This window comes from Mercenaria mercenaria, chromosome 9 (assembly GCF_021730395.1).
Source record: "Mercenaria mercenaria strain notata chromosome 9, MADL_Memer_1, whole genome shotgun sequence".
Classification (NCBI taxonomy): domain Eukaryota; kingdom Metazoa; phylum Mollusca; class Bivalvia; order Venerida; family Veneridae; genus Mercenaria; species Mercenaria mercenaria.
This window is the reverse complement of record NC_069369.1, coordinates 31086709-31338897: the sequence shown is the minus strand read 5'-3', so window position 1 is coordinate 31338897 and position 252189 is coordinate 31086709. Positions and strand designations below refer to the sequence as shown.

At 36.0% G+C, this 252189-nt stretch overlaps 6 protein-coding genes, 4 long non-coding RNA genes and 1 pseudogene across 12 annotated transcripts; 5 read left to right on the top strand and 6 right to left on the bottom strand.

Moving 5' to 3' along the window:
- Positions 1 to 13029: 13029 nt before the first annotated feature.
- On the bottom strand, positions 13030 to 38392 carry LOC123546844 (transmembrane anterior posterior transformation protein 1 homolog). Its single transcript, XM_053551155.1, has 11 exons — positions 38225 to 38392; positions 30690 to 30820; positions 29537 to 29655; positions 28692 to 28854; positions 24826 to 24961; positions 23814 to 23911; positions 22962 to 23112; positions 21014 to 21123; positions 19783 to 19842; positions 19157 to 19302; positions 13030 to 16557 (listed from the first exon to the last, which is right to left on the bottom strand). Exons 1-11 carry the CDS (start codon positions 38268 to 38270, stop codon positions 15774 to 15776), a joined length of 1944 nt encoding a protein of 647 aa, XP_053407130.1. The 5' UTR covers positions 38271 to 38392; the 3' UTR covers positions 13030 to 15773.
- A 6785-nt stretch (positions 38393 to 45177) lies between these two features.
- On the top strand, positions 45178 to 118635 carry LOC123546843 (transient receptor potential cation channel subfamily M member-like 2). Of its 3 annotated transcripts, none has more exons than XM_045333455.2 (29): positions 45178 to 45313; positions 48222 to 48426; positions 48875 to 48976; positions 59007 to 59119; positions 59582 to 59658; positions 68608 to 68771; positions 69999 to 70172; positions 70442 to 70642; positions 71188 to 71362; positions 71616 to 71787; positions 73087 to 73237; positions 76773 to 76956; positions 85864 to 85994; positions 86819 to 86922; positions 91140 to 91271; positions 92374 to 92517; positions 93199 to 93340; positions 94331 to 94408; positions 95275 to 95412; positions 95994 to 96125; positions 96286 to 96528; positions 100002 to 100176; positions 100764 to 100896; positions 101906 to 102084; positions 102596 to 102809; positions 105786 to 105936; positions 108413 to 108448; positions 112547 to 113290; positions 114550 to 118635. In XM_045333455.2, the coding sequence occupies exons 2-29, from the start codon at positions 48235 to 48237 to the stop codon at positions 114679 to 114681; spliced, it is 4713 nt and encodes a 1570-aa protein (XP_045189390.2). In that variant the 5' UTR covers positions 45178 to 45313; positions 48222 to 48234; the 3' UTR covers positions 114682 to 118635. The 3 variants fall into 3 exon arrangements, with proteins under 3 accessions (XP_045189390.2, XP_053407128.1, XP_053407129.1); XM_053551153.1 differs by having other exon boundaries at positions 108413 to 108454; XM_053551154.1 differs by lacking the exon at positions 108413 to 108448.
- A 142-nt stretch (positions 118636 to 118777) lies between these two features.
- On the top strand, positions 118778 to 129651 carry LOC128559450 (uncharacterized). Its single transcript, XR_008372372.1, has 2 exons — positions 118778 to 122957; positions 125102 to 129651. It is a non-coding gene; the product is annotated as an uncharacterized LOC128559450 (long non-coding RNA).
- A 2213-nt stretch (positions 129652 to 131864) lies between these two features.
- LOC123546088 (somatostatin receptor type 4-like) lies at positions 131865 to 136169 on the top strand. Its single transcript, XM_045332276.2, has 4 exons — positions 131865 to 131943; positions 133700 to 133767; positions 134018 to 134071; positions 135017 to 136169. Exons 1-4 carry the CDS (start codon positions 131865 to 131867, stop codon positions 135908 to 135910), a joined length of 1095 nt encoding a protein of 364 aa, XP_045188211.2. The 3' UTR covers positions 135911 to 136169.
- Positions 136170 to 136795: 626 nt separating this feature from the next.
- On the top strand, positions 136796 to 156867 carry LOC123546087 (prominin-1-A-like). The gene is made up of 27 exons (XM_053550487.1): positions 136796 to 137057; positions 139317 to 139372; positions 139845 to 139979; positions 140458 to 140531; positions 141518 to 141638; positions 142080 to 142146; positions 142704 to 142787; positions 143270 to 143484; positions 143782 to 143856; positions 144394 to 144457; positions 144847 to 144923; positions 145417 to 145490; positions 146082 to 146234; positions 146525 to 146648; positions 147592 to 147683; positions 148591 to 148675; positions 148993 to 149142; positions 149793 to 149879; positions 150430 to 150504; positions 151135 to 151188; positions 151990 to 152070; positions 152638 to 152706; positions 153535 to 153624; positions 154584 to 154699; positions 155250 to 155273; positions 156007 to 156045; positions 156763 to 156867. The coding sequence occupies exons 1-27, from the start codon at positions 136796 to 136798 to the stop codon at positions 156800 to 156802; spliced, it is 2583 nt and encodes an 860-aa protein (XP_053406462.1). The 3' UTR covers positions 156803 to 156867.
- Positions 156868 to 158371: 1504 nt separating this feature from the next.
- On the top strand, positions 158372 to 160242 carry LOC123547861 (uncharacterized). Its single transcript, XM_053552005.1, has 3 exons — positions 158372 to 158564; positions 158829 to 158976; positions 159212 to 160242. Exons 1-3 carry the CDS (start codon positions 158394 to 158396, stop codon positions 160096 to 160098), a joined length of 1206 nt encoding a protein of 401 aa, XP_053407980.1. The 5' UTR covers positions 158372 to 158393; the 3' UTR covers positions 160099 to 160242.
- Positions 160243 to 200020: 39778 nt separating this feature from the next.
- Positions 200021 to 206233, bottom strand: LOC128559675 (uncharacterized). The gene is made up of 3 exons (XR_008372535.1): positions 205857 to 206233; positions 202526 to 202604; positions 200021 to 200097 (listed from the first exon to the last, which is right to left on the bottom strand). It is a non-coding gene; the product is annotated as an uncharacterized LOC128559675 (long non-coding RNA).
- Positions 206234 to 227260: 21027 nt separating this feature from the next.
- LOC128559674 (uncharacterized) lies at positions 227261 to 229248 on the bottom strand. The gene is made up of 2 exons (XR_008372534.1): positions 229138 to 229248; positions 227261 to 228622 (listed from the first exon to the last, which is right to left on the bottom strand). It is a non-coding gene; the product is annotated as an uncharacterized LOC128559674 (long non-coding RNA).
- A 545-nt stretch (positions 229249 to 229793) lies between these two features.
- LOC128559449 (uncharacterized) lies at positions 229794 to 230928 on the bottom strand. The gene is made up of 3 exons (XR_008372371.1): positions 230869 to 230928; positions 230117 to 230171; positions 229794 to 229818 (listed from the first exon to the last, which is right to left on the bottom strand). It is a non-coding gene; the product is annotated as an uncharacterized LOC128559449 (long non-coding RNA).
- LOC128559448 (uncharacterized) lies at positions 230924 to 233024 on the bottom strand. Its single transcript, XM_053551152.1, has 2 exons — positions 232862 to 233024; positions 230924 to 231675 (listed from the first exon to the last, which is right to left on the bottom strand). The coding sequence occupies exons 1-2, from the start codon at positions 232914 to 232916 to the stop codon at positions 231410 to 231412; spliced, it is 321 nt and encodes a 106-aa protein (XP_053407127.1). The 5' UTR covers positions 232917 to 233024; the 3' UTR covers positions 230924 to 231409.
- Positions 233025 to 234068: 1044 nt separating this feature from the next.
- On the bottom strand, positions 234069 to 236025 carry LOC128559245 (uncharacterized; annotated as a pseudogene).
- Positions 236026 to 252189: the final 16164 nt, after the last annotated feature.

Below are 252189 nucleotides of genomic sequence, written 5' to 3'. Positions count from 1 at the left end.
GGGCTACCGCAGACGACTAATACGTACCAGAAAAATGGGGGTGCTCATTTCCATAGCGCATAATGCAGTATTTGGGCAAAAATTGTATTTTTTCGCAATTGAAAATAGAAGGAATTACCAAAAATATACTACATTTTTATGCTGCGGTAATTTTTAGGTAAAACGGTTGCTACACTATGGTAGTTATGTCCATTGTGTGGTTATTTGTATAACTACACTGTGGCACAACTTATAGCTTCTTGTTTCCTGCAATAGTCTACTATGGTATTTATATGCAGATGAAACATACAGTTAATGTTATTTATTAAAAGTCACATATTTAAACGGCCACTGCATCACTGTGGCAGTACATGCTATTATGTGTGAATATGTATTAATACGCTGCTGCACTCTCTTTGGTTTCGCATGCCCTGCATTAAACTACTGTGGTAATCGGGGGAATAAATAATGCCTACAGGATAAGTTTTGATTACTAGTATAATCCTTTTGCAGGGTAACTTTCTCAGCACTATGGAAGTGCACTTAATTTCATTTAATATGTATAACTACACTATGGCACTGCCTTAAAATTCAAGTTTCTCACAAAAGTCTACTATAATTCTTAGTAACAGGACGAGTAAAACTACACTGCGGTACTACATTGAAATTCGTTCTTCCTGCAAACGTCTACTGTGGTAATTATTTGCAGAGTGGTTTGGTTGCTGTACCACTTCCTCCCTATGTCAGCCCCTCCCCCTCCCCAATCCCGTCTAACAAGACATATGCATCCCCACCCCTATACCTAGATCCTCACTCCCTGTAATTACTATAAGTACTTTTTTTCCAGGCACCATAGTGCTTTGGAATTCCCTTCCAGTACAACTTGTGCAAGCCCCAACCATAAACCAGTTTAAGCAGGATGTAACCAAACTTGCACACAATGCTTAACATGATAGACCTGTTTCTTTAAACTGCTTTTATCTGTAAATCCTTCTTGTTTTTAACACCATCAAATGTATTCATGCTTGCAATACACCTCGTGTATTACTTTTATTCTCCTGTCCATTCTACTTTTTAAATTCTTGTACAGGCGCGCAGCTGCACGTAATACTCGTAAAGAGGAGTGATGATAAAAAGATAGATAGATAAACATTTAGTTAATAGTATGTATTAAAGAGAGGCTTCAAAATATTCGTTTTAGCAGATGCAGTTTCTGCATATCTTTGGAAGTTTAAAGTTTATATTAGAGGGGGAAAAAAAGAAGTAGAACTAACGAGGAAGGTTGTTGAACATCTGGTTGAACCGTATAGTGCTTCTAGACACATCCCTTTGGCACAGGCGTTCCTTGCCAGCTCAACCCATCTTTGTGGGTCTTTTAATAAGGGCGAAAATTCTTGCCATATGATTTGAAACCACAGAAATTAGTCCGACAGAAGGATGTTTCGGCAGGAATAATGTAATATATTATTCCTGGATTCGGTTAGTACAATGAACAAAGGACAGCATATGACACGTCAAATCAAAATGGAAACATGGTAGCTACAGTATGGAAGGTTACCGTTCAGGAATTAGGAAACCCAAACAAACGCAGGTAGTTGATACCATTGACCGAGAGTTTGCAGACTTACATGAAATTATCTCAATGTCAGGGCGAACAAATGCTTGTCAGTTTTGCAGTATGAAGAAACTGAAGACCGCCGGTGGTCTCCGAACACCAACGTCATAATTTGGTTGTAAGCAGTGCAAAGACAATTTACACAGGTATAACAATACTCTTCTTATTAAAAAGTTATATTGATCTAATGAGTAGTTTTAAAGATTTCATGGTATTATTGAGTCATTGCTATGTTACGTGAACGTACTTTCTTTTACTCCATGTATATAAATTGGGTCTGAGTCAACAAGTCGCTCAAATCCAAAAATGTACTCAAATTATCCCTCTGGGTCAAATTTCTCAAAATATTTAACCATGTCAGAAGAGGAAAAGTCTGTTATTGCATTATATATTCGACTGCTCTTAACAGGTTAATCTTCTTAGTACAGGATAAAATGTTTCGAGAAATCCAACCCTTAAATACAAAAGCCAGTTCCAGAGTTGTGCAATAATTGTAGTTGTAAATCAAAATGTCTTGCTTACATAAAAATACTTGTCATCTATTTTCAGGGTTAATCCCCGTGATCTTTTAAATAATACTTTCAGGGAATGCTTTCTTTCGTATCATGCGTCCAGAACTTGGATTGGCTAACTAAAGGACAAGTCCATACAGACCTCTAATCCGAAAACGCCCGTAAAACTTATGGCAACGAGAGCAAAATTGGAAACTCCAGAAAATCGATTATTTTAGTATATATAACAATTGCAAATCACGAAATGTTATAATTTATTACGTTTTATTTTTGCTCATTATTACTACATTTTAATGAGAAATCCCTTCCTTCAATTTGGCTACATAACGGTTGCAAAAATTCACCCAGGAAGGTACATATTAAAATAGAAACACCCCGTAAAATGCCAACAAAAGTATCTTGGAAATCGACGAAGAAGAAATGACTGTCTGACTAGCGGACACTAAGCACAAACTGGAGAAAGAAACATCACATGGTGTACACATTTTTTCTATATGTCGTGTGTATATGTACGTTATGTTTTAGTACGAATGAGAAAGTTTGATTGATTCATCTTTTGATGATTAATTTTCACATGCAATATACTTTTCTAATATGACCTGTCTCAAGCGAAAAGGTGTTTAGAGTTAAAGTTTTGAAATTCAAGAAAAACATGTTTCATAAAGTTTGGCTTTTTGTGAATTTTGATACATTGTAATAAGGTATAGAAATAATAATCATACAACCGGGCATATTAAATATATAGACACATTACTAACTTATTAAACAGTTCTACCGATGACATGTTTATCAGAGTGAATTTTGGACATTTTATCTTTCTATGCGTCATTAACAATGCTAATTACCCTACCCCCCCCCCCCCCCCCTCCCACCCTTGCCTTTAGACAACTATTCAAAAATACATGTATACTGATATAGATTAACGGTTATTGTCGTAAGTTGTTGACAAAATTGTTTCATTCTTACTCAGTTTAAACGGACTACAGTACAAATTCAACAAAAAACAGGAATTATTTCATGACTTTTAGTGCACTTTTTGTGTAACATTACATATGCTCTATGTTACCTTTCGCGATGATTTGTAAGTAATGAATAATCCTCAGCTTTTACAACTTGCTTTCGTTTAAATATAATTTTTTTAAATTTTCTGTCAAATGTTTTTGTTTGCTTTTAATGTTTTACTTTTAGTCTCCTACCCGTTTCTCCGGATCGGACTATAGGTAGACTGTCTATCATGAAATTTAGTCCATAATACGTTGTTCAGGTTGCGTAGCATTTGATATATGATTCTTCTTACTCATACACGTTCATAGGATATTGCCTGTACTGTAGTGTTTTCATTCAGTTGTTAATTTTATTATTTTATCTTATTATTTGCTGTTATAAAAATGTTTTTGTTGCATTTTACTTTTAGTCACCTACCAGTTATGTCAGCAGATCGGACCATGTAAACGCGTTAACTATACGTTATTAAGGTTCTTTTAAATTTATACATATTCATAATCTGCTTTTATGGTGTATATGATGCAAGTGCCAAAACAAAACTCAAACATGTCGAATGACACTTCGAGGTAAAGCTTATAATAGTAGCTAAAAGTGTCTTTTTCTTAGTTTGTTATGCCTTATTGACTTTCAAACAGATTTTAAAATAACTGAATTTATTAATAGCATTATATCTAAATTAGAGCGTATCCCAATTGCGAGCTGTATTCCGTTGATACTTTTCTTTAAAGTCACAATTAAGATATCAATTGTTTAATCATATAATGAAGAATTGTAAGATCTCAGTTCACCGAAAGCACATTTATGTACGGTTTTGGAAACAGATCATTTTAGAGTCCGTTTTTGTTTGAATTTACGGCCATTTTCAACATTATTCCAGTTATATCAGGCAGCGAGTTCAACTGACCATTGTTTCTGGGAAAGACCAGTACTAGACGCCAAAGTCCGTAAGCAATTGCCTACTTTCTCACATAACAAACCCTAGTCGGTAGCACAGCTCGAACCTGCGACCCTCCGTCAGTGAGAGGATTCAGAGATTACAAGTGCACGAATGTATCTCCTATATTACGGACCCGGACTATAAATTAATATAATGAGTATACAAAGGCACATGTGAAATACTGAATACTGTACCATTTATAAAGCATTCGAGAGTATCCATGCATTATAATGCATAATGCATGGAGCTCAAAGTCAAAATTACCATTGTGTACTTTGGGATGATTTAAATGCATTCTTACCTAAAGTTTGAGTTTTAAATTTGAAAAGTACAATACTTCCGTAGTGGATAAATTTACACACGTCTAGTATGCAATTGGAAGAAGCGATGTGTGTATATATATTACCGTTGCGGCGTAAAAACGATGAAGCGTTCTGTAGAGAATTACCACAGTGTATATATGTATGTTCCATGTGCAATAACAATTGAAAATATTACTGCCGTAGTGTATAAAAGTACAATATTTCTGATTACCACAGTGAAATTTTGTATTTCATGGAAAAAAAGTTCAGAATTGCCGTAGTGCCACAGTGAAAGTAACTGGTGAAATGTCTACAAAACGCATCAGTGGCAGTCCCGTGGTTTTCAGACTCCTAGAATGCCGGAGCCGCATAATGCAGACGTAGTAAAATAGCTTTAAATACCGTAGCGTAGAAATGAGTAATTAATTAAGTTTTAAAACCTGAGTTCGGTAATTACCGCGACGAGCAACTATCAAAACTAATGGGTATTTTTGGAGAGTAATGATCCCTTAATTGTCTGAAAAGGATTTTCTTATCAACAGATTGCGATAACAATGATTTTAGAACATTATTGCGCACGAGACGTTTGGTTTTGTTTTTAAATTTTATGGAGACCTGTAATTTGTTGCGTAATATTATTTAGTATGTCATATGAATGATTTAACTTATTAGTTTAACTGATTTTATACCGTTTTGTTAATAACATAAATGAAAGTTAACACTTCAGATGAAATTCTGCAATACATAAAAAGCAATCAAATTCCCCCCTAGATACAAAGAAAAATTAAAAAATTCCGGTAGTCCTACGCTGTACGGTGTCGGTAATGTGGACCCTCGTTTTGATGGTACGTTTTAGGTGTCTGCGGTAGTCAGTCGGTGTATGATAGCGGTAATAGCGACCCCCGTTTTTATGGTACGTATTAGTCTGCTATGGTAGCCGAAAGGATATTAGATTTTGACTGGAGGTATTTTCTTATCCTGGTTGCCCAAACAAGGAATATGTATTTTAGTATCAAAATAGTTTTGATAAACAGCAAATTCGATGAATTGGTATCCCCCGCCGAATGGGTTTGTGGTGAGGAATGGCAAAGAAATATATCCGGCAAAAAGTTAAGGATGTTATTAAGAAGCAAATTATTTCATTAGTCAGGATCAATTTAACAGAAAATGAATGTTTAAGTGTACATATTAAATGTATGTTTCGGAGGCACAAATTGTCGCTGTTTAACATGTACATTTGAATTTAAAAGAACAGATCCTTAAGACAGCACAATCAAGTGAGAAATCTGGAACGTGGGTGGTGACGGTGTGGGTGGGGTTACAACTTCAAATGTTGATAAATATTCATGACAGGTTTGAAAAATAAAAATAAAGAAAGAAAATAAAAGCGGTGACTGGGGGCGGGCGTACAAAACTTCACATGTTGATAATAAATATTAATGGAAAATAAGAAATGAAAAAAAAATGTTGCGGGGGTGTGCATGATCGGGTGGTAGGGGAGACTGGGCGGAGGAGCGAGGTGGGGGGAGGGTACAACTTTACATGTTGATAAATATTCATGGAAGTTTAAGTTTTAAGAAAGAAAAAAAGAAGGAAAAGTGGGGTGGGGGATGGGGAGGGGTGTGACCAGGGCGCCGGGGGTGACGGATATGGGTACACAACTTCACATGTTGATAATAAAAGTTCATGGTTAAGTTAAAAGATGATTAAAAAAAATAAAGAAGTTTAATGAAATTCTACCAATTAATTGGTTAGTTTGTTATGTACAAATATGTGGATCTTTAAACAATTAAAGGGCAATAACTCTGAAGTTACTAAAGAGATCCAGACGAAATTGTATGTGCACTACCACATTATGGTGATCTAAATTCAAATTAAGTTTCATAGTTCTGGATCAAATATGTCACAAGTTACCATATTTATAGTACCCTATATAGTTAACACTAGAAACTTCTAAGGGCCATAACTCTGGGGTTTCTTGGGCAATCTGACTGAAACTTGACATGCCGCATTTCCATATAATGATGAATATGTAAATGAAGTTTTATTTAAATATTCCAAACCACTACCGAGATATGGCTCCGGAAGGACGGACGGACGATGCCAAAACTATATCCCTCAACCTTCGGCGGGGAAAAACAAACCTTGCTTAAGGAATGTTATAAGAATGGATGTATAGGATGACCAAAATGTTCTAGTTATCCCGGCCTCGAGCGATCCTACCAAACAAACTTTATTATAAACAAAACGGCCATGGACGACATGAACAGCTCGAGCGAGACTGGGTGCTCGGGCGAGTCCAATAGCACTACCTATTCTTCAAATAGTCGACCTAAAAATTTGAGCAGAAGAGGTGTACTGAGTGGTAAGGTATATATAATTCTCTAACAGAAGTAGAAAATGTTGCTTATTTTTTATTAGCCTCCTTTAATATTACCATTTATTTAGAACAAGAGTGCCAGACAGTCACAAAATACGCCTGTCTAAATATTCAGTTAAGTAAATTCAAGGGCCATAATCCAAGAGTGTCTGGGGCGATTTGGGTGGTTATCGAAATTGGTCGAGATATTATGCCCAAACATTGTCAGGAAGTTTGGTGAAGATCAGATGAAAACTGTTCGACTTAGAGAGCAGACATGCTTTTGGACGCCGACTGCCCGCCCGCCACGGGTTTTCACATAATACGCCCCACTCTTTCAAAGATGGACGTATAAAAAATTATAAGCCCATTTTTGGAAGGGCACTCCTCAAGTTTTAACTTTTTTAGTGCTTCATAATAAGCAACACAAAATCTTACTGCATCATATTCTTTGATTATTTTTTACATCCTACAAACTTTTTGCTCTGTTTTGGATATTTAAAATTATAACAGTCATGTTATTTATATCAAAATCAGTACCTTTGACTGAAGGTAATGATAAAGAAGCTAAATAAATTACTAAACAAGAGGGCCAAGATGGCCCTAGGCCGCTCACCTGAGAAACAAACCATAACAGTGTAAACATGTTTGACCTAGGGATTTCTTGGTAACAAATATTCTGGCCAATTTTCATTAGAATTAGACCAAAAATGTGGTCTCTCAAGTTAAAACATGTATTTTATTTGATATGACCTAGTGGCCTAGTTTTTGATGCAAGATGACCCATATTCATTTTTGACAGATTACATCAAGGCAATCATTCTGACCACATTTTATGAAGATCAATTGAAAAATACAGCTTCTATCCCATACACAGGGTTTTTTCCTTGATTTGACCTAGTGGCATAGTTTTTGACCCCAGATGACCCATTTTCGAACTCGGCCTAGATTTCATCAAGGTAATCATTCTGACCAAAATTCATGAATATCAACTGAAAAATACAGCCTCTATCGCATACACAAGGTTTTTTCCTTGATTTGATCTAGTGACCTAGTTTTTGATCCCAGATGACCCATTTTTGAACTCGGCTTAGATTTCATCAAGGTAATCATTCTGACCAAATTTCATGAAGATCAGTTGAAAAATACAGCCTCTATTGCATACACAAGCTAAATGTTGAGGGACGACAGACAGACGCTGGATGCTGGACATCGAGCGATCAGAAAAACTCACCTGAGCATTGCTCAGGTGAACTAAAAAGATAGAACACACTATCTCAATCATGTAAAGCTTTATTGGTCCTTTTGTGCCAGGAAGATCATGTACAAATAAAAGTGCCAGGAAGACCATGTACAAATAAATAAATGATTGATATGGCAACATAATCTTCACATGTATACATACATATACATCTTATCTATAGATACAGTTCAAGACTAAGAAACTCAAATATCAACAAAGACTGCATGCAAGATGGTCCCAACATATGTGATTACTTTTATATGGCATACCAAATAGTCTGGAGCCACTAGGAGCAAAAACATAGGTCAACTGAGATATTTTTTGCCCCTTAAGTGGCTTTGAACTATAACAATTATGCCATATAAAAGAGACACACGTGTTGGACCCCTTTGGTTCAAGTCTACAACTTCAATCGCTTTTGGCAAGTAAATATAGCCACACCTACACAAAGTCCAAGCTATCTTTTAAGACCAAAGCTGCGTATCCAGGGTAATTCTTCAGTTAAAGGGGAGGTCATTGAAGGTGACCCGGCTGTATTCAAATGTAGAAAGTTTCACTACATTTTGCCTACATCTGGAGAGTTTTCGACATTGTTCGAGCCCCTATGACTACATATGCTTCAACCATTTCAAGGTCATGGTCTTTTAAGAAAAGCCAACAAGGTTTCATGTTAAAAATGTGTTGTATGGGACAAAATAAAACATCTTTGAGTTTCCAAGTTTTGACTGTATGTTACTATCACAGCAACTGAAAAAGCTGAAAAGAAGCAACTCATTCACACTCTGATGAAATTCTCTCAAAATCTGATTTAAATAAGCTTTGTTAGAATGGGCTTTGGTATTGGCCATTACAAAACATTCCTGTAAACACAAATCCTAAATCATGTCTCAAATGCTGGAGTACCTCACTCACTCAGACATGCTTCTGAAAAACTTTGGAATCATTAATTTTCAAGGGGGACTACTTTTCATGGATTCTGTGTTTGTGTCTATAAAACCCAAAGGAGAAGTTAAATTTCTATTCAGTTTACCAAGTTGAAATACATGAATTCAAATCCATATAAAATAACTGTTTTGGACAAAATCATGAAATTTCATGCCAACAAAATTAAATTTTGAAGTATTATGAACAAAATCAGAATTCTACACTGAGTTTTTAAGTTTTTAACAAATCTCCAAGAACACTTTTTCTCAAAGACAGATAACTACTTATATTTACTTCAATAAAAATTATACTGGGAAAAAAATCCCAATGTCTAAAACATGTAGCACATACCTTTACACAAAAAATAACAATGCATATCAAAATAAATCGGAACACATCTGCCTGCTAAATATGATTCGTGAACATTCAAGTACTCTTCAAACCCTGACTCATATGAAATTTTAGTAGACTTTGTATTCAACAACTGGAATGTTAACCTTAAGATAGTATGCCTGTAATGTAAATCGGCAGTTTCTGTTCATTTACATATGAGCCGTGCCATGGGAAAACCAACATAATGGCTTTGCGACCAGCATGGATCCAGACCAGCCTGCGCATACGCGCAATCTGGTCAGGATCCATGCTGTTCACTAACAGTTTCTCCAATTCCAATAGGCTTTAAAAGCGAACAGCATGGATCCTGACCAGACTGCGCGGATGCGCAGGCTGGTCTGGATCCATGCTGGTCGCAAAGCCATTATGTTGGTTTTCTCATGGCGCGGCTCATATTCTCTGTATGACATTTCTGCTTTTTATGAAAATTAAGTTTCTTTTATGGCCGAATGTTCGATGTCAAAATCAAATTCTGATATCGTATGAAAACTGCCAATTTTCATTACAGGTCAATTACCTTAAAACATATACAGTCTTAAGACATTAAACTTACAATGTAGCATCTTACATAATCCTGGTCTTAACACACATTGTTTCTTCTCACTTTATTTCAAACACATTTTGTCTACACATTTTCCTAACAGTACCAAGGTTCAGGTGATTCAAATGTTTCTCAAACATCACATCAAAATGAATAATGCATACTGTAAAATCATTTATTATCATGGGCATAAAATTTCATGGTTTTGGTCAAAACAGCAATTTCGTGGGGATGTGAATTCGTGGATTACAACTTCTGAACATAAAATGAATGGGAATTTTACTTGTTCGTTGGGATTAAATTTCGCAGATTGCCTCAACCATGAAATCAACAAAAATTAGTCCCCCACGAACATCAATGATTTCACAGTAGTTGTTCATATTGGCCAGACAGAACAAACCATTATACAGGGAAACCTGCTTCAAAATATGCTTAGGATGTCTAAATGAGAGCACTATCAGCAGATTCCTACACTCTCTTCAAGTGCTTGACATTAGGCATAAGAAAAAAGTTATGGTTCCTGGCCTTCTTACTGACAATAAAAATGTATAAAATTTCAAAGCTATAACGCAGATTGTTTCAAAATATATTGAACTTTAAGAAAATACCAAGAATATCAACTATTCCAAGAACAAAAAGGGCCATAATTCTGACAAAATGAGTGACATTTATTATTTGAGGGCTAATTACTTACCTAGTAATGAAAAGTAAGTGTACAAAGCTTAAAAGCTACAGCTTTAATAGTGTTGAAGAAAATGGGGACTTTATAGAAATGAGCCGTGCCATGAGAAAACCAACATAGTGGCTTTGCGACCAGCATGGATCCAGATCAGCCTGCGCATCCGTGCAGCCTGGTCAGGATCCATGCTGTTCGCTTTCAAAGCCTATTGGAATTAGAGAAAATGTTAGCGAACAGCATGGATCCTGACCAGACTGCGCGGATGCGCAGGCTGGTCTGGATCCATGCTGGTCGCAAACCCATTATGTTGGTTTTCTCATGGCGCGGCTCAAATCTTAACTAACGCTGATCTGGATGATCAATTGATGACAATACAACTTAGCTTTTTAAAAAAAAAAAAACACAGATGAACTTAAAATGGCCTTTTTGATACACAAGTTAAAATATTCTGCAAATGTTTGAATCCAAAATGAACCAAGTGGCTTATCAGGCCAGGTGTTTTCTATTCACAGACTGAAAGCCTTATGTGCAGGTTTGTCTTTAAATGCTGTATATCGTATAACAGAGAGATAAGTTAGCATGGTTAAATGACACACACACAACACTGGTGGTCTGTAACGCTACATGAACTCAGTTCTAAGGTGGATTTAAGTGCCAGTTTGTCTGTATACTGAATACCAGAAATAGCCTCTGAAAATTGATAAATGTCCTGAGACACTGAAACACCATAACAACAATATTGCATGTGATGCCAAGGGGTTAAAAATCATACATTATATTATCACCACTTCATGATATCCCCTAGCTGATGTTAATGTGTGCATAGCTGGTGCAGCACCCAACTTGGAATGAGGTTTATGTAATCTAGTACCAAATTTGATCCAGCAAGAGTACTGTATTGAATAAAAGAAATAATTAAAATGGAAAATTGCCAGATGACATGCAGTTTTATGATGAATTTTGTGCAGATGACTGGAAACAGAAAACATGCAAACTCTATAAACATCATTAAGCTAAACAATTTCTTAAGATCATGAAATTTTACAATGATACAACTTTAATAAATCTGGAATACAAGGCTAATTAAAATGCAAAGTACACAACTTATTATTCAAAATATAAAATGCAACAAGGTTATTAATCAAATTTATGCAACATGTAGCCTGTAATTTTGTTCTAGTTGTATTTAATTGTAAACTAAATACAGGTAGTCCACATGAAATCTATGTCTGTAAGACAGCAAATGCTCGACTATTCGAATTGTTGTCCCAGAAGCAGGAATATTACCCTAAATGTTAGAAAATCTATAGAGTTTCAATCCAGTATCTGCATAAGTTTTGGAGATAGTAACTTTCATGCAAAACTTTAACCAGCAGTTTTAAGTTCACAGGGGACATAATTTGGAAAAAAATGCATGTCAGGGTTATGAGATTTGGTGCTATAACCTAATTTCATAACCCTGAAGACACATTTAAAGTTTCAATTCAATATATTGGAGATAGTAACTTGCATTCAAACCTTTAACCAGGATTTCCAAAAGAGGGCATAATTGGCCAAAATACATGTCAGAGTTCTTGACCCAGTGAGCAGCAGTGAGGTTGGTAATTGACTTAGAAAAGAAAAAATAAGAGCTATTATGCCTTTAAGTAATAGCTGTATGTACTTGCATGCAAACCCTTAACCAGAATTTTCTAGGTCAAAAAGGGGGCATAATTTGGCAAAAATACAAGTCAGAGTTATGACTCTTGTTGCTATGATCTATTTTTATGACCCCGGAGACACATGTGAAGTTTCAATTCAATAACTGCATTAGTTTTGGAGATAGTAACTTTCATGTAAAACTTAAACCAGGATTTTCTAAGTCCAAAAGGGGGCATAATTTCACCAAAATTCATGTCAGAGTTATGGGACTTGACCCAGTGAGGTTTGTAATTAACATAGAAAAAGAAAAAATAAGTTTCAAAGTTATATGCCTTTAAATGATATATGTACTTGCACCCAAAACCCCGGAGACACATGTGAAGTTTCAATTCAATATCTGCATTAGTTTTGGAGAAAGTAACTTTCATGTAAAACTTAAACCAGGATTTTCTAAGTCCAAAAGAGGGCATAATTTGGCCAAAATACATGTCAGAGTTATGGGACTTGACCCAGTCAGGTTGGTAATTAACCTAGAAAAAGAAAAAGTAAGTTTCAATGCTATGCCTTTAAATGATAGCCATATGTTCTTGCATGCAAAACTTTAACCAAGGTCTGACGCCGACGCCGATGCCAATATCGACGCCAACGCAGATGCCAGGGTGAGTAGAATAGCTAGACCATTCTTCGAATAGAGAGCTAAAAATGCATTTCAAACAGCTTAAGTACTATCACGTTATCAGTCAAATGTATAAGTCATGTTTACATGTGTGTGAGGCTAAGGCCACGTATTTAGTGAAGAACACCTGCACCAGGTATGATTTTTATGTCCAAGTCTGGTTATCTTACCTAGAAGACTCCGTCTTTTGGAATTAAAAAACCAAGTTTCAATAATTAAAACCAACCCTTACCCTGCTAAATTTCTACAATGAACTTGTCCATCTTTCAATTTGGCCAGTACCATTAACTGTTAAAAGGGGTGCTTACCAAAAAGATACTGACTGAATGGCAAACAGTGCAGACAATGATCAGACTGCACGGAAGTGCAGTCTGATCAAGGTTTGCACTGGTCGCAAAGGAAGAATCACTTGCCACCAACAGGCTAAACCTTAATTGTAAGTAAAGTTATCACTTATAAATAAATACAAAAATCTAATCAAAGAAATACAATAAAATAACTGTTTAGACTTCCATATCCATTAATGTAAAGTAATAACAAATGTCATGCTTCAACTCTGGAATGTTGATTTTTGAATACTTACTATGTAAAAATTAGCATATAAAGATGATGTGATATTTTCATGAAAGAAAAAAAAATGAATCCAACAAAACATAAATTCCATTTAACATCTGTCAGATTTTTACACTGAGAGAATACAATTTTAGACATAAAACTGACATTATTAAAGATATTTCAAATTTAAAAAGAGCCTACCGGTAGTACCACCCTTTGAGATCTATTGTACAGTTTATATATTCATCTTGGAAATTAAATCTGCATTTCATGAAATACCTTGATATGGATTAGGTAGATCAAGCAGTACAGTTCTTGTAGTAATATTGCCAGATTCTGTAGTCAAGGCCACTTTATAAAAAGTAATTTCCTTGCTTAAAATAATGGTAGTACAATGTCATTCTCTCATTTAATTAAAACGAAACATTGTTAACATGATCTTAATATAAAACATAACATTTTCCAGTGAGTCTTTAAAAATTACCAGCCACTGACAATTTTATGCAGTTAATTCATATAGAAACTTTTTTGTTTGATAAAAATTAATGCTTTATATGACTGTACTTTATTTTTTAATTTTGATAGATTTGCTCATAATCATATGTCAAGGCTGACAACCACTGTCACTCTCTCCTCGTACCACCAACCCCAAAAAGAACAAAGGAATTAATAGTGCATTTTTTCAAAAATATAACTTAAAGATGATTTCCCCTAACATATGAAAACTGACAATTTTTTTGTTAATTTAATATAAAAGACACTTTCTGTCACAAACAAAAAACTATGCTCACTTTAGTCAGTAACTAATTTATCGCTATGTATTCTGTTGAGCCTACATAGCGAGCATGGAATTTCTCCCTCAAGAAAATTTGGTATTTAAACTGCAGAAAAAAGTACATGTTTTTATAAAGGTATAACCCTCAAGCACTATACTTGGCATTCTATTCAGAACAAGAGCTGTCAAACGACAGCAATGCTTGACTATTCAACAGCCTTATCAATTGAATGAATATATAAGTTGAAAAAGGGGCATAATTTTGTAAAATTGCAAAACAGGGTTATGGAACCTGTACAATGCATATCAGTTCATAACAATGGACAATTGTGTTAAGTTTCAATCCATTCCCGTAAATGGGTACTGAGATACTAGCTTACATACAAAAACTTAACCAACAACTGCTATTAAAGTCAAACAAGAGTGCCAGACTGTCACGAAATACACCCGTCTAAATATTCAGTTACGTAAATTCAAGGGCTATAATCTAAGAGTGTCTGGGGTGATTTTGGGGATTATCAAACCTGGCCGAGATATTATGCCCACAAACATTGTCACCAAGTTTGGTGAAGATCGGATGAAAACTGTTTGACTTAGAGGGCAGACAAGGTTAAATTTGCAGTTTTTCAAGCAATTCAAGGGCCATAATCCAAGAGTGCCTGAGGCGATTTGGCTGGTTATCGAACTTGGCTGACATATTATGCCCACAAACATCGTCAGCAAGTTTGGTGAAGATTGGATGAAAACTGTTTGACTTAGAGAGCAGACATGCTTTTGGAAGCTGACCGCCTGCCCGCCAAGGGTGTTCACATATTACGCCCCGTTCTTTCAGAGACTGGCGTAGAAAAAGGGGCATAATTTTGTACAAATGCATAGCAGTTATGGAACCTGTGCACTGCAAGTCAGATGATGACAATGAACAAGTGTGTGAAGTTTCAATCCATTCCCATTAGTGGGTACTGAGATACCAGCTTACATACAAAAACTTAACCAAAAACTACTAAGTCGAAAAAGGGGCATAATATTGTAAAAATGCAAAGTAGAGTTATGGAAACTGTGCATTGCATGTCATATCATCTCAGTGAACAAGTGTGTGAAGTTTCAATCCATTCCAATTCGTGGGTACTTAGATACCAGCTTACATATAAAACCTTGACCAAAAACTGCTAAGTTGAAAAAGGGGCATAATTTTGTTAAAAAGCGAAGTAGAGTTATGGAACCTACACAATGTATGTCAGTTTATCACAATGAATAAGTGTATGAAGTTTCAATCTATTCCCACAAGTGGTTACTGAGATACCAGATTACATACAAAAACTTAACCAAATCGGGATGCCGGCGGACACATGAGTGAGTCCAATAGCTCTACCTATTCTTTGAAAAGTCAAGCTAATAAAGAAATATATCCTTATATTCCTGTGTCATGGACAATAAAAAGAAAACATTTAAAGCTTAAACAACTATCACACTGTGTATATGTTTAACAGCTATATACATATTCTTAAACTTACATAACACTATTCTTCATTGAAAAAAAACAAAACAACAATAACATCCAAACATGCATCCATGTTTTCAAGACTAGAGTCATCCGAAATAACATGTATATAATAAAATAGCATAGCTTTTAATGGAGATCATTCTACTTTTTCCGTCTTATCTGGAAATACATGTACAGTCTCTTCGACTGGACTACACTCTTCCTGTTCTGAGCATTCTTGGATACCTACTGTTTCAGGGAGGGAAATAGATGAGCCAGATCTTTTTCCCACTCCAAAATTCATAAAAATGCCTCTGTGTGACCTTTGAAAAACAGAGTGACCGTGAAATTGTTTAGGGGTATCCCCTCCTGGTCCTGATTCTTCTAAGGAATTCTGGGAACTTTTTATCTGATCATATGGTGAATTTGCAAGACTCTCATTAGACGACTGAGTATCTCCTGATGCATTTTGGGTAAAATTAGGCTGACTTCCTGTTAAAATATATTGGGCATGTGACACATCAGGTGATGTAAGAATATTGTCATGTGATCCAGATTCACTGTCATTTGGAATACTTTGGATTTCATCTTCACTTTCAGAATCAGCAAGTTTAGCACTTTTTACTTTAAATCCTCTAGTTTGTTCTATTGCAGTATCAGTACGGACTTGTGTAAGTTCTGTGTAGGAATCTGCTGCTAATATCTGGCTGAAATTTCCAGACAATTTTTCATCAAAGGATGCAGTCCTTTCATGAGTTTTATGGTTTACAACTGATGGTGCACTATCTGCAGCAGGTGATGATTTCTGATTGGCTGGTTCAGGCTGTTCTTGCTCCTCATTGGGTGAAGAGGCGGACTGGTTCTCTTTATCATAATTCTCTATAACTGTGTAGGAATGTCCAAGTAAAATAATGCTGTTTAAAACTTTGAAAGACATCAAACTGAAAAATATGAATATTCTGTGTTAGAAGACAACAAAGCTCCCACATTTTTAAAGTGAAGTAATTTCTGAGTGCGGAATGTTTGGTTGATTTGTGTTGGTTGAGTAAGGAACAGTACGAAAAGCACAATAAAATGAAAATAAAAATATATCAAACTTAAAATAAGAGGCTCAAATGGGCTAAAGTGGCTCACCTGGAAAAGATCTTGACCATCTGGCATTGTTTCTGACCAAGATAGGTGAGCATCCTTTACGCAGTTCATTAAAAGTTATTTATATTTTGCTGGGACTGCCCAAAAATTTGTAGCAATTAGAACAAACTTCATGATCAAAATTGATAATGGTAAAATGTTAGAAGCAGTTCATGAGAAAAAAATCATTTGAAGGTATTTCTATTTTTAGCTCTACATTTTGTAGTTATTTTGTGTCATAAGCGTCTTGGGTAGTAGTTTCAAATACTCTAATTTGCATCATATTAAGCCAAGAGTTATCTCACTTGGTTATTTCAGCATGGTCTGATGACTGGAAAGCCTTGTACGAAATTTCAATCCAATCATATAGTTCTTACAGAGATACAACTTGATAATTAGTTGTTTGCAAAACTTTCATTTTAAATTTAAAACAAATTCGAACAAAAGTTATCTTATTTGGTTATTCCAGTATGTTTAATGGCTAGAAAGCATTGTTTGAGGTTTCAATCAATTTTTTAAAGTTATTTCTAAGATACAGATTGACAGTTAGTTGCACTATAAAAACAAGAGGACCATGATGGTCCTGAATCGCTCACCTCTTCCCACATGACCCAGTTTTGAGTATGACATCGTTTTTTCTATTATTTGACATAGTGACCTAGTTTCTGAGCTCATGTGACCCAGTTTTGAACTTGACCTAGATATTATCAAGATAAAAATTCTGACCAATTTTCATGAAGATCCATTGAAAAATATGGTCTCTAGAGAGGTCACAAGGTTTTTCTATTATTTGACCTATTGACCTAGTTTTCAAAAGTATGTGACCCTGTTTTAAACTTTACCTAGATATCATCAAGGTGAACATTCAGACCAACTTTCATACAGATCCCATGAAAAATATGGCCTCTAGAGAAGTCACAAGGTTTTTCTATTTTTAGACCTACTGGCCTAGTTTTTGACCGCACGTGACCCAGTTTCGAAACTGACCTAGATATCATCAAGGTGAACATTCAGATTCAATTTTCATGAAGATCTTGTGAAAAATATGGCCTCTAGAGAGGTCAAAAGATTTTTCTAAATTTAGACCTACTGACCTAGTTTATGACCGCATGTGACCCAGTTTCGAACTTGACCTAGATATCATCAAGATGAACATTCAGACCAACTTTCATACAGATATCATGAAAAATATGGCCTTTAGAGAGGTCACAAGGTTTTTCTATTATTTGACCTACTGACCTAGTTTTTGAAGGCACGTGACCCAGTTTCGAACTTGACCTAGATATCATCAAGGTGAACGTTCTGACCAATTTTCATGAAGATCTTGTGAAATATATGGCCTCTAGAGAGGTCACAAGGTTTTTCTATTTTTAGACCTACTGACCTAGTTGTTGACAGCATGTGACCCAGTTTCAAACTTGACCTAGATATTATCAAGGTGAACATTCTGACCAACTTTCATATAGATCCCATGAAAAATGTGACCTCTAGAGTGGTCACAAGCAAAAGTTTACGGACTGACGCACGCACACACGATGGACGACGGACACCGCGCGATCACAAAAGCTCACCTTGTCACTTTGTGACAGGTGAGCTAAAAATTGCCAAATTTTCTGAGTAAAAGAACCAAAATTATACCAAATTCAACCAAGATTTATCTAACTTGATTACTGTTTTAGGTTTTATGACCAGAAGCCTTGTGTGAAGTTTCAATCCAGTACATATTAAACCTAATACTGAGAAACTACTTCATTGTTAGCTGCACTCATGTAAGTGTAACCGAATATTCTAAGTCGAAAAGGAGCCATAATTTACAATAAATTCAGAAAGAGTTCCCTAACTTTCTTATTTTAGTAAGAATGATGACTATGAAGCACTGTGTTAAGTTTCAATCCAATCCATTAAATGTTTCTAAAATATTATCTAGCAATCAAAACTTAAACCAACGTATGAGACCAGTGCTCTGCTGAGTAGAACATGTTTTGTTTGTTTTGATGGGTTTAATACCAGCACAATTAAGGTCATATGGCAACTTTCCAGCTTCTCATGAAAGAGGTAGACCGCAGATGCCCCTCTGTGCATTATTTCATTATGGGCAGGCAGCTGGGTAGAACCACTGACCTTCTGTAAGCCAGCTGGATGGTTTCCTCATATGAAGAATTCTACGCATCAAGTTAGGCTCGAACCCACATCGGTGAGAGGCAAGTGATTTGAAGTAAATGACCTTAACCACTTCGCCATTGAACCCCCTATGTGTGCATAACAGCTCTCACTATTTTTCCAACAGTCAAGCTAACAAAGCAATTATTATTAAGAGCCTTTCCTCCAAAAAGAGTTTAAATGCTTGTTAAAATTTTGATAAAACTTTGTTACATTTTTGTGCACTTCAATGCAACTATAAAAACTTACCAAAGATAAAGTACAAATAATATACTGTAGTGCATGTATGTGGATACTGGTATAGATTTAGTCAGTATTCTGTACAGTAGACAAGCTAAAGGCAGAGGTGTCAGTCCCATACGTCTTGATACCAGGTCAGAATGATCTGTAAATGCCTTAAATAAGAAAAAATATACCTACAATTTAAATAGTACAAGTTTAAATATAAAAAAGCCTGTCCTGTTAATGTTTTTTTAGTCAGCACTGCTTGCAAAAAAATTCAGTTACATGTATTAAACAGATGTCAATCTTCAGAGATTCCATAGGATTTAGCAAAATATTAACCTTCTGACAACTTTTATGACAACATCTTGGAATGAATGGTAAAGATAAATGATTTCAGACACAATCTGTTCTGTCAAATAGTCATGGAGAACATCTGCTTCTCCTGAGGATAAATGCTGCTCTCATTCTGATCTCCCTATTCAGCTACATATATATAAAGACAGATACACACACTTGACTTCAAAATACTCTACTTCTATAAAAGATTACCAGTATGCAATATATAAATTCAAAGACTTTACATTAACATAGCATTGTAAAGCAATATGAAATACAAGATCTGAATAATGATATCAAGTAACAATTCTTACCTGACTTTGTCGGCTTGTTGCCATATCAAGGGCTAATTTAACTTTAAATTCTCTATATACCTGAATTACAAAGTTTTTTTTTGTATGTTACCAGTCAAAACAAGCCATCATAAAAATATTGAAAACTAAATAAACTGTGAAATCAATTAATTTTGCGGGCATGAAATTTTGTTGTTTTGGTCAAAATAACTCTTTTGTAGGATGTGAATTTGTGGATTCCGACTTTTGAACAAAATTAATGGAATTCCTGCTTATTTGTTGGGTTTAATTTCACTAATTGATGCAACCTTGAAATCTGCAAAAAACTGGTCTCCCATGAAACTTAATAATTTCACAGTATATAACATATCTAATTTTTGGAAAAGGAAAGAAAATACAAAGGTATATTTTCTGCCCCTACACAAAAATCATAAGACAAATATATTTAGAAGTTGTAACTGTTTAAAACTTAATATCTGTATTTGCAATAAGCATATTTTATTGTTTAATTCTAGCTTGTCATTTCTGTGTTTTCATACAGGAAATACCAGTTATCAGAAATTTAAAAAAGCAAAATTTTAAGGAAAATCTAGAAGATAGTCTAGCAATTAATTTATAAAAGCCTAATACGAAAAGGTTAAAGTGAGTTGTTTTAAGTAAGTGACCATAACTGCTCTGCCTTTTAGTTAGACTAGCTCCTAGACTATGATATATCTTTTTACATTTTTATAACTGAATGTAGTGAGCTGAGCCAGTCTATATCCTATGTCCAATTTCAACATCATTTCTCTGTGAAAATCTCTAAAATAGACTGGCTTCTGTCTCTATGAAATTGAATTCGTTAAAAGAAGGGAAAAATGTAGAAATATATTTATTATTAGTCTAGTGGCTAGTCTACCTTTTAGTCAACTTTCAACCCAAATCCGGTAACAACATCTATGAAAGAGAAAACATTGCTGTAGATTTCATTATTTGAGCAGCACCATAAGAAAACCAACATAGTGCATTTGTGACCAGCATGGATCCAGACTGTTCGCTTTCAAACCCTATTGCAATTAGAGAAACCGTTAGCGAACAACATGGATCCTGATCAGACTGCGCGGATGTGGCGGCTGGTCTGGATCCATGCTGATCGCAAATGCACTATGTTGGTTTTCTCATGATGTGGCTCATTTATCTTAAGATCTCTGAACATTTTGATATCATATCATTTACCATGCACGATTGTGAAATGAAAGCTAAGAATTCTTACATCAGCAGGTATCTCATTAAACTTGAGAATAAAGGCATGTTTTCCCCAGTCAACAAGTATTTCTGATACAAGTACCATGAGGGCATCTGGTAACAACACCCACAAATGCTCTGAAATATAAAATTAACATCATTTTATCTTTCTTCTAGCATTTCATATTATATCATCTTAGACTCATTAAAAAGAGAACATCTGAGTTTCAATTTTAATATACTTTTTGTAAAGTACTCTTCTAACACAAACAGATATATTTTCCTATTAAACAAAGAAGGCTGAAATGAATGTCATAGTATGATAAAATCGTTGGTATACCATAGTAAATATGTCATGGCATAGAGGTAATATAGAGATGGAGTGCGGATGAGATAATTGGTGCTAATTATTTAATATACCACATCTAGTTCCCTACTGAGTTCCTTTCAGAATCCTATGAGAGATACCGCAGACATCTAATTATCACTATTTCACATGTAATTAATGCAATCCTTTGAACACACTGCGGCACAGCAGTATTATCACCACCGCAGTGTTATCGCAAATCAGCAGATGCATCTAAATTTCAACAAAGCGGAAGTAGTAGGTGACATTTGTACATGTGTCATAGTTGAAAAATTTAATGGGGATTCACCAGGAGAATAAATGTACTATAATTTATTTAAACCTGAGTTTCTGTGATCTTGTAACTCTTCAGACAGCTGTGACTCAGGAAAATATGTGCTTACAATTTTTCAATAGTTCATTTTAACCTAAATTCTTCCGAATTTCCTAAAATTCCCTACCAAATTTAGACACATAAAGTAAAGTCAAGGTATCAAATTTTCATTTACTGGGTGTCAAAAACGTGAGCAATTGTGAGGATTTTAATTATAGACCATTTTGTCGACTGTGTATTTACGTTATTAGCTCTGATAAAAGAGTTGTCCAATCTGCACAATGATTTCTAAAACAATGAATGATTCTGAACAAAATTTTCTGTACCGACTGTGCAAATTAAGGAACTCTGACATTCTGGATATAGCCCATTCTCATTCATCAATGTTCGACATGGTACCCCGAGATGAACCATGTTAAACATCTGGTATGTGAGAATGGATATAGTCAGGGACCCTCCAGTGTAGTTTCAGTGGTCAAATCGGCACACGAGTGGTGCATTTTGAATAATCGCAGTTAATTCTTTCCCTATCGTTTGACTGTTCACATTGAAAATATTGCCACTCATTGTCAGAATAACTCCATGTCCCTATTTCTTCAATTGATTCATTGAAAGAGAAAATTACTTCAAAATCTTCATTTTTCGTAATTTTCATTCGCCATATGTAATGCTTTCAAGATGAACAGTTTCGATGCAGATTAATTATAATTGTATGTCTGTGAATGACAAATAAAATGCGTGTATTTCATCAACTTTAATTACACGTCATAGTCTCAGCATTTACAGAACGTCGTCAAAAAAAAATGTCATCAGGTTGTTTTAGTGTAAACGGAAAATGCCAAAATATCCCAATCCCAGTATCAAATCACTCCCGCTGTTGTTAAGATCTCACTCGGTAAACTCCGTAATAAGCAACATGATATGTGATTAACAACTAATTGTTACTAACTGACATTACTTATTAGACGATAACAAAACCGCGGTACCACACAGTGCTTTCATCTGCCCTCCATCTCTTTACTACCTCCATGGTCATGGTGCAAAACAATATAGTGACATGCTAAAAATGGTTGGCACTATGAATATGTTGCAGATCATGCATTATTATGTTGGATATTATGTCACAATTAAAATAATATATCCCAGACTTTGCAATTTTTTAAAATCACTGACAATTAATTAAACTATAGCAAAACCTTGGACTTGAAAACAATAATATCCCTCTTTATTGTATAAATGATTCAGCCTTGCAATATAAGTTAGCTCATAGGAAGACACAAACAAATGACTACCTACCTATGTCCCAGGATACTTCATTCATGTTGCGTACACACACGACTGACAACAATATAACATAATGGAATCTCTCCTTCACGTCACTACATGCTATCTGATAGAGATGACTTGCATCTACTTTCTTAAATAGGTTACTCTTTATCTCTACAAACTGAAATAACCAGTATTATTACACCAACAATCAACGCAACAACTTTTTTTTAAAAGCAGAGTAATAATGAAGTCCTTGCAAAATTTGTTATACGACTGAATAAATTTAATCCTTATGATTCTGAGTAAACATGTTTTCAGTTATCAATTTACCCCTGTTAAAGTTTGTTTTATTTATTTATTTATTTTTTGTGGGGGAGGTAGTCTTTTGCGTCACATTGACACAATTTAGGTCATGTAATGACTTTTCGAGGAAGACCGAAGGTGCCCTTCTCTGTATTGTTTCAGGCAAATGAGGGCACTTGCCACTGGTAGAACCAAAATCTTCCGTAAACCAGCTGGAGACTTAGTTTCCGCACATGAAGAATTCTACATCCCAAGCAACTTTTTGAGCTCACATCAGTGAAGCCCAAGTTGTTCGTCAGCAACCTTAACCGATAGTCCATGGCGGCCCCTTCACAATGTAGTACAGTGATGATTAAGTAAGCAATTATTATTTACGCAATGCTTTTTCACAACTGAAGTGCAGTAAGTAAAGTGGCTTAATTTGCTATTGCAAGACCATATAACTGTCTGGGCAGGCTGGATACCCAGCTTGACGCTACATATCACTTTTTTATGTATATTCTTTAGGAAAAATAATAGCATTTTAAAAACTTTTAAATAAACAACAATATAATAACTAGAAGACAGTATACTTACATTATTTGACATCATTATGACTAGTAAAGATTTGTTATGGGAGTTGAAGGCCACATTGAGAACTGTAGCTTGAAACAGTATCAGCATGCAATGTATGACTAAACACATTGTTAAAGAAAAATACACATCTTCAGTTCTGCAAAATAATACACTTTAATGTTCCAGGTTTTTTTTGGGTTTTTTTCAAGATGATGAAGCTTATCACTATGCAGAAAATAAATCACAGCTGCAGGCAGAATGAATTTCGATCAGGTGTTAATGAGTTAGTTTGTCTAGCCATGGGTTGAATTGTAACCTCTGTATTGGTTGCCAGACATAATAATAGACATTTCAATGAGACCAAAATTATGCAAAATTGAGGAACAGTCAAAGTACATCATATTTTCTCTTTCTTTTAAGCCTTATGCTGTCCCCTTTAAAGTGAATAATATCTTGAGTTTTTCCAAGCATTGCAAGCAATACTATTTTGTATGAAATAATCAAATATGCTATATCAGCTAAAATGAATCAGAATGCTTTGTGAATATTTCTGACTTAATAGTAATTTACTGATGTTTTTTTTTTTTTTTTTTTGCTTTTGCTGGGTGTGAAGTCGCACTCAACATAGATCATAGGATGACTTTTTCAGCTTTTCACAAAGAAGCAAAATCCCAATGCCTCTCAGTTATGGGCTTGCACTTGGGTAGAACCACTAACCTTCTACAAGCCAGCTGGATGGTTTCCTCACATTCTACACCACAATTACAGTTTCAAAACCCACATCATTCAGGGGCAAGTAATTCTATAAAGTCTGCTTCCTTAACCATTTGGCCATGGAGACCACATGGAAGCAAGTTTAACACTGGACAAAATCCTTTTATGCAGACTTTCAAAAGTATAAGCAGTTGAGGAAACTTTTGCTAATAGTTACTAGATCATAACTTTCATTATCACTGCAGACTATCTGGTTGCTATTAATCACAATGCATTGACAATCCAGTGTATAGTTACACCTCTACATCATAAAGGATACTGACATAGATAATAGCTATGAGAAGATGTGGCAATGTTCCTATATGCTCCCTCTTTTTACCCCTTGGTTCTGTGGCCGTCCAGAACAGAGCATCTAGAATGTCATGGCCAAAGTTGGACAGTAACCTATCTGCCATCTGAGGTAAAAGACAAAATGGAAGTTAGAGTTTACAAACAACACAAGGTATGTGGTTAACATTGCCAAAGTACACACAACTGTGACACTGGAAAATACATTTAATGTTAAATTTAATAATGTTATTTCCACATTTGCAGTGGAGGTATATATAACACTTCCATATAAAATCAGTAGGCCAATAAAATCCATTCATAAAAAAACTGGTTCCTGTTCTGCTTTTTACACAGGTAATGACTGGGAACAAGCTAATACAGTCTAACCTGTACTAACGGTCACCTCCGATCAGCGGTCACCTCCGTTCAGCGGCCATTTTATGACGCCCCCGACGGATTTTCCTCTATTTTATCACTTTATTCAGCGGCCACCTGCCGTCCGCGGCCAGCGGCCACCGAAATTGCCTCCCGACCGCCGTATTTGACCCCTTTCAGCGGCCATTTTTCTTCCAAAACCAATTATTTTTAGGCAATAATCGCCGAAGATACCCGATTTTGAGGAGCACGTGGTTGCTAAGTTTCGCGTGACTTCACCACAAGAACAACAAAATGACATGAGCTTCTCAATTAAAACTGATAACCAAAGGTGTAATCCCCTTTTGTTATGATCAAATGGCCAGTATAATTATCGGCAATTAACGTGTCACCTCGTGTCAAATTTGTTGTTCACAGTTTGACCTCGGTTAAAGATAATACTCGATAACTAATAAGTAGCATAATATTTGTGATTTTTTATACTTTTGTCATCAAAATACTATTAAATTTATATGAAAATGTGTTTGAAAAAAAATATAAACCACTCTATCTTTTACGGAACGTAACGGCAATCTTAGATTTAGCGTAGACAATAAGCGCCGAGAGTAGCTTCCCTTACCAAAATGGCGAAAATTGTGGGTAAGGCTATTTTCCATAGGGCAAACGAACCACTGTGGCCATAGTCGACCTAACCCTAACCTCTAGTCAGTATATTAGAGTCATAATTTTAGTGGTGCAAAGCCTGGACTATGGCCGACTAAACTATAGAAAGTAGTGTTTCCCGAAAATTGTAAACAAACTTGTTTTGAAGTTGGAAAATTGTCTGTAACAATTTTTTTAGTAAAAAAACCACGCCGGAGTTTTAGATTGCTAAGAATACCATTCGTATTGCGAAGGCAAATGCACGTCATTGTATCCTGGTAAAATAATAATAGAAAACCCAAAAAGAAATGGGTCTAAAGGCTATAGACTGGTCAGAAGTCTGAAAAATACATATACTGGCTGCACCTCCGATCAGCGGTCACCTGGCTTAAGCGGCCAAATTGTCTGCTTCCCTTGGCTGGCTGCTTAAGACAGGTTAGACTGTACTGGTCTGACCATGCCTACAGATAGTGTCAAATAACTGTAACACAACTTGGACAACACACACCACAAACACTTTGACTGCTGTAACATAACATGGTCATTCCACACACTTTGACTGCTGTAACACAACTTTGTCCACACACAGACTTTGACTGCTGTAAAACAACTTGGTCCACACACAGACTGACTGCTGTAAAACAACTTCGTCCACACACATACACACTGATTGCTGTAACACAACATGGTCATTCCACACACTTTGACTGCAGTAACACAACTTGGTTCACACACACACTTTGATAACAGTAACACAACTTGGTCAACACGCACACTTGAATTATAGCAACATAATTTGGCCAAAAATACAGTAAAACAACATGGTCATTCCACACACTCTGATTGCTGTTACACAACATGGTCATTCCACACACTTTGACTGCTGTAAAACAACTTGGCCCACACACACTCTTTGATAACAGTAACACAACTTGGTCAAAAAACACACTTGAATAACAGCAACATAACTTGGTCAACAATACAGTAACACAACTACATGTATGTCAATGCACACACTTTGACTGCTGTAACACAACATGGTCATTCCACACACTTTGCTGTAACACAACATGGCCATTCCACACACTTTGCTGTAACACAACACGGCCATTCCACACACTTTGCTGTAACACAACATGGTCATTCCACAAACTTTGACTGCTGTAAAACAACTTGGTCCACACACACACTTTGACTGCTGTAACACAACATGGTCATTCCATATACTTTGGTTTCTGTAACACAACTTGGTCAATAAACACACCCTATAACCACCTGAATGGAGATCTTGACCTCTGTCCATTGAACTAACTAAAAGGGCTTTAAATAGTACCTTATTAGAAACCAGGACCAACATTTTCCAGCATGTACACATGAAAACCATTCAACTAAAACTTCAATCTTTCATCACCATCATATGATAATATGTTAGTACAAACAAAAAGACAAGTTGCTGTTTTCTCTGTCAGTATATACATGTACTTACAGGGGTCTAGCTAGGTCCAAATTTTTGGGAGAAGTCACTTCTCCCTCAAGCTGTTTTAGGGAGAAGTGGGGAGACTTAAGGGAGAAGTGGGAAGACTTTCTACCGCAATGATGTTGAGTGATTCGAAAGGTGGCTGTAATTTTCTTGTTTCTTGATAAAAAACATTGATGTGACCGTTCATTTTCTTAGTTAGATCATTTCCCATACAGTGGTTATCGTTTTCTTACAAAATTCTGAAAAAAGTCATTTTCAAAATTCAAGCCGATGCTATAAATGTAACACGCCGAATTTTGGTTATATCTTGTACATGTATGAAGTGTTTATTATTAACACCGAGCAAAGAAGTAGAAGTGTATTTATTTTTTATAGCTCTTTGCACCGAGTCATTCACCGAAGAATGTCAGTATCTCACTCGAAATATAAAACTGAAAGTAAAATGTGTATAGTAATCTAGAAATACATATTCAAATAAATTCATCAATGGGAGTCAATTTAACGTAGTTAATACATTACATGTCGTTCTTTTATCATAGATAACAAATAATTGTGAACCATATTCCAATTAATCGCATAGTTAATCAGCAGTTTCTTTAATAAAACATTGTTTTTTTTTGCACTCGAACATGTTGACAATTAACGCGAAGTGTCAAAGACGTAAACGCGGCGCTGATTGGCTTAACACAATAGACTCTGGTGTATCGGATAATTTGATTCGCTTTCACACTTCTCGGCATAATCTCGCAAGTACCTGAGGTAGGCGGAGCTTAAATTATGCTGCCGGCGTGTGTTTGTGTATTCGACACTCATTATGACACCGTGCAAATTGTCAACAGTCTGGGTAGCAGTAATTAGCGAGTGCGGAAATCAGTACTTAGCGAGTGCGGAAATCAAAGAAAATCGGGCGACTTGCATTTCGCTTTGAGGTTAGATTTGAGCGAAGTTTGAAGTTCTAGAGCGCCTATTTCGCTCAAGTCGCCCAGTCGCGAGAGCCCTGTAATAACTGAGTGTATATCAAAATCCCCTCCACTGAAAAATGACTGAGTGTTACAAAATCCCCTTCATACTTTTGCAGGGGGTATCATAATCCCCTCTGTGATTTTCATTATAGATATATAGATATCAGTGCTCCAAATTATATTATGTTTGCTAAAGGCATTGTATTTACGTGTTTTATGCAATAGACTTTTAAATCGTATATAGTTGTATTTGAACTTAATGAAATAAGTAAAAATCACAGAGGGGATTATGATACCCCCTGCAAAAGTATGAAGGGGATTTTGTAACACCCTGTCATTTTTCAGCTAAGGGGATTTTGATCAAGGGGATTTTGATTGTCTCCCCCCTGTACTTACATCAAGCATATTAAAGAAGACATAGAGTTTAATCGTGGCCTGTCCTCTCACAAGATGGTACATCATGGACGTATCTATATGTGTCATGATGAATGAACAAACCACTAGTATTATACCCTTCAGTATATCACAGATCTGGGCTGGCTCTAAAAATTTTCGTGACCTGCAAGAAGAAAAATCAAATACATGTATGTATATATTAGATAGATAAACAGGACATTTCTGAATCCTTTACATTCTCCTTGCATTTTTACCAGTATCTAAATTTTATTTTCACACACTTTATCATTTTTCAGTGTTATATATACGTTCCATGCCAAACTTGGTGGAAATGAACACGTGGAAAAATTTCATCCAAACAGAGGGCGAGTAGCTTTTAGGTAGCTGACCAGCAATGACAATTGACAAGTGACATGTTCTCCATATGCAATTTCTGCACCATGAGAAAACCAACATAGTGCATTTGCGACTAGCATGGATCCAGACAAGCCTGCGCATCCGTGCAATCTGGTCAGGATCCATGCTGATCGCTTTCAAAGCCTATTGCAATTAGGGAAACCATCAGCAAATAGCAGATGTGCAGGCTGGTGTGGATCCATTCTGTTCACAAATGCACTATGTTGGTTTTCTCATGGTGCGGCTCATATGCAATTTCTGCACTTTCCAGTTTTTATGCTGACCTATATTTACATCCGAAGAATGCCAAATTGCCTAACAAGTAGTTATACTGAAATTGCTGAGTGGCATTACCGGCCCACTGTCTAAAGATTTTTTAACCTTTAGCCTGCTGGCGGCAAGTGCTTCTGCCTTTGCAACCAGTTAAATATTTTTGTGGATACACATACCTCATAAATCCACAAGGCACAGTGAATATCTTTAACACTGCCAGAAGAATACGAAGTGGTAAGAACGTGAATATGAACAGGAATGCATCTAGACACTGGAAAAATCCGTAGGTACTAAACTGAAATTAGATAAAAGCAGAATCACTTTAAATGTATTTATTTATTTTGTTGGGTTTAACGTCACACAGACACAATTATTGGTCATAATGGCGACTATCCGAATCATTTTAAATCATAGTGCATTTATACATTGAAATATGCCCCTATTTTTCCATATGAGCCAAGCCATGGGAAAACCAACATAGTGGCTTTGCGACCAGCATGGATCCAGACCAGCCTGCGCATCCGCGCAGTCTGGTCAGGCTCCATGCTGTTCGCTTTTAAAGCCTATTGGAATTGGAGAAACTGTTAGCGAACAGCATGGATCCTGACCAGACTGCGCGGATGCGCAGGCTGGTCTGGATCCATGCTGGTCGCACACCCACTATGTTGGTTTTCTCATGGCACGGCTCATATGTATGATGAGAACAAATACTCAGAACTTTGTCATAATTACTATGCAGAGTACAAAGCAGATATTTACTTTGCAAGTCAGGCTTTATTAATATGTTTGACAAAACAGTCTGTCCATAATTTGTCAGAAATTGAAAATGTAATTTAACTAGGTCACAAAAACCTAGGTACACTTCCTTTTTCTTTCATTTTGATGGACATATCAAGTACAGTATACTGTGAAATTATTTCATTTCAAGGGCACAGACTTTCATGGTTTGGGCCCGGCTATTTAGTATGGATATGAATTTTTGAATTTCAAATTTTGAACGTAAAATGAAAGTGAATTTTACTCTTTTGCTGGGATTTAATTTTGCTGTTTGATTCAACCTTACAGTCTTAGAAAATTAGTCCCCCTTAAAATCAAAATGACTTCATAGTAAATACATAGATCTGGACAGAGAGGGAGTAACAGTTACTGTCTTCAACATAAAACCACATAAATAGTTGGTTATAAAGCTTGCCAACTCGAAATAAATCTTATCCCAATTATTATTTTATTCTCTATAAAACCTAGATAGGTATTTTACAACTAAAATAATCGTTATTGTCCTGTACTAGTGGCAACAGTATGACTTTGCACGTGTACATGTATGTATACCTTTTCAAGTTCTCTTGGGGTTTTCATGAAAGTGTAGACCCTCTGTCTTTTCTGTGCATACTTTTCCTCCTCCCTCTCTAACAAATATCCCCTTGTTAATTCTGAGGTGAAGTAACTAAACACAGACATTGCTGAAATATAAATGAACTCTAGTAATAAATTCAATATTATCTTTATATGACCTGTGCCACGGGAATTCCAACATAGTGGCACTGCGACCAGCATGGATCCAGACCAGACTGCGCGGATGGATCCATGCTGTTCGCTAATGGTTTCTCTAATTGCAGTAGGCTTTAAAAGCGAACAGCATGGATCCTGACCAGACTGCGTGGATGCGCAGGCTGGTCTGGATCCATGCTGATCGCAAACCCACTATGTTGTTTTTCTCATAGCATGGCTCAATTATCTTTTACATTTCTTATGATAAAATAAATTCTTGGGTGATTATAGCAGCCTATGGGCCCACAGGCCGAGGCTATCTGCAAGACCATCATGCCAATTATTTTCATTATTTGCATGACAGTCATGCCGATTATTAGCGTTATTCCCACGAAGATCAAGCCTGTAAAGTCATGCAGATTATCTTTGTTTGTGACTAAACATACTGTATACATATGTAAAATAAACTTAAGCTTTTCTGAAGTTTTTCTCTGCTTATCAGATCTCCATAATACTGATCATTTGACAATTTTGGCATACACCTTTTAAGTTAACAACCCACAACAGCATGTGATTAAGATGCCTATAATTATTATGTTGATTAAGGGCCATAACTCTGGTCTGACTGAGCGATACCTCTATCAAAACCCAAAGTGCACAACTTCATGTGCTGAATACTTTTCTTGTAATGTTCCATAATTGTCAGTCAAATACTTTTTGAGATACATACAACACAAACTTTGGCCCTGCTTATGCATATTTTTAACTAAGTCAAGGGCCATAACTCTGGTCTGGCTGTGTGAGATCCAATTTAAAACCCCTGGTGCACAACTTCCATTGCTTGAAGAATTTGGGTTAAATACTTTTTGTGATATGCCAGGGGTGTAAAATTCCACTCGCCCGCTCGCATTGGCGAGTTAAAATCTGAGTAGGATGAGTGGACCTCGCTGTATACTCGACCGATCGGGCGAGTGGTTTTTTATGTCCTTACTGAACCAAAATTCAGAAATTACAACTCCAAAACGTCAGCAAACTTTGAGATGGTTCAGTCGCTACCTGGATTTGACTGGAATTTACCCGCGAATCGTAAAGATATCAAAATGTCATGTCGATAATTTTCCATTCCACAAGCACGTGCGACCTATCGTATTAAATATCTAATTTACATCGACACTTACACAAAAACCGTACGTAGTGCATTCATTTTTTGACATTTTCCCTTCAAGTTTTCAACACCTCTTGAGAAATAATACTATTTGAATTCTATAATGATTTTAATAAGATATCGACAGAAATGTAGGCTAAATTCTATAAAAACGGTTGAATTTTCATATAATCATTTGTAAAAATTCAAACAGCGCAATCTTAGTTACTTATTTCTTTCTAAAAGTAAATAAAGGATGAATACTCTGGGCATAAAATTCAGACTTTTGACCAGAAAGAACAAAAAACAGAATAAAAAAATCTTAAATAATGAAAAAGCGGCAGCAATTACAATACATGGAGTAAAAATGATTTTTGGCAAACAGATTTCTGTTAGTGCGGCAGAATAGGTTACGTGACCTCGTGAACGTAAATAGAAATGTGATTTTAAAATAAAGCAATGTGATGTCACTGCGGTTTTTAATAAGTTTTAAATGAATCTTTGTACATGTATTTTTGACCAACAATTTAAAAGTTTTTTTTGTCAAACAATAATGTAATTTCCTTGAGGGCAAATAGGTCACAGAGGTAGGATATCCACTATAGTAACTGTCGTTTGAGACATTTACATTTTATACGGGATAAAGCACATTCGCTTTTGATAACAAATTAAAGAAGAAATTTTTTATTGATTTCTATTTTTCAGCAATTTTAAGAACCGATGCGGTACGATCAGACAGTGATGTGTCACATGGCGCGAAAACATGACGTAATGCCATGACAATCTCGAGCAAAAATACGGCTTTGATCTCCACTTCAGATGTCAAGATACTGACACACTTCTTTTAGCTCTTTGAGGGGGTGTAAATTGATCATGAAAACAAGGTCAATTACTTAGTTTATCAACCGAAAATCTTTAACGTTTTTTTTTCATCTCTTTCAACACGGGTGGATGGACGATGATTATTGTGTCCAAATTATTTAGATACTTTTCAAAATAAATATTTTTTGGGAAATAATACTATTGTACATAATATTCTTTTCATAAAAGTGACAGTATTAAAAGTGTCAATTATTAGGGCGAGTGGCTGTTCACTAAGGGCGAGTAGATATTACTGGCAACTAGTCCTGCAGGGCGAGTGGTGTGAAAAAATTTTTTACACCCCTGTATGCACAACACAGCTTTGGATTGATCAGGTCGGCATGACGTCACATCCGGAGCAATCAATTATGCAAATTACCTTGGAGGTGAAAGCAGGACCTCGCAATTCGTAGCGAATTAACTAGCAGTGTGCGTTGTAATGTCTTTATTTTTAAATAAAACAGATCAAGAGTCATCTTTTTTTATTATCTGCAGTCCTTATGCTATAGTACAATCTATATATTTTTCCAAAAATGTAGGGTTTTTGTGATAATTGATTTTGTGGCATTTTAAAATGGTCTGGAAAAAGTGACACATTATGTATTGTCAGCTCATCGGCGCTACGGATCAGTTATAATTAACACAAGTTCCCAAGCTTATTCAACAATTTTCCCAGTTTGCATATATACATATTAAAATAAACTAAATATCTGAGAACATAACATTTTTTATTCAACTTCTTTGCTTAAAATCGTAGCAGTTTTTTCTTTCATCTTTCAAAGAATCTTTCAAGTGTCTTGAAAAAGATTTTTTGTTTGTTTGTTTTCTCAAGAAAGAACAGATCAAATAAATAAGTAAATTAACTTTCTGATTTTTTTTATGTCTTTTTTAAAATAAGCTGATTTTCTAAATGTTTTAATGCTCTGAAATAATTATATAGCTGCCGTTTTCTGAAATGTACTTTGTGTCATATATTTTATTGAGTTTATTTAAAATGCTATAATTAAGTATGAGTCATTTAAATAAAGTTGAAAACTTATATTTTATTCTATATCATAAAATCTTATTGCAGTCATTTTTTGTTGTTGTTGTTTTTTCTTTATTTTTATTTTTTTATTTATTTTTTTTTTTTTTTGAAGAAATGTCCCCCAGCCAAAAACTGGTTTGGTGAATTGATTTTAAAATTTCCATTGAACTATATATATGCTCGGGCATGTGGGGTGGAATCCGGACAAAATCCCCTGCGGACAAAACCCCCTTTGCTCATTTTTGCATTGGCGGACAAAACCCCCTTTATGTTTTTTACAAGGAGGACAAAATCCCCTTTGCTGAATTTTACAAGGAGGACAAAACCCCCTTCACATATTTTACAAGGAGGACAAAACCCCCTTTGCTTTTTTTATTATAAGGAAATAAAGGGAAAACAATAATATAGATTATTAAGATTTTTCATTTTATTTATAGAAAGAGATGTCTTGAAGATAATTATAATTAATGTTTATAATATGGATAATTGATGTATTTATCCTATTATATACAATTATTACAGTTTGTTCCATAATGACTTTGAAATTAATCAGATTATACATATACAATTATACTATTTTGTTGAAATAAATAAGTGTAAAATATCTCATAATTAATTGACCTGTTAATTGTATGTTTTTCTCACTGAACTGTTCATTAAAGTAAATTCTTAAATAACTCTCAGATACTTTGATTTGTTATGTATTATTATATAATATATAATTTGCTCTTTTCATTCTAGGATGAAGGGGGTTTTGTCCTCCGTATAAATAATGCGAAGGGGGTTTTGTCCTCCTTGGAAAAAAGTGCGAAGGGGGTTTTGTCCTCCTTGTAAAAAACATGAAGGGGATTTTGTCCGCCTATGCAAAAATGAGCAAAGGGGGTTTTGTCCGCAGGGGATTTTGTCCTACACTCGGGCATGTGTATTGATTAAGTTATTTTTATGTAGTAGCTCTATTAATCCCTTTGTCAACTGACACCCAAATAACAGTAATGTGCATCTTCCAAATATCATAAGACCCTGAAGGCATACATTAAATGGATGAGACAGGAAATTATCTTAAGGCTCCGAAGGGGTATATCAGAGGGATAAAACAAACAGGAAATCAATCTATTAATTACTGGTCAAAACTGATTTTCATTAATATACCACATACTGATTGGTTTCCATAGTGATTTATGACTGGAATGAATTTAATGCTTTAATTTTGTGGTATGTGGAAGCAGTCAATTGTGACAGTCTAACAATTAACAAAAAATATGGATATTTAAAACGTACTGCAAGATATGACTAAAATTATTCTAGACAAAGCGTGCAAATTATCGTTCACAGTTTTAAATAATTGACAATTTAATACAAAACAGAGATCAGTATTTCTCAGTATTTTCGTAAACGGAACTCATCATTTTATTGATACGTCCTGGCTTTTCGTTGAAAAGAAACTAGCATGCAGTTATTATATATATATCATTTTATCTCTTCGTGTAACACAGTAGCTCTAAAAGTCATATTACATTTAAAACAATTGTATCATATAAAATAGAAAAAAGTGGAAACTTGACAGGTCGCTCAACATGACAAAAACGAAAAGACCCCTTTGTGCAGTTAAAGGTCTTCTATTGTGATCCTGATACGCTTCGAGGGAGAAAAATCCCTTCTCCAGTATTTACGTATAATGTACTATTAAGCTTTAAATTATGACACCTCTCATTAAATCTCATACAAATCAGAATTTAGGTAAGAGGTGTTGATTTTTAAATTAAATTTCGCGTGACTGAATCGCTTTTGACACCACAGTATAAGCTATTTGGCTTTCAGAACTATTCTAATGGCAGGCTACAAAATAGAATGAGAAAAGTGAAACGAATGAAAAAACTTAACTAGATGAGCTAGATTTTCTGTTTTATTTATTTTTTAAAAGACCTCCGATTTTTTAAATTATAATTTTCATCGAGTCCGTCACAAATGTGAGACCTTGCAGCTTACACAGATCAATGATGAATATCACGCCTGAAACCCAAAAAAGAAAGATTTCTTTCTCGGGAGTGATTTCTGAAACATCATACTACATTATAAATTCACTGACTTATTAATTTTGCCCAAAATTTTACTTTAAGCAAAGAAAACAACCAGCACTAGTGAAACATTAAACGCTTTTCAATTACAATTTAGCGTTTGCTGTTACCTCCGCTTGTTGCTACGCAACGCGATACGCTGAAGTGCCCGGATATCCGACCTGATCAATGGGCAGATGGACAGATAGATGGACAAGGGCAACTCTAAGTGCTTCCCCAAAATACATGGGTGAAAGTTAGAAAAACTGAAAATACTGAAAGAAATATGTGGGGGCCAGGGGGCCGATAGGGCCCCCGGTGGGTCCAGGGCAAAGCCCTGGCTAGGGGTTCAGGGGGCCAGCGGCCCCCGGAAGCTCCTGAAATACGCAACACATCAAATATCTATCTAGCCTTCTAGGTCTCACTATCAGACCATTTCAATCTCTCAGAATCGAACTCGGACAACTGCCATCGCCGTTAAATTTTGTTCTTGGCTTGTTTCTCAATCTCCTTGGTGTTTTAATCCGTTGGTAGAAACTTCATGATGGTCAGATCGGTCATTTTCTTCAATATTGTGAACAATCGAAATTTCTGCCTCCGATTAGCAGTAATCAACAGGTTTTTGGTTGTCGTAAAAGGAGGTCATAAAGTATCACGCTTGCTGAAATGATTCGTTAACCATCGGTTACAAACGGTTACACACGGAAATTTCAAATAGAATCTTCACTCTTATCCGCGGAAATAACCGATCTACAGTCTATATTTGGATGAATAATCGCCAGCGTTCGGTTATTTTCGGCTATAGAATAATGTTACATATGGTATTCCTAACGGAAAAGGATAATGCAAACTTGTGTTGCAATCAGCGCTATTTTTAGCATCCTGGAAAATATGAAGGTCATTATTTTCCCATTGATAGACGACCGCACTGGAACAATGACTACGGGACGAATTGACTTGATATCCCTCACCCCTGATTCCCCCCCCCCCCCCCGAAAATCTCATCGGATTTACACGATTTGGAAAAATGACCTTTGGGAAGGTCCAAAATACGGAATTCCGTCATAATACGGAAAACTTTCACCCATGAAAATATTTTGGGGTGCACAAAAACTGTAGTTGTCGACTCAAACATAATTTTCAGATTCAGATACTGAAGACAAAAAGAAGGTAACAACAAGAGCACCGCCTTGCGGGTGCTGACGCTCATCTGATTTTTTTTGTATAATAGAAATATTGTCCTACCCATGATTTTCTAAGTCTAAAAAGGGCCATCATTCTTGCAAAAAGCAGGATAGAGTTATGTTTCTTGATGTACAGTGTCCACTTATGATGGTGAAAAACTGTTGCAAGTTTTAAAGCAATAGCTTTGATAGTTTATGAGAAAAGTTGACTTAAACATAATACTCAACCAAGAAAACGATTTTCTAAGTCCAAAAGGGGCAATAATTATTGCAAAAAGCAGGATGGAGTTATTTTGCTTGCTGAACTGGGTCAGCTTATGATGGTGAACAAGTGTTGCAAGTTTCAAAGCAATAGCTTTGATAGTTTAAGAGAAAAAGTTGACCTAAACATAAAACTTAACCAAGAAATCTGATATTTTCTAAGTACAAAAGGGGCCATAAATCTTGCAAAAAGCAGGATGGAATTATGTTTCTTGCTGTACAGGGTCAGCTTATGTGGTGAACAAGTGTTGCAAGTTTTAAAGCAATAGCTTTGATAGTTTAGGAAAAAAGCTGACCAAAAACATAAAACTTAACCAAGAAAACTGATTTTCTAAGTCCAAAGGGGCAATAATTCTTGCAAAAAGCAAGATGGATTTTATGTTTCTTGATGTACAGGGTCTGCTTATGATGGTGAAAAACTGTTGCAAGTTTTAAAGCAATAGCTTTGATAGTTTATGAGAAAAAGTTGACCTAAACATAAAAATTAACCAAGAAATCTGATATTTTTCTAAGTACAAAAGGGGCCATAAATCTTGCAAAAAGCAAGATGGAGTTATGTTTCTTGCTATACAGGGTCAGCTTATGATGGTGAACAAGTATTCCAAGTTTCAAGCAATAGCTTTGATAGTTTAGGAGAAAAGCTGACCTAAACTAAAACTTAACCAGGAAACGCCGACGCGACGCCGACAACCGCTCAAGTGATGAACAATAACCTCATCATTTTTTTAAAAAAAAATCAGATGAGCTAAAAACAGCTGTCACTTAAGTCAAAATAACTAAACTTATCCGAAATTTTTATACTTGTCCGACCTCCAGTAAAGTTGCTTTTGATATGCAATACTTACACCGAAATTGATTTTCAGCCATCTTGAATGATTTTGTAGATTCCATCTATATTTTCAAATTAAATTTTATCCTGAATTATTCAATTATACACGTAATACTGGACAAAATATTGTCAATGTGTAACAAAAGTCATCTTTCGGAGAGTCATGGATAAAACCAGTGATCCGTTGCCGTACCAGTATACCGTTTTAGGACCGGATATCAAAAAGGAAATAAGATGCAGCAGTGACTGCTGCATTCTTTGAATGCGTATTCCTAAAATGGTACGTTCACATACATTTACACTCTGAGAAAGAAGAACTATCCTGAAGCTCTCTGTTGGTGATGCACACATGTACGTATTCTTGAACATTACCCCCACACCACTCCCTCCCCCAATCTCCAAGACAATTCCCAAGTAAAACATCATCCAAAAATGTTTCCTCCCTAGAAGTCCACCTCTTTCTAATACCCAAAACTCCATCCCCCCCCCCCCCCCCCCCACAAGCGCCCCCACCCAATTTGTTAATTTGTCACCCTGAGATTAAATCTTGGACTGTAATGACATAAATTTTAATAAACTTCAGCAGCTATTTAGTGTTATAATTTGGATATCGCAAGAAAAATACGACTATTGTCAACCTTATTTTGTCCGTTATTTTCAACATTTATTTTAAGATATGACCCCAATAAATGTGAGTTTACGTATTTCTTTAAAACAATGTGGAATTATAATTAAAGAAGACTAAATTTATGATTTTAATACTGGTGTTAATTGCATTTAATTTTTAAATTTCATGATTTACAAATTTATTGTTGCTATTTGAATTTTGTAAGTGACCAGATAACTTTGAAAATATGAATTTGAATTCCTTTCATGTATATTAACAAAAATCTCTCTTTGGACAGAATTAGTTGTTTGTTTTTTTTATATAAAATTGAGATTTACATTACATTATTTGGAAGTATTTAGTAGAAGTATGTATGCCTTTAAACAGTCATTTTTAACTACGGTCAGTTGCAATGGAGATTTCAAAGTTCAAATCGCGCGTGTATGGGTATTGCATGTTTTATTGCAACTAATCCTGCAATTAATTCGTCTGGTTGCGGTCTAGGCTTCAGAATGGTATTCTTACAGATTTTAGTAGCATGCATGGTCTGGACATATTTAGTTTAATTATTTTATTTATGAGATCATTTTTAATGAGATGATGCCCCGAATTACACAATTGTTATATATAGATTATGTTGATAAAATGATCAGATGAATCTATCATTGATATTGTTCACTTTTAAAAGTCGACCATAATTATGTACAAAAGGTAAATTTAATGTTATCTATTTTGTCAGTAAAAACAAACAGAATTGTTTTAGCTTACGAATAAAGTATTAGTCATTAGAAACCTTCAGTCGAATCAAGTTATCCCCTAATTAATCAATGACACATGTTAACCCTCGTCTATCATGTCTAATGTGTGATCGTTAAAGTGGCATATAACCAGATGGCGTTCAACGCAGATAAGTGTGAGCACATCCGCATCATCATCAAGAAGCGCCCAATTATCAGTACCTACTACATTCACAGTAAGACACTGACAGAAATCATTGTGCTTGGTAGCTTGATGTAACCGTTGACTCCAACTTAACCTTCAAAGGTCACATCAACAGCATGACCTGGAAGTTAAATAACTCAACGGCAGTTTAACTTGTCTCTTCCTTCCCAAGAAACATCAAAATGTCAAAATGCTTTAAATCACTGGTTCGCCCCAACTGGAGTACAAAGCCAACGCCTGGGACCCAATAACTAAGACCAATGTAAACAAGGTAGAAGCTGTCCAGACACGAGCTGCTAGATTCGAATACTATTACAATGATTACAATCGACCCAACAGTGTCAATACTATACCAATCTACACATAGAAACAACTCTGTAAAGTCATCATACTATACTGGATCACCTACCAGCTTGTTGATATGTCCACTTCAATGTACATCCCAGTCGGAGGTTTGACCAGAGGCCGTGACTATCATTTTTTTTGTTGGTTTCATTCTGTGCTTCCAAAAAATCTTCTTATAGATTTTATTAACTATCACAACAGCAATCTTTAAGTGCTGTGTGGCGGCTGTAAAAAGTCTCCCCGTATTGGATTATGCGTTTTTATATTTTCTGGTCGTTTGGGATCATGGAGTCCATTCAATATCTTTGTAACAGCAGTCCGCTTAAGCCGGTGCTAGGGGGCGTGAGGGGTGTTGCACTTTCCATTACCTCTCATGAACAGACTCAATCAAACCGAGTGTGCTATTATTTCGCTTACTTGCATTCTGTGCTTCCAAAGGATCTTCTTATAGATTTTTTAACGTCGCACCGACACAATTTTAGATCTTATGGCGACTTTCCAACTTTGATGGTGGAGGGAGACCCAAGGTGTCCCTCCGTGCATTATTTCATCACGAGCAGGCACCTGGGTAGAACCACCGACCTTCTGTAAGCAAGCTGGATGGGTTCCTCACATGAATAATTCAACGCCCCGAGTGAGGCTCGAACCCACATCGATGAGGGCCGTGACAATCGCTTCCTTGTCCCATACACTGCTATCAACACTTACATAGCAGCATTCTTCTTGTGTGCCATACACTCATAATAAGTTTTATTTACTGGTATAGTCTTTAAGAAATTAAAAAAGTAAAATAAAAAGATTCTTGAATAGAAATATGGCTTATTTTCGTAAACATTTATTAACTTTAAGCCTACCTGTTTTCAATCACGATACGTCATTGCCTATCTGTGCTTTAATTTTTGTCGAACCCCATTGCGAGTCGTAGACAGTTGGCATGTCAAACCACTAAGAATATTAAAAGAGAATATGTTGACTATATATAAATAGTAAAAAGAAGAAAATAAGTAGGTTGTTAAAAATAAAAACATGGCAGAAAGATTATAGAGAAAGATGGTAAATATGGCTGACAGCCATACTTATTCTTTCAAGTGTTAGTTAGGACAGGATATCAAGTAGGAGGCTGTTCATTGTAATTTTCATGAATCAGTTCTCCTGCCATGCCAACAAAGTAAACAGGGGTCACGTCATTACAGTGGAAAATACTCAAATAGGCAGTTGCAAAATATCACTATTCATATGATTTTCGTTTTTGGTGAAACTAAGATATCAGTTTTAGGGATATTGGGCTATTTCCCCTAGAACCCAGAAAAATGTTGGGAACCTTAAAGATGGGACAAAGCCGTACCTTTGCCGCTTGTAACACTAATTCGAATCAGGACACCAAGAATTAACGATTGACAAAATTGACGTCAATGTCAACAACTCTTAACACAAGACTTGTATCTTTTCTTGTATCTTGCAAGCTCCCACCCTGAACCAGTTTAAGCAGGGTGTGACCAAACTTGCACACAATACTTAACATGATAGACCTGTTTTTACACTGCTTTTATCTGTAAATCCGTCTTGCTTTTTAACACTATCAATGGTATTTCATGCTTGCAATACACATCGTGTATTACTTTTATTTTCCTGTCCATTCTATACTTTTAAATTTCTTGTATAGGCGTGCAGCTGCACATAATACTCGAAAAGAGGCGTGATGCAGTATATAGATATAGATTATAGATAGTGTGATATTTATTTTTAAAGTCACTATATGTTCATTGTAAATATACGTCGTTATACCAAGTGGAAACTGGCAGGTACTCGAAAATGCAGCTCTCTGATTGGTCAGTTAGAAAAAAAACAAAGACAAATATCAAACAGGGAATGCCACATACCAAAGTCGCAGCCTCCCCAAAACTAAACTTACAGCACGCAGACGTGCACACCACAAACACACACAAACACACACACATACACGCGCACACACACAAAGCCAACACATGAGGACAAAACGAATAAACATAGGAACACAGTGGGGCACCGCCTTGGAACGGTCAGTGGCAAAAACACCACTGGGGAGCTTAAACCGGTTTATGGTGCGTAGAACCCCTAATGTGCAAATCTACTGCGACAGGCAGACTGGTAATCAAGGGGGTGGCGTCTTTATTCTAGTTTCCAACACCTACGAGAGCGAAGAACCATCAGAAATTTCTCTGCAAGATGACTGTGAAGTTGTCTGGTGCAAGGTGAAGATTAGGGGGTCACAGCATCTTTATATTGGTTCCTTCTATAAGCCGCCTTCTCAAACAAATCCAGACTATCTAGATCATCTTGACCGTGCTCTTGGTAGAATACCGAGAGGTGCCCACACATGGCTAGGAGGGGATTTTAATCTCCCAGACATCGATTGGCTGAATGAATGTCCAAAAACCAGCTCAACGAACACCAAACAATGCCAACAACTCATTGATGTAACTAGAGATCACTTCCTTGAACAAATCGTCACATCACCAACTAGAATATCTAACTATAGTAGCAACATTCTTGACTTGTTTTTTACGAACAATAGCACACTGGTCAATAAGTGTGATGTTCTCCCAGGCATAGGCGATCACGAGGCGGTATTCATTGAGTCCAGCTTACGCCCTATGAAACTCAAGAAACCTCCAAGAAAAGTACATATATATAAGAAGGCTGATTTCACTCAAATTAGACAGGAGCTAGCAGACTTCTTCGAGTCCTACACTTCAACCACACCGAGCCTTGATGTAAATGCGACTTGGCAACTTTTCGAAGAGAAGCTCAAAGACCTTATGGATAAGCATATCCCTTCAAAGCTGGTGTCCGGCAACAAAGTTAGCAAGCCATGGATTAATAAACTAGTAAAGTCCAACCTTCGAAGAGTAAAAAAGCTTTATAACAGACAGAAATCCACTAAGAAACAAGGTGATAGAGAGAAATATTTAAAAGCCAGAGGTTATACACAGAAAACTGAGAGACAACAGTATTGGAAATATATAGAAGGGCTTATTGAAGATCCGGCCGAAGACAACAACCAGAGACCAGGCAAGCAGAAACGTTTTTGGAAATACATTAAATCCCTTAAGAAAGACAACTGTGGCATATCTCCATTGAAAGATAAAGGCAAACTCTACAACGACCCAATAGACAAAGCAACCATTCTAAATCAACAATACAAATCCGTTTTTACAAGGACACATCATCTATACCCAAACCAGATGGCAACCCATTTCCTACCATGCCGGACATTGAAGTTGAGACCCAAGGGATTGTGAAGCTCCTCAGACAGCTGAACCCACACAAGGCAACTGGGCCAGACATGCTCCCAGCAAGGATATTGAAAGAACTAGCAAATGAGTGTGCCCCATTCCTGTGCATCATCTACAGGAAATGCCTCATGTCTGGTGGAATCCCGGAAGTCTGGACTACAGCCAATGTCACTGCTATCTTTAAAAAGGGTGAACGCTACAAAGCAAGCAACTACAGGCCAGTCTCGCTTACATGCATCTGTTGCAAAATCTTAGAACATGTAATAGTTAGCAATATGATGGCACATTTTGACAACCATGACATCCTAGCAGACAGTCAACATGGGTTCAGAAGGAAGCGAAGTTGTGAGACACAACTATTGACTCTGGTAGAAGAACTAACAGCAGGCCTAGACAAAGGGAAACAACACGACCTGGCTGTGCTCGATTTTTCGAAGGCCTTCGACCGTGTCCCTCATGCTCGACTTCTGACCAAACTGGACCACTACGGGGTTCGAGGGAGTACCCTAGCCTGGATCAAGGCCTTCTTAACCAATAGGACTCAACGGGTCACAGTAGATGGGGCTACCTCAGAGCCAGAACCAGTCATCAGTGGCGTACCCCAAGGCAGTGTACTCGGCCCTATCCTGTTTCTGGCCTTCATTAATGACCTCCCCCAACAAGTCGCTTCCAAGACACGACTGTTTGCAGATGACTGCATAGTGTACCGGCAAATTGACTCTCCAGCAGACTCACTCATCCTTGAAGAAGACTTGAAGAACTTGGCTGCATGGGAAAAGAAGTGGGGAATGTCATTCCATCCAGAAAAGTGCAGCATTCTAAGAGTACATAGAAAAAGGAAACCATATATTCACAACTACACTCTCAAAGGTCACATCTTAACTGATTCTGTAACAAAATATCTTGGAGTACACCTTACATCAAACCTCTCTTGGAACACCCATATTGACAAGATCAGTAAAAAAGCAAACAACACCCTTGGCTTCCTCCGCAGAAATCTTCGAATCTCCAATGAATCAGTAAAAAGTAACGCCTACAACTCATTAGTTCGACCTCACTTAGAATACTGCAGTTCTGTTTGGAATCCATACACTACCAACCTGACAAGCAAACTGGAAATGGTACAGAGAAGGGCGGCGCGGTACGTCACCAACCGCTACCATAATACTAGCAGCGTGACATCCATGATTGACCATTTGGGATGGGAAACACTGGAAACAAGACGATCAAAGGCACAGCTCACCATGTTCTTCCGAATTGTTAGTAACCTAGTAGACATCAGAGAAGAAGACTACATGACACCTGCGAAGTCATCCACTCGCTCAGCACACTCTCTGAAGTACAGGCCTATCTCAACATCTACCGCCTACTACAAAAATGCATTCTTCCCCAGAACCATCACTTCCTGGAACAGCCTACCTGCATCCATTGCAGAGGCCCCCGACTTAGTATCCTTTAAGCGGGGGCTGGCCAACCTCTCTATTTAATTTTGTTTAGGGTCCCAGCTGTAAGTAAACCATCGATGATCCTCGATGCTGTGTCAGCAGTGGCCACCACAACTGAAGAGGCTTGGGGAGAGGCAGGCGAAAACGCAGCTGGGAAAAACTGTTATATTCTTCTATCTTTGAACTTACTTACTTCTAACTTTTCTACTTTTCAACCCATTTCTTACCTTTTCTGCCTAGTAACCACCCATCACATAATAGTCAAGAGTGACTGCGCTGATGTAACACGTATATGTAGATGTAGATGATGTACTGAGAAAACAATTGGTGGTCTCTAACCTGTCAGCGGAAGTCACATTTAATCCGGAAGTTGATTTAATTTTCCATGGTATTTATGAAAACAACGACAAAATGATTAAATTTTAGGGAAAATCGTTATTAAGAAAGATGACACGAATGGCTGAAGACTTCTGATCTATCTGTATTATACAGTAAGCATATTTAGCAGAAAACTAAGCACAATGCCTTGTCTGAATGTTAAAACTTTGAATCTGTACTGTATTCGGTTAATAATAAGTTCGGATGTGTAAGCAATTTGTTAACTACTCAGGAATTTTTGTTTCGGCCAAAGTGCATCCGACCAGTATTGGAGTTACTTTGCTGACTCAGAGCTGATAGTTTATGATGCTAGTATATCCTGTGCTCAGTTTTTACAGTAATGATATATGGTTTTAAAGCCTTTTCCACGGTCACGTAATAAACTCCGGTGACAAGGAATAGTAAACAACACTTTGAAAGTCAAACAGTTTTTGTTTAAAGTTCAACCCAAGTTCTTAAGGAAAAGTGAGACGCACTGACAATGATAGCTAACCCAAGGTGTTTTAGCCCAAATAACTAAAAGAGTCTAATCTATTCGGTTCCCCGTGCCGTTCTGCGTTTTCTCCCGTTAATCAGAGTTATATAGGAAATATATCCAAGAGCATTGTTAGTAATTAGCTTATATGTCCGAGCTTTATTACAAATATGGTGATACGACATTCTGCGGACTGCTGAATCTGCATGAATCTGCAATGTATAATGGAAATATGCCAGCGTCCAGTTTGCTACCTGTATGCCTGGTACAGAGAAGAAACTGTACTTTGTTAACCTTAGGATAGCAATATACAATTATACATGTGTATAAAACAGAGAGAACAATATTTCGGAGAAGCAATATTTTAGAATACTGAACTGTTTCTATATTATTTTATAACTATGTCCTGAACTGCCATTACATTACAATTTCCTTTCTTTCTTCTCTTTAAAATAAAATAATAATTTAAGTATGAACATGTCATAATAATAAAGTAACAGGCCCACAATAATACAATAATAGGCCATTACATTACAATTTCCTTTCTTTCAATTTCCTTATTTCAAGTGGCCCATGAAAACCACAAACACATGCACACTTTCTTCACAGGCATATTCTCACCACTGCCAATTACTACAAGTTCTCATTTATTTTTTCCGTGAGCAGTGGTTATGCAGAACAACCCAACATTTACAGTTTGTCAGTGGCTAGTGAACCGTTACCGATGCAGCAGACCCCAGGTCTAGTGCACCGTCACCGATGCAGCAGACCCCAGGTCTAGTGCACCGTCACTGGTACAGCAGACCCGAGGTCTAGTGCACCGTTATTTTTGTTATATATAAAATATAGCCTTTATGTAAAGTTTAATCAAAAGATATTTTCACCAGTAATACACAAAAAGATAATTGAAAGAATGAAGTAAGATAAACTTCGACTTACCTGTAAATTTACCGTTTTACCTCAAAGCGCTGATCTTAGATCTTCGGCAACAGTAGTATCCGTCATTTACTAAGATATTTCCGAATGGCAGAATGAATTTCTTTTTTTTCTCTTTTTTTTTACTTTTCTGTTTTCATGAGTACCATATATTTTTGTCAATTAAAGTTGAATATATAAGATTGATAATTGTCTGTATTTGGATATATCTGACATATCAAAACTGAAATTGGATCTTAATTTCAGATTTATCATGTCAGTGACAATTGAGGATTTATTTTTTATGGAATCTGAAATTCGGAAATATTGACATCTTGCAAGCAAATATTTTATAATGTACATGTACGGTGAAAAATGTTTATAATTTCAATATTTGTTATATTATTAATTACAATAGCTACATTTCATGAAATCTATGATAAAAACTGTGGAAGACAATAAAGATTAAATTAAGACAATGGATGTAGGTCTACACATGTAGGCGTTGTTGGGTTGCTTGTTATTTTGTAATTGGATTGGGCGTGTTTGCCCTTTGTGTTGGCAGCTCTGATCATGAGACGATAACTAATCTTAAATTGATGTGAATATACTAGTATGCTATTTATCATGTTTATGAAAATTCAAAATTATTAATTTCTTTCAGTTATACTCATTCTGTCATAACTGAACAGTCTTTTTAAAAATCATTCCCCCATAATAAACTTTCTATAACAGACCGTTGCCGGTAGCGACACAGTGTTTTTATTCAGAAATATCTTAGTAAATGTTGAATAATACTGTTGCTGAAGAACAAAGATAGCGCATTGAGGTAAATCGGTAAATTAAAAGGTAAGTAAAGGTTTATATTACTTAATTCTTTTAATAATGGTCATGCTTACAGTATATTACCCATGACAAGATGTTATAATTATACTTCAAAGAAAGGCTATATTTTGTATATAACAAAAATGACGGTGCACTAGACCTCACGTCTGCTGCACCGGTGACGGTGCACTAGACCTCGGGTCTGTTGCACCGGTGACGGTTCACTAGCCACTGCCTTACAGTTTGGCAGCCAGAACTTGGTGGGGGGTAGTCCAACTAATTTGATGTGATCCAGGACCCGCTCTGCCATTAGCCATTGTAGCCAGTAGCTAATAAAATGCCACTTTGGCTACAAATTTTTCAAATTGAATATGGCTACAAATTTGATGGTCCATTTTGCAATTTTAAACATATTTTTTTATGATTTTAATAGCTCTTTTTTATTTGGCTACAGTCAATTATTGGCCAGGGCAGGCCCTGGCAATCCTAGGAAATATTGAGCTATTTTTATGGGCAATATCTCCACTTCCGTCAAACACTTGAAAGACCAAAATTATAAAGGAGGAAATTTCCGATGAAATTGTCATTGCTACTGATTTGGATTTAAATGCTGATTTTGTTTCCACTGGATGCTAAGAGCATATGAATTAAACAGTGTTTCCACTCTAACTTATTTGAAAGGAATCTGTACATTTAAATCTGAGATAACGTAAGATATGTGAATAGGATAATACAGCTGTTTATCGTATATAGATTATTAAAACTGAACTATTTTATCTACATGTATATAACTGTTTTGATGACAGTCATCCAGCAAAGATGAGTTTTGGGTACACACCAAGAATTCACCCTGTTGATATCCAATCAAGACCATCAAATCTTAGTGTTGGCACTGTGGAGACAATACCTATTGATGAGCTAGATCTTGCAGTGGCTTCCAGCAACTACAGAAATGTGGACCCCAAGAGACAGAAGAGACAAGACAGTATAAGGAATTTTCAGACTTTAGAGGTATATAGTATATTTAAATGACCATAGTGCTTTAAATTCTATATTAAAAATAGATACTTATTTAAAACAGCTGTCAAGTTAAAGAACACTTACCTGGTTAGAAGCTGCAGCACTACTTTCAGTGTAGCACATGAACTTATACTTTCAGAGCCATAAAGGGAGGTAATAAAAGAAATAGATTTCACAATAGTTTTAACTATATTAATGAAATATCAACCTAGCTATTTCAAATATATGAAATAACAATTACCAAAAATAGAAAATAACAAGAAATCACCGATAATACAATTTATGATCACAACAAAAAAAACAATGCAGCCACTTTATAACCAAAGTCATATTATATGCCCCTTCCACCTTTAGCCTGCTGGCAGCAAGTTATTCTGCAAGATTGAATCATTACACAGTATTGATACCATACTGACACTATGATGTATTTATTATTCAGGAAGTGAGGTGGTCAAGTATGAGGAAGAAGATACCTGGGATGTCTTCAGTCCCAAAGCATTTATCTACACATCCAGAAAACTATACAGAGTTACACACAAAGGTATATGTTCTTTCCTAGACATTTTCTCAAATATTCAAACCCTTTTAACCTATAGACATAATCTTGATAATGCTTTAAGAAGCTTGCTTGCTCTTTTCAAAGTTCATGCACCACATAACATTTGAAATATTTGTAGAAGAGATCACATTTTAGCTTTCCTTAAATTATCAGTATATTGCAATCTATTATTCAGAAATGGTGTTTACAATACTGTCAGGTTCTTTCTTAGTAATGTACTACATTTGCATTAAATCAAGTCTGTACAAATGGTCCCACTTAAGTGCACTTAGGGGTCCTCAAAGCTACTTTAAATAAATTGTCATGAACCACTTGTTGGATGTTACAAACTTTTTGTGAGAAATAAATGTTCTTTCAATAACCTTTCTCTAGTTTGTTTAAATTGTTCCGCTTGAATGCACTTAGAGACAGCCAGAATTAAAAATAGAAAATCTTTAAATCAACTTCTGAATGGACTTTTACCAAAGTTTTTGAGATACAGTTTCAAAAGGTCAAGGTCATGTGAGTGACACTTAAGTCTATGTTTTGAATATCAGCTATAAACTTAGCCACTGGATAATTTGATCTCAGATCCAATATAATCAGCTAAACTGACCAGCTGTAACAAGGCCACTTTGATATGGAATACAACTTCTTTGAACTGCAGAATTATCTAAATACTGTATTTTCTCGTCATTTTTTTCCAACCCCGAAACCTGGATTTATCATTGACGTATTTGTTTATGGTAAGTTGTTATTGTATAAGTTAGTGTGACACCTTTTTATTTTCAATCCCATTATTTTAATTAGTCTCTCTATGACAGTAGGACAAAATCCCACGACAAACAAAATCCCGCCACAGACATTTAATCCCACCACTGACAAAATCCCGCCATGGGCAAAATCCTCTGCTGTGTTTTTTTGTTTGTTTTGTTTTGCCAGTTCTGCTTATATTTTAAAATTTTTATGCATTTTTCTGTTTAAGGTATTGGGCCCCTAATAATAATGTTTTAAAAATAGCATTTGCTTGGTATATTCTTAAAGTTGACCATGTTTCACACTGTGTTGCAAATTTTAAACAACTTTCGCCGTGCCGTTTTTTGTAAATTTTGTATAATTTATGGTATTTCCTCACGCTCAAAAAGAGACAAAATTCAATGTGATGGCCACTATCTAAAACGTTTGTCGAGAATTCATTACAACATTAATTTTGATAAAAGAAACATCAAACTACTGTTAAACAATTATAAAACACAGAATAAAACTTTAAAAATCATTTTTGTCCGGGGTGCCTCAAGTAAACAGATTTAATGAGACAGAATTCTAACTCCAACACTGAAAAATTTAGGTCGAATCCAGTGGGTCTGTTTTGAATTTTGCTCACTTCATTCAAAAATAACCTTGGGGCAATAGTAAAACCTACCTGCATTTCTTCCACAATATGTAATCTAAAGAATGAAGGCAAATTAGAGAACTTTTACCGCACGTAAATCAGTATTTTTAAAGATGTCTAACTCTGCCCCTCCTGATTCAGAGGTAAATGCACATTGAACAGCAAAAAATCGCTTATAAAATGAAAATTTTCCACTTCTGTACAATTCATCCATAATTAGTCTTGAAAGAAAAAAAACTTACTAGAAAAAAAGGAAAACATGGGGAAAAAAATTTGGTCCCAGTGGGGTTTGAACCTACGCCTCCCTGAAAATTGCAGTCAAAGTAGGTTTATTGTAGGAATTGAATACTCTTCAAAAAGGAGATACTCTATTACGGGTCCAATACCGTGTAGCGGGTTATTTCTGCGGTCAAAATATTCTGCGTTTTGGCCCAAAAAAATGTGAAACAAATTTCTGCGTGTTTAATTTCTGCGTTTTCACCTAAAAGGAAGAGAAATTTCTGCGTTTTCGGTGCCAAGGAGGAGGTAATTTCTCGCATGATCGGACGTTGTGAGAATAATAGAGTTTGAAAACAATTAACTAAATTACTGGTAACTGCTGTAAAGTAACTTTGCATTTAATGAATACATTGTAGGATATAATAACTTGCGAAATGAAAAAATATAAGTCCAACAATAATAAATTATTGCGCAAACACCAACTGCAAACTACGTTATATATATACAGGGTTCAAGCTAGCCCAGAAAAATTGGGAGAAGTGACTTCTCCCTTCAGTGAAAATAGGGAGAAGTTTTCTCAGAACAGGGAGAAGTGAGGCTGCGGGTCAAAACAGTCATTAATTAAACCGTATATTACAGTTTTGATGGTACAACACAAAGGAATAACATTTCAAAACAACACATATTTTACTTATAAGTACAAAATGCCAAGTATCAAATACAAACACACACAGTGAGCATGGATTTATGCAGTAGTTTGAAACATTCATAAATAATACTAAATCAGCATCAGTATTGTAACAGGCATGTGTAGTGTGATTTGTTGTTCGGCTCATGTGTCATGACCCCTTGCATATGCTTTATCAAATTTTGCCAGTCTACATATAACACAGTGCGATTTGCCAGGCTCATCTTCCTTCCACCAGTCAAAACTAACAATAGAAAATTAAATTTTCAATTCTTATCCATACACAAATTAAATTGAAATTCAGACAACAGATATTTAATTTCAATCAATAAAAATCAATCACAATCAATTTTAGATAAGAACACATTAGCTTTTATCTTTCTGTAAAAGTTTTTTGAAAACGAAAGTAGGCTGTCAGAATGTCTGCTCGCGGTGACAACTTGCCGGTATTTCATGAACATTTTTCTTAATTTTCTCCAATAAAAGGTATTGTCATTGTAGACTTTAATATCAGATACTGTCCTGTGCTGTTAAATTGTCTTTGCATCATCACAATTTGTGAAATATATTCTTTAGACTGGAGAATTGGGCAATGCTTATGAGTGTATCAGTATCCGGACATAAAATTTTGGATATCCGGATTTTGACCAGCTGGGGTTTGAAACAGGGGTGTGCATGGATAAGAATTGAAAATTTAATTTTCTATTGTTAGTTTTGACTGGTGGAAGGAAGATGAGCCTGGCAAATCGCACTGTGTTATATGTAGACTGGCAAAATTTGATAAAGCATATGCAAGGGGTCATGACACATGAGCCGAACAACAAATCACACTACACATGCCTGTTACAATACTGATGCTGATTTAGTATTATTTATGAATGTTTCAAACTACTGCATAAATCCATGCTCACTGTGTGTGTTTGTATTTGATACTTGGCATTTTGTACTTATAAGTAAAATATGTGTTGTTTTGAAATGTTATTCCTTTGTGTTGTACCATCAAAACTGTAATATACGGTTTAATTAATGACTGTTTTGACCCGCAGCCTCACTTCTCCCTGTTCTGAGAAAACTTCTCCCTATTTTCACTGAAGGGAGAAGTCACTTCTCCCAATTTTTCTGGGCTAGCTTGAACCCTGCAGACGCAGTGTGAGAAATCTGCACGGGCTTTTTGCTTTTATATCGAACAACTGGCTGTGTTCTCGGCTCGCTGAACATGCACATCAGTACTGTATTGATAAAACGAGAACCAGTTCAACTGAATAATAAAGGCCGATTAATCCCAAATCCTTAGCAACTAACAAACATTTTAAGTCTCGAGGAATAAATGAAATTATTTTAAAGAAATAATTTATATTATTCCATATTACTCGACATAAAATAAGAACATGTACCATTCTAAGTCTTTTATTTATCTCATTGTTATACTGTTAAATGTTTTAAGATCATATAACACATTATGACGAACAAATGACTTAAATACTTGATTTCTAAATTAGTATATTCTACATCTGCTAAGGTAAATGCATCAATAGATCTGAGAAAACACTGAAAAGTTAAGTTGGCATGTTTTTGGCCGCTCTATCTTCAAGTGAGAGGAGACCAGGCGCAAGCATGAGACAACACGCGATGCGATGACCCCTAAAAACCGCAGACGGCACCCAGCACACGGACCACACCCGAATGTATGACAGCAGACCTCAGCTCACCACGGCTCCGCACCAAAACGATGCCACGAAGCAAGTCAAGAGCTGCTACCAAACACTCAGTGCTAGAAAGCTGTTTAACAAACACCATGCGTCCCGTCTCCTCTCGATTTATTGATTTTTTTCCGCCACAATAACTTTTGCAAAAATTTATCCCCCAAAAAATCAACACAAAGAAAAATTAGACATTTACAATTTTCTATTAAAGCATCTATTAATCGCTGGAGTTGAAAATATCATGCGGTATTACCGAAAGATACTGTAATATTTCTAATACGAATGATCAGTATGATCAGTACGTACAGGACATTTAACTAATTAAGCGTATTGATGCACTTATCCCTAACAGTATAAATCTGAACCACATTTTACCGGGAAAAAAGTTGCTGTGGCATAACAAATTATGGTGTGATTTGGTTTAACCGTAAAAATCTTGGGCAAACTTGATCTTAACAAAATAATTCGATGTTAGGTTATTTGTGACGTCAGAACTTCTGAATCACAGTAAGTATCATGAAAAGTTATTTGTTTTATTTGCGTGTATACATGGTAAAAGTACATACATAGTTTCAAATCACCAAAAATTCGTAATTTTGGATATTGCTTAATATTTTACCTAAATCAATGAAGAATTGTATCAACTTTTGGCACACACAAGTTTTTTTTGAATTTGTGTCCATATTGTGAAATAATTGTCATAAATTTAAACCTCTAGCATGTAAAGCGTCGGTAGCGATGAACATTTTCTCAGAAATTGCTTGAACTATTTGGTCTTCTGAACGTTTGACTCGGGGGATATTGCCCATAAGAAAATAGTATCTTAATATTTCATAGAATCGCGTTAAATTAATTGAACTATGGGCAAGCTACACTGGTTTCGTTTTGTATTTTCAACAAAATAAAATCCCCTTTCTGATTTGTCTTAGAATTTATTAAACGTATAACCAAATACTGTCAGTAAAAGACAGGTCAGCCTCTTCTCTAAATACCGGATCCCACCGACGCTTGAATCTACCAATACACTTAATTAACCTGAATAGGTGGCCTGCCAAAATAGGCTAATGTGAAAACAACTGTAAACATCCTTTATTCGTAGATATAATAAATCTGCAATAAAACAGGTTTATATTTACCGCCGCAAAAATGAATTTGATTCCGTATGACAACCCTGTAATAGATTACTTAAAAACACTCTCATATAAAAACTAATGAAAAATAATGCTCGTAAGGTATGATAAACTATGATGAGAACCCTTACACTAAACATACGTCATGAATAAACATGATGACTTATTCACTAAGTATAGGCTATACTTTTACCGGTTATAATTGTCGAAATATTTCAAATGCTTTTAAAAGCAGTGCTACACATTATCAGAGAATCAGTAGAGATTTCCGACCAATAAAATAAAATGTGTATTTTATACTTCTTTGTTCTAAATAAAGAATGTCTTGAACTTTTCAATTCGAAGGCGAAGCAGGCCGTTTCGAATGCCATTAAAACGACCAGGCACGTGATTGGTTTTATATAAAATATTTATATGAAGGCACCAAACATAATCGCCACTGAATTTGATTTCTTTATTCGACAAGTCGGTACCCCAGATAAATGGGGAATAATATAATAGTTCTAGAACAATTCTATCGGAAGTTATGCCACATTTGCCACGTGTCAGGCAACAGTTTGCGTGACACCAATGACCTTTAATCCAAACCTTCACCCCAAGCATTTGCAGAAAAAAACAAAAAAACAACTGTTTACCCTGATTGTTAATCCCAAAAATAGTCCTGAAAAAACGGGTATACCGACTGTATTATCGCAAGAATCCTAGTATTGTTAAATCTAAACAAATCTCAACCCTTATGTGGTGATAGGCTTGCTAAATCAACAGAATGAGTCGGATGAAGCAGAGACGAAACAATCCACATACATCTGCAGTCCTGAATAAAAATTATTCTGTGAAACAATCGGTTTTTTTTTTGGTTTTTTTTAATTTACTTTCTGAAGTGTAGTGGTCAGAATTCGGATCACCATCAGTCTGTAGGTCTACAAATCAAGCTCTGAACCCCAAAGTTTCAATCATTGTTGCTTTTGTTCTTTCATTTGCCAACTGCTATCAAATCCTTAAATACATTTAAAGCCGCAAAACCACCTCCAGTAAAATCTTCTAGATAGTTCTGCTGTTTGCCTGATTTCATGTTTGATTTCAACACAAAATTCTTAAATGCCCACCACGACCTAGTAACCTTTTTTTTTTTTTTTTTAACCACGGAAACTTCATGAAAAACATTCTTAAATTACAAGTAATATACAGCCATGATGGATAATTAAGGCCCTTCCTAAAATAAACGAGTTTTACAGCTTCATATGCAAAACTTATTCAATCATAGTTTTAAAAGCATAGCATAGAATGACTACTTTACACCGAAGAAACAAAATGTGTTCGAAATTTAACTTAATAAACTAATTTCTGTACATATTGTTACATTGATTAAATATAGTATTAAGTCATTAAACACCTTGTTTTGGCCTAATCTATGTCACCGTCAACTTGTTACTAAATACTTGTATATTTCAATCTTTTCATGCAAATCATGTAAAACTACCGTCATGGAAATACAAAAGAATACAGGTATTTTGTGGCGTATCTTTAAATCCTAGCAAATTTTGCAATGTTATCGATTCCTCAAAAGGAAGTGTTGTATCAAAATAAAAACTTTCTGTGTCAGTCCAGTGTTTGTGTTAGTAGAGAAGACTATTAAACGTACTAAACGGTATGCGTTTTACGTTTTTTGATGACAAGTCCCTTGACCTAGATCTTGACCTATTTTAGAAATTTAACAGCTGTTATTTTGGGTCGATATAGTCTACTTTGACCGGTGAATTTGCTAAGTTAACTATATCGATATTTTTCTTTTTTTTTGAGCTCTGAGACGAAATTACATTTGAACTTCATCTCCAGGCGCGACCCCAATCTTGACCCCTAAAATGTCTCTGAAATGTTCTACTTGCAAACTATCCCGGGATGTGGGTTTTGATACGTCACTGAAAAGTTATACTGACTGCAGGACACTCCCAAATGTGGAGCGAAGTATGTGCTATATATGGAAAATTTGAATATTAATGAAGTAATTGCACATGCAGTGACGTGTACTCGCCCGAACCGTTTCAGCTGCGTCATTAACCTGCACACATCGCCACCACAAGTCTGTTATGCTTTAAGACCAGGATGCGGGCGATATCACCCGACGCAACTGAAACTGCCCACAGTGCACACGCCATGCTAAAACTTGTACATGTAACAAAGCATTTTCTGAACTTTATCACTGATTGGTTAGATATGTCGCCGCATAAATAATGAACGCTTTCGACCACTGCATATAGAATTAATCTTGCCCGGGAGTTTTCAGCCTGACCGTCGGTAGACAGTCTAAAATGTCTTTCTTACAAAAAATGTTTTGATAACTAAATGCCCCTTTGATCGGCAATAATACCAAATTGATATATTCATCTCTGAAAATCTGTTCAAGGGAGGAAAGCAGATGTGCCGCCAATAAGACACTGGTAAGACTAACAGAAGGTATGATTTAATTTGCGCATCTTCCCACAGACTGTAACTTTTTGTTCAATATTAGACATGCTGACCATACAGACGAGCCTAGTATAAATGACCTATACACTTACATCGCCACACCCTCCTTGAAATTTTACCTCTAACCATGACATAGTCTTGTGAAATATCCGAACCATGTAAAAATACTTAAAAATCAATAATATTATTAATACACCCACCAGCATTATCTTGTTACTGTCTGTTTCTTCCTTCTCGATATCGTTTGTACAATTACCGGTCCCTCGTGCTCCAAGGTCATGTGGAGGTATCTGATTCCGCACCTCATTCCTGGCCGGCCTTTTGTTTCTCTCCTCTCGTCCTATGGTGATATTCCTGTTGTTGACGATTTTGCTCTTACATTTTGCCAGTGACCTTCGTCCTTCCTTTCCCAGCCTTGTCGTTTAGGTCTAACACGTTCATGCGGCATCTCAATTTAAGATTACTTTAAGTTTATCTTTACTGAACGACATGTAGAAGAACAGTAGATTCTGTCAGTCAGTGTATAATAACGGTCTATTCGCCCTTTCAGACGCAGTGTGAGAAATCTGCACGGGCTTTTTGCTTTTATATCGAACAACTGGCTGTGTTCTCGGCTCGCTGAACATGCACATCAGTACTGTATTGATAAAACGAGAACCAGTTCAACTGAATAATAAAGGCCGATTAATCCCGAATCCTTAGCAACTAACAAACATTTGAAGTCTCGAGGAATAAATGAAATTATTTTAAAGAAATAATTTATATTATGTCTCATAGTCGTGTGTTAGTCTGTTGAATTTGTTTGCAGGGATCACATCCATCCATTCATTGACAATTCCCTCTTATTCTTTTAAGGAATCATTTTTATCCCATAAGTTCACAGCTAGTTCTTTTCCCAAACCTAGTATTATAGACTATCTGTTACGTCTTAATTACAAATCTTTTTTCCGTTTCAGTAACCATATCCATCTTTTAACAGTCTGAGTGCCACTGTTAGAAAACCAACATAAGGGCTTTGTTACCAGCAGGGATCCACATCAGTGCATGTCCATACTGTTTGTTTATCCCCACATCTGTAGTGATATGCATATGGTATGGATCCAGGTCTGACTGCAGACTGGAGGGATATGCAGGCTGTTCTAGATTCATACTGGTTGCAAAGCCTGAACATGGCAGCACTCATTTGATAACTTTCCTTATTAAAACAGTTTAACTTGCCTTAACGGTCACCTGTATTAAGCGGGCAGTTGCCTTAAGCAGCCACCTAGCAACCATCCTTAATTGAAGTAAAGTTCTTATCATAAGCTGACTTAAGCAGCCACTTTAGGCGTAAAAAAAAATTGTTTGTTTCAGGTATCCCGACCTACCCTAAATTTTTGGCCCGACCCTAAATGTTTTTATGGCCTTTGAGAATATTTTTTTCAACTTTTTAACAAAAAGATGCAAAACTGCACTTTTTATGCTTTAAACGTGGCCAGTGATGTTAGAAATCAACTTACAGATGCTCTAAAGGCATAACCCCCTTATTTGTAATCATTTTTTGACAAAAAAATAATTTCCGAAAAGTCTCCCTTGATAAAAAAATTTCCCAAAAAAAAAAGTTTTCCGACCTACCTACCCTAAATTTTTTGAGCATGTTACCAGAAACAAAGATTTTTTTTTTAGGCCTTATGATACTCACTTTGAGAATTTCATATCAGATGTGTGACATCATCCTGATGTTGTTTTAATGTGTATTTTGTTCTACAGGAAAACAGTGACATTAATATTTTAAATATTAGTAAATTACTCTGTCTGAAGAACAAATATGTATTATGTATGTGTATGAACAAAATGTGATGAAAAGACTTCTTTTTATGTATTAAGATTTCAGTTATAATTTGCTAGTTGAAACTAGATTTCTTGTTTGTCTTTGACAATATTATTCAGTGCTTTGAGAAACTTAGACTTTGATACTAAATTTTCATATTGATTTGGCATTATCAAATATACATAGATTACAAGGAACCTTTGCAGGCTTCTTTATTCTGCAGCCAATGATGGCTCAGCAAATTTTCAGCAGCATGAATAAGCTATAGACAAAGTTATGGTAAATTGAATATTTGCCATTCTTAATTAAAATTTGATGAATACAGACCCCAGTGACCTCATGTTTTCTTGTCATAGTTTATGTGTTTTCACATTTTGGCCTCCATGGCCTAGTGTGAATCAATTGCCTCTCCCTACTGTGGGATCAATTAGAATTCGTTTACATGAGACAACCATCCATCTAGCTGTCTGTAGGCTGGTGGTTCTGTCAAAGTGCCATCCCATTCCAGAAATAATGTCCACAGGGGCACTTAGGGTCTTCCTGCTGGAAAGATGCCATATTACCTAAACTTGTCATTGTGACATATATTAAACCCACAGTAACAAAAAAATGTTTATATTTTAGTATATGCAGGACCTCCGGCAGTATATTCGCCAGCATTTCCATAAGATGGAGTGCTCGATTTTTGTACCTGCTCCCAACCAGCTTGCAAAAATCAAATACATTAGAGAGATTAGGTAAGTACTTGTTAAAAACAGCTGGTCAAATCTGTCTGTAAAACCACTCTTAAGAAAATGAAAAATATGGTTTGTTTTCAGAATAGTCTCTTAACACAGGTAAATTTACACAATTTTGGCTGATAGAGAGGGACAAATTTGCCTTTATAAGCAGGTTTTGCTGTAGTGGTCGTTATTTACAATTTTCAGTCAAAATTGATATTTCTTGGATAACTTGAGTCATAAAGTCAGTGAGAATTTTTTTTTCGAGTTTGTGGCTTGCTGGAACCACAAAATCCAGAGAAATTAGTTCCCAATTAAATTAATAATTTTACAGTAAGTTCAGGAAAGTGGATACTGAATTTATTTTGTATTTCTGATACTAAAAGTTCAACACAAGAATTGTAGCTAAGATTGATATATCTATAAAAAACAAGAACCCTCTTTCAAATATGACTGAACACTTTAAGCTGTGACTTTCAGATGTCATTGTGGGGGCGTGTTCACTGAGCACAGTGGAGCGACAAACAAAGTCCTAGAACAATATTTTGTACACAAAGGTAAAAGATTGTTTGTTATTAATGGATCGCAATAATTTTATTTTAACGGTACTTGGTAAAATCCAAAAAAAGGTAAAGCAGGTCCCTTGCAGAAATATTTTCCTGTTCTCAGGAAATCCCAGGATTATCCTGGGATTCTTTAAGCAAGGCTGCAAGAAAGTCCTGAAGACAGGACTTAACACTAAAACACAGGACTTTTGATAGAAAAATTGTCCTGTTCACAGGAAAAGACAGGACTTTTCTAAAAGATACAGAATGAAAAATGGTAATTAATTTGAAACTATGATCTTGTAATGGTCTTGATAGTTAATTACATCTGGTGTTGAAGACCCATGTTTGGTTGTGAAACTGTTCATTATAAGCACATTGTGATTATGGTATATTGTCAGTGTAACAGGAATTTATTCTTAATTAGGTAAGTTAGCAAATTATTTCTGCATAAACTTTTAGAAATATTACATTGAACTCCTTCATTTAATGATTTTACAAAACCATTTATTAGAATATTAAAATTGTGTTTACTACACTTTAGGTTGTCGTACATGTTTGATCAAAGACAGTTTCACTGTGAACAAACCATAGATTTTTACTCAATATGTAAGACTCATCAATTCTTACTGATTTTAGCCATCCATTCAGTAGTATTGGCCTTAGGTTTTTTTGCCATGAGTGCAGATGATTTGAGCTGATTGATGATGTCCAAGAAATTTTATATTTCTACTATGACAGTATTTTGGATCATGATGTATGCTTTTTTACCCAACCACTAAAAATTTATTAACATTAGGAAATGATAATCCTTGCTTAATAACTCTTCACTGTTCTCATAAACACTTTGAAAATTAACAATCAATTTGTGTTACTGTTTTCCGCCAAAGTAATTTCAAATCAGGTTTTACAAGTTTTAGGTTCTGAAGACAGGGACAATTGTCCTAGAGTTTCCTGACTTCAGGAATTCTGGATTTCCTGAAGACAGGATTAATTTCCTTAAATGTCCTGACTAACAGGAATTCCTGGGATTTTCCTGAAGAAGTGGACAATTGTCTGGATATCCTGACTCAAAGAAGTTCCTGGGAATTATCTGAGAAAGGACAATAAATAAATTATGTCTGATGTCCTGTTTTAATCTGGGATTGTCCATTCCATTTAACGGCGTGAAAAGTCCAGGACTATACCAGGAATCCTGAGATATTTTCAGGACATTAATCCAGGATAGTCTGGGACTTCCTGGATAATCCCATGATTTCCTGTTCTTTTTTCGCACGGGGTCGACTGTATTTTCAGATAAGTGGTGTTAATTTGTATGTTGTAGTATTCTTAACTTTAAATACGATGCATTATTCCATAACAGATTTGTAGTCTAGTGGATAGTGTGCTGGATCTCTATTCTTTTTATGTTTGCATGGTGTTGGTTCGAGCCCTTCTTTTTTAAAATGATTTTACTTATTATATTTTAGCAGTCATTTTACATCGTCTTTTGTAAGAGTTTTTTTTATTAAATTTGCACTGTTAATAAATTTAATATCTATTCTAATATGAGATCCTCTGAAAAATTTCAGTAAGTAATCAGTATAAGTGCACGAGAAGATCCTGATAAAAATAATTTTACCTGTATTCTTCTGCAGGTAAAAACATGTTAGAAATTTTTAAAAAATGTGACTCGTCCCATATTCTAACCAGCACCTTAAGCTTACAAAGCATACGTGTTAACTACACCACGCCGCTACTCACATCAGTTTCGACATATAAGATATTTGCCATGTAATGTGTCCACCTGATTCCCTATTTCATTGTTATGGGTTGATCCAGTATTAGTAAATAAAGGCCACAGTTATCGCGTTTGGTTAACCAGGTTTTCAACGAAAACCTGAGTTATTAGATTGGGGTAGATGTCGGTCGGTCGGGCGGGCGGGCGGCGGCGGCGTCAAACTGGTGTTTCCAGTCAATAACTTTTGTTTCGGAAAAGATATTTGAATAAAACTTGGTGTGTATGTAGCTTATGTCAAGACAAAGGCAGGGATTGATTTTGGGGTTTCTGGGGTCAAGGTCAAAGTCACTGTTACTTAAAATAGAAAAAGGGTTTCCGGTCAATAACTTAACTTAGGAATGAGTTATCATGATGAAACTTGGTGTATAGAAAACTTATATAAAGTTGTAGCTTGGGATTGATTTTGGGGTTTCTGGGATCAAGGTCAAGGTCATTGTTACTAAGGGTTAGGGTTAGGTTAGGGTTAGGGTTAGCATATCTTCTACATGCATGGAGGGTGAATTGATGAATGTTGGCACAATTGTTCACCATCATGAGACGGAGTGTCAGTCGCAAGAACCAGGTCCCTAGGTCTAAGGTCAAGGTCACACTTAGAGGTCAAAGGATACAAGAATGAAAACTTTGTCCGGAGCATATCTTCTTCATGCATAGAGGGATTTTGATGTAACTTGGCACAATTATACACCATCATGAGACGAAGTGTCTTGCGCAGTTCCCTTCTTTAGAATTACTTCCCTTTGTTGTTACTATAAATAGCTTATATTGTAACTTTTTCATTACTAGATGTAGGGAAAAATCGAGACCACTTTTCTGTAGTACAACATGCATGCTACATCCAATTTTGAGGTGTATTTTGACCAATCTCTACCTGGTAAGGATTTCTGTGTGGACTTACAATTTTTTTTTTTTTTTAAGATTAACTTCCCTTAGTTGTTACTATAAATAACTTATATTGTAACTTTTTTATAATTGACCGTAGGGAAAAACCAAGACCACTTTTCTGTGGTACAACATAGTTGTTACTTTCTAATTTTAGGTGTATTTTAAGGTATCTCTACCTGGTAAGGAGTTTTTTTGTGGACTTAGAAAAACAAAAGAATTACAATGATTACTAAACAACCACAAAATTAAAATTACATCTGCAAATACAGGTGCTAGAGTAAAGAAATTTGCTTTGACGGGCGTATATTGTGACATTCTGGCACTCTTGTTTATATTCTTATGAAAAGTGTTGAAAACCTGGTTTCGTGGCATTGCCGCGTTTCTTGTTAATACATGTCCCAGAAACTGTTTGGCCATTAAGGTTGTGTTCTACAAAAGAAAAACAACTCCTTTGACAAATGTCTATGTATTTAGTTTATTATACTAGATTTTCACCTTTATTTCATGATGAGTTTTGATGGCCATCAGGCACATTCAGGTTTCTAAAATTTCAGTCTTGTGGTTTATTGTACCCCTACAAAACGAGTTTTAGGGGGCTATATTGGAATCATTTTGTTGTCGAGCCCGCTTGTGGATGCGAAGACATAGTTGTCCAAATGGCTGTTCGGTGTATGTGCGTGCGTGTGTGTGTAGGTCCGTCCGGATTTGTCTGTCCGGACCATAACTTTGACATGCATGGAGCAATCTTGTTTATATTTGGCATGAATGTTAACCTCAGTGAGACGGAGTGTCATGCGCAAACCCCAGGTTCCTATCAGGGCCACAATTACAGGTCAAAGGTCAAATTCAAAAATGACTTTGTCTGGAGCATTTCTTCTTCATGCATGGAGGGAGTTTGATGTAACTTGGCACAATTGTTCACCATCATGAGACGGAGTGTCATGCGCAAGAACCAGGTCCCTAGATCTAAGGTCAAGGTCACACTTAGAGGTCAAAGGATACAAGAATGACAACTTTGTTCGGAGCATTTCTTCTTCATGCATGGAGGGATTTTGATGTCGCTTGGCACAAATACTCACCACCATGAGGCGGAGTGTAATGGGCAAGAACCAGGTCCCTAGGTCAAAGGTCAAGGTCACACTTAGAGGTCAAAAATCAGATATAAGAATGACTTTGTCTGGAGCATTTCTTTTTGATGCATAGAGGGATTTTGATGTAACTTGGCACAGTTGATCATCATCATGAGATGGAGTGTCATGCGCAAGATATTAGAATTACTTCCCTTTGTTGTTACTATAAATAGCTTATATTTGTAACTTTTTTATTACTGTTTGTAGGGAAAAATCAAGACCATTTTCCTCAAGTACAACATGTATGTTACATCCAATTTTCAGGTGAAATTTGACCTATCTCTGCTGGTGAGGATTTTTGTGTGGAATTAGATTTTTTTTTTTTCTTAAGATTTACGTCCCTTTGTTGTTACTTTAAACTAATATTGTAACTTTTTGCAATCTCTTTTTTTATTATGCCCCCCTTCGAAGAAGGAGGGGTATATTGTTTTGCAGATGTTGGTCGGTAGGTCGGTCGGTCGGAATGTAGACCAATCCGTTTCCGGATGATAACTCTAGAACGCTTGGGCCTAGGATCATGAAAGTTGATAGGGAGGTTGGTCATCACCAGCAGATAACCCCTATTGATTTTGAGGTCTGTATGTCAAAGGTCAAGGTCACAGTGACCATGAATAGTAAAACGGTTTCCGGATGATAAATCAAGAACACTTGGGCCTAGGATCATGAAAGTTGATAGGGAGGTTGTTAATGACCAGCAGATGACCCCTATTGATTTTGAAGTCAGTATGTTTAAGGTCAAGGTCACAGTGACCCTGAACAGTAAAACGGTTTCCGGATGATAACTCAAGAATGTTTAGGCCTAGGGTCATGAAAGTTGATAGGAAGGTTGGTCATGACCATCAGATGACCCCTATTGATTTTGAGGTCAGTATGTCAAAGGTCAAGGTCACAGTGACCAGGAACAGTAAAATGGTTTCCAGGCAATAACTCTAGAACGCTTGGGTCTAGTGTCAGGAAAATTGATAGTTAGGTTGGCCATGACCAGCAGATGACCCCTATTGATTTTGAGGTCATTAGGTCAAAGGTCAAGGTCACATTGGCCAGGAACAGTTAAAACGGTTTCTGATCTTCTTGTCCAAAACCATAGGGCCTAGGGCTTTGATATTTGGTATGTAGCAAAATTTAGTGGTCCTCTACTAAGATTTTTCAGATTATTTCCCTGGGGTCAAATATGGCCCCACCCTGGGGGTCACATGGTTTATATAGACTTATATAGGAAAAAACTTTGAAAAACCTCTTGTACAAAACCACAGGGCCTAGGGCTTTGATATTTTGTATATGACATCATCTAGTGGTCCTCTACTAAGATTGTTCAAATTATTCCACTAAGGTCAAATATGGCTCCGCCCGGGGGGGGTCACATGGTTTACATAGACTTATATAGGGAAAAACTTTGAAAATCTTCTTGTCCAAACCACAAAAACTATGGCTTTGATATTTGTAATGTAGCATCATTTAGTGGTTCTCTACCAAGTTTGTTCAAATTATCCCTCTAGGGTCAAATATGGCACCGCCCCAGGGGTCATATGGTTCATATAGACTTATATAGGGAAAAACTTAGAACCTTCATGTCCATAACTTACATCATTCAAATTTGGATCACATGTATAGTTATGAGTGGCAAGATGAACCTTGACATGAGTTGACCTTGATCTTGACCTAGTGACCTACTTTCACATTTCTGTAGCTACAGCCTTCAAATTTGGACCACATGCATAGGTTTGTGTACAGAAAAAAACTTTGACCTTGTTATTGACCTAGTGACCTACTTTCACATTTTTGAAGTTACAGGCTTCAAATTTGGACCACATGCATAGTTTTTTGTTCCAAATTAAAATTTGACATTGATTTTGACCTAGTGACCTACTTTCACATTTCTCAAGCTACAGCCTTCAAATTTGAACCACAAGCATAGTTTTGTGTACTGAAATGAACTTTGATCTTGAGATTGACCTAGTGACCTACTTCCACATTTCTGAAGGTACAGGCTTCAAATTTGGACCACTTGCATAGTTTTGTGTTCCGAAATAAAATTTGACCTTTATTTTGACCTAGTGACCTACTTTCACATTTCTCAAGCTACAGCCTTCAAATTTGAAGCACATGCATAGTTTTGTGTACCAAAATGAACTTTGATCTTGAGATTGACATAGTGACCTACATTCGCATTTCTGAAGCTACAGGCTTCAAATTTGGACCGCATGCATATTTTTGTGTTCTGAATTGAAATTTGACATTGATTTTTACCTATTACCTACTTTCACATTTCTCAAGCTACAGCCTTCAAATTTGAAGCACATGCATAGTTCTGTCTACCAAAATGAACTTTGACCTAGAAATTGATCTAGTGACCTGCTTTCACATTTCTCAAGCCACAGCTTTCAAATTTGGACCACATACACATTGTTTTGTACCAAAATGAAATTTGACATTGATTTTGACCTTGAGCTAGTCTTGAAATTTGGAACATTCAAAAATGGCTCAGTGGATGGCGCCAAGATCACTCTGTACTCTCTTGTTAGGTTAATAGGTTAAGGTCACGGTCAGATTAAACCAGAATGGTAGAACTTTTGTTTACAGTGAGCATATAATTTCTGTTCCTTGTGCATTTACTGAATGCATCAAGGGGGGCATTTCGTGTTCGACGAGCTCTTGTTTGGCATAAATGTTTGCCTCAATGAGACAGGGAATGTCTTGTGCAACTCCCAGTCCTTTTGACAGCTGGCAGGCTTGACATGTTGCCCGTGGGCATCTAGTCTTGTCAATGTGCCCCTCAGTGACAGTCCTGAAACACAGACAAGAACTTAGATGCCACTGAAAGCAATTTACTTAACCTTTACCCTGCTAAATTTCTAAAATGTACTGGTCTATCATTCAATTTGGCCAGGACCATTTATTATTTGAAGGGGTGTTCACTGAAAATTAACTGATCAAATAGCGAACAGAGCAGACTGATCTCAGACTGCACCGGTCACAAAGGCAAAATTACTTGCCACCAGCAGGCTAAAGATTAAGGATTGATATAAAGCACAGGACTTCTGGCAAATTCATGAGTGGCAATAGCGCTTTATCGGATGATTTGCTAGAAGTTCCAGTGCTGTTGATATCCATGTAAATGCACAAAAATTAATATTCTATTCTTATACAGTTGAAACTCGATGTCTCAAACTCACTTTCCTCAAAATTTCGGCTATCTCGAAGACATTTTCAAGTCCCATCCCTAAAACACATGCACAAAATACCATTTGAGCCGTGCCACGAGAAAACCAACATAGTGGGTTTGCGACCAGCATGGATCCAGACCAGCCTGCGCATCCGCAAATATTAGAGATTTTTTATATTTACCTCATCCAGGGCACATAATTATACTAGTATTACTTACATGTGGAAGCCCAGGATGAAGTACTCCAAAGACGAGTAAACTTCTTTTTAAGTATTAAGCTTTTTTGACATTTTTATTTTACTTTAAGTATTTTTAAGATTACTTATGGTTGCCATTCTTCTGTGACAAGACCGTAACTATGGTGGGGGTATGAGTCAATCCTGTGACAGTTCTTGTTAAATTTGACCTATGAGAAAATGTGATTCTCTCAATGACATGCACTAACATGCAATGCTGCTATCCTGAAAACTTTGGCTTGTCTTCTAGAATCTTGTAAAATCAGTGGAGACTTCTTTTTAGCTCACCTGTCACAAAGTGACAAGGTGAGCTTTTGTGATCGCGTGGTGTCCGTCGTCCGTCTGTCCGTAAACTTTTGCTTGTGACCACTCTAGAGGTCACATTTTTCATGGGATCTTTATGAAAGTTGGTCAGAATGTTTATCTTGATGATATCTAGGTCAAGTTCGAAACTGGGTCACGTGCGGTCGAAAACTAGGTCAGTAGGTCTAAAAATAGAAAAATCTTGTGACCTCTCTAGAGGCCACACTTTTCAATGGATCTTCATGAAAATTGGTCAGAATATTTACCTTGATGATATCTAGGTCAAGTTGGAAACTGGGTCACGTGCCTTCAAAAACTAGGTCAGTAGGTCAAATAATAGAAAAACCTTGTGACCTCTCTAGAGGCCATATTTTTCATGGGATCTGTATGAAAGTTGGATTGAATGTTCATCTTAACGATATCTAGGTCAAGTTCAAAACTGGGTCAGCTGCGGTCAAAAACTAGGTCAGTAGGTCTAAAAATAGAAAAACCTTGTGACCTCTCTAGAGGCCATACTTTTCAATGGATCTTCATGAAAATTGGTCAGAATGTTCATCTTGATAATATCTAGGTCAAGTTTGAAAATGGGTCACGTGCCTTCAAAAACTAGGTCAGTAGGTCAAATAATAGAAAAACCTTGTGACCTCTCTAGAGGCCATATTTTTCATGGGATCTGTATGAAAGTTGGTCTGAATGTTCATCTTGATGATATCTAGGTCAAGTTCGAAACTGGGTCAACTGCGGTCAAAAACTAGGTCAGTAGTTCTTAAAATAGAAAAACCTTGTGACCTCTCTAGAGACCATATTTTTCAATGGATCTTCATGAAAATTGGCCAGAATGTTCACCTTGATAGTATCTAGGTCAAGTTTGAAACTGGGTCACGTGCCTTCAAAAACTAGGTCAGTAGGTCAAATAATAAAAAAAACCTTGTGACCTCTCTAGAGGCCATATTTTTCATGGGATCTGTATGAAAATTGGTCTGAATATTCATCTTGATGATATTTAGGTCAAGTTCGAAACTGGGTCAACTGCGGTTAAAAACTAGTTCAGTAGGTCTAAAAATAGAAAAACCTTGTGACCTCTCTAGAGGCCATATTTTTCAATGGATCTTCATGAAAATTTGTCTGAATGTTCACCTTGATGATATCTAGATAAAGTTTGAAACTGGGTCACATGTGGTCCAAACTAGGCCAGAGGTATAAAAATAGAAAAACCTTGTGACCTCTCTAGAGGCCATACTCTTCATGAGATCTTCATGAAAATTGGTGAGAATGTTCACCTTGATAATATCTAGGTCAAGTTCAAAACTGGGTCATGTGCCTTCAAAAACTAGGTCATTAGGTCAAATAATAGAAAGACCTTGTGACCTCTCTAGAAGCCATATTTTTCAATGGATCTTCATGAAAATTGGGTCATGTGGAGACAGGTGAGCGATTCAGGACCATCATGGTCCTCTTGTTTTCTAGATCTACAGAGAATAATAAACAGAAGACGATTGGACGAGCCTATCCCTGCAAAACTTCCTCAGCCGAAATGGACTCCTGACAACCTGCATAGAACTGTCACTAACTCTTTTGGCAAAATCAAGTTTGTAAATGTTGAACATGTTGGTGGAACTAAACCGGCTAAGGTAGACATATAACATTTTTTTAGGCTTGAATGTACAAAGAATAGGTAGAGCTATTGAAATGGCCCTTTAACTGACGTCTGCATCAGTGTCCTGATCAGGTAAGATGAAATCTCTGTCACCACAAGTGGGAATGGATTGAAACTTTATTTATTTACTGTGATGAGCTGACATGCTTTGCACAGGTTCCATGAGTCTGTGTTCAATGCTATTGCACTCAACTGTTTGTTGGTTTCCACATGATGATTTAAACTGATATCTAAGTACCCACTAATTTAAAAGTGAATGAATTGAAACTTCACACACTTGATCTCTGTGGTTTTAGCCGCAAGACTTTTGAATAGCTTGCCTCAATAAAGTCTCAGATGAGTTTGATTCATCAGGCAACTTTTAAAAGACAAATCATATGTCACATTATAAAAAAAGCTTGGTAACACAGTAGAGGGCATATTTTCTACCCAGTCTGTACAAAACCTTGACATAGTGTTTTTTAAGAATTCTGAATTCAAGGGTTGTCAAAACATTGTATCTTGGGTATTTAAAGCAACCAGGTTACTAGGTCAACACACAGAAAAACCTTGTGAACACAACAGAGGCCAAATTTTTGCTTGATTAACATGGAACAGTGTCAGCGTATACTTTGCAAAATATAGGCTATGTTTGAAACTGGGACATCTAGGGTAAAAAAAAAAACTAGGTCACTAGATTTAATTGTAGAAAACACACCAGAGGCCACAGCTGCTACCTGATCTTCATGAAACCTAGCCAGAATGTTTAACTTATGAAGACTTTGTCAGATTTGAAACTAGGTCCTTTGGGTTCAGATACTAGGTTGATGGGTCAAAGTCTAGAAAAACCCTGTTACATTATAATATATGAGCCGTGCCATGGGAAAACCAACATAGTGGGTGTGCGACCAGCATGGATCCAGACCAGCCTGCGCATCCGCGCAGTCTGGTCCGGCTCCATGCTGTTCGCTTTTAAAGCCTATTGGAATTGGAGAAACTGTTAGCGAACAGCATGGATCCTGACCAGACTGCGCGGATGCGCAGCGCAGGCTGGTCTGGATCCATGCTGGTCGCACACCCACTAAGTTGGTTTTCTCATGGCACGGCTCAATTATATTTTCTTGCTTTGCATATAAATATAGTGACAAAAGATCTAAAATTCCAACAACGATATTTTTAACTTTTATTCACTAACATTAATTTTGCCATTGTTTTTATTTAGTACATTAGGATGGCAGCAGATGACTCTGTTGAAGACTTGTTTGAACTGATGGTAAAGTATTGGCGCATCAAGGATCCTCAACCACCTAACCTTGTTATATCAGTTGTGGGCGGGGCAAAGAACTTCAAACTAGATGGACGTATGAGAACCACTTTTTCTGCTGGGCTTATCAAGGTAATCACATTCAATTTGACAGATTTAATATGAGCTGCATTTTACAGTACATATCAAAATTTTTAACCCTTACCCTTCTAAATTTCTATAATAAATTTGTCCAGCTTACAAAGATACTGACTGGATGGCGAACAGTGTAGATCATGATCAGACTGCACAGATGTGCAGGCTGATCATGGTCTGCACCAATCGCAAAGGCAGAATCAGTTGTGTCCAGCATGATAAGGGTTAATATGTATGTCTCTCAATCACGTATTCCATATTTGCAGGCAGCTAAGACTACCTCTGCCTGGCTGATATCCTCTGGTTTCAACATGGGTGTGATGAAATCTGTTGGTCAGGCTGTCAATGAAGGTCAGTCATTTTGCTGGGACAACAATCGTATGGCGCATGTGCTGAGGTGTATAGGTATCGCTCCCTGGGGTTATGTCAGGAACAGACAGGGGCTCATAGAGACTATAGATGGTGAGGTATGTATAATGATGATGACAAGATCATTTACTTTAAACCTTTTTGATTTGCATACTTTCAAACAGATTGATTTTGTATCAGTTTCGAGGAAAGTCACTGACTTTGAATCACTTACCCCTTTCCACTGCTGGTTTGAATCCTTGCTTGGTCTGTAGAATTCTTTCCTGTGGGAAAGTTATCCAGCTTGATTTTGGAAGGTTGGAAGTTCTACGCAGGTGCCCGCCTCAGCCTGAAATAGCAGGGGCACCTCAGTGTCATGTTTCACCATAATAATTGTAGATTGTTGCCATTTGACTTATAATTGTAAAGTTGTCACATTTAACCTCTCCTTCACCCCCTTCCCACCTCCACTACAAAAAAATATTTTTCTTTCAGTGTGTACTTTTGCACTCAAATTAGGCACTCTTCTGAGTCACTGTGGTATTTGAACCCTGAGCCTCAGGGAATAAATAGTCAATTATTCTATATGCTATTTGTTTCACGTTCAATGAAGAAAAGGTTTCTGTATATGCTGAAAATCATAAAATATTTTTTTTTACCACAGGGTAAATTCTGTGCGGAGTACAGGACAAGTAATGTAATCTTGCACAATGAGCCTGTGCCACTCAATGCTGATCATACCCACTTTATCTTTGTTGATGATGGTTACAGGAATAAATATGGAGGAGTGGCGGCTATGAGGTCTAAAATAGAGCAAAAAATATCCCAGCCCGAGTCAGGTTAGACAGTTTCCATAATTAACAATTTTGACTGTACTGTAAAATCATTGATATTTGTGGAGGATTAATTTTCATGGTAACACCGTTGTGATAATATGCAAAAAATATTTAATTACTGTTAATGTTGTTTTTAAAAGTTTATAAAAAATGTAGGTCATTGTTTCTCTTCAAGTTTTACACATATTGGAGTCACAACAGTTGCTATTTCAACAGTTCAATCATTAAAGCAAAACTATATCTGTTTGTTTTACAGCTGGTGGACTAGGTATTCCAGTTGTTCTAATAGTTGTAGAGGGTGGGACAGATGCGTTAGCAGATGCCAGAAGTTCTCTCGAACATCGTATACCTGTTGTTGTCTGTGCTGGAACAGGAAGAGCTGCAGATATTCTAACATATGCTTACTCACATACCAAAACTACCTCCGTGTAAGTCTACCTCAATGTCAGTAGGCAGTTTCTGTGTAATTATATATTCCCCTTTGATATTCCGGGGCCTCTGTGGCCGAGGGGTTGAGGTCGCTGACTTCAAATCACTTGCCCTTCATCGATGTGGGTTCGAGCATCACTGGGGGCATTGAATTCTTCATGTGAGGAAGCCATCCAGCTGGCTTACGTAAGGTCAGTGGTTCTACCCAGGTGCCTGTCCGTGATGAAATAATGCACGGAGGGGCACCTGGGGTCTTCCTCCACTATTAAAGCTGGAAAGTTGCCATATGAACTATAATTGTGTCGGTGTGACGTTAAACCCAACAAAATAAATTGATATTTCAGCAATCTTGATCATGATTTTAACCCATTTAGCTCAGTAGGGAAAAGACCAGATTTATGTATCCAGGGGGCTGTGAGTTTGATCCATCAGTGAGGCCTATGTTCTCTGTGTGGACTGAATAAGACACATTGTGTCTGAAGTCATTTCATCCTCCACTGCTGATTCTTGTGGAGAAGTTGGCAGTTACATGTGGGGAATAGTATATAAGTTTTACAGAATTCAGGAACATCGGTTTGGTTAATTGCCATTATGTAACTAAAATGCTGTTGAAAAATGGTGCTAAGCCCGAAACAAACAAACAAAACAAAAGGTCATTATAGCCTGTGACCTGTTGTTATGTCCTAGTAACATTGAACTCGACAAAAATAAAAAAAAAAGGAAAAAATGTACACTTACATTTTATGAATTTTAGCCTAACAAAACTATTTTGGGATAGGCTTACACTTTGACTTAATTAAAATATTACATGATTTAGGTATTCCAACACATGCTTACGTGTTAAAACTAGGACAGAGGGTGATCTTGAACCTTAAACTCTTCTGGGTTGACATGTCAGGAAGCCATCCACCGGACTTTAAGAAGGTGGCATACTGTATTCCTGCACCAGTAAAGCTTGGAAATCGCATTCTGTCTTGCACTGTATCAGTGTGACAAATTTTAACAAACCTTGTGCCTTAATGAAACAAAATTTAAAAGAAAATTCATATTGACTGAAAATTTGACTTCAAGTTCAAAAGAGTTTGACTTTGATAAAGTAAAGTGTATTAAGTGAGGAAATTTTATAATACAAATAGACTAACCAAACTTGTTTCATTTACCGCACTGTATGCACATAGGTTTCACAGAGTTAATCAAGATATATAAATGATAAGTCCTGATTTGATAAAGTAAATTATCTACAGAAAATGATATTATTCCAAAGATAGACAAAGAAACTTATTGCCTTTATGTTGCAGTGGTGTGCGTGAAATGTCTGAAAAGCACCAGTCCAAATTGAAAGATAAGATTATTGAAGCCTATGGGAAAGCATGGAAAGAAGAGGAGATAGAAGACAAAGTAAATCCTATCAAAGAATCTGTAAAGATCTGCTGTCAGAATGCCGACTTAGTAAGTGTTTGGAAGATAACATTTGGCTTGTTTCTGCTTTCTGTTCCATATACATGTACTTTGAAATGTTAGATGCTTATGGGCAGGGCTCCGGAAATTTTGATAACTCAATCGGTCCGAAACGAAATCCTGACATCGGCGCTACCCCACCCACCGCATTCCCAATATTACGTATTTTGTAAAACGTGATAGGGTAAAGAAATAAGCATGTCATGCATTAAAACTGAGTTACCAGTCACCGCGCGTTACCATACAATGAAGACAGTTATTCAGTGTTATGTGTGATCGTTACTTTGTTTAAATTTCGATGTTTTTCCGAGATAATACGAGGCATGACACCGTGTGCGTAACTAGTCTAAAAGCCAACGCACGTGACTTCGATACCGTATACACGGCAGATACTTTGTGATGTTTCCTCATTCTTTGACGGAATTCTATAAAATACAATGCGTCAAAGTGAGTTACACGACACATATTCTCTGCTAAACAGCCTCAGTATTTAAAGAATACTCTGCCGCGGACCGAATGTGTACGTTATTTGAACGCTGAGATCGAATTTCCCGCATGTATAGTACCAAAACGTCACGCGTGTTGGCCACGGATATTTCATTTCACTTACGTTGTACTTCAATAAGCAACTACATTTTATAAAGTTATATGTTCTCTTCTGATGTAAACAAAATTTCATTTTGAAACGTTTTTTAAAAGACCGATTTGATAAACAGTGCCACGCCGGTTTTCTTTATCATTCGTGGTTGCCCGTCCATTTTTTCCTTTTTTGTACAGTCGGGTTGCAACGACGATTTTCTGCATTTGTTTCAACTGGAGCCCCAACAAATGAATCATGTAATTTTTTCAAATCAAATAATTATAAAAATTATTTTTATCGGTTTTCCGTGTGATGTCTCATTAAATCAAAGACCTATAATATAGCTCTTTGATTAAATGCAGCGACCATTTGTTTGTTACCGTGATCAAACATAGCCTTTTGAAATAAACCATCCGTCGGATTCTAAATAAAAGAAGTGGATCCCCGTCGAAATGATTTGGATCCAGTCAGAAACGTTAGGAAACCAGTCAAAAATGTTTAATACACCGCAGTCGGCTGTCTGCAAACATTAAAGGAGGTGCCGCGCGAGCACTGATTGCGTCACGCGCTAATTACGGACTGATTATCAAAGTGACAATCAGACCGATTGACACGTTTATTGATTATCTGAAGGTGCGACCAACAATTTCCTACTTGGCAGGTGATCGTGTATTGAGATATCAGACCGAAATTTATACTTTTCTCCATTTTTACGGGACCGATTTTTTTCGTTTTTTCACTTCTCGAATCGGTCTGAAAAGTCAAAAATCGGTCCAAAACCGACAAACCGGCAAATTTCCGAAGCCCTGCTTATGGGGGACTTACTTTTGTAGTTGTGTCAATACATGAACTGAATTAATGCATAATATGCAAAAAATGTTTCTGTTTATCTTATCTTGAAGTTTAAAGTATTAAATCTACATATTTAAGCTCCAATGAATTAGCTTTTTGGCAAAAACACCCACAAAATTGGATGCCCACAAAAGTGAATTGTTTCAGAATACCTGAATTCTAATTGATGCCATTAGCATTTCTTTCAGAAAAAAAAGTTTTTGCATGGTTCTTACAAATGTAATTTTTCATTTTTAGCTCGACTATTCAAAGAATAGTCTAGCTATTCTACTCACCCTGGCGTCGGCGTCGGCGTCACACCTTGGTTAAGTTTTTGCATGCAAGTACATACAGCTATCATTTAAAGGCATATAGCTTTGAAACTTATTTATTCTTTTTCTAGGTCAATTACCAACCTCTCTGGGTCAAGTCCCATAACTCTGACATGTATTTTGAGCAAATTATGCCCCCTTTTGGACTTAGAAAATTTTGGTTAAAGTTTTACATGCAAGTTACTATCTCTAAAACTAATGCAGATATTGAATTGAAACTTCACAGTCATGTGTCTTCGGGGTTATAAAACTAGTTGATAGCACCAGGTCCCATAACTCTGACCTTCATTTTGGCCAAATTATGCCCCCTTTTGGACTTAGAAAATTCTGGTTAAAGTTTTGCGTGCAAGTACATACAGCTATTACTAAAAGGCATATAGATTTGAAACTTATTTTTTCTTTTTCTAGATCAATTACCTACCTCACTGGGTCAAGCCCAATAACTCTGACATGTATTTTGGCCAAATTATGCCCCCTTTTGGACTTAGAAAATTCTGGTTAAAGTTTTGCGTGCAAGTACATACAGCTATTACTAAAAAGCATATAGATTTGAAACTTATTTTTTCTTTTTCTAGGTCAATTACCTACCTCACTGGGTCAAGTCCCATAACTCTGACACATATTTTGGGCAAATTATACCCCCTTTTGGACTTAGAAAATTCTGGTTAAAGTTTTACATGCAAGTAACTATCTCCAAAACTACTACAGATATTAAATTGAAACTTCACGTGTGTCTTCGGGGTTATAAAACTAGTTGATAGCACCAAGTCCCATAACTCTGATATGTATTTTGGGCAAATTATGCCCCCTTTTGGACTTAGAAAATCCTGGTTAAAGTTTTGCGTGCAAGTACATACATCTATTACCAAAAGGCATATAGCTTTGAAACTTATTTATCCTTTTTCTAGGTCAATAACCAACCTCACTGGGTCAAGTTCCATAACTCTTAACATGTATTTTGAGCAAATTATGCCCCCTTTTGGACTTAGAAAATTCTGGTTAAAGTTTAACATGCAAGTTACTATCCCCAAAACTAATGCAGATATTGAATTGAAACTTAACATGTTTCTTCGGGGTTATAAAACTAGTTGATAACATCAAGTCCCATAACTCTGATATGTATTTTGGTCAAATTATGTCCCCTTTCGAACTTAAAACACTTTTGATATTTAACATTTTGGGTAATAATTTCCTGCTTCTGTGACAATATTTCGAATAGTCGAGCTTGGCTGTCTTACGGACAGCTCTTGTTATTTTTGTTTAGTCAGAAAACTTTTCAAATTCCTTGGAGACCAAGTGGTTTTACTTCAAGAAACTTATACTTGGATCTAGTGTTTTTGCTAAAATGTTTTTCTGTAGCTTCATATATATATTTATATGTTAACATGACATCTACATTTTATAAATCTATGTACAATTTGAATGTTAACATGACATCTACATTTTATAAATCTATGTACAGTTTTTGGGAATATTTAGCAGCTTCAAATTCACTTTGCCACAACTGGCCACTCTGACTTTATGCCCAAAAAAACATACATTTAGATAGAATTTTGAAGGGACTAAATTTCCAGATAAATGAGTTTCAGATTCAAAGTTTCAGTTGTATATGCTTTCATTTAGGTTTGCTCATGCAGGAAAAAATGTATATTTCAGATTTTTAATTTATATATTATTAATTAAACTCTTACAGAAACTTTGATTTCTTTTGAATAACCCTTTATGCAGAATGACTGTTCAGTCTCCTTCAGTCATACTGGAAAAAGTCTCTTTTTTGTTTTAGATGATAATATTCAACATGAATAAAGCTGAGGACCTGGACATGGCTATCTTGTCCGTGCTACTGAAGGCTCAAGCTGGTGGGGACGAGAACCAGCGGCTCACGCAGTTGAAGCTGGCTCTCACCTGGAATAGAGTGGACCTTGCTCAAGAGGAAATATTTAGGGAAGATGTCCTTTGGAAGCAAGGTGGGTATAAATAGAGGTTTTAAAAGAGATTTAGAGCATCAAAACTTTTGTGGGTATAAGAAACGTGATGATAAATTCATGTATTGTGGCTATATATTTTTCACACCAAGTTAAAATTTGATATGCATGACTGTTTGTGATAAAGATCCATATTAAGTTCTTGAAAAATCACTTTCATTTTAATATGTTTGGTTTTTACCATGAAACACTTCATTGAAAACACTTCCTAAACAAAAAATAGCTCTGCTGTTAAACTTCATAGATTGCATAATATTATGAGATGCATTTTTACAGAAAAAAGCTGCTTGTTTAGGTAGGTGAAACATTTAATGAATATGTTTCTGATTAGTTCTGTTCAAAATTGCATTCCTTGTGTTATGTAAAAGAAATTCTCTTTACTACTGATACATATGTCCTGTTGGTAAAACACAAGAATCAAGAGGTCACAAGTTCATGAAGGAAGACAACATATCTTTTAAGTATTCATGCTCTGCCACAGATTTATGCCAGGAGGCTGTCACTGTCTTTATGAGGACATGACACATATACATCTGCAGAAGTTGTTAGTCGTTTGTGGAGAACATGTCACTGGTTTATGTGAGTAAGTGCTCAGTAACTGGCCGAGAATATGTCCATGATTCTTGTGGGAAGGTTGTCAGTTACTTGTGGAGAACATGTAACTGATCCATGTAGAGAAGTTGTCTGTTATTTGTGGGAAACATGTCACTGGTTCATGTGAGGAAGTGCCCAGTAACTGGTGGAGAACATGTCCATGATTCATGTGGGAAGGTTGTCAGTTACTTGTGGAGAACATGTAACTGATCCATGTAGAGAAGTTGTCCGTTATTTGTGGGAAACGTGTCACTGGTTCATATGAGGAAGTGCTCAGTTACTGGTGGAGAACATGTCCATGATTCATGTAGGAAGGTTGTCAGTTGTTTGTGAAGAACATGTAACTGATCCATGTGGAGAAGTTGTCCGATACTTGTGGGGAACATGTTACTGATTCATGTGAGAAGGTTGTCAGTACATTGTGGAGAACATGTCAGTTTCTTGTGGAGAACATGTAACTGATCCATGTAGAGTTGTCCATTACTTGTGGGGAACATGTCACTGATTCATGGGAGAAGTTGTCATTTGGAGAACATGTCACTGATTCATGTGAGAAGGTTGTCAGTTCGTTGTGGAGAACATGTCAGTTTCTTTCGGAGAAGTATAAACTGATCCATATGGAGAAGTTGTCATATTGAGAACATGTCACTGATTCATGTTTAACTTAGAAAGTTGTCAGTTGTGAAGACTATGTAACTGATCCATGTAGAGAAGATGTCCGTTATTTGTAGAGAACATATCACTGATTCATGTTAAAAGGTTGTCAGTTATGGAGAATGTGTCAGTTTCTTTTGGAGAACATGTCACTGATTCAAGTTTAACTTAGAATGTTGTCAGTTGTGAAGACCATGTAACTGATCCATGTAGAGAAGTTGTCCGTTATTTGTGGGGAACATGTCACTAATTCATGTGAGAAGGTTGTAATTTAGTTGTGGAGAACATGTCAGTTACTTGTGGAGAACATGTCACTGATTCATATTAAAAGGTTGTCAGTTTGTTGTGGAGAACATGTCAGTTTCTTATGGAGAACAAACCGATCCATGTGGAGAAGCTGTCATGTGGAGAACATGTCACTGATTCATGTTTAACTTAGAAGCTTAAGGTTGTCAGTTGTGGAGAACATGTCCATGAATACCTTAGGGTAAAGCTAGGGTAACATGATCACGAGTTTACAAGCCACAAGATGGAGCTAGGGCAGGCTTTTCTGTAATTTAATGTATGCTTAACATCAGTAAGCCCTTTTTGAAAATTATAATACAGTAGATAGATTTTTTTTAATTAATGGCATAAATTATCAAAGAACGCCAGCAGATTTTTTTTTTTGAAAATTGGCACATTTTGTTCATTAATATAGTGTTATTTCTAGAGCGACGCAGCGGGGTGCCCCACCCTGCCCTTTTTAATTGCTGCCACGCTGCCCTTATAGTGTGCCCTCCTGCCTTTGATCTTCTGCTAAATCCCGCCCTTTATCCTGTAGACATGCCTCGCTGATTTTTTGATCAGCAAATTACGTCACGGTGAGTGCACACAGGTAACGAGAATCAATGAGGTGTTATGATTAATTGATAAAGTATTGATTATGTGTACTGTCAAAAAAGCGCCAATTAATAAATTATCCGTAAGCGGCTAGCTGATTACCGAGCACGTGAAAAGCGCCCTGTAAAATTTCTTCATGCAAGCTTTAAATTAAACCATTGTTTAGTATAATAAGAATATATCTTTGCAGTCTAATCCTACCTTCATTTTAACTAGAAAATCCACAAATTTTAATGAATTTCGAAAGCAAAAATAAGTTAAAGATATCCGTTCACGATTCTAAATACACCCGATGTCGTATGCAAACAACAACAACAACATGCAAATTTTCAATTATTCCTTCAAAAAAGCTGAATATCACTATTTTTTATGATAAGTATCATCATAATTTGAGGAATTATCTCTGGTTTACCTTAGTGAGTCAAGTAAAGTGAAGGCCTTACTAAACTAAAGGAACCAGCGTGGGAGCCATCTGGTCTAGTCGCGTAATGGCTGCCAGGTATTTGAACACTAATTTTTCACTTGGCATGGCAACAGAGGTCTAAATTGAGGCTAATTTTTGTTTAAATTTCATTGTGGATGTATTGTTGACAGTTTGGTAGGAAAAATGGGAGAGCAGGTTGTATTTGGTGAAGTCAAGCTCAATTTTAGTATGAGTAGTACTTCCAGGTCACAGCAGTGTGATTTTGATGTCAGTTTACAGTAAGTAAATGTGACCAGAGAAATCTCTCTTAGAAGATACATGACCCCTACTTTTCTCTTCATTTTATATCAGTTTTATCATAACTCTTTAAAATGAGGTAAGGATTTGTTCTCTGAAATGGGTCTAGCTATGTTTGGTAGCTCTTTGAAAAAGGTCAGTTTTATATAGAATATATAAGGAAAACTATTTAGGCTATTGTGACCTATAAGAAAATGTGGGCAAAAATTAAGATTTGTCCAGATATTGATATAAATGAACTAGTTTGGTCAGATTTTGGTTAAAAATGAGCATTTCATTGAAATTTTGCTGCGAAAATTGATAAAAACCCAAAAAATCACATTTTCACTGTTTTGGGGGTATTTTTTTAAAAAAAATGCAAATTTGCACTCTAAATTATGCCCATATATACCTTTCATAGGGGACATTTGATACATTTCAAAGTGTTAATGTGTAATTTGCTTGCAAATTATGGTGAAAATTTATGAAATAGGGCAAAAACCAGCTCTGGCTAGAAGAACTGGTTAAAAATTATGTCGCGACATCAGTTTTGAAGGAAAATTGGCGCAGGGACCCGCGTTACTGAAAATGCCATAAAACCTGGAAAACTGATTTAATGAAGCTGAAACTTGGTATTTTTCATGCAGATGTGTTACTGGTACTATACAAATGAAATTGAGACTATTACAGAAAAACAGTTTTTCTTATAGGCCTTACTAAACTAAAGGAACCAGCGTGGGAGCCATCTGGTCTAGTCGCGTAATGGCTGCCAGGTATTTGAACACTAATTTTTCACTTGGCATGGCAACAGAGGTCTAAATTGAGGCTAATTTTTGTTTAAATTTCATTGTGGATGTATTGTTGACATTTTGGTAGGAAAAATGGGAGAGCAGGTTGTATTTGGTGAAGTCAAGCTCAATTTTAGTATGAGTAGTACTTCCAGGTCACAGCAGTGTGATTTTGATGTCAGTTTACAGTAAGTAAATGTGACCAGAGAAATCTCTCTTAGAAGATACATGACCCCTACTTTTCTCTTCATTTTATATCAGTTTTATCATAACTCTTTAAAATGAGGTAAGGATTTGTTCTCTGAAATGGGTCTAGCTATGCTTGGTAGCTCTTTGAAAAAGGTCAGTTTTATATAGAATATATAAGGAAAACTATTTAGGCTATTGTGACCTGAACAAAAACCACTTTCACATGTCATTCCGAAAGTGTACCTGTATCCGGATAGTACATTTTGGATACATTTTTTTACAAACTTTTATAGCACTTTTCTGTTAATGTTAAATATTGATGAAAGACCTAATTAATATGACATAAATTTTGATACATATTAGTTACAATGTGACCTGAAACTGACCTTTTTATTATGTTGTAACATGATCTTGGCTTCAAGCTTATTAGACACATGTAACATATAAAAACCCTCCACTATATCATGATTATCCATATGAATAAGTTGACATCCTTGGTAACATTTTTTTGAGAAAAAAGCTTCAGTGAATGGTTTGACAAAAATATAAAGTAATGTTAAACCCTTTGTAAACTCTGTTACTGGTTTTGGGAACATCTTTTACCACTTTAATTATTCTGTGATTTAAAAGTATGTGCACAAAAATCATAAGTGTAAAAATACATAACTATAAACATCTAGAAATGTAACTACTGCTGCGGTAACTTTCCAGTTTAAGGTTCAGGAGTATATCTCTAAAACACAGAAATATTTTATAAACAAACAACATCGTTACTAATATTTTACATGACCATTATATGTTCTGCCGTACTGTCCCGTACTGAAAATATTCTGAAAAAGTTGTCCCCCTTTGAAAATGAATGCCATTTGTAAAGAAATAAAAATAAACAATCGCTGAAAACTGTGTTCCGCCTAGTTATGTGAAATTTCAACACTCGCACGCTATTACAAATGCATCAAAACAAACATGTGTAACAGTTCCTTGAAAATGGTGAGAATTTAAAAGAGCATGACTGTCTGGAAGTGGGGCCTGTTTAAACAGTTCTTTTTTCGGAATTCAATGCTTATATCAGTATGCTGGCACTTGTTTTATAGAGTAATATAAGTAATATACACGCTATCATTACAAAAACAACAAAACAAGTGTAAGTATACTTATATAAACATTGAATTCCATAAAAAAGACTGCCTTAGGCCGGGATCGTTTTTCCAAATCGTTAAATCCGGGTCGAAATTCCGGGGGGTGGGGGGGGGGGGGGAAGGTGGTGGTATTGTGTCATCAATAAACAAAGCTTGAAAAATCAGTCGATCGGCGACAAACACAATCGACTCTGTTTATCTGCCGTTTGCAGCGCATCTCGCATATCGTCAATATGTAACGACAATTTTGATTGGCCCGCGTAGGCACTGTACTTCAATGAAAACAACTGTTACGTTTTTCATAAATTTTACATGCGCCGAAAAGTTTCCGCGCGTCAGAATTTGCACGGACTTCTGTCTGCAGCATGCATTTCTCGATTTCTTGCATGCACATGTAGTCGCCTCGTATATTGCGAGTTATGTCTTATACGAGCATTGGTGGGTTAAAGTCGGGATAGGGACGAGTGGACCTCTCTGTATGCTCATCCGATCGGACGCGTGGATTTTACCTCGTAACTTTACCAAATTCAGAAATTACATCCCTAAAAATAACCTAGATTGTGGAATTTACCCGCGAATCGTAAAGATATCAAAACGTCATACCAGTAATTTTCCATTCCACGAACACGTGCGACCTATGGTAATAATAATATCTAATTTAGGCTAGATCGCCGTTACTTTTGTTTATCGACACGTACACAAAAAACGCGCGTAGTGCATTCATTTTTTAATATAATCGCTTCAAATTTTCAACACCGCTTGAGAAGTAATACAGTTTGAATTCTATAACGATTTTAATAAGATATCGACAGAAATGTAGGCAAAAGTCTATAAAAACGATCGAATTTTCATACATTTATTTGTAAAATTTCAAACAGCGCGATCTTAAATATTTATTTATTTCTAAAAGTAAATAAATACTACATTCTATGGTCATAAAATTCAGACTTTTGACAAGAAAGTACAAAAAAGAAGAATTAAAAAATCTTAAGTAATAAAAAAGCGGCAGCTATTTCAATACATGAGTAAAACAATTTTTGGCAAACAGATTTCTGTGTAATGCGGCAGAATAGGTTACGTGACCTCGTGAACGTAAATAGAAATATGGTTTTAAAATAAAGCAGTATGATGTCGCTGTGGTTTTAAATAAGTTTGATAAGTAAATGAATATCTGTAGATGTATTTTTGACACGACACTATGTGAGATATTCTTCTCAAACAATAATGTAAAAAATTTTAGGGCAAATAGGTCACTTATCGTTTGACACATTTACCTGTCATTTTTTACGGGATATTGCACATTCGCTTTTAAAAAAATTAAAGAAGATACTTTTTTTTACTGTTTTAAAGAACCGAGGCGGTACGATCAGGCAGTGATGTGTCACATGGCGCGAAAACATGACGTAATGCCATGACAGTCTCGGGCAACTTTGATCTCCACTTCAGATGCCATGATACCGACACACTTCTTTTAGCTCTTTAAGGGGGTTTTAACTGATGACGAAAACAAGGCCAGTACTTATTTTATCAACAGAATATTTACCGATAATTGTTATTTTTTCCGCTTTGAACAGGGGTGGGTTGATAATTATTTTTCGGGATTTTCGAATCCAAAGCAATCTAGATCAGATAGCCATTTTTGGCAACTTTCGTGATGTCTGGATTTTATTATACACACCTTGTAAAGAGTTCCAATTTTAAAACAAGCGTCAACCACGGAAAAGTCACTTTTATAAAAAAATATTGCAGTGATGATTACTCGATCCCGTTACGTACCGAAATTTACTTCAACTGTTTGTTTTAAAACATCATTTTAGACGACCGTTTATATAACTATTCACTCACGTTTTTCATGACTTTCACGTGCGCCTAAAAGTTGCCGCGTCAGTTTGTACGGACTTTCACACGCATGTCTTGATTTCTACGGTTTGCACGCTTTTTATCTCCAAAGTATCAATCTTTCCACGAGGAACTGGAGGAAGATCAAGATTTCTTTCGGGGATTAACACGCCGTAATTAGGGCTGCACGGGTTAGTGCGTGAAAAATAATGTTTTTACCGCCAGCGTACAATACTTAGGACTTAGAAAGCAAACATGGTAACAAATGGAGATGGGCTTGGCTATCTGAATGTGACACTGATGGTGATCGATGGGGTCTTTGGCTACGAAAACCGGATATTGCAGGGTCTGCATTTTGTGAATGTTGCGCCAAAACATTAAAATATGGTGGCATGAAAAAACAAAAATGTTGCTAGAATTTTCAGGTAGTTTCAGTCTGAATCTTACAAAAATATGTTGAGGGTATATTGTTGAAGCAAGTCCTTGACTTAGAAAAGTTACTGTTAACTGAAAATCATGCATTTTGTGCAATATAATAAGTAAATTTTTGGCACACATATAAGGGTAGAATAGGGCTGTTCTAAGCGTTCAAAATCACTAATTCTCAGAAGCTTCCGGGGGGTTTCGCCACCCTGGCCCCCCTACCAAGGCTTTGCCCTGGACCCACCGGGGGCCCTAGCGGCCCCCAAGCCCCCAGCAAATTTTTCAGGATTTTCAATATTCCATACTTTCACCCATGTGCCTAAATGGGACCCACTTTCAGACAGTCAAACGCCTTCAAAAAGTCACCATTTTCAAAGAACTGTTACACATGTTAGTTTTGATTCATTTGCAATCGCATGCGAGTGTTGAAATTTCACATAATTAAGTGGAACACAGTTTTCAGCAATTGTTTATTTCTATTTCTTTACAAATGGCATTCATTTTCAAAGGGGGACAACTTTTTCAGAATATTTTCAGTACGGGACAGTACGGCAGAACATGTAATGGTTAAGTAAAATATTGGTAACAATGTTATTCGTTTATAAAATATTTCTGTGTTTTGGTGATATACTCCTAATTAAACCTTAAAACGGCACTATGCCCCTTTTTGGCAGCACCCTGCCCCTTTTATTCAGCACCCTGCCCTTTTTGAGCTCTAGAAATAACACTATTAATATGACTTTTTACTACAGTTTATCTAAAAATCTGATTCTTCAGTTTTTAGTGAAGGTGACTTTGAGAAAAAAGTTTAAACCTGTCAGGAGAATTGAATTTTAATTTTTCCATGAGGTGTAGCTAACAGATGATACATTCACTGTTTGTAAATAAGTCAAGTCAGTTTTTATTTACAAAGTCGTTGGTACATTAACAATATAGCAGAAACTCTTAAGAGCTTTTAAAACAGAATCAAGTAGATGTACTTATAAATGTACAAGCTGTGTACTTGTACAGCCTATATAGTGGACAAATCAGTAAAAAAAAATGAACAGTCTGTAGAACAGAGTATTACATTCTTATTCAATGAAAATGTTAGTAGTAGATTTAACTCACAATAGTCTAACAGTTATATATGTATTTGAACAACAATAACATAGATCTACAAGAAAGTATTTATAAATAGAACAAGACAGAGTAATAATTTCGCTGAGCATGCATAATTTCTGCTGTCTGCTTTTGCTGAGCTTGCATAAATATAACACACTCTGGTTTATTTTTAGATCAGTAGTGTTAATTGACTGACTGGTGTACCAGTGATGTTGCATTGTTGAAACATTTGTAGCCTGGCTTCCTGGCTGTATGTTTTTTTTTTTTTTTTAAATACTACAGACCTTCTAGCCTCTAAAATAGCACAGTCTATCTGAATGGCTAAACCTATGTTTGGAGCCAGGGGCAATAAAAGATGTGAATACAGAACAAACTGCCAGAGTTACTCCCACTTTTAATGAAGAACATGTATATATGAGAAATATGACAGAACAAACATAGGGATGGGAGCCAGTCTAGGTTTACCAGTGATGTTGTGCCTCCTTACTTAGCTGTTGAAACATGTATATTACCAAAGTTCAAACTATAAAAAAAACAGTGTTAAGCCAGTGTTTAAAATGGAGTAAATGTGTTGCAGGTAGTCTAGACGATGTGCTTACAGAAGCCATAGTAACAGACAAGGTGAAGTTTATGGAGTTAATATTGCAGCAAGGTGTTATCATGAAGGAATATCTCACACTGGATAGGCTGGACCAACTTTACACACAGGTTGTTATAAACAGTTTAATCTTTCTAGATCAACGTCTGTGATGAATTAGTACTTCTCTGCAGGGACAGATAATGTATGTCTTTCAGACTGTAATTTAAAAAAGTTTTTTTTTGAGGCAATGCAATATTTTATATATGATGTCTAGGGTCAGTTTGTTCAAATGTAAAAGAATATTCGAAGACATAAGAGAATTTATTACTTGCAACATTTATTCTATGTTCCCAAACACCATGTGGCTTTCATTACTTGCTTGTTCCCGAACACCACGTGGCATTCATTTCTTGCATGTTCCGGAACACCACGTGGCATTCATTAGTTGCATGTTCCCGAACACCACGTGGCATTCATTACTTGCATGTTCCCAAACATCATGTGGCATTCATTTCTTGCATGTTCCCGAATACCATGTGGCATTCATTTCTTGCATGTTCCGGAACACCACGTGGCATTCATTACTTGCATGTTCCTGAACACCATGTGGCATTCATTTCTTGCATGTTCCCGAATACCACGTGGCATTCATTACTTGCATGTTCCCGAACACCATGTGGCATTCATTTCTTGCATGTTCCGGAACACCACGTGGCATTCATTTCTTGCATGTTCCCAAACTCCACGTGGCATTCATTACTTCATGTTCCTGAACACCATGAGGCATTCATTTCTTGCATGTTCCCGAACTCCACGTGGCATTCATTTCTTGCATGTTCCGGAACACCACGTGGCATTCATTTCTTGCATGTTCCCAAACTCCACGTGGCTTTCATTACTTGCATGTTCCCGAACACCATGAGGCATTCATTACTTGCAACATTTATTCCAGGTTCCCAAACACCATCATATCAATAAACTGATGTTAAAGCTGACTGGCACAACTGAAATGAATAGAAAAAATGTCTTACGTCTGCTTTCCGTTTTGTTAGACAGGTAAGTGTCTGTTTAAGTGGATTAAGAATGGTAAAATTTATAGTGCCTGCTATTAGATGGATGACAGTTGACTATATCCTCCATCTTTATTTCCTTACCTTCACCCTGCTAAATTTCTTAAATGGACTGGTCCATCTTTCAATTTGGGTAGTACCATTTAATTATTCGAAGAGGTGTTCAGTGAAAATTTACTGACTGAATAGCGAACAGTGCAGACCAAGATCAGCCTTCATGGATGTGCAGGTTTATCCTGATATGCACTGGTTGCCCTTGTCCATTTGTTTGTCCTTCAATCCATCCGTCTTAATGTGTGTCATTCATATCTCTAAAAGTATTTGACCCAGAGTCATCAAATGGCCCTTGTCTTAGTCAAAAATAGGCTTAAAAAGGGCATAGGTTTGTGTTGCATGTATCTCAAAAAGTATTTGACCCAGTATTATGAAACATTGCAGGAATATTATTCAGCATGTGAAGTTGTGCATCTTGGGTTTCATTAGAGATATCACTCTGTCACACCAGAGTTATGGCCCTTGACTTAGTAAAAAAATATGCATGAAAGGGCATTAAAAGTTGTGTTGCACATGTCAGAAAGTATACAACCTACGGTCATGAAACATTATAGGAATATTATTCAGCATGTGAAGTCATGCACATGGGATTTTGTTCTGGATTTTTGTCAGTCAGACCAGAGTTATGGCCCTTGATTGTCAAAAATATGCATAAATGGGATACAAGTTTGTGTCACATGTATCTCAAAAATATTTGACTTAGAGTCATAAAACATTAGGGGATTGTTATACATGTCCCTTTTTAATTTTTTTACTGGCAAAGCTCTAATACAGAGTCAAGCACTGAGAAAAGTCGAGCGCGCTGTCTTACGGACAGCTCTTGTTTTCACTTTGCAAGTCAGACCAGTTATGGCCCTTGACTTTGTCAAAAAATAAAAGTTTGTGCTGCATGTTTGTCAAAGTGTACTTGACCTAGAGTCATAAAACATTAGAGAATTGTTAGCCTATGAAATTTTGTATCAAGTGTTCTCTTTGGGATTGTACTCAGCTAGGCCAGAGTTATGGTCCTTCACTAAGTGAAGAATACACATAAAGTTTTTAAAAGTTTGTGTTGCAAACATCTTAAAAAATGTTTAACATTGAGTCATAAAACCATGTACAGTGACAAGAGTGGGGGGTACCTGTGACCTGTGTCCTATGGACACACATCCAGTTCAATTTGTGCTTGCACCATTATCAGCCTATTTAAGTCAGGTGAAAACATATTAGTGTAGACTTTTATATACTGAATCATAAACACACTGAATCATATACATACAGAATAATGCATACTGCATCTTATGCATTCTGAAGCATTGTCACACTGAATTATTTGGATACAGAACCATATAAATATTTAGTAATACACATATTGAATCATATACATACTGAATCACATGCATGCATACCGAAACACATGTGTCATACAGAAGCATACACTGAATCCTATACATACAAAATCATATACATACTGAAACACATGCATACAAAATAACACGTACATACAGAAGCATGCACACTGAATCACATGCATACAGAAGCATGCACACTGAATCACATGCATACAGAAGCATGCACACTGAATCTCATGCATACATTACAGAAGCATACATACTGAATCACATGCATACAGAATCATATACATATTTACAATTTACTGAATATTAGACATACTGATTCATTAAAACACACTGAAGCTTAATTTATAGAGGATATTTGTTTGTTTCACAAGTGAACACCAGATGCAATATTTTCACAAGTGGCATAGTCACAAGTGAATATTTAAGATATGTTGTTCTTATAAGTGAAAGATATTTTGATCTTACATGTAAAACAAACATATTTTCTGTTAATTTTCATGTTTTGATTAAATTTACCCATTTTTAGCTCACCTGTCACATAGTGACAGGGTGAGCTTTTTTGATCACCCTTCGTCCATCCATCTGTTCACAGTTTCCTTGTGAACACGATAGAGACCACTTTTTGTATTTGATTTTAATTAAACTTGCACACAGCTTGTATGGGCATGATATCTCGGTTCCTTTCGAAAACTGGCCAGATCCCATCATGGGTTCCACAGTTATGGCCCCTTAAAGGGCCAGAATTTGCCATTTTTGGCTTGTGAACACGGTAGAGACCACATTTTGTGATCAGCTTTAATAAAACTGGACACAAGTTGTATTTGCATAATACCTTGGTTGCTTTCGAAAACTGGCCAGATCCCGTCATGGGTTGCAGAGTTATGGCCCCTTAAAGGGCCAAAATTTGCTATTTTTGACCTGTGAACACGATAGAGACCACATTTTGCAATCAACTTTAATCAAACTTGCACACAACTTGTATTGGCATGATATCTCGGTTCCTTTTGAAAACTGGCCAGATCCCATCAGGGGTCCCAGAGTTATGGCCCCTTAAAGGGCAAAAACTTGCTATTTTTGGCTTGTGAACAGGATAGAGACCACATTTTGCAATCAACTATAATCAAACTTGCACACAACTTGTATTGGCATTATATTTTGCTTCCTTTCAAAAACTGGCCAGATCCTATCATGGGTTGCAGAGTTATGGCCCCTTGAAGGACCAAAATTTGCTATTTTGGCTTTTGCTGCCATATAGAGACTTCATTTACGGTTTGATTTGATACAGTCTGTAAAATATCTTCAACAACAATAAATCTTGGATTCCATGATGATACTGTCAGATCCAGTCATAAGGTCCAGAGTTACGGCCACTGATTTACCCCTGAAAGAGCCAAAATTTGTTCATTTTTACCTTGTGAACACAATAGAAGTGACATTTTATATTTGATTTTAACCACACTTACCCACAACTTAAGTCACAATAAGATCTCGGTTCCTTTCGAAAACCAGCTAGATTCCATCATGTGTTCTAGAGTTGCTGCCCCTGAAAGGGGCAAAATTTTCTATTTTGGCCCTTTCAGCCATATAGAGGTTTCATTTATGCTTTGATTTGATACAAACTTGCACAGAATGATTATCTTGATGATCTCTAGGCCTGGATCGAAACTTGGTCATGTCGGGTCAAAAGCAAGGTCATCGGGTCAAATCAAAGGAAAAGCTTGTTAACAACCTAGAAGCCACATTTATGACCCTATCTTCTTGAAAGCTGGTCAGAATGTTTATCTTGATGATTTCTAGGCCAAGTTTGAAACTTGGTCATATGGGGTCAAAAACTAGGTCATCAGGTCAAATCAACTCTTGTTCATTTGATGTGCATGAAACTTGGTCAGAATGTTTGTCTGCATGAAATATCGCATGTGGGGTCAAGAACTAGGTCACCAGGTCAAATAAAAGAATAAGCTTGTTTACACCCTAGGGGGCACATTTTTTATTCTATCTTCATAAAATTTGGTCAAAATGTTTGTTATCATGACGTCTTGGACGATTTCAAATCTGGGTCATGTGGGTTCAGAAACTAGGTCACCAGGTCAAGTCATAAGAAAAGCTTGTATACACTCTAGAGGCCACATTTTTGCTCCAATCTTCCCGAAACTTTGTCAGAATGTTTGTTTTCATGAAATTTTGGACAAGTTCGCATCTGGGTCATGTGGGGTAAAAAACTAGGTAACTTGGTCAAATCAAAGAAAATGCTTCTTTATACTCAAGAGGCCACGTTTTTTGGTCCAATCTTAATGAATATTGGTCAGAATATTTGTCTCCTTGAAATCACTAGGTAAAACATGTTTACACAGTTATGGTGTTTTACAAAGGTGAGCGAACTAGGGCCATCTTGGCCCTCTTGTATAGTTTCTGACCAGTGAAAAATATATTTGATATTTTTCACTGTGAAAATACCAGATATATATAATTATATAATTTCACTTTAATATTTCGATAATTTGCGGGAAAACATGTGATAAATTTCATAATTTAGGTTGTTATTTAAACTTCTATCTCACACACAAAGTATATTGAAAGCTATACCTGGAAGTTTTTGTCTGTGTTCTGCAGACTTCATCACCCAACTAATCTTCTTTTGTTGACTAACACCGCCCAAATTAATTGGCTGATAAAGTCTGCAGTACACAGATGAAAGCTTCCAGGTATAGCTTTCAATATACTTTGTGTATGAAATAGAAAAGTTTAAATAACATTCTAAATTATGAACATAACCATACAGTTGAATAAATTTATTTCTCCTCTGTTACAGGTTTGACACCGATGAGCAACTTGACCTAGACAATGACATGTTTGTTGAGGAGAATGAAGATACACATACAAGCAAGTTTATGTTTGCCAGACCATACAAACATCTTCTCATTTATGCAGTGCTACTACACAGGTATTTATAAAAACAAGTTTATGTTTGCCAGACCATGCAGACAATGTCATCTTCTCATTTATGCAGCGCTTTTACACAGGTATTTATAAAAGCAAGTTTATGTTTGCCAGACCGTGCAAACATCTTCTCATTTATGCAGTGCTACTACACAGGTATTTATGAAAACAAGTTTATGTTTGCCAGACCATGCAGACAATGTCATCTTCTCATTTATGCAGCGCTTTTACACAGGTATTTATAAAAGCAAGTTTATGTTTGCCAGACCATGCAAACATCTTCTCATTTATGCAGTGCTACTACACAGGTATTTATAAAAACAAGTTTATGTTTGCCAGACCATGCAGACAATGTCATCTTCTCATTTATGCAGCGCTTTTACACAGGTATTTATAAAAGCAAGTTTATGTTTGCCAGACCATGCAAACATCTTCTCATTTATGCAGTGCTTCTACACACTGTCAGGTATTTGTAAAAGCAGGTTTATGTTTGCCAGACCGTGCAAACATCTTCTCATTTATGCAGTGCTTCTACACACTGTCAGGTATTTGTAAAAGCAGGTTTGTGTTTGCCAGACCGTGCAAACATCTTCTCATTTATGCAGTGCTTCTACACAGGTATTTAGTCCTTTGGTTGCTTACTGATACTAAGACACCACCATGACAGAATGATACATGTGGACCTTTTAAGACTGAAAAGTGGGAGATTGACATTTTAAAAGTGGGAGTTTAAGGTTGTAAAGTAGGAGATTTTGTATGCAGCAAAAGTATGTGTAAAAACACTCCAGTTTTAATTAGTTAAATTTTTACATTCATTTAATGATATATTACTTTATCAAATACTAATTGTTATAAATATAAAATCAGAAAGAACAAAAATATCCAGCAAGCACTCTTCTATTTATTCGCTGTTATCTTGGGAAGTCAGGTGTCTAAATGTACATGTATTCCCTCATGAAAAGACACATGAAAAGCAAACATCTCCACAAAATCAAATACATTTTCTTGCTTGATATAAAACTCTTAAACAAATCAACACTTTAGGAATGTAATTTATTTGAATGAAAAGTGTTTCAGAATACTAGGACGATTGTATGTTTTTTTAGACAATCATTGGCAAAGTTTTGTTGGGAGATGGGAGATGAACCAGTTACAACAGCTGTGGCTGTGACACGACTGTACTCGGCTATGATACGTCATATCACTCGAGATGAATCTATCCTGCGTGACACAGTGACAGAATACAAAAAGTGAGTATTAATCTGTACCTATTTTAGTCAGTGTTTTGTTTGATCTTGTTTGGTTTGGCCATTTTCAACAGTATTCCACTTATATAATATACAGCAGTCAGTAAATCTAACCAGGGTCCTTGGACTTCTTTTCCAGCATTAACCTTTTTCTGCATGTAAATCCAAGATGAAGAATGAATGACTCTGGATTTGATCCTACACAACCTACTGATTTGAAGTCTTATGCTCCACCTATTGAGCTTACAGTGTGGACCCAACTTGGGTTACAGTATCTACTGTAACAGTTTTACTTCACTGGAGCTTCATTGGAACCAATGATTAAGGATTAGCTATTAGTTAAGATGAGAAATCCAGTGTCAGTTATCCATTCATTGTCAACATATTTCTTGAAACAACATCTTCTCATGAATTTCAAAATGTAACTTCACCAAACTTGGTTCACAGCATTTTTGTCTATGTAGGCCTCTCCTAGTTTTGTGCAGGCTGTATAAATGGGTTATGACAACCTCTCATGAATAGCTTGATGGATCTTGAAAAAAATGATTTGTAACATCCTTGCAGTGACTTGTTTCAGGATTGTTCAAATTGTTCCACTGTACTGCACATGGGCTGCCAGATCTAAATAGGAAAGCTTTTTTGTTCATGGCCTATGTTAATACTGCCTCAGTTTTCTTCAAATAGGGAATTTGAGAACCTTGCAGTGAAGGTGTTAGATGAATGTCAACAGAAAGATCCAAGTAAAGCTATGATGGTTGTTGAAAGAAACTCACCTGTCTGGAACGAGATGACCTGTCTACAGATAGCTGCAGCTTCAAATGATCGGGTAAACGTCACTCATTATCACGTAATTAACCTGGTGTATTAGAGAATGCTGGGAAGCATGTCAGTTATCCTTTAGCCTGCTAAATTTCTTAAAATGGACTGGTCCATCATTCAATTTGGACAATACCATTTATTATTGGAAGGGGTGTTCACTGAAAATATACTGACTAAATAGAGAACAGTGCAGACCATGATCAGCATGCACAGATGTGCAGGCTGGTCTTGGTCTGCACTGGTCGCAAAGGTAGACAAGTGGGTAGCACCCACTTCAAGTTTGGGAGGTCATGGGTTCTCTCCTTGGCCATTTCTTACCAAAGACTTGAAAAATAGTACAAGTAGCTTTCCCACATGTTGCTCAATAGGAGAGTTGTCTCTTAGCTTTATGGGGAGTGTACTGGGACTGGTCAGCCAGGTGTCTGTATAATTTAACTGGGTGGGGTAACATGTCATGGTGTGATATTTCATTGAAGCAGTACAGTAACTGTAAAACTGGGCATTTTGCTCACTGTTACAAGTAGACACTGTCGTTCATATGATTGAAAAATTGTTAAAAAGGAAGATAAACTCGAGCATACACACACTCAAACATTTGTCTTGGAGAAATGATCTTCAGCATGATTTTTGCCACCATGTTTTAATGTGCATGTTAAATGAAAATAAACAATTCCTTCTTGTGTTTGTTTTTACTGATTTACCAAGGCTTATTTGTCAGATGCTTGGATATTTAACCACTTAGACTTAAATGCCCTCTTTGTTCAATTCCTGTGCATCTAAACTCTGTACCATGGTAAATCAGACAACAATTAATGCATAGTCCTTGATTATTTGATAAACCACACATATTATGGTCTTACAAGATAAAAAAGAATTCTAGAGTTTGAAAAAAATATTGAAATCAAACTTTTTATTCCTGAACTGTTAGATGTATATATAGGCAACTCAAGATGTTTAAAGATTAGATTTCAGTATTTTTCCACTTATGTCAATACAGGTGTTTTTGTCATCAGAAACATGCATGGATTCTGTGTCCACGACTTGGAAGCAGGGTATTAGCTCTGGCTGGAAATGCGTAAGTTGATAATGTAAATTCATAGCTGAATATTGCCATAATTACAGTGAGAAAGTATGGGGCCTCTATGACCTTGCGGTTAAGGTTGCTGACCTCGAATCACTTGCCCCTCATCGATGTGGGTTCAAGCCTTACTCGGGGCGTTGAATTCTTCATGTGAGGAAGCTATCCAGCTGGCTTACGGAAGGTCGGTGGTTCTACACAGGTGCCCTCACGTGATGAAATAATGCACCGAGGGGCACCTGGGGTCTTCCTCCACCATCAAAGCTGGAAAGTCGCCATATGACCTAAAATGGTGTTGGTGCGACGTTAAACCCCCCCCCCCCCAAAAAAAATTGTTTTGGATGTAGAACGCATTGTGTTAGGTGGTTTGCTTATGGCAGGTTGATGGTTCTACCCAGGTGCCCAGCCATGCCTGAAATAATGCCCGGAGGGACACCCGGGATCAAAGGCTGGAAAAGTCACCTTATGACTTGTGTCAGTGTGACTGTAAACTTAATAAAAACAATAAAAAAAACATTCCACAATGAAAATGGAAATAATAATGTTGTGTAGTAGAAGTGAAAGACAGACTTAGAAATTATGCATTTTTGTTGGAAGATGGAAAACATTTATTTGACATCACATACAGAAATGATTTAATCTTTGCTAAAAAAGAAAACTATTTAGTCCATAGTCTAAGCAGAGTTAAAGTTACAAAAAAAAAAATTATGAGTATTAAAATATTACTGATACAGTGGTGACTTTAGAATAGTTCATGATGTGAAAAGAGAAGCTGACAATTTCAAAACTGTTTTTGTTTTCTTTAATTGGACTTAACTAGGTTTTATTAGATTTATTCTGTAGTTGTCTCCCTTGTATTTCAGATACTTCTTGCCACACTTTGTCCTCCCTTGGTCTTGTTTATAATTGAGACTGTACAAATAGGGGCAGAAACATGGTCCTGGAGTCAGAAAATAGGAAATTTTTACACCGCACCACTTGTGAAATTTGTACACAGCACGGTAAGTATTTTAGGATACCTAAATTGGGGATATCTCGTTCAAATGCAGGAGTCTTGCGTTTGATCCCTGGCCGCTTCATACCAAATATGTGGAAAAGGGTACCAGTAGCTCCCTTGCTTGGTACTCAGCTAATGATTCAATAGAAATATAGGGAAACTGGCTTCTCTTCTCGAATACCCTTGCAGCGATGAATTCCATCAGGAATGAGGTGTGGAGAGTGATGTTGTGGAATTTGCTTCACAATTGACCTAAAATCAATTAGTATAAACTGTTGAAGATATCTCACCAGGGTTCTGCTTTATGAATAATATTAATTTAGCAGTTTTAGATACTTACCACATAACTCCTTTTTCAAGTTTAGTCATAAAATAGAAATAGTATGATTTTGATATTTATCAAAGTGTATGGAGTTTGATATATAAATTTGTGGATTTTAAATTTTGAATATAAAATTAATGGAATTTTACATGTTCATTGAGATTTGATTTCGAGGATTTACTCAACCAAAAAATCCACGAATATTGGTCCCCCATGTTTATAAATGATTTCACAATAAAATGAATAATTTCTTTATTTTACAGTTGATGTACATAGCATTTTTAATCCTGTATACATACATGTTGTTGGTGGATATACAACCAGACAATGTAACAACTATAGAAGTAATTTGTGTCATCTGGATTTTCACCTTTATGGTGGACAATGTTCACACAGTAAGTTAAATAAAGCTTTAAAAGGTAGTTCTGCATGTTTATATCATTTATTTCTATCAAGTGGACTTTGATAAAACCACAGTTTCAAAGATATACTACAAAAATTAACAGTATACTGTCCTTACCACATGCAATTTAATAAAATTTGTATCAATTTCAGTTGTTAAAGTTTCCGGCGCCTACATTTATGTCAAAGATACGTGACTTCTATGGTATAATGGAATACCTGGAATTATATACTGTGGCGACAACCTTCATTGGGTTCATACTTCATTGGTTCGACTTCTACAGCTCGACAAAAGTCTTGTACAGTATTAATTCAGTTATATTCTTTGTGGGGATAATGCAGTCATATAGAGCATTTGAAAACCTTGGGCCGAAACTAGTCATGATCAAAGGAATGGTGAGTATATTTATTATAAAGGAATTCTTCCAGGGTTACCAAGGTTTATATAGAGGGTTTAGGGGCAATTTCACGCTTTTATACATTTTATTTAGGCATTACCCAAAATATAATTATACTATATGCATATGAATGTCAAAAATCTTGTCAAAAAAAAAATCTGGTCAGAAATAGAGGATAGTACATGATTGTCTTTTCATATTGATTTATTAAACAAGCTCAGTGAAATAAGGCCAGAAAAAAACCTTTGTTTAAGGTTACTTGACCAAAAAAAAATTATGGTTAGTAGGCATTTATTTTCTTTTCCAATTTTTTATCTAACTTTTTCACAAAGAAACTTCAATAATAATGGATCATTAAATAAATATTCATGTTCAGTTAAAAAGTAAGACAGGATGCAATATTTAACACTTGTATTCATTTTAAATTAGGTTAGAGTTACTTGTCTCATTGATTTAGTCAAAAATATGCATAAACAGGGCCTATAGGATTGTTTCATATGTATTTGAGTCACCTGCCTCTCGAAAAGTATTTGCTTTGGATTCGTGAAACTTGACAGGTTTGTTATATAGCACGTGAAGTTGTGCACCTGGTGTTCTGTTTTGAATTTCACTAAGCCTGAGACTAGAGTTATGTCTTAAAAATTATTTGACCTAGAGTCATGAAACCAAGATTGATTGATATTCAGAATGTTAATTTATGCACCAGAGTTTTGTTTTGGATTTTACTCTGAAAGACAAGAGTTATGACCCTTGACTTAGTAAAAAAATATGTGTTAAGGGCATACAAGTTTGTGTCCCATTATGACAAAAACTATTTGATGTAGAGTCATAAAACATCACAGGGTTGTTATACAGCATGTGTTGTGCACCTGGTGTTCTGTTTGGGACTTAACACAGTCAGCCCAGAGTTATGGTCCTTTGTTTTGCAGTTATTTACAAGTATTTTACATAGAGTCAAGCAACCATGTACAGTGACTGGAAGAGGAAGGAGTATGGGGGCATCAATGTCCTATGGACACACATCTAGTGATATCAATTTTACTCCTTCAGTTTCAGGGAGCTGCATCTATTCATCATTGTTTTAGGGTTTTTATGTCACTTTTACCCCTCCAGTTTGTAGGGCTGCATCTATTCATCATTCACATTGTATTAATGATATTAATGTTTTATGTCATTTTCCCACCTCCAGTTAGAAGAGCTGCATCTATTCATGATTGTGTAACTGTTTTTATGTCACTTTACTCCTCCAGTTTGGAGAGCTGTGTCTATTCATCATTGTATTACTTTTTTTTTATGTCACTTTTACTCCTTCAGTTTGGAGAGCTGCGTCTATTCATCATTGTATTACTTTTTTTATGTCACTTTTACTCCTTCAGTTTGGAGAGCTGTGTCTATTCATCATTGTATTACTTTTTTAGCCCACCATCATCAGATGGTGGGCTATTAAAATCACTCTGCGTCCGTGGTCCGTCCGTCCCTCATTCCGTCCGTCCGTCCGTCCGTCCGTTAACAATTTCTCGTTATCGCATCTCCTCATAAACTACTGGGGGGATTTTGACTAAACTTTGTCAGAATGATGTATTGATACCCTAGTTGTGTCCCCCTGAAAATCAGACTGGTTCAACAATTTGTGAGTGAGTTATGGCCCTTTGTTTATTTCTATAATTTATATAGATTTATATAGGGAAAAACTTTGAAAACCTTCTTGTCCAAAACCACAGAGCCTAGGGCTTTGATATTTGGTATGAAGCATCATCTAGTGGTCCTCTACCAAGATGATTCAAATTATTTCTCTGGGGTCAAATATGGCCCCGCCCTGGGGGTCACATGGTTTATATAGACTTATATAGGGAAAAACTTTGAATAACCTCTTGTCCAAAACCACAGGGCCTAGGGCTTTGATATTTTGTATGTGACATCATCTAGTGGTCTTCAACTAAGATTGTTCAAATTATACCCCTAGGGTCAAATATGGCCCCGCCCTGGGGGTCATATGGTTTACATAGACTTATATAGGGAAAAACTTCGAAAATCTTCTTGTTCAAACCACAAAGCCTAGGGCTTTGATACTTGTAATGTAGCATCATCTAGTGGTTCTCTACCAGGTTTATTCAAATTATCCTCCTAGGGTTAAATATGGCCCCGCCCCGGGGGTCACATGGTTCATATAGACTTATATAGGGAAAAGCTTTTAAAATGTTCTTGTCAGTAACTACAACATTCAAACTTGGACCACATGTATGTTTTTGAGTGGCAAGATGAACCTTGACATGAGTTGACCTTGATTTTGACCTAGTGACCTACTTTCACATTTCTGTAGCTACAGCCTTCAAATTTGGACCACTTGCATAATTTTGTGCACTGGAAAAACTTTGACCTTGACATTGACCTAGTGACCTACTTTCACATTTTTGAAGGTACAGGCTTCAAATTTGGACCACATGCATAGTTTTGTATTCTGAAATAAAATTTGACCTTGATTTTGACCTAGTGACCTACTTTAACATTTCTCAAGCTACAGCCTTCAAATTTGGACTACATGCATAGTTTTGTGTACCGAAAAAAACTTTGACCTTGACATTGACCTAGTGACCTACTTTCACATTTTTGAAGGTACAGGCTTCAAATTTGGACCACATGCATAGTTTTGTATTCTGAAATAAAATTTGACCTTGATTTTGACCTAGTGACCTACTTTTACATTTCTTAAGCTACAGCCTTCAAATTTGGACCACTTGCATAGTTTTGTGTACTGAAATGACCTTTGACCTTTACATTGACCTAGTGACCTACTTTCACATTTTTAAGGTACAGGCTTCAAATTTGGACCACATGCATAGTTTTGTATTCCGAAATAAAATTTGACCTTGATTTTGACCTAGTGACCTACTTTTACATTTCTCAAGCTACAGCCTTCAAATTTGGACCACATGCATAGTTTTGTGTACCGAAACAAACTTTGACCTTTACATTGACCTAGTGACCTACTTTCACATTTTTGAAGATACAGGCTTCAAATTTGGACCACATGCATAGTTTTGTATTCCGAAGTAAAATTTGACCTTGATTTTGACCTAGTGACCTACTTTTACATTTCTCAAGCTACAGCCTTCAAATTTGGACCACTTGCATAGTTTTGTGTACCGAAATGAATTTTGACCTTAAGATTGACCTGGTGACCTACTTTCACATTTCTATAGCTACAGGCTTCAAATTTAGGACCACATGCATAGTTTTGTGTACCGAAACAAACTTTGACCTTGACATTGACCTAGTGACCTACTTTCACATTTTTGAAGGTACAGGCTTCAAATTTGGACCACATGCATAGATTTGTGTTGTGTACGGAAATGAAATTTGACCTTGAGCTAGTCAATAAGTCTTGAAATTTGGAACACTCAAAAATGGCACATTGGTGGGCGCCAAGATCACTCTGTGATCTCTTGTTTAATGTAATTTTTACTCCTCCAGTTTGGAGAGCTGCGTCTATTCATTGTGGTATTGCTGGTATTCCTGCTTGCCTATGGTATTGCGCATCAAGGTTTGCTGTACCACGAGAGGTCACCATCATGGAATATATTACGGGATGTTTTCTACTACCCGTACTGGCAGCTTTATGGTGAAATATACTTAGAAGAAATTGATTGTAAGCATTTTTTGACTGACTGATTTTCTTTAGTTGAACCCATTTATTAATGTTTCATTCAAATTTTTTTTTCAAAAGGGAATATGTTGTAGTCTTTTCAAATGTACTGAAATAGTCTGGTAAAGTATATTGTAGATGACTAATATTCGCAAAGGTTTTACTTTTGCTAATATTTGCAATTGGAGCAACACACATATTCAGAACTCTTGTAAATGTTTAAAAGCATTATCTCCCAAAGTAGAAACAATTAGGAAGCGCATATTTTTAACATATTTCTAACAGTGTGAAAATGGCTGTTGTCTGTCAAAAAGCAAAATAAACTTAAAGAAAAAATTACCATATCTATAGTAACCTCTGATAGAAACACCTCTAAAGAGCCAACATCTCTCTGCAATGTTGGATTTTTTTTTTTTCCTTTGAAATTTTTTAGCAAATTAACATGTGCCAAGTAACACCATCTGTACAACAAATACGTTTTAATCTTAAAGTGTTTGCAATATAGTATCGGTACCATATATAATTTAGGATATATGAATTAAAGTGACAATTAAAACATGAAAAGTTCCATTGTTTACTTTTTAACACAGCGGATTCCAGTGGAAGTTGTGATGCAGAGCAAATAGATTGTAGGACAAGTCACTGGTTGGTACCATTTATCCTGGCAGCGTACCTTATGGTGGGAAACATACTTCTTCTCAACTTACTCATTGCTATATTCAGGTATAAAGTTTTTACATAAACTACTGTAAAGTCATTAATATTCATGGGTGTCTAATTTCATGGATTTTCTGGTTGTGTTAATCCATGAAATTAAATCCCAGCAAAAAAAGAAAATTCTCTTTCATTTTATCTTCAGAGGTTGAAATCCACAAACTCCTATCTCCATAAAAAAGTTGTTTTAGCCAAAACCATGAAATTTCATGCCTATGAAATTTAGTTGTTTCTGTCCTATATTTATGTCAAAGGTCATGGTCATATTGTCATATAAGACATGGGTACCAGCTTGTACTTCATGCATTTAAAGACTGCTGCTGTAAATTAAATCAGTAAGAAAATCTTCTGCATTGAATTTGTTCAGACTCCACATAAATGCTTTAGCATCATTGAAGAACCTCTCAAAGCCATGTCTATACATTTTAGCAAAATCTTACTTTTTTATATTCTTGGTATAATTTTGGTATAATTTTGGTATGTATGTAAGTGTTACATAGTACCATTAGGTAGTGGTGATATTTTTAGAAAGTGGATCACACCCTCATTTAGTATAGACACTAGACAGCTCTTATTATTAGAAACAATTACCTTTACAGCTTCTTACTCATTTTGGGGCCTCCGTGGCCGAGTGGTTAAGGTCGCTGACTTCAAATCACTTGCCCCTCATCGATATGGGTTTGAGCCTCACTCGGGGCCTTGAATACTTCATGTGAGGAAGCCATCCGGCTGGCTTACGGAAGGTCGGTGGTTCTACCCAGGTACCCGCTCGTGATGAAATAATGCACGGAGGGGCACCTGGGGTCTTCCTCCACCATTAAAGCTGGAAAGTCGCCATATGACCTATCATGTGTCGGTGCGACGTTAAATCCAACAAAATAAATAAATAAATCTTACTCATTTTATGAAAAAAAGGTAGACTTTGCTAAAGAGGCTGATGTAAGGATTTTCTCCGAATGTTTTAATCTGTCTAATTTTGTTGTTTAACTCTTAACATTTTTTCACGTCTCTCTTGCAGCAATGTATTTCAGCAAATAGAGAAGAACTCGAAGGAGATTTGGAAGTTTCAGATGTACTTTCTAGTCATGGAATATGATAAGAAGACATTTCTTGTCCCACCATTTAGTATCATTCCTCACACTATAGATTTGATAATGTGGTTGTTTAGAAAGGCGTGTTGCAAGAAAAATTCCATACGTAAGTATGCTATGTCTGTTTTATTTATGTTTTTCCTTCTTTAAAACATCAGGTTTCACCATTTAAAGTGTTTTTAGTTAAATAATTTATCTTTGCTTCCTTTATTGAAATGTGTAATTCTTGTTGCTAGAATAATTAAGATAAGAAGTAACTAACTATAAATTTTGTCATCAGTTCAATGAAGCTTCTTTGAAAAAACTGGAAGGAGATATGTTGTTGAAATTTTCTTGGATATTCTGTTTAACTTTGGACTGTGATAGAGGTTTGAACTCATGACCTTGAAGCCGACATACTGGTTCAGATGTAGTCTTGGGATGCAATTTGAGCTTGGTCTCTACCCCCGTTCCCAAGGATTGAGTACAGGCACGGGAGGCGCTCATGTAGTGCACTTAGCATCAGTTTATCACCACACACTTAAAAAAATATGCCAAAGTATCTCAGAACTTAGATAAAAAATATCAAAGCAGTGATTCAGTTTTAATGAAATCTGTTGCATTTACCACATTTACAGGACAGAGGCTAGGAAGGAGACATTTAGAATATTTACAGCTGTTTGAAAAAGAGATGATGACAAATTATTTGCGTAGAGAGAAGGCTAGTGAACACGAGAACCTGGAGATGACTGTGCAGAAACTGGAGAAACGGGTTGACGAGCTAACTAAACTGATCGAGGACGAGATTATCGGAGATCAGCTGCCTGATCCCATGAGCTTTATGATAGCAGAGTAAAAATTTCTTATTTTCTATAAATAGTAACAAAATTGTGCAATACAGAATCCTAATAACTTGAAATGTGATTAATAACTAGGTATTGGCTCACATAACAATGCTAAATTCTGTCCACAATATATTTATCATATAAAAAAGGATGTCATGTTGTTAATCATCTGATTTACCATCATTTTAATATGTGAAAATGATTAAATATAAAGGATTTGATTAATGAACTGTGGTAAACCAAATGATAAACCACAAGAAGGTCTTGTTTGTTTTCATTTTAATATGCTCATTAAAACATGATGATGATCGAAAAAATATGCCGATCTTCATCCATCTGAGTAATAATCAATCAAATCTTTTGTTTCCATTCAATAATTGAGCCGTGCCATGGGAAAATCAACATAGTGGGTATGCGACCAGCATGGATCCAGACCAGCCTGCGCATCCGCGCAGTCTGGTCAGGATCCATGCTGTTTGCTAATAGTTTCTACAATTCCAATAGGCTTTAAAAGCGAACAGCATGGAGCCTGACCAGACTGCGCGGATGCGCAGGCTGGTCTGGCTCCATGCTGGTCGCATACCCACTATGTTGGTTTTCTCATGGCACGGCTCAATTTTAGTTTTGGTTGAGATATTGAAATGAAACTTGGCCTATAGGCAGCTTATAGTATGACTAAATTTAGGATTGAATTTGGGGTCAGTGATGTTAGTGTCAAGGTCACTGTTACTAGAAATAGAAAGAAGTAGTTTCCGTTAGTAACTTAAGTTTTGATAGATGGATTGAAATTTAACTTGGCATGTAAGTAGCTTATATCAAAAACAAGGCTTGTAGGGGCCACAAGGGCTTGACATAAAAGTACCTTTAAACAACTTCTTCTCTTGAACTGCTTGATGGGTCTTAATCAAACTTAGTCTGTAGCATTATTATAAGGTCCTGTCCAAAATTTGTTCAAATGGTGGCACTTGGCCTCTTTTAGGGGCTACTAGAGTAAAAAAAGAAATACTGATTGATTGGACCATCAAATTTTGTTGGTAGCATCATTATAAAGTCTTAAGTGAAATGTATTCAACTGGGGGTGGTTGGTCCCTTTTAGCAGATACCAGAACCAGAAATTGAAAATTATTTTTAAAAACTTCTTATCATCAATTTTGTTTAAATGTTTATACATTTTTGGGCAGTCACACCTTTAGATAAGTTTTTCTTTTATATTAATGAACTGTTTACCAAACTTGGTCAGAAGCAAGGTCATATGGTTGACCCATTTGGGCCTCTTGTTTTCTTTTTTAGCTCACCTGTCACAAAGTGACAAGGTGAGCTTTTGTGATCGCGCGGCGTCCGTCGTCCGTCCGTGCGTCCGTGCGTGCGTGCGTGCGTAAACTTTTGCTTGTGACCACTCTAGAGGTCACATTTTTCATGGGATCTTTATGAAAGTTGGACAGAATGTTCATCTTGATGATATCTAGGTCAGATTCGAAACTGGGTCACGTGCGGTCAAAAACTAGGTCAGTAGGTCTAAAAATAGAAAGACCTTGTGACCTCTCTAGAGGCCAAATTTTTCATGAGATCTTCATGAAAATTGGTCAGAATGTTCACCTTGATGATATCTAGGTCAAGTTCGAAACTGGGTCAGGTGGGGTCAAAAACTAGGTCAGTAGATCTAAAAATAGAAAAACCTTGTGACCTCTCTAGAGGCCATATTTCTCAATGGATTTTCATGAAAATTGGTCAGAATGTTCACCTTGATGATATCTAGGTCAAGTTCGAAACTGGGTCACGTGGGGTCAAAAACTAGGTCAGTAGGTCTAAAAATAGAAAAACCTTGTGACCTCTCTAGAGGCCATATTTCTCAAGAGATCTTCATGAAAATTGGTCAGATTGTTCACCTTGATGATATCTAGATCAGGTTTGAAACTGGGTCACGTGCGGTCAAAAACTAGGTCAGTAGGTCTGAAAATAGAAAAACCTTGTGACCTCTCTAGAGGCCATATTTTTCATGGGATCTTTATGAAAATTGGTCAGAATGTTCATCTTGATGATATCTAGGTCAAGTTCGAAACTGGTTTACGTGCGGTCAATAACTAGGTCAGTAGATCTAAAAATAGAAAAACCTTGTGACCTCTCTAGAGGCCATATTTTTCAAGAGATCTTCATGAAAATTGGTCAGAATGTTCACCTTGATGATATCTAGGTCATTTTCGAAACTGGGTCACGTGCGGTCAAAAACTAGGTCAGTAGATCTAAAAATAGAAAAACCTTGTGACATCTCTAGAGACCATATTTCTCAATGGATCTTCATGAAAATTGGTGAGAATGTTCAGCTTGATGATACCTAGGTCAGTTTCGTAACTGGGTCATGTGCGGTCAAAAACTAGGTCAGCTGGTTGAAAAATAGAAAAACCTTGTGACTTCTCTAGAGGCCATATTTTTCATGAGATCTTCAGGAAAATTGGTGAGAATGTTCACCTTGATGATATCTAGGTCAAGTTCAAAAGTGGGTCACGTGCCTTCAAAAACTAGGTCATTAGGTCAAATAATAGAAAAACCTTGTGACCTCTCTAGAGGTCATATTTTTCAATGGATCTTCATGAAAATTGGTCAGAATTTTTTATCTTGATGATATCTAGGTCACATGTGCTCAAAAACTAGGTCACTGTGTCAAATAATAGAAATAACGACGTCATACTCAGTTCAACACTGGGTCATGTGGGGATAGGTGAGCGATTCAGGACCATCATGGTCCTCTTGTTTGTGATAAAAATGTCATTTTAATGCCATTGGGTCAAGGTCACAGTGATAAAAATGTCATTTTAATGCCATTGGGTCAAGGTCACAGTTACTGAAAATATTTTTAAAGAAATTCACTGTGATCATCAAAACCATGGTTTTCAGTTTATAACTTTAGTTAGGATTGACATACTGTCACTAAACTTGATGTATATATGATCATGAGAAGTATTAGGTAATCTGCTGTATATTTCAGTGATGGCCAGTCATTTGTATGGAAGAAGACAGACTCGGTGACTGAAAACTTTGCCCCCTACACACCATGGCCATATGTTTCTGATGTCTTGGCAGTGAAAGATTTAGTTACCAACACAGATATACCACAGGAATACATGAAGCGACCTATGGTAAGGATTATTTTAAACTACATTATACTGTAAATTGGGTTGTTTTAGTGGCAGTTTGATTTGCATTGTGTAGATTTGATGTTTTGTACTTTGATAGGTTTTGGTTATTTGAGATTATTTGCGATCTCACACTTGCATTACACAGGGGATATTACAATTGGTTTTATTATAAAAGATATATTTTTAATTTAAAAAATCCTACTACCACTTTGAGGGATCTTCAGAATGAGGTTCAGTATAACTGGAACTTGCAATATATATGTAAAATTCACGATAGCAATGCCATGATTTCATGGGCATAAAATGTTGTGGTTTTGGAAAAAATGACAATTTGTGAAGATACGAATTTGTGGATTTTTTTTTTTCAAAGATGAAATCAATGGAACATTTTTTATTCTTCAAGATTTAATGAAATTGAATTTTTAGCTCGACTATTCGAAGAATAGTCTAGCTATTCTACTCACCCTGGCGTCGGCGTCGGTGCCACACCTTGGTTAAGTTTTTGCATGCAAGTACATACAGCCATCAATTAAAGGCATATAGCTTTGAAACTTATTTTTTCTTTTTCTAGGTCAATTACCAACCTCTCTGGGTCAAGTCCCATAACTCTGACATGTATTTTGAGCAAATTATGCCCCCTTTTGGACTTAGAAAATTTTGGTTAAAGTTTTACATGCAAGTTACTATCTCCAAAACTAATGCAGATATTGATTTGAAACTTCACATGTGTCTTCGGGGTTATAAAACTAGTTGATAGCAGCAAGTCCCATAACTCTGACTTTCATTTTGGCCAAATTATGCCCCCTTTTGGACTTAGAAAATTCTGGTTAAAGTTTTGCGTGCAAGTACATACAGCTATTTCTAAAAGGCATATAGATTTGAAACTTATTTTTTCTTTTTCTAGATCAATTACCAACCTCACTGGGTCAAGACCCATAACTCTGACATGTATTTTGAGTAAATTATGCCCCCTTTTAGACTTAGAAAATTTTGGTTAAAGTTTTACATGCAAGTTATTATCTCCAAAACTAATGCAGATTTTGATTTGAAACTTCACATGTGTCTTCGGGGTTATAAAACTAGTTGATAGCAGCAAGTCCCATAACTCTGACCTTCATTTTGGCCAAATTATGCCCCCTTTTGGACTTAGAAAATTCTGGTTAAAGTTTTGCATGCAAGTACATACAGCTATTTCTAAAAGGCATATAGATTTGAAACTTATATTTTCTTTTTCTAGATCAATTACCAACCTCACTGGGTCAAGTTCCATAACGCTGAAATGTTTTTTGAGCAAATTATGCCCCCTTTTAGACTTAGAAAATTCTGGTTAAAGTTTTGCATGCAAGTACATACAGCTATTTCTAAAAGGCATTTAGATTTGAAACTTATATTTTCTTTTTCTAGATCAATTACCAACCTCACTGGGTCAAGTTCCATAACTCTGACATGTTTTTTGAGCAAATTATGCTCCCTTTTAGACTTAGAAAATTTTGGTTAAAGTTTTACATGCAAGTTATTATCTCCAAAACTAATGCAGATATTGAATTGAAACTTCACGTGTCTTCTGGGTTATAAAACTAGTTGGTAGCAGCAAGTCCCATAACTCTGACCTTCATTTTGACCAAATTATGCCCCCTTTTGAACTTAGCAAATTCTGGTTAAGTTTTGCATGCAAGTACATACAGTTATTACTAAAAGGCATATAGATTTGAAACTTATTTTTTTCTTTTTCTAGATCAATTACTAACCCCACAGGATCAAGTTCCATAACTCTGGCATGTATTTTGGGCAAATTATGCCCCCTTTTGGACTTTGAAAATTCTGGTTAAAGTTTTACATGCGAGTTTCTATCTCCAAAACTAATGCAGATATTGAATTGAAACTTCACATGTGCCTTAGGGGTTATAAAACTAGTTGATAGCAGCAAGTCCCATAACTGATATTCATTTTGGTCAAATTATTCCCCCTTTTGAACTTAAAACTCTTTTGATATTTAACCTTTTTAGGTAATATTTTCCTGCCTCTGGGACAATATTTCGTATAGTCGAGCTTGGCTGTCTTACGGACAGCTCTTGTTATTGATGCAACCACAAAATCCACGAATATTTGTTCCACGCACAAATTTATGACTTTACAGTAACTGATTGGGTGGATGAAACAGTAGTACTGAAATTTTATTCAGTTTCTATGTAAATAAAATGAGCCGCCCCATGAGAAAACCAACATAGTGCATTTGTGACCTAGTGCATTTGTGACCAGCATGGATCCAGACCAGCCTGCGCATCCGCACAGTCTGGTCAGGATCCATGCTGTTTGCTTTCAAAGCCTATTGCGATTAGTGAAACTGTTAGCGAATAGCATGGATCCTGACCAGACTGCACGGATGCTGCAGGCTGGTCTGGATCCATGCTGGTCACAAATGCACTATGTTGGTTTTCTCATGGTGTGGCTCAAATTATATTGTTTTTGATATTAGATGACCAGAGGGAGATCATCATCTGTGAAGAAGGAAGTATGTGTAGGTGTTGTCGTAGTTATGTTTTGTGAACAGATATTGTACATGTATGTTTAAAATATGGTGTTCAGGTCAATCCAATTTTAAGGCAGACAGTGTCTAGGAATCCTAGCTGTTTGTAACTGGAAGTTAGAACAATGTATGGGTATTTACATTTTTTGTTTGTCAGCAATAAAAATTAAACTATCTCTCAGAATTGAATTTCATAAATTAGATAGTGTAAATACTTTGTAAGTTATTGACATAGACATTTTAAAATTATTCCTGTAAAATTAAAAAAAAAAATATATGGTTGACCTCATTTTAATGATAAGTATGTTGGTTGAATTGACTTTTTCTGTGCATGTAAAGAAAGAAGAAATTTCAATTTTCTGCAGGAAAAGCAAACTGGTTGTAAAAAGAATATTACATTTGTGTCTTCTTGCATTCAATTTATTAAACTCTTTGAATTAAAATGAGGAAATTCTTAGTGAAGCTTTGCATAAGATTATTTTATTCAACTTGTATAATATTAGATTCAGTATGAAAAGACACACATGTAATATTCCCTATATCTGGCACTGAACAATGAAAAAGAATTGGACAACTGGTATTAATATTATTAAGGTGTTCTTAAGAAGTGTCTCGGATTCTTTACTACTTTTTGGTACAAAGTTACTGAAATTTAAAAGCATAAAAGCAAACAATTATATGTAACATGTATATTGATATTCTGAGAGATCATGTTAAAGTCTAACTTTCATAAAAAAGCAACTTAAAGCAAATATGGGGATGACCTTATTAAAAAAACAACATTTGATAACAAGTCACTCTAAGGCCATACCAAGTTAGTTCTGTGTTTAGTGTTTTTGAGCCTGAATAATCTGAGAAAACAACATTTCTTGAAATATCAAAAACAACCAGTGACAGACACATATTAGTGTATGAAACAGTTTTAAGTAATTTCTACATAAAAATACAGGTACATTCTTGTTACAGATTTTTTAATTCATTTAAAGCTTAAACTCAGGTGGTGATGTCAGGGGTAAAAAGCTATCCAGTTGATAGATTTGTTATTTTATCAACACTTTGTTTTTCCTGCCTAGTAGATAGATTATAAAAAAGATTTGGGAGGATAAACAGAGATTCAGTTTATTATGGTATAAAGTAAAGATTACTGTACAAATTCTGTTCACGACACCCTCTTAGAGTTTAGATTACCTCTCAATAGAGCATTGCTCAACTCTTAAATTGATCTATGTCCTCTTTTTACTTGTACATAGATTCCAAAACATTAACTTCACTTATTTTATGTTAGTTTCAAGAATTGAAAAAAAAGGTGTTGTGACGCTCCAGTCCTTCAGAATTATAGAAGTTTATGTCATAATATAGGGACATAGATCAATAGAAAAGTCAAAGAAAACAGATGCCCATTTAGTGTTTATCCTACTTTTTCAATCAGTCATATGCAACTCGTTGTCACTTTTTTCCAATACTTACTCATGAAGAGTGAACAAATCGAACATATTTGTGAAAGACAGTTATTAAAAGGCTGATCCATTTCTAATTGCATTGAAAAAGTAGTAAAAATACTAGAAGTTGAAATCTTTATGAATAAGAAACCACTGTTGGTCACTGTGCTCCTTCCCTATTGGTTTCTCAATACATAAAGATTTGGTTTCTTATTTATGAGGTTTTACTTCATTGTCTCAATGCTAAATACATAGTGCATAACTCTTAGCTTTCAATGACTAAGTTGACGTAGTAAGCTATTTCCATGATATTGCACAACCTTATAGTCAAAAGTATCTGTCAGTCATAGAGATAGAGCTAGGTGATAGGTGCTAACATAGTAATTGGCTGCTTTACCAAGGGTCCAGAAATAGCACTCTTTTAGACAAATCCAAGGGTATAATATCTCAGTATGTTTGAAAATAAACAAATATCACAATGAGAGGCAAGAGATGAAAGGCAGACTTTTTCTAATTCATCAGATAAATATATATATAGCAAATAAACATATCCATGGCAACTAGCTTAATGCAACAAACAGAATTTTAGTTCTCTAAGCACTGATCCCACTGAATAGATTGTATGGTATTTTGTTAATTTTTAAAGTGTTGTCTTTGATCTCATAGAAAACTGCTGTATGATTTGGTCCTAGCAAGCAGTTTTCACAAAAAGTCAGTATTCAAGTGTGTGTTGTACCGGCATGTGTGTTGTACCATAGCCATTCAAAAAGACTCTAAAAACCTATGAGTTCACTTTTATCTTCAGTATATACATTTGCCAAACAATTATGTCATTAAAAATGTATCGGTTGAACAAAATGTCAACTTAAAAAAAAACTCAGTAAATTGGGTGAAATTGAAAAGATGTTGTCTTGGAAACTGAACTCACTTTTTATATGCTAGTTGTGAAAAATGTGACATTTTTAGCTCATCTGATTTTTTGAAAAAAAATGATGAGTTATTGTCATCACTTGAGCGGTTGTCGGCGTCGGCGTCGGCGTCGGCGTCTGCGTCGGCGTTGCCTGGTTAAGTTTTATGTTTAGGTCAGCTTTTCTCCTAAACTATCAAAGCTATTGCTTTGAAACTTGGAATACTTGTTCACCATCATAAGCTGACCCTGTATAGCAAGAAACATAACTCCATCTTGCTTTTTGCAAGATTTATGGCCCCTTTTGTACTTAGAAAATATCAGATTTCTTGGTTAAGTTTTATGTTTAGGTCAACTTTTCTCCTAAACTATCAAAGCTTTTGCTTTGAAACTTGGAATACTTGTTCACCATCATAAGCAGACCCTGTACATCAAGAAACATAACTCCATCTTGCTTTTTGCAAGAATTATTGCCCCTTTTGGACTTAGAAAATCAGTTTTCTTGGTTAAGTTTTATGTTTAGGTCAGCTTTTATCCTAAACTATCAAAGCTATTCCTTTAAAACTTGCAACACTTGTTCACCATCATAAGCTGACCCTGTACAGCAAGAAACATAACTCCATCCTGCTTTTTGCAAGATTTATGGCCCCTTTTGGACTTAGAAAATATCAGATTTCTTGGTTAAGTTTTATGTTTAGGTCAACTTTTTCTCTTAAACTATCAAAGCTATTGCTTTAAAACTTGCAACTCTTGTTCACCATCATAAGCTGACCCTGTACAGCAAGCAACATAACTCCATCCTGCTTTTTGCAATAATTATTGCCCCTTTTGGACTTAGAAAAATGGTTGAATATTATGTTTAAGTCAACTTTTCTCATAAACTATCAAAGCTATTGCTTTAAAACTTGCAACAGTTTTTCACCATCATAAGTGGACACTGTACATCAAGAAACATAACTCTATCCTGCTTTTTGCAAGAGTGATGGCCCTTTTTAGACTTAGAAAATCATGGGTAGGACAATATTTCTATTACACAAAAAAAATCAGATGAGCGTCAGCACCCGCAAGGCGGTGCTCTTGTTATCTAATGGCATATTGTCTGTTTGTCCCCAGAGTAAATACATGAACTAGCTACAGCTTTCAAACTTTACATGATGCCTTATTACCGCTTTTATTAGGAGTATCCTTATAGTTGTTGCCTTTTGAGCCTTCCATTTCGTGTCCGTTCTGTATCTTCCAAACCCCTTGAAGGAAAGTCATGAAACTTGGGTCATATAATCACCTCATCAAGACGATATGCAGAACTCATTCGGCTCAAGGTCAAGGTCACAACTCAAGGTCAAATGTTTGAGCCTTCCATTTCGTTTCCGCTTTGTATCTCCTAAACCCCTTGAAGGATAATCGTGAAACTTGGGTAGAATGATCACCTCATCAAGGCGATGTGCAGAACCCATGTCAGCCATGTTGACCAAAGGTCAAAGTCACAACTCAAGGTCAAATGTCTGAGCCACTATCCATAACAGCGACGGGGGTCTTTCAAACTGCCTTGTGCTTTTTAGTTTTAACTCTGATTCCCATCCCTCACCCCAACCTTCCAATTAACAATAATCAGCACAAGTTTAGACACTACTTAGTGTTAGTGCATACATACTTGTTTTTTATGTGCAAAGCAAAAAAAATTGATGACTGTCCAGTGTAAAGTATTGTGCTATGTATAAAACCTGTATTTCTTTTCAGCTGAGATCTGGCTCTGGATTATTTGTTCTACCAGCAAAGATGCCAACAAACCTTGTTTCAAGTAGTGACAACACAAATAAAGAGGCAGAAACTGTCAAAACTGAGACAGGTGAAAATAAACTCACCAGTGATACAAATGAAGTGCCAAAATATGACACTGCTGAAATTGCGGAAAGAAAGACAGATTGTAAGACTGAAAAAGAAGCTCCTGAACAAAATGCTGATACCATAGCTGCCGAGGGGAATCAGCTGATCGAGAGTGTTGCAGACACACTGACTGAAAAAGAGAAGAGGAAAATGGAAAAGGCTAAAAGAAAGGAAGAAAGGCGTAAGAGGAAGGAAGAAAAGAAAGCTAGAAGAGAAAAAAGTCAGGAAAGGGATGAGTGGTTGAAAAAGGACAATGAAAACGAAGAAAGACCTTTAGCTGATTTAAATGGTGGCATAATAAATAATGTTAATCAACCACAAGGTAAAGATAATGGCTTGAAAATGAAGGTTTCATTTCACTTAGATGATTCAATTGTTAAACCAGGAGGTGATCAGCGTCCTCAAACTGCGCCAGGCCTTGAACAATCACCAGAAATTACAAATCATTTAGAAATGCACGAAGGAAGTAGGCAACAAAATGATCAGTGGAATATAGAGGAGGAAAAGCTTGAACCACGTGGCAGTAGATCAGCATGGTCACCTTACAAACACAGGGTCAGTGACAGTGAGGAGGAAAGAGAGGCCAGAAAAATGGAGGTAAACTTCTTTCTGTTCATGCATTTCCTTTTTTCTTGTCATTGCGTAATATTACTGTTACAAAGGCATTTAAAAGTAGAACAAGCAACAGTCTATAACTTTCTTTGATGTTTGGCAAACATGTCAGTGATAATAAAATTAATAAAAGTGTGTACAGTATCTTTTGCTCTGCAGTGTTACCCGGTGAAAATTTCACAATCTTAAAAATTGTGCATTTCTTTTTATGTTCAGTGCTTTGTACATTTGTAATCCAATTTTAACCAGTGGTGTCCTAATCTTATCTATTGACTGTTTTATGATCATGCAAACTCGTTAAGAAAAACAAATTATCAATACTATTCCAGGACATTCAAGGTAAGTAAGCTTTGGATTTACAGAATTACACTCACCTGTTAACTGTTGATTAAAATGTGTCACTTTCACCGAATTCAGGTGTCACATGCAACCTAATAGGCTAAGTTGTTTATTAGAACAAAATCCCAAGCCACAGTTTGTTTGTTTTATGAACAGACACTTCGTCCACAATACTTTTTCCAAAAACAGAATTTCGTGTTGACTGCAGTGCACATATCTAAACATACACTTTTTGTTGGCAATAATTTATTGATGTTATGTTTTAGGCCACTTAGGGTACTTTTTTAATATTTTCAAAGTAACATTGTGACTAGATAGAAAGGTGAATAACCGCTCTTTATCAACTTACTGGTATCCATTTTAAGACAAATGCGTATTGTTTTCTTAGGTAATTTAAATTCTGCAGATATACCATCTTGCATGGACATTACTGTAAAGTTGCTTGGTACAATGTCATGATTCATTGTTGATTTGTTGAAGGTATAAAGTCATGAAGCATTGTTGGCATGATTCACATGTGTTGCATTTTATCTACAACACTTTTGCTGATGTTTAAACAAAACTTTATTGACCAGCAATTAGATTTATTTCCATACACTACAATTAGGTATTTGTAAAGACCATCCTTTTAACTTTGTATGTAGAAAATGAAGCTTATATTCACGATCTGGGCGCTTTTGTTGTTGGAGACGATTTCAAAGAAAGACTGTATCTGAAGACATTCGTTCTCCATTTCTGACTTATGCCGAGGCATTGGCAAATAATTGCAGAGAACAAATCAGTCCTGGTACAGACAACAGGAACACGGGATTAGGTTAACTGAATGCCTTTGCATAACTGAAATATTGTTGAAAATCAGCAAACAAAAGCAACCAATTTAATGGATATTTATATATGTGTTACAGAGGAGACGGTTCTCACAACAGTTTGATGACACATCAAGTGATGATGCAGTCTCCCTTAGAGAAAAACTTCGCAAGAAAATGAAAAAGAAAAAATCCAAAAGGAAGAAGAAGCTTATTGAAGACAGTGATTGATACAATGCAATAGATATATAGTAGTATATATTGTTTTTAGACAAATTAACGTTAAAATGTGTAAGTTATAATGTTACGATTGTTATTGATTATATTTATACTGTTTATTATTTGCTCAGAATCATACCGTCCACTTTGTTCTTTTGAACGTTACAAGTTTATGTTGAATATTAACATATTGTTTGAATATCATTAGTATTTAAGGAACTCTCTTTTATGTAAAAGACAATCTTTTAGATTTTAGGTCAAGTATACAAACTATGTTGAGAACTATCCTACGATGCCTTGCGTGCCTGTCAGTTCCGCATCCACAACTTGGTTAGTTTTGATGCACGTTCACATGATCTCTGTTATTGCTTGACAGGTTTGCTTCAGACTTAAAATAGTTATTTCTCGTAATTAAAGACATCATATGACACAAGGGTCATAACTCTCGCAGAATTATTGTATGGATTATCTCCCCTTCATCTTTTCATTAATTATGACCCCTTTATACGTAGCTTTATAGGTTAATTTTGATGCAATTCACAATATCTCTGTTATTACAGAAGGGATTTAATTTTAGCTTGAACTAGTTGTTTCACATAATCACTCACATCATATGAAAGAAGGGCTATAACTTTTGCACCAATATTTCATGAATTATGCCCCTTTTTTAGTTTTTATTTAGAAGTTCAGGTTAAATTTCGTGACTTTATATATATATTTGTTACTTTTGAACGGTTTTGAATCAAACTTAAAATAATTGTTCCACATCACTGTTCTCATCATATGACTCAATGTTCATAACTGCGGCACAAATATTTTATGAATTATTTCCCACACACTTCTTACTTAGAGTTTTAGTTTTCTTCTGATTATATTTCACCATATCTATGTTGTAATGAAATGGATTTGTTTCAAACTTAAAATGTTTGTTCCACATCACAACTTACATTATTTGACAGAAGGTCCATAACTCTAGGCAGCAATATTTTATAATTTATGTCCCTTTTTACATAGAATTCATGTTAAAGTTATGATGGACTTTTGCTAGGTCTCATTTGCTAATGATTTTATTATACCCCCACCAAACATGTTTGAGGGGGGTATATAGGAGTCAGTTTTGTCGCGTCCCGTCACGTCGCGTCCCGAAATCTATTATCTCAGTTATTACCAAATGGATTTGATTCAAACTTAAAATACATGTTTCACCTTATCACCCACATCATGTGACACAAGGTGCATAACTCTTGACACCAAGTTTTCATGAATTATGTCCCCTTTTACTTAGAATTTAAGGTTAATTTTGTTGTATTTTCACTATATCTCAGTTATTACTAAATGGATTTGATTCAAACTTAAAATAGATGTTCCACCTCATCACCCACATCATGTGACATAAGGTGCATAACTCTGACACCATTTTTTTTATGAATTATGCCCCTTTTTACTTAGAATTTAAGGTTGATTTTTGATGTATTTTCACTTTATCTCAGTTACTACTGAATGGATTTGATTCAAACTTAAAATAGATGTTCCACCTCATCACCCACATCATGTGCCCACATCATGTGACACAAGGTGCATAACTCTGACACCAAGTTTTCATGAATTATGTCCCCTTTTACTTAGAATTTAAGGTAAATTTTGTTGTATTTTCACTATATCTCAGTTATTACTAAATGGATTTGATTCAAACTTAAAATAGTTGTTCCACCTCATCACCCAGATGATGTGACATAAGGTGCTTAACTCTGACATAAATTTTTTATGAATTATGTCCCCTTTTACTTTAAATTTAAGGTTGATTTTGATGTATTTACACTATATCTCAATTATTACAAAATGGATTTGATTCAAACTTAAAATAAATGTTCCACCTCATCACCCACATCATGTGACACAAGGTGCATAACTCTGACACCAATTTTTCATGAATTATGCCCCTTTTTACTTAGAATTTAAGGTTAATTTTGATGTATTTTCACTATATCTCAATTACTACTGAATGGATTTGATTCAGACTTAAAACAGATGTTCCACCTCATCACCCACATCATGTGACACAAGGTGCATAACTCTGACACTATTTTTCTTGAATTGTGTCCCCTTTTACCTAGAATTTAAGGTTAATTTTGATGTATTTTCACTACATCTCATTCTGATTGGCTTAGAGCCAAAGGGAAGTAACCTTTTCTTAACCTTTGTACTGAGTTTCTTCCCCTTAAATTCCAGGAATAAGTCTATTTTTAGAAATCCTATTTTTAGATTTTCAATATTTTAGGTATTTTTCTAACTTTTTTTATTATAAGTCCTATGTAAAAAGTAAAAACATTTTTCCGTGGTAACATGGGTCGGTAAGACACTTTTTTGTATTCACTTTTAGTGTATCTCTAATATTAGAGATTTAATATATTTACTAGTATTACTATAATAGTATTATACTAGTATTACTTATATGTGGAAGCCCAGGATGAAGTAGTCCAAAGTATTTTTAAGATTCCTTATGGTTGCCATTCTTCTGTGACAAGACCGTATGGTGGGGGTATGAGTCACTCCTGTGACAGTTCTAGTTCAAACTTAAAATAGTTGTTACACATGATTAGCCACATGATCTGACAGATGATGCATTACTCTTGCAAAAATCTTCCATGAAATTATGTCCCTTTTATATACTTAGTTAATGTTTTCATACATTTTCACTACTAAGTACTTTGGACTCAAAGTTGAGTCTCCTGTTACAGCTGTTTTTAACAATACTACTTTTTAAACTGACAGTGAAAACTACAACTAAGTGTATAAAAGCCTATTAATAATTTGTTTGATCAAAGCTTTGTCTTGTTTTGGTCTTATGTTGCATCTGTGTTTAATGATAGTGCTGTTTTATTTCTATAACGTTATGTTTTTATTATACAATTTACTGTGATATATGTTTGTGATTTACTCAGGTAATACGTATTGTAACTATCACTTTTTTCTTTGAGATTATATCATATCTGATATACATGTATGTTCAGAAAATGTGATATATACAGAGTGGTCCGTAATATATGATACCAATAAAAATTTTTACTTGTTAGTCCCCTACCGGTGGAACACTATAGGAATGACATTCGTCCGTCTGTCTGAGCCCACATTTGCATACTTAGGGGCTGCAGGAACAATAGGTAACTGTACTTTTTCTTTGATGTCATTCATTCCGTAAGGCTTTTATGTGGCTCTATTACGTGGCTAAAAGAACAATAGACATAACAAAAGAGTAGTCACATATATACACATGTAGGAACGTCCGTCTGTCCGTCAGCAAATCTGGGTCCTGCAATTACCTGAAAAGTATTCAAGCTAGGTTCTTAAAAGATGGTGTGTTTAAAGAGGGCAATATGTAGATAATGCACGTACGTAACTAATGCTTGTAAGTCAAAGGTTAAGGTAGCTACCGAAGGTGAAATAAAAATTGTTTCTGTTCCGTAACTTTTATATGCATTGATAGATTATCTTAGTGGTATACACAAAATTTCCCCATGATGAGACAATGTGCCAACACATGATCTATGCTTGTCGGTTAAAGGTCAAGGTCACTGTTTAAGGTAAAGTTAAAACACATTTCTGCCCCATAACTTTGAATTGCATTGAAGGATTTTTTATTACTATACAGAAATGTTTCCAATGATCAGACTGTCTCCCAGATGACGAATGGTTGTTGGTCAAAGGTCAGTATTGAAGGTCAAGTAAAAATTGTTTCCGCTCCATAACATTTATGTGCATTGATGGATTATCTTAATACTGCACACAAATGTTCCCCGTGGTGAGACAATGTGTCGTGTACATGATCAATGCTTGTAGGTCGGAGTCACTATTGAAATTTAAGTAAAAATAGTTTTTGTGTCTTATCTCCTTGATTTTTTATAATACGCCCGAAGGGACATATTATGTTATGGTCCCGGTGTCCGTCTGTCTGTCCGTCCGTCCGTCCGCCCGAGATTGCAATTCTGACCCTTGTAGGATTTAAACGCTTGAAGGTATTTCAAAGGACTTGCAAATGTCAGAGAGTCAGTGCATGCTTGGTGTGTCGCTTCAAGTCAAGTCACACTTAGGGTCAAGTTCATACGTTTGTTTCGTGTCCGCTCTGTAGCATTTGAACTGCTTGAAGGATTTCAAAGAAACTCGGCACAAATGTTCACCACACTGAGACGATGTGCAGAGCGCATTTTTCGGATGACTTGCTTCAAGGTCAAGGTCACACTTAGGGATCAAACGTCAATATATGACTTTGCTTTGTGTATATTGCTCTGCATTGCAGTGCTCTTGGTTTTATTTGGCAGATCCTTAATTTGGTCACTTACAATTATTCTTTTTAATTACTTCCCTTTCTTGTTACTATGAATAGCTTATTTTGAAATATTTTTATTTTTGGATGTAGGTAAAACCAAGACCACTTTTTTGTGGTACAACATAGATGGTAACTCCCATTTTTAGGTATATTTTGACATACCTTTACCAGGAGATTTTTGTGGACTTAGATTTTTTTTCTTTTGGATTTTCTTCCCTTTGTTGTTCAATTTTGCTCCCATTCTGTGATGTCACCCTTCGGGCGTATATTGCCCCGCTTTGCGGAGCTCTTGTTTTTAGTTGTAACACGGTTGCCAACAACTACAAGGAACGGACACTAACAAAGTTTTATACCAGTAGGGGACCTCTGTATTGCCATTGCAATACTCGGTCACTTAAAAGGGCTTTGCTACTTTGTGACTGTTTCAACTTTTGATGGGAGAAACATTTTCTGTAAAACCATACTTTTCAAAAATACTAATACGGCGCACCAACACAGTATAGGTTTGGCGCCATATAACCTATACTGTGTTGGTGTGCTGTAAACCCCAAATAAATAAATAAATAAATTTATTTGATATATAATGTCTATTTTAAAGGTATTTAGTATTTTTGAAAAGTATGGTTTTACAGAAAATGTTTCTGCCATCAGTATATATTTACAAATTGTGAGCCATGAATTATTTAACACCTTATGCTTTAACATAATTGTTCCCATATTTCTCAGTCATTTTTTTCTACCACAGAATGCTGAAAAATAAATTATAGATATAGTTAATAAATAAAAGGGAAGATCTTTAGAAAGGTTCTAAGGTTAACTACATGTTTTATGTCAAGACACCTGCCTGGATTATCAGGTTTTTCCATATAATGTCTGCCCTTACATATTATATAACTGCAGCCTCAGGTGTCGTTGCTGTATCTGCAGTTTGTCTTCTTTGTACAGAGCTATTCTTCATATGTCCTTTATTTGCCAGATGAATCGATGAAATAATATCTTACTTCGTCATTGATACGTTCCTCCGACAGATGCAGTGAAGATCCCAGTTGATGTGTTGTATTCGAAACCCTCGTGAGTTACGTTTCTATCAGATACATTGGTCTGGTCATGAAAAGCTGTAATTCGAGTGATCTATGCATTTGAGTGCCTACATGGTCTGAAGAATTGTTTTACTTTAAATCATTGCCTTTAACCTCATTCAAAGTTGTCTTATTCGTGTTCATGAAAATTTGCTATGATCATGTTGCTGTATTGTATGATGTTTAGAGGTTAAATCTGAGCACTTAAAATGAAGTCCTTAGAAGATCAGTCTTGGCACGTAAGTTTGTAGAATCTTGTACTAGATGGTCTTTATATTTGTAGATTTCTAGCGTCGGTAAATTCATTTGTCAGTTATAATTTACTGTTGTTTAACTTTGTGTTGCAAATGAAGAATAAAGCTAATGTTATCATTATCACTACTGGTTATGATCAAAGCAAATTTAAAGATATAGACATTAAAGTTCTTATCATTTTGTCTAGCTAGGGACACTTCAGTGTTCGCTCTAGTCCTGTTGATCATTTTGTTAACATATACTGATCCCTTCGTTATTTCCATTCCCGTAATTTCGACTTTTAATTTACACCTTATCAATTTCTCTAAAAGTTGGTCAGTGTTAGAGATCATTTAGTGTTTATTGTAATGAGAATGGTCATCTTGTGAACATATTCTAATATCATCGTTATTTCCGTTTCCATCATTTTCACTAACAGTTGTTCTTTACTAGTGATTCTACAGTGTTTACTGTGATCAGATTAGTCGTCTGGTGGATATATACTGATGTCTTCGTTATTTCCGTTTCCATATTTTCTACCTTGATTTCTGTTCGTATCATTTTCTCTAACAGCTGTTCGTTGCTAGCGATTCTCCAGTGTTAGTTGTGGTCAGATTAGTCATCTTGTGACTGGTGATTTTTAGCCCACCATCATCAGATGGTGGGCTATTCAAATCACTCTGCGTCCGTGGTCCGTCGTCCTTCCGTCCGTTAACAATTTCTCGTTATCGCATCTCCTCAGAAAATACCAGGGGGATTTTGACCAAACTTTGCCAGAATGATGTTTTGGTACCCTAGTTGTGTCCCTCTGAAATTGAGACTGGTTCAACAATTTTTGAGTGAGTTATGGCCCTTTGTTTATTTCTATAATTTACGTAGATTTATATAGGGAAAAACTTCAAAACAACAGGGCTAGGGCTTTGATATTTAGTATGAAGCATCATCTAGTGGTCCTCTACCAAGATGATTCAAATTATTTGACTGGGGTCTAATATGGCCCCGCCTCGGGGGTCACATGGTTTATATAGACCTATATAGGGAAAAACTTTGAAAAACCTCTTGTCCAAAACCACAGGGCTTAGGGCTTTGATATTTTGTATGTGACATCATCTAGTGGTCTTCTACTATGATTATTCAAATTATCCCCCTAGGGTCACATGGTTTATATAGACTTATATAGGGAAAAACTTTGAAAATCTTCTTGTCCAAACCACAAAGCCTAGGGCTTTGGTATTTGTAATGTAGCATCATTTAGTGGTTCTCTACCCAGTTTTTTCAAATAATCCCCCTAGTGTCAAGTACGGCCCCGCCCCGGGGGAGGTGGGGGGTCACATGGTTCATATAGACTTATATAGGGAAAAGCTTTTAAAATCTTCTTGTCAATAACCAACAACATTCAGATTTGGACCACATGTATGGTTTTGAATGGCAAGATGAACTTTGACCTCGATTTTGACCTAGTGACCTACTTGCACATTCCTGTAGCTACAGGCTTCAAATTTGGACCACATGTATAGTTTTGTGCACCGAAAAAAACTTTGACCTTGACATTGACCTAGTGACCTACTTTCACATTTTTGAAGGTGCAGGCTTCAGATTTGGACCACATGCATAGATCTGACCTTGATTTTGACCTAGTGACCTACTTGCACATTTCTAAAGCTACAGCCTTCAAATTTGGACCACTTGCATAGTTTTGTGTACCGAAATAAACTTTGACTTTAAGATTGACTTAGTGACCTACTTTCAAATTTCTCAAACTACAGCCTTCAAACTTGATCCACATGCATAGTTTTGTGTACAAAGAACTTTGTCCTTGAAATTGATCTAGTGACCTACTTTCACATTTCTCAAGCTACAGCTTTCAAATTTGGACCACATGCATGGACCACGTGCACCGTGTTGTGTACGGAAATGAAATTTGACCTTGAGCTAGTCAGTAAGTCTTGAAATTTGGAACACTCAAAAATGGCACATTGGTGGGCGCCAAGATCACTCTGTGATCTCTTCTTGTTATTTCCTTTTCTACGGTCTCGACTTTAAGTCTACTTAATACCATTTCTCTAGCGTTTGCCCGACCGTCCATCTATCCGTCCGTCAGCAACTCTGGATGCTGCAATTGCTTTAAAAGTATTCAAGCTAGGTTCATAAAATCAGGTATGTTTATAGAATGCAGTATGAAGATAATGCACGTACATGATTTATAGTTGTAGGTCAAAGGTCAAGATCATTATTGAATGTCAAGTAAAAATTGTTTCTGCTACATAACTTTTATATACATTGATGGGTTACCTTAGTGATACACATAAATGTCCCCCATAATGTAACAATGTGTAAACACATCATCTATGCTTGTCGTTTAAAAGTCAAGGTCACTGTTGAAGGTCAAGTGAAAAAATATTTCTGCCCCATAACTTTTAATTGCACTAAAGGATTTTTTATTACAACAAGGAAATGTTTCCCACGGTTAGACTATTTGTCTCCCACATGACCCATGGTTGTTGGTCAAAGGTCACTTTTGAAGGACAAGTAAAAATTTGTTTCTGCTTCATAACATTTATGTGTATTGATGGATTATCTTAATTCTGCTCACAAATGTTCACCATGATGAGACAATGTGTCGTGTACATGATGTATGCTTGTAGGTCAAGGTCACTATCTAAATGTAAGGAACAATAGTTCCTTAAAGCATTTGTTGCCAACAACCACAAGGGACGAACACTAACAAAGTTTTATACCGGTAGGGGACTTCTGTATTGCCACTGCAATACTCGAACACTTGTTATATATAACCATAAAGGGTTTGACACTTTTTGAATGTTTCAACTTTCATTTGATATATAATATCTATATTGAAGAATATTTTGAAAAGTATGTTTTTAATAGAAAATGTTTATCCCATCAGTACATATTTACAAATTGTGAGCCCATGAATTATTTTACATCTTGTGTTTTAATATATGTTCCCGTATTTCTCTGTCATGTTTTTATCTATCAACAGAGAGCTGAAAAGAATAAATTATAGATAAAAAAGCAAGATCCTTAGAAAGGTAATAAAAATATATTTTTAAACTATCTTCTATATGTCATGACATTTTCCTGTATTATCAGGTTTTTCTGCATAATGCCTGCCCTTATATAGTATTTAACTGCAAACTCAGCTATTTTGACTGTATCTGCAGTTTGTCCTTTTTGTACAGAGCTGTTCTTCATAGGTCCTTTATCTTCCGGATGAACTGATGAAATGAAATAATATCTTACTTCGTCATTGATATGTTCCTCCGACTGGTGCAGTGAATTTCCCAGTTGATGTGTCGTTTTCGAAACCCTCGTTTAAATTAGTTAAGTTAACGTTTCTCTCAGATACATTGGTCTGGTCATGATAAAAGGTAATTAGGATAACACGTGCATTTGAATGTCAACATGGTCTGCAAAAGTTTAAGTCATTGCCTATAACCTTATTCAAAGTTGTCTTATTCTTATTCTTCTGAATGTGCTATGATCATGTTGCTGTATTGTGTGATATTTAGAGGTGAAATCTGAGCACCTAAAATGAAGTCCTTAGAAGATCAGTCCTGGCACGTAAGTTCGTTGAATCTTGTAGATGGTCTTTATATTTGTAGATTTCTAACATCGGTAAAGTCATTTAGATATTGACACAGTAATTAGTAATTATTTACTGTTGCTTAACTTTACGTTGCAATTGAAGTATAAAGCTTAAGTTATCATTATCACTATGGTTATGATCAAAGTAAAAAGATGTACACTTTAATTCCAGTTCTTATCATTTTGTTTAGCGATACTTGTGTTCGCTGTAGCCTGTTGATCATTTGTTAACATATACTGATGCCTTCGTTATTTCCATTCCCGTAATTTCGATTTTTAGTTTAGTCCTAATCAATTTCTCTAAAAGTTGGTCAGTGATCGACTTTAATTTCAGTATGTATCATTTTCACTAACAGTTGTTCTTTGCTAGCGATTCTACAGTGTTTACTGTGATCAGATTAGTCGTCTGGTGAATATATACTGATGTATTCGTTATTTCCGTTTCCATAGTTTCTACCTTGATTTCTGTTCGTATCATTTTCTCAAACAGTTGTTCGTTGCTAGCGATTCTCCAGTGTTGTGACCATAGACTGGTGTTTTCCTTATTTCTTTTTCTTCTGTCTCGACTTAATACCATTTCTCTAGCGTTTGCCCGACCGTCCATCTGTCCGTCCGTCAGCAAATCTGGATCCTGCAATTGCTTTAAAAGTATTCAAGGTAGGTTCATAAAGTTTGGTATATGTATAGAATGCGATATGCAGATAATGCGCGTACATGACTTATGATTGTAGGTCAAAGGTCAGGGTCACTTTTGAAGGTCAAGTTAAAATTGTTTCTTTTCCATAACTTCTATACACATTGATGGTATATATATATATGTATATATATATATAGTGATACACACAAACGGTCCCCATGATGAGACAATGTGTAAACACATGATCTATGCTTGTCGTTTAAAATACAAGGCCACTGTTTAAGGTAAAGTGAAAACTTGTTTCTGCCCCATAACTTTTAATTGCATTCAAGTATTTTTATTACTACACAAATGTTTTCCATGATTAGATTATTTGTCTCCCACATGACCCATGGTTGTTGGTCAAAGGTCACTGTTGAAGGGCAAGTAAATATTTGTTTCTGCTTCATAACATTTATGTGCATTGATGGATTATCTTAATACTGCACACAAAATAATGTTCACCATGATGAGACAATGTGTCGTGTACATGATGTATGCTTGTAGGTCAAGGTCACTATTTAAATTTGAGTAAAAATAGTTTTTTGGTCTTAGCTCCTTGAAGCATTTTTAGTCTTAACACTGTTGCCAACAACCACAAGGGACGAACACTAACAAAGTTTTATACCGGTAGGGGACTTCTGTATTGCCACTGCAATACTCGGTCACTTGTTATATGTAACCATAAAGGGTTTGACACTTTGTGAATGTTTCAACTTCCATTTGATATATAATATCTATATTGAAGATATTTAATATTTTTGAAAAGTATGGTTTTTATAGAATACGTTTATCCCATCAGTTCATGTTTACAAATTGTGAGCGCATGAATTATTTTACACCTTGTGTTTTAATATATATATTCCCGTATTTCTCAGTCATGTTTTTATCTATCAACAGAGTGCTGAAAAGAATATGTGATAGATAAATAGTTGATAGATAAAAAGCAAGATCTTTAGAAAGGTTATAAGATTATCTTTTTAAACTACCTTCTTTATGTCATGAAATTTTCTTGTATTATCAGGTTTTTCTACATAATGTCTGCCCTTACATATTATTTAACTGCAAACTCAGCTGTTTTGGTTGTATCTACAGTTTGTCCTTTTTGTACACAGCTGTTCTACATAGGTCCTTTATCTTCCGGATGAACTGATGAAATGAAATAATATCTTACTTCGTCATTGATATGTTCCTCCGACAGATGCAGTGAATATCCCAGTGGATGTGTCGTATTCGAAACCCTCGTTTGTTAACGTTTCTATCAGATACATTGGACTGGTCATGAGAAGCTGTAATTAGTATGATTTTTATGTTCTTTTTCGCTGATACATGCATTTGAATGTCAACATGGTCTGAATTATTGCCTTCAACCTTATTCTAAGTTGTCTTGTTCTTGGTCAAGTAAATATGCTATGATCATGTTTCTATGTTTTGTGGTGTTTAGAGGTGAAATCCGAGCACATAACATGAAGTCCTGAGAAGATAAGTCCTTCCCAGAACATTCTTTTATGGTGGTTAAATATTAGTGGAGGCTGCTATAGTTATATTTTTCAATTGTCATACAGAAATGTACATCTGTCACCATGCATTTCGAAATTGGTATGAACGCATTCAGGTAATGCACTCTATCCTGTCTCACCAAGTCGATTTTGACACGTATGTGCGTAGAATCTTGTAGATGGGTCTTTTATTTGTAGATTTCTAGCATGGGTAGCTCCATTTGTCAGATACTTGCACAGTTATAATGTACTCTTATTCTTCTTCTCCAATAGTAATGGCAAACGTTCAATAATGATATAGTATGGCCATGCGTTGGCCATCTTGTTTAACTTAATCTTGCAATTGAAGTATAAAGTTATCATTATCACTACTGGTTATGGTTAAAGTAAAAGTAAAACAAAATGTAGAGTTTAATTCCAGTTCTTATTTTATCAAGATGTCTACCTAGCGATTCTTCATTGTTTACTGTGGTCCTTATTGATCATTTTGTGAGCATATACATGTACTGTACTGATGCCTTCATTACTCCCTTTCCCGTAATTTCGACTTTAATTTCTGTCCTGATCATTTTCTCTAAAAGTTGTTCATTGTTAGCAATCGTTCAGTGTTTATTGTAATAAGATTGGTCATATTGTGATCATATACTGATGTCTTCGTTATTTCCGTTTCCGTCGTTTCTACTTTTATTTCCGTCCTTACCATGTTTCTAATAGTTTCTCAGTGTTAGCGATTCTTCAGTGTTTACTTTGATCAGTATGATCATTTTGTGAACATATACTGAAGTTTTTATTATTATCTTTTCCATAGTCTCTACATTTATTTCAGTTCATACCATTTTCTGTAACCGTTCTTTGCTAGTGATTCTACAGTGTTTACTGTGATCAAATTAGTCATCTGGTGAATATATACTGATGTCTTCGTTATATCCGTTTCCATGGTTTCTACCTTTATTTTCGTCCTTATCATTTTCTCTAACAGTTGGTCAGTGTTAGTGATTCTTCAGTGTTTACTGTGGTTGTGAACATATACTGATGTCATCGTTATTTCCTTTTCCGTAGTTTCGACTTTAATTTCAGTCCTAATCAATTTCTCTAACAGTTGTTCATTATTAGCGATTCTTTAGTATTAATTATAATAAGATTGGTCATCTTGTAAACATATACTGATGTCTTCTTTATTTCTGTTTCCATCGTTTCTACTTTTATTTCCGTCCTTATCTTTTTCTCTAGCAGTTGGTCAGTGTTAACGATTCTTCAGTGTTATTAGTAATCTTGTGAACATATACTGATGTCTTTATTTCAGTTTCCATCGTTTCTACTTCTTTAACTTCCGTCCTTATCATTTTCTCTAACAGTTGGTCCGTGTTAGCGATTCTTCAGTGTTTATTGTGATAAGGTTGACCTTCTGGTGAACATATACTGAAGTCTTTGTTATTTCCATTTCCATAGTTTCTATTTTTATTTCAGTTCGTATCATCTTTTCTAAAATTTGTTCTTTGCTAGCGACTCTTCAGTGTTAATTGTGATCAGATTAGTCATCTAGTGAACATATACTGAAGTCTTTGTTATTTCCGTTTCCATAGTTTCTATTTTTATTTCAGTTCGTATCATCTTTTCTAAAATTTGTTCTTTGCTAGCGACTCTTCAGTGTTAATTGTGATCAGATTAGTCATCTAGTGAACATATACTGAAGTCTTTGTTATTTCCGTTTCCATAGTTTCTATTTTTATTTCAGTTCGTATCATCTTTTCTAAAATTTGTTCTTTGCTAGCGACTCTTCAGTGTTAATTGTGATCAGATTAGTCATCTGATGAACATATACTGAAGTCTTTGTTATTTCCTTTTCCATAGTCTCGACTTTAAGTCTAGTTAATATCATTTCTCTAGCAGTTGTACTTTATTAGCTATTGTTCAGTGTTTACTGTTTTAAGACTGGTTATCTTGTGAATATATACTAATGTCATCATTATATCCTTTTCCGTAGTTTTGACTTTAATTTCAGTCCCAATCATTTTCTCTAACGTTCATTGTTAGCGATTCTTCAGTATTAATTGTAATAAGATTGGTCATCTTGTATACATATACTGATGTCTTCTTTATTTCTGTTTCCATTGTTTCTACTTTTATTTCCGTCCTTGTCATTTTCTGTAACAGCTTTGGTCAGTGTTGGCGATTCTTCAGTATTTACTGTGATCAGATTGATCATCTTGTGAATATATACTGATGTTTTCGTTACTACCTTTTCCAAAATCTCGACTCCAAGTCCAGTTAATATCATTTCTCCAGCAGTTGTACTTTATTAGCTATTTTTCAGTGTTTACTGCAATAAGATTGATCATCTTGTGAATACATAAAGATGTCTTCGTTATTTCCTTTTCCGTAGGTTCGACTTTGATTTCCGTCCTAATCATTTTTTCTAACAGTTGTTCTTTGTTAGCGATTCTTCAGTGTTAATTGTGATCAAATTGATCATCTTGTAAATATATACTGATGTTTTTTGTTATTATTTTTTTCCGTAGTCTCGACTTCAAGTCCATTTAATATCATTTCTCCAGCAGGGGTACTTTATTAGCTATTCTTCGGTGTTTACTGCAATAAGATTGGTTATCTTGTAAATATATAATGAAGTCTTCATTATTTTATTTTCCGTAGTTTCTACTTTTATTTCCGTCCGAATCATTTTTTCTAACAGTTGTTCATTGTTAGCGATTCTTCAGTATTTATTGTGATAAAATTGGCCATCTTGTAAACATATACTGATGTCTTCGTAATTTCCGTTTCCATAGTTTCTACTTTTATTTCTTCCCTGTGTAAATATATACTATATTCGTTATTTCTTTTTCCGTAGTGTCGACTTCAAGTCCATTTAATACTATTTCTCTAGCAGTTGTACTTTCTTAGCTATTCTACGGTGTTTACTACAATAAGATTGGTTATCATGTAAATATATACTGATGTCGTTATTTCCTTTTCCGTAGTTTCTACCTTTATTTCTGTCCTAATCATTTTTTCTAACAGTTGTTCGTTGTTGGCGATTCTGCAGTGCTTATTGTGATAAAATTGGCCATCTTGTAAACATATACTGATGTCTTCGTTATTTCCGTTTCCATAGTTTCTACTTTTATTTCTGCCCTGGTCATTTTTTCTAAAAGTTGCTCTTTCCAAGCATAGTTTGTGTGGGGTATTTTTTTTTATTTTGTATCATATTTAACAATAAAAGAATTTATATATGATTATTATATGATTATTATATTTAGATTCTATTAAGATTATCATTTATGTATCTAATTATTTAAAAAAATCAGTTTCACAAAGACAGGAGGCTATATTGGAGTCACACACGTCCGTAGGTCCAGAGGAATATCCCTGAAACTATTATGAAAAAAAAGTTTTTATTCAAGAATATTTGTTAACTAATGTTGACTGCTAAATACTCTGTTATTAACTTATTCATTATACATGTATTTGTAGTGAGATTAATTGAAAATGTGATTATGGTTTTTAATAATTTGTTATTTTTTGTACGATATACAATACAATTTAGAATAAATTTTGTGTAATAAATTTTCGTCTTCAAGTTGATTACTGATATTTCTCTTGAACTTTTTAGGTAGGTTATAATTGGAATGATGTTATTATAGGGCCACAGACCAGGTCGTTCACGGTCACAAACGATTTTTAATTTCATCCGATTATAAAAAAAAGGTTTGTATGTTTTCTTTGTTCAGTTAGGGGCCTCCGTGACCGAGTGGTTAAAATCGTTGACTTCAAATCACTTGCCCCTCATCGATGTGGGTTCAAGCCTCGCTCGGGGCGTTGAATTCTTCTTGTGAGGAAGCCATCCAGCTGGCTGGCAGAAGGTCGGTGGTTCTATCCGGGTGCCCGCTCATGATGAAATAATGCACGGAGGGGCATCTGGGGTCTTCCTCCACCATCAAAGCTGGAAAGTCGCCATATGACCTATAATTGTGTCGGTGCGACGTTAAACCGAACAAATAAATCTTGGTGCAGCCATTTTCCCCGTTGTGCATTTTAAGGATAACATGGTGTAATAGCCATATTTCATATCTTGGTCACTAAATTAAAAACTTTTCACCGAGAGATTTTTTCAAATTTTGTCATTTTTTAGGGAGATAATCGGTATTGAAGGTAACATTGATGCCTAAGGGAAATATATAATTTCTTTGATTATGAGAATCTGAACTTGAGTTTCGAGAAAATTTTGAGGTAGAAAGCTGCATTATATGATTCTGATACAAATATCAAAAAGAAGTCAAAAATTCCCCGTAGAGAAAAGGAGAAAATCATGTTTTTCTAGTTTTCAGTGGAGATAGCTCATGAAAAACCAAAATTATCAGGGGCGGTAATCTAAAGGAATTTCTGTTAGAACTTCTGTCACTATATAACTTGTCAATATGCACCTTATTTCTATCTTTGACATCTTTAAAGCTTACATTATCAAGTTGTATGTACGCTTTTGGTGAAACTGAGGCTTATTACACCATGTTATCCTTAACCACTAGTATACGGCAATATTCTGTAGAGTTAAAGAACGAGTGACGTAAGCGTATGTTGTTCTGTCGTTTGATCAGCTCCAATTGCCGGGTAGGGCCATGACCTATTAAACGACCCTATAAAAGACCGGTGCATATTTGACAAACGAATGAAGTATTAGTGCCATGAAATAAATTTGAATTTAATAAAGTACTTCAATTTACAAATGTATTACATTACTGGGCCTTTAAATAGCAAATATTTATTGCTGCTTCGATAATGTTCAATGGCAATAAAGTTCTATTGCGTTATTTCGTATAGATCGGACGTGTTATTGGAGGTATTAATCATATTTATATGGTCCAGAATTAGCGAGATGTAATAACCATACAGCTGTTTGCACTTGGGGGAAATAAAACAAGATTATCATTACAGACTCTAGCTTCAGAATAGCAAGACTGTATATAAATTTGGATAATATTTATCTTGTTGTGTACATAAAAGGCATTATCAATAGGAATTTGTTAGCTGATAAAGGCGCGAGGAAAAATCGTGTAATAGGGTTGTGAGTACGCAGTTCAACATCAGTTAAATAATTTCTATAGACTAATTATTAAATTATTGATTTTGCGTACGTTTAGCAAGAGAAGCACGGAGTTTGCGTGCGCTCAAAAGTGGCTACAGAGAGTGCTCACGTTTATCACGAATTTCGATGAAAGCCCACGTTCAACGGTCACTACTGAGTTTGCGCACGTTGAAAAGTTATAGGTTCAATACATTTACTTCAAGGGAAAATAAAATGTTTAGTAAAAGTTTCTCTTCCTGAGAAACCGTCGTGCTCTAAATGTACTTACTGTATATGCAATTCAGATTCCACACTTACCAGTTTTTTTCGACGAAGTTTCTCATACACTCTGAACTAGACAAATAGGATGTATCGGTGAAACACATAATTTCCATTAGACTTTGCCAAAGATCAGTCTTGTATTTTCTTTAATAACAAAGTTTACAAGACTTGAATAAAGGAGCTAAATAGCAAAATAACAAATTTCAACGGCATAAATTTGCAGCACTGTTTTTACAAATTTACTTACTTTAAAAAAAAACTGAAATGATTGATATTTTCGTAACAGAAATGGGCCAGTCCACGACAGAGTTTGGTACTGAACGCTGCGTCTGAATTCAACAAGGACTTTTATGAAATGCTTAAACACAGCTCGACAAAATTAAATGAACAAAATTTACTGTGAATATTTTTATTAAACCATGCATTAACTTGGAAAATGTGTAAAAATCTAATTGACCCGGCTACGAACGAGTCAGTGTTTACCTTCATGTCGGAGTTCTACAGGCCGTGGCAAGGTAAGCAGCACAGATATACACGGGAAATAAAATAAAATCAGTTCATTTAGTTTTAGCTCCACTGTTTGGAGAATAGTGGGGGGGGGGGAAGCTATTCTCCTCGCCCGGCGTCGGCGTGACCTTTTTTTGGTTAAAGTTTTTCGGCAACCTTTGTTTTTCTGTCATATCTTTGTTACTATTGCTTATATCTTACTGTAACTTCATATAAATATTGTCCAGTATACAAAGTATGTGTAAGGGCTGAGCCCATAGTACCCACGGTCAAGGTCGCCAAGGTGTAATACTTGGGTTATTTTTAAGGTTAAAGTTTTTCAGCAACCTTTGTTTTTCTGTCATATCATTGTTACTATTGCTTATATTTTACTGTAACTTCACATAAACATTGTCCAGCATACAAACAAAGTAGGTGCAGGGGCTCGGCCCATTATACTAAAGGTCAAAGGTCACAAAAATTTTATACTTGGAATTATTTTCATGTTAAATTTTTTCGAAAGCTTCGTTTATAGACATATCTTTGGTACTTTAAAAGATGATGACTTGAATTAAAAATATTTCTTTATAATCATCATTTGCATGTGTGGTTACAAACCCCATAACTCTAATTGTATTTTTGATAGAATTATGCCCCTTTTGTACTTAAGTTTTTTTGCAATCTTCGCTTTCTGGATATAACTTTAATGCAATATAAGATAAAGACTTGAAACTTAGAATGTATCTTTATCATCATCATCTGCTTGTGTAGTAACAATCCCCATAACTCTGATTTGTATTTTTGACCAAATTATGCCCCTTTCGTACTTAAATTTTTTAACAAACTTCGTTTTCTGAACGAAAAATAGTGTTAAACCGGTCAATAGTAAAATCTATGATGTCAATATTTTCTTAAGCAAATAGAAACTCTCTGCAGATTTACAACTATGGCGCTGGTTTACCACAATTAAGCGCACTATCTTGCATAAATAACGGCGATTATTTGCTTTTATTCTGTGCTTTCGGACGATTTTCAGACTATATTTGCATTTGTTCTTCACACCTTTGATGTTTAGTAACACAGCCAATTACTGAACGTATCATTATGCTCATGATATGATAACTGTGGTCACTCTTAATATGTTTAACTTGGAATATTTTATTTAATGACACTATCTATAATCTTATGTAGCGAGCCTTTTGATGGAAACATGTCAAAAAATGATGATTTTGCTTCCTGAACGGGAAATAAGTTACTAGATTTACGAACAAGTTTCCCATTCGGGAAGTAATAAAAAACATAAATTGATTTCCCAAATGAGACGTTTCCCCCACTGTCTAATGCAGGCATAATTCCAGATATCTATCACTCTTAAACGGGTATAATTCTAGATGTTCATCAGTCTTGAACGGGTATAATTTCAGATGTAAATCTCTCTTAAAGGGGTATGTATTTAAAGGAATATATATACGGCTAGATGTATATCAGTCTAAACAGGGAATATATCTAGATGAACATCGCTCATATCGTTTTAACGCAATCTATACATCTAGATGTGCATCACTCTTTAAGGGATATACATGTAATTCCAGCTGTACATCACTCCTAAAGACGTATAATTTTAGATGTACATCGTATATCAAACCGTTTCAAAGCGGATTGAAATCAATATTATACAGAGTAATTTTAAAGTATACCGTACTTTCACATCACAAAATTGTATATGCAATTCTCTGTCTTTCCACATAGTTTGAAACAAAATTGATACAGATAGATATTTTTCAGGCCAGACTGTCATAGAAGTGATCATATTGTCACTGATATTTTTGGTAGGGGTTCCCGGAAATGCAATGGTAAGATTTTTTACGTGACTTATATACATTTATCACGACTACTTTGAAAGACCGATTATCCACATTTATGAGAAAGCTACTGCTGTAATGTCTGTACCAGTTAGTTGTAACTCCCGCACTGATATTTGTGGTAGGGGTCCCCGGAAATGCAATGGTAAGATTTTTATGTGACTTATATACATTTATCATACTACTTTGAAAGACAGATTATCCACATTTATAAGAAAGCTAACTGTAATGTCTGTACCAGTTAGTTGTAACTCCCGCACTGATATTTGTGGTAGGGGTCCCCGGAAATGCAATGGTAAGATTTTTTATGTGACTTATATACATTTATCATACTACCTTGAAAGACTGATTATCCACATTTATGAGAAAGCTAGCTGTAATGTCTGTATCAGTTAGTTGTAACTCCCGCAACCGTAATTAGAGAACGTAAACAGTTGCAGCCCCCTTTTCGTAAACGTTACAAGTCAGACTGGGGTGAGAAACTTTTTGCGTCTGTAATAGTTGCAATTTTTATACATTTGCGACATTGGGATCTTATGTAAAGTCACGATATATGCTATAACTTTTGCCGAATGAAGTATACAAAATGATCCGGGTAGAATACGATTTCTAATTTTCAAAACATTTACCTGGGAAGTAACAGATGCCATTTTCTGATACTGTAGTAGGACAAGTGTAACTTTAACCGACTGCGATACAGGTAGCGACGACGTTACAGGCGATGACAACTACAGTGTTTATCGATAGTAACCTGCAAATATCATTTAATTTACCAAAAATAAAACAGTTGAACTTAAAACTATGGTAAAATGATGCAAGTTGTTTTTTAAAACAATTATATATTACATGATCTTCCGCGGAGCAATCGGTAAAAAAATCGGGTCTTGTTCGTGTCTATGTCGGTAATGGATTCGATTTCCATCTCGAAAATGATATCAAGTGAAACTATTTTCTAAGACATTGACTTTAACCGGCAAAAAAAAAAATCGTAACTATTTGTTGAAACTTACTGAAAATATAAAGTAATAACACAGTGATGCTTACATTTTAATTGTTGTAAAAGAAAAGCAAATTCATTTAGCAAAACTTTCGTTTGTTACATTTAAGGTTACATTGAAGGCACTGATAATGCTGTTTTATTTCCAAATTGCATATTCTAATACTGGCACGCATTTTAACTGAAGTTGATTTGAATGTATCGAAATTGTAAATGAATTCAATTTTTTTATTATTCCTGCAGGTCCTGGCAGCGGTTATCAGAAACAAGAAGTTGAAATCTAGCACAAACTTCTTAGTGTGTAACCTAGCGACCACTGACATCCTGTTTGCTTCAGGAATTCCATTCATTGCCGTAACCCGGGTAACGCAACACTGGATATTCGGCGAGTTTGTGTGCAAATTTGTGACGTACGTGCAGTTTGTATCCGGGGTATGTTCGATTGTAACCATGGTAATGATCAGTGTCGAACGTTTTATATGCGTGTGTCTGATGAATAAATACAAAATACAAAACAGAGATTTGGCCTTAATCATAGTGGCAATCTGGTGTCTTTCTGCCATTTTCCCAATTCCTGTAGCTTTGTCACAAACAGTGAGAACGGTTCATACCGCAAACGAGTATTTCATGTTTTGCGGCGTGCAGTGGTTGAATGGCTTTCATGCAGAGATATATTTAGGATTCATGGTGTCAGTTTTCTTTGTTATTCCTTTAATATTTATCTCTGGATTTTATTTACGGATATGGCGTGTGGTGAAAAGCTCGGACGCACGGACACAAGGCGCCAGTAGAAGATCTGAAAATTCGATTAGGAAACAAATTCGATTGGTTAAAATGTTTTCATCCATAGTTATATTGTTTGTCTTAATGTGGTTGCCATTTTTCATCGTGAGTTTTCTTGGTGTACATTATAAACAGATCACGTCCACGCATTTTACAGTCACGTTAATTCTCGCGCTTGCCAACACGTGTCAGAACCCACTGTTATACGGGTACTTTAACCATCGGTTACGGGAGGAGTTCCGAATAATGTGCTGTAGTAGATTCAAAGGACTAGGAACCAGTACTGCATCTGCTTACGCAGTTCAGGGGACAGAACTCGGTAGTGCTGTCAATAACTCTTCCACAATTGGATAATTAAAAATGTAGAAATAAAATATCTGTTTAGGGGACAAAACTCGATAGCACTGGCAATAACTCTTATATAGTAAGATACCAGGAATGTCCAAATGGAAACGTGGTGCCTCTGCAGTGAGATAATTGTCTGCTGTTCAGGGAACACAACTCTATGGTGCTGGCAATAACTCCGTCGAAGTACGATGTCTGAAAATTCCATTGGAAAATAAATGCTATCTTGGCTGATTTGACAATAATTATAATTGAAATATACGTAATCCTGGAGGGAAAAAACTCTTCTACGGCGGGCTACTAAAACGTCGAGATGAAAATAAAAATCCTAGGGGATGTGACGGATGTTGCACATATCTTTGTCTCTCATGAAAAGACTTAATCAAACCAAGTCTGCCAGTATTCTGCTTAGTTGCACTTTATGTTTCCAGAAGGATGCTATTATGTTTACTTGTTATTAGTATTACAAAAAAAAAAAAAACATACAATTTTTTTTGATTAAAATATTTGCGGACATATTACTTCATATGTCATTTTACCTGGATTTGTGTCATTAGTTTCACATATTGTAGGTCATTTGCAAAACTGTTTATAATTGATTAAAGTACCTTTAAAGACCTCGATCACATGTATACGTAACGATCGTAAGCGGATCAGGGAGCTTAACCTGAAAGATTATAATTTTCCCAATTTAACTTTGAATATATTTAAATATTTATTTAGTTTATGGTCTTTATTATTAGTAGTACTTTTCTTTTTCCTGTTTAAAATATCGCGATGACACCAGGACTATGTGTTGAATAAGCGGCACCGTAGAATAATGGAATTTATTTCATGACTGTCGGTGTACTTGACTGATAAAGTGGAAAATGAAAATATAATCGAAAGTTCAAAATGACGAGGTGGAAAAGTGTTATTTTTACGTTTATTTTAGTTTATTTCGTCGGAAACTATCAAGTTAAGTACGTTGACGCCTCAGTTACCGACAAATGGGGAAACCATGTTGCCGACGACGGTTCTGTAACATGGGTTGACATTCCTGTCGGCAATAAAACGTACGTAACGACTAATTCCTACGATGACGGCGGGCTGGGACAGATCTTTGCTTTTTCGAGAAGTTTTATAAATACCGTTCAACCATCCAATTTCCCTCTAGGTAAGTCTTTCATCTTTTAAAAAGTCAAACTTGTCTCTGATGACGTTGCATGCCTTAAAAATAGCAAGTGTATATTCAAGAATACAATATATAGCACAGTCAATTGTATATCAAAACAATAAATATAGGTTATACGCCTTCGGAATTATTATTATACGTGGCGTAAAAAACGATTCGGATATGTACACTTACGGACCTTAAAAACGCCTCTTCTATGCATTTGGAAAACTTGATCTAAGAATATTTTTGCAATTCATATAAGTATGAAATATGCATGATAAATAAGAGTATAAAGGTGGTAATTTGTCCTTGTTAAATGAAGCGTGACTACCGCTCGTGAAGCTAATATTCGGGTAAGTTTTATTCGGATGTATAGACGTTCAGTTTTCGTCGCCGCATAATGTCGAATATCCTTCGAAGTCGTGACACTGTTAAAAGATAAACAAACTGGCAAGTGCGTTCAATGATAAAAGGACAAATTGAGTTTTACATTGCAACACGCAAACGTAGATGACGTTGACGTAATTTAAAACGTTCACAAGGTGGTGTCAAACGCAGAACCCGAGAGCCGCAGACTGACCAGTATAATGTCGATGACTCTCCCATACCGGTATAACTGATATATGTTTGACATTTTCGCTTTATAGCGTTTCAATAAAAGATTTTTGAAACGCCAGCTTTTGAGAAGAATAGAATTCAACACACCTACAACGGTCACGCTAAAGAAACCACCACATGGGATTAGATTTAATGAAAAATGATAACTGAATATAGAAATACTCGAATACAACTTGCAAGAATGAAGTAAATGCCATACTATATGGATGAGGCGTTTTTAATGTCTTTGAGTGTATATCAAAACACTTGGTCCTTCTGTATTTCATTTCGACTGTTATATATCTTTCATGTAAACAAGTACATGAAATAAGGAAACACTATTTCATGGTGCATATAAGGCGCCAAATAAAGTAGGTCGACGTGACGTCAACGCGTAACCGTGTTTTAATGTAAAAACGAGCTGTGACACGTCTCGCAGAATTACCTAGGAGTGCGTAGACGTCTGGTGCCTAATGACAGATTCAGATGTTGCGCCGTTCCATTGTATCTAAGTTTGCTAAACGTTGGCTAAGAATCGCTTAATTATTTTTTTTTCAATTTTAAATAATTCAAAGATCATAACTCAAGAATAACTGGAACTATCCAGCTGGTTATCAAATGTTTCTGAGATATTATGTTCATAAATATCTTGGCGGTGTATGGTGAACTTTGGGTAAGATCTAAACAAGCCAGAGAGAGGATACTGACAATTTTCGCAAGTTTTAACTTGAGCCGTGCCATGAGAAAACCAACATAGTGGGTATGCGACCAGCATGGATCCAGACCAGCCTGCGCATCCACGCAGTCTGGTCAGGATCCATGCTGTTCGCTAATAGTTTCTCCAATTCCAATAGGCTTTAAAAGCGAACAGCATGGATCCTGGCCAGATTGCGCGGATGCGCAGGCTGGTCTGGACCCATGCTGGTCGCATACCCACTATGTTGCTTTTCCCATGGCACGGCTCATTTCATGGTGCATATAAGGCGCTAAATAAAGTAGGTCGACGTGACGTCAACGCGTAACCGTGTTTTAATGTAAAAACGAGCTTTGACAGTCGGAATTACTAGATGCGAGACTCTGTCTAGACAGATCAGATTTGCGCGTTCATTATATAATTCTTTCTGCCATAACCAAATACTATCGCTTATTATCAACATGGCTACTATCTAATTTGTAACGTTGGCTAGAACCGCTATATTTTTTCATTTTAAATATTCCAAGACCAAAATATGGACTATCAGTGTTATAAATTTTCTGAGAATTATGTTCATAATATTGCTGTCTGGACCATGCTGGTCGCAAACCCACTATGTTGGTTTTCTCATGGCACGGCTCACACTTAATTCAACCGGAGCTGTACCTCTAGAGCCACTGGGACAATGCCAGTGGTTATCGAACTTTGCGGACATACAATGCCCATGAATAATTATGTGACCCAATTTACTGAGTATATGTTATAGATTTGTTGTAAAAATAATATCATATGCAAAACCAAAGCTGAAATTCACGAAAATCCCCTTTACGGGTTTGTGGATAAAAACAACAACAGCACTGTTACGGTGTTCCGGTAGGGCCATATTTGTTTCGTCGCTTTGACCTGAATAGTCATACAACGGTGACCCTAATACTTTGCATAACATGATTTTCCTAACATTATTTCAGATGTGTTAGAAAAAGCTCTGAATGGAAGTTTTGACATCGGAAAGGACTATATGGAGGTAAGCTTAATCAACCAAATATTTGAAATATAGACTTGCTTTTTTAATTAAAATGTGGTGTGGTCAGAGGTTATAAATCGAGTATAGAGACCAGTCGCAAAACTCTAGCACTTCATCTGTTAATTTTGAGCTCAGTTTTAAAGTTAATTAATTATTGCATCAAAACTTTATTCTTATTACCTTTGATAATGTTCTACATTAATGTGTACAATCTCCTTGGACTGCTTCGAGCGGGTACTGAGATTGCGATTTTAATTATACCAACCACAGTAAGAAACTATATTTCATACCGCTATCACAAAAATTAAAGAAAATATACAGTAGAATATCGCTTTGACTGCCTTTGAAAGACCTTGTGAATCTTTTTACCTTAAGATTCAAGATAAGTTTTCGTTACCGGACTTGGCCCTTTGTCGATATATCTGTTATTTTACTGTTTATAAGTTATGCCTCTGATTTCTATCCCTTTCAGCTGGTGGACTACTCTATGGGATTTGCGATCTGTTTTGCTATTGGTTTACTGTTTGTGATATTACTTCCGCTGTGTGGTTGCTGCATATGCTGCTGTCGTTGTTGCTGTGGTAACTGTGGAGGGGACCTCAAGGCGGTCGGTGCAATGTTCAAGTCTTTGCATATATTCGCTAGTCTCATAACAGTGGTTAAACGAACGTCTCATAAAGTCAAATTTAAATAGAATTTTATTTCTAGTCAGATGACAGGAAACAACATACGCTACTAGCTTATAAATCAGAACAAACCTCAGCTAATCTGTGAAATTGAAAACTTTATGTATGATGAAATCTTGGGAAAAATCATTTTTAATTGATTAAGGGAAAACGTTCAAAATATTTTTTTTGTCGCCGTTACTTGTATGATCTTCGTTACTATAGTGCGCTTATTTTCAAAGACGAAGCTTGATGCTTCAACTGTTAGCTAAACTTCAGTATGCTATAAAGTGTAACGCGTTAACAACTTTTCGTTTAATCAATACAGGTTTTCGCTATATTTTTGTTAGTATTTATATATACCATAATAAAAGTCTTTCATGTCAATCAATATTTTATTTAATATTATATTTATACTAGGTATACAACAAGAATGAGGACTGTAAAAGGATGGGTCTGGCACAAGCATTATTTCTTATGGTTGTTTTAATGGCGTAAGTCACTTAAAGAACTCAGTCTTAAGGTAGATCTGCACGTTCAGATCATTTTTTCTACCGTGTAGAATTTGATTAAACCCTGATTTTCACAAATTTCAGAGTATACTTAGAAAATTCGGCATATAAAAAGATACGGTCGTAAGCTCGATTTTTTGCTAGACTGATATGAAAAATTTTGACCTCACACAAGTTTTCATAATGGGAGTTTATGGGAAAACCAAAATTTTGATAACATTTTCGCAAATAGAATTTTTTCTATAATGTAGATTTTAATGAAATTTCTCGTGCTCATAGATAAACATATGGCCAATAATATGGTGAAATAAAATCATTTAAAAATGTATAGGCCGATGCGCTTGTGTTTGAGATATTTGCTCGTAATTAAAGAGGTCCGCGCATTTCAACCTTATTTTAAAATAACTTTTAGAATTATTTAAAGTGTTTGATGTTTAAATGTCATATATTAACTAACGTTGCCGTTAAATTAAATTTATTAACTGGCTGCCCTTAATTCATGAAATGTTGTTGATTTTTTCATTTCCGTACGCCGAATCCAGAATTTATTCTACGTTTTCCGGATAAATGACCTTACGCCATTACATCCGGTTTATCAAACGTGCAGAACTACCTTAAATATACCCCGTATTCAACTGTATTCTTTGCACTTCTGGCAGTCAAACATAACAAGCTTTAAAAGAAGTTTTAACGATCCGCAAGGGTTTGAAGCCACGGTCTTCATGAAAAGCGGCAAACATTATATAAACTACTAATGACTCATATAAAGGAAATCCCTACCTAGAATTAAGAGGTTTTCTTTTTTTTTTTTTTTTTTTTGGTCGAAACAAAAAGCTTGAAGACTTGTTATGTTCAAAAACGTTACTTAAGTAGTGTATATAACACTCGTCATATACAGGTAGTGAAAATTTCATTGTCATTATGTAGTCATAACGCTGTTTTAATTAAAGTTATTTCACTTATTTCAGTGGAGCAGCAGGTTGTGTTTGGATGACGAACGGTCGGTTTACTACGGCCATTGACTACACGGAGGACAATCTAATCACTAACCTAGACGATCTGGAAACATTTTTTGAAAATATTGTTGCTGTAAGTAAACATTGTTTTCCCCAAAAAAATGAGATATGCAACGTAAAAATATAAGCGAAACAGAAGTTCTAACCTAATAATTGATATGTTTCATTTTGATAACTATCAAAAACTATTGCTTAGGAAATTGAAGAATGTTTTGATGGAAATATTGATTTTGTTCTAACCAAAATCTCATGAACGTTGTACAATTATCCATCGACAAATAAAACGACTGTTCCTTAAAGTTTACACCGGAAATCATTTTAATTTTCGTTTCAATACTTATCAAGATATTCTTAAAATTTTTAGAGTTCATATTACCATCCTCGGAGTTCTTCAGACTTATATGATATGCATTGTATTTCCATAAAGAAATTAAGAAAAAACTTGTAATTGAAAGTATGTTTCAACGCAGAATTTATGTAAAAAGTCTTCCTTTAATTTGAATTTTGGTTTCAGCAATTTCAATACCTGTCACAAGACATGTATAACCTGATACAGACTGCGATTGTTGACGATATATCAGGTAAGTTTTTCAAGGTCAAGGACAATAGTTTCTTCTGAATACATTAATGTAACAATGTATATATGTAACATATATATACTGGTTAAAATATTCCATGAAATTCAGAGAAATACTGAACAGATGCTAAAAATTCAGACAATCGACGATACATATTAGTACTATAAGCACTATTTAAATACGATGTCGTAAAATATGGCAACCTTAACTGAGGTAAGTAACTAAGTAACTAAAAAAATTTCATTCCACAGATTCACAAGAGTAAGTTGAAAACGAGTTAATTTTATAATGTTTCCATTTTAACCGTATTTAACGTTGATATAGGTACACGATTTTAAAGCTTATGGGGTGGAGGGGTGGGGGGGGGGGGGGGGGGAGAGAGTTGGGAGTTGGGGATGTTTCAAGGGAGAAGTGGGGAGGGGGGCTTTCAGAGCCATCTGTTTTTCTCGAACAAAGACATTTTCTGTTGCACTTCAGTATATTGTTTTACCAGAAATACTGAATTATATGAGTGCGATCTTTGACATAGTACATGTACCTTTGATCAAAATATGATTTAGATATGGGAGGAGTGATAGAAGAAGCTATTTTCAACAACCTTGGCATAGACGCAGTTGTGGTTGCTGTTATCGAACTGGACACAAGTAAGCTTAAATAATTTTATTCCATCAAGAAATCTGACGAATGGTGTGTGCAGAAAAGAATCCCTTAATCATGTCTATGCTGTATAGAACATTTAGAAAACTGTTTCTGCCTTTATAATAGAGCGATGCTGCTACCCATTTGCTTCATTTTCATGACTAAAACAATTATGTATTTAAATTATATGCCCTCACTCAAAATACATTACTGCTGGTATTATGTGAAGTAAATAAAATAAATAAAGTGTGCAATTTTGGGCCTGTAGGAGGTGATGTTCAACATTAGACAAGTAGCGATGTCTTGTGTCTGCAATGCAGTTTTGTTGAAAGTTTTACATTTCCAAGTCTCCTATTTCTGAGATCTAGACTTTCAAAGAAAAGTCCTGAGTATGTGACCTTAGCGTCTCATTAAATAACGTAGATGCACCAGCTTTATTTTCTTATAAACTCACTTTAACTGTTTGATTAATGACAACATTTTACAGCGATATGCAATATCAGCGATACGCTTGCACAAGTAATCTCCGACCAGAACACACTGATTTCCGCGGCCGACAACCTGACCACGGCAATGAACGATCTTGGCACGGACATTGATACCACGAAATCTACATGCTCTTCTTCCGGTGTTGCATGCCAGACGGCTTGCGACAATATGGACACTACGGCTCTGAAATCTGGGAGCGCAGATTTCAGTTCGGTAAGTTCCTTCGTACATTACTTCAGTATAATTGTGTTTTTGTTTCAAAGAAAGTTATACAAAGCACAATTATAGAGAAAGCCACCAAGATAAAATGATCATTGGCATAGACCAAGTACTAGTGATCTTAAAGCTTTTGAACCAAGGAAAAAGTAGGCACTCAGTACTTGCAGTTGTTCTTTTTTTTCAGTGCAAGTTGTTGAAAAGTTGACTTTCTGGCAACAGCTTTTGTGCTAAAAATATTGATATCTATAATTAAGTTTTTTTTGGAATGAAATGTCTTTGTTTGTCTTGCAGCTGCCTGATCTGACATCAGTCCAGTCCAATGTTGATGATATAAAGAATATGAATCTCTCGGACATAGCCCAGTCTGTAAGTGTTTTCTTTTATTGTGTATTGTGTTTGTGGCTAAAAACCAATTTAAAAAACAGTCTGAAAATATACGTTTTTCATTGGTCAGATTCAAAACTAAGCTAAGAAACAACCAATCAGCCGCTCGAATTTGCAGCTAATCTGCATATTCAGTTTTATAACCATGAGTCCATTTTTTAAAAACATTCTATGCAAATGTTTACATTTACAGCACATATAATGACATTGTCCATTTGCAAGCCGATTGAATTGGGAAATGAGTATCTCTGCACATGCGTGGCTTTAGTTAAATATAGTTAAGCTCCAAATATTTTGATATTGATTCATACCCGAAAGACGAAAGAAGTTCGGGAATAATAATTGTTTCTTCATCAAAACCTCTATTTTGTAAAGATTGCTATAAACACTCAATTAAGTAATTGCGCAGAATACCATTTTGAAACATTTTTCCAGAGCTTTTATAAAATAGAATCATGAAATTGAATACTTAATCATGTATAGTGATAATTTTTATTTCCACTGATCACTGTTTTATAGGCAAACGCTTCGATACAGGACGTATCAACTATTGTCAACAACAACACTGCATCAATCAAAGCTGGTAAATATAAAATCCATATGTAAAGTACATGTATGTTGAATGTTGTTATTTTTTTATAAAGACAGACCGGTTTCTTTTTATGTGTTTATGCTTTTTGGTGAAAAAAAAATGACATTGTGGTTACTGAAAGACAAATATTTGTGTTACCTATTTATTTATTTATTTTGTGGTGGGATGGGGATTGGGAGAGGGGTTGGGGGTTATTGGGGGTTATTAAAGACTAGCATATAGCTGTACCAGAGAGCTGAATATTCTTTTGACTGGCAGTAAACAGGAATTTTAGCGAGAATTTTTGTTTCGTAATACATTTTGTTTTTCACGCAATATGCTATCAAACTTGCATATTTCACAGAAAGCTAGAGTTCAGATGTGTTGGGTTTTTTTTGCAGATGTAAATACCACGATGAATGAGTTTGCCGGTACAATCGGTAACATGACGAACGACCTTATCGATGCTCTGAATGGGGTGAGTAATAACTGTTTGGGCATTTTCATAGCGAGCACGTAGTTTAATATCTGTTTGGGCATGTTCGTAACGAACACGTAGTTTCGTAGCGGACACGTATTTTTTCACGTAGTTTCGTAGCGGACACGTATTTTTGTAGCGGATCATAAAAGAAAACTTGTACAAATGACAAGACCAGAGAAAATTGTATAGTATCTCATATCTGCAGTATGATTATTCGCAAGTGGTTAATGAATTGAAGACAGACTGCTTTAAGTTTTTAAGTTTTTTATGTAGACGGGCGACATATATTGTCAACGTTTGTAGCTTGTGTGATTGCAGAATTTAGGCAGAATCGAGCTTCTAAAAACTTGAATGCAAACATTGTATTTTCGTGAGAATATTAAGTAAAAGTAAGATGTAAATCAGGGTTACTAAAAGAAAAATCACATAAAAATCCGATCCATTTTTGTACTTCTTTGAGACTCAATCTACTGTATTTTTCTTTTTACAGACAGTCGACTCGTCCGGGTTAAAAACTGGCCTAGGAGATTTCTTTAGTATGGTCAAGAACTATGACGGATACAGGTGACATATCTTTCGTTTTGGAACTTCGATATAATCCAGCCTTTTTGGCAGTTACACCCATTAGTAGTGAATTGTCGCAATTTCTTTAGAACTATTCACCTCAAATTATGGGTCGAACATTTTCATGTGTAAAAGCAACACACGTGGCGTAAAATGTTCCGCCCCCGCTTCTGTCGCCTAAGAGTCTTTTAATCAAGGTCTGTCCTCCCAGTCGCCAAACTGCTTGCTCTTGTTTGGCAGTGGTGTCTGTGCTTTAACCCTCACCATGCTGGACACGATTGACCCTGCCTTTGCGACCAGTGCAGATCATGATCAGCCTGCACATCCGTGCAGTCTGATTATGATCTGCACTGTTCGCCATGTAGTCAGTATCTTTTTGGTATGCACCCCTTTTAACTGTTAATGGTTCTATCCAATTTGAAAGATGGACAAGTTCATTATAGAAATTTAGCAGGATAAGGGTTAAATTTGTTTCAGGTGCCCACAACTTCGAACACATCCGGAACAGTCTTACATTACTGTTGCGAGATTAAGATTTTGCAGTAACAAAGAAGGGTTGTTGAAAAAGTACCGGTAATGTTATCATTTCAGAGTATACTTCGGGTACGCTTTGACGGCATTGTTTACTATCATTGTGGTTCTGGCTTTACTTGGGATCTGTTGCGGCTGCCTCGGACAGGACTCGGAAAAGTTACCTACAGAAAGAGGCGCAATGTCAAACTGTGGAGGGTGTCTGCTCATTATGTAAGTGTGTATATAGTGGATAATAGTTTGTAATTTCTGGTTTCATGACATTTTAACAAAAATGATTGAATTCACAAACAATTTACATTATAATTGTGATGTCTTCACTCAGGAAAACTAGGGCAGATGTTTGAGCATTGTTTTAAAAATTTTGCATAATAAGTTGGATTGGTTAAATAGGCCTGGAGGAACCGGGACAAGATAGTTATATAATCATTTATAATTAATATATGCAAAAATCGTCTCTATATAAAATAAATGGTTTATTTTGTCAATTCCTTTTTCTACAGACCTGTGGTGATGATGTTTGTCGTTGGGTCCTTATTGATGTTACTAACGACCTTGAGCTTTATGGTTGGAGGCAACATGGAGAAACTGTGCCAACCCCTGCAGGACTTGACTTTATTCAGCGAGGTTTGCTGTCTTGTTTATTTTTATTCGCAACATACATTATCATTGTAACACAGTAGGCAGACATCCTAAAAACGCCTCAACCAATAACAAATGCAGCTGTTCACACCGTTAAATAGAAAATCAGACGCATTAGTGTACAATGCAATGACAGGGTAGTTCTGTGATTGTAGTTATAATGTTGTGTATTGGATGTCTCAGCGCCGTGTGTCAAATGAAAGTCTGCATGGTGGCGGAACGGTTGAGGGTAAAATGTTCAGATACGAATATATAAAGTTTGATCTAATATTCATAAGACCTGAACACATTTTAAAGACAAGATCATTCGTTTGCAAGTAAAAGTCATAATGATCCTGACGCTTGGGTCATGTTATCTTTTCTTTCGTGACATGAAATCATCGAACTCAAAACTAGGTTTCTTGGAATACGGACACAATTGACCCCGGACGAATCCTTCACACATCCCCTCCGGCTCTGCCCTTAAATTTGACAAAGGCAGACAAATTACCCCTTTAATTTTCCCAGTCAGATCCTTAATTTTACTTACAAACCCGATACTAGAATATAAAAGGTTCCCCCATTTTTTCTTGGCATCTTTATTTCAATTAATCAGTTAAGAACTAATATCTCACAAACAAAGCTTTTTTGTTGAATAAAATTATTGTCTGAAATTCAGATGTGAAGAATTCAGATCGCGCTTTCAATTCTTTTATTTAATAGTAAACGGTATGTTATAACAGTTGCATACAAAATAAAGGTTGTTGAAACAGAGATTTTTATTTTTCATATGAGGAAGCTATCAATCTAGCTTCCTGTAGGTCAATGGTTCTACTCAAAAGACCGTCCCTCCCATGTTTGAAGTGATGACTTGAGATACACAAGGGGAATTCCTCTTTTACCTTATTACGTGAACGGTAAAAAATGAAGTACTGTTTTCTCTTTACAGTTTATTGACAAAGGAGCTATAGGCGGTCTTAGTATAGGGGAAATGCTGCATAACAACAAATCCTATAAACTTGGATTTTATGACCTTCTTCTGTAAGTAATTCATTTTCATTTGATAAATTCTATACACCATTTTAAGAAAACTTTGCATAGGGCTGTCGGATTTGTGCCAGGATCAGGTTCAGTCGAGTGGATTTGGAATTGTTGGAACCCAACAGTGGGGCAACAACAACAAACAAGCAAACAAACAATGTGGTATTGTCAATGTTCAGTTACCCAGTAATCCAAAGTTTCAAAGTTCATTTCATATATCTCTCAGTTTGTACATATACAAAAACATGAGACAATACATTTATATAACTAAGACATAACACATGATACATGGAGGGCAACGATAAAACTTTATCCAAAAGATGAATGCGAATATGGTAACTATAGAATATCCAACTCTTGTTCCTTGGAATGTGTGACCCAAATTTCGGCGTTCTTTCAGTCAATTACAATTAACTACTAAAAATGCACAAGCAAAATTGTTCAAGAAATCAATGACTAGGCCTACATTCACACCACTTATTTGATGAAACAACCATAGCTGTTACTGATTCGAAATTGACATTCTTCCTGTTCTACCTGTCGGATTTTCCAATGTAACTTATCGTTATATAACTTGTCGTTGCGAATGGGTCAAAAGAATAAAGTATTGTAAAGGAAACATTATGAATAATAATCGAACGAGAAATAGAACAATAAAACATTTACCTCCTGTCCTGGAGAAAGTACCCGGAGTAATCGTAAACTTTACATATTGTATATAAATGGAATTTGCTTTGAAGTGAAGAAATACACGTTTTTTATACCTTTCTGATGCATTCATACTTGTCAAAATATTTGTATTTTTATTTAGAATCTCGATTTTGACTTTGACAATGTGATTGGTCATTTATGATTTTGTTTCATTACGGCAAAGATCTATACAAAATAATTCTTTTTCTTTTATTAGGGGATGTCGTGCAAACAAGTCTCCGTTCAAATTGCTCGGCCTCGATCATCTTCTACCCCTAGAAGAATACCTGAATCATTCACAGGTATTTGACTTATAATTGTATCGCATTATGAATATTGCTTTTTAAAACGTATTTTAGCAAAAAGAACAGATAAACTCTATAACGTATTCAATCAAGTAAGAAGTTTTTAATGGAATGTAAGGACCTAGTTGCGAAATCCAATGCATTTTAATTTAGACGTATAGTATATTTTCCTAGATTATGGCATATTAAATATTGCTTTAATATCTGTATGAATCAATTAATGTGCTGATAAAAGATTTACACTTTAATATGTATTTTTATTAAAAAATAGTTTTGAATTTTCCAACGATTATTTTGGACCTTGTAATTTTCAGTATACATCAACTCTAAAGGGCGATATGTCCGGAATGTCTTCCATTGATCTGTCAAGTTTTTCTATATTGACTCGAGACATGGAAAACGCCTTGACTGACATGCAAAATTCTGGCCTGTCAGACATAGACTTTGCCGCTATTAACAGCACGGTATGTTATTGCCGCTATTAACAAAGGGATACAATGGTGACACCCTACCTTAAGGGTGGGGAGTTAAGGTTACATTATACCAATTCAGTTCCTTCTTTATTTCATATAAACAATTAAATCTTGAGACCGCATATTCGGTGCTTTAGAGCATTTTAATGATGTGAAATTCATATATAGCCATTTAGTATAACATTATAACATGTCTTCTTACCAAAAATGAATATTTTTATAGATATATAGATATTATGTTACATATAAGAAAATGCTCCCATGAAATGTGTCATTTAGCGATTACGCGTATGAAGACGTTTTCTAAATGAATGAAGCTAAAACCTGAAATTTACAGTGAAAGTGTTCTAGATCTATTTTCAATACAATACGCAAAACAACTAAGCCAAAATACAACTGCCACATCTTTACATGACTCGTTATACCAGATCTCATCAACAACATGGAACTATATTTTAGGCTACTTCACATGAAACACTGAATAGTCACTTCCTATTTGGTGTAATCAGTCCTTAAAAGCCTGTGTAAGGGGAGATAAATGCAGTACATTGTATCCGCAGTATAAGTAGAAATAAAGCGTTCTTTCGCACATACTTGCAAATATCTATTTTGTATGAAACTCTTTGTTTGAATTATTTCAGTTAAGTCAGAGCGTAGTCAGTGTTGATTTTGATGCACTAATTACGGCTATGGAGACCATTCGAGACTCGTGCAGTGGCGCTACATATGTAAGTATACTCAAAAGTGATATGTGCTTTGGCTCAATGTTATAAAGTACAGAGACCAACATCAAATATTGCTCTAATGTTGGTCAGTTTCGAATTTGTACTGAAAAACAACCAAACAGCTGCTTCAGTATCAGATTGGTTAATATCTTTCAGTCACACAATTCTTATCAAACGATATACAAATAGTTTACAGGAGTTGAACTTAAAATTTCACAAAACTACTGAAGCAATGACATGTTTTACTAGTTATTAGAGATATATGGCCCATTTTAACCTGTCTATACTTAACTTTTTAAAGAATGTATTCAGTATTCAGCTCATTATTTGAATAAGAAATTAGCATTGAGCATTTATCATTTATTGTGTCGCATTTTCTCAATTAAATGTTAGCATTTATCACTGGACAAATACACTGAGCTTTTAGCAAAAAGCATTTTGCATTAACTATTTTGGCATTTAATATTTTGCAATTAGCATGGCACATCGGCCTTCCATAAAAATGACCTAATATGATGTTTGATATATTATGCAGGAGACTCTTTAATTTCAGACAAGTTGGGACAATCATATTACTGACATGGAGACTATACGTGACGTCACTTATCCCGCAGTTACTACCGCGCAGGTCAGTTATTGGTCCATATGACTTTGTTCCGTCAATTAACGTTCGTCCGTCAATACGGACAGCACAAGGTTGACACGGTCTTGAAATCGATAATATTGATAAGACAATGAAAACTAATGTCGAGATATAAATAAAACCTGCAACTGTGGTAAATTTTTTTGAAAACATTTGGTTACTGGTTAAAACAAAGATAGATTATTAGAAAAGCGAACCAGTATGAAGTCGAAGATTGAAACTTGGATGTTTACTTGCTCAGAACTGCAAAGCTATGCTATGTATCTTTTGTCAAACATCCTATGATATATAATAATCTGTTTGTAAATTTATACAACAGATGCAGTTATGAAATTAGCAATCGCTAACGCTATCATAATTTAGGTTTCATAAGTGAAATGCTTCAAATTTTACAGTACTCTGGGTATTTTTTTGCAAATCTGACAGTTTATAAAATAAATTAACACAATTGTTCTATGATAAAAGCAAATAGAAAGGTTTGCCATCTACCTTCTGCCAGACCTAGATTGAGATGTAAAACATTGTATTTGTAAAGAATCGCCCAGTACATTACTCTATTAAGGCATCTAGAGTTAGAGATCACTTCAACATTTTTTCTAAATGTTTTTTTTCCAGACTAATTTGAAGGAATCCATTGCGCAGTTGGAATCTCTTTTAAGTGGATTAGATGTAAGTATAATGTTAGCGCTTTCCAAATAGTTCATTGCTTGAGAATCTGTATACCTTTGTTCCTTTTTAATACGCATTTAGAATTCCGTAAAAACTAAGCTTCTAAAACTGTCATTATTTCTACTTTAAGCTTGAAACTGATTCCAGTATTTCATATACAATGTATCTGATTTCTACAACAAATTATATAATTGAGCCACGCCATGAGAAAACCAACATAGTGCGTTTGCGACCAGCATGGACTCAGACCAGCCTGTCGCATCCGCGCAGTCTGGTCAGGATCCATGCTGTTTGCTAACAGTTTCTCTAATTGCAATAGGCTTTGAAAGCGAACAGCATGGATCCATGCTGGCCGCAAACGCACTATGTTGGTTTTCTCACGATGCGGCTCGTTTATAATGTTTTTTTTATAGTTGTCAGTGTTCTGAATTTTCTGTTCATAACATTAAGAAAGTTATATTCGTGTATAACAAAACAAGAAAGCAGTGGCGGAATCATGAATTTATCAAAATAATGATTTGATTAAGTTCTTGAAACATTCGTTTTAAATTAAGTTCTTCATAACTTTTAGATGGTTCATACAACAAGCCTATTCACGGTGATTATATTTTACGACTCAGACAAACACGTTTGACGGGGAGAATAAATGGGGTTGCCCAATATTTGGGGTCCGAAAACGAGGAATATACGAAACAATCTGCAGAAAAAAGTACTTTCTGAAGTGATTGTCTTTTTGCAAGAATTATCGATGAAACTTGCTCATTTTCATAGTTAGAGTATTGCCGATTTTATATATTACAGGAAAAAATAAACAATACATTGGAAACTGCCAGGCATGCAGACGACCAATTACAAAACAACGTAACTGCTGTAATAACAGATGTAAGTAGCCTATATCAACAAAATCAAAAAGAAATATATTCGTTTCTATTCATTATAGCGCTTTCGGTCATATATTTTCTTTTCCTGTGATACGACATATTGTTTTAATTTAAGGAAACCCCTCTTGAACTATGTCAAACTACAGAACATTACATGTGTTTGTAGTTCTGATAATAATAATTATTAGGACCCCGCCTTATGGTGTTCGTCCGTCCGTCTGTCCAAACAAAGTATGTGCGATAATCAAATACATTTTGTTTCTCTGTAATCAGAAGTTTATGTTGATATCAACATTCACAACTAAGACATAATTAGTTCAGCCCTTTTTAAGGGTTCCAATTTTCTTCCTTATAACACTGAAGCTGAACGTATACTAGTATATAAAAATACATGTCTGAGGAGATATGAAAAGAAAATTTTGAAAAATCCACCCTGATACCCATAGTATTTTCGTTATAAGAATATGAGTATTTACATATTTGTGGAGTTTCTGTAGAAAGGCCCTTAAAGACAACAACTTGCTTAAATCATGATTATTCGTAATTGTTTAATACATTGTTGTTTAAGGCTATAGACGACTTTGTCACGAGGATAACTACGTACCTGGAACAGTATGGAGATGAAGCTGTCGATATGGTTTGTTATTTAAATATCATTGAATGCTTAGAATTGGTATAAACGAAGAAATCTGCATTGAGACAATCTTACAATTAAGCATTTAAAGTTATTGGTAATTATCTTTATATAGTATATATTATTGGCTCTTACGGCCTCATTTGTTAAGGTGTCGAAAACTCTGACTGAAGTTGGTCATGGTAAGTATGCATGTTGGTTAAACATAATTGCAGTTAGAAAAGAGCATTACCAAGTAAATTTCTTCAAAGTATACGAACAGTATACATTATGATTATGATGCAGAAATACCGACACTTTGGTTAAATTAAATGCATATTTTATATACCAAGAATGAAAACTAGGTAAGCAGACAATATTTTTTATAATATGTCGGATATTTCGATAGGTTTGATAAATTAGAAACCGTATTTAAATGGACAGCCGGTTTTTTTTTGCTTTGGTCTTCTTTTTTTGGTTTTAGACATAGTATATTGTGCGCCGCTCTTCGACAACCAGTGTTAAGAATTTGGGACCAGTATAAATCCAGATAAGCCTGCACATCCGTGCAGTCTGATCTGGATCCATATTGTTCGCTTGTTAATTTCATACACGTGCAAAAACTGGTAAACGCACAGTATGGATGATGTACACAGATCTGGACCCTTACTGGTCGCACAGTCTCAACGTTCGTTTTTGTACAACGGCACTCATAACATCACCTACGATACAAAATGACTTTTTATTGAAAAAATAAATTTGTAGGTTACATTCCAAGTCAGGATTCAAAATACTGAATTCATGCTCAGGTACATATAGTTAAAAATGTATTTGTGTTTTTATTTCATACAGGTTTATAATGAATTTGGAAGATGTTTGCCATTATGGAACCTGTATGATTCAGTTACATCTATTATATGTAAATATATGGTTGAGTCACTGGTAAGTTATTTATACGCCTCCAAATTACTTAAACTTTAAGAATTTAAATGCAGATTAATTAAGATAATGAGTTATATTTTACGAGCGGTCACAACGGCGTGTTTATATATGTCTGAATGTATACGTTTGTACGATAACATTTGATTTGTTTCAATACAGAAAATATTTTTGTATAACATTACAACTTCTATCATTGACAACCTTTCTGAGTTCAACGATGCATTGGAACAATAACAATCAAACGATAATATAAACATGTTGTCGTTGGAGTAGTACTTGTGGTAAATTATGAATAAACAAACACGATAAGAAATGATCGATATTGAACTTCACGTCGGAAATATTATTAGAAAACAAACATTCGAATGTCAATTTTTGAGTTTAATCTACATATATAATATATTCATTTTACTTCTGATTTGTAAATATTTTCATTTACATTGCATTTTGTATAGAAAGAAAATAACCTTTATTTTCGTGAAAACAACATCAGTTAAAAAATATCAAAGGCGACTCTTTCCGCGAGACTGCATGTGTGATTGACGTCGTTCATGAACACTGAACAACCTAAACAAAATGGCATCATTCGAAAAAAGAAATCTTTGAGTTTAGCAATTAGAATTTCAAGAAGAACATAACTCCTTTATTCTCATGATAAAGAGTAAAATCGAACGACACTTCTATACAATTTTTACATTTGCTAGCGCGTTTCAGGGACTAGCCAGAAGTCCCAATGCGGTTTATAGCCGTATAAACGCCCAAAAATTAGCATTCAGTCCTTAAGTATGCTTTCTTAAAATCCGTCACGTTATTCTGTTGTTAAGCATTGAAAAGTCTGTTTTTTCAGGCTTCTTAAACAACATTCGCGATTTTGGGGATTTGTTTTCGTTGTTAACATTTATTAAAATGTCATAACTCTTGTTTTCACATGATTGACAAGTAACATTTGTGATTTTTAGAATGCATTTTGGTTTGGCACTGGTTGGGGATTGCTATTCTTCATACCTGTGATGGTATTGTCCATGAAACTGTCAAAGTATTACAGGAGAATGGAAAAACAAGAAGGATTTAAAGAGTAAGTGACGTCATGATTACTATCTAAACAGCCAATGTTTATTCGCGTGGTTTAACATATGATTTACAACGGTTCAGAGTCCAGATGCGTAGGAATTGCGCAACTGACAAGGCGTTCGTCTGGATGGGTAAATATCCGGGTATCTGTGCGATAACCTGTGGTAAGTCGGACGACAAATCACATGAAGACATTGTTTTGTTTTATTCTAATTGTCCATTATTAACAAATGAAGATAAAAATATGCTAAACGTTATCGGGCGTTTTGTGGCTTATTGACGTCATAGTGACGTCTCACCGATTTGGCGTCAGCCATTGTTAATTGTCGGCACAGTGGCTCACTGCTGTCTTTTACAAAATCATATTAAGTAAACTTTACTACATTTTAATGGGAAATAATAAAAAATATGAGTATCCACATACAATTCTTTCGTAACAGGTAACGTTTTGGGCCCCTTGACGTTTAATGGCTTAACTGCATAATTCATACTTTGACGTATTTATTATTTATGTTATTATAAGTCTATATTCATGATTTATTATTCAATTACAGAGAAGAGGATCCGTTGGACGAAGAGTGAGTTGATTTATAAAATACTTCCTATCATTATTTGATAAAGATATAACAGAAATCAGTAGAAAACACTGAAGCTTTTAAGCCGATGGTGTTGCACATGTCCGTCCGTCAGTAGTCTGTTGCACATGTGCTGTTCATCCGTTATCTTCAAGAGTTCCATAATGGCATGTGCGTGAAAAGCTGAATGTGATATAACGTGTGGTCGGACCCATTTAGGGCATCTGTAGCTGAATGGTTCGTTAAATCGGTTTCTTATCACACGTCCGGCGCTACCTACCCGCCCGCTTAGTACAATAAGGAGAGCGCAGATCTGCTGATCGCGGGGTTGTGAGTCCGATCCTCGTACTAGGCGCATGTTCTCCGCGACGATTAGATAGAAGACATTGTGTCTGAAATCAATCGTCCTCCACCTCTGATTCATGTGGGGAAGTTGGCAGTTACTTGCGGAAAACAGGTTTTTACTGGTACATCCAGGAACACTGATCAGGTTAACCGCCCGCCGTTACATAACTGAAATACTGTTGAAAAACGGCGTAAAACCTAAAACAAAAGAAAACAAAACAAAATAACAAAAAACTTTTGATTACTGAACTATAAAATAATGTTTCCACACAACAATAAAACAACAACATGGATCTTTCTTATTTATTTCTATTTATCAATGATCGATATAGTCAACAACTTTTATGATACATTCAATGATCTAACTATTATATTGTTTATTTTATTTTAGCATTGATGATTTTGAAGTCCGTTACGATATGATGAGAAGGTATAAATGAGCCGTGCCATGGGAAAACCAACATAGTGGCTTTGCGACCAGCATGGATCCAGACCAGCCTGCGCATCCGCGCAGTCTGGTCAGGATCCATGCTGTTCGCTAACAGTTTCTTCTATTCCAATAGGCTTTAAAAGCGAACAGCATGGAGCCTGACCAGACTGCGCGGATGCGCAGGCTGGTCTGGATCCATGCTGGTCGCAAACCCACTATGTTGGTTTTCTCATGGCACGGCTCAAATATGTTTATTTGAGTGCATATACGCTTTTTATAATTTCTTCTTCAAATTTTTCGTTTTTACGCATATTGTTTTCTCCGAAATGCTATGATAACAACATCACGCAAAGTATTTTTATAATCGAAGCATATTTTCTAAGTATGCTTAAAAATATAATTAAAGCGGTTGCATGTAAAAAATGAAACCGAAACCATAAAGATATGAATTTGAATAAAGATCAAAGGGTCTTATAAACGTATAAATCAATACAGAGAGATTAAACAGTATGATTTCTTGATTTCTTTATTAATGATATGTATTTATTTTATAGTTAACATAAATCTTTAATGGTTGAGTCATAATGAAAATTTGGTGTATTGTCTTCATTTGTACTAATCCAAAATAAGTGTAAAGGGATAAAACGAAATTACGTTATCGCCGTTGAAATTTAAAAAAATGCTGAATTATGTGCACGTGGTTGAATTTTTTTTCAGACAAAACAAGGTTGCCCCAGACCCGGATTTCATGGATTGAAGAGTGCATTTATTCTTAAGAGTACTGTGTGGAGTTAATATGAGCCGTGCCATGAGAAAACCAACATAGTGGGTTTGCGACCAGCATGGATCCAGAACAGCCTGCGCATCCGCGCAGTCTGGTCAGGCTCCATGCTGTTCGCTTTAAAGCCTACTGCAATTAGAGAAACCGTTAGCGAACAGCATGGATCCTGACCAGACTGCGCGGATGCGCAGGCTGGTCTGGATCCATGCTGGTCGCAAACCCATTATGTTGGTTTTCCCATGGCACGGCTCATATATTTTACAAAACAGAACAGAAAAGAACATATGTTTTATTTTGACTTGTACATAGTACATCATTGAGAATGAAAAAAAAATGATATTGTTGCTTATAATTTTTGATGTATCAACGGAACTCATTTTAGTATTGCATTCTTGATATAAGAAATATGTAACAATATGTAAAATATTTGATGCCTTCAAGACAGTAACTGAGTTATGACGCATGTCGGTCAGAGTAACCACTACAGATATGTATGTATACCATTAGAAACATGGATATAACAAATTTAAATTTTAATGATCTTTTGAGTAAGTTAAAATCTCATATAAATTGATACTTATTCTAATTCATTTAAACTAGAATGAAAAAAAAATAATCAGTCCACGAAATTTTATTTCATGAGCAATTATTTTAGAAATGAATACAAACCACTATTGTAAAGGTCCCCCATTAAACGTCAGCGACGGAATGGTAAAAAATTCTCAATGCCTTTTTGTAGAACAGTTAGTTTCAAAAGAGAATATTGAATGCTAATAAAATCGTAAAAGTATTACAATGTTGTTTGTTCTTACCACAACAATGTTAAATAAAAACAAAAGTCGACATTTGTAGCTCTACAACGATAATGTGACGACTGTGTACGTTGCAAAATAATCCTCCAGCATTATGAACAGATATGTGACGATAATTTGGCAGTTAACTTAACTTGGGAACGTACTAAAAAGAGTAAATCTGAAAACGGATGACACTTTGGTTTGAATAATATTACATTAACATGATTGCATTTGTTAACATAGTACTACCGTAACGTCTAAACTGCAGAAAGGAGTGAGTAAGGACTACTAAGGCTGGAAACCCTCTCCCTATACACATTATAATCTGTATGGTAACAAAGTAATTGATATGCGTGCAGTTTCGGCGGCCAAAAAGCAATATGCTTTCAGATATAAAATACAAACTTAAATCTAGGCTGTAATATCATTTTTTATGTGTATGACTGTATCTGTCGTATTGCATAAGCGTTAAGGTCAATCAGATAATCTGTTATATTTGTGTGTATATTTTAATTTGGGAACGTTTTTAGAAATGTGAACAGATTTCAAACTATCATCATAGACCTGTATAATCATTATTGGCCATATTATCGATTCATACCTATATATCAATATTCAACAATTTAGTCATCAACAATTTAGTTAAAGTATCGCATCCTTACGTGCCAAATTACCAATCTATACCTGTATCTCAATTCAACAATTGAGCATCTGTCATTGCACACTTTTATTGCACAAGTTATGATATATATTGTGACAGCTCTAGACATGCTATGATTACCGTTGACGCATTTATGTTAATGACCATTTTCTCCAAGGTTTTGATCATTGTGGCTAATGTCAATCTGAAAAATAAGTACAGAAAAATGTCTCCGAAAACAAATTTCCTCGGGATTGTGTTCGTTTCTTGCATCAGATATGCGACGATGATGTTTCCTCACATGGTAAGTTGTTTTCTTTCTTATGGTTTCTTAGTATTTTTTCTGTCATAACTGATTTTTTCCCTTGAAACGTGTGCAAGTCCCGTGTAATTGCTATCGTAAAATAAGTGATATTTTCAAATGCTTTTCCAACATACCATGCCCATGTAACGTACAACTACATGTATAATATGTCTGAAAGGAAGTATAGAACAAAAGTAACAAAAAAAAAATTAATTCTCATTATCAAATTGAATTATTGTAACTCAAAAGATATATTTTGAACAGAATATGGGACATTCCGCTGTGCCAATAGAGGTTAAATCTGTTGATGTGACAACGTCATTGTCCGGATGTACAAATGTTAGTGTGTCATTTACTGCGATGGAAAACGTAACAGCTTTGTGGACTGTGAATGAAGGTTTCTTACCAAGAGGTAGTTCACATCTTTATACTAGATATGACATTACATATTAGTCTTTCATTTATTTCCTCAGCAAATTTGTGAACGTCGTTCTTCTAGGCCTAAATACAAATGAATTAAGACTGGAAATAAGTAAGCTTATCTATCGAAGTACAATAGAAATCATCTCAAATATTAATCATATAACTTTAAACTAAATCGAAACGTATTCAAACCAACCATATTTACTTTATTTTTTCCCTTCTAGATTTAAATGGACAGTCAACGACAAACGTTTATAAGACTGGCAAAGGAAAGGTAGCCTCTATATGTTTACCAACAGATATGAAATTTGACTCTATCCGACTTCATTTGATTTGTGAGATGCATTCGTTTGAATTACACCTAAGTCTGCAAGTTTCACATAATATGACAAGTACCCAGGAGAATGTGAAGCAGTATGTTCTGATGGTTCCTCAGAGCAATGAAATTGGAATAAGTTCTCGTGGTGAAGCGAGATTCCACGTAATGGTTGACACTTCCGGTACGAAATTTTCATTTGGGATGCTTCAGGCGGAAGCTACATTACTGTATGGTACAATAGCTCTGCATGACTCTGCATTTTCATTTCTGCCAGACAACAAAAACAAGATGTTGAGACTGCGAAAGATTGCTGAAACTGGAACTGAATACCATACCGACGTCGTGATAAAGTCTGCCAATTTACAGAAGAGTAAAACAATGATTTCCGTATCTGTTGCGTGCAGTCAACCTCAAAGCATTGTTCAAAGACTCGACATGAAACACGTGACTTACCTCAAGAGGAACCAAGTCGGCTTTTCTGCGAGCCAAAAGCACCCTGTTGCGGTTTTAGGAGAACAAAAACAAGAATTGTTAAATGTAGCAAAAAATGGTAATGTTTTACTCAGATGCAGGGCCTTCGGGTTCCCACGACCGAACATTACACTTCACAAAAAAGAAGGCAATAAAATCCGTTCTCACACCGTTCCGTCATATACAACATCTCTTGAATTTGAGAAGACTACGGTTTTTCAAATACTGAATGCAACTGCGTCAGATTCTGGACATTATATCTGCAAAACTTCAAACGGGTTGTCGTCTGCTGAGAAGACATATACGGTGAAAGTTCAATAACATTTCTGTTTGCAGAAAAAATATAAATCCATCGAAAAGGAAGCGATTATCATGACCAGTGTTACTTCAGTTCATGTAAAATACTTGTGTATTAATTTTGTTTATTCTAATGTTGACAAGAAATACAAATAATTTTCCCCTCGGTATGGTGAACGTTTGTTATGACGCCAGTTAACAATCAACAGCATTGTATTATGATTATACTGTCATGTTTGCTCACCTTTAAATGCATGCCAGTTAAAACTAGGTAAAGTTTCTTATTTAATATGGGTAGCCGACGAAAGTCCCCACCTGGAATAGATGGAACAACTTATTTCCAGTCGAGTCCATGGCAGGTGTCATATTTACCTCCCCAGCATCCAGTCTAGGTCGATACTGCTTGAAACAGTACCAATTTAATATAAGCCTCGACCAGGAATCTAACCCGGATCGCTGGCGTTGTATTCCAACCTGCTAACCACTGTGCCACTGATTCTCCTTGAACGATAAAAAGCCAAGGGTTTTTCTGATATTTTTACTAAATACTAAATACCAGTAATCTACTCAAGCATATTTTTCATAAGGAAATTGTGACATTGATTTACTGGCTTAACGGAAGATTGTTTTCGAGCACTGACTTCGAATTTCTACTGATGCTGGAGCAAAGTTTCAACACTTCATATACTTGATTTAAACAGGAATGTAAAATATTTATCATTCCTTTCGAAAACTGACCGGATCTCATCTTGGGTTCCAGAGTTATGGCCCCTTAGAGGGCCAAAATTTGCTGGCTTTTGCAGCCATATAGAGACTTCAAAAAACTTGCAAAATATCTTTAACAACAATAGATCCTATCATGGATTTACGGTCCCTGAAAGAGCCAAAATTTGTTAATTTTTACCAGTCCTTGTGAACACGATAGAAGTGACTTTTTATATTTGATTTTAATCACACTTGCAAGTTAAGTCACAATAAGATCTCGGTTCTTTTCGAAAACCGGCTAGATTCCATCATGGATTCTAGAGTTACTTGCCCTGAAAGGGGCAAAACATTTTATTTTGGCTCTTTCAGCCATAAAGAGGTTTCATTTTTGCTTTGATTTGATACACACTTGCATAGAATGATTACTTTGATGAACTCTAGGCCTGGACCGAAACGTGGTCATTAGGTCAAATCAAAGGAAAAGCTTGTTAACAACCTAGAGGCCACATTTATGACCTATCTTTATGAAACTTGGTCAAAATGTCTATTTTGATGATTTCTAAGCCAAGTTAAAAAGTGGGTCAAGTAGGGTCAAAACCTAGGTCACCCGGTCAAATAAAATGAAAAGCTTTTTAACAGTCTTGAGGCCACATGTATGTTCCTATCTTCATGAAACTTGGTCACGACGTTTATCTTGATGATTCCTAGGCCAAATTCAAAACCGGGTCATATGGGGTCAGAAACTAGGTCAAATCAAAGGAAAAGCTTGTTAACACTTTTGTTCATTTGATGTGCATGAACTGGCTCAGAATATTTGCCTGCATGAAATGTCGTATGCATTTTTAATCTGGGTCATATGGGGTCAAAAACTAGGTCACTAGGTCAAACAAAGAATAAGCTTGTTTACACCCTAGGGAGCACTTTTTTTTTTATTATATCTTCGAAAAACTTGGTTGGAATGAAATCACTAGATAAAACATGTTTACACTGTTATGGTGTGCTATTCATGTGAGCGACCTAGGGCCATCTTGGCCCTCTTCTTTTGTTGTTGTTTTTTCGAAGGGAGACTCATTTTACATGCTCTCTCAGAAATATAAATCGTAAAATGTTTTTACACGATACCATAAAAAATTACTTGTGAACTTGAGTGTTCATGTAATGTCCAAATTTGTTCAAAATGAAAACCGTTTTGGAAGAAAGTAATCTATTTTCTCAAGGCTCACAATTGCACCACGAGGGAGCACTTTTCAAGAGGCATTGCTTCCACACGAAATAATTTATCATATATACTTATGACGCTCCATATATAGTCTAACAAATTTATAGCAAAATGCTATGAGATTCGTATCCGTAAAAAATCTTCCTCCTTTCATTTAATTCAAACCATGTCCAAATCGAAATCTTGAGGAAGAGGAACTTTCTACCCAAAGTACAGTTTTAAGCTACAAATTCAACTTTAGACGATCTGGTTCCACTCGAACCAATGACTAACAGCAACAAGTTCGCGTCAGACTGCATGCAATCAGGTGATATTTTCCAACTTTCTTTAAATGGGTCTAGGGCCTTGTAAACTGGATATTTTTCTTCTGGTTTGTCTTCTCATTTCCGTAAAATAGGTTCGGTTCTAAATGTGTAACTACAAATGACTTTAAGCTGTCACGCTTCGTCTGACATATTCAGAAACAGACAAATATTTACATTGCGAGAACGTTATTTCAAACTCTTGCCAAACTTTGAATCATAAGTTATGTCTTAAAAACCTATTATGAACCGGAAACGTTCATTCATACCAGACAAATATAGTCTCAGTTAACACTCGTATAGAAAGGGGGAGAAAAAATTCTAGTTTAATGAAAAATTCTAACACGATCCGATTCATTTTCCTATTAAACAAAGAAGACTGAAAACAGTGAATTATTATACAACAAATCACTGTTCTGACGTCACAATTATTACGTCATGGCGTCAAACGGCATAGCGGCGCGCTGGAAAAGAAACCGATTGAAAACCGGAAAATATTTAATGAATGTCATCAAGGATGTACTTAAAAATCCTTGGTAACTTGTTAGAATCGAAATAATATATCTCATTTAGTGATTTGCTCTTGAATAAATCATTGTTTGTCGTTCAGATGCGTATTATTATATCACTCGGGCTGCGCCCTCGTGATATAATTCCTTCGCATCTGAACTCCAAACAATGATTTATTCAACGACAAATCACTGGATGAGATATATTATTTCTTAAGTAAAGCTCTTGCAAACTGAAAATCATGTTTATTTCCTGAATCATTGCTTATTCTAATATATATATCAATACATATTTATGCTAAAACACGGTAATTTGGACGTCAGGTCTATGGCACGCCAATTGTCCTATTTTTACGTGAACCCTAGTTCGCGGTCGAAAAACTAGGATTAACGTTCGATAAAACAGATTTTTCGAACGTAAAACCAGGTTTTTCGAATAATAACCTATATTTTCGAGCGAAAACATAGGATAACGCCGTGAACCGTAGTTCACACTCGTAAATGTTGGTTCACGATTGTAAACCCAAGTTCACGGTCGTAAACATAGGTTCACGTTGGTAAACTATGGTTTACGAGCGTGAACCGGGGTTTACTTTTGTAAACATAGGATCAAGATTGTAAACATAGGATAACGACCAAAACTCAAAGTTCAATCGAGAAACCTAGTTTATCAAACGTAAACCATGGTTTACGGTCGATATATTAGGATTATAGAATCAACAATGAATTTCGGGCGTGAACATGGGTTTACGGCAATGAACCTAGGTTTACGGACGTGAACCTATGTTTACGACCGTGAACCATAGTTTACGTACGTGAACCTATATTTTCGAACGTGAACCTATGTTTACGAACGTGAACTTGGATATACGAGCGTGAACTTAGGTTTACGTTCGATAAACCAGGTTTTTCGAACGTAAAACCAGGTTTTTCGAATACTTACCTATTTTTTAAAGCGAAAACATAGGATAACGTCGTAAACCATAGTTCACGCTCGTAAACATAGGTTCACGTTCGTGAACCCAAGTTTACGGTCGTAAACATAGGATAACGACCGAAATCGAGAAACCTAGTTTATCGAATGTAAACCATGGTTTACGATTAATATACTAGGATTATCAAATCAACTATCAATTTCGGCCGTAAACCTATGTTTACGGTCGTGAACCTATGTTTATGAGCGTGAACATAGGTTTACGGCGGTGACCGTAAACCATAGTTTACGGACATGAACCTATATTTACGTGCGTGAACGCAAGTTTACGGGCGTGAACCTATGTTTATGAGCGTGAAACTAGATTTCTCGAACAAAACTATGATTTTCGGTCGTAAACCTAGGTTCACGCTCGTAAACTATGGTTCACGCTCGTGAACCCATGTTCACGCCCGTAAACCTAGTTTCGCGCTCGTAAACTTAGGATAACGACCGAAATTTATTGTTCAATCGAGAAACCTAGTTTATCGAACGTACATATGGGTTCAAAAACGTAAACTATGGTTTACGACCCCTGTGTTTTCGCTCGTAAATATAGGTTAATATTTGATAATCCTAGATTTTCGACCAAGAACGTATTTATTGGATAATCGGCTTGCTGTGAACCATAGTTTACGGACGTGAACCTATGTTTACGAGCGAGAACCTATGTTTACGACCGTGAAATTTGGTTTATGAGCGTGAACCATAGTTTACGAACGTGAACCCAGGTTTACGTTCGATAAGGTAGGTTTTTCGATTGAACTATGAATTTCGGTCGTTATCCTATGTTCACGAGCGTGAACCTTTATTTACGGTCGTAAACCAATGTTCACGGTCATAAACCCAAGTTTACGGTCGTTAACATAGGTTCACGTTCATAAATCATGGTTCACGCACGTGAACCCAGGTTTACGCTCGTAAATATAGGTATACGCTCTTAAACTTAGGATAACGACCGAAATTCATAGTTCAATTGAGAAACCTAGATTATCGAACGTAAACCTAGGTTCACGAGCGTAAACTATGGTTTACGCCAGGTGTAGGGTGAAATAGGTGGACATGGAAAAATGTGGAGACCAGGTCATGTACGCATGCGCTAATCTATATATAGTTTATGGGCGGAACGAGCTAAATGTAATCTCAGGGTACATCTCAAAACCTAAAATCACTGGTTCGCCGATTGATAAAAATGGCCAGTAACAAATAGATATCCTCTAGATTCAAGACATTTAAGTTTCCGTGTATAAACTGGGCTAATATACTATATAGCTGACTAATCTTAATACGATGGACATGGATATCATCATAAGGTCTAAAAACAGTTTCTGAGTTTTCCAGGTTGTATTTTACCTATATATAATATGCAGCATAAAATCTCTAGCGAATAGCGATAGTTGTGGATTCGAGTCCAGTCAGAGATTTTTTTTTTCATTTTGTCTTTTACTTTGTAATTGTTTCATGGTTTTATAATAACCCAATTATGTAAAGAGTAGATTTACAGCATATTTGGTTTAAAGCAATAGTAATTTTCCCAATTTGTCTTTTTCTTTATAATTGTTTCATGATCTTATGATAACCAAAGTATGCAAAGAGTTGATTTACATATTCGGTTTAAAGCAAGAGTAATTTTGCCCAACGGGTATTTATATTTGAATGGCATTTCTCTTTATTGTTTGAAAAGTTTTAATGATATGGGCTTTAGATGAACAGAGTAATGTGAGAATGGCATGTCACTAGAATATAAATGTAGAAATAATATGATACGTGTACATACATAAGATACACAGCTTAGGAATTAGTAGACATACTAACAATCCACTAGGAAATAGGTGGACGTTTAAGGTAGAGATGAGGCATTGGTAGATATACTATTATTATTATTATTATTATTATACCAGATTTATATAGCGCCCTTTTCATGATCAATTTCACGTTCAAAGGCGCTTTACATAGTTCAAATGCAGCCACACAGGGCTGATAATTCATCCTCTACTAGAGCGATCTGACCAGAGGGACAGAGTGAGACAAAGCCCCACGATAGAGAGACCAGAAATGTGATACAGGCTTGTCCGGCTAACTTAGCCTAGCTCGTTTCGAATAGACAGCCTGATTCTTTAACGTGCCCAGTGTATAGCACTGATACACACAAGGTTTGCCTGGGTTCCTGACCATTACACCTCTAGTTGGGTGGGAAACACTGAAAAGCGTTTCTGAAAATTCCCGAGTAGCTGCCGGGGATCCAACCGCCGACCTCAGGATTGGAAGGCCAGTGTGCAAACCACTGAGCTATCCGCCCACCCCTGCGAAATATGTGGACACAACACATATGAGACATAGCTCACGAAATGGTAGACACAGTAAGAATCTCCTGGGAAATAAGCGGACAAACACAGCTGTGTTACAACCACATTTGTAATAAAAACCAGATTTGTAATAATTATAACAATTCTTGTTTTTATTACAGAAGTGGTTGCAAAGGTTCAACCACATTTGTAATAACCAGATTTGTAATAAAAATCGCAAACTTTTTTTTCGGGAGATGTGTTTTCCCACGTGATATTCAAGCTTATGCATGCGTTATTAAGCACGTGCAGGTCGAATTGAACTGTCCTGGGTCATTTAAGACTCCAAATGTTTTACCTGAAATCCTTGTTCATGGACATATTTTACTTTAGAAAATTATTACATTTCTCGTTCTTATTACAAAAGTGGTTGCATGGTTCAACCACATTTGTAATAACCAGATTTGTAATAAAAATCGCGAACACTTTTTTCGGGAGATGTGTTTTCCCACGTGATATTCAAGCTTAGGTATGCGTTATTAAGCACGTGCAGGTCGAATTAAACTGTCCTGGGTCATTTAAGACTCCAAATGTTTTACCTGAAATCCATGTTCATGGACATATTTTACTTTAGAAAATTATTACATTTCTCGTTTTTATTACAAAAGTGGTTGCAAAGGTTCAACCACATTTGTAATAACCAGATTTGTAATAAAAATCGCGAACACTTTTTTTCGGGAGATGTGTTTTCCCACGTGATATTCAAGCTTAGGCATGCGTTATTAAGCACGTGCAAGTCGAATTAAACTGTCATGGGTCATTTAAGACTCCAAATGTTTTACCCGAAATCCTTGTTCATGGACATATTTAACTTTAGAAAATTAATACATTTCTCGTTTTTATTACAAAAGTAGTTGCAAAGGTTCAACTACATTTGTAATAACCAGAATCTCAAACACTTTTTTTCGGTCGATGTGTTTTCCCACGTGATATTCAAGGTTAGGCATGCGTTATTAGGCACGTGCAGGTCGAATTAAACTGTCCTAGGTCATTTAAGACTCCAGTTGTTTTGCAAAGGTTCAACCACTTTTGTAATAACCAGATTTGTAATAAAAATCGCAAACACTTTTTTTCGGGAGATGTGTTTTCCCACGTGATATTCAAGCTTATGCATGCGTTATTAAGCACGTGCAGGTCGAATTAGACTGTCCCGGGTCATTTAAGACTCCAAATGTTTCACCTGAAATCCTTGTTCATGGATATATTTTACTTTAAAAAATTATTACATTTCTCATTTTTATTACAAAAGTGGTTGCAAAGGTTCAACCACATTTGTAATAACAAGATTTGTAATAAAAATCACAAACACTTTTTTTCGGGAGATGTGTTTTCCCACGTGATATTCAAACTTAGGCATGCGTTATTAAGCACGTGCAGGTCGAATTGAACTGTCCTGGGTCATTTAAGACTCCAAATATTTTACCCGAAATCCTTGTTCATGGACATATTATACTTTGGAAAATTATTACAAAAGTGGTTGCAAAGGTTCAACCACATTTGTAATAACCAGATTTGTAATAAAAATCGCAAGCACTTTATTTCGGGAGATGTGTTTTCCCACGTGATATTCAAGCTTAGGCATGCGTTATTAGGCACGTGCAGGTCGAATTAAACTGTCCTGGGTCATTTAAGACTCCAATTGTTTTACCCGAAATCCTTGTTCATGGATATATTTTACTTTAAAAAGTTATTACATTTCTCGTTTTTAATAATTATAACAATTCTTGTTTTTATTACAAAAGTGGTTGCAAAGGTTCAACCACATTCGTAATAACCAGATTTGTAATAAAAATCGCAAACTTTTTTTTCGGGAGATGTGTTTTCCCACTTGATATTCAAGCTGATGCAAGCGTTATTAAGCACGTGCAGGTCGAATTAAACTATCATGGGTCATTTAAAGGCAAAGAAAATCTCCTATATAAGTGACCTCCCCCCCCCCCCCCCCCCCCCCCCCCCCCCCCCAAATACCAGACTTTTTAATCCCCAATATACAAGATCCTGTCTGGTCCACTCTGATAAGGGTCCATAAAACGCCCGTAGACTTGACATGTAGACTAATTGTTGTCAGAGAATCATAAATTTTATTGCCTACAGATAAATTGGTTATTTCCTGTGTTTTGCATTTTATTGATTGAAGTGCTGTTTTTTTTTTTTTTTGTTTTTTGTTGTTTTTTTTGGGGGGGGGGGGCGGGGGGGTTGTGTTTGTTGTTTTTTTTTTTCAGAATGTACACAAAATCATTTTAATTGATAATATATTAATTTTGATTGACAAGTTTGTTTATTCAATGATTATGATCTTTTTATCAAAAGTAACAAAATAAAACCAGAAAAAGATAATAACGCATGCCTAAGCTTGAATGTCACGTGGGAAAACACATCTCCCGAAAAAAAAAGTTTGTGTATTCTATTACAATTCTGGTTATTACAAAAGTGGTTGAACCTTTGCAACCACTTTTGTAATAAAAACGATAAATGTTATTATTTTTTAAAGTAAAATATATCCATGAACAAGGATTTCAGGTAAAACATTTGGAGTCTTAAATGACCCGCCACAGTCTAATTCGACCTGCACGTGCTTAATAACGCAAGCATAAGCTTGAATATAACGTTGGAAAACACATCTCCCGAAAAAAATCAGTTTGCGTTTTTTATTACAATTCTGGTTATTACAAATGTTGTTGAACCTTTGCATCCACTTTTGTAATAAAAACGAGAAATGTAATAACTTTTTAAAGTAAAATATGTCCATGAACAAGAATTTCGGGTAAAACAATTGGAGTCTTAAATTCCCCAGGACAGTTTAATTAAACATGCACGTGCCTAATAACGCATGCCTAAGCTTGAATATCACGGGGGTAAACACATCTCCCGAAAAAAGTGTTCGCGATTTTTATTACAAATCTGGTTATTACAAATGTGGTTGAACCTTTGCAACCACTTTTGTAATAAGAACGAGAAATGTAATAATTTTCTAAAGTAAAATATGTCCATGAACAAGGATTTCGGGTAAAACATTTGGAGTCTTAAATGACCCAGGACAGTTCAATTCGACCTGCACGTGCTTAATAACGCATGCCTAAGCTTGAATATCACGTGGGAAAACACATCTCCCGAAAAAAAGGTTTGCGATTTTTATTACAAATCTAGTTATTACAAATGTGGTTGAACCTTTGCAACCACTTTTGTAATAAAAACGAGAATTGTTATAATTATTACAAATCTGGTTTTTATTACAAATGTGGTTGTAACACAGCTAAGTAACCTGTAGTCATAATAAGAATCTTCTGTAAGATAAGTGGACACGACATTTCGGAAACACAGCTGGGGAATTAGTAGACATACTAACAATCCACTGGGAAATAAGTGGACGTGTGAGGCAAAGATGAATAACTGGTAGATATACTAATACTCTCCTAATAAGTGGACACAACATATATAAGACACAACTGAGTAACTAGTAGACGTTATAAGAATCTACTGTGATATAAGTGGACACGAAATATAGGAGACACATCTGAGGAATTGGTGGACATAATAAGAAAATACTGGTAAATAAGTGGAAACGATATATAGGAGACACATCTGAGGAACTGGTAGACATAATAAAAAGATACTGGTGTATAAGTGGACACGATGTATAGGAGACACATATCTGAGGAATTGGTAGACATAATAAGAAGATACTGGTAAATAAGTGGACACCATATATAGGAGACACATCTGAGGAATTGGTAGACATAAATAGAAGATACTGGGAAATAAGTGGACACGATATATAGGATACACATCGGAGGAACTGGTAGACATAATAAGAAGGTATTGGTAAATAAGTGGACACGATATATAGGAGACACATCTGAGGAATTGGTAGACATAATAAGAAGATACTGGGAAATAAGTGGACACGATATATAGGAGACACATCTGAGGAAATGGTAGACATAATATGAAGATATAAGTAAATAAGTGGACACAAAATATAGGAGACACACCTGAGGAATTGGTAGACATAATAAGAAGATACTGGAAAATAAGTGGACACGATATATAGGAGACACATATCTGAGGAATTGGTAGACATAATAAGAAGATACTGGTAAATAAGTGGAAACGATATATAGGAAACACATCTGAGGAATTGGTAGACATAAATAGAAGATACTGGGAAATAAGTGGACACGATATATAGGAGACACATCTGAGGAAATGGTAGACATAATAAGAAGATACTGGTAAATAAGTGGACACAAAATATAGGAGACACACCTGAGGAATTGGTAGACATAATAAGAAAATACTGGTAAATAAGTGGAAACGATATATAGGAGACACATCTGAGAAATTGGTAGACATAAATAGAAGATACTGGTAAATAAGTGGACACGAAATAGAGGAGACCCATCTGAGGAATTGGTAGACATAATAAGAAGATACTGGAAAATAAGTGGACACAATATATAGGAGACACATCTGAGAAATTGGTAGAGATAATAAGAAGATACTGGTAAATAAGTGGACCCAAAATATAGGAGACACATCTGAGGAATTGGTAGACATAATAAGAAGATAATGGTAAATAAGTGGACACGATATATAGGAGACACATATCTGAGGAATTGGTAGACATAATAAGAAGATACTGGGAAATAAGTGGACACGAAATATAGGAGACACATCTGAGGAATTGATAGACATAATAAGAAAATACTGGTAAATAAGTGGACTCGAAATAGAGGAGACACATCTGAGGAATTGGTAGATATAATCAGAAGATACTGGTAAATAAGTGGACACAAAATATAAAAGACACATCTGAGGAATTGGTAGACATAATAAGAAGATACTGGTAAATAAGTGGACTCGAAATAGAGGAGACGCATCTGAGGAATTGGTAGACATAATAAGAAGATACTGGTAAATAAGTGGACACAAAATATAGGATACACATCGGAGGATCTGGTAGACATAATAAGAAGATACAGGTAAATAAATGGACTCGATATATAGGAGACACATCTGAGGAATTGGTAGACATAATAAGAAGATACTGGGAAATAAGTGGACACGATATATTGGAGACATATCTGAGGAATTGGTAGATATAACAAGAAGATACTGGGAAATAAGTGGACACAATATATGACAGACACATCTGAGGAATTGGTAGACATAATAAGAAGATACTGGGAAATAAGTGGACACGATATATTGGAGACATATCTGAGGAATTGGTAGACATAATAAGAAGATACTGGGAAGTAAGTGGACACGATATATAGGAGACACATATCTGAGGAATTGGTAGACATAATAAGAAGATACTGGTAAATAAGTGGACACGATATATAGGAGAGACATATCTGAGGAATTGGTAGACATAATAAGACGATATTGGTAAATAAGTGGACACGATATATAGGAGACACATCTGAGGAATTGGTAGACATAATAAGAAGATACTGAGAAATAAGTGGACACGATATATAGGATACACATCGGAAGAACTGGTAGACATAATACGAACATACTGGAAAATAAGTGGACTCGAAATATAGGAGACATATCTGAGGAATTGGTAGACATAATTTGAACATACTGGAAAATAAGTGGACACAAAATACAGGAGACATATCTTGGAACTGGTAGATATAATAAGAAAATGCTGCGGAATTAGTGGACACGATATATAAGCGACACATCTGAGGAATTGGTAGACATAATATGAAGATACTGGGAAATTAGCTGACACGATATATAGGATACACATCGGAAGAACTGGTAGACATAAGAAGAAGATACTGGGAAATAAGTGGACACGATATATAGGATACACATCGGAAGAACTGGTAGACATAATACGAACATACTGGGAAATAAGTGGACACGAAATACAGGAGACATATCTGAGGAATTGGTAGACATAATGAGAAGATACTGGGAAATAAGTGGACACGATATATAGGATACACATCGGAAGAACTGGTAGATATAATACGAACATACTGGGAAATAAGTGGACACGAAATACAGGAGACATATCTGAGGAATTGGTAGACATAATAAGAAGATACTGGGAAATAAGTGGACACGATATATAGGAGGCACATCTGAGGAATTGGTAGACATAATAAGAAGATACTGGGAAATAAGTGGACACGATATATAGGAGACACATCTGAGGAATTGGTAGACATAATAAGAAGATACTGGGAAATAAGTGGACACGATATATAGGATACACATCGGAAGAACTGGTAGACATAATACGAACATACTGGAAAATAAGTGGACACGAAATACAGGAGACATATCTGAGGAATTGGTAGACATAATACGAACATACAGGAAAATAAGTGGACACGAAATACAGGAGACATATCTGAGGAACTGGTAGATATAATAAGAAAATGCTGGGAAATTAGTGGACACGATATATAAGCGACACATCTGAGGAACTGGTAGACATAATATGCAGATATTGGGAAATAAGCTGACACGATATATACGAGTTACAGCTGAGGAATATTTATACATGAGAAGACTCTCCAAGGACTCTCCAAGGACTCTCTAAGGAAACAAATGGACACGATATATATGAGACACTGTTGAAAATTGTTATACTTAATAAGAATCTATTGGAAATTATGTTGAAGCGATATATATTAGACACAGCTGGTAGGCATAATAAGAATACAACGCATTTGTTTGATTAAGTGTATTGACTGTCAAGTGTACGTTACATCACATTAAAACAATTCTCTCCGGTATATATTTCTATATTTGTATGTCAAGTTTACCTTATACAACATTAAAACCTTTCTTTTCTCCAGTACGTACTTTCATGTTTGATGAAGTAGGTGGTCTGTGAAGTTTGCCCTATATGACATTAAAACATTTCTCTCCAGTATGTCTTTTTCATGTTTGATTAAGTGTACGGGCTGTCAAGTTTACCGTACATCAATGAAAACATTTCTCTCCAGTATGTATTTTCATGTTTGATTAAGTGTACAGACTGTCAAGTTTACCGTACATCAATGAAAACATTTCTCTCCAGTATGTATTTTCATGTTTGATTAAGTGTACGGACTGTCAAGTTTACCGTACATCAATGAAAACATTTCTCTCCAGTATGTATTTTCATGTTTGATTAAGTGCATGAACTGGTAAGCTTACCTTACCTTAGGAAATAAGTGGACATATGAGACACAGCTGAGGAATTGGTAGACATAATAAGAAACCTCTGATAAAAAGTGGACAGAATATATATGAGATACAGTTGAGGAATTGGTTGACATAATAAAAATTACCTGGGAAAATTTTGATATGGTATATATAAGTCACAGCTGCGGGATTTGTAGACATAATAGGCATCTCCTGGGAAATAAGTGGACACGAAATGTATGAGACACAGCAAAGGAATTCGTAGACATAATAATAATCCACCTGGAAATAAATGGACACATGAGACTAAGCTTAGGTATCGGTAGTCATAATACGAAACACACAAGTGAGAGCTATCTGCAGAATGAAGAAGGAAGAAATAAGTATTGTAAATCCACGACAGCCTGGAACCAGCACAGACATGGCAATGCAACAGCACTGGCATAAGCACGCAAACATGGCAACGCTGGCACAAGCATGATGGATAGCTCACAAATATATAATTGAGAATATTTAATAACATAAATGTATTTTGCTCAATTCTAGAATAAATAACTGGAGTAAAAATGAGGATTTTTTTTCAGAACACCGATACATACTTTTGTTTAGACAAAGCAAATATTTCAAGATCGGTTATTTTTGCAAGATAAATAATAGCTGAATCTCATTACTCGGTTTAAATAAATTCAAATATGACATACAAGTAATGCCCATTTCCTATAGCTCAACATAAGACAAAGGACATTAGTTCCAGTGCAAGATCGAAATACAAGATCGTTCTGTAAAATCGCCTGAAAATAATTCGATTTACATATAAATTAAATTCCATGCATTCTTATACTTTTTTTCCAAAATGTTACATACTTTTCCAACGTAACGTCGCCACGCAACTTCGCATGTTATGAGCAACGTCACGCTTAATGTCATGGCGTCAAAATGAATATGTTGAAAAAAGTTAGATATTTCTGTAACATTTTAATAAAGTAGATGTATTTTCTAATGCTAAGGGTCTCCTATAATTAAAGCGGTGTATTTATTGAAGCATATTTTCGGTTTATGTAATTCTTTTTGGATTTAACGTCGCACCGACATATAATAGGTCATATGGCGACTTTCCAGCTTTAATGGTGGAGGAAGACCCCAGGTTCCCTTCCGTGCATTATTTCATCACGAGCGGGCACCTGGGTAGAACCACCGACCTTCCGTAAGCCAGCTGGATTGCTTCCTCACATGAAGAATTCAACGCCCCGAGTGCGGCTCGAACGCACATCGATGAGGGGCAAGTGATTTGAAGTCAGCGACATTAACCACTCGGCCAAGGAGGCCCCTTTATGTAATTCATATTTTTGAGTATTAGGATGTAGTTTCATGCCAATGAACGCCACATTTTGATTTCTCGTTGTTGAAGCAATAAGATTATCAGGATATAATGTATTGTTATATTTTGATAATCCCCTGAAAGTATTAAATATAATTCCATACTCTACTAACTAAAACTGTACAAATAAAAATCAAATTTCATTTGATTAAACTTATATTATACTGTCCTTTGTCGGAGATGTCTAAATCTAGCCTTTTAAAGTCATTTTAGCCCCATTTCTTACACTGCATTTTACACTGATTGGAATTTATAACTCTTAACTGACACCTAACTCGAACACTGACATTAACGCTTGAGACTGAAATAACTTTTTAAAGCAGGTTTGTCTTTTATAAGTGCAAAGTTTAAAAATTTAAGACTGGTATATGATGAGGGGTAAAAAGATGCGTTGATTAAATGTTAAGAAAAATATGTGCTTTTAGTCCTAAATTTAAGGGGTTACGGAAAGATACACATGTAATTGTAAATATGACCTGACCAAGGTCATTGAATTCAAACACAGAGAAATTCCAACATGATGTCCATTGTAGAACTGCACCTGATCACAAAGATATAAATTAGTAAGAAGTGGATGATTTTATTGAAAGGACAGAGCTGTATACAATGCTATCAAAAAACACTAAATACATACAAAGAGAAACAATATGTATCTGTAAACTTATAAACATAGGTATTGGTACGTCCATTAAACTGCTTGATTGAAGATATAAATGTCATTTAAACTTTACAGCGATCAAACATTAGCTGGAATTAACTTTTTATTATACGCCCGTCTGCTGAAAACGCTTAGCTCAGTAGGTAGACCGTTGTCAAACGATCGCAGGTCGTGAGTTCGATCCTCGGGTGGGGCGTATGTACTCCTGACTATTTGAAAACGACATGTGTCTGAAAACATTAGACCTCCACATCTGATAACATGTTGGGAGGTTGGCAGTTACTTGCGGGATCATGTATTGTACTGGTCCAGAATCCCAGGAACACTGGTTAGGTAACTGCCCGCCTTACAATGACTGAATTCTGTTTGAAAAACGGCGTAAACAAAACCCAACACAAACAAACCAACAGCAAGCGCGGGCTTTATGCAACACCCATGGCGGCGGTCGGCGTCCAAAATTATGCCCTATCTCTAAGTCAAACAGTTTTTCATCTGATCTTCTCCCACTTGGTAAAATGTTTGTAGGCAATAATATCTTGCCAAATTTGAAAACCATCAAAATCGCCCAGACGGCCCACTCATGAGTTAGTACCCTTGAATTTACGCCAGATCTGCAATGTTAGCCTTGGCCGCCCAGTAGTCAAGAGTTTTCATCTGATCTTCATCAAAATTTGTGACAATGTTTTATGGGCAATAATATATAGACCAAGTCGATAACCATCAAAATTCCCCACCCTCTTGATGTTATGGCCCTGATTACTTGAAAAATCTGCATATTTACTTGTCCGCCCTCTAAGTTAAACATTTTTTTTCATCCGATCTTAACCAAACTTGCTGACAAAGTTTATGGGCAATAATAACTTGTCAAGCGTGATCAGTGCAACAATGAGCAAAGAAAGAACGTTAGGTAGTTAGGTGAAAAGAACGTCATAAAATTATCTGGCAATTTTTATTGGCAATTCGCAATTTAACATACCTTTATGCATAACGTTTACAAACACTTCTTTTAGTTTGCATTTAATGTTTCCTTAATAATAGCACCATATTGTAAAACATATTCTTTGTAAAATAAGCTAGTATAACAAAAACATGTCAATAAAAAAACTTCTGATGATTAATTTTTTAAAATTATATATACATAGAAGATTTTCTTCTTCTTATATACTAATAGACCAATGAAAAGAATAACCATATTCAGCATATTTCAACCTTCTTTAAATTTGAACCGGAGCCATTTTTGGAAGCCAGTTTTGATCCGCTAAATGATAAACTTGTTATTTTATTTAAATAGTTCTTAGTCAATGCAACACAAATATTCAACAAAATTTGATAACCATACTTGATTTGTTAAAAGGCAATTGTGGCGGCCATTTAGCCTCCATTTTGCATTCCGTCTAAATGCCATCTTAGATTAACTTAAATTAATAAATACATGTATATAAAATGTTTGAAAATTTAAAGAACAATCAATCTGCAAACAGCAATTATTTAACTTATTCTTGCACCACTGATATATTTATCTGATTTGGCGGCCATGTTGGAACGCCATCTTAAATTTCACGCAACACGTTTACTGATGCCAGCTGGGCACATTCAGATTCATTCAATAACAAATATACCATAACAGAATGTCCCATTTAAACAATTTACGATACAATTCAATGCCATGTCACTTTTAGGATTGACAGTACTAGAGTTTTTATAGATCATATTCCAATTCGAACATAGCAATCTTCATATTCCAGAACATTAATATTTTATTTGCATCTTAAATGGACCATGGTAATAGCGACTCGAAATCGTGTAGCTTTAACGGTACCGCAAGTATACTTCACACACTTGGTGATGGATTTGAAAAGTTTCGTCGAAGTTTTAAAAAAGCGCACACCTACGGACTGGTCTCACAGGAAGGTACTTCTATCCGGATGAATAATACAGAACTTCTTTCTATTGCTAAAAATATTCATTCGCTCAACAAAAATGAAAGACTGATTTCCAGTTGTTTGAAAAAAAATATATTTGCATTTAAAAGATCAAACTCGCCAGAAAAGATGGAAAAAAAATTCATTAATAAGCAGAAAGAAACGGGAACGCGGTAATGACGTCCACCGTTACACACGCTTCCCCATAAATTTTGCAACGTATGATATTCACTGTTTATAGGCAAGGTGACACTAAATGTAGCTTTTTTTCAAGTGAATCGTTCTCCCCCTGAATTCATGTGACTAGTGAAAAAGTTCTTTTGGTGACAAATAAATGATGCAAACTATTTTTAGGCTAACTCCGATTTCTTAAGTCTCGCTTGAGGCTTTGCCTTATTTCATATTATAAGACTACTTTTGCTATTTATTGCAGCATGAACATTGAATAAAAAGGCATGACATTTTGTTAGAATATTTTTATTTGAAGATAAAAAACTCATATAATCTATATATTTCCACCCAAGTTTACCTCTTCCCTCCTTGGGCCATTTTTTCACTATCAGTGAAGGTCAGCATAACCGACCACGATTTTTTCTTTCAAAGTTACCTCCCTCCTCCCCTTGGACGCCATTTGCCAGAGAAGGGGGGTCACCAATCAACTTGTTTCTTTCTCCATCCAAAACCCTTGACGTCATTTGAAAATGCAGGGCACGTCACCTTTACAAACTCGATTTCTTTTTCATCCAAAACTCACCTCTTCTCCTAGACGGCCATTTCCAAAATGGAGGTCCCCCAAACCGACCTTATTTCTGTCAAAGTTACCCCCTTTCATCTTGAACCCGTGTGGTTTACCACTCTCTTTGCCATCTTTAACGCCATTTGCCCAGTGCACGAGACGAAGTCCTTTTTATTCCCTCAAAGGTTACCCTTTTTACAACCAATCGACGCCATTTGCAATTTCCAGGGGAGGCCACTTTAAAACCGACCTTTTTCCTCTCCTTCCAAGGTTTACATCCCCTTGCCGACTCGACTCCACTTGCAATTACAAGAAAGGCCACCTAGACCGACCTTGTTCTTTGTCCTACCAAGGTTACCTCCCCTTGCCGCCTCGACGCAATTTGCGATTTTCAGGGCGGTCACTCTAACCGACCTTGTATTTATGTCCTTCCAAGGTTTCCTCCCCTTGCCGCCTCGAGTCCATTTGCAATTTCGGGGAGTCACACAAACCGATCCCCTATTTTTTGTCAATCCAGGTTACCTCCCCTTGCCGCCTCGACGCCATTTGCAATTTTCAGGGGAGGTCAATCTAACCGGACCTTGGTTTTTTGTCCATTGGCCAGGTTTACCTCCCCTTGCGCTCTACGCGCATTTTGCAATTTTAGGGGAGGTCACTCTAAGCCGACCTTGTTTTTTTTGTCCATCCAGAGTCAACCACCCCCTGCCGCCTCGACGCCCCATTTGCAATTTTTCATGGAGGTCACTCTAACCATTATTTTTGTCCATACAGGGTTACTCCCCTTGCGCCTCCACGCCATTTGCAATTTTCAGGGGAGGTCACTCTAACCGAACAGTTTTTTTTGTCATGCAGGTTCCCTCCCCTTGCCGCCTCGACGCCATTTGCATTTTCAAAGGAGAGGTCACTTCTAACCATGTTTTTTTGTCCATGCAGGGTTCCTCCCTTGCCGCCTCGACGCCATTTTCAATTTCCAAGGGCGGGTACTCTACACCCGCCCTTGTTTTTGTCCTCCTGGGTTACCTCCCCTTGCCGCCCTCGACGCCATTAGCAATTTTCCAGGACGGTCACTCTAACCGACCTTTTGTCCATCCAGGGTAACCTCCCCTTTCCGCCTCGACGCCATTGCAATTTTCAGGGGAGGTCAATCTAACCCGACCTTGGTTTTTTTGTCTCATGCAGCGTTACCCCTCCCCTTGCCGCCTTCGACGCCATGTTGCAATTTCCCAGGAGATGTCACTCTAACCGACCTTTTTTTCTGTCCATCCAGTTACCTCCCCTTTGCCGGCCTCGACGACCATTTGCATTTTCAAGGAGAGGTCACCTCTAACCGAAACCTATTTTTTTGCCATACCAGGGTTACCTCCCCTTGTCGCCTCGACGTCCATTAGCAATTTTCAGGGGAGGTCACTCTAACCGACCCTTTTTTTTTCCCATCCGGGGCTACCTCCCCTTGCCGCCGCGACGCCATTTGCAATTTTCAGGGGAGGTCACTAACCGACCTTTTTGTTTTCCCATCCAGGGTTACCTCCTCTTGCCGCCTCGACGTCATTTGCAATTTTTAGGGGAGGTCACTCTAACCGACCTTTTTCCCCCCATCCAGGGTTACCTCCCTTTGCCGCCTCGACGCCATTTGCAATTTTCAGGGGAGGTCACTCTAACCGACCTTTTGTCCATCCAGGGTTACCTCCCCTTGCCGCCTCGACGCCATTTGCAATTGACGGGAGGTAGGAAAAGGAGTATAAATGTATTGCAAATGGCGTCAAAGAGAGAAGGGACAATGACTGGATAGGGAAAAGGTGCGTTTGAGTGACCTCCCCTTCGTATTGCAAATGGCGTCAAAGGGAGAAGGGGCAATAACTGGATAGGGAAAAGGTGCGTTTGAGTGACCTCCCCTTCGTATTGCAAATGGCGTCAGAGATGGGGCAATAACCGTTAGGGAAAAGGTTTTGTTAGAGTGACCTCCCTTCGTATTGCAAATGGCGTCAAAAGAAGGGGCAATAACTGGATAGGAAAAGGTTTCATAGAGTGAACCCTCCTTTCGTATTGCAAATGGCGTCCAAAGGGAGAAGGGCAATAGCTGGATTAGGGAAAAAGGTGCGTTTGAGTGACCTCCCCTTCCGTATTGCAAATAGGCGTCATAGGGAGGGGCAATAACTGGATAGAGCAAGGTGTGTAAGAGTGACCTCTTCGTATTGCAAGTGGCGTCAAAGGGGGAAGGGGCAACAACTGGATGTATGAAAAGGTGTGCAAGAGTGACCTTACCTTCGTTTTTCAAATGACGTCAAAACGGAAGGTGCAGTAACAATGTGGGAAAAGTCTGTAAAAGTGACCTACCCTCTGTATTTCAAAAGGCGTCAAAGGGGAAAGGGGCAATAACTTGGTTAAGAAAGAAGTGGGTAAGTGTGACCTCGACCTCAAATTGCAAATTGCGTCTGAGGAAGTGGCTATATCTGGATTGTGATAAAAGATTGTAAGAGTGGACCTCCCCTCCGTATTTCAAATGGGCGTCAAAGGGGGGAAGGGGCAATACCTATATGGATGAGGAAAATGTCGACAAGTGACCCTTATTTGACGATGGTGTTAAGGGAGATGAAACCAGAAGGACAAAGTACGTGTTGGAATAACCTCAATTAATTTTGCAATGGCGTCACGGTGAAATATCATTGGTGGTTGACAAAATGCATATCAATAAGGATAATCTCTGGATAAAGCATGACCAATTGAACACACCTGCATTTTGTGTACGATGTGACGGTAAGTACTAAGAGATATTAAAGGAAAGTCATTTTTGATTTCCGAAACAGCAATAACCAATGCAATTGAATGACATTTTAATTTCTTAAAATAAAATAATCAACAACAACGAATTCCATTTTTATTTCATTTTTCAAGCAGAAATAAAATGTAAAAACATAATCAAGGGGCAAATAACATTTAAAAAAGTATAACTAACAGTGTTTAAAACAATAAAATACTTTTAAAAATATGATTCATTTACAATTTTAAACGATATGTACAGAAATTCATTAAATTCCAACTCATTTCGAAAATATGTGTAAGCTTGGATTATATTTTAAAGTATCTACGTTACTATAATACAAGTACAAAATGTATATCATTAATAAATCAGTATAAAACAGACAATATTTTGCACCAAAAAATGAAATTTTGTCAATAAAAATGATAAGGGATCGTTATACTTATTTCTGTCTCCTTACGTTATAACCACCCATTGCTATTGTAAAAGGTATAGAAGACATTCGTTTCTTTCAGCACCGAGTGACATAAATCTGGTGTTCCCAATGAAAATAATTCATTACGAAACATTCATATCTACAATCTTAACTTCTAACAATTTTAAACCAACTTGTACACATAAATGTTGAATTGCTTTATGACTTGTGAGTAAACTAATTATTTATTCCATATTATCTTTACTTATTTCAGTCCAGGTAAACATGCGTCAGTGTAACGTAACGCTATAATTTATGACTCACAATGCATATGTTGGAAAATAAGTTCAAAGGTCTAAGAGACGTATAATGAATCTTTTTATATTTCAATGATTTTTCTCGTGTATTATCGTTTTTTTTTTTTTTTTTTTTTTGCTTTTTTAATTGTTTGTTTTTTTGAAAGCATTACTATAACGCTTTGTTTGCTTTTAAGCATATTTCACGTCCTTACCATTCATATCCTTTCGCGTTCAAGTGTAGTTTCGTTCTAAGTGAACATCATATTTCTCTGCCTGTTTACAACAATAATTTATCATGTTATAATCTAACATTATATTACAGAACCTTCAAATTAAATGCGAAGGTCCAAAAACCTGAAAGTTTTGCCAACATTTTACCCATCATTTTTATTAAAGATATGCTAGTCCTTGTACCTCCCATAAAAGACAAAGTTGCTTTACCAGTCACTTCAGCCCGAATGGTTAAAGGTTATGCTCAGAGTTAGGCGTTGGTTTAAAAGTTATGCCAAAGAGTGTGTAAAATTCAGTGTACAAAAATGAGGCCAAAATGACTTTTTAAAGCAACATTAAAATGCCCAGACAAAGGACTAGAAGGCGGATTTGAATAAAAGAATTCAGGTCTTATTGGTACATTCTGCACATACTAGCATAAGGTAAATATAAACCATATTTTGAGACGATTTCAAGAAAACGACGATGCATTATACCCTGATAAAGCCGCCTTAAAAGGTGAGAAATCCAAATAAACAATATTCACTTGTATGTACCACAATTTAACGCAAGAATATGAATAACGTAAAACGATATTTTTTAACTAAAACATAACTTACATGTAGATTGAAATGTCACAATGTCACACTTTTTTTCCAACATAAGTATTGCCATAAAATGTAAGTAACGTTGCACAATAGCGTATGGCGTTACGTTGGCAGAAAATATAAAATAAAAATAATCATAAAAGGCATTAGAAAAAATCCCGTGTGATTTCTTTTTACAAATTTTCACGTGAACACTATAAGTTTTCTGTTTCGAGCTTACAACCGACACAAAGGAATGCCTCTATAATTTTTTTAAAATATAAGAGGGTTTGGAATTAAGCCCCCACTCAAAATGTACAATTGCAAAAAGTAGCTTTTTATACATCAACTAAACTACGCATATTTATTTCTGAAAACAATCCCTAACATTAAAACGCACTGTTCAAAAGAGCAAAAAATTTGAGACACTTTTTTTGAAATATTTAACCAACTACATTTGTTCCTTACAAAATTCGCTTCCACCTGCTTTTTAACATTATGTCAAAAGTGCTACATTTTGTATTTGTAATAAAATATCATTAAAGAAAAATACCTTCCATAAAATATGGACGACAACAAATCAAGCTAAAAATATTCGCTGAGTCCTAAAAAAGATCCCGACTGTATCAGTGTTAAAAAAAATCCAAACAATTTCCTGATTTTTTGTTTTAAATAATTATATCCTAAAGTTTAGAAATATTTATCAAATGGTTTGATAAAATTACAAATTTAGGTCTGCTAAAAAATGTAAACTAGAGCTACTGTTACCCCCCAGACGCTTGCTTTATGCAGGTAGCAATGATTTCCTTGCCTACCTATGCCGGGAAGTAAACATTTATCCGAGCACGCGCCCCTGAGGGTAGATATTCCTGTCGTTCCCAAGGGAAAAACCTTGTCTAAAATAGCGTGCACTAAAGTTTGACGTCAAACAGTACTGGTACCATAGTGACGTCCTAAACTTTAAAAATAATGTCAGGAAGATAACCCAAACCTAATTGTCTCCACGATCGATTTTGAACATGATAGGTAAAAAAATGATCTAACCTGTCTGCCCTGTGTAAGACATTGTTTCCCTATCTCTCGGGACAGCATGGATAAAACAACCTCGCTAACCATCGGTTTTCCATTCCACACTGTCCTCGGGTTGGAAAAACCCTGGGGGCGTCTTACACAGGCATGTAGTGAAAGATCCTTATATCATCATTTTGACATCAAGCTTAACCTTGACCTTGGAATCTAATAATCTGGGTTCTATACAGGTCTTCTTGATATTTATTGCTAGTTTTATGAGTGTAAGGAAAATTGGGTTACAAGTATGTAAGCAGAACACAAGCTATTTGACACTTTGACCTCATATGTGTCCACACGACCTTTAACCTAGTGGCTAGATGGAATTGACAGTTAGTGCATACTTTATTAGATTAGACCTTGACCGAATGAACCAAGGGTTGTGAGGCTTACATCTATTTACTAATCCTAATTTAAATCAAGAACTTGTTTGTAATCCCGCGTGACTATTCGGAAAATGCAGAACCAATATTTATTGCTAAGGATATAAGTAAGCGTGAGTGAATGAATAAGACCTTTTTCCTTTGGGTAGAGTAGGGGGTAGTGGGCGGGTGAATGCTAAGATATAAAAACAATCTACGATTTAATCGCACAAATACAAAATATGACCAAGTAACTTTGACTTTTTGGTCTGACCACTAACAAATAAATGCTGCGTTTTACCACAATCAACAAAGTGATGAATTTGATGCTAAATATGGGCAGTATTAAGAAAATATAGTGAATTTGAGAATCAATCAACAATTAACCTAATGCCAAACGGTGACTGACCCTGAAGACAGGGCGAGTACAATAATCGAATCATGAACTAAATATCGATGCATTAAACCAGTATGGAGCGGACCCAAAATAAAGTTAATTTGATCTTTGTCCCCCAAGAGTCTTACAGACCTTGGGCTTAGTAACTTGGTTGTGCACAACGAACATTCTGTGAGGCTAACAAAGAAGCCATTTTTTAAAATCTTCCCAGGACATGATGGACAGATAGGCGACCGGACGAATGGACCGCTGACAAGTTGACTCCCATATAATCCCGTGTACTTTGTACAGTGAAGGTATAATAATATACATGTTAGTATTAATCAAGTCACACAAAGCAGAGCCTAGGACTGTCGTGGATCTACCGTAAATTGATCTTTCTTCTGCAGATACTTCTGACGTGAATCTTGAAAATGAAAACATATAATAATATACAAAATACTTCAAGATGTAATGTCAAATTAAAAACTGAAACATATTTTCAAGCTATAAGCTTTTTTGCCAGAATTCAAGAAAGGTGGATTTTAACAAAACCTTTAAACCCAAGAAATCAAAGTCTTCTTAGTACAATAAGGACTATAATTCCTGACAAAAGAAAAGTGAGACTAAAAAATTGTACAAAGTTGCAAAGCTATAGCCTTAAAAAAATAAAAATGTGAACCTTAACCAAAAACTTTCATTTTTCGATGTACAAAAACGGTCAAAATATAATAAAAACGCAAGTAAGAGTATCCAGTCATACTTAAACTAACGTAGGACTAACAAAGACACCGCCTAGCGATGCAGACGATATAAATCTGAATTTTTTTTTGTCTCTTAAGTCCCCATACTTCGTATATTGAGCTAAAATATTCATTCAGTTGGATCAATAGCTAATAAAAAGATATTACTTGATAAGAAATATTGATAACTGTCTGACGTATAGGACAATCTTTCCCGACCTAACGTACCAGCGTTTTAGAAGGGAATAAATCATGAAAGATTGGGGCAAGAGTTAAAGCGAGTTATCGAACATGCTGGATGAAGGAATGTAAAATAACATTTTTAAGAGTTGTAAATCAAGTTCCAATATAGTATTTGGGAAGGAAGGCGACTGACTTTCTCTGGCTTTGGGGGGTAAATTAGTAAGTGGGTCTCTGTGTGGGATGAGAAGGATAATCACTGTGAGCCGTCGCTCGTTTGAGTTAAGTTGTCGTACGCTCGGTATACAGGCCACTACTGCAATTAGAATTCCGATAATATCACTAAAACACTTCAGGCGATGATATATCTAAGTTCCATTGAATTGGTACACAAGGTAGGTTGTAGTTGTAATACATTTATTGCGAAACCAAAGAAACAAGAACTGTCCGTAAGACAGTGGACTCTCCACTATTCGGGGATTTGGCATAAAAATGAATATATCTCGAATATCACCTCTACTTCAAACGGAAGATACACCAAAGATATATTTTGAGTTTCAAGTCATTATCTTATATGGTACCAAAGTTATGTCCGGCAAACGAAGTTTGTAAAAGTTGAAGTTTAAAAGGGGCATAATGTCAGTCCAAAATACACATCCCAGTTTATGGGATTGTTACCACACATGCAAAAATGATGATAAAGATACATTTTCACTTTCAAGTCTTTATCTTATATTGCATTAAGTAATATCCAGAAAGGCGAAGGTTGCAAAAAAGTTTAAGTACAAAAGGGGGGCCATACTTCTGTCAAAAACACAATTAGAGTTATGGGGTCATTAGCCCACACCGGCATAATTAATAAAACGAAATATTTTTATTTTCAAGTCATTATATTTTAAAGTACCAAAGATCTGACAATAAATGAAGTGTCGACAAACATTAACAAGAAAATAATTCAAGTATAACATCTTGTGACCTTGACCTTGGGTATAATGGGCCCAGCCCCTGACATGTTTTGTTTGTGTGCCTGACAATGTTTATTTAACTTACAGTATGATATAAGCAAAATTAACAAGATAAGACAAAAAACAAAGGTTGCCAAAAAACTTTAACCTTAAAAATAACCTAAGTATAAGACCTTGATGGCCATGACCTTGGGGTATAATGGGCTCCGCCCCCATAAATTAACATGTTTGTATGCTGGACAAAGTTTATGTAAAGTTACAGTAAGATATAAGCAATAGTATAACAAAGATATGACAGCAAAGACAAAGTTGCCGAAAAACTTTAACCTAAAAATAACCTAAGTATAAGACATTGGTGACTGACCATGGTATAATGGGCCCATTCCCCTAAATATACTTTGTTTTGTTATGCTTGACAAAAGTTTATGTAAAGTTACACTAAGATAAAAGCAATAGTAACACAGATACGACAGAAAAACAAAGGATGCCGAAAACCTTTAACCTTAAATATAACTTAAAGTATAAGACCTTGGTGACCCTACCCTTGGGGTATAATGGGTTTCAGTCCCTACACAATTTGTTGCATACTGGAAAACGTTTAAGTGAAGTACAGTAAGAAAACAGCAAGAGTAACACGGATATAACCAGGAAGGAACCTCTACGAAGAATATTGACTCCCATAAAAAAACGACCCCGGTCATTGGTCGAACGCTTTTAGTGATAACTCATGTATCTAAGGCCTAATGCCTGCATTTTTAGCCCCACTAGGGGAGGGGGGCAAATAGAATTTGCCCTTTCTCGTCCGTCCTTCCGTTGACCTACGCCCCAGATACCACCTTGACACAGGAATCAGAGCATTCCGCAACGGGAAAAGGGAATTTCTATTTCTAACGCTGGATTTTGCTGTAACCATTTTTTCAGGAAGTAACAATACACCATACGTGTCACAAAATACATACCAGTGTTACTAATCCATGCAAACTTCGGTAAGCCCGTTTAGAAGTAATTCTTCAGAATAATACCTGCAACAAGAAACTGCTAGCATAGAACTTAGTATTAATATAAGTTGCAATACTTAGCAGTGGCATAAAGTACGGTAGCGGCAACAAAAGAAGTCGTAGTAGTAGTATTAGTAAGTAAGAAGTGGTGGTGGTGGCAGTGGAGTGGCATTAGCAGCAGCCGCAGCAGTAGCATCAGCAGCAGCAAGGATAAGTGAACAGCAACACAGCAGCAGGAGAAGAAGAGGTATATGTACAAGAATGTATTAGTGGAGAGCAGGTATAGTAATATCAGTTGTAGTAGTAAGAGGAAAAAGTAGTAGTTGTATAGTAGAAGAAGTACATGTAGTAATAGCAATAGAAGTAATCGGCAACCAGTAGTAGTAGTACAATCAAAATGTTAACTATTGCAATGGAGGGATTAGAGTTGTAGATCTAGTAAAATGTCCGTTAGTTTTGGTGGTGATCACTTTTTAATGAGATAAATCGTCGAAAGTCTATTTTAGGAGCCGGTGTTTTTACACGAAAGAGTAACTTTTTAAATAGAATAATTGTCCGGGAATCGATATTGTAAAGAGTTGGGTTTAAACAATATTTATAATTTTATTTTCCAAAGGGCCAAAAGGTATTACCACAAACATTATTATTTACAACAAATCCAAGGATTGAAGAGAAGCTAAGCTTATTTAGAAACCTTTTCCATAAAACTTTAACTAAAGTGGACATAATTCATGAGAGATTTGACACTAGAGTTTTGGACCTTTGTGTCACATGCTGTGGATGATGAAGAACCATCTTTTAGGTTATGAAGAAAACCCATTTAGTAATAACAGAGAAAAAGCGAAATTACATAAATAGCTGCCGGCGACGCAAGGGGCGAGTAGGATAGCTTCTCCACAAAATTCGCAATGACGTGCTAAATAAAAACTGTTGCTGAATTTAATTGGCATAAATTTAATAAGAAAATTAGACCTTTGTTTTTCACGAAACGTTATGCCTCCCACCATTTGCCACGCAGAAATGGCAAAATGCCAGCCACTTAAGGCCAGAATTCCAGAGAAAAACGGCGGACCATAACATTCCAACATGGACACAACTTACTTTGGCATATAAATCATGTGAAGTTTAGTGGAATCCACCAGTGGTATAGAAATAGTGCGCTGATCAAAGGATTTAACAAATCACGGTCCCATGATTACCACTGAAACTTTAACCACAACAGACGATAATATGCACAACTACGCTTCACACTGATCACTCGTAAAGTTGGTAGAAATTCAGCCTAATTATATACAGCAGAAGTGTACACACTGTAAAATATGACAAATCACAAGGATCATAACTCTGCTGAAAATCACTGAATCAAACATGTCGACGATACGTATCTATAGGCTTGGCCTGATAACTCATTTTAGATCTGGTGGAAATCAGCCTAAAGGTAAAGAAAAATTGCCGAATATCATAAAATGTGACAAAGAAAGGGCCATAACTCCTCTGAAAATCACTAAACCAGAACAGTCCAAATATTGCATATTGTACTTAATTCTCTTGTACGGTTTTGGTAAATCCGCCAAATCGGAAAAGAGAAGTGGCGACAACATGCAAAAACAGTTGGGGGCGATCAAGGGTCGATGCTTCCACAGAAATCATCGGACCAAAAACTACCGATGAAATGCACAATTAAGGCCACGCAATGATCGCCTCTGCGAAATTTGGTGGTAAATCCCTTCAGTGGTGTCGAAAGAGTTGCGGGGATAAACTTTGTGACAGACCGACGTAAATACACACGGACGGACAGCACTAAAACAGTATGTCTTCGCTTGTGGTGAGGTGGGGGGAAACACTACATATTGGAGGTATAACTGCTTACGACAGAGTCAAATATCAACCAAAAATTCTGAAAGTATTAACCCTGGCTTACATCGACTGTCATCTGTTTGGAAACATTTCAGACAAGACGGTTGGTGATATTTGTTTTCTGTCATTGCTTATTATCTAGTCCTTTCAATTAAGCAAAAACTGTCTTTCTTGCCTTTTAGATCGAAAATACATCATACTTTATGTCCTGGTGCTTACAAGGAGCCAGTAAGTTATCAAAATCATGAAAATATGCAGAGTAGCTCGAGGTCATTGAATTCTTCTCTCAGGTTTGCTGAGGTTTTTGGTCAATATTTAGACATAATGACCTGTACAATTACGAGGAATATATGGTTAACTAACTTGTTTATACAAATTGAAAGCTTTCTTTTGGAAAGGCCTCCCTAGTTTTATTAGTCTTTGATGTTCTACTTGTTTTCGTTTTTTATCTTTAATGTTTAAGCTTTTCTGTAACAACGCTTTCCTAATTTCTGTTAATTAAATAATATATTATATGCATGTTATACGACTGTATGTCCATGATTAACAATTTAAGTTTCAAATATCTTCGATTTGTTTATGAATTTAACGTAAAAAACGATTTTAATGGAGGTTTCCCATTGTCATTTCAACCATTTTGACACTAAAGCCATCTACATGTCTAATTTCCATTTGAAATGGATTGTTGGAAAATGACTGTTTCTGGCTATCTAAATTAGAATAAAGAAATACACCGTTAATTCATTAGCAAAAATTTGAAAACAAGCCTGCCTCGAGCATAGAGCCATGCTAGTTATCTATAGAGAGTTGAAAACTATTTATTACAAATGCAGATTTCTCAAGCGCCTTGAAAATCATGCAAACAAAATTGAACAATGGATTTGTGTAAATTTTAAAAGGTTAAATCCATTTAGTCTGGTATTTGTGGAATCGATGTCATCATCATCGCTATAACACGTGCTGTCAAAAATGTTCGATGGAATAATACAAAATTAAAGAAGGGACAACTCTCCATAAACATTCGAGTTAGGCAACTCCACGAAAAATGCGCTTGTGTTCTAGAAGTTGACGATTGCCTACTAAAAATTCCACATGGATTTGAGGGATTGAGTACACAATATTATGCTGTAGTTAAGTATTTTCCCAAAGTCCCTAAAACGAGTCTAACGCCAGGAAAAAAAACAAAGAGTCTGTCCGATAATAACCATCAAGCACGACTATTCGAAATATTGACCAGAAAACAGGAAAATATTACCCAAAATGTTGAATATCAAAAGAGATTAAAGTTCAAATGGGGACATAAATATGACCAAACTGCATATCAAGTATGGGACTTGGTGCTATCAACAACATGTTGTTTTTATAACCCCGAAGGTAACATGTGCATTTTTCAATTCAATATTTTGTATTAGTTTTGGAGAAGTACTGTCATGTAAAACATTCCACAGAATGGTCAAAGTCTAAAGGGGGCATAATTGCCCAAAAAAATACATGTCAGAGTACGGACTTGACCCAGTGAGATTGGTAATTGACCTAGAAAAAGAAAAAATGTTTTCAAATCTATATGCCCTTTTAGTATTTTCATTGATGCAAAATTTTAACGAGGATTTTCTCATCCAAAAGGGGGCAAATTTGGCCACATGAAGATCGAGTTATGGGACTTGGGGCTATCAACTATTTTAATACACCGAAGACACTGAAGTTTCAATTCAATATCTTATTATTTTAGGAGATAGTAACTTGCATGTAAAACTTTAACCAAATTGTCCAAGTTCCAAAAGGGTGCATAATTTTCTCAAAATACATATCAGAGTTTATGGGACTTGGTGCTACACAATCTAGTTGAATATAACACAGTGGGGGGGGGTCGAAGACATGTGAAGTTTCAAAACAGTATCTGCATTATTTGAGATAGTAACTGCATTTAAAACTTAACCAGAATTTTCCTAAGTCCAAAGGGGGGCAAAATTTCCTCCAAATGCATGTCAGAGTTATGGGACATGACCCAAGTGAGGTTGGGATTGAGCTAGAAAAGTACAAATAAGTTTCAAATCTATATGACTTAGTTAATAGCCAGTATGTACTTGCACGCAACTTTAACCAATTTTCTAAGTCCAAAAGGGGGCATAAATTGACCATAATGAAGGTCATAGTTTATGGGACTTGTTGCTATCGAACTAGTTCTATAACCCCGAAGACAACATGTGAAGTTTTCAATTCAATATCTGCATCATTTTGGAGAAAGTAACATGCATGTAAAACATTAACCAGATGTTATATGTCCAAAATACATTCAGAGATATTGCACTTGACCAAGTGAGGTTGGTAAATGCCCTAGATAAAGAAAAAATAAGTTTCAAAGCTATTGTGCCTTTAAAAGAAGCTTTATTTACTTACATGCAAAAACTTAACCAAGGTGTGACCGCCGACGCCAGGTGAGGTAGAATAGCTATACTATTTCTTCGAATAGCCGAGCTAAAATGACTATACTATTTTCTTATATAATTGTAATGTTTCAAAAGTCCGAAAATGGCAATTTCCTTCCAAAGAATCGGAATAAAACCCGACAAAAATGTAAAAGCCCCGTCACGTTTGGGGATTACACAAAGTTCAAATTTTTTCTTGATACGTAATAAAAAGGAGGAGTTAGAGCACAGAATAATTATGACTGACAGTCTTACTGAAGAACGGACTGACATGCGGAATGACGGGACGAAAGTTTAAACACTATGTAAAGTCCTCGCGGGTCTTGACGCCGTAGATAAAAACTGATCCTAAACCAGTACACTGCAACCTCATCAGCTATGAAGACCTGAAGTCAATTTATCCTCTCATCAAGATTCGAATTCGCACTCCAGACAACAGGTCAAATGTTCAACCATGATAACCACTTTGTCTGTTGTGTACGGACAAGTAGTTCACGAATACATGTGGCAAAACATATACAATATTATTTGCGAGAAGAAATAATTGCCACAATACATGTTCTTGAAACAACTTTTAACACTTTTTATTTTTTTTGCAGACAGCTGCAGTTCCAACGAGAGCAATACACATGATCTAAATTATCTCTTTACCTGACCGATTCTTCGTTCGAGGGGGTTCTCTGTGTGTACGAGGTGTAGACCAGCTGTCTACCACAACAAGAACTGACAAATACAGAAGAAAGGTCCACCAGGCTTGAATTCCACTATATCCATGCATTTCTTGCCTATCGCAAAGTGATGATAATAAACTTCTTACATTTACAACTTTTTATTGCACTATATCAAATGACAGTAGTATTGGAAAAAAAAACACAAATATCGCTCACGAAAGCAGATCATAAATTGCCAAAAAGTTGCACCACAGAACACGCTCTTCAGTTGTTTTTTTATTCCGCACAAACAGCTTATCAATTTAAATCGCCTTTGATTGTACGTTAAACAATCCAATAGTCACTACATATATAACGTTGACAAATAAGTTTCAATATAAATCTTAATAAAGTTACTTCTAGTCGCTTTGTCTTTCGCTACTTGGGTCGTCTAATATAAAGACACGTGTCGTTCTGCTAGAAGCAACACTAATGCCATGCTATGAATCTCTTATATCACTGGAAATAATTCTAACTGTAAATACGAAATTATTAGTTTGTAAATATAAAATAAAATACCACTCAATATTACGTTACTTTATAAATCACTCAACCTGCTCAGGAAAAATCAAAGTTTCTCGTCACAAAACCAGTTGTTTATACTAACAGTAAGCTTTTCGGTGTGCATGTCGCCAAGTATCGTTGTTTTAAAAAAATCGACGAATCAGTTCCCCTAACCCTGGTACAAACCAGTATATAGTAGCTCTCAACAACCGCATGGTTAGGCAGTAACAACAAGATCTGTCCGTAAGACAAGCGCGCTCGACTTTTCTCAGTGCTTGACTCTAAATTAGAGCATTACCAGTAAAAAAAATATCTAATTAAAAGGGACTTAACCTGTCAAAAGTCAAATCAGGTTTTATTGGAATTATGTCCTCTGGTGTAGACTTCGATAGTAAATAACTATTTTGAGTTTCAAGTCAAAAGCTTTAATAGTAACAAGATCTTTGACATAAACATATTAACAAAAAATCTAAGTTAAAAAGGGCATAATCTGGTCAACTTTAAATCAGAGTTATGGTGCTTGTTCTCCTAGTTAGACTTTGATGGTAAAATAAGTATTTAAGTTTCAATCAAAAGCTTTGATATAACAGAGATATCTGACCTTTTATCAAAAAACTTTAACCAAAAATTCTAAGTTAAACTGGGGCATAATTCTGTCAAACTTCAATCAGAGTTATGGAATTAGGTCTCCTGTGTAGCCCTTTGATAGTAAATAACTATTATGAGTTTCAAGTCAAAAGCTTAGATAGTAACATAGATATTTGACTAAACAAAAAACTATAATAACCAAAAATTCTAAGTTAAAAAGGGGCATAATCTGGTCAAAATTTAAAAATCAGAGTTTTGGAGATTGTTTTTCACCTGGTGTAGACTTTTGATAGTAAATAACTATTTTAAGTTTCAAGTCAATAGCTTTGATAGTAACAAGAGATTTGACTTTATCAAAAACTTTAACCAACGGCGACGCCGACGCCGGGCGTGTACAATAGCTCTACTTTTTCTTCGCAAAGTCGAGCAAAAAAATGTAATCTGACACCCATTATACACACTGTTACTACAACTCGCACCGCATAAATTATAATTCCTAGAGTAATTCGGAGCTTACCTTGTTGATAAGGGGGGGGGGGGGGGGGGGGGGGGGGGCTGATTACCATGTAACCAAGTGTTTTTGCTAGTTTCAATGCACATCTGATGACCGGCTCGTTTGGGGTTCCCACAAGGTAGTTCTACTGCGCTATTGTTCCATTAACTAACATTTTCTTCCTATGATACAATACAGTAAATAGCCACATTGTTTTTTTTCTTCTTGGGTTTTCGCACCAATTCCCATTTCTCACATTCAAAGCCACGTAATGGAAAGCTGGCACTAATTCAACTTCTTAAAGAAAAGACACTTTTATCCTGTTTACTCTTACAGAATAAAATTTAAAGTTCGTATATATATGTTTACATTTGTAAAACCGCGTCTGAAATTCCATAGCGGTGATCCGAATTCGAACCCCGTCTCAAGCTAATATGTCGTAATCCTATGCCCTTATGTAAACCCATCACTTCAGTGGATTCAAAATAAAGTTGTGTGGACATAAAATTACAATAATCATGAAAATCTTCGAATTATACATCTACCAGTTAAAGAAGTGAAACCTCATTGAATTCTGTCATTCCCTAAACAGACTTTTTCCAAAATGCGTAACAGATATAGTAAGTTCCTTCCTAGTATAATCCAAGAAAATTGCTTTCCGTCGGATATTTCGAGTACTTCTTTGTTACCAAAACCAGGATCGGTGTCCACATGCCATGCTACTTGAATTACACCAACGTGTGACATTGACCTCTGCTTCCTAAATGATTTGAAAGTTATACTCTGCCTGACTGAATCCTTAACAATAATTGGGTTTAAAATAAAAACCACGGAGCTGCGTACCAATAAACTCCTGATCCCCCGGTGGCATCCTTGTCGATACGAAGCAACCTAAGTCCAAAACAGGGTCAAACTGTGGTCAGATGATGTTTGAAGATTACAGGTTACATCTGTATTAGAATCAATTCATTTTTGTAAGTGGTATTGATGCTAGACGAAACGGGCCCATTTGGTTAACTAAGAGATGGCCCATAATAAAGCAATCTATAGTCCAAAATGAGGTCAAGTCAAGGTCATACTGAGGTCAGTGATGTCTGAAGATAAGGAATGCGTCACAGGTTACATCTGCATTAGTATCAATTCAATTCTAGTAAGGGTTTGATGCTAGACGAAACGGTCCCATTTGGTTAACCTCGCACGGACGGACGCACGACGAACGGACGGACGACAGGACGGTCACATAGCCTCCGCATCAGCAGAAGGCGGGGCATATAAATGAATTAAAACTATGAAAATTAAAAACAATGTAGACCTACATAATAACCAAAAAATCCCAATTTATAGAGAATATATTGTGAAATGAACAATGAATGTGAGTAATTTGGCCTGAAAAACTAACAACAAATATAAAGCTAGCAAAAGAAAAACTTAAATGTACAGGACAAATTATATACCTCATGCGATCAAAAAGAAGAACCAAGCTGCGTCGTCCACAAACCAATGTCACATCTACATCAGACATCTTAACGCGTGTCTGTACAGTCAACATCAGCCGCGCTATCTTCACCATTCCCACCGAGACTCAGTTGTGTCATCTTCAATGCGACATCGTTTACACCGGCTTGTATTCAACTTGAACAACAGCGAAGAGATGCATACAAAAATAGAATAATATAAAAAGCACACATACGCACCTGTTCCTGATAAACAGTAACCCACATTTTGTCTGGTTATGCATCTTCAATATCCGTCTGCGTCTCGTTCTTCACGTGCCCCCATATCTAGTGGGGAAAGCATCAAAACAAAAGGAATATCAAGCAGAAAAAAACAACGGCGCACGCTTCCCAGCCCAGCCTTCGTCTGCACATGATGCCTATTCTCCGCATATATCTTCAAATGTGTTTCCGGGTATCTAAAATTTGCTGGACAAGTAAAAGTTATAACACAATGTACTATTGAAACTTATTCTAATAATTTTCTATAGACAGTATACAAAGCGGAATAATAATACATGGTAATGCAGAAAGAAAAAACACCATGACGAACAGCCAATACAACAAACAAAACGCACCAAAAGCCCGTTTTTTCAACAAAAACAAGCAACCAACAGAATAAAACCGAGAAGACCACACTGAAACCACCACAGACACCTCCACATACCCCAAAACAGCCGTCTGACAAACACCACCACAAAACAACCAAGTAGCCACTGCAAACAGATCCTGACAAAACAGCATACACTAAACATACATCTAACGAAGCGAAAATATACCCAGACAGATTAGGTCACTTTAAGTGCATCCAGTTAAATTTTGCTTTTTGTTTCAGTTTTGCCTGACTTTATTTCCAGGGCTTAGCAGGCTTAGATTAGATAAAGCTAAACTGTAGCGCTTGATCGACAGCACTGGATTTCTCTCTTTGGCAGGACTTGAACGCCGGTCATCAGTTTATACATTGCCTAGATGAAGAGGTACTTTTTCCATGTAACCTGTTTAGTGTATAGATGATAAATGCATGTGCTAAAGAAGCAGAAACAAACTATATATCATCTTAGTATTACCTTTATACAAATTACACATCAAAAGAAAAGTAAATATACAAACCCCTTTATGTTCCCAAATTTGCGTATAACTTAGTTACATCTGAACGTCGGTTATCCATTATACCATTGCATTGATGAGGAACATGCGTTTCCGGGCTAAAACCTGTTGTTTGTATAAGATACAGCCAGGCCATGTGTAAAAACAAAAACAAACATAACAATGTATGCGCAAAACAGCAAGAAAAAGTAAAACAACACACCTTACTTGCTTCATCTGCTTAAAAACTTTGTGTATCAGAACGTTCTGCATTCCGTTTATATCATGGCCTTTAGTATATACACGGTGATTCGCGTGGTACACCCTGTTGAATGCATAAGATACAAAAGGCATGTTGTAAAGACAAAGACCAAATTATCATAGTGTTAGCAAGAAATTAAAAGTAAACTTCATACCATTATACTCCAAAATATGCTGTATACCCTGCAGATCCTGGAGCCATCGGACCCCTCTATTCCACTGCCTAGATGTATGTTTCCATGGTAACCCTGTTGAGTGTATAAATGCAAAAATGCATGTGTAGGAACAGAAATAAAGATAGTTTAGGAGAAAAGCTGACCTAAACAAAAAACTTAACCAGGCAACGCAGACGCCGACGCCCGCTCAAGTGATGACAATAACTCATCATTTTTTTTTCAAAAAATCAGATGAGCTAAAAACTAGGAGGCGAAGCCAGATAAAAAATAAGTTTTTTTTTGTTTTTTTTTTTTTTGGTTGGATTTAACGTCGCACCGACACATGATAGGTCATATGGCGACTTTCCAGCTTTAATGGTGGAGGAAGACCCCAGGTGCCCCTCCGTGCATTATTTCATCACGAGCGGGCACCTGGGTTTAACCACCGACCATCCGTAAGTGGTTCTACCCAGGAGCCCGCTCGTGATGAATAAATGCCCGAGGGCACCTGGGTCTTTCACCACCATTAAAGCAGGAAAGTACGTCATAAGATGTGCACAAGTTTCATAACAAAGATATAAAGACTTATATAAGATTTAATCAATTTATATGAAATACTTTTTGAGCTGGCCACCGTCACAAGGTGAAAATTGGACATTTTTATCTATTTCGGGGGGGGGGGCATGGGGGGGCCCATAACTCTAAAAGTTGGGGCAGACCAAATAAAAACAAGACATCTGAAAGACACCTAAAAACCCGCTGCCACTGCTACGGATAGTGAAAGGGTAAACCCTTACCTTTAGCTGTGACCTGACCTTGAACTGACACGGCTGACTCATGATTGTGGCGCAACGATTTGATGAAGTGTCAATTGACCCAAGTTTCAATGAAAATCCTTACGGTTGAGAGCTACCAGAGCTCAAACCTTGACCTTTGAGTAGTGACCTTGACCTTGGGCTGACATGGCTGACTCATTTCTTGAATGAGGTGAGATCATTTTACCCAAGTTCTGATGAAAATCCTCCTCAAGGGTTTAGAGAATCTGATACAGAGTGGACACAAAATGGAAGGCTCCAAGCTTCACCCTAAGTGTGTGACCTAGACCTTAGGCCGATATGCTGACTCATAATTTCTGCACATAGTATTTAATGAGGTAATCATTTGAACCAAAGTTTTATAAACGTTCTTCAAGGGTTTTAGGAATCGAGAGCGGACACAAATGAAAGGCTAAAACCTTTGACCTTATTGTGACCTTGACCTTCATCCGCATGCTGATTAAGGAGTTCTGTACATTTCCTTGAGGTGATCATTTGACCTAGGTTTCATATGAATCCTTCAAGGAAATAGGATATACGAAGCAGGACACAAACTGGAAAGCTCAAACCTTAGACCATCTGTTGAGACGTTACCCTTGAGCCGGCATGGCTGACTCATAAATTCTGCACATGCATTGACGAAGTAATCATTTGACCCAGGTTGTATGAAAATCATTCAATGGGTATTTAGGAAGATATAGAGCGATACACAAAATAGAAGGCTCAAACGATTCACCCTAAGTTGTGACTTGACCATGAGCCGGCAAGGGCTGACTCATGTTCTGCCCATCGCCTTTGATGAGGTGATCATTCACCCAAGTTTTATAAAAATCTTTCAAGGGTTTAAGGAGTATAAAGCGGAACACTAAGTGAAAGGCTCAAACCTTTGACCGTTGAGTTGTAGCCTTGACACTTGAGCCGACAAGGCTGGGTTTTAAGGTTCTGCACATCGCTTGAGAGGTGATCATTGACCCAATTTCAAGAAAATCCTTCAAGGGGTTAGGAAATTTGGAGCGGACACGAAAGTGTTACGGGACAGCGGATGGGCGACGGAAGGGCGAGGAACGGACGGACGGAGACCATTCCTATAACCCCCCCCCCCCCCCCCACCCATGTGGCGGGGATAAAAATAGATTCGCACAAGTCATATCATCGATTAAGACTCATGCAAGGTTTCATGAATCTTTATCAAATACTTTGAGCTAGGAGTGTCACAAGGTGACAATGTGCATTGTGACTATTTTCATGGGTCATAACTCTAAAAATAGGGGGCTGAGACCAGACCGAGCAAGAAACTGCGCTCAATAAACGCTCGGTGCCCCCGATGGCATCCTTGTCGATACAAAACAACCTGAGGTCTAACACGAGGTCAAGTTCAAGGTCAAGGTCAAACTCAGGTCCAGGTGATGTCTAAGATGAGGAATGGTCAAAAGGTTTTCATCAGCATTAGTATCAAGTAATACTAGTAAGGGGTATTGATGCTAGACGAAACGGTCCCATGTTGGTTAACCTCATACGGACGGACGGACGGACGAACAGACTAACGAACGACGGACGAAAGACAATCTCTATATGCTGCCCGCATCAGTAGATGCTGGGGCATAAAAATAGGAAGTGCGCAAGTTCAAATCATCATGATAAGACAATGGTTCATCAATTTTATATCAAAATACTTTTTTTAACTAGGCGCGTCAACGAAACTTCAGAACTGACGCAAGTACGGGCAAGACACATCTATAGCATCCACCACGCATGGGGCCCAAAAAAGCATGCTTAAGAACAGAAACAAATACTACACTAGAAATTGCTTTTGTAAAAAAGCACATGTCTCCCCCAATTGCAGTCCTATAGGCAAGAAGTTCACTAGAGGTCAGGAGTGAAAGTCAAAGATACACTGATGGTTGGCTGCAATATGGATCATCTACTTGGCAAGTCCAGTGATCCGCTAAATTACAACACTATTGCCTGGTGGGTTCTCAAGTCACTGTTCATGCTCCTTTGACCATGACCTTTGATCAAGTGACCTCAAAATAAAGGGGCATTACTCTGCATGACCAATCATTCCTATTAGTTAAAACAACAATCTAGGTCAAGTGGTTCTCAGTTATTCTCCAGAACGAATATTCAAGACCAGGCTCCTGTGACCTTGACTTTTAACAGACCTGACCCCAAAATCAATAGGGATCCCTACACTGCATGTTCACCATCCAATGAAGTTTCAAACATTTTTGGTCGAGTGGATTCTCAAGTTACTGACCGGAAATGGATTTCAATGTTCAAGGCCCCTATGAAACCGTGACCTTTGACGGAGAGACCCCAAAATCAATAGGGGTCATCTAATTCTTTATGACCAATCAACTTATGAAGTTTCAACATTCTGGTTAAGTGTTCTCTAGTTATTGATCGAATGGTTTTCAATGTTCAGCCCCTGTGACCTTGACCCTTGACGGAGTGACCCAAAACAATAGGGGTCGTATACTACTAGCATCCTACAATTCCTATTAAGTTTGAAGGTTCAAGGTTAAATGGTTCTCCAGTTATTGCTCGGAAATGAAGGGTGACGTACGGACGGGCGGACGGAAGGATGGACGGACAGGGCAAAAACAATTTATCTCCCCCAGAGGGGGGAGACATAATTCTAGTGTTGCTTTCAGAAAGTCTTGACAAAGAAGATAGGAAAATATGCATACCGTTTGTGCTCCAGATCTAACAACACCTTTGTCCATGATTTGTATGTTGTGCTTGATCTTTGCCACTAAAACACAACTTAAAATGCAAGAAAAACAAGCAAATTCAATGAATTGGTATCCCCCGCCGAAAGGGTTTGTGGTGAGGAATAGCAAAAAAATATATCGGGCAAAAAGTTCGGGATGTTAATAATAATTTCATTAGTCAAAATCAATTTACATAATAAATGTATGATACTTTGATCCTGACTAAAGAATTTATTTTAAATGGGATGTTACTGTAATAAGCTTAGCTTTTAAAATTAAATGCAGTTAATTGAGGTTGGGGAATGGTACAACTTGCATGTTGATAAATATTCATGGAAGGTTTGGAAAAAAAATCTGAAATAAGGCATAAAAAACAAGAGCTGTCCGTAAGACAGCGCGCTCCACCATTTGGGGATTTGACAGTAAAATGAATATTTGTCTGAATGAAAGACCTCTTCCATAACAGGAAGATACACCAAGGGGCATAATTCCATCAAATACACAAATTAGAGTCATTAGGATTGTTACAACAAATGCAGATGATGATGATAAAGATATACTTTAAGTTTCAAGTCATTATCTTATATAGTACCAAAGTTATGTCCAGAAATCGAAATTTGTTAAATGAATTTAAGAATAAAAGGGACATAATTTGGTCAAAAATACAAATCAGAGTTATGGGGATTGTTATCACACATGCAGATGATGGTGATATAGATACATTTAAGTTTTATCTTATATTGCATTAAAGTTACATCAAGAAATCAAAGATTGCAAAAAAAGTTTAAGTACATAAGGGGCATAATTCTATCAAAAATACAATCAGAGTTATGGGGTATGTAACCACACATGCAGATGATGATTATAATCAAATATTTTTAATTTCAAGTCATTATCTTTTAGAGTACCAAAGATTTGTCTATTAATAAAGCTTTCGAAAAAAAATAACATGAAAATAATTCCAAGTATAACTTCTTTGTGACCTTGACCTTGGGTATAATGTGCCTAGCCCCTGCATATACTATGTTTGTATGCTGGATAATGTTTATGAGAACTTACAGTAAGATATAAGCAAAAGTAACAAAGTTATGACAAAAACAAAGGTTGCCGAAAAACTTTAATCTTAAAAATAACCTAAGTATAAGACCTTGGTGACCTTGAACTCGGGTATAATGGGCTCAGCTCCTACTCATACATTGCTTGTATACTGGACAATGTTTATGTGAAGTTACAGTAAGATATAAGCAATAGTAACAAAGATATGACAGAAAAACAAAGGTTGCCGAAAGACTTTAACCAAGAAGAGTCACGCCGACGCCGGGTGAGTAGTATAGCCCCTCCCCCCTCCCCACTTCCCTATTCTCCGAATAGTGGAGCTAAAAATGTTTTATGGGTGTGTAGGGGGAAGGGGTGTTGGGACGGAGAGGGGGTGTGACCAAGGCAAGTGGGTGACCAGGTGTGGGTGAACAACTTCACACGTTAATAATAAATGTTCAGGGAAAAGAAATGAAAGAAATTTAATGAAATTCTGCCAAATAGGAAGTTTGTTATGTACAAATATTTGGATTTTTAGATAATTAAAGGGCAATAACTCTGAAGTTACAAAAGAAATCCGTACGAAATTGTGTGTGCATAACTACATTATAGTGTTCTAAATTCTATTTAAGTTTCATAGTTCTAGGTCAAATATATCAAAAGTTATGATGCAGAAATTGCCATATTTACAGTACCCTATACAGTTAACACTAGCAACTTCTAAGGGTCATAACTCTGGTGTTATTTTGTCATTCTGACTGGAACTTGATGGGCCCCATAACCTCACAGTGGTGAACATGTATATGACGTTTGTAAAAAAAATCTAAAATAAGGAATATTTTTTTTTGGAGGTGGTAGGGAGGGGGAGGGGGTGTGATCAAGGTAAGAGAGTGACCAGGTGTGGGTACACAACTTCACATGTTTACAATAAATGTTCACGGAAAAGAATGAAAGAAATTTAATGAAATTCTACCAAATGATAAGTTTGTTACACATGGCGGGCCGCAAAAACTCATAGTGGTGAACATGTATATGGAGTTTTATATAAATATTCCCAACTATTTCCTAGATATGGCTCCGGACGGATAGAAAGACAGACGGACGGACGGACGGACAATGCCAAAACTATATTCCTCCTACTTTCGTCGGGGGATAAAAACATGATTTTGTTAAACTTGAATGACTCACTTGCCATACAACTGTTTCATAAAACACGTTTTCATGGCAACATCACTTTTATTAGACAAATGACTCAAAATCAATGAAGGCAATCCAATATTACAGAATCGGTCAATCATTTATAGCACCTGTATCAGAATGTAGATGTACGTTTCCATTGTAACACTGTTAACTGAGTAAAATACAGAAAGACATGTGTACGAACTGAAGCAAATATAAATCAGTTTTGCCTTAAAAATCCAGATAAAAAGTGGTAAAATACATACATTTAATATTCCATATTTGAAAAACACATCCACCCGTGATCTGTTTCTTTGATCTTGAACTTTGTCCCTTGAACACAACCTACATAGCAAGAAAACAGAAAACATAATGTTGCTCTTCCTAAATATCTCTTCTTTTAAGCTCACCTGTCACATAGTGACAAGGTGAGCTTTTGTGATCACCCTTCGTCCGTCGTCCGTCGTCAGTCCGTCCGTCCGTGCGTCCGTCAACAATTTCTTGTCTGCATGATAGTGGTTTCATTTATAATTTTATTTTAACCAAAATTGCACACAACTTGTATCACCATAAGACCTCGGTTCCTTTCTTGAACTGGCCAGATTCCATTATGGGTTCCAGAGTTATGGCCCTGAAAGGGCCAAAATCAGCTATTTTGACATTGTCTGCACAATAGCAGCTTTATTTATGATTTGATTTTTACCAAACTTGCAAACAACTTGTATCACCATAAGATCTCGGTTCCTTTCTTGAACTTGCCAGATCCCATTATGGGTTCCAGAGTTATGGCCCCTGAAAGGGCCAAAATCAGCTATTTTGACCTTGTCTGCACAATAGCAGCTTCATTTATGATTTTATTTTAACCAAACTTGCACACAACTTGTATCACTATAAGATCTTGGTTCCTTTCTTGAACTGGCTAGATTCTATTGTAGGTTCCAGAGTTATGGCCCCTGAAAGGGCCAGAATTAGCTATTTTGACATTGTCTGCACAATACCAGCTTCGTTTATGATTTTATTTTAACCAAACTTGCACACAACTTGTATCACTATAAGATCTTGGTTCCTTTCTTGAACTGGCTAGATTCCATTGTAGGTTCCAGAGTTATGGCCCCAGAAAGGGCCAGAATTAGCTATTTTGACCTTGTCTGCACAATAGCAGCTTCCTTTATGATTTGAATGTAATCAAACTTGCATAAAACTTGTGTTGTCATAAGATCTCAGTTCCTTTGATGAACCGGCCAGATCCCGTAATGGGTTCCAGAGTAACGGCCCCTGAAAGGGCCAAAATCAGCTATTTTGACCTTATCTGCACAATAGCAACTTCATTTATGATTTGATTTTAACCAGACTTGCACACAACTTGTATCACTACAAGATCTTGGACCCTTTCTTAAACTGGCCAGTTTCCGTCATGGGTTCCAGAGTTATGGCCCCTTAAAGTTCCAAAATTGGCTATTTGGCTTTTACAGCCATATAGAGACTTCATTTATGGTTTTATTTGATACAATTTTCCAAAATATCTTCAACAACAATAAATCTTGGATTCCATGACAAATCAGATCTAATCGTAGGTTCCAGAGTTATTTTATATCTGATTACCTCCCCTGATTGTAGTCAAAATGGATTTATATCAGTAAGTACTTATAGGACTTATTTGAAATTTCATTATTGTCATTAGCTGGACTGAGCCAATCAGGGTAGATAACTACGGACTGATTTTATGTCAAATTACCTCCCTTTATTTCAAACTAAAATGGGTATATCTCGGTAACTAATGAAGATACTGATCTGAAATTTCATTTATGTCAACAGATTTATTTGGCAGATCCTTCTTTTGTACACTTACAATAATTTTCTTTTTAATTACTTCTCTTTTACGTTACTATAAATAGCTCATTTTTAGTAACTTTTTTATAGTGGCCGTAGGGAAAAACCGAGACCACTTTTCTGAGGTGTGTGTGTGTTCGGGTTTAACGTCTTTTTCAACAGTTTTTCAGTCATATAAACGACGGCACTTTTCTGTGGTACAACATGGATGGTACCGCCAATTTTTAGGTGTATTCTGACATATCTGTACCTTGTAAGAATTTGTTTTTTCTTTTTGGTTAAATTTCTTTCCTTTGTTGTTCCTGTCCTTTGGACTTAGATATTTTTTTCTGAGGACCTTCTTGTCCTCAAATGCAATGATAGCAGGTGAGCGATATAGGGCCATCATGACCCTCTTGTTTTGTTATGGGTTTAACGCCCTTTTTCAGCAGTATTTCAGTTAACCTTACCAGTGTTCCTGGATTATGGTCACAGCAAACCTGTTCTTCGCAAATAACTGCCAACTTGCCTACATGAATCAGAGGTGGAGGACGAATGATTTTAGACACAATGTCTTTCATCAAAATGTGAAATCGTCATGGAGAACATACGCCCCCGTCACGACCCGGCGATCCGTAAACCTACGCTCTTCCTATCGAGCTAAGCGCGCGGGCTTATCTCATTTTGTATTTAAAACTATTCTAAAGTATTTACTTCCATGGCAACGCCTCGACAACCAACTTTTTGTTGATTTTTTTGTATAATAGAAAAATTGTCCTACCCATAATTTTCTAAGTCCAAAAAGGGTCATAATTCTTGCAAAAAGCATGGCAGAGTTATGTTTATTAATGTACAGGGTCAGCTTATGATGGTGAACAACTGTTGCAAATTTCAAAGCAATATCTTTGGTGGTTTAGGAGAAAAGTTGACCTAAACATAAAACTTAACCAAGAAATCTGATATTTTCTAAATCCAAAAGGGGCCGTAATTCTTGCAAAAAGCAGGATAGAGTTAGGTTTCTTGCTATACAGGGTCAGCTATTGATGGTGAACAAGTGTTGCAAGTTTCAAAGCAATACCTTTTATAGTTTAGGAGAAAAGCTGACCTAAACATAAAACTTAACCTGGCAACGCCGACGCCGATCAGGTGATGAGAATAACTCATCATTTTTTCCCCAAAAAATCAGATGAGCTAAAAATCAAATATTGGTCAAATGTTAATTTAGTTGAACGTCGGGCATTCACTTGCAAATAAAACTATCAAAGATATTTTAAAACACTTGTTTTCATTGGAACAACACTTTTACAAAAGGCTTGGCAATCGGTAGAACATAAAATTTAACCAAGAAATCTGATATTTTCTAAATCCAAAAGGGGCCGTAATTCTTGCAAAAAGCAGGATAGAGTTAGGTTTCTTGCTATACAGGGCCAGCTATTGATGGTGAACAAGTGTTGCAAGTTTCAAAGCAATACCTTTTATAGTTTAGGAGAAAAGCTGACCTAAACATAAAACTTAACCTGGCGACGCCGACGCCGACGCCGACGCCGATCAGGTGATGATAATAACTCATCATTTTTTCCCCAAAAATCAGATGAGCTAAAAATCAAATATTGGTCAAATGTTAATTTAGTTGACCGTCGGTCATTCATTTTATATCATTATCTAGATTTTCGTTTACCTTACTAAGGATAAGAAATACAGAAAGGGGTGTGTAAGAACAGAAACATATATTTATCGTAGTGTTGCCTTTAGAAATTTCAAACACAGAAAGTAAGACAACATACGCACCTTTTTACCCTACAGTAGAAATCTGAAACCACGTGGACCCATCTATGATCTCATATACACCACTTTATCTCTGCCACAAAGACACAACCTTAAAAAGAAATAAGACTTTGTTAAATATAAATGTCTCACTTGCAATTAAAACTATCGAAGTTATTTTAAAACACTTGTTTTCATTGGAACAACACTTATACAAAAGGCTTGGCAATCGGTAGAAAGACTCACGACCAAACTTACAAAAAAAAAAAAAAAAAAAAAAAAAAAAAAAGATTCTGAACTGACTGTTTTCACTTCTACACTCAACAAAATTTCTATTCGGTCATGTTATATTTGTATTACTATTTTGTCAATAATGCAGGTGTATACACGAAATTTCACATACCGACATTTAAATAGGCACTGTAGCTAATTATAATTTATTTTTGGTGACTCATGGCCAAAGTAACCGCATTAGGCGTTTTGCCTATAAGTAATATTGGCTATTTTGCACGTGCAGTGCATGTGCACAAACATGCACGTGTTCGTTTACAATTTTGGCATTACTGACGAAAGTCCAACTAGAAAAACACATATTATGGTGAAATTGACACAAGAGCAATGGGACAGAGCTGTCGGAATGTTGCCAGCTGGGACACATTTACAGCACATGTGCTATTGTTTTTACAATTTCAATAGAATTTTGATGTTATTTGTTTGTAAATGTTATTTGATGGTTATTTCCATTTGTAACCTTATTTCTGTTTATAAGAACCTTCACTCGTTGGTTATCTACCATCTGCGCTCTTTTTTCGAAATTTAACCTAAGTACAATTCATTGAATTGACCGATTTTGAATTTTGTTGTATAATTCCGACAGCCCGGGCGCGTTGCTCTTGTGTCAATTTAACGATGATATGTGTTTTTCTAGTAGGATTTTCGTCAGTAATGCCAAAAGTATTCATTGGCGCACATGCCATGCGCGTGCAAAATATGCTAAACTGGCCAAAACGCCTAAAGCGGTTACTTTGGTCATGTTGGTGGTGATTCGGTCAAAAATAAATGAAGAATTAGCTGCAGTACCTATTTAAATGTCGGTATGTGAAATTTCTTGTAAATACTTGCATTATTAACAAAATAGTAATACAATAAAAACTGACCGATTAGGAATTTTGTTGAGTGTAGGATAAGAAACCCTCGGAATTTGACCAAAATAGTTTTGATATTTGTCAAAAGACGCTGTAAAAGTTTCATTCAGTAAGTAATAAGGAAGTTTCAAATAAACATTTTCTTCGAATTTTGTACATGCATGTTGATGATAGACAGGGGATGGGCCTGGGGCAGGAAGCTATACCATGCGTCCCCAAAAACACTTTTTTCATGGGTGTGAGGTTGTTTGCGCCATCAACAATGTTCCCATTAAAAAATACATTTGCACAAAACATAATTTGGCTATTTCCATAGTTATCGTTCATTTCAGAAAATAGGAACATGTACACGCGGAAATTCCATCATATACACGTCAGTTTGAGCATAATCATGGTCTCTCTCCCGATGTTTTTCACTCCGAGTTAATCAATTAAAACTATGAAAATTCTGATGTATTATTCTTTTTTTATCAATCCGCAGAACTGAGAAAGCAGTTGCATAAGCTATTTCTCTATAAATAGTTTCCATTGTTTACACTACAGTCGAATTTGCAGGATTTTTCATCACAGGTAAAAACATGTGGTAAATACAAAATGAATAACTAATATATGTATCGGAAGAAAAGAGAAAAAGAAGAACGACAGAAACAGAAAGAAAATAGAGAAAAAAATTAGAGGAAGAAAAAAATGTACATACCTTTTTAGACGTGTCACTTTGAATATATCCGCGCTAGCGCCAACAATAACAATATGTAGTCATAAAAATCACGTGCTATGTGAACTGAACATAGGCATTGCCTCGGGAAAAACGTGTTGATTGATTTACAAAGGATGAGTGAATTGTGTGAGACTGTGTCAAACATGTTTTGTACGAGTTCATCAGGCTTACCGGGTCGTTGCACCGCTGTGCTGTGTTACAATTTATGCCTTCCTCATTTACTTCTCACGTTACATGATTAAGCCGGATTCTTTTCAAACAAGATTATCAACTCCGGGATGACACCTCATGGCCCATATCTGACAGGCCGTAGCTGAGGTTTCGAAAATTAAAAAATGATTTTTTCTGGGAGAGCATCCGCACACATGCGCTTACATCATCTTCCGCCACTTCTTCAACGTTGTTGATTTATATGCATTTAGTAAACATGGGACGTAACCTTTTCAGACTGATGTCTGTGAAAAAAATATGTGCACGCTCGGTTTACGAAAGACTTAAAGAAGTTTAAAAGCGTACTTGCGACTTTTCGTAGCATACATAACGCATTGAATAACGTAGGTACGGCTTTTTAAAGCATGCATGCGCCTTAAATAAGATATACGTGCGACTTTCCTTTTACGCCTGACGCAAAAAACCTTGCTACGATTCTCATCACACACATATAATAAAAAGTACCAGTATATTGAGATTTTCAAGTTTCCTTTCTGTTCCTTGTCCATAGGACGCCTCCGTGGTCCAAACGGGGTTATATTTCTTGTATCTGTCTCCTGTACTACAGCACGTGAGGAGCTTTGATCTCCCTTCCCCAAAATTAAGGTTCACTGCTTGATACACTAATTTCATGTCAGTGTTTTATGTGTAATTGACAATTTATCGACAAGCCACTCACTTTGTATTTTATTACATGACGTCATAAATATACATATTCGCAGGTTTCATGTCTTCAAATTTTGACTTTAACACAGCACACCGGTGTAGAGCTATTGATAGGTCAATATTAAAAACTATAGACCGGTGATTTATACAAAGAGTCATGTAATAAATATCTCGATGTGGTGTGGTAGCAGGATTTTTTTTCAAATTGCGAAGATATTTTTACAGCTCATAATTTGTGTATTTTCGTTGAAAAACTTTGACCTGTGAAACAAACATACCCAGAAATCTAAGTCAATTTGCTGGCTTATTGGCGAAATTGTCTCCCTTGAAAACAGCTTATCGAGTGTATCGATTAGCCAGTATCGGTCAATTTACGCCTATTGAAATATAGAAGGGAAAAAACTTTAACACATCAAATGACATCAAAAGCATTATCTGACAATATTTATTAAGTTATTGTAGTAATCTGCAATATTTGCACTTTCTTTCAATATAATTTTTAATAAAATAAGATGTGATCTTCTTGCTTCCCTAAGCGTTTGGAATAAGTAACTATTTTTGATCCCGAGTTCTATTGAATTCTATAGGAAATGACAGAGTTTAAGCTTTACATGGTGTTTTTAAATGATATATTCTCATATTTTTACTCATCTCAAAATATTTATTAAGTTATTGAAGTAAACTAGAAAAGTTAATTTTTCTTTCAATGAGTTTATCTTTAAGTTATTTTTATGTCTTTTTGCTTCCCTAAACGTTTGAATATCACTGATTTTACTAATTTGGAAAATTTTGCCCGTCTTAGTACACGTGTACTGATGACACCGGATAAACAGGTACAAGTCTCTGAATTAGATATCTAATTCCGTGTTTAATGTCATTACTATGTCAGATTTGATATAAAAAAATGTTATTTTGAATTACACGTTTAAATATATAATATTTAATTTTTAATCAATTTAATACTAATTTTCTCCAACTCTACTAGAATTATTCATTGCATTAAAACGTAACATTCATAAAAAAAAATAGGGGGAAAAATCTCAAAACTTCAAAAGGTTTTACAGAATTTGTTGCTTCTATGCTAACACAGATATTTTGAAAGTTCTTAAAGGACTTGACAAAAGTTTTAGCTGGACAATCTTCTTTTGTACAATAAATCAATAATATGTCTTGACAAAAGTAAAACCTTACTATGAAAAAAAGAAAATAAGGAAATGTATTTTGGTCCCAGTGGGTTTGAACCTACGCCCTCTGAAAAATTTCAGTCAAAGTAGATTAATTGTAGGAATTGAATACTCTTCAAAAAGTAGGTATTCTATTACGGGTCTAATACTTATATATAGAACAGTTTGACAGAATCAGGTAAGAAAGTCCAGGTAGTTTGTTTGATCCGTTGAGCGCTGGTATTAATTTATTCATATCGAATCTGACAGTATCGCTCATGTTCAAAGTTTCCACCTCATATAGTCCAATGAATATAGCAGTGCAGCATAATATATGTATCCTTACTTCTTGCAACCTGTTCAGTTCTTTTAAAACAGTCATCTTGTAAACCTAATGTCCGACACAAATTGTGTCAGCTTGTAGTTCTAAAAGTTTTACCTTATCCCAACCACTAGATATGAAAGTAGTATTGTTTAATGTAATATGTTAATAGTTCCAATGTCAAGTGCACGTTTATGGAACAATGTTAAGGCAAAAATTGTATGTTGCTTTCGTACTCATGTAAGCCATTATTTTACACAGTGGCATCAACATTTTGACATTTGAAAATGCATTTTGCATTCTTATATGCCCATATCTCTATATCATATAAGTAAATTTACATGTGACCTTCTGCATAAGTCTGCAATATTTATCTTGTTTTTGGACATGCTGCAGTGTGACATGCAACATTCGATGCATTGGCAGGTGGTAAACTTACATCGTGCATTATGCATGCATTTGTGTTGTATATTCGTAAACGATAAAAAATAAATTAGTTCCTGCAATGTATGGATGAAACAGTTTAACTTTGGCGAATTCGCTAACGTATTGCGATTTTTTCTATCTTTAATAAAATTAGACATTTATAAGTTGTGTTATTGCTTCTCGTTTCTGTTATACACATTTCTCGTGAAAAGATGCTCATTCGAATAAATGAACGGTTGGTTTAAACAATATTTTATTCATATATATTTACAACATGAAACGTTACATAGTTACAGCATGAAGGATTGAGTAGAAAGCCAAGCTTATTTGAAACTCTCTCCTTAAATGAACGGTTGACCTATATACCCCTAAGTTTGCACTTCACATGTCTTTAAGCCGAATACAACATAGCATAACGCAGCATGCAATGTAACATGTCACGTTCTAGCACCAGAGGGCGCTTTTTGCTCGGGATCTTCCGCTTAACCACGGAAAAACACGACACAGCGTGTCGTGGCTACGTATCCGGTAACCGGACCTTTAAACCTGTTTGATTTGTCGATGCGTCCATTAATCAAGTTCGGTGTATCATCAAGCCTGTTCACAAGTTATTTTATTGCATAAAATAAAGATTCTTGTATTTTATAAGTCTTATACCGTTCTCTAAAAGTAGACTAAAAGCTATAAGATCCATCAACCTTTTTTTTCATTCTTGAAAGCCACCCTTTATATCTGTATTTTGCAGTCTATAAATAGCTTTACATCGTGGTGTAGTGGATGCAACGTCCGCCTTGTAATCTAGGTTCGGATCGGACTGTCGACATAATTATTTTTCTTTGTTTTTGTTTCCGGTTTCTTTTTAGTTCTAAAACATGATAAACATGTTTGAAAATGAACATAAGGATTAAACATCTGGTAATGAACTATTGAAGGCTTGTCGGCGTTTATCACATCTAAAAAAAGCAAACATTTAGTTATTTGGTTCACATTACAGGTATACGTAAACATTAACTTAGTTTTGTAAATGATTAATATTAAATAGGAAACCGTCATTAAAAATGTACATGTATAGTCTATTGTCTCAAATATTGAAAACTCTCGATGATAAATGGGCTATATATGGAATGGACATGCTTGTGTCTACATACATTTCTCTCTATACATAAATCAGTGGCCTCATACCATTGTATGTTCGAGAGCCGCTCGGATCGTCATATGAGGTAGCCGTCCAGATTACTTATGACTGGTAAGCGACCGCCCGTGCTCGAGATATTGCCTGGCGGGGCACCCGCAGTGCGGTATTCCCCACAACTAGAAAGAAGTTGTCATATGGCCTTAAAGGCACTCGCTACAGTTTTTCCGGACGGGTCGATATTTACCCCAACACCGTGCCAATTTGGTTTCGATGATTTGGTGCGGTCTTCTGCGCATGCCCGGAAGTGATTATCTATGTCGCGTACGGCAAAAAAATCGCAAATTACTGTGTGTTCGCATGCATTTAATGTACAAAATGTATAATATACTGACTAAAGGTAAGGGTAACTATCACCATGGTCACAAAATATATACATTTAAAGTACTTTTAGTTCAAATTGCTTCAATCCGACATAATACTGGAGTCTGTTATTTATACCAGCGCTCAAACTCTGCATTGAGTCACAGCTGTTTCTAATCCCGTACCGTACCCGTACCGTACATTCGTAAACTATAGGTTTTGTTAGAAAAAAGGGGCGGAAACTTGCATCGTTCTATGCCATCAAAATGCTTCAGAGACACCTTAAAATCCGCTTAATAAGATATCTGCCGTGATAATTTTATATATATATATATATTTCTAAGTCATTTGCTCAAACACTGAATGAGTATTTCGTACCAACCTGCGTTGTACAAATGCCCGCTACACCCCGCCTCGTTGTAATTTGATTTAAGCGAAGTCTAATATGGTGACCTATCAATTTTCTTTTTGTTTTAGATTAGGTAGACATAACCAAAGGTATGTGCTGAATTTGATTAAATTCTATTATGTGAAACTCGATAAAATAGCAGAAGTACCAACTTAAAATTGACAAAAATATGCAAAAATAGCCCTTGGGTCTGCTGAACAAGTATTCATTTCTTTACAAAATCATGTTCTTTTGATTTCTCTGAGCATGTTTCAAATAGATATATTGTTTTCCGTTATAAAAATGCTTAGATAATCAAACTTATGCTGATTATTGTACTTTACTGATCTTGATGAAATATATTTTAGGCTTACAAAAATTTTCAAAAATGTTTAAAATAGCACCATATCTAGGGGCAAATTAAATTGAAACAAAGCTGGTGACCTAGTATTTTTATTTCATTTTTCAATACATCATAACATGATCTTTTAATACAAAACATTTCATCAAAATCTATTATTGAGAAAAAAATTACGAAACTGTAGCGAGCGTCCTTAAAATAAAAGTTTAGTGATTTTACGGGACAGGGGGAGGGGAGTAATAATTTTTAAACTATTCAAGCTAGGGTCTTGAACTCTGTAAATTTCTCTTTTTACTATTTATGATTGTGTAAGGAGTCTTGTTATTATTTATTCAACAAATGAAAAAATATGTAAAAGTATAGCGACGGGATAGGATTCAAGAATGTTATGGCTTCAGCGCAGTGTTAAAACATATTTTTCACATTAGTTGAAAAATAACTAGAGTACAATAAGGGAGATAATTCAAAAACTAATAAGCGATTGGTTCTTACGCTTTGTACTTCCTCACTTACTTTCTTGAATACCCTTCAGATGTCGAAAATATTAAACGGGAAACAAGTACAAAATTGGAAACCATTCACACATTATTCAAGAGAGTTCTGGTTCTCGTGGTCAGACTTTCCCTCATTACATGTACTTTTTTTTTTAAATTCCCTATTTTTATTGCAAGTTAATCGTTCAGACAAAACAGCAAAATATGAAGTTCCTAAAACTATTTAAGAAGAATTTATGTTTTTTTAGGTAACATTATCTGACGGACTGGAATTCGATATCTCCTTCCCGCTTTTCATTGAAGCAGTCTGAAAGACAGTTATATCCCCCACCGCTGCTATGGGTAGTGAAAAGGTTGATAGTATTGAATATCAAGTATATCTTATAATGACCTTGACCTTGAACATGAATGGCTGGCCCATGGGTTTTGCGAACCATCTCAATAAGGTGAACACCTGGTCTAAACTGCAAGAAAATCCTCCAAGAGGAAGGGACAGAAAACTGAACATTTTAGTTGTGACCTTGACCTTGAGCTGGCACTGGTGAATTTTAAATTCTGCACATCGTACTGATAAGGTGAAAATCACAGCCAAGTCATATTAAAATCCTTCAAGGGGTTAATGAGATACAGAGCGGACACAAAACGGAAGGCTCAAAACTTGACCTTGAGTTGTAACCTTGATCTTGAGCTGACACTGCTGACTCTGAGCTCTGCACATCGTCAAGATGAGGTGATTAAGTGACCCAAGTGTCATGGAAATCCTTCAAGGAGTTTAAGTAATAATGAGCTGGCACGATTGCTACGGACGGACTGACGGACGGAGACCATTCCTATTGCCCGCACAGCCCCCAAACCCCACCACCACTCATGGTGGGGGATTAAAAATGTCAACTAGCAATGGCTGCGTAGCTCAAGTGAGCAATATTGGAACCTACAAACAAAATAACTTAAAATACATCGGGAAGGCGTTATTGCACAAAGCTTCATTCACTTGATAATGTTTCCACTTTTGTATATGTATCTGGGAAGTAGACATTTACGATCGAAGAATCTGGGGTTTAAATTGTCTTTTCCTTGGTATTCATCTATTCAGAAGGTAAAGTTTGTTTTCGATTACTTAATACTGCCAGGTTCTAGATTTGAGCATGAAACAAAAAAGTTAAGGAAATACCAGAAAGTTGCAGTCATCTTTATATTTTTATATTCATAATTGTTCATTATGTCAACACAAACAGATGGTTAACAAATAAAAGGAAACACATATAAATTCGCTTTGAAAATGCCATGATAAATCTGTTATTATACAGTATGATATAAATGAATAACTTCTTAAAATCTATCTTTTATTTGCAGACTGTTAAAGATATGCATGCTCATTTGAGCAACATTGCTGAACCTTTTTCGCGCATCATATACTTTGTCCAAGATAAAAAGGTCCATCACATAGTTAGATCCCGACAGAAATGTGTGTTAAATTGTCTTTTGTAAAATTGAAGGCACTGACCTCCAAAAATACTTTTCTTTCACCGAACCCGGACCGCCGCGGCAATAAATAAGGTTTTCGCTGTCGCTACTATCGCTACCAAGAGCGCTATGGAAGATTTTGTTTTAATGCGCGTTAAATCGAGGCAGTTTACCTCGAGTAAACCTTAACAAACGTTTTTCAATTTTCATCGTAAAATAAGTAAAAACAACTATTTCTCATATGTTTTCATGATAGTGTGTCAGAATTAAGTTTCAAAGCATTCTTCACAAGTACATGGACACGATATTATATGAGACACAACTGACGAAATGAATCTCCTGGGAAATAAGTGGACATAATATATATGATACACAGCTGATAAATTAGTTGAGAATATGAATCCACTGGGAAATAAGTGAACACGATGTATATGAGACACAGTCGAGGAATTAATGTTCAGACATAATAAGAAACTTCTGGGAAATAAGTAGACACGACATATATGACACACAGCCAATGAATTGGTAGATATGAAAATAATCTCCTTAGAAAAAAGTGGACATATGAGACACAAGTGAGGAATCGGTAGAGAAAACAAGAAAAGTCTGCGAAAAAGTGGTATGATTTATATGCGACCCAGGTGATAAATTGGTTGACATTATTCTAATCCACTGAGAAATAAGTTGACAAGAAATATATGACACACAGCTGAGGCATCGGTAAATATAAAATGAATCACCTTGGAAAGTAGTGAACAGCTCTAGCATTGGTACACATAATAAGAAACCTCTGAAAAATAAGTTAACACCATATATATGAGACACAGCTGAGGAAATGGTAGACATGAAAAGAAACACAATATACATGAGACATAATAAGAATATCCTTGAAATACGTGGACACGATATATATGAAACACAGCCAGTGTTACGTACTCGTTGCTACAGTTGACTTGGGAAAGGTGTTAATTTCATTGTGAAGCTCACTTCTTCTACAGTTTTTGCTGCATTTTCTTCAGACCTCAAAGAAGTGGTTGACATTTTAAGACGCATAATCTGACATAAACAGTTTTGATCGGATATAAGATTGCCGACTGGCGGCCGTATTATATTTTTTTAGTTTCCTTGTGCAGCGAACTACTTCTATAGTTTTTTAGCTCACCTGTCACATAGTGACAAGGTGAGCTTTTATGATCACCCTTCGTCCGTCGTCCGTCGTCAGTCCGTGCGTGCGTCCGTGCGTGCGTCCGTTCGTCAACAATTTCTTGTCTGCACGATAGTGGTTACATTTATGATTTAATTTAAACCAAACTTGCACACAACTTGTATCACCATAAGATCACGGTTCCTTTCTTGAACTGGCCAGATCCCATTATGGGTTCCAGAGTTATGGCCCCTGAAAGGGCCAAAATTAGCTATTTTGACCTTGTCTGCACAATAGCAGCTTCATTTATGATTTGAATTTTACCAAACTGGCACACAACTTGTATCACCATAAGATCACGGTTCCTTTCTTGAACTGGCCAGATTCCCTTATGGGTTCCAGAGTTATGGCCCCTGAAAGGGCCAAAATTAGCTATTTTGACTTTGTCTGCACAATAGCAGCTTCATTTATGATTTGATTTTAACCAAACTTGCACACAACTTGTATCACCATAAGATCTCGGTTCCTTTCTTGAACTGGCCAGATCCCATTATGGGTTCCAGAGTGATGGCCCCTGAAAGGGCCAAAATTAGCTATTTTGACCTTATCTGCACAATAGCAGCTTCATTTATGATTTGAATTTAACCAAACTTGCACACAACTTGTATCACCACAAGATCTTGCTTCCTTTCTTCAACTGGCCAGATTCCATCTTGGGTTCCAGAGTTATGGCCCCTTAAAGGTCCAAAATTGGCTATTCTGGCTTTTGCAGCCATATAGAGACTTCATTTATGGTTTTATTTGATACAAACTTCCAAAATATCTTCAACAACAATAAATCTTGGATTCCATGACAAATCAGATCCAATCATATGTTCCAGAGTTATTTTATATCTGATTACCTCCCCTGATTGTAATCAAAATGGATTTATATCAGTAAGTACTTACAGGACTTATTTGAAATTTCATTATTTTTATTAGTTGGACTGAGACAATCAGGGTAGATAACTATGGACTGATTTTATGTCAAATTACCTCCCTTTATTTCAAATTAAAATTGTTATATCTCCATAACTAATGAAGATAATGATCAGAAATTTCATTTATGTCAACAGATTTATTTGGCAGATCCTTCTTTTGTCCACTTACAATATATTTTTTTTTAATTACTTCCATTTTACGTTACTATAAATAGCTTATTTTAGTAACTTTTTTATTATTGGCCGTAGGGAAAACACGAGACCAGTTTTCTGTGGTACAACATGAATGGTACCTCCAATTTTTAGGTGTATTTTAACATATCTATACCTTGTAAGATTTTTTTTCTGTTTGGTTAAATTCCTTCCCTTTGTTGTTCTTGTCCTTTGGACTTAGATATTTTTTCTGAGGACCTTCTTGTCCTCAAGTGCAGTGATAACAGGTGAGCGATATAGGGCCATCATGGCCCTCTTGTATTGCATTCCCTTCAAACACCACAGAAGTGACCGATATAATTATGCACAGCGCGTGACATAAAAAATGTTCTTATGTTCCTTTGGGCATAGATGTACACAGAATCTGTTTTCTGGTATGAAATGTCGTTATCTAATGCAAGATGGCCGTCTGTATCAGTGCGCCATTTCGGGGGCATTTGTAATCCTTCATGACTGTTTTAGTGTCTACTAATTCCACACCTATAACTCATATATATCGTGTCCACTTATTTCCCATTTCGGGGGCATTTGTAATCTTTCATGGCTGTTTTAGTGTCTACTAATTCCACACCTGTACGTAACTCATATATATCGTGTCCACTTATTTCCCAGAATATTCTCATTATGTCAACCATTTCATCAGCTGTATATTATGTATATTATGTCCACTTATTTCCGAGGATATCGTGTCCACGTATTTCCCACTGGGTTCTTATTATGCCGGTCTACCAATTCCTCAGCAGAATCTCATATATATCGCGTCCAGTTATTTCCCATAAGTTCCTTTTATAGTCTGCATATTTCTCAACTATGTGTCATATATCTACTTATGTCCAAAGGCTACAAATTCCTGTCCCTCAGCTTAGTCACATATATATTGTGTTCACTTATTACCTAGTAAATTCTTATTATAGCTACCAATTTCTCAGTTGTGTCTAATATATATTGTGTTCACTTATTCACCCGGAGATTCGTACTGTATCTACAATTTCACTTATTTCCCAGTAAATTCTTATTATTATATCTACAAATTATTCAGCTGTGTCGAATAGATATCGTGTCATCTTATGTCTTAATGGAATCCTATTATGTATAGCATTTCCTCAGCTGTGTCAAATACATGTCGTGCCTACTTATTTTTCAGGGATTCTTATTATGTCTACCCATCTCTATCTCATATATTTGGTGTCTCCTTATTTCCGAGGAGAATCTTACTATGTCTCCCATTTCGTCAGCTGTATCTCGTATGTATTGTGTCCACTTATTTTCTTGTAGATTCTTATTATGCCTAATGTTTCTTCACCTGTGTCTGGTATATATCGCGTCCACATAGATAGATAATTTAACAAAAGGTTACAAACCCATGAGTTCACATGTAACATATAATCATATAACATTTAGATAGTAATGTCAATGGCGGTGTGAAAAATAAATGGTTTTACAAATACACATAAGCTCAGATGTATACCTGTGCAATTTGACATATCTTTAACCAGCTGTCTTGATCACAAACTGTTCTGTCAGCTAACTACATACTAAACTCGTTATAATTAAGTGGGAACCTACATAAACATGTAATTATCTGGATAAAATGTCAGTTAATGTTAAGTGCGTTAAGGGTTATCGATAGTTTTACGAATTTCAAAAGTGGACAGTTTTTTCAGGGTCGAAATGTTTTCAATTGACAATACATAATTCCCAATAGACTCTTATTAAGTATAGTATTTCTCGACAGTGTCTCAACAATGTCTCATACATATCGTGTCCACTTTTCCCCCCGCTGGAGAGCCTTACTATGTCTACCATTTCTATACCTGTGTCTCATATATATCTTGTCCACTTATTTCCTAGGAACTTCTTATTATGTATACCAATTCATGAGCTGTGTCTCGTATTTATTGTGTCTACTTATTTCTTTATTTCCCAGGAAATTCTTATTAAGTCCACCACTTCGTCAGCGTGTCCACTTATTTCCCAGGAGATTCTTACTATGTCTCCCATTTTGTCAGCTGAAACTCGTATGTATTGTGTCCACTAATTTCCTTGGGGATTCTTATTATGCCTACTGTTTCCTCACCTGTGTCTGGTATATATCGCGTCCACTTAATTCCCAATAGCCTCATATTGAGTATAGTATTTCTCAACAGTGTCGCATATATAGCGTGTCCACTTATTTCACGGCTGGTGGGTTTTATTATATCCGCCATTTCCTTAGCAGTGTCCCATATTTATTGTGTCTACTAATTTCCCAAGAAATTCTTATTATGTGCACCACTTCGTTAGCAGTGTTTCATATACACTTAACAAAATTCCTAATTGGTCAGTTTATATTGGGTTACTATTTTGTTAATAATGCATGTATTTACAAGAAATTTCACATAGGTACTGCAGCTAATTATTGATTTATTTTTGGCTGACTCACGGCTTGAGTAACCGCATTAGGCGTTTTGACCAATATTGCATATTTTGCATGTGCAGGGCATGTGCACCAATATGCACTTGTTAGTGAACATTTTTCGCATTACTGACAAAAGTACTACTAGAAAAACACATATCATTGTGAAATTGACACAAGAGCAACGCGCCCAGGCTGTCGGAATTTTACAACAAAACCCAAAATCGGTCACTTCAATGAATTGTCCTTGGGTTAAATTTTGCCAAAAGAACGCGGATGGTAGATAACCTACGATTGAAGGTTCTTGGAAATAAGGTTAAAAATGGAAATTACCATGAAAGTAACAGCTTAAGATAAATTATATTAAAATTCTTTTGAAATTGAAAAAATAATTACACACGTGCCGTAAATGTGTCCCGGCTAGCAACATTCCGACAGCTCGATCGCGTTGCTTATGTGTCAATTTCACCATGATATGTGTTTTTCTAGTAGGACATTCGTCAGTAATGCCAAAAGTGTAAACGAACAAGTGCCTGTTGGTTCACATGTCCTGCACGTGCAAAAAATGTAATGTCAGTCAAAACGCCTTATTCGGTTACTTTGGCTAAGAGTCGCTAAAAATAAATCAATAATAACTAGTTTAATCGTTAGAGATTAAACCCATTTATTTTCCACATTTAGTCAGCTACTAGCAGACATATTGTATAATACCGTATAATTCTAGTACCACTAGCAAGTCAGTTGTCTTTGAGTCTGCGAGCTATTTTTAGCGCACTATATAAGCAGGAACTTTTCCATTCTCGGGCCTTTTACGTTTGTGGAACTCAGAGAGCAGGTAGAGGACATATTATTTCACGATTGTCCTTAAAAAATCAATTTTCCTGAATAAAATAATAATTTAAATATAATTTTAATTTTATTATATATAAGACACCTAATCATCGCTGCTATCTTGACATGGAGGTTTAAAAAATTATTTTAAATCAGTTTTTCTACAAGTTTAAATATTTCCATACATCCGCCACGTGGTAGATCTATCCTCGCGCTATTCAGAATTATGATGAATCCTAGTCATGGACGACATTACATAGATATACTAATAAATAAATAAATAAAAAGATCTAGATCTAAATAAATATATGAATAAGTGATATTCGAAACGCGTAATTTCTCATCTAAACGTCTCTTTGCATATATTATGTCTATTAGTCTTTGAAGTTACATTTCGATAATTTCATTAACATGTTACTGCCGTATAACGAGATGCCACCGAAACGTGCAAAGACGCAGGAATTGGCAGACATGGTCCGAACAAAGAGGTCTAGAACCAACATGCAAACATCTCCACCGCCAGAGCAGGGGGGGATCAGGTGCTGTAGACCTACATCACAACAAGCCGGCACCACCACCGTCAGAACAAGAATCGGGTGTTGTTAATCCACCACAGCCAGAACAAGGAGAATCAGGTGCTGTAAATCCTACATGTTGTAATTATAGTTCAAATATTCTTTCAGCACATGTTCCTTTGGCTATTAAAGAAAAAATATGGGCAAACAAGTACATAGAATTACATCACCTTCTTCCTAAAAGTAAATCTGAGTCCGATTCTAAACAAAGAATACAATTTGAGAACGGGGAATTGATTATTGCACCAAAAGAGCAGTCGCCTAAGGTCTTAGAAAATATTCGCACCTGGACTGATACATTTCATATTTTTATTGCCATATACATTATGAAACATCCGCGAGAAATGAGCAATTTATTACAATATATCGCGAATGTTAGGCAAGCTGCTTCCAACCATACGGGTTGGTCGACATATGATTCGCGTTTCAGGTTAAAGAAGTCAGTTAATGAAACATTAAAATGGGAGACAATCGATCCCGAACTTTGGATGTTACATATGCAGCCCATGCATTCTGTTGGTGTATCGGTTACGACCCCTGTCTTGAAAAATGTTTCACTTTTAATAACAAAGGATACTGTGCGAATAAACAGTGTACCTATGCTTATAAATGCATAAAATGCGGATTTGGCAACCACCCGGCTTTACACTGCTATGTAATTCAGGGACAACAATTTCAGGGGCGTTATTTAAGACCTAACGGCTCTCGTTTCAGGCTCAACAACCCTGCTTCACAAAATCCAACATTTGCACCAAGAGTATCCCAGTCAAACAGAATGATTATGGGGCCTAGGTTTAACGCCAATTAACCTATCACGTTTGGGGGAAAAGTTGTCAGATTATAATCAGGAGGACGCAAACTATTTACTGTCTGGGTTTAAATATGGTTTCAAGCTAAATTACTCGGGCCCCAGAATACTGATTTTCTCGTCAAATCTGGTGTCTGCAAAACAAAATCCAAATATTTTACATGGAAAACTAATTGAAGACAAAAAACTAGGATGGATTATCGGACCTTATGAAAAACCACCGATTTCAAATCTCCGAGTAAATGCAGTAGGCCTTATTCCAAAACGAACAGGTGGCTGGAGGCTTATAACGAATTTATCATTTCCTCCACAACAAAGTGTTAATGATAACATAGACCAAGAATTTCGTCATGTTAAGTATGCTCAGTTTGACGAAGCTGTAAATATTGTACAAAATTTAGGGAAAACAGCCTACTGCTGCAAAGCAGACATTAAATCAGCTTTCAATTTATGCCCTATTTGGCCGGGCGATTTTGATTTACTTGGTATTAAAACAGAACAAGGTTTCTGGATACAGAAAATGCTTCCCCAGGGATCAGCCTGTGCGTGCTATATCTTTGAGAAGTTCGCTTCTTTTCTTGAATGGCTTGTAAAGACAGAATCTGGAACAAATAACCTAACACATCTCTTAGACGATTTCTTCATGGCACATGTAAATTTTGAATCTTGTTTACAGCTTTTTCATTCCTTCCAAAAAGTATGTTCGAATCTTGGTGTTCCTTTATGTCCTGAAAAACTGATAGGTCCAGTTAAAGTCATAACGAATTAGATGTTGAACACCAAATTATCCATGTCTCGGAAGACAAAATAAATAAAGCAAAAAATGAATTATCTCGTCTAGTTACACTGAAAAAAGTGCGGTAAAACGAACTAGAATCCATTGTGGGGTTACTTAATTTTATAACTAAAGCCATCCCTACCGGTAGGGCATTTTTACGTAGATTTTATGATGTCATGTGCCAAGGAAAAAGGCCGTTTCACTTTATAACAGTTACTAATGAGATGCGTGAAGATGCGACAATCTGGCTTTCTTTTTTATCTGATTTTAACGGAGTAGCGATGTTTAATGACAAAGATTGGTTAGAAAACACATACTTCGAATTACATATAGATTCCTCTGGTAATAGAAATTTAGGATATGGCTGTTACTTTCAAGGTCAGTGGAGTGTATTTCAATGGCCAGATCACTGGGAGGCCGACATATTTCTTGATATTACGTATCTCGAACTCATTCCCTTAGTTCTAGCACTTCAACTTTGGGGAACGTTTATGAAAAACAAAAAGATCATGATAAAATCCGATAATGAGGCTTTAGTAAATATCCTCAACAGTAAATCGTCTAAAAATAAGCGTGTTATGAGCTTGATCCGGCCCTTAATGCTTTAAATATTACAGATTAATATTCAGTTTAAGGGTAAGCACGTGCGTGGGAAGCAAAACAGCATTGCTGATTCTATTAGTCGCTTTCAGTGGTCAAGATTATACCGGGAGTTACCGACAGACGCAGCAAAGCAGCCATGCAACATCCCAGAAACCTTTCTTCGGATATTCAGCCGGAAATAAATAGACTTGTCACCGCGTCCCTATCTTTAAATACCCAGAAACAGTACAGCCATCTCCTTGTTTACAAACTTTTGCTCTCTATCTGGTCAACAGCTTATATGGCCTCCCAATGTACAGCAAATCACTGAATATATTGCGTACATGTCTTTACAGCCATATGCATATAAATCAATAAATAGTTATATTTCCGCAATCAGCAATGTCAATAAACTTAATGACTTTGAAGATAACACGAAGAAATTTATAGTTAAACGTATGCTTGAAGCCCTACGTAGAATAAGAGGCACAAATGATTCAAGGCAGCCTATAACAATACACATATTACAAAAGCTTATCTCGGCATTGCAATGTATCTGTCGCTCTCAGTATAAGAACATGTTATTTGCAGCTGCCTTTTCGTTGGCTTACGTAGCTTTGCTTTGTTAAGTGAGTTTATGTCATCAAATAAACGGTCACGTGACTCTGTATTAAGAAAACAAGACCTCATTATAGGCTCGAGTAAGATACGAGTGTACTTTAAATCTTCGAAGACTGATCAAACTGGAGTCGGGTCCTTTATCGATATCGATATTATCGATATCGATATAGATGAACAGAACAGGTTCTGTTATGAACATATTCAGACATATCTCAGGTATCAATCTTCGCGCGACGAAGCTAGTCAATTGTTCTGTCATTTTGACGAAACCCCCTTGACTTCCTTTCAGTTTAATGCTGTTCTTAAAAAAGCCATCAAGTTCATAGGGTTAAACAACAAGAACATAAAACCACATTCATTTAGGATTGGTGGTGCTTCTGGGATGTATCGGGATGGCTATCTTGTAGATACTATAAAAAGTGCAGGCAGGTGGAGGTCAAACGCATACAAGTCATATATTCGCCATTGACATTCTATGAATCCGACGCCGGCTCATATTGCGACTCCGTCGAAGGGTCACTATCATTAGTTTCGAGAGTTTAAAAAGCTTGTCTTCTGATACCTTAAATTAATTCTCAAAAAAATCTGCACTCATTCATTAGCAAAGCTAGTTTGTACTTTATCAAACCCTTACAAAATGTACATATCGTTGTTCATTGTTACTGAATTCTCGTTAATTGTTGTTTAATAGTTTTACTTCTTTCACTTTTAATATCAATTATGAAAGTTATGATTCATATTTCGTTTAATAATTCGAAGTTTGCATACTCACATTTATGCTACAACAATAAGGTTTGAATTGAGTAGCCCCTTTAAAAATGATCGATCCAGGTGCCGGATGCCGTTACATAGTTTGAAACCAGTTGGTAGCAGTTACCCCATTTCAAAATCACAATGAATGTAAAGGATCTGCCAAATGCCGTATATAACGATAATGTATTGCATATGAATAAATATATAATGATTCTTACATTTATTTTGCGCCGGCGATCCGCTTTTGGCTAGTAACTAGTAACTTGCTACCATGTATAGGAAGACCGCTGTTGGATTCCTATACAATTTGAATCGGGTGTTCATAGATAATCATTATGTGATCATAGAAGATTTGTAATGCATAATATAATGAAGTATAAGATTAGAGTGTCCAGTAAATATAAATAACTTATATACTGATAAATAACTTGATAAATATATTTTCCTGATGGAATCATAAGACAAATATATAATGATATATTTATAAATATATATATATATATATGTGTGTTACAGCTTATATATAAATATTTTATCAGACCAGCAATCCATTTAGTTGTAAATATTAGCTCCCAGAAGGGAGACTGACCCCGGATATCAATACATTTTGTTCTATGCAGTTTCAAAATTACGTAATTTTTCTTGTCTGGAACATACTGTTTGGACTTCTTAACATTTCACTTTTAATGGGAAATTCATAACACTTGTACTTGATTAAGTGAACTCTATATTTCCCATTTGCATACGTACCCTAAAAACGAAATACGTTTCAGGTAAGACGGTCTAATCAGTCACATTGGAGGCCACTTATCTCTTAATTTTCAGGTCCCTGTAATGTATGGATATTGGGTTCGTCTTTAGTACGTGGTGCATATCAGAGGTTATGTTACAGGTCTGACGGTATAAATCTAGGACTTTACAAATCTATAGGGGCGAAGTTATTGTCGGATTTCATGGGCGGAATGAGAATACACCATCTTGAACAGTCAGTAGGATACATATTAGAGTTTAATGAAACACCCGACTACTTAATTGTACATTGTGGAGGCAATGACATTGGCAGTATGACATCAGCCGCGATAATTGGCCAGTTAAGGTGCATTTTGAACAAACTGCATTTAAAGATGCCTGAAACAAAAATTATATGGTCCCAGATCCTTCCTCGTCGTACATGGAGGTACGTTGAAGTACATCAAGCTGAAAGAGCAAGGAAACGAATAAACAGTGCTATTAGTACCTATGTTATTAGGCATGGTGGCCATTTGATAAAATATCCAGAAATAACAGATAATCCACAAATGTTTGACAATTACGACACTCATCTTTCACCTATGGGCTATGACATCATGTTGAACACAATTTCAGGAGCAATCTATTATTTCCATACCTCAAAACAGCCTGTTTTTCCTCCATTGCAGTGACTAATTGATTCGTTCGTTTAGTAATAAAGCTGTCTTAATAAAAATCTCACGTATTATCAAATTGCTAACGACTGATTAATTGAATTATTGATTGACTGATTAAATGATGTTTTACAGTTTACCGAGTTTTTCTTGGCATCACTACATTTTGCACATGTCCACATCATGACTGGGTTGTCATCCGTTATGTTAAACCGTTTGGCGGAAGGTTCTCTCATCTTTCGAGAACCTTTTGGCGAAAATTTAACATAACGTTGAACTTTTTGCGGCCGACGTCGGAGCAAATCAAATTTAATATTTAACATTTTATCTTAATCAATTACCAGTCATGATGGAAATTTTCATGCCAAGCATTAAAATAAAATAATAACGAAAATTGTAGAGCTTTTTCTTACATATAGTTTAGTTATGCACCCACGTAATAAGACGTGTGTCAGTTGATTGACCTCGTTTTTAGCTAGTCATGTTTCAAGACTATCATATGTCCTTCATCTGGGCTCGAACCCTAAAACCGCTGACAGCGTAACCTCTTTCCTTTACCCCATTTAATCAAATGACTTGTTGGAAAATAATAACTAGTTTAATCGTTAGAGATTAAACCCATTTATTTTCCACATAGTCAGCTACTAGCAGACATATTGTATAATACCGTATAATTCTAGTACCACTAGCAAGTCAGTTGTCTTTGAGTCTGCGAGCTATTTTTAGCGCACTATATAAGCAGGAACTTTTCCATTCTCGGGCCTTTTACGTTTGTGGAACTCAGAGAGAAGGTAGAGGGCATATTATTTCACGATTATCCTTAAAAAATTAATTTTCCAACCCACCACTCCATGTTGTTTGTGCGTTTGATTTATAATTTTAATGACCCAAAGCTTCATCATGGCTGGAATGAAATCCTTCTTGAACAAACGAGGAATTAATTTTACACTGTGACTCGGTGACTGTTTTGCAAACGTTCGATCATCTAGTTCGAAGGATTCAGATGAAAACACACTCATGTAATACGTAGCACAGGAAGTGCAGGTTGCAGTAGCAAACTATACAGACTCAGGAGCTTAGCTCGTGTAACCGTTGTCGGTGCACGTGACATGGCTCAAACGAAAAGATAGACTGATTAATATTAAGTTTAATACATCAGTGTGAAGTATATTGTATTTGACTGGCGAAAATTTAACATAACGTTGAACTTTTTACGACCGACGTCGGAGCAAATCAAATTTAATATCTAACATTTTATCTTAAGGTAAGACCTGTGTAATGGGCAATATCAAGAACCTAAAATTGCAAACTGTATTGTTATTCTGTATCATATTGTACATCTAAATGTGAAATATTAAAAGATTTTACCGCGTCATTTAATAGTTACAGGTGTTTTTTGATACTACCCCTTTTAGGCCATTTGACGCCAACAGAACCAAGAGACATGTTTTGCATTATAATATTTTTTTTCATCAAAAAGAAAAAAAACACTCTTTCTAGCAGGTATTCTATTCCTCTATATATATATTGTACCAAAAAACAACAATCCATGTATAGTAAACAAGGCTTTCATAAAATATAAGCAAAAATATATAGCGATATGGGCTAAAACTGACGACTTGTGGGATGAAATTTTTTTCAACTATTTGTTTCAAAGTTCAAAATTTATACATTCAAAGGTATGTAATAATGTAATTTTGGTATTAAAATTTTCCTCAAAGTGTAGGCAATAAGATGTATGAAAATCAAAAACTTTTACCATCTATTTTTTTTAAATAAGTCCAAGCAAAAAGGTATCCCCTAAAATTACGATAACAATTTTTTCATGAAAAAAATGCTCGAAATGTCTTTCACGATTATTTTCACAAAAATAAGTATCTAGTTTGCTTGCCATACATTATTCATAAATACAGTACTCTTCTGAAAGATTCAATACTTCTTTGAAAGATAAATAACTTGAACTAGTGTCAAATTATTTATAAAATTAATCAAGACATAGTACAGTTTGACCTTGAATTGACGAACAAACCTAATTTTTGCCTTCAAAATACGACACTAATTTTGGAATTACAGCCTCCAAAACCCTCTTAGAATTTGTCACTCTTGGCAACCCTTCACTGTTTCTCATAGTAAATACATTGTACAGTCCATCTTCTCCCTTACGTAGAAAGATTGTATGAAATGTTTGAAATTTAACCCCGAGCTAGCCACATTGTCGGCAGTGGACGACTTCATGACACCATTTGCTACCAGAACAGAAAGAGATGGCATGTTTTTCTTTTTCCTATGTTGGATTCCATGCTGTGTTTGACATCTCTAGGAGGAAAACTCTTCACTACTACACACTTTTCATCATGTTTCACAGCGTAACTGACCAGCTCTGACAAACACTTGACATCATCAAGAGCGTTATGAGCGTTATACACTTTGGAAAGCAATGTACGGGCCAGATCCTCCTGTTTGTAAGACTCCCTTTAGGACATACGGATTTAAATACTGGAAGAGTGTCTACCAATCCTATTACACATGCACAAAGTTCACTAAACATTCCAGTAGCTAAGCAGGCGTTGATAATGATAGGAAAGTCAAAACGTTTTCCATTATGTGCAATTAGAAACACGTTTCTGAACTGTTTCAGCCAGCTAAACAATTCTCTGAGTGCTGATTCAATAGTTTTAGTTTCAACAGGAACACCATTTACAAACATATCACTACTATTTGTCACAACAATTTTAGTCACTTGTTCGGCAGAGGCACTCATCGGTAGTTTGGGTAACACATAGCAACTGAAGCTCTTCTCTGTGCTCACATGTTTGCGGCTATCTGTGTTATATGAGGATACACCTCTCCTCGAACTGAAAAAATAGCAGCAAATGAGAAGTGAAATAAATAAAATAGTAACAAGTGTAAATAAACACAAGAGCGATCAGTGATCACAGGTGTCGCCTGCCGGGAACATTCAGACAAAGGGAGATAATTCAAAACTAGGACAGGTAGAGTTATGGTTCTTTGACACTGCACACCCCCTCAATGAGTTCTATCATTGTGTGAAGTAGTAAGTTTGTATCTTTCAAAGTTTTCGAGCTCTGCACCAGACAAGAAAAGGTGACGGCCAGACAGAAAGACGACGGAGAAGTGATCCTAATATATGACGCAGCTACTCCATAGCAGGCGACATAAAAAAACCTTTGGTCGAAGCAATGCATGAACAAATCCTCTCCCATAAAAAGATCATTCGATTAGAAACAGCCATTGCCACAAAGCATAGAATAGGCAAACAATGCAAAATCGTAACTCTTGAGTTGTTTCTTTGTCTGTGTTTATAAAGGTAGACAACTGTATTACAAAGGGAAAAGATAACAATACTAACTAAGGTCTGTAGTTTCAAGGTCCACAGTGATGTACGATGGTTCGCCACTTGAACAGACTGGCTTGAATACTCCACGCGGTATAGGATCAGGATTCTGTCTATGTCAGTACAATCTTCATGGCCAACTTCTGTAGAAATATAAATTGGTGAAAGTTAACAAGTCATACAATTTATATATATAAAGTGAGGTTGAGGTATATACATGTATGTCAATTACACAGCATGGGTGCCCAGTACTGCCTGATACACATGATAAAAGTCTGATAAATTCTTAGACCAAAAGATTTTTTAGTTATAACATAACAAGGTCATCACTTGTAAATAACAGACAGAGCAAAAACTATGAGCCAATTTGAATAAAACTGTTGCAAACATTACACTGAGGTTCAAGATTTAAAAGTTTACATGTATGTTTGAATGAAAGCATCATATACATGTAGGTACAATACAGATACAAACAAAACAGGCCAACTGTAAGTGAAGAAACTTACCTGACTGATATGTCATGCCTTCCAGTGGCTCTGTAGCCGACTGGTTGACAGCACGCTCTTTCTTCAGGAATAAACGTCTTCCTTTTGCAGAAGGCTTACAGAACGTTTCTTGACTTTTTTGCGTTTGCTGGCACACTGCTTTGCATACTCTTGGTGTGGTGTCCAGGGACAAATCAGCACTTTTGTTTACCTTTTATAATGATGAAAAAAGTAGTTATTTAAAGACATATTTTTAAAAAGCCTACAGTTACATCAATTACAAAAGTTGCTCTTCTGTACAATAGTTTGAAACAAGGAATAGATTTATTATTACCACTATCAGATAATGGCAGAAATGTATATTATTAACTGTACAGAAAACTTGCTTTCAAAGAACTTATAAAAATCATTACAATTAATCTAAATTACTAGTTGATGGTGTAATTATTGTACAGATCATACAATTGGTGAATTTACAACATTATAAAGACCTGAGATTGTACACTTACTTGTAACTGTAGAAGACAACCAAACAATGTAACTATCAACTGCAAAACGTAGTAACTGAAAATCAAAAGAACATCTGAACTGTAACTATAAAACGGGTAAACATCGACAGACGCACAACATTTAAAAGGCAACAAACAAATACAAACAAACAAGTTCAAATTCAATGATTGGAACACTTATCAGCTGTAAGACAGTCCCATCAGAAATTATGTATACATTTTCAAATATACTTCATAAATTGAAACAGTTAACTTGTCTTTTGTTCCAATAAATTTCTAGGTTGGCATTCATAGAAATAAATATAGTAGGAATGTGACTCATGCTCACTTATGACCAACTAGGCTACTTTGGGATCATTGTGGCCAGGTTTCATTGAAATCCACCTTGTATATTCAGAGATGTGGTAACAAAATTTGATAAGAATTTAAGTTGAAGGTTATTGTGACCTTGACCTTTGACCTAATTCTCACTTAGGACCAACTAGGTCACAGGGTGATCATTGCGGCCAAGTTTCATTGAATTCCATCCAACAGTTTCAGAGGAGATGCAATAAAAAGTTAACAAACAGATGGAATGACGGACGAATCACAGACAAGCCATCTCATGTAAGGTGGGCTAAAAAGATCACTACTGAAAATTACATGATTAAAACATTTGCCAACCTAGTGACTTTTTCCACCATTGTAAAACAAGACCCCTTCCCAGAAAAGAACTTGTAAACAACATTAGAACAATTTTACAACTGTGTTACCTCTACTATATAGTTCCTGCCTTCATTGATAAAAGCTGCTGTGGCCTGTACTCTAAAGTCAAAGCCTCAGTCCCGCCATAGTAGATGTTCTTTGGAGCTTTGAGCGATACCTCACGGTTGGCGTGCTCACACTGCTGACTGGATCCCAATTCAATGAGCTGGCTCGCTTTGGCAATGAAAGGTGTCATAATGTCCTCTAGCCGTTTTCTCAATGTCTCACCAGTCAAACTAGATTTGTAGGGTAGTGAACGGTGAACATAGGTTACATCTTTATTCCTTAGATAACCACAAAACCTTGGCTGACATAACTGATGATCACCGAAGTTATGAGGAATAATTGCTCTCAGATTCTCTTGTAATCCATGTAAGTCCCCGCTATTCTTTGAAAGGGCATATGAGACACACTTTTGGATATGACTTATTGATATCTTGCTTATTTTGATTCCCTTCTCATTTGTTAAACCATACAAGCTTTTGCCTAAGTTTTTGATCACATGGTTTTTGTCATATTTCTTTTTCAGACTAATTCCATGCTTGCTTTTCAGTCTGGCCAATAAAGTGTTGTCACCATCACCTCAAGGATTTCCACCGGGGTGCCTGCTTTAGCTAGATCAAGTATAGCTTTCTCTCCACTTTCACTCTCCATAGAACGGGCACTACCGGAGTGGTTCCGTACACAGCGATGTTGCCGTAGTGGCTGGCCAGGTCGGTGACGTCTCCACCAGTTGCAGGTTGAGCACTGCCGGTGGCTGATGACGCTCTTTACAATCTTCTTCCCCTTTGAAGAACTCATAAAGAATGTATGAGCTGAAATAGATATAACTTGACTATAACTGAAAGTTACCCTTTATTACTGAAAAATGAATATATATGGCTGCAAAAGTCAAAATAGCCAATTTTGGACATTAAGGGGCTATAACTCTGAAGCCCATGATGGAATCTGGCCAGTTCAAGAAAGGAACAAAGATCTTGTGATGATGCAAGGTGTGTGCAAGTTTGGTTAAAATCAAATCATAAATGAAGCTGCTATTGTGCAGACAAGGTCAAAATAGCTAATTTTGGCCCTTTCAGGGGCCATAACTCTGGAACCCATGATGGAATCTGACCAATTTAACAAAAATAACCAAGATCTTATGGTGAAACAAGTTGTGGGCAAGTTTGGTAAAAATCAAATCATAAATGAAGCTGCTGTTGTGCAGACAAGTTCAAAATAGCTAATTTTGGCCCTTTCAGGGGCCATAACTCTGGAACCCATAAGGGGATGTGGCAAGTTCAAGAAAGCAACCGAGATCTTATGGTGATACAAGTTGTGTGCAAGTTTGGTTAAAATAAAATCATAAATGAAACCACTATCGTGCAGACAAGAAATTGTTGACGGACGGACGGACGCACACACGACGGACGAAGGGTGATCACAAAAGCTCACCTTGTCACTATGTGACAGGTGAGCTAAAAACATCTTGTCCTAATGAAGATGTAAGCAGTTCTTTATTTTTCTATTTTTAGTAACACTCACATGATCTTTGACGGGTGAAAATAATCGTATACTTTTCATGTTATCGCAGGAACAATTTTTGTGCCCGGACGGACAGGCAGACAGATCAACAATGGATAAACCTTTACTCCCTTCCGCTGAAACATTCCGACCAATTTTCATGAAGATCCATTGACAAACATGGTCTATACTGAGGTTACAAAGTTATTCTGTTATTTGAGCTAATGACCTAGTTTTTTGACACCATGGAACCAGTTCAAACTTGACCCAGATATCGTCAAGGTGAACATTCTGACCATTTTTCATTAAGATCTATTGAAAAGTATGGCTTATAGAGAGGTCACAAGGTTTTTCTATTTTTAGACCTACTGACCTAGATTTTGACCCACATGATCCAGTTTCCAATGTGACCAAGGTATCATCAATATGAATATTCGGACCAACTTTCATAAAGATCCAATGAAAAATGTGAACACAAAAGAGAAGAAAAAAGCTTACACGTTAGACTGTCAAATCCACGTTTCTGCCAAGCAGTATCAGCAGAGCAAGACATACCATATCGACTCTTGGCCTTGTACTTGGACAGAAGATTTTTTCGGATGGTCGTACTCCTACCATGGCCAAACGGTCTACACTTTCTTCTGTGTCTACGTGGTAAGGGAGATGGGTGTCAGCACTATCTGTCACATTACTTGGCATACTTGCTGTTACTAATGAGCTTTGTAAGATGGACCTGCAAGTGATTCAAAGTTTGTGGTGTTTCATAACAGTAAACTGTTACTGAAAAAATGATAGAAATTATGTACAAAAATCTGTAGGAATTAAAAGGTACAGATGGTCACATTTGCAATATTGATATGTCTGTATACTGCCAGTTCCAAATATGAGCTGTGCCATGAGAAAATCAACATAGTGGGTTTGCGACCAGCATGGATCTAGACCAGCCTGCGCATTCGTGCAGTCTGGTCAGGATCCTTGCTGTTCGCTAATGGTTTCTCTAATAACAATAGTCTTTGAAAGCGAACAGCATGGATCCTGACCAGACTGCACGGATGCATGCTGGTCGCAAACCCATTATGTTGGTTTTCTCATAGCACGCTCATATTACTTTATTAACATACATATTAACGTGCAAACTCTATGATGCAAAATTGTAATTCTATAATGTTCATTTAAACATAACTTTTCATTCACTGTTGAAATAAATTACATTAAATTTACTTAGTTGCTGGTGATGTATCTGGTAATGCTGCAATACCCAGATCTTCTATTAAACACTCCATGCTGGCTGCAGCAACTTTGGACTCCTCTTGGGAAATTTCACTGAAATAATCAATGTATTTTACTATGAACAAACATATACATATTATACATGTCCCAAATGAAAACAGAATAATGTGTGTATGCATCTATATATTTATACAATGTCTGATTGGTTTGTGTTGACTATCAATTTTTAATACATATGTATTTTCATACAGTTATAAAGAAAGTGCAAGGTACAACTTCAAGTCATGTTTAGCAATCTGAAACTGAAAGTATAGGATCCTTTTTCCAGAGGATGTTCAAGAAATTCCCTGGCCAATGGACAGGATAATTGCAGTACACCTCCTTTATTACTCACTTATGGGACTGGAGATAAAATTACTACATGTATATACCTTTATTTACATTAATTAACTATAGAACACATATATATATTTAATTATGTTACCTCATTTCTTCTGAAAGGTTTCTTGGCTGCTGTGTCAATAGATTGTTGGGCAACAGACTCTACAAATCTTCCTGCACGTCGTTCCATATCTTGCAGATTCCTCTTATTAATCGGGGCTATGTTTAGAGTGGAGAGCATGTTGTTAACCTTCCCGGAACCACCAATGCTATCTATCATGGCTAAACAAAACCAGAATAATTAAAATTACCTTTCTGTCGAACATTTGTATTTTATCTTTTGAATAACAACTGAAACTTGTAAAGCCAGCAAACATACACAATAACACTGTACAGTGGTCAGAATGCATTTAACCATACATCAATCGAACCCTGGACTTAATAGATTTTTATAATTGAGCCGTGCCATGAGAAAACCAACATAGTGGGTTTGCGACCAGCATGGATCCAGAAAAGGCCGGCGCATCTGCGCAGTCTGGTCAGAATCCATGCTGGCCACTTTCAAGACTATTGTTATTACAGAAACCATTAGCGACCAGCATGGATGCGCAGGCTGGTCTGGATCCATGCTGGTTGCAAACCCACTATGTTGGTTTTCTCATGGCACGGCTCATATTTATTATTCAAACATCCTTTATTATTCAGTGTTCCCACTCATTTTTAAAAATTAAGTAAGGGTAAAATCTACACCCTGGTTACAAATTTATGGGGTAAATAATTAAACCTGGAGGTTAGATGTATGGAAACAAGGCCTTATCCGAAAATACGTCTGTCCAAAATTCTACATCTGACAGTTGAAGTCTTAAGCATATTATATATATTATTATCAAGTTTTAAGTCTGTCAGAAACAATATTAAATTGTCAGTTATAGGAAAAATTTGGCCTTATTCAGACAAAATTTGAATACCTGTTTTCAACAAAAATCCATTGTCTTCTCTTGATTTATCAATAAATGCCTGTGCACTGTGTGCAGTAAAGGTCGGCAATAAATCTCCCGCATCAAGTGTACGCACACATTGAACAGTACACTCAATACATTGCGTACATCCAATAGGGGCGATTTAATGTTGACGGTGCAGTAAATAAAGTGATATATGCATTGTACTCGGTCCATTTCATACGCGAGCAATCTCGCACCAGGTCAAATTTTAATGTGAATGGGAACGCTGATTATTTTGTTATTTTCTCAGACCTTCACAGAAAGACGTCGCAAATGCATATTCTCACATGTAACATTCATTTTTCTGATTGGCAGTGGCTTGCTTGCCGGTTCCGGCTACGTAGACTAAAGGACAGATAGTCAGTCCTATATATGGCTAAAGTGTTTACGTTTTAACCCTTATTTGGACTAGTTATTTTCTTCACCACTTTCAATGGATTGCAATATGTGAACAAAAACAAGTGACACAAAACTTTGAATAAATATCAGTGGACTTACCAACACCAAGCTTTGTATTTGCTGCAAAGCAAGGCATGCCTTTCTCTTTTACTCTGTGTGTCTTTCCATACGGACTCGATTACATGTTCACAGTCCAAGTTGCTGCACCTCACATATAGGAAACCTGACAAACCTTTTTTTAACTCCCCAACAACAGAGTATTTATTCATAGATACAGGGCCTAGCTTACACTTTTCACAATATTCTAAATTGTCCAGTAACACACCCAACTCGACAATAATCCTTCTATCCCTCCACCCATCTCGACTTGCGTTCTCCGGCAGATTTAAGTGTTTGTCACTACGATGGCGTTCCTGAGTAACTGTCGGTTTCTGTCCACAGTATACATGGTCTAAAGTTACCGATAACGGCTTCTTAATAGCCTTATTCACCTTTTTCTGGCCAGCAAAACGACCTTTCGCATCTCGGGCCGCCATTTTGATGCCCCGGATGTAAACATGTGGTTCCCATCACTCATTCTATTTTCATTTTGAAAGCAGGGAACCACGTTCGGAATTACGGAAAAGGTTTGTTTATGTCCGGATCGCACCGAATTGTTACGATTTTTGTCGAAATAAGACGAATGAACCGGAAGTGTATTACGCAGGTCTTACCTTAATCAATTACCAGTCATGATGGAAATTTTCATGCCAAGCATTAAAATAAAATAATAACGAAAATTGTAGAGTTTTTTCTTACATATTATAGTTTAGTTATGCATCCACGTAATAAGACGTGTGTCAGTTGATTGACCTCGTTTTTAGCTAGTCATGTTTCATGACTATCATATGTCCTTCATCTGGGCTCGAACCCTAAAACCGCTGACAGCGTAACCTCTTGCCTTTACCCCATTTAATCAAGTGACTTGTTGGAAAATAATTAGCTGCAGTACCTATTCAAATATCGGTATGTGAAATTTCGTGTGAATACATGCATTATTAACAAAACAGTAACCCAATATAAACTGACCAATTAGGAATTTTGTTAAGTGTATATCGTGTCCACTTATTTCCTTTGTGATTCTTATTATTTTCACCAATTCTCAGCTGTGTCTCATATGTCCACTTATTTCCAAGGAGACTCTTACTATACGTCTACCGTTTCGTCAGCTGTGTTTCATATGTATTGTGTCCACTTATTTCCTGTATGATTCTTATTATATCTACTTATTTCTCAGCTGTGTTTTTATAGACAGTGTCCACTTATTTCCAAGGAGATTCTTATTACCTATATATATCTACAAATTATTCAGCCGTGTCTCATATTATCGTGTCCACTTATTTCCCAGAACATTTAAATTATATCTATCTTTTCCTAAGCTGTGTATATATACTGTGTCCACTTATTCACCCGGATATTCTAACTGTATCTACGATATCGTCAGCTGCGTCTCATATATATCGTGTCCAGGGGCTGGGGGGTGGGGTTGGGGGGCTCTGTGGCTGAGTGGCTGACGTCAAATCATTTGCCCCGCATCGATGTGAGTTCGAGTCTCACTCGGGGTGTTGAATTCTTCGCGAGGAAGCCATCCAGCTTGCTTACGAAAGGTCGGTGGTTCTACCCAGGTGCCTGCTCGTGGTGAAGTAAGCACGGAGGGGTACCTGGGGTCTTCCTCCACCATCAAAGCTGGAAGTCGCCATATGATTTATAATTGTGTCGGTGTGACGTTAAACCTAACAAAAAACAATATATATATATATATATATATATATATATATATATATATATATATATATATATATATATATATATATATATATATATATATATCGTGTCCTCTTATTTCTTAGTGGAATCTAAATGTGTTTGCCATTTTCTCATCTGTGTCTCATAATTCGTGACCACTTATTTCCCAGATAATTCTTATTGTGTCTTTCAATTCCTCAGCTGCGTCTTACATATATCATGACCACTCATTTTCAAGAAGATTCTTATTATGTCTTCAAATCCCTCAGCTGTGTCTCATATATATCGTGTTCAAATATTTACCAGATGATTCTAACTCTATGTCTTCCAATTCCTTAGCTTTGTCTCAAATATATCTTGTCAACATCTTTCCCAGCACAGGCACGTGTCCAGGTGGGGGGCCAGGGGGCCCCCCCCCCCCCCCCCCCAGCTGGCTGGCTAGTTACGATTTTTATTACTATGGGCCCCTCAATTAACAAATTTATACACCAGCGCAACTGGCTTGATTTGACAGCAATACACAGGCTAAAGAGCCATAAAACCGTGTCCGGTAGTGGAAATTAGCCCCAGGTATGTCACAGGTAAAAGTTTATCTGTGCATGCTTCATTGATCGCTTGATCGGTATTGATTGGGTAGTGGAGAAAATATTATGTTTTTTACTCTTTGGAAGTGTTATAAAATTATCAGAACATTGTTGGTTTTGTTAAGTAAATCTTAAAATGAATCTGAAAATTGAAACATTATGATGGTTTTATTTTGTATTTACATTAAGACACATTCCCCAAATTTATTAAATTGATAGATATTTATCCTATCGTTTTATTTTACAACAATTATGAATTTGAAACTACTGTATCAATTTTACTCTTTTGGGTCCAATAACCTTACTTAAAAGCTCTCATAGTTTTAAAAGTAGTCTCTCAGTAAATCTTACAAAACGCATCTAAAACTCGTTACTTATGAGGGGTTTTATACATAAAAATATCATTTAATATGTGCTGTGATGTTTATAGTTTGTACAGTCAAAGAAGTATAAAATACACATCTATTCAGGCCCGTGTGCAGGATTTGATTGCTGGGGGGCCCAACCTGGGGTGGGTTCGGGAGGGGTATCCCCTCCCGACTGCGAAATTTTTTTAATATGGCACATGAATAGATGCATTTTCCTGCTACCTGAAACACCTTTAAGGATGCATGAATGTATCATATATTTAAGGAAAAGTGTACTTTTTAATCATTTCATCAAGCCTTTTTCAATGTATGTATGATTGTAAAGTCACAGTGTATGGACTTATTTTACTGTATGATACCCAGTTGAGAAAAATGCTGAAGTTTTAAGATGATTATTAAGAAGACTAGCTCCTAGACTGATAATTTTTTTCACATTTTTATGATTTCATGTAGTGAACTGAGCCAGTCTATATACTATGTCCAATATTACAATTTTAACATCAGTCCTCTTAGAAAATCTCTAGAATAGACTGGCTTTTGTCTCTATGAACATAAAAAAGAAAAAAAAAGTCATAGAAATATCGTAATTATCAGTCTAGTGGCTAGTCTAATTATTAAGGGTATCCTATTTGCAAAATGGCCAAATGTTTTTAGATTTCCAACAAAACAAACGAAGTATTATGACAATTACTATTTACATCATAGATTTCAAATGACAATGAACTCTTAACTGTACCAAAGATCTATAAAAATAAATAGATGTGTATTTTATACTTCTTTGACTGTACAAACTATAACATCACAGCACATATTAAATGATATTTTTATGTTTAAAACCCCTCATATAAGTAACGAGTTTTAGATGCGTTTTGTGAGATTTACTGAGAAACTACTTTTAAAACTATAAGAGTTTTTAAGTAAGGTTATTGGACCCAAAAGAGTAAAATTGATACAGTAGTTTCAAATTCATAACTGTTGTAAAATAAAAAGATAGGATAAATATCTATCAATTTAATAAATTTGGGGAATGTGCCTTAATGTAGAAACAAAATACAACCATCATAATGTTACAATTTTCAGATTCATTTTAAGATTTACTTAACAAAACCAACAATGTTCTGATCATTTTATAACACTTCCAAAGAGTAAAAAACATAATAGTTTCTCCACTACCCATTCAAGTACCGATCAAGCGATCAATGAAACATGCACAGATAAACTTTTACCTATGACATGCCTGGGGCTAATTTCCACTACCGGACACGGTTTTATGGCTCTTTAGCCTGTGTATATCTGTCAAATCAAGCTAGTTGCGCTGGTATATAAATTTGTTAATTGAGGGGCCCATAGTAATAAAAATCGTAACTAGGCAGCCAGCTGGGGGGGGGGGGGGGGGCCCTGGCCCCATGGCCCCCCACCTGGACACGTGCCTGCTATTTATTTTTATAGATCTTTGGTACAGTTAAGAGTTCATTGTCATTTGAAATCTATGATGTAAATAGTGATTGTCATAATACTTCGTTTTGTTTTGTTGAAAATCTAAAAACATTTGACCATTTAGCAAACAGGATACCCTTAATAATTAGACTAGCCACTAGACTGATAATTACGATATTTCTATGATTTTTTTGATTTTTTTTATGTTCATAGAGACAAAAGCCTGTCTATTCTAGAGATTTTCTAAGAGGACTGATGTTAAAATTGTAATACTGGACATAGTATATAGACTGGCTCAGTTCACCACATGAAATCATAAAAATGTGAAAAAAAATATCATAGTCTAGGAGCTAGTCTTCTTAATAATCATCTTAAAACTTCAACATTTTTTTCAGCTGGGTATCATACAGAAAAATAAGTCCATACACTGTGACTGTACAATCATACATACATTGAAAAGGCTTGATGAAATGATTAAAAAGTAGACTTTTCCTTAAATATATGATACATTCATGCATCCTTAAAGGTGTTTCAGGTAGCAGGAAAATGCATCTATTCATGTGCCATATTAAAAAAATTTTGCAATCGGGAGGGGTATCCCCTCCCGAACCCACCCAAGGTTGGCCCCCCCCCCCCCAACAAACAAATCCTGCACACGGGCCTGCAGAAGATTTTTATTATGTCGTACAATTCCTCAGCTGTGTCTCATGCGTCCACTTATTTCCCATGTGATTCTTATCATGCCTATCAGTTCCTCAGCTGTGTTCTATATTGTAATAATGTGGGCCGGGGTTCGAATCCAGGTTCAGACACTGAACATTTATGTGATGCTCTTGAGCGTCTCCAACCTAACTAAGACGCCTGTACTTGTTCTCCAAGGAAAGACGGGTTCGCGTGTAGCGGTGCTATACACCGGGTACGTCAAAGAACTTGACTGTCTATTAGCAAATAGCTAGGCTAAGTTATGAAATAATGCTTTCCTATTTCATCTACTTGTTGACATATAATAATCGAAATAATATATTGCACAACCATGTTGTCATTATAATGCAATGTATATGTTTTACTCGGGCTACGTCCTCGTGAAATTATTCCGCAGGCGTATTGTGATTGGTTTAGATATTCTATAGTTTATGAATATTACGGTTTTAATGATAAACAAAACATGCTTGTAAATCCATACCAATCTGACTAAAGTACTTGATCTTCTAAACGAAGATCTGAGAACGACCCATTCACATTCGTCTTCTGTATATTTTGGATTTCCAGTATTGCTATTTTTATTTTATCCAATCAGACGACATGTTCGAATGTCAAAGAGTAAGAAAAATGTGCAGTTATTCCAGGGCTCGAACCCAGGACCCCTCGCTTACAAAGCAAGTGGCTTACCGACTGAGCTAACCGGCTATCTGATACATTATGACATAAGAATTGTAAATATCAAAAGTCAAGGCTACAGGTAGATTTGCAAGATGTTGTAAGTTAGGCTCTGATTGGCTAGCGAAAGGGTTGTCAGAACGAGGCAATGAATAGGTCGTTTTCAGATCCTATGCGTAGCGTAATAGGATATGTACTTTAGTCAGATTGAATCCATACATACGTATCTTTATCAGCGATATTCATGAATAACTGCATGAAATTCACGCGAGTTTCCTAGAATAAATGAAATGACCTTTATTAAGTCATTTATTAGGAATACTAAACAGAAAATAGTCATTATAACGATTCCCGACCAGCCAAGACACTTTGATGACGTCCTGTCATCTGCTGCTGAAGAGAGCTTCCGTCTGGTGCTAGACAGTTGTGACCTATCAACCGTCAAGTTTCTTATTATATCATTTACAACTTCGTCAAGGCTCCTGTCACTTTCTTCATCTTCTTCGCATACACAAAAAGCTTGATCATCTGTAAAAAAAAAACGGTGTCTGTCAAGTGTATCAATGTAAAACTAATGACTGAAGGGATTTTTAAAAAAAGTTTGCTTAAATCTTCGCCATAGCATAACCACTTGTCGGGCTCCAGGCCGTCGTAATTATCTCCTAGTTCAAGATCAAACTTAGGAACAAATTGCTTAATCTACAACTTATCAGCAATGCCAGATACCCAGGGGTCAAGACCACATTAAAGTAGAGCACTAGTAATGACAACTGGAAAATGATGTATTCTTCGTATATGCTACTGCGACATTCTCCGGTTTTTGTGGAATGCCATGCGTGGAAATTGCCGAGTGTCATCCAAATAAAGATAATCCGAATTTGAGTTCACATTTCAAGTTGCACAAAAGAATTATCATTGACACCCTTACAAATAATGCATGTATGACAAATACAAACAAACAAGAGGGTCATGGTGACCCTGGATCGCTCACCCGAGTATGAGCTACATAGACAAGTGTAAGACATCAGGTAAAAAAGTCAAATATAATTAAGCATTGAAATCTTTTCCCAGTTGTGTGAACATGTTTCAAATGTCAAACTGATGCTAAAATAGTAAGAAAGTAGGTCAGTAGGTCACATTCATGGTCACTGAAAGTCAGTTTTAAGATCGGTGTGTAAAACTGTATATGTCATCCAAATTTTAAGGCTGTATCTTAAAATAAAAGTAGGTCAGTAGGTCAAGGTCACAGTCAAGTGACCTCTAATTACTTGGGGTCATCATGTAATTATAATTAAACAGTCTAGGAAAAATGATCAGATAATTTTTGAAAATTTTTTTCCTATATAACTCATATAAAAAGTGACACCTGGGGCATAATTTGAATAATCTTGTTAGAGAACCACTAGGCAATGCTACATACCAAATATCAAAGGCCTAAGCCTTGAACTTTCAGACAAGAAGATTTTACAAGTTTTTTCCTATATAAGTCTATGTAAAACTTGGGACCCCCGGGGCGGGGCCCCTTTTCATCCCAAGGCAATAATTTGAACAAATTTGGTAGAGGACCACAAGGCAATGCTACATTTAAAATATCAAAGGCCTAGGTCTTGTTGTTTCAGACAAGAAGATCTTTAAAGTTTTTTCCTACATAAGTCTATGTAAAACTTGGGACCCCCGGGACAGGGTCTTTTTTCACCCCAGGGACATAATTTGAACACTCTTCATAGAGGGCCATTAGATGATGTCACACGCCAAATATCGAGGCTCTATGCCTTTCGGTTTTGGACAAGAACATTTTTTAAGTTTTTTCCTTTCGGTTGCAATGGCAACAAGAGTTCTACGTGGAATTCAATTCTTTGAACAATTTTGAAAGGGAACTACCCAAGGATCACTCCTGTGAAGTTTGGTGCAAATCTGCGAAGTGGTTTTGAAGAAGATGATTTTTTTAGAAAATGTTGACGGACGCACGACGGACGACGGACATCGAGCGATCACAAAAGCTCACCTTGAGCCTTTGGTTCAGGTGAGCTAAAAACGTTTTTGAACAAATTCTTTTCAATGATTATTATTAAATTTCTTGCGTGTTTTTTTTTTTACAGTGAGTTATATGCATGCATTAAATAAAAAAATCTCTGCACAAAGTTATTGATCGGTCAAAAAAAGTCGGACGGATGAATTAGAGACGACAATTTATATATGTCACCCTCCGTTGGCATAGAAATATATAAAATTGACCTTTCCTTCCCCTGAAGTATTAAGTATGTTCTTAAATCAACTTACCGAGGCAACAAACCGGAGTTGGATACCAACTACCATTCGACTGACATATAGCTGTAGAAGTGAGCGATGTATAACCATAGTCACATATGACGTCATGAACACTGCCTTCCGTTGTATTATGGGATATCGTATTTCCGTTTGATATATTCAATGTACCACAATCTGCAATAGTTAATGTCTTTGAAACAGTTTGAAAAGAGATTTAAAGAAAAAAAATATCTTGAAAATGTTAAAAACTCCTTTTATGAGTCATTCTTCTAGATTATATACCCTATAGTTTACAGTTTCGACCATTTGCTTTTTTACGTCAGAAGGTAACTTGAATGACGTCTTCGGACGTTTTTTGTCTAAGACATCAGCAACTAAATTTATTTGAGATTGTTACGGTATACAGTTCTAGGACTGTGTTTAGAGCAATATAATCATAAAAATCAAAAGCTTTTCAGTTTCCTGTTTTGGAGTTTTTAAGTTGCCATTATTTAAAATTTGCATGGCGAATCCCGGATTACATTTGTAATTGGTTATCTTATATATACAAATATATTTTACCAGCAGTACCAGATATCAAAGAAATTTCAGTGTACTTTTTGATATACACAATGATTAGATGTGAAAGTTTATTACAAAATATTAGATATTAACAGGAATACAGATTTCAAGTAGCCCGCCACCCCCATCCGTCCCTTAAAATTGGGACATATTAAGCTAATTTTACGCATGCATTTCTGGCATTCTAATAAATCTTGAGGATGTAACCGAGTATGATATTCCTGGGTTAATTACGGTAGATGCCTGTAAATGGTTTACTTATCGCAGCTCCAGTGATCTTCCTAAAATACTGAATAATAAGTTTCTAATTAATCACAGTGGTAAATCAGCTGAATTTCAATTATTACTTATCTTATGCAAAAGGGAGATAATTTTAAAATTAAAAAAGTAAAATTTCGCTGTAATGCTACTGCAAATTAGTATGTTTTTCTAATTCAGTCAATGATTTTCTTTATATTACGATGAAAACCTGCATCATTTTTAGATCAGCCATGCTATTTTTGGGCTATTTACTGTTTCAATGAAATAAGCGATAATTTGTACAAGGAATATATGAATTTAACTTAAAAATGATGAGAATGCAGTCTTAATCAAAAACCGTAATCACAAATGTAATAAAGGAATTTATGTTCTCTTGAGAAATAAATCTGTTATTTTTCAGTAGGTACGCATGTAGGGATAATACACGTTTTTTTGTGTATTAACGTCTGCAGAAGCCCGCGGGATTGTTTGTGACCGAGACCGAAGGTCGAGGTCACAAACATATCCCAAGGCCTTCTGCAGGCGTTGATACACAAAACAAACGTGTACTGTCGCTATTCTTGCATAAAAAAAAACATTACACGACGACTAAATGCATTGTTTTCATATGTGATGACTTGACGATTCCGGTACATTTTTTATTTTCCATTCTTGTTGTTCTTGGAAACGGTAAACATGTTTTAAATATCCATAACCGGTGCACACATAACAACAACACTACTAAAAGCGTGTTTTGAAGGTTTTTGAGCATCTTATTTTTATTTTTTAGTTATTACAAACGTTACATTACACATAATTTTGCATATAACTAAAAAAAAATTGATAAACAGGAACACAAGTATTTTAAGAATAACAACTTTACATTCGAATTATTTTGAGTACGAACAAACAGAGTACGGATGAGTACGAAGCTAGTGACTAGCTTTCGAGGTTTATTATATGAATTCTGCGAACAAACAGGTAAAAACTAACCGACTGATACTAACAAAAATCATTGATATAATAACTAAAAACGGGCAATAGCACAAGTTACACGCGATACTTATTTATTCACAGTTATTTACAATAACTGAACAGACGCTTTGTAAAGGGAGTAAACTCTAAGAGAAGCTAGTGCGTACATTGATGGGGGCAGTACGTTTGGGGATGGAAACTGATACAGCTAAACATACTATAGATTACATTGTATCTATAATGCTACAAGAAGAGGTTATTATGGAAGAAACAAGATGCAGATGCCAAATATCAGTCTGCGCAGAAATACATACATATATATGTCCCTGGCAAAGCATTTCAAAAATAAAAAAATCATGTATTAACAGCACGTGAATTGCCTTGTTTGCACACGATTTTTCTCCCGTTTAAACATGGGCGGATCCAGTGAAAAAAGTAGTTTTTATGCAAGAATGAGCTATAATGTCTGCTTCTGTTACTCTAATCCAGTCCATATAATATAACGTGCCTCGATTAATCGCTTTCACGCACGAGTGGTTCACGGGTTGGGTCGTTTTGATCAATTTTATATTTCAAACCGGTTCATTCCTTCACAAATAACTAAGCAGGCAAGTCGACACTTCATGTATGAAAATACCCACCATCCTCACCCTAACAATCTTTGGAAAAATTCTGCTGTCGTGTTATATATTTTTCAGCGCCAGTACACCAGGTCATGCCACATACTGCCACACCGGTATACAGTGCCTTTTACGGATAAAGACAATTATTCCTTCCAAGAAGTCAAACGTTCGCCACCATGTATATGAAGGCTTCATTATGGATTGTTTAAGACATTGCTCATGCATATGAAAGTGTTTCATCTACGAAATTCAGCGTTTTTTTTCAGCTTATTTAAGTATTTATCTATATTTTTAATTTTCCAAATGTTAAGACCTGTATCATGTCCAATTTTCATTTAATACCAGAAAAACGAATGTTATAGATCAAGGAAGTCGGGGGGGTGTAGACACCTTTCTGTTTGCAGCATTTGGACATCACTACCTCCCCCCTCCACCCTCCAAATTAAGATAAATAACTAAAAGATGAGGGTAAAAAAGATATATAAATTGGAGTTAGGGGTTAGGCAGCCGGTTCGCAGTTTCTCGACTTCCCTTTGAAATAGTCCTGTTAACAAAATGAAATAGATTCAGCGAAACTTTAAGGTTGTGTAAGAAAAGAAACTGTTTGTTTTTATTCAGTAAAGAAAATATTTTATTTTGTAGAATATGATAATTATGTTGTATCAAGTAAACACGCGGGCAGCAGCGGACTTGTTTATTTTGCTGCAAAATATCATCTTCTTAAGAGCAAAAAAAAAAAAAAAATATCATTTTAAAGACTTAAATTTTAATTGTTAGTCGTGACTTTTGTTCACTTCGTGGCTGATATATTGCTGCATAAACATGGCAAAAATATGGTATCTATTCGGCAGTTTTATTCTAATTATATATTCTCTTGCACATGCACCGGATTCATATTTTTGTTTCCTTTAAATCCATTATAATGATGTTGAGAATTCGTTGAGCATCTTGGCCTCGGAATTTCGGCAGCTGGATTTGCTAGCAGAATTTGCAATTTTGCATTCTCCTTCCATCGTCTAGTATATGTGTACTTATCATAAATTTAGAGCTTCGGCATCATAGCGTTGCCTATTTTGTTTCTATGCTAGAAATCTATCATTTCATGCTTCTTTTCATGATACTTCTATCTCATACAATATGCCATGATATTTCATTAATTTGTAATGATATTATAATAATAAAAGTCACGGCCTTATCACATTCAATCAGCATTTGTTATTTATTGTCAATAGCTAGAAGCGACAGACTGCTCTTACTGATATATGGTTAAAATCTAGGTCAGTTCTCGTCATGTCGTCATGTTTAAAACCACATGTCTCTCAGAGTGCGGGCGAGTCTGTCGCTTCTTATTTTCATGTCCTACGGATAAAATAAACATATTACAAAATTGATATTTAAAACTTAAATAAAAGTGACAAATCAGAGTTTTAAGTGTATATCCCAACAGCCGGCAACAGTTGCAAAAATATTGCAAAACATCCAAATAGGTGACGCACAATACAATACAATACAATCAAGATTTGAAAGTGCGCATGCCAAAACGGAAACGGAAATTAGCAATTTGCGTACGCACCTGTTACTACTCGTGGGTATTCACAAATGTACGACAAATCAGTTCTCTCGTTGATATAAGCTGTATTCCAGTAACCCGAGCTGATCATGTATACATAATGGTCGGATTGCGTACCGTTCCGTTCTATCACTGATGCTGCAAAATAGATATAATCAAATAATTAGACCAAAAACAAAAAACAAACAAACAAACAAAAATGCATTTGCATATCCTTTTTGTTTGACATGCTCTCTCCTCCTTCCTATCTCTCATGTTCCCTCCCATCCCACTTTTTCTGAAAAATGTCAAAATCGCAGACGGAGAATACATGTATAATTTGCCACCTCGATAGCCTAGTGGTAGAGTGTCCGCTTCGAGTGCGGGAGGTCGTGGGTTCGATCCCCGGTCGCGTCATACCAAAGACGTGAAAAATGGTACCAGTAGCTCCCATGCTTGACGCTCAGCCTTAAAAGGGAAACTGGCTTCTCTTCTCTCATACCCTCGTGCCGACTGATCCCATTAGGAATGAGATGTCGAGAGTGATTAATATAAATTGTAGAACTTGCTTCACAATCGACCTAAACTAAATTATGTATAAACTAATTTGCCGATTTTCGTTACGGGTCTGCTGTCTTACATATAACAACGAATATTTAAATCATCGGTATTCCCTCATATTACTCTTTTGAAAGGTTTATATTAAAGGCACAGAATCGCAATGAACAAGTGTTAGTAGCTGGAAAAAAGACACATACAGGCTCCTGTCTCGCGTGTTCTTTTAAGTGAAAAGCGTAACGTAAAACACATTACAGCCATATTTATCCACCTTTTCTGTGACGAATCCCCTAATTTCGCTGTGTTTCTACGAAAGCTATGGACGGTGTAATTTCTACTCTTTCAATCATATAATTATATAAATATGTTTTATTCCTTTTTTGATCGACATCATGCCTGGCGTCTCGGCGACAGGGCGGCCTGGCAGATTCGTTCATGTTGCTTGGCTGCCAGCTTCAGCAGATTGCTTCGGCATTGGTTACACAAATAATTTTTACCGTGTGTGACATGGCTGGTTAAATACTCCTCAGTGATAGAGTCACCATCCATCCATTGGAACGGAATAGTCCCGCCTCCTTCAGGCCTGTATAAACCAATCCACATTTGCACTCCTCTACAATATAATATATTTTAAGTTCATGTCGGAATATCAGATCGAAATGTAGCTGATATTTTCACAATTTTCAGTGGTAAGAACTTATAATAGTTAAAATATGAAAGTAAAACAAATCATTCATATTGCTTCAATTAATATTTATTATAAAAAAATGCGCTTGTAAGTCTATGATCGGTATTGATGGACTTGCCGAAATAAGGATGAACAAGGAAAAAAAAAGAAAGATTTCTTACTTGCAAACATACGGTGGTATGTTTAGGACATGGGCTTATTTAAATCGAACGTTCGGCATAATAATTATGTCCAGATAAAATTTCATGCTCTAGAAATAAATTGCCAAGCGCTTGATATAAGATGTTGCATGCTCGAAATATGATGTCATGCGCTCAAAATAAGATGTCCGATGTGTTGAAGATAATATATTTTATGATCGAGATAAGATGCCGTGCGCTCGAGATTAGGTGGTGCACTATCGAGATAAATGTGTGCGCTCGAGATAAGGTGTCGTACGATCGAGATAAGATGTCGTGCGCTCGAGAAAAGATACCATACACTCGAGGTAAGATTTCGAGCGCCTGACATCTTATCTTGCTCACACGACATCTTATCACGAACGCACGACATATTATTTCGAACGCGCGAAAACAATTGATCATAAAAAAATATGTCTGCCCTAAACATAATATCGTACAAACAGTACAAAATTTAAAATATTTCAAATACATGTAATGTGGGCCGGATGAGTGCCACCTCTTAGAGTGCTGATATAAAGAATGTGGAAACTGTCATTCAAATTTTTGAAAGTCTGGCACTGTGTCATGCACCATAATGCCGTCCGCAAGTAAGAAGTTAGTAATACAGATGGATGTACTGGTAAAGAAATTACCCATAATTTATGTTGTATATGTAATCGTTAATCTGGTCCGTTTTCGGCATCGCTAACATCCCCCCTGTACTCGAGCACATTGACGTTGATGCAGTTGTGTTCCCAGCGACCAGCTGATAGCACTTGTCTCCGGAAAGGTACGGTGCTTCTGCATTACAACCTGTTAAAAGAGTAGATATTCACGTAAGTGTCAACATGACATTCTACCTTTGTTACCACTTTTAAATCGACTATCCGAAGAATAGGTATTTAGCTATTAGACTAGCCCATGCGTCGGCGTCCCGATTTTGTTATGTTTTTTATGTAAGCTGGTATCTCAGTAACCACTTGTGGGAAAGGATTGAAACTTTACACACTTATTCACTGTGAAGAACTGACTTACATCGCACAGATCCAATAACTTTTATTCTTTTTTTTTTACAAAATAATGTCCCTTGTTCGACTTACATTAAATTTTATTCAATTGACAAAGCTTTTGAATAGTCGAGCGTTGCTGTCCTCCGACAGCTCTTGTTGATTCATACTATTGTTCTCAATTCTTGTCAACAAACCTTATTCACGACGTTTATGGCAGTTTTGAGATAGGGTACTCATGGTGCCTTTTGACATAAAATTAACATTTTTATGTGTTTTAACTTTACTATGTATTAGGTTTACAAGATGTTTAAGTTTAACTCTCGGTTAAATAGATCTGCCGAGGATTTTCTACATCTGAAGTAAATACACATGTATAATGATAAAATATTCTAGTCAAAGCTGGACTTTTGGAAATGTGTGTCATTCCAGCAATTAAAGTTAGCTAGCGCTTTTAGTTTTCAACATGCATCTTTAATGACAAACGCGTTTTCAATATTTCAAAAAATTGCTGTCAAGAAAACAGAAAGAAGTTAACCTTTTGTGTATGTCTGGCAAACGTATTGGTGAGTTGTAGAACAATCTTCATTTCTCCACCCATCTTTGTCTGTGGATACGCAAAAGGCGTTTACCGTAGTTGTACCTTTGCCAGCGCTTTTGCCGGCATTCTTTTCCTTACCAGATCTCTTCTTTCTCGACTTACTTGGGTGCCCTAAATGAATGAAAGCCGCAAAAAATAAAACGAACTGAATCAAATTAAAATGTTGTATCCCAGTAAAAGACACTCTGCAGTTTTTTTTTATAATACGTCTGTTTTATTATTGTGCAATCAACAATACGCTATGAATGTTAGATATTGCACGCTATTTCTTCAAGCGAAATTATCTTTTTGTACAGTCGAGCTTATTACTAAAGTTAAGATTTTTCTAACCAGTTTTCCAGGATGTAACACCCGTGTCAGCGAGATCTACATAGTCTTGCCACACCCAATGGTTCACTGTTTCATTAGCAACCAGGCCGATCCATACTTCTTCGTGGTCGCCGGTCCTGAATCAATTAAAAATAGTTTATACAAGATAACTCTTGTCTTGCTCGAAATGAAATGTCATCATTTTGATTTTATGCGATGCAAAAAACTTTTTTTATCGAAAGGTATATAGGTTTTATTGAACCAATTATTCCTAATTTTCTTTGTCATCTTTGATTTTCAGCAAATCATTTTTCAGAAGGTCATTTTTATAGTATATATTTCGATTTTCACTGCATGACATTTAATACACAATCAATTTGTATATAAAACTTAAATACAATTGATGAGGATTTTCCACATTTGAAAGAAATATCTAAAGATAAGATAGTTTAGTGAAAAATGAGCCTTTTAGAAAACAGCAATAACTTATTAAATATGTATTATCTTCTATCATTCTGTACTTAGTCTAAATGGATATAATCTACCGGTATAACTCCGATTAAAGTGAAATTACAGCATCGCCTTTTTGGGCAAAAGTTTGGTAAGGAATTATTGTAAAATTACCCGAGGACATTGTTGCGAACGAAGTCAAGCTGTTGTTGAGTTCGTGGCATGGCAAGGTGCATACCCAAGGCGTGACACTTGTACCATGCCTTGGAATATGTGACCTTGACAGCAAATGCTTGGTAACAGTATTGCGTCTTGTTGTCACAAGTTTGGTCATACGTCAGCAATGGAACTGAAATATACACAAATATCAAGACGTTGACAGAGGAGAAGAAACGCACAAAATCCCTTCCCCACCCCACCCCTAACCTCTCCGTACTTCCGGGACAAACAATCTACTTGTAGATGATGATTTGGACGTGGCTGAAATGATTATTATTCCATAGCATAGGTAGATATATGTAATTAAGTGTGATTATTATGCTACGGCATCGTTATATAATTAAGTGTCGGAAATTATTAGTTTCCCATGGCATCGCTGAACAATATTATACCTTTGCATGGAAATAATCATAATTACCTTGCATTGGTGAATAAGTAAGTGTTGAAAATAACTATTTCCCCCCTGGCACCGGTGAATAATTAAGTTTCGATAGGAATTTTCGACGATTTATGTTTCATATCAAAAATATCAGTTTGATTTTTAGCGTTATTTTTCCCTTTTATATTTTTATATAGAAACAAAATGCGCTAGAACTGCTATCACTGGCCTTTGAAATGAAACGATGAAAATGGTAAAAAAAGAGTGATATTTGTACATTACTGATATTCTTTACATGTTACTGCAATCGGTTTTAAAACCTAATACAATACTTTCAGAACTTTATTCATTCGTACAAGCAACATAACAAAATTAAGGTATAAGATTTACGGTCATTTTCACGGTCCGTTTCACGTTTGATAATTAGCGTTACGTCAAAAAAACGTCAAGAGAAAAATACATTTTAGGTCTTGAAATCAATATAATAAAACAGTTCACACGCTGAAAACCTATCTAGAATACTCTTCAAATTATAACTTTGTTCCTGAAACAGTAGTAAGAAGTTCTCTAAAATCCCTGAATAAAAATTTAGTCCCGTTACCTTTCACTTGAGCTAAACAAACGTCATATAATTCCGGAATTACCAAAACGACGTGTAGAATATGAACTAATATGT

Excerpts from the sequence above, each read along its gene's own strand:
- LOC123546844 (XM_053551155.1), bottom strand. The coding sequence starts at position 38,270 with ATGGAATCTACAAAATCATTCAAGATGGCTGAAAATCAATTTCGGT. Across the intron at positions 19,303-19,782 it reads CAACAAGCCGACAAAGTCAG|GCATTTACAGATCATTCTGA; the intron begins GTAAGAATTGTT and ends TTCTTATTTAAG. Across the intron at positions 16,558-19,156 it reads TTATTTGTACTTTATCTTTG|TTTGATGTCTTTCAAAGTTT; the intron begins GTAAGTTTTTAT and ends CATATTTTTCAG.
- LOC123546843 (XM_053551153.1), top strand. The coding sequence starts at position 48,235 with ATGAGTTTTGGGTACACACCAAGAATTCACCCTGTTGATATCCAATCA. Across the intron at positions 93,341-94,330 it reads CTGCAGCTTCAAATGATCGG|GTGTTTTTGTCATCAGAAAC; the intron begins GTAAACGTCACT and ends ATGTCAATACAG. Across the intron at positions 108,455-112,546 it reads CTGTGAAGAAGGAAGTATGT|CTGAGATCTGGCTCTGGATT; the intron begins GTAGGTGTTGTC and ends ATTTCTTTTCAG.
- LOC123546088 (XM_045332276.2), top strand. The coding sequence starts at position 131,865 with ATGTGTAAAAATCTAATTGACCCGGCTACGAACGAGTCAGTGTTTACC. Across the intron at positions 131,944-133,699 it reads GTTCTACAGGCCGTGGCAAG|GCCAGACTGTCATAGAAGTG; the intron begins GTAAGCAGCACA and ends GATATTTTTCAG. Across the intron at positions 134,072-135,016 it reads GGGTCCCCGGAAATGCAATG|GTCCTGGCAGCGGTTATCAG; the intron begins GTAAGATTTTTT and ends TTATTCCTGCAG.
- LOC123546087 (XM_053550487.1), top strand. The coding sequence starts at position 136,796 with ATGACGAGGTGGAAAAGTGTTATTTTTACGTTTATTTTAGTTTATTTC. Across the intron at positions 141,639-142,079 it reads TTTTTGAAAATATTGTTGCT|CAATTTCAATACCTGTCACA; the intron begins GTAAGTAAACAT and ends TTTTGGTTTCAG. Across the intron at positions 151,189-151,989 it reads CTCTTTTAAGTGGATTAGAT|GAAAAAATAAACAATACATT; the intron begins GTAAGTATAATG and ends TATATATTACAG.
- LOC123547861 (XM_053552005.1), top strand. The coding sequence starts at position 158,394 with ATGATTACCGTTGACGCATTTATGTTAATGACCATTTTCTCCAAGGTT. Across the intron at positions 158,565-158,828 it reads CGATGATGTTTCCTCACATG|AATATGGGACATTCCGCTGT; the intron begins GTAAGTTGTTTT and ends TATTTTGAACAG. Across the intron at positions 158,977-159,211 it reads TGAAGGTTTCTTACCAAGAG|ATTTAAATGGACAGTCAACG; the intron begins GTAGTTCACATC and ends TTTCCCTTCTAG.
- LOC128559448 (XM_053551152.1), bottom strand. The coding sequence starts at position 232,916 with ATGTCTTGCTCTGCTGATACTGCTTGGCAGAAACGTGGATTTGACAGT. Across the intron at positions 231,676-232,861 it reads TGGATTTGACAGTCTAACGT|CTCATACATTCTTTATGAGT; the intron begins GTAAGCTTTTTT and ends TATCTATTTCAG.